General features: G+C 40.5%; 1 protein-coding gene across 7 annotated transcripts; it reads left to right on the top strand.

Moving 5' to 3' along the window:
* The first annotated feature begins 54,350 nt into the window (after positions 1–54,350).
* On the top strand, positions 54,351–209,712 carry LOC134537912 (gastrula zinc finger protein XlCGF26.1-like). Of its 7 annotated transcripts, none has more exons than XM_063378865.1 (6): positions 54,351–54,551; positions 58,317–58,376; positions 58,454–58,510; positions 61,301–61,360; positions 61,438–61,494; positions 209,133–209,712. In XM_063378865.1, the coding sequence occupies exons 1-6, from the start codon at positions 54,489–54,491 to the stop codon at positions 209,154–209,156; spliced, it is 321 nt and encodes a 106-aa protein (XP_063234935.1). In that variant the 5' UTR covers positions 54,351–54,488; the 3' UTR covers positions 209,157–209,712. The 7 variants fall into 7 exon arrangements, 6 of the variants coding, with proteins under 6 accessions (XP_063234935.1, XP_063234932.1, XP_063234934.1 ...); XM_063378862.1 differs by lacking the exon at positions 209,133–209,712 and adding an exon at positions 102,140–108,946; XM_063378864.1 differs by lacking the exon at positions 209,133–209,712 and adding an exon at positions 86,987–89,037.
* The last annotated feature ends 57,633 nt before the right edge of the window (positions 209,713–267,345 follow it).

Below are 267,345 nucleotides of genomic sequence, written 5' to 3'. Positions count from 1 at the left end.
ACTTTGACGAATACGGCGAAGCATTTTACATTTAGTAATAAATGATTCCATCGCATCCTGTAAATATTCAATAGAATTCCTCAAATAGTCATCATCACTATCAACAACTAACCTCGCCTGATACATCGCCATTTTATTTTCTGTTGCTTAGCCTCCGGTTAAGCAGCTAGCGGCCGGTTCATCCACCCGCTAGGTTAGCCGGAACTTTAGCTGGAAGGTAGACGTTAACAGGGCCCTTAGGGCCGGTTTTATGACCTCCGGCTAAAGTTCTGGCTAAAATTTAACCGCAGGCTAGCTCTTATTTCGGTTTTATGACTCCCTGTTAACGTCTACCTTCCAGCTAAAGTTCCGGCTAACCTAGCGGGTGGATGAACCGGCCGCTAGCTGCTTAACCGGAGGCTAAGCAACAGAAAATAAAATGGTGATGTATCAGGCGAGGTTAGTTGTTGACAGTGATGATGACTATTTGAGGAATTCTATTGAATATTTACAGGATGCAATGGAATAATTTATTACTAAATGTAAAATGCTTCGCTTTCGTCAAAGTTTTATTAAAAATTACATGGCATGAAAGTGTAGTCACGCTTTTCTATTCTCGTCGAGTCGTGTATTATTATTTGACTTTAATTGATCACGAAGTACATAAACGTATGCTATGTATATAAACTTAAATGTTCCTGCTTAAGAATATGTGTAAATAAGTGAATTTTAAAATTGCAAAACGAGGGTTATTATTACCGGTAGGTACCTATAAAATGCGTGTTTTCGTGGAAGTTGTATCTGTGAATTTTTATTCGTAATACAGTGGACATATGCCGGGAATGAAATGCACTTCATACGACTTCAGACGTGGTTATAATTCAATAAATACAATTGAATGTGAAAATAAATGTTACCCAATTATCCCTTCCCTATTTTACAAACCATTAGGTACTTATTATCTACCTGCCACGCAAGTGAAAAACGAAAACAGCACTGGAATTATTCTGTTTACCGTATCCAAGTTTATCTCTTGATCCTATCGGCATGACCCTTTATATGTTGGTCTTGTTTTACATTATACTTGCTGTTTTAATTTAGAATGTTGAAAAATCCTGTACACAACACAAAATACCTAACATATCACGATGCAAACAAATTATGTCAGGTCTTGTAAAAATATATTTCTTTCGTATACATTTTACAATCATAATTATTTCCCCAGTGAATATATCTAGGATCTCTCGACCTACTAAATTAAAACAGCAAACATCCTATACCACAAACTAATTCCATCAGGATCGGATTCATTTGGATACGTGATACGAAACTATTAGTACAAAAATGAAACCTACACCAGTGAAATGAAAATTGACAAGTATTTTCCCGAAACGGGGTCTATATTATTTGATTATGAAATAAATTTATGAAAGAAATAAGTGTTCTCTAGCAAAAATGTCATCCCTATTTATTTGTTGGTATAGAATTACTTCGTTAGTTTTGGCTTAATATATAACCTAACAAAATCATGAGTTCCAATACAAGAGTAAAGTTGAAAACACACGGTTTTGAATCGTAAATTGTAATTTTATGGTTTAATACAAAGCAGGTTTGACGTCAAAGTAGTTTTTGGTTAATTTAATTATATCTGTTGCAAGATAAAGTTCGCGGCATATTTCTTTACTGCAGCTGTAAATATTCCGAATCACAATACAAACAAACAGCTGACTAACATTCTACCAGAAAAAATAACTGTCTTGCAACAAAAGTTACCAAATTCTGTTTTATTTCATTACCAACACACCCATTATTACACCACACGCTTCGTCAGGTTACGGTTAGCTAGAGGTGGGTAGAAAAGTATCAACCTGATACTTTGGCACTGATACGCGCCTGTATCAGGAACGGCAAACGAGTACACTTGAAAAGTATCAGAGACTTTAGTATCAGTTCAGAATTCAGCTGGAACAACACCACGGCCAATGAATACAGTACCCGATCGCAGATGACGGTCACTTGGGCGGAGCTTGTGAAAGGGGAGGGAGCAGGAACGACGAATAAGGGATAAAGAAGGGAAAGAATGTAGGGGAGGAAGCGCAGGGGAAGGCGTTGAAGCCTTGAAGGAGAGGCGCAAAGCGATATTGTTACAAGCAGGGCTGCCACTCATGGGTTTTTCCACCCAGATCTGGGTTTTTCCAATGGTGTTTGGGTTTCTGGGTTTTTAAATAATGAATTCCAACAATTCTAGGTTTTTTATAATTTTAATTATTTTTATACCTAAAACAATAATAAAGGTAGTAGCTACTGTATCTGTTGCAATATCTGTTTGATAAATGCAAACAAGTCTATGTGTTTCACACACAAAAATACATATAAACACAAAACTAGTTTTCAAGAAGCTAAGTCGAATATTAAATTAGACACATTCTTCAAAGAGGCTTGCAGAACACAAAACCAATGCAACAATTAACCTTCAAACCAATCTTGTAGAATCAGACTCTGAATAAAGACTAACGTACATGATGCAGTTTTATAAAAACAATTACCGGTTTAAAGGATGCAGTGATGGTGTTTGTTTTGTCATGTATATATTTGTAGGTTTTTTTATGATATGTACTGGTCCAAGAATTACTTATACAGCCATTTTGCTGCAGTGTAATTTTCTTGTATTGGTTGTATTTAACCGTTTTCAGTCTTGTAAGGTAATTAATTGTTTTATATTAAAACCAGTTATGTTTATATTTTTGAATTAGTACGCAAACATTTTCAACGATAGCATTTTAGACGCATCTGGGTTTTTTACCCATGTGTCTGGGTTTTTTTGTAGGTTATCTAGGTTTTTCATGAATATCAGAGTGGCAGCCCTGGTTACAAGTCGTTTTGTTTATTCTCCTACTTCAAAGTACGCTCAGTGCGCAGTGCGTGCACTGTCTCGTTCAATAATAAAACTAATGAAAATTTAATATTAAAAAGTACATTAATACAAGATATAATATTTATATTTGTGCACCTAACAGCTATGAAAATGCAAATAAATTCTCAGTTGACACTAATAACAGATGTAATCAACATAATTATGGACTTTCTTTTTTCGAAAACAATTAGTAACTAGTGTTTTTATACATTAAAAATGCACGATTTTATCAAAAATAAAAAATAAAAAACAGATAGGTACATTAGTGAGCATACTATATCAATGTTTAGGTTTCAAATGTTTCTTCAGATTAGTTGATGATTTATAACTCAGTTTTTGTTTACACAAATTACAATTAGCAAACTCATTATTTTCCGTGAAAAAATTCCACACAAATGAAGTCTTTTTCGTGCACTTATCAATTCCTTATTTCACTATAATGATACTAACTACAAAGCATGACAGCCCGCAACATGGTGATACACGGCCAGGACGAACTGCAGTGAATGTTGAACTGATTGATACTGGTTGTATCAGGCGGTCATGAGAGTATCAGAGGTAGAGAATTACCGGGCGTGATAAATAATGTATTAGATTCTCCCTCCGGTCGCACGGTCTGCGTACGCGGAGCTTTGTTGCCTCCTGGGACCGTCTGATACAGAAGTATCAGAGACTTGTACCTAGGTACATTACTGTATCAGTATCAGGTTGGGACTGATACCGAAAATTGCTGTCCCAACCCACCTCTACGGTTAGCCAACCGCAGGCTAAGTATGGGTCATAATACACCCCTCGTTCGTTAACCGGAGGCTAGCCTTACCTGGAGGCTAGCTAACCTGAGGATTTAGCCGGAGGTCATAATATCGGCCCTTAAAGAATTTATAGGGATAGCATTCCTTGTCTAATTGACTAAATTTTCGGTTAAGGCTGGACAGAAGTCTTGTTGTGCATCTCGCCGATCCTCTGATAACCTAACACAGTCCGTCTGGAATCGCGACACGAAGTGTGCCTGGAGGGGCCGCGTCTCGTAATTAAGAAGAATAACTCAATCAAAAGGTGGGGCGGGGGAGAGTTAGCCTTCCAGACCGAAAGGTTCCGAAGTTCTCCGAGTGGGAATAACAAAAAAACTTTGACTTCGATATCTTGAAGTTGGTAGCACTGGCCGACTTTAGCGCTACCTGTACAGGGGTGTCAAAAACAAAAAGGGATCGACTCGCCCGAGACGTTTGCTACAGCCTGGGGCTAATGGCGCAGTTGGTGCTGCTCTCTGGCGGCCTACAGGGGAAAGAAAGAGGAAGGTTAGCAGTGTCGCCGCCAGGTGTCGCGGGCGTTAGCTCCACTAGCTGGTGACAAGTGAAGAAGTTACTATTTCTCCTGCTAGATGTCATGTGTTGTCCATATTTGCACATATTTTTTCTGTGGCAAATAGTTCTTGAAGTAGGCCACTGCCTGGCGAGTTCACATCAGGGCAATGATCCTGGGCTAAATTCTGAGAACCAAAGGGTTAAGAGGGGGAATGGGGGTGAGGGTGGACAAAAAATGCAACGAGGCTGGGAAAACGCGTTCTACGTGACTTTCTATGAGTGAACCTAAGACGTATGCGTGACGGGAAGAGCTATTGTAAGCTCGTCTCTGAGAAATGGTAACAACTCGTCCAGAACTGTTGTGTGAAAATTTATTCATGCAGGGAAATAACGTTACAGACCCCGGGTGTGACTGCAAGCGGGAGAAATGTCATCCGGGCTACTACGTCGTCTTAGACTTGCAAAAGATCAGATTGGCCCCTGAGAAAAGGTACCTCGGGCCACTGCAGCAAAGTTTAACTAAGTAGAGTACAACAGCCTAACAAAGTGTAAATCAATCTTTTGTAACCAAATTATATAGAAAATAAAATTTCCAAAAATAATTTAAAATTATAATGAAAATTTTAAAAAAATGTGCCCAAATAACCTATTTCCGGCATACAAACATGCCAACCATACAAAGTGAAGAAATCAGCATATAAAAATTCAGCTATAAATGGAATGACCACATCCACAAACTGCTCTACTGTCTAAGGAGGTGCATAAACACCCTCACTGGCCGAGTTGCTGCAGGGACAGAACTTTGCCCTTCAAGGGGAGTGCCGGGTAGCTGCAGTCGCTACCTAGAACATACGTGGAGAAGAAATATGTCATGAACTTGCAGTCGTCCTGGTTCTCGGGTTCTCGGTCCAGCGTGGTTCCTAGCGGGGAGGTTGGTTTTTTACTTGCCGTCGTCCGGGGTCTCGGGCTCGAGTCCCGGTGCGGTTCCTAGTGAGAGTGGCTGTTGCAAATGTAATGAGTCCGGGTGGGCGCCAGACTAGCTCTGGTGCTAGTCGGTAGTTGGGTCGTGGGGTCGATTGCCCTGCGTGGCCCACTAGGACCGTCGGCGGTGTTGCGTGGGTTTAAGGAATTCCCTACTCGGCGTTGGTTGGGAATAGCAGGTTTAAAGAAGCGTACGCTGAAGTGAGGTAACAAATGATGTGCGTCATTTATTCAGTCGACGGTGGCTCTGGTGTAACGTTGTTGGTTACACGCCACGTCGTACAATAGGTGATGTCACAAGATACAAATTACACAATTACACGCAACTGAGTCTGAGAGTTACTGAATTACCGTAGCACAAGTTTACCAAAGGAATGTTACACGAGGTTGCGTTATACAAGTTTACGAATGTTACGTGGAGAGATGCGTCGCACAAGTTTACAAAAGAAATGTTACACGAGGTTGCGTTGCACAAGTTTACAAAAGAAAATGTTACACGAGGGTGCGTTGCACAAGGTTACAAAGAAATGTTACAAAGTCACTAATTATTCCGTATTATCGTGTCTCTAGGCGTTTCTGAGCCTGGCTGCTCAACGAGGGGTGAGGGTGATTGGAGGCGGCCAATCCCGTAAATCTGCGTATCGAGGCGGTGCTCGCGTCCACGGCAGTGGAGCGCGGACCGCAGCTAAATTCGCTCAAAAGTTCCCTTACGGGGAGTGTCAGTGCCGGAGCGACTGAGTTTAACCAAATTTCTGTCCTCGGGAGACGGCCCGTACCGGATACTGAACCTACCTCGCGGACCAAGTGTGGTGCAGGGGGGGGTTTGATATTTATGCGGCCGGATTAGGTCCTGGACCGAAAAACTGGACCGGGTACACACGGAGAGATTATTAAAAAGGGGTTTGAAGAATGGCTATATTTACCAGAAGTGAACTCGGTGTGGACAAAGGATGATGTCTCTCCGTGGGACGTGCGTCCGCCCCGGTCCACGAGTCGCGTTGTACTGGCGTCATGTCATGGCGTCCGGCCGAGGCTCGGTGGCCCTCGCGCCAGGGTTGACCTCATTACGTTAGTTTCTGATCTGATAAGTTAATAAGATAATTTAATGATGTTAAATTCTTATATTAATTATAAAGGCTGAATCAAGGTCATTCGTCCCTTCTACGAATTGAAAGTTATTATATTTAAAAATTATTATGTTTGAATTTTTACGTCACACCAGCGACTGTTCGTCTCTTCTCAGATTGCTCTGGTGGGGTTAATGACGCAACACAAGGTTTGAATAATTATGTCATAAGGTCTGATTGATTGATTCAGGCAGAAGGCCGCCAGGGGAACACTCACACGCGTATTTATGTAGTTACACACGTGAGTGCCCGAGCACTCCTACGTCGCACTTTCGTTGACCAACTTCAATTAAATACGTAACACTGTTTAATAATTTATGTTTGTTTTTTAACGTGGTTGGTTTTAATGACGGTCTGTTTATTTTGGGGGGGGGTCGGGTTCTACCTTGGTTGCTGGTGGCTCGCCTGACTCGGGTGGGCCATGGCTAGGGGCGCGTTCCGTTAGCAGGGTTGCATACTGGCGGTTGCAGGTCGGGCTTTAGGGTGGCCTTCGGTCGGACGACGTCATACTGAAAATGTGTCCGGGAGGGCGCTAGGCTAGCTCTGTGGCTAACCACGAGGTGGGTCGTTGGGTGCGAATGCCCCTGCATGGCACGCTAGGATCGGCGGCGGTGGTCGTAGTGGGAGGGATCCCTGGTTATTGATACACTACTGGCCCTACACAGCATAGCACGCTGATCTTTAACTGGATTGGGGAAGTTCACAAAATAACATACACGAGTCTGGTTTTGGCACTGTCGCATACACGTCGCGCACGGAGTGTGCGGAGTGGACGTTTAATCGCAATCGGTAGTTACACTTGCAGTTACAGTTACACTATGCACACGAATTCTCCCTACACAAATTACACTAAGTTGACACTGGGTGCTCTGATGCACCATCACTAATACTAAGACCTCCCGCCAGTCGAGGATGAGAAAGGGGGAGTTCGATTGGAGTCGGCCAATCCCGTAAATTGCGAACGGCGACGCCCGGGCCCACCTGTGTGCACCGTGGCTCGCTATGAAATTCGTTAAAAGTTCTTAAGTCGCTGTGCCCGGTGCCTGTGCACTTCGGTGATTACCCGAAAGTCTGTGATTGCGGGAGTTGGCCCACGCCGTATGCTACACTGCCCCGCGTAATGCTTTGTGTGGGGAGTTTGCGTTTAAGCGGCTGGGATAGGCCCTACACCGTAAAAGTACCGGGCGCACACGGGGTGTTAATTACAAAAAGGTTTTTGGAGAGTGACTATAATTACCTGGAATGAAATCGTCGAAGACAAAGGTTGAAGGCTCACCGTGGGACGCACGTCCGTCCCAGTCCGCGAGTCGCTCGGTACTGGCGTCTGGCCCTGGCGCGAGGGGAGGGCTTGGCGTCCTCTTGCGCCAAAGTTTCTAAAGTTCCGTTATTCGGAAATTATTAAATTAATGAGAGATTGTATTTGCTCTAAATTCACACATTAAATAATAAAAATTAACCTAATACACAGATAAATTTTGGGAATTGGATTCAACAAGTTTACATTAATTAAATTTGAATAATGTGAGTTACACTGGAGACTGTTCGTCATTTGTTGACTACTCCAGTGGCGATGATATACAAAAATTTTGGAGGTTATAATTAAGTCACACACTATTTAATTTAGGCTGAAGGCCGCAAGGGAAACAGTTACAAATGTATTAATTAAAATCCACACGTGAGTGACCCGGGCACTCCTACGTCACACTACCCTTGTACGGTGTTTTTAATTAAAAGTGATGTTACCATTAATTTACGTTTAATTTATAACGTACAGGAACCCTGGTGTCTGTTTGATTGGGGCATTGTCTTTTAATTCTACCTTTCGTTCCGGTGCTCGCCTGACTCGGGTGGGCCATGGCTAGGGGTGCGTTCTGTTAGTGGGGTCGGATACTGGCGGTTGCAGGTCGGGCTTTAGGGTGGCCTTCGGTCGGACGACGTCAAACTTGAGGCCATGTGGGAGTAGGCTAGGAAGCAACAGGAACAGTTCCTCCAAGCTAAAACACACCAGACCACCCATCAGCCCAACTCCATCACATCAGGCCAATGGGTGTACATGCGGCAGCACCACCTTTGGTGGGTGCTCGCAATTTCTGCACCAGGCTAGCCCCCTAGTGGTCGGAGCCCTGCCAAATCCTGTTGAAAACTGGATGCTCTTTGTATGCCATGTGCACACCTAGCGGCCGCATAGCCAAGGTGCACATGGATGACCTGCACCTGGTGGCCGCAAAGGGGGTGCAGGATCCAACACCAGCTGGTTTGAACCCCAGCGACTCTAATCCACATCCTGCAGAGACCGCACCCATTGAGGTCATGGGTTGTCAGCCATGCCCGAGGAACCAACCCAGTTCTGTATTCGAGCTCCCCACTCACCGCACCTGTGAATGCAGAAACAGATGAGTGTGTTGTTGACATTCCTGAATCAACCCTGGCGAGTCCTTTGGACACCACACTCGCCCCACATGCCAACACAGAGACAGATTAGAGGGACCACGAAACCACCGAATTGACACCACCAATTCCAACCATCATCCCTATCAGCCCTTCATAGAAGGTCCAGGGAGGGCAGCCCATCATTTGGCAACCAGATGACAAGGCCACTCCAGCCAGATGAGCCCTGGTAGTCGTTGGACATTAGTTGAAGAAATGTGACATTCTCTGTGTCAGTGGAGAACCCAGATTCGGGAGGGAAGGAATCAGAGCCTGATGGGTGGTACCTCTACCATAAATGCAGTGTCCCAAATGTTGCCAGAAGTACAAGGAGTTAGGAGCGACTGAAATGGTGAAGTCGCAGGAGTGCGACAGCCTGAAAGAACCAATAGCCAGTCCATATGCCAAGCAGCCCTCAATACCACCAACCGATGACTCGAGCAGGGAACACACTGGTCCTCCTATACTAGTTCGCCCGACCCAGATGCACATGCTTCCAGCCTGCTTGCACGACTACTAGCTGGACCCTCCCATGTCACCACCGCCGACAACATGCCGGTGGTGATAGCAGTCACACCTTCATTAGTAAGCTCAGCCCAAACCCATAGAGCACCCAGTTACTTGCAAGATTACAAGTAGGGTCACACACAATGAAAGGCCACATTGTAGCAGGATGCTGTCCTTCCCATACTTCATGTGGTCACACCACTCAGCCCACAGTTCACAAGAGAACCTATGCTTCGGTTTAATGCTGCAGTACAACCCACTACTACTGCGAAAAAATTTTCTTCATGAATAAATTTAAATCACAATAATACTTTGACGTCCTTTCGGCCCTATGTCCCTTGGTCCCCGTCGAAGATTGCCCTGAGAACTTGTTCAATTGCCCGCGTAGCTCCAGCCAGAGAGTGGCGAGTTCAGGCCTACGTGGCCGGGACCGGAATAAGTGGGACAGGGAAAGGATTTCGGGGAAATTGGAGGTACTGGCGAAGGCGGTAGGAAGAAGTACGTCTTATCTGTTTCCGTGAGCGGGGTTTATTAACGGAAGCCCTATCACAGCATGGCCGAACACGTTGCGAGACGAACGTTTCTCCCTCGCCGCGACCCGGACTTTCGAATTACGAAAAATATGAAGATGCGATCTTGTGGGGCGGCTGAAGGCGTGCCTGTGATGTGCTCAGCTAATCACGAAACTCGACTGTACTTGACGTGTTACTTCTAGCAGAGCAGAGCGAAGCAGGTCTGCTCTGTGTGGCAGCTCGTCGGCGAGTTACACTCCGCCCGCCCGTGCGCTGCTGCGTGCGGGCTTCTGAGGAGGGGAAGGGGAAGCAGGCCGGCGCAGTAGAACACGAGCTCGCGGCTAACCAGGCTGCGGATCTACATACTACCACAGGCACTGAAAAAACATTATATACATAAAATATAAATACAAATGAATTACAAAATAAAATACAAAATATATTACAAATGCGTGGTCGTCCGTGAGCGGTCCAGGGCGCACGCGGGTGCGTCCCTGATCGAAACACTACACTGAGCTGCACCACTAAAGCAAGAGAGGGCGTTGACGAGGCATAACGGCCTGAATGAGCCGGGGAGACACTTGGGTCGACGTCAAATTGTTGCATAATAATTCAATTTTCAGAGATTTTTTTAAAGTTTTAAAAACATACCAATTTTATTTTAATGCTTTAAATGTTTTCGTGTCCGACATTCACAATAACATTATTTTAGTTATTTAATTATTTTAACCTCGTTAATCGGCAATGTGCTTTTCGTCATTTTAAAGAATCGTTCAAGCGGAAACAGATGTCATTTTAGTTTTCGCTGGACACGGTTTTGATTGACCAATTGCATCCAACGTTCAACCAAAGTTAAACTTATTTTCGAAACTGTCCTATATGCGAAATATTTGATGGAAACTCAAGCCACCCAACATGTCAAACATGTATATTTAGGATAAGTTGGCGAAAATGGCCATTTATATTTATATGGGGGCGACTGAATTGTTTCGACCCGGCGTAGTGACTATTCCGGATTCCCTAAGTAGAAGAACGGATTTTCATCGAACGGAATAGTGACTATTCCGTCTACGAAATAAATTCTGAAAGGTGGCCCGGATTTGTACCGACACGGAATAGTATATATTCCGCACAATCGTAGGAATGACGGAATTGTGTCGAAACGGCGTAGTGACTATTCTGTTTGTTATTAGCATCTACAAATAGCACACGGAAAAGTGTCGAAATATTTTAGGTGAAATTCTAGTGACTAACCTGCACGCCAGAACCATGCCGATCCGGAATTCTGTCGAATCTGATATTTTAAAACTAGTTCATATAAAATGACGGTAGATTGCAGGCTTATCCTGTTTGAGCAATGCTGCCACCTGGCAGTGAAGCTAAAAGCTATGAGTTTGACTGAAGTTGAAATACTATCCACGGAGTTTCGCAAGGGTCGCAGAGTTCATCAAAATCAACGTTTTCATAATAGGATTATAAATGAATTTAAATACAAAAAAGTCACATACCTATAGATGAAATAATAATTGGTTCATAAATAATAAATTGACAGTTAATGTTAAAAAAAACCTGCTATACATGATAATATTAAAATATATTTATACATCAGCAAATCTGGATATAAGTTTGAACTTTTATTAAATCCAAAAAGTACGCTTACAGCAAAGAAATTGGGCTTAAATATTGACTGTACTTTATTTAAATCATGGTTCTGTACATGTTGTATACAAAAATCTAAAATAGTCCCTGTACCCGTACTTATATTTTAAAACATATTTTTTTTTTTTTTTAGTTAAATTCATATTTTTTTAATTTTGAAATGCACTTTCATTGGTTGCCATTTGTAACGTTTCCGTGCATTGTGGAAGCAGCAGATGCGACAATGAAATGTCAGGGAGATCCTTCTCCGTTTACGTTTTCGATGTCTGGGATGTCTCCGTTTCCGTGCCATTGTAGAACGGGCCTGAGAGTGCATTTCAAGATTAATAAATAATAAAAACAAATTATTATTTTTTAAAATCTAATTACGGGCAGAATTTGCAAATATATAAAATTAACGACAAATTAATAAAGAACACTAAAAATGTAGTATTTCAAACAAATGTTAACGTATTTAGAACATAAACAAACATGACTACCACCAAATCCAAATACTCTGCGTCTATTGGTCGCACGGAGCAACGTAAACGGAAGAGCTCAGCATTGCCGAGCTAATCCGTGCGGGTCTGTCTCCATCTGCGTGCTATTGTGGAAACTCTGTTCCGTGAGATCCGTCTCCGTTTACGTGATCCGTCTCCGTTTCCGTGCCATTGTAGAACGGGCCTTAAAAAGAACCGTATCATTATGTTTTTTACAACTGACTTTCTGAATTATGAACATGACTTTTGTAGCCTTATTTTGGATGTCAGGTGCCACAGGAATGAAATTTATTAGGAAATGAGAATTGCAATCGTTAGAGTTAATACATTTTTCGCAGTTGGAGCTTTGTTTGCATTAACATTATTTCTTAAATCACGCCTTATTTGAGCCGTGAGCCGGCTGGTGTAAGCAATTTAGCCTTGCGTAGGCTACATCTTGGATACAACTGTTTCTTAGAACATGCTAGGATTCAAAAACTGTATTTGACACTTCATCGTCGCGTTTAATAGCTCCCTTATATTTTCTGAAAAAAAGTATCCCCTCGAGCCATCAATAACAAGATGCCGGTGTCATCTGTGCAGACTGAAGACGCACCACACGCCGGGTTTATAAGAATAACTAGACCACTTTGTTAAGCAAATCAGTTTGAAAAAATTTTGATATTTCTGTAGCTAAAAACTTAGGTGCGCGAATGGAAAAGCATGGTAAATAAATTTTGGCGTGATAGACCCGGTGCAGGGAGATACCCATGACACACAACTTTGTTAGAATTAGAGGTGATGATTAGGTCAAGCCACTAACAACCCAGATAGTAAAATAGACTTGAATCGAGCTTGAATCAAGCTTGCCATGAGTCATGACAATCCTACAAGCTTGAATCAAGTTTGCCATGACAAGTGAGTTAGCTTGAATCAAGCTTGATTCAAGCTAACTAGTTTACATTTGACAAGCTTGCAGCAGCAAGCCTGCCATGATAAGCTTGCAGCAAGCTTGCCATAATGTGATTGAATCAAGCTTGCAGCAGGCTTGCCGCGACAAGCTTGCAGCTGGTTGCCATGACAAGCTTGCAGCAGGCTTGCCTTGACAAAATTGCAGCTGGCTTATCGTGAAAAGCTTGCAGCAAGCTTGCCGCGACAAGCTTGTAGCTGGTTTGCCATTACATTTTTGGTGCTGGTTTGCCATGACAAGCTTGCAGCTGGTTTACCGTGACAAGCTTGCATTAGGTTTGCCATGACAAGCTTGCAGCTGGCTTGCCGCGACAAGCTTGCAGCAGGCTTGCCGCGACAAGCTTGCAGCTGGTTTGCCATGACATGTTTGCTGCTGGTTTGCCTTGAAAAGCTTGCAGCTGGTTTGCCGTGACAAGCTTGCAGCTGGTTTGCCGTGACAAGCTTGCAGCAGGCTTGCCTTGACAAGCTTGCAGCTGGTTTGCCATGACAAGCTTGCAGCAGGCTTATTGCCTTGACAAGCTCGCAGCTGGTTTGCCATGACCAGCTTGCAGCAAACTTACCATGCCAAGCTGTCAGTGGCTTGCCACTAGATGTCATGAGATGCTTGCTATGCAGCAAGCTAGTAGTGAAGTGCTTGCAACAAGCTTATAACAAGTGTGCTTTCATATGCTTGTAGTAAGTCTGATTGAAATTATTATACTATCAAATTGGTTTTGCAGCAAATTTGCAGAAAATTTCAAGACTGCCATTAGTTGTCTGAAGAGTAAAATAAATTTTGTACAATCAGTGCAACACTGCTGCTGATACAGGCGGAAGAACACGTAATGCTTATATTGTTCTGTCAATAATCATTATTGTACATCATTCTACAAAAAGCCAGCTACAGGTAGGTAGAGTTGACTATGCTTAATAAAATAACATACCGAAAGTTTACCGCTGTATACCTTGTGCGTATCACCGAAAATTTGCATTTAAGTCCTTGATGACAGCGACTTACATCAGTCCATTAAAATGCTACCCATTTGTACAGTTTTTAATTTAGACTGTCCATAAAATTACCAAAATAATCTTGAGACTCTAATGCAGCAATTAATGTTGTAAAAAGCATAAATTATTAATATTAAAGATATGATATTAAGCGATTAATTCATGACTTTTTTTTTATCTTTGCCACCCAGATAAAAATACGATATACACCAATTTGAAGAGCCCAATGCGTAAAATGTCCAAATAAATGTTTATGGTTATACCTTTAGCTTTAAGACAGTATATTTATAAAGAGTCTAACGTAATTAGTTGGCTCATTAAAGCGGCCCGAGCGTTGCAGTGTACTGCGGCCGTACTGATCTCTCACGGCCACCGCCGTTCCGGCGCGGCATTGCGATACACTGCGTACTGCGACACTCATTCAACTGGGTCTTGTTTAGGGATTACTTAAAACATAGCTAATTCATATGATAGGGTGTATTTATGTTACATGTATTGAGATTATGCATTTTTTTCTTATATGAATTTTTTTGATACAATAAAATTAACAATAAACGATTTCTGCTTGGAACTTGTAAATGAAAAACTCTAAAGGACCTCTGGTTTTATATATGCATGGATTTATTCTGTTACAACAATTTTATTATTAAAAATTATTTTTTTAATTTTTTATTTCTGATATATAGTTTTATTTTCGATCAGAACAATGCAAAATTTTAATGTAGTCTGTATTCGAAAATATTAAAAATTATATATTTACTTCTTTAAAATCAGTTTTCTACATAAAAATTTAATAAAACGATACATAGTAAATGTACTCTGAGTTTTTTTTTCATTTTTATAACATAATTCCTATAATAATAGGTATTACTTTTTTTTTTCAGAAAATAAATAAAACACGAGTTGTGTTGTAAAATGTACAGGTAGCATTACATATTTAGTTTTTTTTTATAAGTTAATGTATTTGAGTGCTGCGCCTAGCTGACGTCGTTGGATTGCTAGTGGCAAAGAGCGGTGGTGGATGTTTTTGCAAGAGTTTGACCTTATTTTATGACCCTAGCTGTGAGAGGGTGTTCGTCCCAGAAATCCTAACGGTTAAGGAAACTAGTCATTCTCTGTCACGTACGGGTGTGCTACTCGCGCAATATAGTCAAATATCGTCAAATATCACAACTTTCCGGGACGCTCGGTCATTTCTCGGTTAGCTCTGGTTTCACCACAGTAAACGGAACAAAATATTGTTTGTAGTGATTTCATATTCCTATTACCGTAGCAGTATGGCGTTTGAAGAAAAACCAAGTTTGCTGTATACTGAGAGCCTACTTAAAAAAAGTATTTATGGAGTTATTAAATTATTTACGAAACACAATTTTGTGGATCGTTTGGGAAATTATCATTTAGGACTTAAATGCTCGTTATTGGTGTGATCACAGGGGTTACATCGGTAAACTTTTTACATGTTACTAAGAAACGGTCATTCTACAACTGTACAAAGTTTCTTCTTTGGGATAATTTTCCATGTATTTAAAACCTTTGTTTCTTAACAGCGAAATTCGTCCCGACCCGAGCCATCTTCGGCAACCTCGCAGTAGTACACACTACGCGGCTCGGATCGCTTCGGCGGTCAGACAAATTGTACCAGACTCTCAACAAATAAACTAATGTAAAGCTTAAGAACTCTGCAACTACTTTTATTTAATGTTTTCACATCGGGATTTTCATGCGTATTTCCATTTGTGCCATTTTTTTGCATAACACCTCTCTCCTAATATTATTGAATTCATAGCATATTTAGTCAAACGTAGTGATAGGTTTTTAAATTTAATCATAGAGATTAATGTTTTGAGTTAGTTTTGGTTTGCTATTATGAAGGTCTACTATAGTAATTACGTTTAAGGAGTGCTATATTGTTAAATTGCCAATAAAGTATTATTTAGTACTTAATTACATGTTTTCGGTGTTACGCGCAAGGTTTGCGGAGGTAAACATTTCACATGTTGCTAGAAAACGTGTATGTTACTACTGTTTCAAATTTCAGTTTGGAGCAAATTTTACAAAGATTAAAACTCTTCGATTTCGTGGGAGTGGAAGTGGCCCCAGCGCTTGCGGATGTGGCTCTGTCGCAGTGCGTAGACGACATTGATACGCTCGGAAGGCTCTAGTGATCCAATAAATTAAGCTAGACCTTTAAGAGATATGTCGCTGTTAAGCTTAAGAATTATACAACAACTTTTGTTCAAGAAATATTTTCGTTAAACCCTTTATTTTTAAGTGAATAATATTTTTATTTCCTTGACTGATGTAAAAAAACTTATTTCATTAATGAAACAATTTTTTTCTTACCTTTTATATTAACACTTAGAACTTTATTCATTATAAATGTGTGTAGTAGTGTTTTAAGATTATTTTCATAAAGCTATCGAGAGTCTACGGTAAAGAGTGCGTAAATGGAAAGCATTTTAATGAACTGCTGTCAGTCGCTGTCATCTAGGGCTTAACTGCAAATTTTCGGTGATACGCACGAGGTCTACAGCGGCAAACTTTCGGTATGTTATTAAGCATAGTCGACTCTACCACTGTGCTATCATATTATTTATCTTGTTTGGTATCCTTCCGCCCAGCGGTCAAATTAACGTTGTCAAGGGCCTAAAACTCGTGCCCAAGCGTCTATTACGGGAAATGTGAACATATTACAACTTTTAAAAATTATCTACACAACAATTCTTACGCAAACTTCACTGTACGTAGTCACATACAATTTTACCTGTAACTATTTTTAAATGGAGTTTAAATATAATATAATTAATGTCCATATGGTTTATATATAATACTAGCTGCAGTACCCAACGTTTGCCAGGCTGAACCCAGGGTGATATATTGTCCGCGAGTAAGGCCGGGCTTCAACCAAATTCACTCCGGCCGCGGGATAGGCATTTACATGCAAAACAAATTATTGCGCGATTTCCACAATTTTTGTGATAATAGCGTCAAACAAAAACATTGTTGTAGATTTTGAAGACCTTTAACAGTGCTATGGCTTCAAAAGTTTTAATTTTTTATTTCAAGATGGTGATATCATGTGATATAATATTCAAAGTATCATAGTTTTCAGGCTATTAATTAAATCGCTTAAACAGCTGTACTGCACCCTTGACTGAGTTGAATTCTTAAAAAAAAAAAAAGTCAGCGGGACTGATACTCTATCTCTAAAAACAAAGACACAGCATGCAGGGGCGCAACAACTAAATTTCCAAAGGGTGGGCAATATACCTTTTTATAAAGAATCATCTATCCCCCTATTGAAACAAGGGGGGGGGGGGGTGTCCGGGGGTCCTCCCCCGGGAAATTTTTTATTTGAAGGTGGAAAATGGTGCTATTTAAGCAGTTTTATTATCTAAAAATTGATTACACAGCACTTTCTTTGCCCCCATTTGCCCCCACTTCAAGATTTCAGAGGGGGGGGAGGCAAAATACCCTTCCCCCCCTGTTGTTGCGCCCCTGACAGCATGGCAAGGGCGCCCATACCCGGGGGCAGGAGGGGTTGTGCCCCCCCCCCCCCCCCTAGCTTTCAGGGAAGGATAAAAATATATAGTGTAGTCAGGTGTTTTACTTTAAAGAAAATTATTTAAATTCGGTATTATGTAGAAGTGGTTCAACACGAATCTATTATTTTATATCGTTTTTTACATGTCTACTTCACTTTTTATGTTAGTTCAAGCATTAGTTCTGCTGCTGCGATATAAGGTGTTGTGTACAGGGAGAAAATGTGGGCAAGCTCAACGCCCGTGGCGAGTCATTCCCCTTCGTAATCCTGCCCAAGCTCACGTGATAACACAACACAACAGATTTAGACCAGCCAGAGTTAGACGACGCGACAGTTGACATGTGCTTGCAGACGGCGAAATGTTTTGCTACTTTTTCGTCATAATAATGTGTATGTTCACAAATAACATCTCAAAACAGTAGATGTATTTGGTTCATTCTGGGGCAGGGGCTGGGGGCTGGGGATCGGGGATCCGATCATGCCACCTTACGGCTTCGCTTCATCACCCATGTTGGATTACGTCACTTCCTTCGACCATACACGCACGAAAAAGTGTCCCGTTACGTTCATCAGGCATGTACGCACGAAAAAATGTCCCGTTACGTAACGAACGAACGGAGGAGGACGGACAGACCAGCTCGCCAGGACGTCTCGCTATGAAAAGTATTAGGCGGTAATAAACAGCCAGGAGGTAACGAATATAAGCCTACTTCTACACGTGTTATGAACGCCGGATACATACGGCCAGGCAACCGTGTGTTTTGGCGCGCTCTACTTCCACGACGCGCAACGGCACCGGCAAGTTTTTATTACTACCTCCTCTCAAGTTCTGATCTCCTAATACTTCACAGCAGAGAAGCGCTGTTGGTCGGAGCCCGTAGGTACTTCCTTCGCACGCCTAACCTAACCTAACCTAAACTACCCTCACCTAACCTAATCCATATGCTAATCTATGCTAACCTAACCTAACCTAAACTAAACTAAACTAAACTAAAATAAACTAACCACACCTAACCTAATACATATGCTAATCTATGCTAACCTAACCTAACCTAACCTAATCCATATGCTAATCTATGCAAACCTAACCTAACCTAACCTAAACTAAACTAAACTAACCTTAACCTAATCCATATGCTAATCTATGCTAACCTAACCTAAACTAAACTAAACTAAACTAAACCAAACCAAACCTAACCTAACCTAACCTAACCTACCCTAACCTAAACTAAACTAAACTAAACTAACCTAACCTAATCCATATGCTAATCTATGCTAACCTAACCTAACCTAACCTAAACTAAACTAAACTAACCACACCTAACCTAATACATATGCTAATCTATGCTAACCTAACCTAACCTAACCTAATCCATATGCTAATCTATGCAAACCTAACCTAACCTAAACTAAACTAAACTAAACTAACCTTAACCTAATCCATATGCTAATCTATGCTAACCTAACCTAAACTAAACTAAACTAAACTAAACCAAACCAAACCTAACCTAACCTAACCTAACCTAACCTAACCTACCCTAACCTAAACTAAACTAAACTAAACTAACCTAACCTAATCCATATGCTAATCTATGCTAACCTAACCTAACCTAACCTAAACTAAACTAAACTAAACCTAACCTAACCTAACCTAACCTAACCTACCCAAACCTAACCTAACCTAACCTAATCCATATGCTAATCTATGCTAACCTAACCTAACCTAACCTAATCCATATGCTAATCTATGCTAACCTAACCTAATCCATGCCAATCTATGCTAATCCATATGCTAATCTATGCTAACCTAACCTAACCTAACCTAATCCATATGCTAATCTATGCTAACCTAACCTAACCTAAACTAAACTAAACTAAACCTAACCTAACCTAACCTAACCTAACCTACCCAAACCTAACCTAACCTAACCTAACCTAATCCATATGCTAATCTATGCTAACCTAACCTAACCTAACCTAATCCATATGCTAATCTATGCTAACCTAACCTAATCCATGCCAATCTATGCTAATCCATATGCTAATCTATGCTAACCTAACCTAACCTAACCTAATCCATATGCTAATCTATGCTAACCTAACCTAATCCATGCCAATCTATGCTAATCCATGTCAATCTATGCCAATCCGTATGCCAATCTATGCTAATTCGTATACCAATCTATGCTAACCTGTATGCCAATCTATGCTAATCCGTATGCCAATCTATGCTAATCCATATGTTAATCCATGCTAATCCATTTGCCATTTTGTATTTCTAGTAATTTCCACCAACTTCGAATCGTGACGTCACCGTTGCAATTTTCGTTACGGTCGCCATCTTGAAAATCCGCAATTTTTTATGTTAGAAAATCGGGAAAAATTTTAAAAATCATTAAAAAAATTAAATAATCGAATTAAATAAAAATCTTAAAAACCACTGTTGCAGTTATTGTTACGGTCGACATCTTGGATTATATAAATGTTGCATATTTCGTTACACCCGCCATCTTGGTTGAGTACCATATCATTCTTACACTTTTCGTTAAGACCGCCATATTGGGTCCTATTAATGTTACAATTATCGTTATGGTCGCCATCTTTAAATTTAGACGCCATCTTGTAAATATTTATTTATTATCCGATTTTAATGAAAAAAAAGTTCAAAATTCATCAAAAAATTAACTTAATAGAATTCTGTTTATATCGATTCCCGTCCTTGATTCGAAACCGGCGAGGGCAAAAAATATAAAATCAACAGATCCTTCCTCCACAGAAGCCACCTTCAGACTGACCTACCTCCACCAATAACAAGGTATTTACCATCAGCTGGTATGACGTCACCACACTTTTGACCTTGACATTGACCTTTGACATTAACCTTGAAATTTGACCTTGACCTTGAAATTTAACCTTAACCTTGAAATTTGACCTCGACATTGATCTTTGACTTTGACCTTGATGTCCATCACGGATCCGTCATTTTATGTTCAGTACATGCTAGTGGTCATTGCCACCATCATGTTTTCGTCTGCTGGAGGTCACCATATTGTGTGTACTTGTCTTACCATCATGCAAATTCTATTCTAACATGCTACAGTGCAGTAATAATTTATTATTGCTGAGGTGCCCACCATCTTGAAATTTGACCGCCATGTTGAAATCATGTAATTATTTAGTTAGAAATGCGGGAAAAATTCCAATAGTCTCCGAAAAAATCAATTCATAATTTACAAATTGAATCGATGGATCCATGTCCACGGTTCGATTCTTGACCAGTGACAGTTGTAACTAATTATTAAATAAATTTTAAATTCTTTTTTCCGTTACCTTTCGCGGAGTTTATTAATCATAAGTCAATATACCTAACCAAAGAATTAATACAGTGACGATAAGCCTATCATGAAAGTCTAATTTTTGAATAATCTGAATAACCTATAAGCCGTTCATGTACAAAACCGCACATAAAGAACAATTGTCTTCAGTCCATGAGACCGAGTCATGTCATTATCAGACGTATAGGCTAGTCATTTCAGGACCACATGACCTTCGTCGTTAGCTAATTATATTTAATTAATCCATCGTGACATTTTTATACATTCTAAAGGAGCAAGTAACCTTGAAAAATATTTTAGTAACACCAAGAGGTGATAAACTAGTAAATATTCAATCACTACATTTTGTACTACGCGCAATCAACAAAAAGGAAGCACCATCAACGAAAAGACAGCACCACCAACGAAAAGGCAGCTCCGCCAACGAAAAGGCAGCACATTTGGAAGCAACGACAACGAAAAGGCAGCACAGCCAACGAAAATACAGCACATTTGGAAGCACCGACAACGAAAAGACAGAACATTTGGAAGCACCGACAACGAAAAGGCACCACATTTTGGAAGCACCGACCACGAAAAGTCAGCACCGCCAACGAAAAGGCAGCTCATTTGGAAGCACCGCTTTCGAAAAGACAGCACATTTGGAAGCACCGTCAACGAAAAGGCACGGACCGCAAGACCGGGCCATGAACAATGTCAGTCATATAGTCCATGAACACAGTACACACAGAAAAACGAAATGTACACCCAGTACACACAGGAAAACGTAATTTACACACAGGAAAACAGAATATACACACAGTACACACAGGAAAACGGAATGAACACACAGTACACACAGGAAAACGGAATGTACACACAGTAAAACAAGAAAACGGAATGTACACACAGTAAACACAAGAAAACGGAATGTACACACAGTACACACAGAAAACGGAACGTACACACAGTACACACAGGAAACGGTACGTACACACAGTACACACAAGAAACGGAACGTACACACAGTACACACAGGAAACGGAACGTATACACACAGTACACACAGGAAACGGAACGTACACGCAGTACACACAGGAAACGGAACGTACACACAGTACACACAGAAAACGGAACGTATACACACAGTACACAAAGGAAACGGAACGTACACACAGTACACACAGGAAACGGAACGTACACACAGTACACACAGGAAACTAAACGTACACACAGTACACACAGGAAACGGAACGTATACACACAGTACACACAGAAAACGGAACGTACACACAGTACACACAGGAAACGGAACGTACACACAGTACACACAGGAAACTAAACGTACACACAGTACACACAGGAAACGAAACGTATACACAGTACACACAGGAAACGGAACGTACACACAGTACACACAGGAAACGAAACGTATACACAGTACACACAGGAAAAGGAACGTACACACAGTACACACAGGAAACAGAACGTACACACAGTACACACAGGAAACGAAACGTACACACAGTACACACTGGAAACGTATACACACAGTACACACAGGAAACGGAATGATCACACATACAGTAGCGGAAACACACAGGCTTAGTTGGAAATCAGAATACAAGAAATAAAAACATTAAATTTTTACTTTCAATATTTAATTACTTCTCAACATTACACAAATACAAGTAAAAGAAGCCATTATTGTATGTAGCCTGCTTTCCTCAGTTCTTTGAGTATGAAGGATATTTCTTTGATGCACGAATAGTTTCCTTCACAAAGCGAGCCATGTAGAAGTCTTAGCCGGTCAACCATTATGTTTGGATCTTTCCATGATGTGTAATCAATCTCTTCTACCACCATCTTACTTGCTTGTTTATTATAAATACTGTCAATATCACAATCATCCCAGTGATCATAATAAGCATTATCAGATTTATTTATTATAACACTACGTTTCCAACGTTTCGGTCTCAGGACATCGCCACATTCTTCGATCTTGTCAGCTCTAGGTGCTTCATCACAGTCTATACCTTTGTCAACAGCCTCAGAGTCACTGTAACAATCACTGTAGAAGACATCCTCTTCACCCAGATTACCGTATGAATTCGCTATCGATGATGTCGAAGTGTCTTCATCGTCTTCATGCTTCCTTTTTAGGAGTCCATCATTTTTACAAAGAATGGAGGATCTACTGAATATAGGCTTGAATGTATTCTCACTTTTCACGGTGTTGATACTGCCATTAGTTTCAGTCTTCCCGAAGCCATTAGCATCCTTCAATTTATGTTCTTTCTCACGATCGGGTGAGCTAATACCATCACGCTCAGGACAAGGAAAATTATTGTCGTAATGCAGATCACTCTTCTTTAGTCTAGTGGATCCATCAGTGTCCTCTATGCCGTAAGTAGTCTTGACTTTACATGTTCTACCATGTCTTTTTAAGCTGTCAATTCGTGTTAACAACCTGCTACAACGATTACAGCTTAACATGTTGCGTAGTGGGTTTCTAGCACAATCATTCTTCCCATGACGTCTAGCATTCCTTCTCATGGCAAAATCCTTGCCACAGTAACTACAGCGGCTTCCTTCCGATTCAGCTGCAGATAACAAACCACGATCCATGGTAGCTTCTGTGACTAATGCCAGATGCAAACTAAGAGTTTTAAATTAGATCCAATACTTAAATAGAAATTTTTTCATATTTCATCAGCGAGAGTTAATTTATCTCATACAAAAGTACTTGCTGCAACTAGTTCTGCTTTTCAACAACTGATGACGTCACGTATTGCTTGCAGGTAAATAATATTTAGTTATTTAATGCAGGATGCGGGATGCTCACTAACGATCGCAAAAGAAAGATGGCTTCGCTAGACTCCAAGGAAAAGGAAGTTCGTCTTGCATGTTGGTGCTCCACAGATGTCTCATGGAGTAATATTAATTTGACTGAGTAATGATATTTTTTAATTCCACCTGATAAAAATATTGCAAGTTTTGATTTAGTAGCAGAAATTATCGAATTAAATGTAACTCCAAATAAAATGACATGTCTCATTAAGAGTAAAACTCCTTCATGGAGAGATCGGTTTCTCAGAATAGTCAGATACACTTGAAGAAACCACAGGAATGATTGCAAGAACACGGGAAAAACCATCAAAATATTGATAAGAATAATCAGGAGTACACGGAGAAAAACCATCATAATATTGACAAGAATTATCGGGAGCACACGGAGAAAAACCATCATAATATTGACAAGAATTATCGGGAGCACACGGAGAAAACCGACATAATATTGACAAAAATTATCGGGAGCACACGGAGAAAACCACCACACATTTTCTTGGATATCATTAAATTTAAAAAAAAAATTAAAAAAAAAAAAATTAATAAAAAATTTAAAACAAAAAAAAATCAACAAAAAAAATACACAAAATTCTGGCTTGTACTAAAACTCTATCATTGATGAGCAAAGATAGAGTTTTAGTACAAGCCAGAATTTTGTGTATTTTTTTTTGTTGATTTTTTTTTGTTTTAAATTTTTTATTAATTTTTTTTTTTTTTAATTTTTTTTTTAAATTTAATGATATCCAAGAAAATGTGTGGTGGTTTTCTCCATGTGCTCCCGATAATTTTTGTCAATATTATGTCGGTTTTCTCCGTGTGCTCCCGATAATTCTTGTCAATATTATGATGGTTTTTCTCCGTGTGCTCCCGATAATTCTTGTCAATATTATGATGGTTTTTCTCCGTGTGCTCCTGATTATTCTTATCAATATTTTGATGGTTTTTCCCGTGTTCTTGCAATCATTCCTGTGGTTTCTTCAAGTGTATCTGACTATTCTGAGAAACCGATCTCTCCATGAAGGAGTTTTACTCTTAATGAGACATGTCATTTTATTTGGAGTTACATTTAATTCGATAATTTCTGCTACTAAATCAAAACTTGCAATATTTTTATCAGGTGGAATTAAAAAATATCATTACTCAGTCAAATTAATATTACTCCATGAGACATCTGTGGAGCACCAACATGCAAGACGAACTTCCTTTTCCTTGGAGTCTAGCGAAGCCATCTTTCTTTTGCGATCGTTAGTGAGCATCCCGCATCCTGCATTAAATAACTAAATATTATTTACCTGCAAGCAATACGTGACGTCATCAGTTGTTGAAAAGCAGAACTAGTTGCAGCAAGTACTTTTGTATGAGATAAATTAACTCTCGCTGATGAAATATGAAAAAATTTCTATTTAAGTATTGGATCTAATTTAAAACTCTTAGTTTGCATCTGGCATTAGTCACAGAAGCTACCATGGATCGTGGTTTGTTATCTGCAGCTGAATCGGAAGGAAGCCGCTGTAGTTACTGTGGCAAGGATTTTGCCATGAGAAGGAATGCTAGACGTCATGGGAAGAATGATTGTGCTAGAAACCCACTACGCAACATGTTAAGCTGTAATCGTTGTAGCAGGTTGTTAACACGAATTGACAGCTTAAAAAGACATGGTAGAACATGTAAAGTCAAGACTACTTACGGCATAGAGGACACTGATGGATCCACTAGACTAAAGAAGAGTGATCTGCATTACGACAATAATTTTCCTTGTCCTGAGCGTGATGGTATTAGCTCACCCGATCGTGAGAAAGAACATAAATTGAAGGATGCTAATGGCTTCGGGAAGACTGAAACTAATGGCAGTATCAACACCGTGAAAAGTGAGAATACATTCAAGCCTATATTCAGTAGATCCTCCATTCTTTGTAAAAATGATGGACTCCTAAAAAGGAAGCATGAAGACGATGAAGACACTTCGACATCATCGATAGCGAATTCATACGGTAATCTGGGTGAAGAGGATGTCTTCTACAGTGATTGTTACAGTGACTCTGAGGCTGTTGACAAAGGTATAGACTGTGATGAAGCACCTAGAGCTGACAAGATCGAAGAATGTGGCGATGTCCTGAGACCGAAACGTTGGAAACGTCGTGTTATAATAAATAAATCTGATAATGCTTATTATGATCACTGGGATGATTGTGATATTGACAGTATTTATAATAAACAAGCAAGTAAGATGGTGGTAGAAGAGATTGATTACACATCATGGAAAGATCCAAACATAATGGTTGACCGGCTAAGACTTCTACATGGCTCGCTTTGTGAAGGAAACTATTCGTGCATCAAAGAAATATCCTTCATACTCAAAGAACTGAGGAAAGCAGGCTACATACAATAATGGCTTCTTTTACTTGTATTTGTGTAATGTTGAGAAGTAATTAAATATTGAAAGTAAAAATTTAATGTTTTTATTTCTTGTATTCTGATTTCCAACTAAGCCTGTGTGTTTCCGCTACTGTATGTGTGATCATTCCGTTTCCTGTGTGTACTGTGTGTATACGTTTCCAGTGTGTACTGTGTGTACGTTTCGTTTCCTGTGTGTACTGTGTGTACGTTCTGTTTCCTGTGTGTACTGTGTGTACGTTCCTTTTCCTGTGTGTACTGTGTATACGTTTCGTTTCCTGTGTGTACTGTGTGTACGTTCCGTTTCCTGTGTGTACTGTGTATACGTTTCGTTTCCTGTGTGTACTGTGTGTACGTTTAGTTTCCTGTGTGTACTGTGTGTACGTTCCGTTTCCTGTGTGTACTGTGTGTACGTTCCGTTTTCTGTGTGTACTGTGTGTATACGTTCCGTTTCCTGTGTGTACTGTGTGTACGTTTAGTTTCCTGTGTGTACTGTGTGTACGTTCCGTTTCCTGTGTGTACTGTGTGTACGTTCCGTTTCCTTTGTGTACTGTGTGTATACGTTCCGTTTTCTGTGTGTACTGTGTGTACGTTCCGTTTCCTGTGTGTACTGCGTGTACGTTCCGTTTCCTGTGTGTACTGTGTGTATACGTTCCGTTTCCTGTGTGTACTGTGTGTACGTTCCGTTTCTTGTGTGTACTGTGTGTACGTACCGTTTCCTGTGTGTACTGTGTGTACGTTCCGTTTTCTGTGTGTACTGTGTGTACATTCCGTTTTCTTGTGTTTACTGTGTGTACATTCCGTTTTCTTGTTTTACTGTGTGTACATTCCGTTTTCCTGTGTGTACTGTGTGTTCATTCCGTTTTCCTGTGTGTACTGTGTGTATATTCTGTTTTCCTGTGTGTAAATTACGTTTTCCTGTGTGTACTGGGTGTACATTTCGTTTTTCTGTGTGTACTGTGTTCATGGACTATATGACTGACATTGTTCATGGCCCGGTCTTGCGGTCCGTGCCTTTTCGTTGACGGTGCTTCCAAATGTGCTGTCTTTTCGAAAGCGGTGCTTCCAAATGAGCTGCCTTTTCGTTGGCGGTGCTGACTTTTCGTGGTCGGTGCTTCCAAAATGTGGTGCCTTTTCGTTGTCGGTGCTTCCAAATGTTCTGTCTTTTCGTTGTCGGTGCTTCCAAATGTGCTGTATTTTCGTTGGCTGTGCTGCCTTTTCGTTGTCGTTGCTTCCAAATGTGCTGCCTTTTCGTTGGCGGAGCTGCCTTTTCGTTGGTGGTGCTGTCTTTTCGTTGATGGTGCTTCCTTTTTGTTGATTGCGCGTAGTACAAAATGTAGTGATTGAATATTTACTAGTTTATCACCTCTTGGTGTTACTAAAATATTTTTCAAGGTTACTTGCTCCTTTAGAATGTATAAAAATGTCACGATGGATTAATTAAATATAATTAGCTAACGACGAAGGTCATGTGGTCCTGAAATGACTAGCCTATACGTCTGATAATGACATGACTCGGTCTCATGGACTGAAGACAATTGTTCTTTATGTGCGGTTTTGTACATGAACGGCTTATAGGTTATTCAGATTATTCAAAAATTAGACTTTCATGATAGGCTTATCGTCACTGTATTAATTCTTTGGTTAGGTATATTGACTTATGATTAATAAACTCCGCGAAAGGTAACGGAAAAAAGAATTTAAAATTTATTTAATAATTAGTTACAACTGTCACTGGTCAAGAATCGAACCGTGGACATGGATCCATCGATTCAATTTGTAAATTATGAATTGATTTTTTCGGAGACTATTGGAATTTTTCCCGCATTTCTAACTAAATAATTACATGATTTCAACATGGCGGTCAAATTTCAAGATGGTGGGCACCTCAGCAATAATAAATTATTACTGCACTGTAGCATGTTAGAATAGAATTTGCATGATGGTAAGACAAGTACACACAATATGGTGACCTCCAGCAGACGAAAACATGATGGTGGCAATGACCACTAGCATGTACTGAACATAAAATGACGGATCCGTGATGGACATCAAGGTCAAAGTCAAAGATCAATGTCGAGGTCAAATTTCAAGGTTAAGGTTAAATTTCAAGGTCAAGGTCAAATTTCAAGGTTAATGTCAAAGGTCAATGTCAAGGTCAAAAGTGTGGTGACGTCATACCAGCTGATGGTAAATACCTTGTTATTGGTGGAGGTAGGTCAGTCTGAAGGTGGCTTCTGTGGAGGAAGGATCTGTTGATTTTATATTTTTTGCCCTCGCCGGTTTCGAATCAAGGACGGGAATCGATATAAACAGAATTCTATTAAGTTAATTTTTTGATGAATTTTGAACTTTTTTTTCATTAAAATCGGATAATAAATAAATATTTACAAGATGGCGTCTAAATTTAAAGATGGCGACCATAACGATAATTGTAACATTAATAGGACCCAATATGGCGGTCTTAACGAAAAGTGTAAGAATGATATGGTACTCAACCAAGATGGCGGGTGTAACGAAATATGCAACATTTATATAATCCAAGATGTCGACCGTAACAATAACTGCAACAGTGGTTTTTAAGATTTTTATTTAATTCGATTATTTAATTTTTTTAATGATTTTTAAAATTTTTCCCGATTTTCTAACATAAAAAATTGCGGATTTTCAAGATGGCGACCGTAACGAAAATTGCAACGGTGACGTCACGATTCGAAGTTGGTGGAAATTACTAGAAATACAAAATGGCAAATGGATTAGCATGGATTAACATATGGATTAGCATAGATTGGCATACGGATTAGCATAGATTGGCATACAGGTTAGCATAGATTGGTATACGAATTAGCATAGATTGGCATACGGATTGGCATAGATTGACATGGATTAGCATAGATTGGCATGGATTAGGTTAGGTTAGCATAGATTAGCATATGGATTAGGTTAGGTTAGGTTAGGTTAGCATAGATTAGCATATGGATTAGCATAGATTGGCATGGATTAGGTTAGGTTAGCATAGATTAGCATATGGATTAGGTTAGGTTAGGTTAGGTTAGCATAGATTAGCATATGGATTAGGTTAGGTTAGGTTAGGTTAGGTTTGGGTAGGTTAGGTTAGGTTAGGTTAGGTTAGGTTTAGTTTAGTTTAGTTTAGGTTAGGTTAGGTTAGCATAGATTAGCATATGGATTAGGTTAGGTTAGGTTAGGTTAGCATAGATTAGCATATGGATTAGCATAGATTGGCATGGATTAGGTTAGGTTAGCATAGATTAGCATATGGATTAGGTTAGGTTAGGTTAGGTTAGCATAGATTAGCATATGGATTAGGTTAGGTTAGGTTAGGTTTGGGTAGGTTAGGTTAGGTTAGGTTAGGTTAGGTTAGGTTTAGTTTAGTTTAGTTTAGGTTAGGTTAGGTTAGGTTAGCATAGATTAGCATATGGATTAGGTTAGGTTAGTTTAGTTTAGTTTAGTTTAGGTTAGGGTAGGTTAGGTTAGGTTAGGTTAGGTTAGGTTAGGTTTGGTTTGGTTTAGTTTAGTTTAGTTTAGTTTAGGTTAGGTTAGCATAGATTAGCATATGGATTAGGTTAAGGTTAGTTTAGTTTAGTTTAGTTTAGGTTAGGTTAGGTTTGCATAGATTAGCATATGGATTAGGTTAGGTTAGGTTAGCATAGATTAGCATATGTATTAGGTTAGGTGTGGTTAGTTTAGTTTAGTTTAGGTTAGGTTAGGTTAGGTTAGCATAGATTAGCATATGGATTAGGTTAGGTTAGTTTAGTTTAGTTTAGTTTAGGTTAGGGTAGGTTAGGTTAGGTTAGGTTAGGTTTGGTTTGGTTTAGTTTAGTTTAGTTTAGTTTAGGTTAGGTTAGCATAGATTAGCATATGGATTAGGTTAAGGTTAGTTTAGTTTAGTTTAGGTTAGGTTAGGTTAGGTTTGCATAGATTAGCATATGGATTAGGTTAGGTTAGGTTAGGTTAGCATAGATTAGCATATGTATTAGGTTAGGTGTGGTTAGTTTATTTTAGTTTAGTTTAGTTTAGTTTAGGTTAGGTTAGGTTAGCATAGATTAGCATATGGATTAGGTTAGGTGAGGGTAGTTTAGGTTAGGTTAGGTTAGGCGTGCGAAGGAAGTACCTACGGGCTCCGACCAACAGCGCTTCTCTGCTGTGAAGTATTAGGAGATCAGAACTTGAGAGGAGGTAGTAATAAAAACTTGCCGGTGCCATTGCGCGTCGTGGAAGTAGAGCGCGCCAAAACACACGGTTGCCTGGCCGTATGTATCCGGCGTTCATAACACGTGTAGAAGTAGGCTTATATTCGTTACCTCCTGGCTGTTTATTACCGCCTAATACTTTTCATAGCGAGACGTCCTGGCGAGCTGGTCTGTCCGTCCTCCTCCGTTCGTTCGTTACGTAACGGGACATTTTTTCGTGCGTACATGCCTGATGAACGTAACGGGACACTTTTTCGTGCGTGTATGGTCGAAGGAAGTGACGTAATCCAACATGGGTGATGAAGCGAAGCCGTAAGGTGGCATGATCGGATCCCCGATCCCCAGCCCCCAGCCCCTGCCCCAGAATGAACCAAATACATCTACTCAAAACAGAGATTTTTCAATAGTCTTTAGATCTACAGTTTTATGCATCTGGTCTAGATTTAGTTTAGTGTATTCAGTCAGTATAAATAACTTAAGTGTAAATAAATCAGTGAAAAGTGTAAAGATAAAAACCATTGTTATTATGTAGTGCTTCTTAGTTTTCCTCATTCATCACATCCGCTCAGAATATATACAATAATTTTTAAGGTAAGCTTACACCATTAAAGTTACTCAAATAAGAATTATTGTTCAGAAAAGTCTACAACGTAAAATTTATGTTGGAATTTTGAACTTAGAGGAAAACTTTATTTTTTCCTTCAAAAGTGTTTAAAAGGATAAGGATTCCGCTACTTTCAGTAGACTCTGAAGCAATTCACACTGGAATCCCGATTTTACGTACGCTCACGGTCGCTTGGATTGCATTCGTAAAAACGTTATCTTCATAAAATTTTAAATACCCCACCCCCTGAAGATACATGTTATAATTTATTGAACGGAATATATATAATATTAAATAGTAAAAACAATGACTGCCGTCTGCCCTCTGCCCTCCCCTGCGTTCCCCTTATTTATTATTTTTTTAACATTCCATAACTTGCCTCATTGCACGAGTGATATAAAGTGACCTCACAGCGACTAACCACAGCTGCACCACGCACTGCATCATGTTAACTTTTGTGTGGTGACAGATACATCAATACTGACCTGCTAGAAAAATTTCAAAAGCAGAGAGAAAGCAATGACGAATTCAAAACCATTTTCGAGGCAGTAAAAGAAGATTGTAATGAGCTTGACATAGATATAAAAATCCCAATATTGGCTGGAAGGCAGATCCACAGATGTAACGTGAATGTCCAGTGCTCATCACCTGAAGACTATTTCAAAGTTGCAATTTACAATCCGTACATGGATTCTATAATTATGTCACAGTAGTTGGAAATAGGGGGTTCAAGCACAGGCGCAGGAGCCAGGAGCCCGCCATTTTGGATGACGTCATCGGCGGCCATCTTGGATGACGTCATCTGCGGCCATCTTGGATGACGTCATCATGACCTTTGACCTTGACCTTTGACCTTGCTAATCTATGCTAATCTATGCTAATCTATGCCAATCTATGCCAATCTATGCCAATCTATGCTCATCTATGCCAATCTATGCTAATCCGTATGCTAATCTATGCTAATCTGTATGCTAATCCATGCTAATCTGTATGCCAATCCATGCTAATCCATCCGCCATTTTGTATTTCTAGAAATTTCCACCAACTTTGAATCGTGACGTCACCGTTGCACTTTGTGTCACGGACGCCATCTTGGATTTGAATTTTTTTTTTTCGAACTTTGAAATTCGATGTAAACATCAACCACCATCTTGTTTTCGTCTGCTGGTGGCCGCCATATTGTTTTCGTCTGCTGGTGGCCGCCATCTTGTTTCGTCTGCTGCAGGCCGCCATCTTGTTTCCGTCTGCTGGAGGCAGCCATCTTGCAACGTCATATAGTTCTGTTGGTCGCCACCAGATAGCAGCAGGGATTATTTTATTTTTTTCTTTAACTAAAATATTTTCAGTGCCGAGGCTGGGATTCGATCCATGGGATGTGAAAACGTCCAGGATGTCGTGGTTACGAGGCGGACACCTTGACCACTAGACCACGAGACCAATTGGGATATGATGGAATAAATAATCTATATATGCCACGTACTGACGTCAAGTTTTATGATAAAAGGGGGGAGGGTGTCTTTGCCTTCCCAAATGCATGAAATTCAAATTATTATTATACCATCGCCATCTTTAATTCCAGCACAGACTACCAGATGGCGCCAAATTCAAATATTAGTTAGGGAGTCGGCAGGCAGGTGTCGCATGCCGCCATCTTGGTTCTCAAGTTGGCTGGTAGATGTCGCTAGTATCGCGCGCCAAATTCAAAAATTAGTTGCCAGAGGCGCCGCCATCTTGGTTCTCAAGTTGGCTGGTAGATGTCGCTAGTATCGCGCGCCAAATTCAAAAATTAGTTGCCAAAGGCGTCGCCATCTTGGTTCTCAAGTTGGCTGGTAGATGTCGCTAGTATCGCGCGCCAAATTCAAAAATTAGTTGCCAGAGGCACCGCCATCTTGGTTCTCAAGTTGGCTGGTAGATGGCGCCACCGTCGCCATATTTTAGTTCATACAATCGATACCAGATGACGCCACCATCGCCATCTTTAGTTCCTAGTGTTGCTACCAGAGTGTGCCACCGTCGCCATCTTTAATTCTTAAAGTTACCGCCGGAGCGCGCCACCATCGCCATCTTTAATTCATAAAGTCGCTACCGGATGGCACCACTGTCGGCCATCTTTAATTCAAGGTATTGTCGCCGGATGGTGCCAAGTTTGAATTTAAAAACCTACAAGTGTTATGCAATGTGTAACCAGTCGAGATAAGTTTGGAACCTGTAGCCATATTATTATTATTATTTATTAATGTATGTTTATTAAATATGATAGAGTATTTATAAAATATTGGTGTTGTGTAGAGTCTCTCTCTCTTCTTCTCGTAGTGGCAGACAGTTGTAGCAATTGTAGTCAGTTTGGAACCACTATACTACATCTCGACACTACTTAGAAATTATGCCTCCACTATTTTACCCGGACTTGGCACCGGGCAAGCATGGAACCAGAGGAGTAATGCAAGGGAATGGCTTTTCATTTGTTTGTAACATACAAACCATCCATCCGATTACATTATCCCAAGTGCCATGCCTGGCTGTGTTACCCCCCCACGAAGCTGAAAAATGAAAACAATTCCCATAAGAACACAAGGGGAGGGTAAATATGTGCAAACATTGAGGGAAAAATAACCATCGCTGAAACATACTTCCCAGCATTAATTACAACAACAAAAGATGACAGCAAAGAGGACGGGGAAGAGAAGGCCTAAATAAAAAAAGTATAAATACATGTGATAAGCCTCCATTACCCAACGTAGCCATGGGGTAGCGTATGTATACCATCATCCTGGATAACTCTTTTGTTATCTGTCCAAGTAAGTGCTAGTTTGTTGGTGCACTCGGAATAGATATCATGGTGGTAGGAGCGTATAGATCGCACTTTTACACGCAATGTAGACTCCTGGTGTAGTGTACGCAGGTAGTCCTCAAAAGTGATTCGGTTTTTAATCACAGACCTTTGCACACCTTTGGCCTTCTTGGTTACGCATGGAACCAGAGGAGTAATGCAAGGGAATGGCTTTTCATTTGTTTGTAACAAACAAACCATCCATCCGATTACATTATCCCAAGTGCCATGCCTGGCTGTGTTACCCCCCCACGAAGCTGAAAAATGAAAACAATTCCCATAAGAACACAAGGGGAGGGTAAATATGTGCAAACATTGAGGGAAAAATAACCATCGCTGAAACATACTTCCCAGCATTAATTACAACAACAAAAGATGACAGCAAAGAGGACGGGGAAGAGAAGGCCTAAATAAAAAATGTATAAATACATGTGATAAGCCTCCATTACCCAACGTAGCCATGGGGTAGCGTATGTATACCATCATCCTGGATAACTCTTTTGTTATCTGTCCAAGTAAGTGCTAGTTTGTTGGTGCACTCGGAATAGATATCATGGTGGTAGGAGCGTATAGATCGCACTTTTACACGCAATGTAGACTCCTGGTGTAGTGTACGCAGGTAGTCCTCAAAAGTGATTCGGTTTTTAATCACAGACCTTTGCACACCTTTGGCCTTCTTGGTTACAATGTCACTGCACTTTAGGGCGTACAGCTTAGCCCTCAAGCCGATAAATTCTGTCATGGGTCGGCCACAGCACTCATCTTTGAATTTCCCGATTACTTTAGAATTGGTCGCAGAGTGCAGGACATGGTTGGTAGGGTAACCACTCATGTCAAAGTGGTCTAACAGTGCATGGTCAGACTGCAAATCAGAGTAGAAATCATGAGTATCAATCTGATAAATAAAGCTGTCTGTATCCATGTAGGCTAGCTCAAGCCTATCATTATACCTGGGTTTCATCACATCATAATGGAAGTGGTACATCAAAGTCTTGGAGAGGTCAAGAACGGCAAATCCAACATATATTGGCTTGTCGAACATTATTTTCTCGTGCTGAAGGTGCACCAGTGCCAGACTCTGATCATAGACTGTGTAGTCCTTGAAGGTGGGGCGAGCCACAAGCTTGCGGAGGCGCTCTTCACAGCACACCAGCTCCATTGCTTGCCTCTTACGTTTCGCCTCCATCAATTTCCCAAAAGTAGCATTATTAGCTAGTTTGAAAAAGTCTTTCTCAAAGTCGTTCTGTGCGGCTTGTCGTTTTCCAGTGTTCAATGCTATGTATGGCTGCAACCATGCTGACTGACGAAAATGTAGGACTCTATGGATATGAGTTAGGCGGAGACCGTGGGAAATTGCTTGTTTGAGGTTAATGTAATGGATAACGTAGTGGGATTTGTTGGAGAGAGTGGTGAGAAGTTTAGATTGGGTAGAATTGGGAGGACACTCATTCCTAGGAAGGAAGGGTAGATCCCGGTGGGACGGATGTAATTCTACTGGATACTCGACGTCACACTCCACAATGTAGCCAATATCACTATCATCAGGTATGCTGGTAAAATCAATGTTCGTATCATTGCTCCACTGAAAGTCACTGTGTGGTAGAGGGCAAGATATGGCCCAACCGTACAAATTGTTGGCATCTAGGTATGCAAGAGACGATGAAGGTTTGGTGGGGTTGTGTGTCTCAGGTGCATAGGCATTGTTTGCCACGCAGTGCCTTTTCATGCACTGTGCCACCCCACCTCGGATGCCTGACTCAACAAATAAATGCATGTCATAATCTGTGAGCAGGTCCAACCGAACTTGGGTAGTCTTGAGCATGGCATCAAAAGTAAATCCTGGTGCACTGACGTAATGCGCACAATCTAGACCATACGTGTCAAGACAAAGGCTGCGGAAGCTCTCGAAAACATCACATAAGATCAAAACATCTGACTTTAGGTATACATCGCTATACTCCCCCAATGTCGAGCAATGAAAGGCATCCCAGACGGTGTGTGCATGAACATAATCCTCATCGCTAATGGTAGAGTCGGTGAGAATGTTAAAGAAAGCCTCCTTGGGCGGTAGCTGTTGTTCGTCCAGACGTTCCCAGGAATCAATGTGATCATATGGGAATACTCCCTTCCGCATGACGAGCGACACACAGGTGGGATCGAAAAACTTCATGGTGGTGACAAACTGTGCTGGTGGTAGGTTATGTGCTAGTGTAGACAGGGAGCATGCCATGAATCTAAGTGTGTCAATGAACTGGACTGAGAACCTATCACCAAGCTTCTTCGAGAATGTTATCATTTTCTCTTCACTGTGTGGTATGATGAAGATCTCCTTAGTGTCATACCCAAGCTGCTTGACAATAAAGTGCTGGTCGTAGCCGAGATTATGGAAGAAGACTACTAGCTTCTTTGGTCTACGACGCAACATGTTACAGCCATTACAGGAAGGTCCAATGTAATTTCCTGTAAAATGATCATGATCCTTCACCCTATAGTTTGATGCAGTGAAGGGTTTGTGGCAGTAGCAGCATTGTGCTGCATGGTTGAAGGTAATGTACTGGGCCCGTGTCAGAGGTGTCATTGGGATGGAGGTAGCATATATATCCTTCACTTTGTTCCCAATTTCAACTATATCCTCCATGAACCTACTCGCAGCATCCACACCTCGGTATATAATCGGTTCCTGTGGCAGGTTTGCTGTAAGGTGTGTGGGTATACGAGCATTGTCCACCTTGATGTATATACCATAGCTATATGGCTCATGCTTCTGGTACTTCTCTGTGTATGCTATATTGGGGTCATGCTGACATGAGTCCACCTTGGTTAGCATGGCCTCGAAGTCTGCATACACAACTATAGGCAGTTTACCCATGTGGTGGAAGTTGGTGAATTCCAACCTGGGTGGGTTTCCATCCTTGTCTGGAAGCGGCATTTCAACACGCACAGGTGCATGAGGAACACAGTACCTCCTATGTTGTTCCAGGCACTGTTGTCCCATCATTCCAGTCACTCGGAGTTGATCATCAAATGATTTGAAGCATCTCTTACATATATATATTCTTTCATTGTGATTGGTTACCTGAGACCTTATCAGCCGTGAAAAGTCCGTAATGAGGCAGTAGTGCTTGTGATCGACATCAGATATTAGCAGAAGATCGAAATGCTGCTGCTTCTCTTCATCAACAACCCGAATTGGGACCACCTTATTCTCTTCACCGAGAGTATAGACATTAACTGACACGGTTGGGTTGTGTCGCTCAAAGACATTAATCTGTTTGACTGGTGTAGGGAAATCAAGTCCGTCAAAGTTAAATTGTGTCTCCAGGTTCAGGTATCGTTGGTCAACTCGACACACATTAAATCCCCCAACAAACTTGGAGATAATGGCCCACTTGAAACATTCTTGATCTTCGTTCTGGGGATTAAGTACAGCATGTTTGATAGCAATCGATGGTGGCAGAGGCAGATAGGAAGATGCACGCAGTGGGTCGAGCTTGCTGACACGAAGTTGTATGCACTTCACTGACGTCAGCGACCAGCCAGAACCTTTGCTCATGTACTCGTCCTCCTCCTTACAGATGTTCAAAATACTATTTCGAACAGCTATAGCAACATCATCTACATTGTATAGAGGGATGTTGGGGGTCTTGAAGGCACGCAGGTCTGCACTGTCGTCGAATGGTGCTGGTTTTGCATAATTGCACTCGAGCCACATATTAAATTTTACGGCCCCAGTTGCCTCTACAATCTCAGTTAGCTGCGCAACTATTCTATCCTCCATCGTCTCAAGATATGTACATATATCCAATGAACGGTCGAAATTGTTCCCGGCTACGAAGGTGCGCAAACTACCACTGAATGCACGAGCCACTTCAACGAAATCATTATTATTATTAATATCTTCTGGCTCAATGGTTGATGTGGCCTGGGATGTTGAGGTATTAGGCAACACCATGGGTTGAACTGCTCTAGAAGTAGAGGCTTGCTGCTCATCACTCACAAGCATTGTGCACCGAGTCGGGAGAGCTGGAGTCGTCGCCGCAGACCCACGACATACCAAGCGGTGTGCTGCTAAATTGTCGCGCCGGGCAAAAACATTTCCGCACTTATCACAAAGAGCATTAACTGCTCGAGCCTGGTTTCCAGTACAGGAATCCTCATGCCTACGAGCATCGAAGGTCCTCGTAAACTGCCTGTAGCAGTACCAACAATGCTTGCTGCGAGATGTATGTGTGCCGGTACAGATCTTCAAATGGCACTGTAGGTTACCCCAACGAGCAAATGTAGTGCCGCATTTCTCGCAGAGGTGCATTTCTAGGTTAGGTGCGTCTGCACACTGTCGTTCATGACGTAAGGCATTTTTCCAGGCCGTAAATAACTTCTTGCAAAAGCGACAACTAGGACCCATCGCGCCTACCCCTGAACTAACTGAAATATCAGCAGACGTGGATGATGATGATGATGATGATGATGATGCTATATATCTTGCTATCAGCTCCGGATCCTGCAGAGAAGCCTCGATGCGGTTCGACGGAGAAGTAGATACCTACCAACGAAATACTGGTTAAAATACTATTTCGAAGAATAACCAGCAGTCACTTGCATAAAAACAGATGAAAGTGTATAAGCAGGACCACCAACTTGTTAAAAAAAATTTTATGTATTACTGAGAACTTGACAAAAAAAAAAATGTGTCAACAGTTTGAAGCTGTAATATTTCCTGTGTAAACATAAGTGTGCTGCCAACTATGCGTCCTTTTTCTGTATGTGGCCAGACACTTTAGGATATATGATTTCAGCATAAGTACAACAAGAAAAATATTACTTCCTAATGTGGTCCCTACATTGTTCCCAGGGTATCGTAAATGGTTTCATGGCTACAACTGCATGTGACACTACATAAAATAACAATCACAAGTGTAATACTTTTTACAAGTATGTGTAGGCTTCTGACTGTGGCGGACTGAAGGCTCGTGCCTGCAGTAGGACGTTAACACAGACTACGTATTCATCAGTTGAGACGTGATAAAATTACAGGTTACATCAGCTGAGGCGAGGTCAAAGACTTGTCCGTACCCTATAGCATAGGACCGATGCCTGAGAGCAGCGGTATATATGTAAGCCGCTAGGATATTACAGTACATTATGTAGACGTCAACTACCACTCAAGTCAAAAATGTGTTTAATAAATACGAAAATAACTATTCTATGGTCAAAAATGTGTTTAATAAATACGAAAATAACTATTCTATGTGAAAATACACTAGTATGAAAAATCCATATTACTCATGCTAGAGAATAAAACTGTGTAAGGACATGCACAATAAATTATAAAACTAATAATGAGCCTACTAGTGTTACATTGGAAATAATTATTTAAAATAAATACATCTTAATTTGTGGCTTGTCAGAATAAATAAAGTCATCGGTCCCCCCGAGCATGTCTGGCATTTGGTTCAGTCAGGGAAAGAGGACTGAGCATGGTTGCTTACGAGATTATGGCTCGCAGACAATAATGCATGCGATACTAGAATTGCACTTGGACGTAACGTATACAGTAAATGTGACTATGAAAGATTTCAATATATAGACATAGTGAACAACTTTTTTTTGTAATAACATAAAACTGGACGAGATGGGTATCGAACCGCGCACTCCAGACTATGGAGCGCCATGTCTACCAGATAGGAGCACAACACTGTAGCTACGAGTTGCAGAGGGGATCAATGTAAACAGTTTACAACTAACCTACAGACGTGTTAGGAATAAAGCATAAGCGTGCACGATAAGTGCAACGGTGACGTCACGATTCAAAGTTGGTGGAAATTTCTAGAAATACAAAATGGCGGATGGATTAGCATGGATTGGCATACAGATTAGCATGGATTAGCATACAGATTAGCATAGATTAGCATACGGATTAGCATAGATTGGCATAGATTAGCATAGATTGGCATAGATTAGCGTAGATTGGCATAGATTGGCATAGATTAGCATAGATTAGCATAGATTAGCAAGGTCAAAGGTCAAGGTCAAAGGTCATGATGACGTCATCCAAGATGGCCGCCGATGACGTCATCCAAGATGGCCGCCGATGACGTCATCCAAGATGGCGGGCTCCTGGCTCCTGCGCCTGTGCTTGAACCCCCTATTTCCAACTACTTGTCACCTACTACAAGATTTGAAAGAGATAAAGGCATACCTTTCAAAGGTGGAATTCTTCAACCACATTTGATGAAAAAGGAGACAAAAGATTTCATGAGAGACATAAAAAGTTTGCAAAAGTTTTATCAAATCGACAACTTGGAAGCAGAAGCCAGAGTATGGTATGACGTCTGGACGAATACGGAATGTTTGGAAAAAACATAAAAAGTTTGCAAAAGTTTTATCAAATCGACAACTTGGAAGCAGAAGCCAGAGTATGGTATGACGTCTGGACGAATACGGAATGTTTGGAAAAAACAAAGCTCCATGATATACTTTCAGAAACAATGTTTTACCCATCAGTACCTAAGGAGACTGCTTATATTCTACCAAACCATACCCCCACAACTTGCACAATAGAGCGTTCTTTCAGCACACTGCGTAAAGTGAAGACGTGGCTGAGAAGTACTACTGGCGAGGACCGTCTGTCCAGCTTGTGACTTCTAAGTGTCCACAGGAAAAGAGTGAAAAACCCTGGTTTCGAGGACAAAGTGCTTGACTTATTCGGCAAGAAGAAAATAAATTTACAGTTTGCTTTTTCAGATAAATTTTATAGTCAAATCCGTAATCAAACTTATGCATATTAATTTATCTTAAAATTTGCTTTTTATGTCAATACTAGTGAAAAATTGTGTGATGTGTGCATTTTTAATTTGTTTTCTGTATTAAATTATGAAGGTAGAGAAGCATAAGATACTGAAATTTAAATTCTTATACTTTATTCATACTTAACAATTCTGTTAACTTAAATTAGGTTAATCCTCTATGATTGTGTTTAGACACTGATATGAAATTCCTCTTTTTTATCTTTGCTTGTTTCATAAAATGTTCATATTTTATAAATAACCCATTGAAATTCATGTGTTGAACAATAAATTTAATTATTATAAGAAGATGAACTTGTAAGAAAGTTAATGATTGGCTAGCATATCCAGCGAATAGCGATAGCTAGGACATTCAGCTTATGTTTTGTGTTTTGACATCTGAAAGTCGTTTAAATAGCAAAGGAAAAGTACATTCTTTAGAACAAAGGAGTATTCGTTCTACCACGGTTTTGAAGAGACATCGTTATTACCTACTTTTGATTATCCACGAGATATCAATTTTGCACGATTTTATTATAGTTTCGACTGACATTCAAGTTTTTACTAATAAAGCTATGTGGCAGAAGTAGTATTAATGAATTATATTATTGTGACATCAAATTTGAATCATCGTAGGCGATAAACTGCAACCACGATAGGGTTACTTCACGATCTATTGCTTGCTTTGAAACGAACTATCAAATTTTCACGACGGAAACGAATGAAACCAGTCAACTAAGTTTACAGCCTGCAAGACTGATTCCTGACGCTGTTCAACGTGCTGTAATGCCAGCGATCAACATTTTTGGCTGAAGAGAATCGAGCTGAGGAGAATAATTTCTGCAAGTTCATATCAAAACCGCTCCAGCCGGAAGGAAGGAAGGCCAACGATTGACCGGCAGGGGCGATATAGAAGCAGTTGAGGGCGCTGTGTTTCACACAGAACTTCGAAATCGACCATTGGTGCGTACCGAACAAGACCTTTCCCACTGCGAGGAAGGAAGCAGCGGCAGTGAGCAGCCATATTTCCCGGACCACGCACAGCTCTGTTTCAGAGCCAGGGGTCATCTGTGTCGTCATACTTTCGCATGTACTGACGGAGGTTGGTTGCCGTCGTATTGAATAGCATTTGAACAATTTTCGGGAGTCCCTTGAACTATCGATTATCAAGTACCTAAATCAATTTATTTTCATATGATCTTAGATCACACTAATTTTCCAGAAGTTCATCTTCAATTTAATTTTATTGTGAATAATTTTTGGTATGAACTAAATTTTAATTTGTTCTAACTATAATGTTGATTTTGTGTCTGATCAGATGGAATTAGAAGTTGCTGTTTGATTAATAACTTAACTTTGCAATTTACTTTTGAGAATTTACCTTGTCCCTTAAGTGTAATTCATATCCAGTGGTCCAATTTGCTGACACCATTGAGCAAAAATAGCCGTAAGCACTGTTTAAAGGCACTCATTGATAACATGATCTGAGCTGATAATATTAAATTGAGTTTGAAGTTACATGATTTGAAACAATTCCTTTTTTAGTAACTTATATCTTATTTGAATATTGTAAACAGATTTCACATTTGTAATTTGAAGCTTTACTATCACTAAATAAACTTATATTCCTCGACTACTGAATCCATCTGTGCTAATTCTAAATGATAAGCAATTATGATTTATATCGAAACATACTAATATTCATTTAACTGTGAACGAGGGAATATTTTGTGTGATACAATATCGCCGTGGTAAAGGTAAACAACAGTTGAAAAAAAATTGACTATAATTATAAGCATAGTTCAGGCGTTACATTTAAAAACAACTATTTTCTTACTGTGATAACATATTTAAATCGTTTCTCTCCCAAAGTTAAATCTTTTGACCAACACGTTTAATCTTTATAATTATTTTAATTTAATTTGTACGCGACATTTATTTAGGGGTAAAGAGAGCAATGAGTTGAAGGACTGTATTCTTGATATTCGTGTTCCCGAGACGCTGCAAAAATATAAGGACTGTATTCCTGCATTTGTGTTGCTAAAAATTCACTTGTTAGAATAAAATAGTTATTATTTAATTAATAAAGTAGCCAATAAAGTTTTTTTTTTATGGCGAATGAGTACTGTGGTCTAGTATTTTAGTAACAGGACAAAAATTTTTAACAGGGTCAGAACTGGAACTATTTTATGGCTAGTAACAGGCCGCAGTTAGTCTTCCAAAATATTAAAAATACTTCATACCCCTAAGTCTGGCCCCCCCCCCCTACAAATTATCATATGGGCGCCCTTGCAGCATGGTTATTTGTAATGGAAACATTGAGGCCGAGAGGCCCAGCCAACACCCTGTGGACACAAGGCCTGCTTTCAAGCGCGTGACGTCATCAAGAGTGGTCCCTCACTCCGCTCTACGGCGCGCCTGTTTCACAGCGTTTTAGCTGCTTTTCGCTGTTATTTTATTACTTTTATATTCTTATAATTCTGTCTCACTGTATGGACATCACATATAACATTAATTAAAAGTAATTGTGGATTAAAATTTAACTAGTTAAGTCATGCGATTTAAATCCGGAGTACAAAATCAGTAATTTCTCAAAGAGGAAATCTTCGACACACATAATCTTAGCTTGTCTAATATAGTATTAGACACATTTCATTAAAGCGTATTCGTCAATCATTTAAAATTTAAACGTATAATGTTATTAAAACTGATATTTTACATGCTTTATATTAGCTTCACCTGTATGTTTGTCTGTCCGTCTGTAACTCTTTTGACTAAGAGTGAGTGACTCATGACTGTAAAATGTCCCATCCATTTCATTACATTCGTTAGCCGAGCGGTCTAAGGCGCGCAATTTCTGTGACGTCAGCTTTCGGATTCAGAGATCGTGGGTTCTACTCCCGGCCACGCCGAAATAAAAAATGTTTTTTTTCCCCGGTAAATTCTAATATTATATCCATACATCTAACTGCAAATGATTCGTGGAGACTTTACCATTTATTTGTGACGTTGCAACTCCAAATAGTTATCTCAGATGGTAAAAGGTAGTGTCGGTAACTCATTTCCCTATGATAGTTATACATAAATATAGTTTAAAAAACTAAAAAAACATGCTTTTAAAGAATATCAAACTAAAAAGTTAAAAATAAATATAGTTTAAAAACTAAAAAACATGCTTTTAAAGAATATCAAACTAAAAAGTTAAAAATAAATATAGTTTAAAAAACTAAAGAAACATGCTTTTAAAGATTATCAAACTAAAAAGTAAAAAATAATTTTAAAATTAAATTTATGACAATAGTATATAAGCAATACTAGTATAAATGAGAAAAAAGCATGGGGCGCTTAATATTCAAAAAATATGGCACAAAGCGCCTCAAGCTTTTTTCTCATTTATACTATTGTCATAAATTTAATTTTAAAATTATTTTTTACTTTTTAGTTTGATAATCTTTAAAAGCATGTTTCTTTAGTTTTTTAAACTATATTTATTTAAGAATGAAAATGTGTGGCTAAGATAACCATTACAAAAACGTATCAGAGTGTTATAATACGGTTTTAAGAAATTGACTAAAGTTTATAGACATAGTCATTTTTTTATTTATTACATTTTCTAACGTGCGCTTTTAAAATATACTTTGGATGTTTTGTAAAAACGTTTCTACTCACAGCAGTGCTAGTTTCGTTAATAAACACAGTTATAGACTGTTTTATCACGACTGTTGTGTTTGTTTTCGTCTCGTTTTGACTCTTGTGCTGAATTTTTTGGGTTCAATATTTTTTGTGCTGTCATCATTTGTGGGGGTTTATTCGTTTCTCTCTTTTTTTTTTAAACTATTGTGTTTGTTTCGTCTTTTCGTGTTGCTGTGTTTTTTTGTCTCGTTTCAACTTTTGTGTTAAATTTTTTTTTGTTCGGAATTTTTGTGCTGTCATCATTTGTGGTTTTTTTTTTCGTTCTGTTAGTCCATTTTTCTTTGTTTTTTCCTTGTTTGTTGACCATATTCCTGTTGTGGAATATTGTGTGGCGTTAAATCCTGACAACAGCAATTTTTGCTTAATTTGTGTTTTTTGTAGTTTTCTTCTGCAGACATACATGTGCTAAGCAATGGCGTATGTCCAAAAGCCTACATCAAGTCAGTATTTTTAAAGAATTCATAATTTAACATTCATGCATAACACATTTAAATATTACCTTCTCCAATATATATGGTAGTTTAAATATCAATAGCATTATAAATTTGAAAGTGGATGTATATGTATGTATGTAAGTATACATGTTTATATATATAGCGTGAGTATTAGTGACTTGTAAATTTAATGCTTCTTGCAGGAAATTTCAAATATAATTCTAATAGGCCTTTGCTTTACTGTATTTATTTTTTCTCTTTGGTTATAAATGCTTTTGTTTTATAGTTCGTTACATTCGGTAACACAACAGCGATACGGCATGTTAACTGATCTCTCAGTTCCAAATCACATAAGAAACCCACATCCCGACACAACGACTATACGGAATGTTAAGTGATAGCTCGGTTCGAATTGCAGCAAAATCCGACATCGAGTAACAAAGCAGTGAACCAGCATGTGAACTGACCGTTCAGCACGAAATCTGTACAAAAACTGACCTCTGGCAAGCAGGGATGTTAGACAGTGGCTCAACGAACCTGGTACAGATGTCACTAAAAGCTGGTATCTGAAGAAAAAAAACTGGTACACTCCAAGATCTTACACTGACAAAGATCCTGTAGGTTTTGTTTCATAGATTTTATATATATATATATATATATATATATATATATATATATATAATGATATTTATATAAACTGCTTTAATACGATATATACTATGGAAACATAAAAGGTTACACAATTGTCAACAAATAAAGTATGATAAGGTTGGTAACCTATTTTTTATTCAATCCGCACGCCATGACGGCAATACGGCATGGCGCTGTGATCAATTTCTACAGAACTAGCTTCTGAAATTATAAGATGGCCATAAAAACTTTAGCACCTAGTATGCATGGTTTCAATTAAATTAGCACTTAAAAATTTCTCTTAAAATGCAGTTTTATTAAACGTATACATATGGAATTATTAGAACGCAACTATTCGAATTATTCGTCCACGCCTAATGTTAATTGTTAATGCATGGCGCATCGCGTATGGTCGATGTTCAAAGTTGGTATTTCTGCATACCAGCACAATTTATACTTGGTACATGGTACAAGACCCTGAAAAATGGTATGTGTACCAACAAGTTGGTACGTCTAACATCCCTGCTGGCAAGCTACAGAAGGGAAGGAACACGTGCGCGCGCTAGGCTCGACACTTGCCGGCCGGGGCAGGCTAGGACCACTCCTGCTGACGTCACACGCCTCCCTCCGTTTCGAAAGCAGGCCTTTTATGTTGTATCCAGAGGGTGTTGGCCCAGCACATGGTTGCTGACGAGGGGTGGCAGGGGGGAGAGGTTTGCCCGCGAGGTGGCGGAGACAGGCTGCCGTGTTGCCAGCTCCTTCCTGGAAGGTCACCCACCCCTCGCGACTGTGGACCAGGGAGACGGACACGCCTTGCGCGCGGGGTAGTGACAGTTCTGCATTTACAACTTCACTGGTTAGTGTTTAACTCTTTACAGGACAGCATATAAAAACAAAAACTGATAGCATGATGGTCATGCATTAAAAATAATAAAAATTGTGCTTACGCAGTTCGTCTTCACAAATTAAATTTGTACATTACTTTAAATAGTTTTTTTTCTGTGGTCGTTTTTTCATATATAATTTAGGAGGATTTTATGTCACACTGTTATGCACACCGAGGCTTCTTCGAAACAATCCTGTCTAAACCAAGTGCTTATTAATTTTTTTAACTTCACATTTATTATGACAAGAGATCTAAAATTCCTATCTGAATATCTACACACACTTGATAAAATTTTATTTTAATAGCGAGTCTTAAAAATAACACAGAATAGTTTTTGCTATCTTTAGATTTAGGCTGCTCCTGAAAATTCAAATGTTTCTGAAGACGCACAAACGATTACATTTGTTTCAAACTTTGATATTTTTGTTAGAGCCGTGTAGATAAAAAAAATTTAGCGACACTCACATTCTGTCAATTAGACTTTTTTTAAGAAAAAGATTTGATGTCATCGAGGCCCGTGGCTAGCTGCGCCCTCGGCTACCGAGCATGATGGGAAGGGATGGGGAAAGGTGTGTGACGCCAGCGTCTCACCGAGGTCACTCATTCTCTCTTGTGTAGTATTAGTGTTCGGAACGCTCGACTACGTGTGACTTATTCAACGAAGTTTTATCAAGTCTTGGTACGCAGTGTGCGATTATGGGCAGCACAAAATTCCTCAACAAACGGCCACAATAAATTGTCAAAGCGAAAGAAATCCGCAAAAAAGAAAATGCTTCTGGCACGTATGCTAAAAATAAAAAATGTACCTATGTACATTGAGTGTTATATTTATTATTATGCATACACGGATATGAGACATTTATGTGTGACCTACTGTAAAACTTTTAAAATAAGGTTGAAAACTGACTGTCCTGGAAATTCATTTTTAACATTATTAACAGTTGAAAAAAAAAAAAATATTTGTTCTAAACACATTTCAAACAGATTTAAGGTTTTATTTTATGCTTAAAAATAATTTCTATATGCCTATATATTGAAAATTTATTAATGATACATTACACTTGTGTGCTAGTGACAATGTTAACCGTAAAAGTGCGGATGCATACGGGACAATTTTGATTTTTATATGCAGCTATAAATACCATTTTTATTAGGATGCAATTTTATGTCTATAAATTTTTTTGTAATCTTTACTGTCAATTTCACGTGCTGGCACTTATTTTCCAGCGACAATAGATTATAAAACAGAAACTGAGAAAACAATCCAGAAATATTTCTGCAAAATATTCTTTATGTTATTCCATTTTAAAATTTTACCATGTGTATATATTTTTTTAGACGTATACGTAAAACAAACTTTTTATTAAAAATTCACTTAATGTAAGAATCTATTTACATTAAAAGTAGTACTAAATTAGATTTTCTGAGTTTTGGTGACGACTTTGCCCACTCACCGATGGACTGCCATTGTGATTATACAAACGTCTTATATTTGCTACAATGTGACTGAAAAACGTCATATAATTAACGTTTATATAGTTTTATTTAACAGTAATGAATAGTATCAAAATGTATATTATTAATGTCATGTTATAATTGCATGTCTAACATCTAACAGGTGCACAATGTTAGTATATTTAGGAGTATCATTTCTGTGACAAAACAACTTATGTAATTAATGTTGATTGCATCCCATCACTGCAAGTCACTTTGGAAGAAAGAAATAATATCGTAGAACGAACAAAAATGCAAGCTGATTGTGAGCTATGGCACAAAATGAGACGTGTGCGGTTAAAAGCCAGTCATTTTGGCATTGTTTGTCGCCGGAAAGAATCTACGTCCTGTTCAAATCTTGTTAAACAGTTACCTACTTAACAAGCCCCCGTTTTCGACACTGGCAATGGAATACGGTCGTCACAATGAGCATATTGCCATTCAGAGGTTTCAAGCACAAACCGGATTAGTCGTACAGAAATGTGATTTATTTTTGGATCTATAATAGGGATATTTGAGTGCTAGCCCCGACGGACTTGTGGTCGAAGAAAATGCGATTGTTGAAATCAAGTGTGTGCCTTTTGTAGTTGACCAAGGGCTCCAAGAATCTGCAATAAGAAAAAGAAAGTTATTTCTACGTGTGAATGACGATGGAAGTTTAATTCTTAAACGTTCACACCTTTATTTTTATCAGCTGCAAAGGACTTTAACAAAGCGCGAATATTGTTACTTCATAGTAATGTCTGGCGTTCGTCAGAATTTACACGTAGAAAGAGCAGAAAGAGATAAGCTCATGTGGAAAACAGAAATGTTGCCGAAACTGACTAGATTTTATCGTAGGTGTTTACTGCCTGAGGCAGTGGTACCAAATCAAAGCATAGGCAGAGCCATTAGAGAACCAGACTACATTTTGGAAGCTGAAAAAGCTTGGTAGAGAAACAGCAATCAAGACGTTAAAAACTGAGCTGGAAACAGCAAGGGATAAATGAATGTAAATATAATTGAAGTAAGATATTTTTGTTCTTTGAAACTCTGGACGATTAGCCATAAAATGTTCTGTTGTGTTCAAATTTGTTCTAACATCGAAAACATTAAGTTAAACGAGAGAAAAAATTATTTTTGGAAGTAACTGTTCATGAGTTTTATATAAGGTTCTAATTTTATTTGAAGTTTATATTTTATGTTCTGTGGAGACATACCTTTTAAAATATTGTTTACAGTGAATTTCGAAGAACTGTTATATGTAGTTGTTTATTTTGTGTATACTATGATGTAAAAAAAAACGAAAATTGATTTATTTATTGAAATGGATGTTCTAGTAATATAGTTACATGTATTTTGGTCTCTATGTTGATGTAAACTGCGTTTCTACTATCAGTGATATGGTTTTTCTTTTCAATATTAGTATGTTTCTTATTTTTCAGCTTTTTGTCTATAGAGCTTTATAGAGTCTAGATTACATACAGACTACCAATTTTGAGATATATACAGGTAAATAACTATGCACTGGCAAAACGTCTGTCGGGATCTGAAAGTGATATAAATTATTTTGCACACTTGATATTCAAATTAAGAAGACAATTACTATCTACATCTTATTTCGAAAAAGGTCCCATTCACCCTGTGTTCAGCCCGGGAAACGCCGGGTACTGCAGCTTGTCTATATATATATATATATATATATATATATATATATATATACATATATACACACACACACACACACATATATATATATATATATATATATATATATATATATATATATATATATATATATAATTATTTTTCATGCATTAAGCACAATTTTTACTCAATTGAAAATCTCTGTATTTATAAATAAATGCTGATATATCATTATTTCCTTGTTAATAGGAAACAAAAAGGAAATATATATATAGGTTATATATATATACATATATATTACTTCAGTTTATAAGTTTGCAAGTTAAGAACAAATATCCATGAACGATACGGGGCTCTTGGTTTGCCTATTGTACTTGCACTTGGCAATTGTTTTATAAACTTAAGTTTTAATACGTCAATGTATTAGGTCCTCATTTTTTACATTTCGTTAAATTGTCAATGTGTAGCAAGTATATGTATGTACATGGTGTTTTATTTCTTACGAAATATTTGTGTCTTGACTCATCTCGACTACTGTTAAATTATTCAGTATTTTACAAATTGTTTAATATTTCAAAAATAGTCCTGCCCTATAACTCGAATCTATATATATATATATATATATGTATATATATATAACATAATTCAAACATTTGGTCACAAGCGTAATATTCGCATACATTATGTGGAGAAGTTAAAATATTCTAAATAAAAAAAAATAGGTTTGCTCATAAAATTAAATGTGTGTTTCTAGGAAAACCCACCAGAGTGTCGGGGCTTATGTTACGGTGTTACGGGACGTGTAAGTGCACGTAATCCTTGAACATGACATGTGATAGAGTCCAGTTTAACTGACCATTGGTTGTAGAATTATAACTAAAAAAATATATTAAAAATACGTTATTAATTTAGTATCTGAATTCATCTCCAAAAAACCCTGCTCTATACGATGCCCAATGAAGATTCCTGCTGTCCCGGGCTAGTGCTGAAACACTGCTGAGTGAGTGTGCCTCGCCGAAAGTCCGCCCCTAGCTAGACACGCGGCTGTTCTCCTCAGTGGGACACAGAACTGGCAACACCGGATGAACACGTGATCCCGCCAGCGCACCCCTTCCACCCTTCAGCCTACTCGCTGCCACAGTCATATCTCTGTCTGCGATCTCTCGCTCTCATCTCCACCCCAGCACTACCTGGTGACCATGATTCACAACCGCGACCTTGAAGCTTGCTCTTAAAACGAAATGTATAGCACTATATGAGAGTGTGGTGGTCATAGAGAAATAACACACAATTGCTGTTTGTATGTCTATGAGCCTTTGTCCTATAAAAAAACTTTTCATTTGAAAAAAAACAAATATTTAGGTCATTAATTGAGATAAAAACTATCCTACCCCTCAAGTTGGACTAAGTTACGTATATGTGCAAAATTTCATTAAAATCGGTTAAGTAGTTTCGGAGATTAGCGTGGACGAACATCGTGACACGGGATTTTTATGTATAAAGATATATCAATAAAAATATACAGCATTTCAGCTAAGTTACCTATATATTTATATTCAAAATCATAACGACTAAAATTATGTTATTTAAAAAATTCTGCTGTCTGAATATGCTTACTCATATCAGCCTCAAGGGCAATAAAATATTTTATAGTTATTAAAAATCAAAATAACTATATAATTATGTAACTAAAGACCAGAATTTTCAAACAGCTTTCAATCGATCTTAAAAGTTATATTTTAAATGTAGTGCAATAAAATGTCTCACAGAAAACTCATTTATTAAATTAACAAGTTATTGTCATCTTATTTTTCTGAGACATTTGCCCAAAATTTACTTACGTTTGCATGTGGAGCCATAAATATAATTTAATTAAGTACTACAACCATTTTCTTATTGCTTACATGAAATAACCTTTGGCAGACCACGGCCATCGCTGTTTTCAAACCACGTTATTGCGCACTGCTTCACAAGAAAAAGTCGGCTAGAACTCTGCCACATTAACAAAGGCAGCGCGCTGGAAGTGTGACCCCACCCAATCAATAGTTACAAGAACAATATAATATTCAGAAATAAACTCTTAAGTAAGTTTTTTTTTTACGAATGTGAACTGATTTATTTTTATTTATGGAAGGGCCACGGTGTGTTGCGCTTCGTCCCGGAAGCCATAGCCTGGCTTTAGCAGATGTTTAAGGTGAATTTTTGGATTTGTAGGCATCGTCTGCAGTTTGAAGTGCATTTCGGTTTGGAATCGCTGTAGACAGATAATTTTAAATAAAAATTTTTATTCTTGGTAAAATATATATGCACCTATTTGAGATACCAGACGTTTGGGATAAGTTACAATTGAACCTTAAATGTGCAACATTGCAGCTCGTAACCTATAATTCGTACTCAAATCAGAAACGAAGATATTTAACTTAAATATAAAATATAAACTAGTTTTGAAATAATATCATCTAATCCAGGCCATCATAAAATGGCTTTACAGTTAAAATTATATATAATTATATTTATGAAAGCATGAAAGACAAGCGAACTTAATCAGAAACACATAAGAATAATCAATATCCAAAATTTAAAACAAAATATTTTTCCGAAAAATTGGTTGTCTGTAAAGTCGGTTTACGGACGATAGTTTAACGTGACAACGTCATAACAAAACATTGATGAAATGATTGCATACTTTTATGAATAAAATTGAATCATTTTTATTGAATTATCGCTATTTTGTATGGATACAAAGAAGGAGTGAAATGAAATCTACAATTTAATTGATAAATTTACTTTTATTTGCACTCATTAATTCAAATATGTTTATTACTTTAACGAAGAGATTATTTTAACTATAACTTTTATACATGTTTGCTATTTAACTTCTTCCAATCTGTCCGTGCAGCCGGCGTTCATCGATTTATTAGATGTTGTCACGCCAAAAGTGTCCCGTAACGCACGTTGTCCCGTTACACTGTGTCCCGTTACGCTCATTGTACGCTTCCACTCGATTGGAACAACCATCGATTTGACTTTTTCGAGGCACATTAAACTTGAAACACTCCCATTCGTTTCCTACTTTTCCTATCACCGTCGTATCCTTAACAGAATAACACAGTTTGGAAGAAGTTAAATAGCAAACATGTATAAAAGTTATAGTTAAAATAATCTCTTCGCTAAAGTAATAAACATATTTGAATTAATGAGTGCAAATAAAAGTAAATTTATCAATTAAATTGTAGATTTCATTTCACTCCTTCTTTGTATCCATACAAAATAGTGATAATTCAATAAAAATGATTCAATTTTATTTATAAAAGTATGCAATCATTTCATCAATGTTTTGTTATGACGTTGCCACGTTAAACTATCGTAGGTAAACCGACCTTACAGACAACCAATTTTTTTTTCTGAGATGGTGTATTTGTATTTGTTGTAGCTTAAGAATTTACGAAATTATTAGAGATTTTTAAGAATTTTTTTTGCAAATAACTTTAGATAAAGGCAGTTAACACACATTGAGCCTACCCCACACAAAACCATCAGGAGAAACCTGAATGTTAGACACTGCAACTGAAACAAATGTTTTCATCATATTAACATAGTAGGCTATTTGTTTGTACTATTTTCGAGTCCCCCAAAATTGAGAAAATCTTCTCTTCCAACGATGGTCTTTGTAAATAAATAAAAAAAAAAAAACCCTCGCTTTATATATTAGACAGAAAATAAATAACTATAAACACACATATACCTAACTATAATTTTATCGTGTTGCAAAAATAATGTTTTGAATTGATAGTAATTAAGTAAGCATCAAACAAATAACAATAAAAATTTCTCCTAAAAACCGACTTTCTGCCTTATTTTCAACTCATTAAAACATCAAGAAACGAACGAAAAAGATTAACAAAACTTGCTGCCTACTCTTGCAAATTAGTTTTAAAATCTGCGTTTTTCAACCAAAAAGTGTATATTGGCAACTTCAAAATTACACAATTATTTTAAAATCGTACTTTAAAAATTAATTAAATAAATGTGTGGCAACATCAAAATTGCATGCATTTAAATATCTTTCTTAAAATTGTTTAAAAGGAAGTTGAATTATAAAATATTTATGCTATATAAGATGCAAGAGAATCGGCAAATTAATTTAAATTTTAAATATAAATCTATCAACATAAATTTCACATAAGTTAGCTAACTTTTGAATTCGTTAAAATTTCAGTAATGATGTGGTAACACGTTTTATAATTATTTTAGCAGAATTCAAAAAAGCTGAACCTGCAATCGGCTTAATGTTACAATAATAGCATTACTGTATGAATTCTACTCAACTTGTTAGTAAATATAATACAATATATTTAATGAAACAGGGCTCACGCGTCTACCACTAAGTCAGTTTTATAATTATCACATCACCATGTGCGGGACACTACAAATATGTACAACATATTGTTATACAACATAATACATGCCGTACGTGATCTAGAACTCCTGTCGAGCTGTGTCAACCGATTATAATTCAAGTTTTTGGTCTGGTATTGTGAAACAGGAGATTGGCAGTTTTGATGTTTCAGAGACATTTATTTTTTATATTTAACAGTAAAAAAATTATTCTGTATTGCACAGAAAATAAAGAAACATAGTCAGTGTATGAATTGACAACTTATGCACTTAAAAAGTACAGGCATAAAATAAATCATGTGTGCAAATAGAAACCGAGATACACAATAAATTATAAAATTATAAATGGAAAAGGGTATACTGGCGCACCCTGCTCAGTGATAATTCGCAATGAGCTTCAACAATTAGTTATGAGTAACTTGACAGATAGCGTTGCTAAACCACGCGAACACTGCACTCTAACGTCGTTATGTAGGTACTACTTGAAAAATTCATATTCGAATAAAATCCGGATCGGACCATGTTTGACCAAACTACATGAATTCCATCGAAAAAAATTCGAAACTTTTCCGCATACAACTAACCCGACTTCCACCATACCCGGAATCTTCACTACACGGAAATGTGTCGAACCGGAATAGTGACTATTCCGGGTCGGCACTAGTCCGTGCCAACTTGTGAGATTTAAATCTTGTATGGAATAGTGACTATTCCGATTCGACACAAATCCGTTTTTTGCCATTGCTTAGGCGGAATAGTCACTATTCTTTTCGACACAAATCCGCGTCCCCTTTATATGTCGATGGTGCTGAAGCCCAATTCCCCCCTATGATTTGTGTTTCATATCTTTAATAAAAAATAAATAAATAATTGTATGCTCGTTGGTTGTATCTATGGAACTAACTGTTGTTATTGATTGTATTGATTGTGATTGTTTTGAAATGTTCAGGGGATTAATCTTAAGTAGTTGAATGGAATTGAATGATGAATTTAGTTTAATGTCAAAGATGGAATTTGTTAAAATACCAGTTAAGGTAATATATCATTTTATTAGTGTTTATCTGTATTTTCAGTAATTATTAAGGGTCCTACTTTTCTGAGAAGTTTTTTTTAGTTACAAAAATAATTTTTTTAAAGTTTCATTTCTACTTGATTTTGAATAATTGGTAATATTTTAACGTCGCGGTTGCACCGCCTACTTATTCCTTATCACTAAACAACTCATGATACTACAATTACCTGGAAAAGTACTGGTCAGTAGTTAACAAAATGAAAGTAAACCAAAGGTGGAACCTCAAAGAGGAGCATTCAGATTTTTTTTTTGAACACTCAAAGAATTAGTTGGGTGTATGGTTGATAGTTTTAGGGAAACTTATGAATAAAATTCAACACTGGAATCTGGTTACTGATTGGTCATTGCTTTAATTTTTGTTTTGTTTTTCTTTTTGAGATACCAGTAGGTATTTTTCTTTGGGTTATAATTTGTATATATTAACATGAGCTTTGTAGAACAATAATTAGACCAATGATAAATTATGATAAGCTATACGGTGGCTGGCCAAACATCTTGCGTAGGTAGGATATTTATCTTTAATTTAACATTTAATTAAATTTAAGTTAAACTGTGACATTTTGATAATCGCTATAATTATGGTTAATATTTTTAATTAGAATAAAGATTACATTTTATGTTTTCTTTTGTTTATAGTTGCTCAAATACAGTTTTCTTTTTGTGTATTTTTGTAGTAAGTCTTTGCATACGGTACAGAGATCTGGAGCGCGCACAATTTTAGATAAACTTCTTGCATTTTAAGATTGCAAACTTATCAGACAGAGCACCAAGTGGAGGCAGATGTGACGCTCCTGAAGCTACAGTGGCTTGATGGAGATGCTCCCCGAGAGATAGAGCTCGTAATCAGTGCTCAGTGTGGGGGTCCTGGTTGCTACCCGTCACTGTGATCTCACTGTGAAACAAACAGTGATGATAAAAGGTTGGGGTAAAAAGGTAGAAGCTAGAGGCCAAAAACGTTCAAAAAGAACAGAGTTGTAGGTAGGTACTGTTAACCAGCATGTGGGGTGGTTTGGTGGTTTTTAATCCATCGCAGTAACGGGCCGTGGGGGCGTAGACGCGGAAGCACAAGACTGAACAAGAAACTAACACACTACGAAAAGAAGAGAAGAGAGAATAATTCCTTTATTCAGTGATTACATTTCCGTAACAGAAGGGATGTTTCTTAAGACACGTGGTAGAACGTAGAAGAGCAGGTGGCGGTTTTCCCGTTGTCACCTCAAATGCAGACAGACACACCACTCCAGATGTGCTTCCAAAGCACTAAAACATCAGCTACGCACCTTACCAAAATCACATAGCCCAGCTGATACTCAACCACTGTCCTTGACAAGACGCACTGAGGTTGGCTGTAGCCCCGAGACAGGCAGTTAGACAAAGACACTGTGGTTGGGGGAAATTACACGCCGGTTCATGCAAAGAAGCGAGAGAAAGGAGAATCAGACAGCTAACTCTGCGTGGGACCATAGCGCAGCGGGCCGAAGTGCTGAGATGCAGTCTAAACCAGACTGGAAAAAGTTAAAGTCGAGAGGGTACAGTAGGAGGAAAAATATTTTTTTTCTGGCCCTTTAAATACAATCAAAATCAATAAAATAAAAATAATAAAATTGTGTTGAGAAAGCACTGATTGGCGGCACATGACTTTTCCATAAATAAAATAATATCATTCTGTTAATGTTGTTTTTTCTTTTCAGTATGATAAATAACTGGTAAAATACCTACTTGATATTTTACAGTGCCCTCTAAGGAATTGATTGAAAAACATGTTAGGAATTTAAAAAAAAGTATTTTTGGATTTCTAATATTTAGTTTCAGGAAAGTGGCTCTCCTTCAGAATTAGAGTATATTAACATTTGAAAGCCTTTTTTAAAAGTTAATTATTTGATGAATGCTGACTGGCTATACCTACTTGCCAACAGGAATTTCATAAAACAGGGGAGGTTATTCTGTTACTTACATGAACACACTTGAAAAAAGTTATTTTGGCCGTTAAAAAAATGTTTTATTCCAAACGAAAGTACTCTCAAAATTTTATGGCAAAAACTGAAACAGAAATTAATTAGGAACGTAATGTGTTTTATGACCGAGGTGAATAATTTAATGAAGAAAATGAATAAAATTTGAGTAGTAACTAGGAGAAAATATAGGATAAAATGGAGAGTAACCAGAGGAGATGAAGAATAAAAGGATAGTGACCACGGGGACATGTAAAAATGAAATGATTGAAATAAGTTACAGCCAAGAAGAGGGGAAGAACACCTTGAAAAGTGAAAAGGACAAAATGAAGGGGCAAGAAGACATGCGAAATGAGTTAGTGACTGCACTGCTGAGTGAACTAGTGGCTATGTAAGATGAAATGAAACCTGCAGTTATCTCAAAGCTGCTCATCAGCTGGGTCAGCTTGGGCAGGCCTTCGAACAGCATGTTGTATCTGTAACTGAAGAATGCTGATGCAAGCAAGCTCAAAGTGCATTCGGGTGTGTCACGGTGGAGGTCACTTCCTACAGCCGCTCAAAATTCCAGCCAACCACCCACCTTCATGTGGAGTCTGCAGGCAACAGTTTGAGGCAGCTGCGGCAGTAAGAGCCTCAGCACTCGTCTTGACCCCGTGAGGATGTCCCCTGGAGCTGCTGCAGACCATAGGTACTAGTTCCAGACGATTGGGAACATTCATTGTTAGTGGAAGACTTAGAATCAAGGTATTTAGCACAGTATGGATTAGTAGTATGAAATTTTACGATTTGTATTTTTTTCTTGTAACAGAAAATTTTCTAAGTTGTTTGTACATCAATGCCCTTACTCTATTACAAGAAAAAAAAGAAAATAGCATCACAGAAAGATGTCACCAAAATACAATCATTAGTTTTTCACCAATTGAACGCTCCAAAGTTGACTGCTAACGTGTTAAAATATGCTTGGTATGCTGCTTAACTGATAGAACCACGAGTCACATTTCAAAAAATTAACAATATCTCCTTCCTTATATCTTTGTTAAAAGAAATGTTCATGCAACCTGTCACACTTATACAATGCACTTGGTTTCGAACAAAAACATAGGATTTACATGTTTAAGTTTGAACCAAATCTGTAGAAAGTGATCGTGACCGATGTGTAAATATTGTCACACCTGGTATTGATGTCAGGGTAAGTGTATGTGTTTAATGGAGGGCGTCATTAACTTGTGCGCCACCTCATGGATGGCTGCAGACTACCACAGGGCTGTGGGTGCTAGGCTCTATTCCCCCTAGTTGTTGCTCACACACAACACCAGCCCGCTCACTGCCTGGACAGTACACACAACACTTGCTACACAAACAACATTCAAGTCAAGTCAAATATTAAAACATATGATTACATAAATAGTAACCTAACAAAAAAGGTGAAAACCATTAAAAACATAGTTTATTGGCTTTTCTAAATATTGTTACGAACGCGAGAGACCAGACCGCGATGCCACGTGCGGCCCGCTGATGTAAGGCAACCACGCGCTCTTGGACGAATTACAAGGGTCGTCGCTACCCCCTCCCCCTCCATTCCCAACGCATCATCCTGCCTCGGCGCCGGAATCTATCGCTAATGCGTTCTGTGATGATGTGCTCTTAATGTGCTAATACTCTGATGATTGGCTCTGCAGTCTCTGTATTGCCACTGCAGTTTGGTTGGCAGAGGATGTGTTAGAAATGCCTGGTGTAACGAACAGGTTGTTTACTGATCGTTATGTTTGTTGCAGGAGGAGATGGAACAGAAGCCAGTGGTTGAGATGGAGTTTGTCAAGGTGGACAGCATCAAGGTACAGTAGCCTGCAAGTGTGTGTAGCTGCTGTCTCCTTGTACCAGAGCAGTCTTCTCCACTGTGGTTGTGTTGCAGGAGGAGGTCGAGGAAGAGACTCCACTGGCTGGCGTCCAACCAGCTGCTGTGTGGCAGGTGAGTCGTGGTTTCACTCTGTCTCGGTCACAATGCCAGGCTGTCTCTCTTCGTAGCAGCCACAGTGAATACTGGTAGACAATATACCAATCCTTTCAACTCCTGGTTCAAGCCAGACTTTCCATCTTGTTTCACTGTTCTATGCAACATGCTTCAAAGGATCGGACAGCCATACTCAACAATGGGTTTAAATAGGAAATTAAAAAATGGCAAACTCTGTTGATATAAGAGTTCAAAGGGTTAAGAACTTAAGATTATATAAAGTGATTTACATACTCACATATCATGTCAAGCTGTTGTTCTTTTCTCTTCTCTTTTAAGAGTACGTATGTGCTTCAGCAGTCAGAACAAAGCAAAAGCAGTGATGATTATCACATGTTGTTACTTCTGGTACAAGCATGTGGAAGTACAGTATGTACTTTGGAAGGGTTTGGAGTGAATAGGTGATTCTGTGCCTGGCTGTATGAAACAGGTATTTTAATGACATCCTCAATGTTGGCTTCCAGATATAGTGAATATTTTCAAAACTACACCAAATGATCATTTCTGACAACTGCAAAAAAATGGCCATAACCAAACATTGTCACATGTCACAGACTCCATATTAAAAATAATTGGATTATATTCATCCTTAATTTCCTTAAAAAGTCCTTAATTTAATTTTTTATTTTTAATGGCTTGAAAAGTCCTTAAATATCACCAACGTTACTATAAAATGCCTTAGTAAACTTGTTATTCAAGTCATACAAATATAAAAAAAAAGTTATAGTTTGTGTATTTTTATTATTTCATTTCGAACAGTCAGCAAAGCAATGTTCCGCACTTGAATTTTTGTTAGTGTGTAACAATGCTGTTTAGCTCTTATCATACTCGTGTCTGGTTTTTTTTGTCAATGGTGAAGCCGAGAATTGTTATTAATTTGATTTTCTGATTATAAAAATGGTTGAACTTGACGTCCAGGGCTAGTCCTCCCTTAAGCCCGATGTGCCTCGCCACTTCAGATCCCTTCTCCTCCCACCATCACCCTCTGTTCAAACCGCCAATATGTACACAGATGTGTGTGACTCCCGCAAGATGGTGCTATAGCATCAGTGCTCTGTCCCTTTTTAAGTAATCATAAGTTATATTGTAAACCTCTAATAATTGCCCCAAGGGTCTGTGCCACGGCAGATCGGCCAGGAGGGTTTTGTTTATTAATTTTTAGATATAATTCCACTCAAAATAAAGACGGCACCGAACTCTCCTAAGGCGGACCCGAGTCCAGCCGAAGCCAGAATTTATTTTAATCCTAAGTTTTAAATTACTATATGTTATTAAGCGATCTAGCCGCGAGAAGAGGAGTGCAGTATGTTTACTAGTGTTTTATGTGTCTTTACCTTCATTAACCCTCGGCACGTAATCGTGATAACGTAACGGTGATCTCGTTTGGTGTGAAAGACGCCATGTTTCCCGCGGAGAGCATCGTCACGACCGGCCGAGAGCAAACATGCGAGCACCTAAGGGACATCATCTCTTACTTGCACTGCTGAGTAGCTTCGTTTATGTTGACCCTCGAGGCTACTGTAGGGTGGAGGACTGTTTAAATAATTACTATATCAACTCTTGACGAGTCTTTGATCACCGTTTACGTAATGGCTCTGTGTGGCCACTGTGGATCTCACCGCAACTTTAACTGGTTCGTGCCTTGGAGCTTTTTACTTGTATTGGAGTGTGTAAGTTCTAAATAAATCTGGGCATGCAAGTTAAATTGATTCCTTGGTTTTTTTTGTCCACGTGTGTAACACCTGTGGAACGGCGGCGTGTGGGATGCCCTAACAGCCCATTGCGTTCCATTACTATAGCGTGCCCGATGCTGAGAGTGGCCAGGTCTTGGCAAGTGGCACTTTAGCGCCGCCGTGTCGCCGCATGTTTTTCTTTCTATCAGACCCTTTGCCCGATGATCTAAACATGTCACTATCACATTATGAACCACATAGGTAATCAAATTAATATTTTTAAAGAGACTATATAAAGAAGATTAAGATTAAAATCCACACTTGCATAAACAGTAATGCAGCCAACCAAGTGAAAGCCAGTAAAATTATAGTAAAGAGGATGTTTTGAATCAAATAATTAAATATCAAAATGAATTACAAGACAATTACTTGTATTAAAATACAAGTATAAAAAACTATGTCACTATTACCCTGAAGCTATATATTCAGCTGATATATTGCAGTACTGAGGAAACGTAATAATTATTTCTTGAACGAACATTCCTAAAGGCTGGGGAGGGCAGAGTCTTGCAGCGTTACAACCTGCAGCCACGGAAAAAACATTTTTGAGTAGTTCCCTCTATCACTCATGTGTTTTATCGTTGCAAATATTTGCAGTTCTGGAGCAACACATAATGCCGGGGTATGGTCCTTCCTGATTGGCTGTGGAAAATAGCATGCTGCATGTATGCCACTTGACATAATTTTCTAGGTTCGCGGGATTTTCCCTTAAATGACAATGAAAAAAAATTATTTCTCTCGGGCAGGTGCCTGATTGTAATGCTTCTCGTCTTTCTTTCCAAGACTGGAAAACTACCCTACTCCGCTAGAAACAATTATTGATACTAACGTGGAACTTCACTTGTTAATATAAAACTCAAGTGTAGTAATTTATGTGTAGTCATTGATAACCCAAAATCACATTTAAATTGCAAGTATAAATTGTATATACTACAAAATGCAATGTTGTTCTGCCAGATCTCTCTACTGGCATGGGGTATTGTTTACTGCTTGTAACTGGTGTTGTTTGTTGCAGGAGGAGATGGAACAGAAGCCAGTGGTTAAGATGGAGTTTGTGAAGGTGGACAGCATCAAGGTACAGTAGCCTGCAAGTGTGTGTAGCTGCTGTCTCCTTGTACCAGAGCAGTCTTCTCCACTGTGGTTGTGTTGCAGGAGGAGGTCGAGGAAGAGACTCCACTGGCTGGCGTCCAACCAGCTGCTGTGTGGCAGGTGAGTCGTGGTTTCACTCTGTCTCGGTCACAATGCCAGGCTGTCTGTCTTTGTAGCAGCTACAGTACATTTTACTAGTCGACCTCTCAATAGTGTAATTAACTAATGTTGAAAAACTTGACTAAGTAATTATCATCAAGTTTCTTATAATTATTTTAAGTGTGAAGTGACCTGTATTTTTAAGTTTTGTAAGAGGTGACCATTTTGTTTCTCCCAGTCCGGCGAAGATGATAATGGCCCAAGCTGTTTCTTAACCATCAATGGCACAGTTACTGTGTGATTGAGTGAGGCTTAGCATCCTTTCGGTTGCTAGTGTTTATCGAGCACAGTGTATTGCCATATCAAGATAACCCAGTCCTTATTTATTAGTTTATGGCTTAATGTTTTATGCCAGATCTATAGAAGTTTATTTATTTGCCCAATTTTGAACTAATTCTTAATATTGGGCCCTATAATGCTATATTTCTCCTCTCTCAAATGTAAGTCCTGCGTTGTGCAATGGTATCAGTTTACTGACAGTTGTATATATTTCAGAAAAGGGTAAATGTGTTTGCTGATAGTGCAGTCTTCTTTATTTCCCCTCACCATAGAGCCCGAACAGGAGAGATGAGGCATGGCCTCAGGACGGATGTAAACCCCCCTCCCCCCACCTTCTGCCCTGGGTAATAAAGTAGGACTGGAAGCAGACAGAGAAGGACTGCGGTGCACCATGCCATATTGTTTACGTGCCAATAACCTTATACACTGTAGCCTACAAACAAAAACTTCAAAAGTATCTTCCAAGCATCTTCAAATTTTTGTAACCTATACCATCTTTTTTATCCCCTGATAGTCTATCATCGGAAAGAATACTGATAACTGTTATCAGACGTAGGGTCATCACTAAGATAGGTATATAATTTATGTGTTTATAGTCCCCAAGTAGGAACATATAAACAATACATACTGTTTTTTAATAACATTTGGTTAAATACTAGACTTGTGTAGTTCGCGAACGAACTAGTTCGGAAGAGCGCTCCCACATACGAACTACGCGAACTAGTTCCCAGATCCCTCGCTCCTCAGTTCATTAGTTCGTTCTTTTTCAGATCTCCTTCTTTTAGTTCTGTGCACATGATCTGGCTCTTATCAAAAGTCGTCACTCGTTCTCCCTTTCGGGTATTAATTACGGCTTTGTCGCTGATCTTTTTGGCTGGCTATCGTTATCGCTCGGGTCGGATAGCTGAAATTTCATACGTCTAATGGATACTGTCTTTACAAAAATGTTGACTCTTGATCGCTGCAAATGTTTACTGCAATGAAACATTTCTAGATGATAGCTTTATACTCGTGTCCGAGCACGGTAACTTCGCGGTGGGAAACCGTGGTGTATACTGAGAACAAGTCAGACATAATTACATTAGGTAGTTGTATCAGTGTTTACAAAATGATTTCAATAATCATAAAATAATTTTGACAGCTGATGAGAACTTTAACATAAAAATTTTGACTTATATAAAACCATTAATAAATAAACTTATTTTTGATGTGACGTCTTATAAATCGATGAACGCCAGGCCAGATTCACGCACGAAAAAGTGTCCCGTTACGCACATTGTCACATTACGCTGGGTCCCGTTACGCTCATTGTACGCTTGTGCCGCATCTATCTCTCTTCCACTCGATTGGAACAACCATCGATTTTGACTTTTTCGAGGCATATTAAACTTGAAACACTCCCATTAGGTTCCTACTTTTCCTATCATCGTCCTATCCTTAAAAGAATAACACAGATTGAAAGAAGTTAAATAGCAAACATGTATAAAAGTTATAGTTAAACTAATCTCTTCGTTAAGGTAATAAACATATTTTAATTAATGAGTGCAAGTAAAAGTAAATTTATCAATTAAATTGTAGATTTCATTTCACTCCTTCTTTGTATAAATACAAAATAGTGATAATTCAATAACAATGATTAAATTTTATTAATAGAAGTATGCTATCATTTCATCAAAGTTTTGTTATGACGTCACGTTAAACTTTCGTCCGTAAACGACTTTACGGACAAACAATTTTTTGTTGATTATTTCTAAAACTTAAAAAAAATTAAAATTTGTATTTTTATAGGTTAAAATGGTACTTTACTCACTAAAATAAACACATTTCATAAATAATATTTCTTAAACTAGCTAATAAATAAATTCTTTTAGAAACTAAAATTTTTCGATTATAGTGTATGTTAGGTGTTGATGAACTTGCTAAATTTAGTGAATTATATTTAGGTCCAACATACACATTCTTAAGCAATATTAGCATACAATCTTACCTAAGAGTTTTTATTAGTTTTTCTATGACTAATTGTAAGGTAACAAATTAGAAGAGTAATGGGTCTTTTTTCTTAATAATTTACGTAATTTTGTAGCCTGTACATAATAACACATTTTTTGTTGATTATTTCTTTAAAAAAATATAATTTGTATATTCTAAAAACGGTATTTTATTCACTAAAATGAACACATTTCATAAATAATATTTCTTAAACTAGCTATAAAATAAATCCTTTTATAAATTAAAATTTTTTCGATAATAGTGTATGTTAAGTGAAGAATAAAAACAGAACTGTTATATACGCTATTTTACCCAATTATGTAAATTATTGTTTTATTTACTCATTTGATGTAAAATAACCCAAAAAAGGATAATAATCTAGGCGTTCACAACACTGATCATTATAAAAAATAACTATTATAACATACAAAGAAGATCGCCTGCAGTAGCGGTAGCAAAGCGAACAAACTATCTGTGACCTGTCTTCTTTGAATTCGTGATGGGAGCGGACGAACTAAAAGAGCGACCTAGTTCGCCAAGGAGCTGCGAACTAAAAGGAGCGCTCCCGGTCGCGAACTATTATGCGCAATTATATTAAATACTTGACTTAGTTTTAGAAGGAAAATATTATAATAGATACACAATAAACTATTTCAAATAAGATTAGTATTTTTTTTTTAAGTGAAACTTCTTTGCAAGGGGGTAACAGTTTTTGAGTATTATGAAAATTCCGATCACTTGAGGGGAATAGCTAGGTATGTGGTGGGGGAACTGATAGAAGAGACGGCAGGGACAGGTAGAAATGATGCAGCAGACTTGCGCTCTTACTATCTTGCGTACTTTCATGTTTCTTGGGGGTGGACGTCGAGCTATCCCCACTCCGGGGCCGTTGGTGCGGGCGATGATCACTGGAGCAGCCTTGAGCGGGCTCCACGTGGTGGCGTGCCATGCTGCAGGGATAGGCGGGTCATGGCGGTAGGGACCCGCCACCCCGACGTTAGGGAGTATTTGGGCAGAGGGCAACACAGCGGGGTTTGAGCTTATTGTTGTGCACCGCGCCACGGGCCATATTCACAAGAAAATATTGATTTTTCTTGTATATATTATTAATTTAATTACTTGTGTAAGTTAATATTACTAAACAGTGTTATATGAGTATTGTTTTAGCTGTGTGTAATTAAATATTTCTGCTGGTATAATGCTTTTCACGCTTTAGTTTGATATGGGTAATTATAATTATTTGTCACAAATTATTATTTGATTAACTAAATCACACACCCTATTATAGTTATGAGCCTACGAGTGTGTAAATTTGTTAAGTTTAAGTAAGAGGCATGAATTTTTCTCGATCGGAGTGTAGCTGTGGGTGACTGTGGCTCAACAAAGTAGCATTGAGCTAGGTCCTATTCGTATGCCATGTTGTCACTTTCACATGCCAGATATCGACCTCAGATTACACATGTCAATTTGGACAATTAGATAAGCTGCATAAACTACCTAATTATCAGCAATTTTTAAGTTTAAGAATTATTTAAATTTAAAGTTTGTTTTAAATGTAGGTGAGAAAAATATTTTAGTGTTTTTTTTTATTCAAAGAATCTACAAATTCTTAATTGGTTTGGAAAAATTTATTTTACTTGAGAACATACCCACGTTCTTACAATTCTCGATTATGATCTCTTGTTCTATTAAAAAAAGTTAGTAATTTATCTCTAAAACTAATAGGCAAGAAGTTTCACAAGGACTACATGCACACATTTTTTTAAATTTGAATCCAGAGATGGATAACCATGCAACTACTCTAAATATATACTGTTTGTCTACCATCCGTGATAATTGGGGAAAAGCTATGAATTCGTAGATAATTTCAGGACTGTTTTGTTGTGTTGGTAATGCTTTCCTCTTTAAGACAATCAAGACTTGGCAGTTTTTTTTCCCCTGTTCCATGTAACAAGGCAGACAGTTAACGTCTGTGTGAGCAAACGCTTGTTGCTGGTGTCATACTGCGTGACATAGGATCTGATGAAACAGAAAAAATATGTGGCATCACACCTGCACCTTCTACGTTCTACCTTATCACTTTTAACTTACCCTGGCAGATCTTATCAGGACAGCTCAGGCAATTTTGTATCACCTTGTGTTGACATCCCTCGTGAGTTAAAAAAAATGAATGCTTTATAGAACAAAAAAAAATTCCTCCTTTTACTTCAGCACGGCACACACTGCACACTCTTCTCCCTGTGTTCCCTTCACCTCCCTTCACCACCCTTCTTGCCGTTCCACGACAAATACACTGTGTATATGCTCGTTTTAATGACCTTTGGTGGTCCATTATGCTTTTTTGGGTATCTCTCCTTTTTTGAGTATGTCTGCTATTAAAATAAATCTATATTTGTATTTAAAACTTGTCTTATTTTGTGCCAGATACAACTGAGCACAATCTTTGTGTAAAATATGGCACATATATGCTGGGGATGGGTTACTTGGTCACCTTTTTTTGACACAATCATAAATAGCAGATAGAAAATTGTAAATCCTAGGGAAAACTAAAACATAAAATTTCATTTTATGCAAAGTAACTAACATAAGATTGAGGTTAATGTTAGAAGGAAAATATTTTGGAGTGCAAACAAGCGCATCAACATTAGAAATAAAAATTAATAGGTTGCATTCCTTTAGCTAACATAGAGAAAAATTTGTAGGTACTGTTCTTTCAATTTCAGACTTGCAGGCAGTTATAAGCAGTGGAACACACTGTACTATCTTTTATATGTAGGTTGGTTATTCTGAAACCAAATATACTGTTTACAATAAAGGTCATTAAGACATATGGTAACACGATGTACGATTATTATAAAGCTGTTTTATGGTCGATAAAGTACATATATTTACCCTATTGTGCTTTATTTTGTTTTGTATTTATGTCTCCTTGAATTTTTCTTGGGGTCTGATTTCAGGCCGACCCCTGTTTTCATAAGCAGTTTTGTGAATAAATATCTTGGCCGTTTCGGGTTTATATGGTATGTTTCTACCTACTCATGGTAGGAAAAAATAATTTTTTCTGCAGTACCTTTGCTTGTGTGTAAATATGACCTCTTCAAAATATAGTATCTTAAGTTTTGCCCACACCAGCGAAAGCTCCTTTCAGGCAGCCGAGAAAGTGTAAAATTTGTTAAGGTTTTCCAACTGTGATCGTAAACTATCATACAAGTGAGAAGCTGCGACAGAAAACTTGGTAAAAAGATCAAAGCATTTTTATCATCCCAGTTGTTCACTGCCACAGCTCTCTTAAAATTCTTAACATTCACTGACACATCCTCACAACCTTTTCCAAAGGAAAATCCAGGATCTATGGAATATCTGCTGACTCCATTCTGTCATTCAAAAACTGAGATCCACAAGCGTGGAGTTCAACCTTCAACTACTTTCAGCTTTGTTTAACTCATCATTATTAGATTTCTACTTGAAACAGCTATTTGTAAATTAACAGTAAGTAGGTTTCTTAACTCGAAAGTACAGTGCATTTCTGCATTTCAACTGTTGTTTTACTACTCCCAAGACAAGAAAGAAAAAGCATCGCCTAATCCTACAACGTACCACAACACAGAAATCGCATTAAAAATACTTAATCTCTGGTCCGTCACCTCACTACTGCTCTGGCAAGCGTGGCCAGTGAACAACAGTAATAATAATATTAATAATTATAAAATATTATTATCGTCAAGAACCATGCCGAACTCCTCGCAAAGCAGAACCCGAGTGCCTGCACCAAATTTTGTGCGATCTCTTATGGCTTTAACCTGCAAATAACTATTCAGATGCCTTCACCAGGTAGCTTTAACGCAAACCACCAAATGTCTATATGGGTTCATAGCGAAACATGGTAAAGCATCTCACAGCGAGAGAATCTGGTCAGGAGGAGGGAAGTGCTTGTGTTTGTGGACAGAGCCAATGGACGGTCCTGACTACCCATAGCTGAAGCTAACAGGCAGGTCCGACAGTAGTGCGGTTGGTGGTGTTTCGTATGAACCTAAATAACCTAAATAAATGTAATTAAACATTTCTCAACTCCAACAGACTACCTCAGGTCGCAATAACCTTTACTGGTTACTTAAAAGAAAAATAAAGAAAAAAAGACTAAGTTAAGAGAAAAAAAACCTTAACACATTTAATGGCATTATCAAAACCACAAGAAAATCAAACAATAATAAAGCTGTAAGATCTACTTTAACAAAAACATGAAAAAGCACATAGCTGTGACAGGCCTACCAACATTTGAAGTTATATTTGTGCACCCACTGTACAAGAAACACTATAAGAGAAACAACATGACTTCAACACAAATAAAACTGACATTGTGAACGAGCATTGATGTTGAGACATCGGAACTCTGGATGCTAACAGAAAACAAGATCCAACAGCTTTAACTTTCAAAACTGTGGTCTAAGAAATGTATTTAAACACAAACAACTTTGCAAAACATCATTATAATACATATATAAAAGAATTGAAACAAGAAGAATGATCAATTAAATTAGAAAACTAAAATAATCTTCAACACTTCTGTCGGGCGAGCATTGGTCTTTTACTTGCCACCGTCATAGTGACGACGTTATGATGGCCGTGTGAAAATGCGAGCACGGATCTCATCGCCATAACTCTCCCGCTATTACTAAGGTGTCTTACCTATGACGGCTCGGGATTCAGTAGTATGCAGAGGTTGGTAGTGAATTTAGCGAGGTACATGTTGAATTTTGCTGTTGGCGACTCTATTAGCTGTTTTCAACCAGTAGAAAACAGCCGCGAAATATATTTTAAATCCAATGAGTAGATGGTCAAAAGAGTGTAGTATCGGTCTATACGGAAAATTCGGCGTTTAACTCAAGGTAAGTGATTTATGTTTATACGTATCTTGCTTAAAATGTAAAATGTACTTATTGGAATGTTGCTAGGGATTAAAAATAAATGTTATTTTTTCATCACATATTAAGTTTATTGTTTTTATTATTGTTATTATTATTATGTGGCATAAAACAATAAACTACATGATGCGTACTTTCTCCACAAGATGAAACGTTATTTTGGTACACAGATAAATACGTAGTTGTATGACGTGGAGGAATGAAGCTACAATTTGAACTACAAATTTTGATATATACCTATGCATTTAGAGTTGCTAAGGTATTCATTATAGCTACAGCAATGTTTTGATGTCTGAAATATGACAATTTTCAAATTATGACCTAAGTTTGGCTTTGCATTACTGTTTTAAAAAATATTTTTAAAGGTGGCAAAAATTATTTTAATATTTCAAAGAGACTAGATGCAAATTAAAGGGTATAAAATTTAAGAAAAGACTGAGCACAATCTTTGTTCGAAAAATGGCATATTTTGACGTATATATGCCGGGAATGGGTTGCTTGGTCAATGTGTTTATTATGACCCCCTCTCTATTATGATCCTATTCCTGGTAACTGTTAGGGGTTGTAACAATGGGTTTTGTATATATTAGTTTGCTGTGTAACTATCAGAATAATTTTAGTTATTATCCTAAACTTAAGTTCAGTGACAATTTTTTTTTTTTTTAGAATAGGTGTGCTGGTTTGTGAATCTCTTTTCGTATAAGAATATTTTATTGAAACTAAAAAAAAATTGACTTATACTTTCTGAAACTTCACATTTTGATCACTTTTGATAACAAATGATTCAAGAAAAAGGAAATAATTACTCATTTTTGTGTTTTTCTTAGCATTGTTATTTGGTAAAAGTACACGCAAATGTAATGGAAGAATGAGAAATTTACTACTGAGAAAGTTCCAGCATAATAGAAATGAAAGGAATTCTTCACAAGAAAACCTGATGAAGCTTAATTCTGAAAGTAACGCTGAACAACCTGGGCCTGCACATTCACTGCATTGGCTGCAGGTTCTTTAACATCACCTTCATTAATTTACATATGTTCATCAACTATCTCAACTGGTTCCAAAATTTTATAATGCCTCATCGTAGTGTTCAATATAGCACAAGATACTGTTATGTGCCCTGCAGTCAGTGGGCAGTAATGCTTAATGCGGTCCTTCAGGAGACATCGCCATTCTGTCTTCATCACGCCGAACAAACGTTCAACACAGTTGTGGGTGCTGCAGTGGGTCTGTGTGTACCGCTCCTCCGCAGATCCAGCCTCAGCATTCCTTATTGGAGTCGCAATCGCCAAGAAACTAACAATTGCGAAATAAATTCACAATCATCCTAATATTAAACACAATAATTCAGAACTGGTCAAGTACAAACATTTATGATTGGCAACTTTGAATAGCGATACCGAATATTTCAATTAATTAAAAATTATATCATAAAGACACTATCAAAAGACTTGAAAAGTTATGATTTAAAAAAAATTATTTAACGAGAAAAATGAGAATCATGAGATACAGTTAGAAAAATTAGTGTTTTATATTTAGTAGCTATGAGCAGTATTCAGTATTTTTTAATGTAGCTAACCAACCGTTTCCACGATGATCATAGCTAGCCAATTTTATGCTTAACTTTCATCAGCTCAAAATTAGTAACACTAAGCTAAGAAACCAAAGAAAACTAAGTACCATGTTTTCTCGCATAATCGTCGCACTTTTTATTCTAAAATCAAGTTTGAAAAGTAGGGGTGTGAGGATTATGCGGAAATTTTTTTTTTTGTTACATAAAGTAATTCAAAACACAAAACCAATTCATGGTATTACGTTTATTTAAAACGTGAAGTATCAAAGAGCACGCTAAACAATTTAAATTAATAAGTCGTGCAACAAAAACCTTTCGCTTTAAATAGAAAAACAAAATCTGTGATCCAAATGCAAGCCAAATGAACGCGTAACTATCGCCATAGTAAGTACACACTCCACGAAAGAGAGCGGGCCATCAGATGTAGTTAACTTGGCACTCGACAGAGAGCGCGCATTGTATGCACTCGGAGAGATATCTATATTAGCTACATGTGCGCGCTCTATACGGGACGCAACATAAACAAACATTAATGATTGACATGAGCACTGGCTACATTTTTGTAAGCGGTACACCGCGGCGACGCAGACGAAAAGGTATCATTATAAAGTTTAAAAACGTTTTTAAAAGAAAATTTACACATCAGACAACTACGTAATTCCGTTAATTAAATAAGTAAGAGGGAATGTCCAAATAAATATTAGATTTCTATTTTAAAATACATTGTTTTATAAGGAAAAAATACCCATACAAAGCGCTCAAAATCTAATAGCGGAACCAAAAACATCATGCGACGTTTACGCGAGAGGTTTTATTTTATCCAAGTTTTTACGCTCAAAAATATGGGTGCGACTATTACGCGAGTGCGACGATTATGCGATTAAAGAGGGTAAGAATGCAAATTGATTGCCCTCAAAGACTGCTTTCTGACTGAACTAGATATTAATCTAAATCAGATTTGTACAAAATAAACATTAAAGAAACAGAACAAAACCTGGTAATGTTATGAAAATACAAGGAGTGCAACAATCTTTAATATTTTTAGAGCAGACATTTCAATGTTTTCAATATTTAAATAAAATATCTATATTAATGTAATAAAGCTTATATATTATTCAAGTTGAACTCTTGGAATACAATTGTGTTAAAATTCTCAATAGTAATCTGAATATTAACAAAGATATTGGGTTTCAACAAGGTAGTCAAATGAAGGACATTACAGTTATCTCACCCAACAACCAGCAGTTCCTAAGCCCTCTGGCATACTGTTGCTCCGTTGCTTTCCTCAGGTTACCACTCCTGAAGACAAACTGATCCTGCAAATAGCCGGGCATTCTTGGGTCAATGTGCAGTATTCTGAGGTCTTAACTGGAAACCTGCACAAAGAGGAAGCAATTTGGTATTGTGCAGCATGAAAGTTAAATTTTCCCGTGGAAATGTTTTTTTTTTATACCAGATCAAAGAGGCCTATTTTCCTCGCAGGTTTAAAAATAGTACTGTCTCAGGCAGTATTTTACAGTAGTTTTAATGTTGGTAACCTAACTTACCGTCCTCATAATTTTATAGTATTTAATATAATGTAGTTAACCTAACCTAGCCAACTTAAGTGGCTTTTTGTAGGGAACTTAAAAATGTAAATCAGTTTTTTATTTGATTTTATCGGATGCACCCTACTCCTTGAAAATTACAGTCGAATGTATTTACAATGAGCACAAAATGAAAATAAATGTTACGAATATTCTTACTGTGTCCGCACTCTCTCGCGTTCTTCGAAGGTCTGTTGGAATTAATTCCCCTGGCTCTGAGTCTACACTTAGCAGCTGGCTGACCTCTCACACACATTTCCCGCTGCATCTGACATACTGCCAGCACAATATCTAGAGCTACAGCTCACTGGTAACTTATACCTGTAACTAACACCTGTAATAAATGAATTAATTAATTTTTATCATATAGTTTATTGGCAGTCAAAGCAATAAACTTAGTGAAACTAATATAAACACAAATATTACCAAAATACAGTAGTTTATTCCCAGAAATCAAAGAGTAAGCATTGGCTCCCAAAAGGATGAATAATAACTGAAGCAAAGGTTTTAATTAGGGTATTTAAATGTTTTAAAGAATATTTTACATACCTGACCTAAACTGATTAACCATTCGCATAAGTTATTATTTGTTATTTTTCCACTACTTAAAAAATTCACCAAACTATTTAAAAATCCTTAAATCCTAAAGGAAAAAAAAATTGTAATTTCGGGAATTTGTTTAGGCCTATGTAGTTTTACTTACTTGAATGTGCACTGGTAAACTATGGCTTTGCTGATCTTCGAGATGTGGTCTCAGTATTTCACACAGCTCGAATGTCATTCTAATACCCTTTCGAAAATGAGTACTGATTTCCACCTCCTGCAGCTCAAAAGGGTTCAAGCTGTCCCGTTACTGTCGACAATACATCCTAAGCTCCTTCAAATTTTTTGTTAGATGAAATACATTACACCCCAACCTTCAAGATCCATTGTGCCTAAAACAAGTTAACTATAACTGATTTTAAATATGATACATCTTCGTACATTGCACATATTAATTTTACATCTTAAACAATACAAGGCAAAAGTAGGTTTGTCACAATAGTTTGATATGCCTAATTAGTTCATGATCACAATCCCTATACTTGCTAATACATGTGTGTATATAAAATAATATGATTGTTTTAACATGAATAATGTTATTAAATATATCCTGTATCATTATAACAATTATTTTAAAAAGCATGTTTAATCATTTATAGGTTAGTTTATGGTTGTTGACATTTATTGAAGTAAGTAACTTAATTGCATGATTATAAAATAAGCAAACAAACTGAATTCCATAGGCAATAATTAAAAGAATGTATATAACCTAAACAACTTTAAACATAATAAATAAGACAGGCGATAGCATAATCATACCTTGTTTTCTTGTTCTCTTCCAACCTCTTTGGGGAAAAAGTTTGCTGATGATGGCTATGACAGGCGGATGGAGGCAAACCATTCCACCTTAAATATGATGCTCCTGTCTTGGCTAAGGCGTCTTGGTCTTGTTAGAAGGCGAAATAAGATCCATGCTCGCTTTTAGTGCCGAAGCACCATACCGATGATGCATCGCCCCTGTAACAGGCGATAAAGAGAAACAGACTTTCCCTGCTGATAAACTATAACATGGCATTATGACATAAGACATAGAAGTTCCAATCAAAACTACTATTATGCGAGAAATGCAGCACAACTTACGCTGTCATTCATACCCATTTAAAGAAACATTGAAGAAGAAAAAGCACCTCTGGGCTATGTAGAACAGTCTTCTTCACATGTAGGTATTACTACCTTTACTTCCTCAGAGCGGAATATCATTTTTTCCAGAAAATCACCAATAAATGCCTCCTACATCGTCAAGAGTCTGCATCCGAATCATGCATCAACCACGCCACGAAACTGCTACTTCACTCTTCTGCAACCCTCGCTCCCATTAAACTGCTCGGCCTTGCATTATCCGCTCCCAGCTAATACCAACTTCACTGCAACAACTGCTACTCTCACTTCACCTGCTGACTGCCTCGAACGCAGCGACTCAGCTAACACCCGCTGGCAGCCTGCTTACCAACCAACCACATGAGACACCCACGAGACTACGTCCGGCCGAGAACAATAACGGGCCACGCACACGGAAGCTAAACTGATACAGAATCAAAAGAAAAGCAACACATCACACTTATAATAACATAAAAGCAGGGTTGGGCTACAATTTATAATAAGATGTAAAAACTGTCTCTCAATGTAATGTAGTTTTTCAGAGCTTCATACTATTAGTTTAACGACGCTTCATGTCGACGAGATGACTACATAGGCCTCTGGATCTAGTGTGTTTTCTCTTAGGGTATGCTCATGCTGCTGGGTTGAGAATGAAAGTGTAGCAAGAAGAACTGGGAAATGTTGTGACATGTTGAAAAAAAGCTCTGTTAAAGCCACAGCTAAGGAACCAACTTGATGCAATTTTTTAACAGTTTCAAAGGCAATTCAAGGTAAACTTCTGGCTGATGATGTGGAGGAATACTTAAATGAAATCCATTGTAATGCTGCAGTGGCACCATTCCTATAAGATGCTTTTAACAGTACGTATTATTGAACTTTGCTATGACAAAGTTTATCTAGGGACCGTTGTTAGAATACTGTTCCGCGTAACAAAATAATAGCAATTCATTCATCTATCTTAAAGAAATTAAAAATTTTACCTTTGCCATGGTATACGACTTGCTCTGGGAAAATGCAAGAATACCTCTAAAAAGGACATTTTACTTGTTCAAAAATATTGTTAGGAGTGGGAAATAAGGTTCCGAAAGGATATTAAAGTTAATTAAAAACACTTTTATTTATTAACTAATATTTACACTATTAATTCATAACAGTTAAAATGTCTGTCCATAAAATATTTTTTTAATTCCACAATCGTCTCCCAACTGAAGCTCAGCTTGACAGTAACTCTCACGACTGCTCATCTCTTACCACTCACCTCTGTCCCAACACATTGCCTCGCATTACTCACTTATCTGTCGCTAACTCACCAGATTCCCGAATGTTTCTGTCCCCGATACACCAATTTTCGCAGAGAAGCCCATCACTAGTCGTCCACTTTTGCTCACAAGGGGTCACTCACCCTCAGAGGTTGGCGTCGCCATTTTTACACCCCTCCTCCTCTTCTGGAATGGTCTCGCACCTCTTTGAAGTGTCGTGTCATCTGGGTCAACTTGACACTTGCTCCCAGTGCAATGGCGTCCTAGTTACGCCACTCTACACTGCGTGCTCCAGGAGCCTACAGAATCATCCAGAAGGACAGAGAGTTGAATGAAAAAGCACTTAGGAAAGGTTAAATTGGGGGGAGAGATGTACTGAGGTGTCGTTGCTAATCAGGATAGGCTTTGTAACTGTAATATACCAAGTCTCATGTGCAGACAAGCACACAGGCTGGCTGGCAAGCTGGCCTGCCTTGTTGCCTCACATCTGCTATCCTCGCAACTTTGCCCTCTCCTGAAACCTGCTCGTCCTGAACAGTGTCACATCTCTTACCGCTCACCTCTGTCTAGACACACTGCCTCGCACTACTCACTCGTTCGCCGCACACCCAACCACAGTTCCAGATACTTCCGTCTCCGATGCACCAGTTTTCACACATGAAGCCTATAGCACGCCAAGGGGTTACTGGCCCTCTTCACCTCAATGCCTCGGAGGTTGGCATCGCCATTTTTATTTTCCTCAGCACCCTTCTGGAATGGTCTCTCAGCCCTTTGAAGGGTCAACTGGACTCTCGAAGCACCTAGTTACACCACTCCACACAGCGGGCTCTGGGAGCCCACAGAAATCTAGAGGGATGGAGAGTTCAACGAGGAAATGCTGTGGATAGCACAGAGGGGGGTAGCGAGGCACTGTTGCTAATCAGATAAGCCACTGTAACATTAACAGACTGCACCCCACCTACAGGATCATGCAGGAGTGCAATTGTCACAGAATTTATATTTACTTTAATTCTGATATTTACATAGAACTCTAATAAAGTCCTGGGAATAGGGTTGGGAGTGAGGGGAAAATCAAAATCTTTTAATTGATATGTTGCAGCTGTAGCACATGTTGGACCGATTGACGTCCAACCCCTATACGTCAAATTATGCTATTTTTTTGCACCAAGTCCCAGTTCAGTCATGTCTGGCACGAAGTCAATAAGTTTTCAAAATGAAATATTGATTTATTTTGATAGTATATTTGTCCCGAAAAAAGATACTAAAGAAAAGCATAATGTCACCAAAACGAGCATAAACATGGTGCGCGGTGCAACTGTATCTTTTAATGAACTTTTAAGTCTGTTTGACACTGATTTCATTAGGAAAATGAAATGAGTATTCCTTAAAATGTTAGTTTATGAGACTTGGGCCGTAAGTACATGCCACTCCATCGAGGTCAAGAAGGTTAATGCAGTGATATTGCTTTCTTATCGCTCGCATGAGCGAACTAGTCGTGAAGTGTTATGAAGGGTGCACACTGTACAGTGTTTGCAGTGTTGACGAACTTTTTTTTCCGCTGTGAAGCGAACCTTTTTTGTTAGCCCAGGGGAAAAGATAACTGCCTCAGCTATCAAGATAACCATCGCCTACGGCTGTTAAATTTCTAAGGGGGTATGGCCGGGCCATGAGCACGCATCCAGATATTTTTCTGTTGCGTTGCATCCTACGTGTCGCATGTGATCCTAACAATGTGTGTTCACTCACCAAGATGTTCATTGGTGGCATGGAACTGGAAAAAAAAAGTTAAGAGATTAAGGCTGGTATTCATAATCGTGTCTTGAGGCAGTATTGTTTCTCAAGATTGCCATTTCCAGCACCATGTTTCATAGTCCATAAGCAAGACGAGCTTCATAAAGCCTGCATGCTCAAACACGTGCTCTAGATGATTTGAAAGACACAAGCATACACCAAAACAACAGTAAAGATGCGATCTTACACAAACCTTGCCAATTGGATTCGTTCGTTAAATATTGTGCTTCTTTTCACACTGAGCACCGAGGCCAAAGAAACAGCTAGTGTTTTTAATGACATATTATGACTTTTGTGGTTATATTTTGTCCATTGTGGTTAGGAAGTATTTGTCTTGGGTAGTTTTAGTGCCCTTGAATCATACCTAGAAACTCATTCATATTAGCGACCACAAAAAATTCACTTTTTCTAGTAGACCTCAAATAGAGTCTCTTGAGTCGAATGAAAGCAAGAACTGATAGTCTTTCCTGTGCAATTTGAAAGTTATTAGTGCTATCATTCGCTAATAGTAATATGTAGCTTAACATTCGCTAAAAGATTATTTTCAAAATAATATGATAAAATATGCAAAATTGTTTGTTAAATTAGTTCAGCTACATTGTTAAAAATTACTTATGCTAATAGACATTGTTTAAACTATTTTACCATATTATTGATGTTGCAATTCTAAAGTAACAAATCATTATCACAATTCTTTTTTTTTTTAAGTAGCTTATGTAACATAACTTGCCATGAACCTTTTTTTATCATTTTTAAAGTGTAGCTACCTTAATATATAGTTTCTACAGAACGGATAATACTGAACTGCTTGTTGAAATTCAACGTTCCTGTACAAAATGATCAAAAACTTTCAAAAAGTGAAAAACTTATTTTTTTTGTGGTGACTTCACTCTGCTTAAAAATAAGATCTTGTAAATATTAATTTAATAATAATTTCAGATTAAACTATAAGTTAAAAGCATATTAAAAAATTAAAGTAATAACATTTATGGTTAGGTTACAATAAGTTTGAAAAAAATTGATAGTGTGAATAGTAAGGAATTTTTTAATTTTTTTAAAAACTATTTTATGTTATTTTATTCCCTCACAATAATAGTTTGTCTCATAATAAATTGTTTGACACATAATTTTAAGTTAATATTCAAGATTTTTACAATAAATTGTAATAGATTTGATAGTAAAGCCACTGAAAGAGTTTAGGCTTGTTTTGTCCTTCGACCCTTATTTCTACCTGTTGCAAAAATGGTTTGTCATATCAAAATTTATTATGAACCTAATTTTACAAAATATTTTAAAAGATAAATGTAAATAAGAACGTATTCGATAGTGTACATGGTACCGAATTTTTTTTTTCTATTTTTAACCCTGTTTTTCAAAAGTTGGAGTAATCAATATTTACAAAAATTAACATAGTTGATTGTGTACCTAATAAGGGAGGTATGAATTTTTTTTGCCCTTTTTTTTCCACCCATTGCAATATTTGTCCTATTAGGGGTGTTATAGTGAGTTATCTGAATTTTTTCCAAAAAACTTTCCCCTCTGGTTTTTGCACCATGGTAACAGGCATAATAGATACATATTTTTTCTCTGAACTCTACCTTAAACCTTATGTTTGAAATTATTTGTTGTTCCAAACTGAACCCTTGACAAATGTTTTCATAACTAGTGCACTTTACCTGAAATGACCCTGTGATAGGTAATATATCTCAGACAAACAAGTAGTTGGGTCAATGGAGGCACAAGAAGTTCTCGATTGCTGTGTAGGTACTTCTCAAGTCTATGCACAATTTTTTGGTAGAACTACATTGATTAAGCCCACCCTAAATGATGCCAAATTTCTGTCATACCTTGGTGGGCATGACAATATATCATGAAGAGAAGAAAGAATTTGTTTCTCCATACATGCTGTATACCTTAAGTGCTTACAGAAAACCAGTTGGTGCAAATTGCTGACCAAAGCAAGTATTTTTGGGTAGGATAAACATGCTATCCGTTTATTAAAGACTCAAAATGTTCCAAATTATATAATATGGTGAATGATTTTTGATATTTTATCTTCAACACGTCACTTGCTAAAAAATATAAGTAATTTGTCTTAATATTGTAAAAAAAAAATTCATTGGAATTTTAGACTAACAAGATTGAATTTGAAACTCTAGTAATGTAAAATTAAAAGGATACAAGGGAATTTAGGTTTGAATTAATGTAGTGCATTTATGATATATTCATAATATTACATTATTAAGACATCTCATTGAGCCAATTCACAGTAGTAATAATAATTGTGCTCATTTCATCCTAAGAGTTCAAAATACTACCGATTCAATTTTTTAAAAATATGTTAATTTACTACGAAGAAATTGTAAGCAATAATGTTTTTGTTTTCTTTGCAAATGAGACCGAATTGTAACAGATGTCAGATGTGCTCGTAATGAACTTAATTCCTATATGAAAGAAAACCATCTCATATTTTCATTTATGCCAATAGTGTGCAATTCCTATGAAGTGTTAGTTTATTCATCCATAACATGGACATTCATTTGCTTATAGAAAAGAGAATAATATTTTTTTGTTTAAGTAACTTGTTAGAAAATTTATTTGTATTTTAATTTTTAAAAAAACGAATGGTCTAGCTAGAATGAAATAACCAAACCATTGGATAGAGCTATATATTTAATAAAGTTTTTTTAGCAATAGTATAAAAAATAAAAATTATTAATACATTGTTGCCCAAAGTACAGTTCGTATTATTGAGTAATTTATTATTAAAAGAATTTAAAAGGTTTGCCAGTGAATTGATTTGAACCACGTCAAAAAGTTACTTTGCGTGTTAGCACCGCGGTTTTGCCACCCTGCTACCAAGACACTATAAATTATGGTGGAGAGTACAAACTATCAATAGTGTCATGCCAGTTTTATTACATACTGAAATGGATCCTGGGCATTGCGAATGTAAATGTTCATTTTTCTAAGGTTGATGTTTACATCAACCACGTCCACATAAACACATCGTCTTCAATATCCATTGTACTCATTCTGTGATAGCTATGCAAACAAACAGGACTGTTTAGCAGTGTAAAATGTAACTGCTGGTCACAAACAAGGACTAAAATGGATTAAAACTTGTAGGTATCCAATTGCTTATACACGTCATACAGCATCATAAACACAGCAACTATGGATTATATTAAACTGTCTTCATATAGACCGTCTTGTTTGCAAATACTTGAGACAATCTCATGCTATATCTCTGGTACACTAACATTAAATAAAAATGCATATAATGATTCCTGATGAAACTAGTGCTCAAGACATGAATATTAATACCACCCTAAGTCTCACCTGCTGTGAAAAGGGAAGCATTACTAACATTTTTACACACTTTATATTACCTTCACCTGTATGTTTGTAACCGACTCCTTTGCACTCGATTTTGACCCACTTTAAATGGACAGATTGAATCTAAACTTCGTACATTTATCGAGGACCGGTGACGATACACTAATTTAATAAGTTTATCTCATTATTCTGATTAGGATCGACAGGATTAAATAATTTCCTCACCCAGCCTCTGTGTGAGAGCAAGTGAGACAACCGTGCAGTCGGCGCATGCGTACCTTCTACCTACTTTCCAGCTCGAGCACTCGGGGTATTAGTATCATTACAATATATCCTCGACAGTTGGTTTGTTGGCCGAGCGGATTAAGGCGCGGGTCTTCGATGACGTCAACCCACGGATTTACCGGTCGTGGGTTCTAATCCGGTCCACGGCTGAAAAAAAAAATTTGTTTTCTTTTCAACAAATTTTGGGATTGGTGCCGTAAATCCAACTGTAATTCATCTGGGACTTTGCCAATCCTTCTATTCAAACTAAAAAGTGAAAAATAATTTTTAAAATAAGCTTAAAACAATAATAAATGAAAAATACTAGTATTATTGTGAAAAAAGTGTAGGGCACTTTGTTCCATATTTATCGTACATCGAGCGCCTGATGGTAAAGCAGCCGACATGTCATTGGAATGCTCTGGGTTCGAATCCCAGTCCGGGCTATCCAAATTTTTTTCACATATTCTATACAGTCTCATTGAGAAGGTCCTTTCCTCATCCTTCCTCAATCCTTATCCTTCCCAAAATTCCTGTTATGTAAATGTGGAACCCTTCACGTAATAATTAATCTGTAACTCCCATCCTTTCCTGCTTCACAGCATTAATTTTGTACAGTATGTAAGACTGGTCAATATCACTTGTTCGTTAATAACCTCATACCATTAAGTCTCACATTATATATATTGATAACGTTAAAATCTTTGAATGGCTTCTGAAATCGAGATGTGACTATCAATACAGCTGTACACATTAATAATTTGGAAAAATAATTACAGTTACTTATAGTTATCACTGAATTAATAGTAGATTAGAACAAATAACAGTTTAAATAAATTTTAAAAATACGCTTTTATAAATAAACCAAACAAAAGTACAAGATAAATAATAGTTTAAAAAACTAAAAAACATGCTTTTATAGAAAATCCAACTAAAAATTAGAAAATAAATTTTAATAAATTTGAATTAAAAATAGTGTAAAATAAAAAAATGTATTTTATTTAAAAAAAACATGGGGTGCTTTTTAAGATATTATCAAAATGATAATCCTTCTACTCATATCTGTCAATAAAATAATTATAACTATTGACACCATGCACCCCATGCTTTTTTTTTAAATAAAATACTTTTTTATTTTACACAATTTTTAATTAAAATTTATTAAAAAAAATTCTAATTTTTAGTTGGATTTTATATAAAAGCGTGTTTTTTAGTTTTTTATACTATTATTTATTTACATTTCTGGAATAATGTATAAATACATGGTTTTTTCCCAATTAGTTCCTGGCCATGTCAAATCCCTGTCATTTTCCCATTTTTCCTGGTTTTTACAGTTAGTAGACATCCTCTATTTAATATGAAATTATTCTTCAACTTGCTGTATTACCTGCATTACCTAAGCAAGAGGTACTTTAAAAAAAAAAAAAAAAAAACAGTGTGTGGTGTGTCTGACTAGCCAAAATTTAAACAAGTGTGTAGAGGTGTGTTCTGGTGGTGTGCAATTACAGTGCAGTGACTTTTCATTCCAACATTATATATTGGAATATTTCCTCTAAGGGGCATTGGAAAACTATGTTTAAATCAACAACCTAGTGATTGAGAAACATATGAATGCTTTAATATGAAGCTGGTTGTGGCAAAAGCAAAATTTAAGATAGCGGAATCTTTTTTTCTGGATGTTATTAGTTGGGAATTTGACAAAAGTAAAGAGATTAAAAAATTATATTTTTATCATTCTTAAGTTAATAGAATTAGATAGTGTTTGCATAATGTGATGTAATGCTTATAACTTGTAGGTAGAAATATATATAATGTAGATTTATTACAGTATTGTGTTGTGTCGGTACAAGTACAGTAAACTCCCGGTATATCGCGCCCCGATTGATCGCGGAATCGGGTATATCGCGGGTCAAACCATGTCCCCCAGTCAGAAATGAATAATAATAATGGAATAAATGGTTGACAGCCGATTAGGATAATTTTGCGTTGTAACTAACAAACTAAGCATCGGGCAGAAAAAAGCCTAGGCGTAGAAAATGTCCGCAGTAAAATTCTAAACAAGATATCTCCGTACATTATTCCTCTATCTTGTAGGGTTTTCAAATTATGGTCCAATCCAGCCCAGTGATATTTTCTGAAACACTAGTTCTTAACGTCGCTTTATCTCACAAATGAAGCATCGGACAGGGGACCTGATAAAGCCCACCTTCCAGCGACATTGTCCAGCGTGACTCGGCTGGGGATTGATGTTGGATAGGCTTGGTTGTCGGCAAGCGCTGGGTAGGGAGAGGCGAGCCGAGAATATGGAGAGAGGTAGAGATTAGAGCGGGCAGAAACTTGTCGAGGGGGAGTGGGGGAGGGAATGTGTTCACGCAGCACACAGGCAGAGCATGAGTCACTTGACTGAGCAGCGTCCCTGCGTACAAGGCAAAATCAGGTAGTCCGGTGTTTAAAATTCCACTCCAGAATCTTAATTGGTACTTTACTGGACATCTGTATATAAATGTTTTGTTACAACTTAAACCTACAGACGTAATATTATTGGGTAATTCATTGTATTATACAAGTTCATCTTTTTACTTTGGTATAATGTTTTAACATTAAATAGTAAAGTAAATCGGCTAGCGTATTTTTAATCTTTGCCCAGGAATTCCCAGTGGTCCAATATTTACTTGAACCATACTGTACCACTTTTGCCGTGAGGTAGTAAACAAGTCCCGGAAATGTTTATGTGTAGCGGTCTCCCGACCTTTAAACAGAGGCTGGGGAATATAACACTTGCCGATCCGAGCCACACACACTCAGCAACTCGACACAGCTTTTGGTGAAATAAGTAAAGACAAAGTTTAACACGGTTTTTAATACGGTGTCACTGATTGCGCTAAAATTAAATTGGCGCAATTTTTGTTTCCCACATGTGACCATTTATAATTTACTGTAAGCATGGGTAATAAAGTTTAACCACTTGACACGAAAGACGATTCTTTATTTTTTATTGTACGAATGCTAGAATCGTTTTTTTCCTGTATCTGCGGCCTGCTTCTACAAAAGACAAGCTATCTGTAAGTAAATCTAGAATTTTTATTTTGTCAATCAAACTCGGTACTTTGCGATTCATATTCGGTTTGAAGTATCACTACGGCCTTTCTTTTTAGAAGACTTTGACCACAGAATCGTGTGTAACCGCACACACTGCGCTTACTTTGTTACGGACACTGACGAAGCAGATACTGTGGCTAACACCACGAGACTGGCAGCAGCAGCTTGTGTGCCGCACATGTGTATGGCGGCGTGTGGCGCGCTCGTAGGCCGTGCGACAAACTGTGCGCGGCACGCGGAAAAATAAAAACAATTCAACATTTAATATTTATCTTTAAAATTTATTATTTTTATTTTTTCACCCATGTTTAGTGGAAACTGCGGATGCAAAGTCCGCACAAAGGCGGGCCGTCTATACTGTGCGTGCTTGCCGACCTATTAGAACACAGGCGGTGTTTTATGCCTTTTGACCTTGGTCACATCGAAACATCGCGGTTATGCAACAACGCGGGTAAAAGTTATGTCCCCCGACAACCGCGTTAAATAGGGAGTGTACTGTATATGAAAACTAAAATAGTCCATAAAATTGTGTCGCATACTAAAAAAATAGCTTTGAGTCCAAGATCATAATTACCAGGAATATCATTTTTGTTGCATTCAACAATATAACAATATAAAATTTGATTTATGAATGGAATTATATAAATTCTGGCACCTTCTATAAGTTCTGTGTCTCCATAAATTACATGTAATTTTGAATTATCTTTCAAAGATTGAGTTTTGACTCTTAATTAATTTTAGAGAAACTTCATAGTTCAAAACACCATAAAAAATTACACCCAGGAGGGGGAAGAAAATGGGCCTTCATCCGTCAAGAGTGCTAGCATTTTAAATGCTTCTTGGTCAAACTTGTTTTTTTTTCTATTGGCCAGCCAGCAGTATGTCGGAGTAGAATAGACCTGAACCTTATATTTAAACAATTCCTCAGTGTTGAGAAGTAGGAATTCCTCTCTGGATCATGAAAGCATGTGCCACCTGGGTGGTCTGTGTGGAGAACACATCTCTACAGCTGTTCACCGGCCAGAGCTGGGAGCCCGGGAGGGGGAGGAGATATTTATTTATTATTTAATGAGTGAGGTGGTGCGGTGGTGAGCCTGAATCCTAGTCCAGCCTTTCTCATTGGGGTTTCCATGGTTTCCCTGAATCACTTCAGCCAGTGCTGGGAGACCCAACCCCTGTTATTGGTTGTGTGAGCTACCGTTTCTATTGTTCTTGCCCTTATTACCTAAATAAACAATAATCAAATAATCATCATGATCAAAGCAGACTGGCAGTAACATGTGAGGCTTCGTAAAACCAAACTTAAAAATATTCTTTAACAACATCCACCATGTCCATGCTTCTCCAAAGCCATCAGTCATTCCTAACGAGGATACCAGTGCAATATACTGGACACTGGTGCCGAGACAGACATATTTGAGTCTTAAAATGTGAGAGAATAACTAGTATAATAAATTTTTTATGTTAACTACTTGAACGCCAAAAATAGGGTTTAGACCATTTCCCAACCACTATACCATGACGCGCTAGTGTGCTGCGAAGTCTCTGAAAGTGTGCTGCAAAGGCTTGTTAACATAATCAGTTTTCTATATTACCACAGAATGATTTATTTAATATATTTTTATTAAAATAAATATAATAGAAAAATTTTAAAATTTTTATTTTCTAAAATAGCATGAAAATTATAGTTAGCATGAGGCAAATACAATCTATTTGAAATCATAGTTATGTACCTTGAAGTTTCTAATTAATTAACATTAATTGAAACTTAAATACATTTTGTTAATTTTTATTCAGAATGATAACCTTTAAAGTGTTCCCAATAAACACCTATATCCTTACTTAATGCAATATTACATAACATTTTGCTACAATCAAATTAAATCTTAACACATTAATTAATAAACTATTTTTTTGGTTGCAGGCTGTAAATAATCCTGCTGTGGAGACTAGACATCTAGCTGGACTATTCAGGACAAGAGCTGACCATATCAGTGAACATAATTCATGTCTCAAGACTAAATGTGTAACAGAAAATGATACAGTGGCAGAATATGCTACCTGTGGGTGTGTAATGGTGTCTAAAGTTTGCATCAAGGATTCAACCGATTGCAAGTGCCTTCAACACCATCAGCAGTTTTATTTGTCAGACAAACAAGACAGTGGTGCTCTAGTTACAAGACAAGAGTCACTGGTGGTTCCCTCATCTCACACAAGTGATAACTGCGAAGAATCACTTGCACAGAAAACCAACCACGCATTTGATAATGTACAGCAGCAATTCACTAATAGCGTAAAACATAAAGTTGTTAATACCTTCACGTGCAATATATGCAGCAGAACATTCAATAGAAAAAGTAAACTATTCGAACACAACCGATCTCATACAGGGGAGCGTCCCTTCAAGTGTGATCTTTGTAGTAAATCATTTACCAGGAAACAAGTACTTGAAACACACAACAGAATACATACAGGGGAGCGTCCCTTCAAGTGTGAATTATGTAGTGCAACATATCGTCATAAAAACCAGCTGTATGTGCACAAACGGTTACATACAGGGGAGCGTCCCTTCAAGTGTGAATTATGTAGCAAGTCATTTCGTTGTAAAAATTATCTGTTTGTACACATCAGATTACATAAAGGAGAGCGTCCCTTCAAGTGTGAGTTATGTAGTAAGTTATTTCATTGTAAAAGTAATCTGTTTGTACACATCAGGTTACATACAGGGGAGCGTCCCTTCAAGTGTGATCAGTGCAGTAAATCATTTACTAGAAAAGAAGATCTTACTGCACACAACCGATTACATACGGGGGAGCTTCCCTATAACTGTGAAATATGTAGTAAGTCTTTTAATTTGAAATATCAACTGATTGAACATATAAGATTACATACAGGGGAGCGTCCTTACAAGTGTGAAGTGTGTAACAAATCGTTTACTTGGAAAACAACTCTTAATAGACACAACAGGTTACATAAAGGAGAGCGTCCCATCAAGTGTGAGTTGTGTAGTAAGTCATTTCGTTGTAAAAGTGATCTGTTAGTACACAGCAGGTTGCATACAGGAGAGCGTCCCTTCAAATGTGATGAGTGTGACAAATCGTTTACTAGGAAAACTACACTTACAGCACACAACAGATTACATGCAGGGGAGCTTCCATTCAAGTGTGAATTATGTAGTAAGTCATTTCCTCGTAAAAGGGATCTGATTGAACACAGCAAGTTACATTCGGGGGAGCATCCTTTCAAGTGTGATCTGTGTAATAAATCATTTACTAGGAAAACATCACTTACCAAACACTTAATGTTACACACAGGGGAGCGTCCCTTCAAGTGTGAATTATGTAGCAAGTCATTTACTCGCAATGATCTTCTTATCAAGCACACCAGAGTGCATGGTGCAAAGAATTTCTCTTCACTTTAAATAATTTAAACAGATTCCCTGGAAAGACATCAAGGGTACCTAGCTCAGATATAATGTAATGTGGTGCAGGTTGTTAGTATAAGAAAGAAGTGATGAAGAATCCTGGTGTACATCTATCCTCACCTTCCTTGTTTTATTCTTTTTTTTTGTTTAGTTTATTTTACCAATTTTATATCTTCAGTGTAAGTTTTATTTGTCAAAGTAATAAATTTTTAATAATTATGTTGTAGCGGGATGAGGTGGTGTCCTGCTGGAGCGGATCCCCTCCCTGCGTCCAATCTCTACTGTGCTGCCTGAATAAGAAGGGGAGGCCCCACGTTGGGCGCCACTAATTGTCGCATGCCCTTAGCATGTCCGGCATGCTTACAACCATTGTTATGCTGCCTAGGCTTCTAGTGTAGTCCCCTCGGTGGGGTCGGCGGGAAGGGCCTGATGAGCTCCGGTGGCTTGCTCCACCGGGGAACACCCTGCAGGTGGCCGTCGCCCCTTTCCTTGTTGATGGGGGTGGGGGTCCTTATCGCCTGCCTTCTCTCGGCCGCTGCGCGATCTCAGGCCTTTTCGTAGATCCAAGGGGCTGCGTCTCTCGAGTCTCCCTCCACAGGGATGGGTCGAGGTCTGCTGGGCCTGAGAGGGCTTCTTCCCTGTGCCTCTGCAGGAGTAAGGCATCGGCTACAGGTCCCAGGTGGTTGTGGGCGCTGCTGGTCTGGCTGAGGCTGTGGCGACGCACCCTGGTAGCCGTTGGCGCTGCGTGTCTCGCTGGAGCAACGCGCTCTAGGACTCCCTCTCCCGAAAGGAAACACTTGAATCGGTATAACTTCGTTAATTCACTGAATAACCAACTAGTGACATTAGTAGGGAAAATAATACTTCACACCTCTCCTACGGCCTGGAGTAAGGCAGATCCTATGTCTAGTCCTCTCAGACTCTCACTCGGACAGCCGCGATTCCCGTCGTCCGTCACAGCACTCGGGCGGTGGCGTTGGCTCGGCTGTCCAAAAGGGTGCGGTGAGCGAAGGAGACGCGGTGAGCAAGGGCTCGGCTGCCTCTGTGTCTCTAGGACACCGACTGACTCGCTAGATTTTTTTTTCTTAACCTAACTAAAAACTAAGTGTTTGGGAGGGGTCCGGGTTAGAGAGGGATCTAAGTGCGTCTCAGGCCGAAGCCTATCACGCCTTAGTAATGCTGGGATTAGCCATGCAGGAAGAGGGTCACATGCATCATGTGCTAGGAGGGGATTGGCCAGCCATGGCAGCGATTGTTGCCATGACTAACTCCCCTCACTCTTATCTCTAGTCTAATCTACTAGTTAAGTTGGGCCCAGGTAAAACCTGCATAGACACAGGGAAAACCCTGGGCACTTTCATGCGGGATGCAAGTTTGCATGCATTAAATGTAGGAAAGTACAGGAGACAGAGGAGGGGATGGTGCACGCGCACCCAGCTGGCCTGGCATGAGAGGGGTAGGGGAGGGGTGGCCATGATGTAAAGAAGGGGAGGTGAAACCGTGCGCAGGTTTTCCCCCTCCACGTGCTTCCTTGCTACGTCACCTTGGTTGTAGCCAGCGCTCTTCTTCCAGGCGCTTCCCATCCATTTCATCTGCGTCTCGTGCGAACGTAGTTTTATGTAGTTGAAATGCCAAATTGTGCAGTGTTCGGATGTCACAATCATTTTAAAAAGACTCGAGATTCTTGCATAAAATATTTTTATTTTCCAATACTTGAAGATCTTTGCAATAGTGGGTGAACGTATGCAAAAGGAAGGACACATTCTGTGTTAGCAGAGGTAAGTTTAAACAAACGTGATTTTAAGTAAAAATTCACTTGTTTTATAATACGAGTATTTATTTTTAATTTTTTTATATGATTAACTGTAGGTTAATATTAGGTCAAGGAATATATTTCGTGCAAAATACTGAGTTATTATCTATAATAATAAAGTCTTTCGTGGTAAAAAGGTTATTTATTGAATTAATTTATTAAAAATGAAATTTCAACGTATTAATAAAAACTCAAATCAATTGTTTTTAAAATGTTTGTGTGTTAGGGCATCAGCGAGAACTACAAAATTTATTTAAATCAAACTTTTTTTCTTGTTTTTAATAGAACTAACCTAAACACTAGGTTGTGTAGTATTAATAAAGGGGGAAAATATTTTTTATTATTATATTATATATTATATATAACATATAATATATATTAATTACTATCACATTATATAATGTGTTAAGTTGATATTAGTCAGTTTAAAAACATTTGACTAATATATTTGTACCTAAAAATTTTGTAAAGCCTGCAAGCTGTTTTTTGTTGAAGATTGTAGAGCTATTTGGTTTAATAATATGTTTTAAATATATTTTTAAATATACTTTCTATCATTATTTATCCTTTTGTTTATTGTTTGTAACTAAATAAAATTAAAATTTGTAAATAAATCAAAAGCGCTTATGTTTATGTAAATTACAAATATGTATTTATAGAAACTTTTCTTTGTGTCAGATGCTTTTTTTGTAATATGTTTGTATTATTCTTTGACGCCTGCATCCTGAATGTTTATTATATCTATTTTATTAATATTCATAATAAATATTTTTGAAGTATATTCATTCCAATTCTCATTACCATTCTGTGTTTACAAGACCCAATCAACATTTTGAAGTGATGAAACAGCAGAAAAATATTGCTTCGTTGATTTTATTATTAATATAAACCACGTGTTTGGATGCTAATATATTTATTTAAACTGTATGTTCTAAATGCATGCTATGCTGTGCACATAGCAAATTATTTTGACTCTTACTATTCAAACGATTGTAAATGCACTGTCTGTGCGTGGTATTCCCGTAAGCGCGCTGCGTGTAGACCGGGCGGTGCGACCAAGGTGACGCAGTGCGCAGTGGAGGACGAGTTTGGGCGGCCGGACGGTTTCACCTCCTCTTCTTTACATCATGGGGGTGGCGGTCGACAGGAGGAGGGTGCGCACACACTTGCCTGGTTACCATGGCAACCCAGACGCGGGGCGGTCGCCTTGGCAACGGGCGACACGGTTGTGGCCGGACGGTGACAGCTGTCACGGCCGGCGGCGGGCTGCACACGTGGTTAGGAAGGAAGGGGCTGACGGCTTCGTGATTATAGACATGCGCATCAATGTATTCCTAAATCTACTCAAAAATGTAGCAATTACTTTAATGGATTGTCACGAGGTAAAAATTACAAACATATAGGGTGTGCAATGGCTTTTTTTTTTTCAATTAAAATCTGAGTTAAATTTTATGTTTTTCAACCCCCCCCCCCCTTCCCCCCTCCCGCAATCCTATTTCTACCCCTTTGGTCGGATGTTGCCCATTGATGAATTTGGCCAAGTTTTTCCACTACTATATTTTATGTATCAGTTTGGAAGTGATTTGTGAAATATTGTGGCAGTTATCATGTCCATAAAATTGTGATAATATCACATATTATATGTGTGTGTATATATATATATACACAGTAGAACCCCGATTATCCGTGTTAATGAAGGGGACGAGTGAGTCGGATAATCAAAAATCGCGGTTAGCCGAGTCATGCTTGCCTCAAAGGTCATTAGCCCACAGACAGCCATCTGTGGACATTCGGAGATTACATATATACACATGCTTTGTGTACGTGTGCGTTGTTGACATAGAAGCGGACTGCTTAGTGCTGGGCAGGTGTGCGGAGACGTGGGCACGCGAGTCGTTGTTGCACCGAGGTGTGTGGCTAGCCGCCCTCCAGTCCGAGGGCCCAAGACAGCTGATAGCTGCCAAGGTCACGCATTATTTTCATCGCCCGTAAGCGACGCTGCCACACTTAGTTCATTGCTCTGTTGTCAGTAACACCATCGGGCTGGTTATTGTTTTACAGAACGACTGCCTTCAAAATTCTTTTCGAGATAAGATTTTTCATACCAGTGCATTGAGACTTGATTTGATGGTTTTGAAACGGTGTCTCTGTCTCGTATAATTCACGGTGTTTTCATCCCCCTTTATTTATATGAATTTTAAATGTTAGATTTTTTATTTTTAGCTTGCTGAACGTGGAATTAGTGCAAAAACGGCCTATTATGACTTAGTGTTGCAGATGGGTCGGAAATCTTATAACGACCACCTCTCTATAACGACCCTAATCTCGGGAACCGTGAGGAGTTGTTATATCTATTCTCCGTTCACTCTTAGCTGAGTTTTGATAAACAAACACCGTCGTATCACTGCGCCACGTCAGCAAGTGATAGGCTGAATTTATCTTGCGTGCCAAGCACTAGTTGCAACACACACACTTCCGTACAGTCGGTGCTCATAAAATAACGGAGAAGTAATATAAGAGGAAAATGGTTCTTCTGTCAAGCCTAGTTTTTTTAAAAAAATTACGTCTGCTGTGATAAAATTACGCCACTTAATGGTACACCCTCCGACCTTTTCTGTTGAAACCATTCAAACAAACAAGTGTCCAAGCCAAGGGCGCCCATACCCGGGGGCAGGGGGGGGGGGGGCCGTGGCCCCCCCAAGCTTTCAGGGAAGGAAAAAAATATAGTGTAGTCAGGTGTTTTACTTTAAAGAAAATTATTTAAATTCGGTATTATGTAGAAGTGGTTCAACACGAAGATATTATTGTATATCGTTTTTTACATGTCTATTTCATTTGTTATGTTAGTTCAAGCATTAGTTTCTGCTGCTGCGATATAAGGTGTTGTGTACAGGGAGAAAACGCTGTTCAAGCGCAACGCCCGTGGCGAGTCATTCCCCTTCGTATTCCTACCCAAGCTCGCGCGATAACACAACACAACAGATTTAGACCAGTCAGAGTTAGACGACGCGACAGTTGACATGTGCTTGTAGACGGCGAAATGTTTTGCTACTTTTTCGTCATAATAATGTGTATGTTCACAAATAACATCTCAAAACAGAGATTTTTCAATAGTCTTTAGGTCTACCTACAGTTTTATGCATCTGGTCTAGATTTAGTTTAGTGTATTCAGTCAGTATAAATAACTTAAGTGCAAATAAATAAGTGAAAAGTGTAAAGATAAAAACCATTGTTATTATGTAGTGTTTCTTAGTTTTCCTCATTCGTCACATCCGCTCAGAATATTCACAATTTTTAAGGTAAGTTAACACCTTTAAAGTTACTCAAATAAGAATTATTGTTCAGAAAAGTCTACAACGTAAAATTTATGTTGGAATTTTTAATTTAGAGGAAAACCACTTTTTCCCTTCAAAAGTGTTTAAAGGGATAAGGATTCCGCTACCTTCAGTAGACTCGGAAGCAATTTACACTGGAATCTCGATTTTACGTATGTTCACAGTCGCTTGGATTGCATTCGTAAAATCGTTATCTTCATAAAATTTCAAACACCCCACCCCGTGAAGATACATGTTATAATTTATTGAACGGAATATATATAATATTAAATAGTAAAAACAATGACTGCTGTCTGCCCTCTGCCCTCCCCTGCGTTCCCCTTATTTTTTTTTAACATTCCACAACTTGCTTCATTGCACGAGTAATATAAAAGCGACATCACAGCGACTAAACACAGTTGCACCACGCATTGCATCATGTTAACTTTTGTGTGGTGACAGTAGGTTGTCCGACATGCCTTTCTTGGATATCTTTCCTTTTCGTAAGACGCGTGTTACTAAAATAAATTTATATTTGAGTTTGCAAACTTGTCCACTCCTTGCCAGAGACGACTGAACACAGACGAGACTTTCCAGGGTCGGGTTGATGAGCTGGAAGAATTCCCTGCCTTGCATTTTTATGGACTTCACCTTATCATATTTATCAGTTAATCTTTAACAGATCAGCTTAAAAATATTAATGAACGCACTTTTAGTAACATAATCGAGGAGAATAAGCACACAGTTCAGTGTACACCTGTACTGTTTCATAAAAGTGATCATAGGTAGGGACTGGAAAAATTCGCGGTTTAAATGACCACTAGGATAGACTAAACGATTCTCCTATGTACTCTGGCAACTATCACCTGGTCATTGGCTACCGACTCGGGGAAACTGTTTAGGCCCGGTCCACACGAACGGCCAGTGTGCGGGACGGGAGCCGCGCGGCGCCCGCATAGCAGTTGCGTGGTGCAGTCCACACGAGCGGTCAGTGTGCGGCTGATGTCTGCGGGCATTACCATTTTGGAGTTCAGTCATTAGATGCAATGGATGCACGCCATAGTGCAGTACTTGTGTACGTAGGTATTCAGGTGTTAAAAATAAGAAAGTCGAATCTTAAGTACCTATTGGGTACATCCCATAGTGAGCAGTCGTTTGTTACAAGGAACTTTTTATTGCAAGAAGACGAAATGAAATTTTTTAATTACTTCAGAATGTCGTCTGCAAGCTTTCATGAACTGCATGAGACTGTGAAGACTGCAAAAGCAAGATACAAACATGAGGCTGGCTATACCTACAATGGAAATGATGGCTTTAACGCTTAGTTAAGCGTGTTTCCTTTTCCTTGTACTAACTTGTACTAAATAAGTTGACAAGGCCATTTACATATCGCAATAACTTTCTTAGACAATACAGGTTTGTTTTAAATATGAGAAAGTTAAAAATATAATTGTATTGTAGGTGTATTTATACAATTCTATTAATATTGTTATGTACAGTACGCACTGGAAAACAAATATGTCCTTAAGTCTGAAAAAATTCTTTCGCACAGTTATTCACGTACAATAAAAAATTAAAGATAATAAATATGAAACTTGATATTCAAAGTGTTTATTTATGGTATGCACATTAGGAGTCATCCGAGAATGCAGACAGTTCGGTGTCAGATGGTGACACGATGGAACTACATGAAGTGAAAAGCCGATTTTCTGTAAGCTCGCTGTTTTGGCTTCCTTGTATTTGTGACAGATGATGGGTATACATAGGTTTTGCACTTTGTACCTGGAGGTGTCCATACATAGGTGTTGGAGGTGGGTGGTACACACTTGTAAGTGGTGTCTGGAAAGCAGAAATGTGGTTTGGGTGTGCGGAAGTACTTTGCAGTGGCTACATAGGAGCTGTATTTAGGGAATCAATTATTTGACCTGGTTGCAATGTTGCCCGTCTAATTTTTTGGAGTGAACCAGTTTCTGGTCTGTATACACTTCAACATCAACTTTTTCTACATCAGTATCATTCATGGTGGAAACCAATTCTTACTAACTTGACAGCACACAGAAGACAATGATATCGCTACGGTTCCCCCGCAAGACTGGTGCGACCGCTCGTGTGGACGACTCGATATCTCACATCAGCCCGTAACAAAGTTGCGGCTGCCGCGCGGTGCCCGTCGCGCTATGGGCAGTGCGGGTGGCAGCTACAGCCGCACGGCTGCCGCACCGCTGCCGCGCAGTGCCCGCCCTGTGTGGGCTGCTCTACCTATCTTACTGTCCGTAACAAACCGTGCGGGCGCCGCGCGGCTCCCGTCCCGCACACTGCCCGTTCGTGTGGACCGGGCCTTACTGCGATTCTTATGATTCGATACTTCTTTTGTTGAGTGTTTGCCATTGGCTCAGAGTCCTTCAGGTAAATTGCGGTCCAATCACTGACGCAGCATTAAGCTAAACGAGTTTGGATTCCAGCCTGTCTCGAAAGGAATCCGCGAATTTTTACGGTCTCTAATCATAGGCTTATTTGGTGAAGAAAAACGCTGCTCTTTAACGACAGACATTCATTAAAAACACAGTACATTTTAGTGCGAGAAGCCCTTGAATTTGTGATAGCCATAGGGAATTATTTGTTTGTATAGTAAGTTAAAAAAAAAGCGAAGTTGAAAATCCGCTCGTCACGTCTACTTGCTGCGTCACTTATACCATTTTTGAGCGTTTTTTTACTGGGAAACCGATGCAGCGAAGGTAATTAATGCGACAATTGTCAAGATAATGCCTAATGGCTTGGGTTGCTGGATATTAGCGGAAAGGAGAGGAAGTAGCTACTCAATATCGTTTCTTTCTCTCACGCTTCACAAGGTTTCAAGCTCAGTTGCTATGCTCACGAGCTGGAAATGTTGGAATGGGTAAGGAATGTTGAGTATAGTTCATTTGCGGTAAAATAAATATTTTTACAGCCTTGGCATAATTTTTCAATCTAAGAAATTTCGAACTTTGCGACAAATAAAGTGTACCTAGTCCATTTTTTCTTTTCGATTTTGAGTTTGATGCCGCAATAACTTATACAATATTCACTAACGGTAAATGGCTGTTGTATTAGCTTTAAAATATGAATACGCTGTGCATTAAAAATTAATATTTTTATATGTTTTCATAGTGTTTTTTTAATTTTTTTAAAATATATTTTGGTGTCAAATTTTCCGAATTTTAGATGGTTCCTGAAAAAAATATATTCGTAAAATCGCGGCTTCGTTCAGTCCGGGCTCCGTAAAATCGAGGTTCTAATGTACTCTTAATTCTGAAGTTAAGTACTGAACATGTTATTTAAGGGTTTATCAATGCCGTATTTACGCGCAGGCTATCTAGGCTGTAGCCTATGGGCCCGCACCACAAATGGGGGCCCGCACCACACGACACGAAAAAAAAAATTATACTGCGATGTGGATCTTCTTATATTCTTAAAATACGCGTCAACATAGTATGTCCAGTTGTTTTGTGTGGATTAATTGCGCCGAACTAAACTCTTCTGTGGAAAGCTGATATATGAGTTATGTCAGCATTTAGAAATTTTCGATTATTTTCATTGGTTTTGGTATCACTTAATTCCTTAACATCTAAATACTGTTTGGTTAAATAGTCTAGTTTAATAATAAACTTATTTTTTCTGCGCTTTACTACTGAATTCATCTGTGCTAATTTTAAATGATAAGCAATTATGATTCATATCGAAACATAGTAATATTCATTTAATTGTGAAACAATTTTTGACTGTAATTATAAGCGTAGTTCAGGTGTTACATTTAAAAACAACTGTTTTCTAACTGTGATAACATACTCAAATCTTTTCTCTCCCAAAGTTGAATCTTTTGATCAACACGTTTTAAACTTTATAATTATTTTAATTTAATTTGTACGCGACATTTAATTAGGGGTAAAGAGAGCAATTAGTTGAAGGACTGTATTCTTGATATCCGTGTACCCGAGACGCTTCAAAAGTATAAGGACTCTATTCCTGCATTTGTGTTTCTAAAAATTCATTTGTTTCAATAAAATAGTTAATATTTAATTAATAAAGTAGCCAATAAAGATTTTTTTATGGCGAATGAGTACTGTGGTCTATTATTTTAGTAACAGGACAAAAAATTTTAACAGGGTCAGAACTGGAACTATTTTATGGCTAGTAACAAGCCGCAGTCTTCCAAAATATTAAAAATACTTCATACCCCTAAGTCTGGCCCCCCCCTACAAATTATCATATGGGCGCCCTTGGTCCAAGCTGCTAAATGTGGATTCTTTCATCGTCTTGCGTTTATTTAATCCACTTGAAGTGTCAGCCTGTGAAGCAAACTGAAGGATTTTTTCGCGATTTTTTATGATGTCGCGCACTATTGTGTTACCGACATTAAACTCAGTCGCAAGTTAGCAATCGTTTCTCCACTCTGAAATCTTTCTATAATTTTTGTTTTGCTGTCGATGGACAGTACCACTCGCTTTCTTTTCTGTTCATTTGATGACATGATGAAATGTTGCGCTCAACACTTCTGCACAACACAACGGTATAATCCGTCGGAATGCAGATCACTGTTACAATACATAAAATTATCACCACCTTCACGCTTCAACAACGTACACTAATGGAATGGACTGTCTCCATGCGCCGGGTAATCTCTGTGGCACGGCGCCGTGCTGCGCGCGGGAGTGTACAGTCCGGTCATGCGGACGTGGAATCGCGCACCAGTGTATAATCTATTCACGTAACATGGAACACAAAAATATTATGTACATACGTATGTATATACTAGTATTTTTTTAAAAACTTTCTGTGTATATAAACATAACTGAGTCAAAGTACTTTGACCAACATACATTTTGCAAAGTATTTTAACATTTACATACATTTTGAATCATTGGTTATATGTAACTAAAAAATTTGACTTGATGGACATAAATCACGGTTAATCAGCGAATCGGATGATCGAGTCGCGGATAATCGGGGTTCTACTGTGTGTGTGTGTGTGTGTGTATATATATATATATATATATATATATATATATATAAGTTGATGATAGTTTTGGGGTCTGTAGACCATGAAACAGTAAACTATATAAAAATTTTCCGGAAGTCGCACTATGGTTACAGCTACAATATGTAGTATTTCTTTGAAATATGCCTAAAAATGTGTTTGTTAGTATTAGTTGTGAGTAGTTCTCAGGAAAGAACAAATTGTAAACTAAAAGATCATGTTGTAAAACCATGATTCATATTCCCTAACTGACCGAATGTATATTATTATTATTATTTACTTTTCAAAGATTATTATTTGTTTCAATGTTAACGGTAATAATTATCAACCATGCATTTTGCCTAGTGGCCTAAAACTCACAAACTGAATTGAAATTTAGTGTCTGTAGACATATAAAAAATAATTAAGATAAAGTTTTACATTTAATTGAGCAAGATGTTTGTTGTGTAAACTGTTTAGGATTTATTGTTAGACCATATTATGTTCTGTAGCCTCTTCCTTCTGTAAATCATGTGTAGGTTCATAGATTAAATTGTTAGCATATGATGACAAACTTGACTGTAAATTTCCCTTGTTTTGTGCTCAACGTAGATAATCTTTTGTTCCTACAAATGTTCTTGAAATGAAATACAGTGTTTCACTTTTTCACAATACCTGACTGGTTTTTTGCATATAGTTTAACGATTGTTAAAAAAAAAAAAAACTGTGCGTCCAAATGGCTGAATTTTCAGAGAGTATGTTCCAAAGCATGCGCAAACACATTTCACAATTTTTGTTAACGAGTGCTGGCATCTTCATGTTGAAGTCGGAAACTTTACAGACAACCCTCGTATATACCTGGAATGCCATGGGAGAGGGAGGCAGGAAAGTAAAGGTGCAAATCGTTGAGACCCTAACATTGAGATAGATTGGACCCTTGTACTGGTAGGGCACCACAATTTTAAACACTTCTTGGTCGAACTGGTTTGTTCTGATCTGCGAGCCAGCAGTATGACATAATAGATACTGAAAGCGAACAATAAAATACTCATAACAAACTACCTATATAACAAACCATCTGAAGTAAATTGCCACATGATGGAATTCCTCTCTGGAGTATGACTGCATGTGCCACCAGGGCTGGATTACATGTGCTACCCACACATCTCCACAGCTGGGAGCCCGCGAGGGGGGGAGTTATTTATTTATTATTTAATGAGTGAGGTGGTGCGGTGGTGAGCCTGAATCCTAGTCCAGCCTTTCTCATTGGGGTTTCCTTGGTTTCCCTGAATCACTTCAGCCAGTGCTGGGAGACCCAACCCCTGTTATTGGTTATGTGAGCTATCGTTTCTAATGTTCTTGCCCTTATTACCTAAATAAACAATAATCAAATAATCATCATGATCAAAGCAGACTGGCACTAACTTGTGAGGCTTCGTAAAACCAAACTTAAAAATATTCTTAAACAGTAACCACTATGAAGGAAGAATTTTTAAATATCCAGTACTTCACCAAAGACATCAGGCATTCTTAAATAGCATGCCAGTGCAGTCAGTATACTGGACAGTGGTGTCTAGACAGATGTACTTGTAGTCCTCAACCATGAGAGAACAATTAGTATTGTTAATTTTTTTTGTTAACTACTTGAACAGCAAAAATAGTGTTTACACCATTTTCCAACCACTGTACCATGGCACGCTTTGTGCTGAGGAGCCTTTGCCTTTCGAGCTTTTGCTAGTTCCTCACAGATGGCAGGTCACGGAGCAAGCGCAAGCCACGCCCTCCACGTGTGAAGACTATCTCGCCACTGAGCTCCTGACCTCCCTACAGATGCATCTAGACACTTTAGTGATCAACTGATCCAAAATCCATTGTTTTCTGAGCTGTGGCCATTTTTACTGTGCACCAATCTCCTTAAAGATGCACTGTAGAAGAGTGGAGAGCAGCCTTTTATAATAAAATTTGGATTGCCATCCAGACCTGCGGACAAAGTTTATTTTAAGGTTTGAATACCCCAGAGAACAAGACTGTGATATTGGCCATAGGGATGAAATACTAACAAGTAATGTTAGAAGTTGCAGGTTGGGGTTACATAGACACGAGAGTTAGCAATAAGTAACAGATTTGCAACAGAATCAGTGGCCTTAAGGGACAGTTGTGTTTTTAAACATTCCTCATGATTCAGACATAATTCCACAATTTTTTGGGATTCTGCATAATTTTGTTGTTAATATTTTGAAGCCATTATTTTTTATCTCGAAATATGTGTGACTTATTCTCTTAACGAGATTGAGAAAAAAAGGATTAATATATTTGGATTCATATTGCATTTATATAAGGAATGATTAATTTCAGTTTCAATGACTGAATGAGTTGTTTGAATACAAATGGGGATACTTAGAAGATATAGTTTTCACAATATTATTTATATAGGCTATATCAAAATTTAAAAAATCATTCATTGTCTATGTTAAACAATCCACCATAATATTTTAATCTCAAGTTTTATAAATGTCTGGCCTATCTCGATCTTTCAGAATGAAGTAGAAACACGGTCATTTCTGGTTACTCTGTCATTATGTGGTAAGTGTTCTTTGACTATGAAATTGAGAATGTTACTAACTGAATAGAGTACAAGATTAGAAGAAGGTTTTACGTATACAGTTCTGCACAGCTGCTTAACATGATTGGACCTTCAAGATTATAATGGGCTCTGAGAAAACCCTGCCCACAAGTGTGTACGTTAGTGATTCCTCATTATTCAGTTAATTTATACCGGTGCGTATTGCTCTCACTGCCCACTGATTGCAAGATATGTTAAAAATACATTTTCCTTTTCAAAATACTATCTCAAACCATTACTTTTTTAAGCAAGTGAATAACACAAAGTATCATGAAGAATACTGCCACAGTACCTAAAATAGTAACTTCAATTCAAGAGTTTGTATTAATTACCTTACCACTTTTATTTGGTTGCTGACCCAAATAGGTCCAGCAGTTAATTGGAAAGTTGGGGGTAATTAAACTGTGATACACCCATTGCTGATATAAAGTTGATTAAAGCACGTGCTTTAGTTTTTATACTAGACTGTAATATACTTAGTCAACTAGAATGTTAAAAAAACACCAATTACAGATTGTCTTGAGTATTCACAAATTTATCTCTTATATATCTTCAAATAAGATTCACGTGTTGAGGGTGTTGTTTGTGAAGGAATATAAATGTTATCAAGAGTTAAGTATCAATTTTGTTAGATTTTTGATTGTATGTAGGCAGCTTCGATTCCAAGATGATCAAATTCAGGAGTTGGTTTTACATTTTTTAATTTATGTTTTTAACTGTAATCAAAATGCTACCTCCTCTTTCCATCAAAGTTTGTGAAAGGTCTGTGTTCTAAATATGGTAGTTATTTAAATATTGAAGATTTAATTTTATTGTTGGTAAACCATTTTTTTGTAAGACATGTATTATCATGATTAGTTTGAGATATATTTTCAGAAGATTCAATGGCTTTGATATTTTATCTTCTTATGTTTTGATGAAATATTTCTCACTCACAAAACCCAGGCACAGTCATGTGAGGCGTGGGTTAAGATGATCCTCCCAGCACCTTGTTGGCAGACGTTTAATTATGATTCAGAGCAGTACAACTTGTGTGCTGGTGTTGGGAATTAAATTTTGGTTTTCCTTTAAAAGCTATTTCGAGACTCAATCCTGTTTCAAGTTTGTTTAACCTAAAATATTGCAAAAAGGTTCTAGGTGAAACTAGTAAAAAGACTTATGTTTTCTGAAAAAAATACAGAGATGGTTGAAAGAATAATCATCTAACCATTACAATATTTCGATACTATTCGTCATAACAACATTGACTGTAATTACCATAAATTATTGTATTTTACTTCCTTGTCTGCCTAAAATTTATTGTTTAAGCATCACTTGAACTATGATATGAGAAATGCAACACAGAAGTGGAGTAGAATCAAGAAAAGTATTACAATCAGTAACCTTCACCCAGGTTCTTGGTGTGATAACGTACAGATATAGAAAACAGTAGACTGAACCAGTTTGTCTGTTGTCACAAGGCCATGAACATTTTGAACGTCAAATTGATACTCGCATGCGTAATAAAAGTGTTTGTGATAATCTTGAAAATCTCCTCTTTTTATGTTTATCTCATTTCACTCAGCCACAACAATGAGAATGATTCTGAATGCTTCAGCAGTCTTTGTGAAGTGCCATTCGTCTACACTACTCAAGTCTGCAACAATTTCACAGTCTGCATTGATTAGTGTAACTCAAGAAGGAATCTAACTGAGCAAAGCATTAAAATGAGCATGTGCGTGAAACTTTCGATGCTATGTTATTGTACAGCCATCTGGAGTACCCACGTTGTCACCTATTTGTGGTGAAAGTGGGTAGCACATGGTTTTTTTTTTCCTGATTAAGACATAAAATTATAAGCAAAGCAGTTTAATAGACAAGCAGCGTAGTGCAAGAAGGTTGTTACTCGCTCTTGAGAGAGACGGGCAAGACTGTAGCAGTAGACATCTCAACCTAGTCTGAGTCGAAGTGACTCTCATCTCGTAGCATCTCCACAGGCTTGCATGCGGTGTCCGTAGACAGGAACAGAAGCAAGGGACGCTTGCTGCTGAAGTGCCTGTATGTATTGCCAGCAATAATGGAGGGAGACGTCTGGTTCGAACTGACTTTGGGTATTGACCATTCATAATTAACAGCATGACGAAGTGTAGGACGACTTAGCGTCTGCAGGACGTGCTAACGGGAATGGCAGTGTGGTAATGTCACGGCAAGATGCCAAAATGGTAGTGAATTGTTAGCATGCTGGTACAGTTTGCAGATAGAGTAAAATATTGCAAGCACATAGGCTTGTAATCCCCCTAATGAGTAGGCGGAGTGGTGATGCAGTGATTGTGCCAATACAGATGTTTATAAAATAGCATGAAAATAATAGTTAGCACGTTACCAATATAAGCACTTTATGATCATAGATACCTTGATGTTTGAAATTTGGTAACAGAAATCGGAACATAATAACATTGTATTAAACATTTTTTTAGAATGGTAACCTTTAAATTTTTTAAAATATAGACCTCTTACTCTTAATGCTATCATTAATTTTCCTAGTGCAATTTGAAGCACGTGCTTGATACAAACTTTACACAGTGCAATACTACATAAGATTTAGCTACAAATCATTTAAATCCATGTTAATAAATAAATTAACTTTTTTTGTTGCAGGCTGTGAATAATCCTGCTGTGGAGACTAGACATCTAGCTGGAGTTTTCAGGACCATAACTAACTATAGCACTGAAGGTAGTGGGTATCTCAAGCCTGAATGTAAACCAGACAATTATATACGAGCAGAAACTGCTACCTGTAGGTGTGTACTGATGTCTGATGCTTGCATCAAGGTTTCAGCAGATTGCAAGTGCCTTCAACACCATCAACAGTTATATTCTTCAGACAAACAAGACAATGGTGCTCTAGTTATAAGACAAGAGTCACTGGTGGTTCCCTCGTCTCACACAAGTGATAACTGCGAAGAATCACTTGCACAGAAAACCAACCAGGCATTTGATAATGTACAGCAGCAAGTCACTAATAGCATAAAACATAAAGTTGCTTATACCTTCACGTGCAATATATGCAGCAGAACATTCAATAGAAAAAGTAAACTATTTGAACACAACCGATCTCATACAGGGGAGCGTCCCTTCAAGTGTGATCTGTGTAGTAAATCATTTACCAAGAAACAAGTACTTGAAATACACAAAAGAATACATACAGGGGAGCGTCCCTTCAAGTGTGAATTTTGTAGTAAGAAATTTAATTTAAAAAATAGATTTATTGAACATACCAGATTACATACAGGGGTGTATCCCTTCACGTGTGATGTGTGTAACAAATCATTTACTAGCAAAACAATACTTGCTAAACATATTGTGTTTCATCAAGAGGAGCGTCCATTTAAGTGTGAATTATGTAGTAAGTCATTTCATTTTAAAAGTGATCTTTTTGTACACAACGCGTTACATACAGGAGAGCGTCCTTTCAAGTGTGATTTGTGTAACAAATCATTTAAAAGAAAAACATTACTTACTGCACACAACAGATTACATACAGGGGAGCATCCCTTCAAGTGTGATGTGTGTAACAAATCATTTACTAGAAAAAATATACTTGCTAGACATATAATGAAACATCAAGAGGAGCGTCCATTTAAGTGTGAATTATGTAGTAAATCATTTCATTTTAAAAGTGATCTTCTTGTACACAACACGTTACATACAGGAGAGCATCCTTTCAAGTGTGAATTATGTAGTAAATCATTTCGTTGTAAAAACTATCTGGCTGTACACACCAAGTTACACACCGAGGAGCATCCCTTCAAGTGTGATTTGTGTAACAAATCATTTAAAAGAAAAACATTACTTACTGCACACAACAGATTACATTCAGGGGTGGCTTCCCTCCAAGTGTGAGCTGTGCAGTAAATCATTTAATCACAATGATCTTATCAAGCATACCATAATGCATACTGTGAGGAATTTCTCTTTACCTCTAAATAACTTAAACCCATTCCTTCAAACACATACATGTTACCTAGTGCAGATATAATTTACTGCACTTCAGATGCAGAGTCAGTATTTTGCAAGTGGTCAATCTCAAGTAACAACCCTAGAGGAGCTGTATCAGTTTATTTTGTGGTTATAGTTTGAGAAAGAATGGGGAAGAAATGCTGTACTACATATCTACCCGTACCTTTCTTAATACACACTTCTTTTTGTTTTTTAACTTTTTTTTGCCACTTTGATTTAGTTATTTAAAGTCAGTTTTGTCTGACTGCTTGTGACCAACATATATGTTGTTTGCGCGCTGTCTGTTTTTCTATGTGTATTGTTACAATTATTAGATTATAAAAAACAATAATAATAGTCGTGGGAAAACTACTAGGTTCGTAAATGGATAGCACAATTAAAGTTTTTACAACACAGTTATTGATTACCAATATTTACATCACTAAAAATAATATTCTGAAAATGCCTTATAATGAATTACACTTAAAAAATGTTTATTCCCCAGTCACTCGGTTTTTACACACAGCTCACCTTGTGGACCTCCGCCGCCGCCGTCGCACTTCCCTTCGCCGAGGATCCGCTCGACGCTTCTCTCGGAACACTGCTCGGGACTCTCGCCGGACCTGCAGCACTATTGCTGCGGGAAAACTCCCGAATGCCGGCATCCTGGGCTTACATAGGCGCCACTTCTAGAATTCAAGAACGTGGCTGGGGCTAGTCGCGTCATTCCGTGCCGACCCAACACCAGAATTATAGAGACAGGCGTCGGCAGCTCGCGCGACGCCCGTGGAACTCCCCAGCTGCAAGGTGTCAGGTTAACAGCGCCGAGGCAGAGCGCCGCGCGGGGAGTGGAGGGGGGGAAGCGACGACCCTTGCAATCCACCAGGCGCGCGGCACGTCTCACGTCAGCGGCCGTGCGGGGCCCCCTATCAGCTCCGAACCCACGCGCGCCACGGCCATGGTGTAAGGAAGGGGAGGTGAAACCGTGCGCTTTTTCCCCCCTCCACCCACTCTCTTGCTTCGTCACCTTGGTTGTAGCCAGCGCTCTTCTTCCAGGCGCTTCCCATCCATTTCATCTGCGTCTCGTGCGACCCTTCTTTATTGTTAGTGCTTACATGATCCTGAGTGCTCTTATGTAGCTGTGCAGTGTTCGGATGTCACAATCATTTCTAAAAGACTCAGATTCTGGCATAAAATATATTTCTTTTCCAAAAAATGAAGATCTTTGCAATAAAGTGGGTGAACGTATGCAAAAGGAAGGACAAATTCTGTGTTAGCAGAGTTAAGTTTAAACAATCATGATTTTAAGTAAAAATGTCACTTGTTTTATAATACAAGTATTTTTTTTGTATGATTAACTATAGGTTAATATTAGGTCAAGGAATATATTTCGTGCAAAATACTGAGTTATTACGTATCTATAATAATAAATCTTTTCGCTGTAAAAAGGTTATTTATTGAATGAATTTATTAAAAATGAAATGTAAACGTATATATACACATTAATAAAAAGTCAAATCAATTGATTTTATAATGTTTGTGTGTTCGGACATCAGCGAGAACTACAGAATTTATTTCAATTTAACTTTTTTTCTTGTGTGTTATAGAACTAACCTAAACACTAGGTTGTGTAGCATTAATAAAGGGGGCAAAATATTTCATCAATGCATGTAAACAAATCAAATGAAATAGGAATGTGAACCCCCTATACATCAAAAAGAAATGTGCGCATTTCTTCTATTGTTCAAAATGTTCTCTTTAATGGAGTGGGGAGGACATATGATGTCATTACATTTAAATATATTTAAGTATACACGCAAAACCGTGAGATAAGAATTCTAAAATATACAAAAAAGAAACAGGCTACACAGTAGCGTAACCAGGATTTGTAAAAGTTTGGATTTTAAGGTGTAAAATAGTGCTATTTAAGCAGTTTTCAGTACTTAACTTTAAATATTGTAATGGTAAAAGTATTATTAATTTTTTAATAAAAAAATTGTTTTAGTGATGAAGTAAGAAATTAATTAAAGATATTTTAATCAATCCAAGTGCCTTGTCCACGTCCACTCAAAATCATAAATCATGCTCGAAGCATGACTATACAAAATAAAAAAGGAATAAAAATGGTTGGGTTTTGGCAGAACTGGGCTATTCCTGGAAACAATTAGCTTTAGCTTGAAGAGTTACCCAGTCACCACCTGCTTATAATTACCGCGCTGGTTAAATACAATAGGTGTAAGATATTTGAAAACTTGGGACCTGTCACGGCGCCACAACCTTATAGCTTCTGCTCGCGACAGGGGTAGGGGAAGGGAAGGAGAATCGCCAGGGCTCGCTTACTCTTCCCCTCCAGTGCAGTGGCCGGTGATAGCAGTAAGACACCCAGGCTTTTAGCTAACCTGCTTTCAGATAAGAAAAAAAAATGGCTAAGGGGGAGGGGGGGGGGTTAAAACCCCTAAAACCCCCATCCCCTGGCTACGCCCCTGGGCTTACATACAACCGCTTTTGAAATTTGAGGCCTAATATATATTTTTTAATGAATTCGTATAGGCTTTGGAAGAATTTAATTTTTATTTCATTACAATATGTATTTAACATATTAATGTTAATGCAAAATACCGCTCAAAATGTGGTGCGTTAAAGTGAATTACTTTTCTAGTTACATATGATGATACTGATTTTAATAATATGTTAGTTTCCTAAAGGTATTTTAAGATTTCAGCATTACAATCTGCTTGTGTTGTTTGTGTTATGTTGTTGGTTTATACACAATAATGAAAATTAACGTACATGAATTCATTGTTATCTAATTTTGTCTTTGCCAATTTTTCCATTTAAGCATTTAGATAATGGTACAATTTTGTTTCGTCTCTCCGTGTAAGAGTTTGTTTATTTACGTCTTAAATAGCATTTAACGCGTTAAAAAAAACTGACTTTTTAAATACTTAAAAATTACTATCACATTATATTATATGTAAAGTTGATAATAGTCAGTTTAAAAACATTGGACTAATGAATTTGTACTTAAAAAATTTGTAATGCCTGCAAGCTGTTTTTTGCTGAATAAGGTAGAGCTATTTGGTTTAATAATAAATGTTTTAAATATTTTTTTAAATATACCTATTTTCTATCATTATTTATCCTTTTGTTTATTGTTTGTAACTAAATAAAATTAAAATTTGTAAATAAATGGAAAGCGCTTATGTTTATGTAAAGTACAAATAAGTATTTATAGAAACTTTGTTTTGTGTCAGATGCGTTTTTGTTGTTGTAATGTGTGTGTATATTATTCTTTGTCGCCTGCATCCTGAATGTTTATTATCTCTATTTTATTAATATTCATAATAAATATTGTCGAAGTATATTAATTCCAAAATTCATTACCATTCTGTGTCGTTTTATGTAAAATAATTTTTTTTTTTCAACAGTGCTGACATTTATGGCCATTGCGGTATCTAGATAAATACAATACCCAGTCAACATTTTGAAGTGATGAAACAGCCGAAAAATATTGCTTCGTTAATTTTATTATTAATATAAACCCTGTGTTTTGATACTAATATATTTATTTAAACTGTATGTTCTAAATGCATGCTATGCTGTGCACATAGCAAATTATTTTGACTCTTACTATTCAAACGATTGTAAATGCACTGTCTGTGCGTGGTATTCCCGTAAGCGCGCTGCGTGTAGACCGGGCGGTGCGACCAAGGTGACGCAGTGCGCAGTGGAGGACGAGTTTGGGCGGCTGGACGGTTTCACCTCCCCTTCATTCCACCATGGCCGCGGCCCTGCTTACGTTCGTAACATTGTGTACATTTATGATATCTTTTAAAAATTTATACAAAATGTATACTATTTAAATAAATATATTAATTACATAGAATTTAGCATTACATTAAAGATTGAAATTAACAAGTTGACATAGGTTTTTTAACAGAGAAATTATAGTCTTTTAAGCACTTTGACTGCTACGATACACGTAATATAATTTTAGTAAAAGAGATGTCTTATAAATTTATAAGTTTGTATTTAATTTACAAATAAACATAAAATATGTGCTTGATAACCCAAATTCTTAAAATATAATAATAGTCGTATTGCTTTTACGATCAAAATATGATTATATTATCAACACTGTTATATTAGGACTATGTCAAAAACAGAAGAACAAATGCGTAACATTTAGGAAACCATAACTGAAGTAATCTGTTTTATGTTTTTCTTTAGTGATTCTTGAGCTTCTTTTACAAAGTTAGGCTCTCGCGCCTTTAGTCTTCGTGTAATTAATGGATCTGCTATCTCTGGAAGCAAGCACTCTGCAAGAAATGGTTGTAGCTTTGAAAGCATGAATTTTTCCCAAATTTCTTTGTCAAACAAGATTTTTTCATCATGGAAGTAATTTTTCGTATAAACTACAAAGTCGTAATATTTCCTACTGCAGACTCCTAGTTGTCCTTGAATCTGGTAATAAAAAAAATTGGTGGGTTTTCTTTAAACGCAAACCTCCAAGTTTTTCTTACATGTTGCCATCACCCGGCCTCTGTAGAGGGCCCGGAAAGTACCTGACGGGTGCTACGGGCATCGCGGTGCTGCTGTTGTCCGGGGAGGCGCCAGGCTAGTGAAACACTAGGCCGTTGATGGTGGGTCGTGGGTACTCTGTCCCCGCGTGCCCCGCCAGGTATGCGGCTTGAAGTCTACCCTGAAATCCCCTGAGGCCGCTCGGCCGTGTGGAGGACAAGGTGGCGCTAAATAATTGTAAGCGACACTGGTTATGTTGATTTATGTTTAATTAACAGACTTTTCCGGTGGTACGCATGGGTACGCGGTACTCCCTATGCGTACTCTACACAGTGGCAGAACCGCTACAAACACTACGCGAATGTGCTATGCGGCGTCTGAGCCGTTGTACAGTTACATGAACGTAAGTTACTTACAGAACAAAACACGACACTAATATCACACAATGAACTCACCGCGGCAGTCTCGCGGGGCGCGGTTACGAGTGTTCTGGAGGCGGCCAGTACCGAAAGTTAACTGTTTTAGGGTGGCTCAGTGAGCGTGACCTTAAATTACACCTTACACTTACTTATGGTTGCAGCCGGCAGGCGTATGCGCGGTGGTTTATCGAAAGCGTGTTGGCTGGAGACGGCCACTGCCGTACGTGGCGGGGTTCGCGACGCGGTGCAGAACCACTAACGAAGGCGGTCAGGATGTGTCCCTGCCCCCAAAATACACGCCGAGTCGACGTGAGCTGCTATGAAATAAAAGAAAAGGTTTAGGTATTAAAATTATTGCAGAATGAACGATCTGTGAAACAAAAGTGAAAGGCTGCTCACGGACACACGTCTTGAACCGGCGCGGAGTGGTCGGAGACTGCCCAACATGGCTTCCTCGCAAGGGAGGGGAAATTTCACCTCCTTTGTGAGTCGGCGCCAAAAACTTGCATTAACTTAATTTCCTCTAAAATAAGCTAAAAACACGTTCCAGGTGCCCAATTATAAGGTAGCACCTGGTAATTGGGTGCTTAAGGCTTAACAATTGTTTTAGAGTATTTAATAATTTGAATTGTGGCATCAAGTTGGCGACTGTAAATTTATTAACATATTGTCTCCCTGTGAACTGTATTAGTGGGATTTCTCCTAATCCAACTTGATCATTGTCACGGGCACTTTAATTAAGGCCAGTGGCCGCGGTGACTGTTAATGAGGTTCGTTGTCTGCTCCGTGCGTGCAGTGCTCGCACGGAGAGGCTACGACGCACTTGTTTAATGTCTGGGAATAGTAATTTTGTCCTAATGTCTTTTCCCTTAATTGTTTTATGGGTTCGAGCCCCCGGGGTTCTGTGCCCTTAAGTTTATTTACATCTATTGGGGTTACGCCCGAGGCGCTCGCCTGACTCATTCCCGCTGGGCTATGGGTGCGCTCCGAAAATGGGATCGGGTACTAGCGGTGCAGAGCACGGGCATAGAGGCCATGGTCGGTACGACGTCAACGTATTTTTTTTTTGAATCATAGTCCTTTAATTTATCGTCCTCGGCTGAAAATAAGCATTTCACTTCCAGAAATCCATCGTTTGCCGCTAGTACATCTGGAGATATCCCGAGAAATGAAAAGCGTGGTTGTAAAAAAATGCCACGATCTTCGACTTACACATTTTCTTAGTTTGGAATAGGTACCTACATATTCTCAGTCACATTTTTGTTTATTTGTCCAAACTGAACGGCCTTAAAATTCATCTCCCAGTGATACAAAATTGTTTTTTCTAGACAGTGGCAGAATGTTTGTGTTCTTTTTACCACACAACCGAAATTAGATGCCGCAAGTCTGTTCGTAGGAACATCCCTCCATTTAGTGTTCTCGTGTTGACCAACAGTACTTATTTCCAACTCATGAATATGTTGTAATGTTGTTGCATCCCGGTTCAGGTTTTCAAGGATAAACTTCATCTTTGTATCAAGTTCTTCAGGGCTTAACAAGTCTTCAGGACACAAAATATCTTCAGCACTTGAGCCATACACCAAATCAGGACCAGGAGTGTTGTTTGGTCGTCTCGTTTTATTTGGAGGGCCATCTTCATACTGGAGACAGCGTTTATCTCTATTTTTTAAAACTGTTTTGAAGTACTTTCCTGGGCTTGTTTTTCCAAGGGCTGAAGTGCCAGCTAGGACCACTGACATGGGCCAGTCCAGCTCCCATACAACGAGCTTGATAACAGCCTCTTTTATCAAAGTTTACCCATTTTCCACCTGAAAACTTAGCTACCATACTCATATATCGCTCAGCCTGATTTGTAGTTTTCTTAAGTAAGCTTTCACCACGATAGGATCAAGAGCATTTTCAATGGCTTCCATAATCCCCGACTCTTTTATCAATGTCACAAAATTTTTGTCGTTGGTATTTTTTTCTTTTTCAGTATTCTGCACTGCAGTTTTCGTGGCATCCGAATACATGGTGAGGACCATTTTTTATGTCAAGCTTCGATTGCATGACAGATGTACCAACAAGAGATGTTCCAGCACTTTCGATTGCTTTTCTAGCATCGGGTTTTAATATTACTATTCTTGATTCAAGCAAATGCGCAAGAGGTGGAAATGGCATATTTCTAGAAATTTTGTGCAAATGGTTTTTTTACAATGGCTGTATCCGAATACATAGGGATGCGTCCTTAGCACACACATCCCTACATCCCTTAGCAAATGCAGCCACAATGTAGAGGACGCATTTCTAATGGATGGATAGTATCCGAATACTTTTACTACTAGCACCACCTGTTGACTGTCAGTCGTACTAATGTTCACGCAGCCATTTTGTGTAGGGATATCTACGAATATTCAGCAAAACGTAAATAATAAATACCTACCAATTAAAAAAATAATGTAACGTGTATGTTATATATTTTAGCGATCCAAATAAAATACATTTTATAAATTGTAAACTTTAAAAATACTTATGAGTTTTGAATTATCCTTTAAGTTTAAATTCGTATTTTTATTATATTTATTAACGTCTTAATTTGTCTCTGTTTAAGTTATCACTTTCGCTTATAATGTTTTAAACAAATATTTTGCTGAAAATCTGAAGTAATATTATACACAAACAAAATAAAACCCAATTCCGAAGCTAATGGATGTAGGGACGCGTTAGTGGATGCGAGTGTCGCATCCCTAGAAATCTCGAATTAGTGGATGCGTGAAGGGATACATCGGCATCCCTTGTGAGAATTCGGATTCAACACAAAGATGGCCGCGTCCACTACGATGCACTTTTAGTGGATCCCTTAGCTAAGGGATCCATTAGGCCAGTATTCGGATACAGCCAATGTGTTTTGCACACTCATTTTTTATGACTTCCCTTCTGTGAGGAACTCGCTGCTTTATTCTAGAGTAAACACTCGAATCTCCGTCACCAATGTAAGTATTTTAACACGTGCTGCTCAATACTCATGCACAACTAGCCTACAATTATAGTTTCTTCCATTCCAGTGCTTGGACCACTATAATTTTTAAAGCAAATATGTTCCTTCGCCTTTTTGTCTTTGAGTCTTGCAAATTCGCATGCGGAGCAATACTTCCCTTTCACTCCTAGGTACAAGAGTTGGTTTGTTTCGGCTCCGATAATGCAACCGTTCAAAAACAAAAATATTGTTTGTCTGTAAAGTCGGTTTATGGACGATAGGTTAACGTGACATCGTCATAACAAAACATTGATGAAATGATTGCATACTTTTATGAATAAAAATGAATCATTTTTATTTTAATAATAAAAGAATAAATACTTGAAATTATACTAGTAATCAAATTTTTAAAATGCAAGAATAATTAACCTTTATTGCCGAAATAGTTGTTGTTATAAGCAATGCAAACCACATTAACTTTTCACTTCACTTTAAAAACAGTCGACGAAACAGTTCACGTGTACACTGCCCGCAGGATAACTTGATGCTTGGGTGACGTCACGAACGTTCAGAAAGCTTGTAGGGGGAAGGGAAGCAAGCTGGCGTAGTATACACAAACCAAAAACATTCAGTCTATATTATAGGTTAATAAAATCACTTTTAAAAAAACTGAGAAATTCCAAGTTCTTCGATTGAAAAAAAAAAGAGTAGTGTACACAACCAAAAAATATTAACTTACAGTCTATTATTGATTAATAATAATAAAGTCACCAATTTACTCGCTCTTCTCAAGAATTCCAATTCCTTCCATTTCATCTTCAGTAGAGTTCGAATCTTCACTGCTACTGTCTACACCGCCAAGTGTAATTATTATTTTGTCGATTTCAATGTCAAAACGAACATCCCGGCTGTAATACTCCTTCTCTAATTTTTCAACATGATTACAAAATGGAACCCAATCTTCTTTTCCCATGCTCTCAAATTGTTCTTCGCAAAGTCTTTTCACATCATCTATTTTGAAGGACACATTTTTTGATGCAACAATACCCTTAACTTTACCCCATATACCTTCAATGGGATTCAAGTCGGGATGGTAGGGTGGAAGTCGGAGCGGTGTATGACCGAAACTTTCAAGAATCTGGTCGACGGAATACACTATGTGCCGTGGCTTATTTATCTTAATAAGTTCGTACAATGTTGGCTTCAGCATGTCTTCAGTAAATGAAATTTTGTTTTCTCGCAGCCATTTTTTCATATCATCTTTTGTTGACGAAGATGTTGGCGGTTTGTTTACGCGGACATTGTGATAGGGTGCATTATCCAATACCACGACACTGTTTGTTGGCATGTTTGGTACGAGTTTTTCCCTAATCCACTTCTCATAATTGGCCTGGTTCATTTGGTTGTGGTAGTCACCAGTAGCTTGATGTGATTTCCACATAACGAGGGAATTTGGCACGAATCCATCTTTACCGCCAGCATGTATCATAATAAGGCGTTGCCCTTTCGCTACTGGCCGAAGGACACCGTTTAATGTTTCATCTGCCCAGCTTTTTTGTTGCATATGCGAGGATAACACATACGATTCATCTACATAAATTATATTCCTGTTTTCATTTCTGAAACGCATAATGCTCTGTATATAATTAATTATTTTCTGCCTGATATCATGCTTTTCGATAAGAACGAGGCGGTGAGATTTCGTTTTACGCCACTGGAAGCCTAACCTTTTCAGAATTTTACGAAGGGTGCTATCGCAACCTTGAAACCCTATCTCCATCTTCAACTTCTCCCTAAGCTTTGGCACTGTTGGCGCACATTTTTCTGTGATATAAAAGTTATAAATTATCCTACGAACTACTCCTTCGTCAAACCCATCCAGTTCGTATTTTGAAGACTTTTTTCTTTTCTTGTTAGGCGTCTCGAACAATCCTTCACCATCTTCGTTAATGTGTTGACCTTCTTTCTTTATACGTTGTACAGTAGCACGAGAAACTCCCGTTGCTTGCGCCGTGCGCAGTTGCACACGTTCAAGAGGAATAGATAACGACATCACACCATTCCGAGCTTCATTTTCCATAAAATTTACCACATTAAACACTACCTCTCGCGCCTGCGAATGAAGTTTTTTCTGTTTAATTTTAGATAACGTAGGCGGCATTTTTATATTCAGCACGTGGGGTAAAAAACGTTGCGAGAGAACACTTTACAAACAATTACTAATATTTTATACATTACAACAAAGAACCACTACTGCGAACTTGTTGATAGCTTACGTTTAATACGTTTCAGTTTACTATTCTCTCTTTAGCTATAAACATGAAACACGTCACGATAGCACGTAGCGGACTGGTCAATGTTTTCATTCAGGGTGGTATGCGAAGTGAAAGTCTCGGAATACGTTCTCTGCGCATGCGCGCTGGGCCTCCCTCCCCTATACACCCCTACCCGCCCCTCCCAGGCAAGGCTACCGTAACGGTCACTCAGCATCATCTTATTCTGCGGGCAGTGTAGTTGACTTGTAATTAATTTTAAAAACTGGTGTTTAGCTATAAAGTTTAAATATAATTATGAACAAGTTTTCATATAAATAAACTGTAATCAAATATCTACCATCAATTATATGAATTGACGTCGTACCGCCGAAGGCCACAAAGCCCGGCCTCCACCCGCCAGTATTGGCCCCCGCTGGTGGAACGCACCCCTCACCGAACCAACACGAGTCAAAGGAAGCACCCTCCCGCAAGTAGCCCTAACGCCCTGTAACTTAAACATACTCACCTAGCAAGGACGCTAGATAATTAAGCCCCATTAAACTCATCAGGTATAATTACCCAAAGTTAAGTGCCGGGAATGGTGTGTCTTAGTGTGTGTGTGTTGGCCCCCTAAGGGCATCCTAATTCGCTAACGCAAATTCTTTCCCGTGCAGCCTGGGGCCTTAATTATAGCGGAAAACCGCGTGAGTGCATCATAGTCGTAATTAATTATAAAATGCGCAGTGAGGGGAGTGTTAGAATAATAAGCGAACAGTCGCGAACTTGAGCCCCACTTTTGAATGTTTTATCGGCTAATTGTGTGGCCACAAATTCAATAGACACAGAACCAGTTGAGAGTAGCCTTAAAACTAATTAAAACAAGAGTGACATGTAATTAGCACTTAGGTTTTCCAGTTTATATTGTATAATGGTAAATTCGAGATTTTGGCGCGAGGGAACAATGACTCCCTCCCTGGCGCCATGTTCCCCCGGCAGTTCTTCGCGGCTCGCGGTCTAGGGCGGATGTGTTTGTCCCGCGGAGTGTCATCACCTTTGTCTCACTGATCGTCATACTGGTAATTATTTAATTCTTCAAAACCCTTTTCAGTCACCCTCCGCGAGTCCCTAGACCATTTACGGTGCAGGGCTTAACCCGGCCGCTTATCATTTCACTCCCATGACGCGTTCATGTCGCCACGCGAGTAACAGCATAACGGACCTGGCCGACTCCAGACCACAGAACTTTTGCTAAGACAACCGCGCAAACGCCTGCCGGTCACAAACTTTAGTAAATAGCGAACACGTGAAGTGTCAATTTAATTATAATTTACGGGGCTGGCAGACTCCAGCCGAGACACAACATATAACTGCCGCTAGGGAGCGTAGACAATTAGCGTAAGCAGAGTAGGTACTCTGCCTTGTACTTTATTTTAATTAACGTGTCAGTGTAAAGTGTTAGTGCAACGTGTCGAATATAATTGTGTACTTTGTAAACAGTGTTTGCTGCATCGCAAAATTAAGTGACACGCACAGAGCGTAATAAAATCCACCAATCGGATCTTGCCGTCAATTATTTCACTCAATCCAGTAATCACCTCAACCGACCCTCCGCATATGGTGTGTTGCAAACCAACTCACAGCCTACAGACCTAGTTAACACGCTGGGGCTAACGAACCACACCCTGCTCTACCACCCCTTGTCTTAAACAACGGCCAGACACACGGGCTAGCCTGGCGCCCACCTGGTAAATTCGGCATAGAAACAACTCACTACGCACTAGGTCCTCTCCGGGTTGCGACCACAAAAACCCGGGTGATGGCAGAATCACCATAATTTTTTAGTCAATTGTAACATAACCTATTATTACTGCACTCGCCGAAAGATGCTACTTTTTTTAATAATGAAAGAATAAATACTTGAAATTATACTAGTAATCAGATTCATTTTCGTACGTACATTTGACGTAGAAATTATTTCATATTACACATTTATAAACAAAGTCCTAAGTTTTCACTTCTGTCGGTGCGGCGCAAGCGTACAGTGAGCGTAACGGCATTCATTCATTTATTAGACGTCACGTCAAAAAGTTAATTTGCACTTTTGACTGGATGTTATAAGTACTGAAATATTTTTGATGAACAACAGACTACAGAGCAAGCAATGGTGTAAACATGGAGATAACTCACCACTCCACTTGTTGAATTGTAACTATGTCCGTAAGTCCTCTTATTCCAGCCGCCGTCCCCTACGATACAAACAAATGGTGTATCATTTTCTACGTTCCTTATGGCAATAGATAGCGTAGTTTTTATTTTTTTCCATTCTCTATAATTTCCTTCGAAAGTTGTTTTTGTAAAAACTAAATTAAAAAACTATCATTAATAGCATTAAGAAAACTTATGCAAATTAAATGTACACATATTTCACCACACAAAAGCTATCACATTACTGGGTTGTGCGAATATTGGATTTTGGTGGTAAATAATTTTGAATGGAACAGGAATTTTTTTTTTTATGTATTGCGAATAATTTCGAATGTCGAAGACAAAGTGAAAATTGTACCATGTTTATTAACTACTGAAGTAATGTTAACATTCTTAATATTCAGGGGCGCAACAACTACATTTCCAAAGGGGGGGCAATATACCTTTTTATAAAGAATCATCGATCCCCTCTGTTGAAGCGGGTTGCCCGGATTCCTCCCCCGGGAAAATTTGTATTTCAAGGTGGAAAATGGTGCTATTTAAGCAGTTTTACTATCTAAAAATTGATTACACAGCACTTTCTTTGCCCCTGTTTGCCCCCACTTCAAGGTTTCAGAGAGGGGCAAAATACCGTTGCCCCCCCCCAACCCCTGTTGTTGCACCCCTGTTAATATTCACATTTCTCAGATTGAAATAATAAATAGTGTAGTGCTGTACTTTATAAAATTAATATCCAAGTTCCATTACTGCAAGGAATAACGGACCTTGCCAAGTAATGACACGACCGGGTGGGGGGGGGGGGGGGGGGGGGGTGAAGGGCGGAAGAACGAGAGAGAGAGTTGAGAATCTGTAAAATTTGAAGGACGTAGACTGAAATATAACTTGTTGCATAAAATAATTTGTTGTACTCATGGGTGCCGTGTGTTGAGATCCTCTTCGTGAGAACTATACTACCAGCCAGCGTATGTTATCTACCCAAGGTCGACGGTCCACTGAAGAGTAGCTGGAATTTGAGTTCAGCGCTTCGTTTCGTGTTGTCACTGGGCGTTCTCACACGTACATACCCACACCACTTGGAGGCAGACATTCCTCCAGTTGCCCGAAAGTAGCTGCAATCTCTTGATAGTTCTGTTGATCTCTTCCCAGGAGTGTCACGCGAAGGTGCCAGGCAAAGCTGACATTTCATGTGTTGAAGAATGTGGTAGCGAATACCATTAAGGTCTCGGCCGACATTCAAGGCGGAGAATCAATTTTGATACCTTTATGGCTGCCTCCCCAAAGCAAGCAGTGTCCCACAGGCTTCTCTACGCAAGCCTTGTGGTCTAGGCAATGATTGGTACCACAACCAAACCTAGATGGCACCAATCGTTATTGCCATTTGTTACAGTGTGTATATATTGTATAGTGGATGTACAATGTTAAATGCTTGACAGTGCTATGTAGTTAAAATTGTTAAATAGTGACCTTGGTTGCTGGGTGACAGATGATCTGTTTTTGTAATGTGTCCCTCTTGTATCAGTAATCATTGTATGGAGGAATTGTATATCAGCTTGGTATAAACTTACCTAGCGAGAGCTCCTCACCAAGTGAAATAGGTTAATAAACTTGGAAAGCAATACTGCAGTGGAAAAGTTATTGTGCTCTCATCCTTTCACTCTCTCTCTCTCTTCTTCCTTCCTCTGGAGCAGCCTTTAGGGCTCGCTCCAGAATCCTTTCCCCCTTCCTCTGGGGCGGCCTTTGGGAGCTCGCTCTAGAATTCCTACCTTCCCCCCCCCCTTGGTGCTGCCTTCGGGAGCTCGCTCTAGAATCCTTTCCCCCCTTCCTCTGGGGCGGCCTTTGGGAGCTCGCTCTAGGATTCCTACCTTCCCCCCCCCTTGGTGCTGCCTTTGGGAGCTCGCTCTAGAATCCTTTCCCCCCTTCCTCTGGGGCGGCCTTTGGGAGCTCGCTCTAGAATTCCTACCTTCCCCCCCCCCCTTGGTGCTGCCTTCGGGAGCTCGCTCTAGAATCCTTTCCCCCCTTCCTCTGGGGCGGCCTTTGGGAGCTCGCTCTAGGATTCCTACCTTCCCCCCCCCCTTGGTGCTGCCTTCGGGAGCTTGCTCTAGAATCCTTTCCCCCCTTCCTCTGGGGCGGCCTTTGGGAGCTCGCTCTAGGATTCCTACCTTCCCCCCCCCCCTTGGTGCTGCCTTTGGGAGCTCGCTCTAGAATCCTTTCCCCCCTTCCTCTGGGGCGGCCTTTGGGAGCTCGCTCTAGGATTCCTACCTTCCCCCCCCTTGGTGCTGCCTTTGGGAGCTCGCTCTAGAATCCTTTCCCCCCTTCCTCTGGGGCGGCCTTTGGGAGCTCGCTCTAGGATTCCTACCTTCCCCCCCCCTTGGTGCTGCCTTTGGGAGCTCGCTCTAGAATCCTTTCCCCCCTTCCTCTGGGGCGGCCTTTGGGAGCTCGCTCTAGGATTCCTACCTTCCCCCCCCCCTTGGTGCTGCCTTCGGGAGCTTGCTCTAGAATCCTTTCCCTCCTTCCTCTGGGGCGGCCTTTGGGAGCTCGCTCTAGGATTCCTACCTTCCCCCCCCCTTGGTGCTGCCTTTGGGAGCTCGCTCTAGAATCCTTTCCCCCCTTCCTCTGGGGCGGCCTTTGGGAGCTCGCTCTAGGATTCCTACCTTCCCCCCCCCTTGGTGCTGCCTTTGGGAGCTCGCTCTAGAATCCTTTCCCCCCTTCCTCTGGGGCGGCCTTTGGGAGCTCGCTCTAGGATTCCTACCTTCCCCCCCCCTTGGTGCTGCCTTTGGGAGCTCGCTCTAGAATCCTTTCCCCCCTTCCTCTGGGGCGGCCTTTGGGAGCTCGCTCTAGGATTCCTACCTTCCCCCCCCCCTTGGTGTCTGCCTTTGGGAGCTCGCTCTAGAATCCATTCCCCCCTTCCTCTGGGGCGGCCTTTGGGAGCTCGCTCTAGGATTCCTACCTTCCCCCCCCCTTGGTGCTGCCTTTGGGAGCTCGCTCTAGTATTCCTACCTTCCCCCCCTTGGTGCTGCCTGTGGGAGCTCGCTCTAGAATCCTTTCCCCCCCTTCCTCTGGGGCGGCCTTTGGGAGCTCGCTCTAGGATTCCTACCTTCCCCCCCCCCTTGGTGCTGCCTTTGGGAGCTCGCTCTAGGATTCCTACCTTCCCCCCCCTTGGTGCTGCCTTTGGGAGCTCGCTCTAGAATCCTTTCCTCCCTTCCTCTGGGGCGGCCTTTGGGAGCTCGCTCTAGGATTCCTACCTTCCCCCCCCTTGGTGCTGCCTTTGGGAGCTCGCTCTAGAATCCTTTCCTCCCTTCCTCTGGGGCGGCCTTTGGGAGCTCGCTCTAGGATTCCTACCTTCCCCCCCCTTGGTGCTGCCTTTGGGAGCTCGCTCTAGAATCCTTTCCTCCCTTCCTCTGGGGCGGCCTTTGGGAGCTCGCTCTAGGATTCCTACCTTCCCCCCCCCCTTGGTGCTGCCTTTGGGAGCTCGCTCTAGGATTCCTACCTTCCCCCCCCTTGGTGCTGCCTTTGGGAGCTCGCTCTAGAATCCTTTCCTCCCTTCCTCTGGGGCGGCCTTTGGGAGCTCGCTCTAGGATTCCTACCTTCCCCCCCCTTGGTGCTGCCTTTGGGAGCTCGCTCTAGAATTCCTACCTTCCCCCCCCTTGGTGCTGCCTTCGGGAGCTCGCTCTAGAATCCTTTCCCCCCTTCCTCTGGGGCGGCCTTTGGGAGCTCGCTCTAGGATTCCTACCTTCCCCCCCCCCTTGGTGCTGCCTTTGGGAGCTCGCTCTAGGATTCCTACCTTCCCCCCCTTGGTGCTGCCTTTGGGAGCTCGCTCTAGGATTCCTACCTTCCCCCCCCCTTGGTGCTGCCTGTGGGAGCTCGCTCTAGAATCCTTTCCCCCTTCCTCTGGGGCGGCCTTTGGGAGCTCGCTCTAGGATTCCTACCTTCCCCCCCCCCCTTGGTGCTGCCTGTGGGAGCTCGCTCTAGAATCCCTAACTTCCCCCCCCCCCCTTGGTGCTGCCTTTGGGAGCTCGCTCTAGAATCCTTTCCCCCCTTCCTCTGGGGCGGCCTTTGGGAGCTCGCTCTAGGATTCCTACCTTCCCCCCCCCTTGGTGCTGCCTTTGGGAGCTCGCTCTAGGATTCCTACCTTCCCCCCCCCTTGGTGCTGCCTTTGGGAGCTCGCTCTAGGATTCCTACCTTCCCCCCCCCTTGGTGCTGCCTGTGGGAGCTCGCTCTAGAATCCTTTCCCCCCCTTCCTCTGGGGCGGCCTTTGGGAGCTCGCTCTGGGATTCCTACCTTCCCCCCCCCTTGGTGCTGCCTTTGGGAGCTCGCTCTAGGATCCCTAACTTCCCCCCCCCTTGGTGCTGCCTTTGGGAGCTCGCTCTAGAATCCTTTCCCCCCTTCCTCTGGGGCGGCCTTTGGTAGCTCGCTCTAGGATTCCTACCTTCCCCCCCCCCTTGGTGCTGCCTGTGGGAGCTCGCTCTAGGATTCCTACCTTCCCCCCCCCCTTGGTGCTGCCTTTGGGAGCTCGCTCTAGAATCCTTTCCCCCCTTCCTCTGGGGCGGCCTTTGGGAGCTCGCTCTAGGATTCCTACCTTCCCCCCCCCCTTGGTGCTGCCTTTGGGAGCTCGCTCTAGAATCCTTTCCCCCCTTCCTCTGGGGCGGCCTTTGGGAGCTCGCTCTAGGATTCCTACCTTCCCCCCCCCCCTTGGTGCTGCCTTTGGGAGCTCGCTCTAGAATCCTTTCCCCCCTTCCTCTGGGGCGGCCTTTGGGAGCTCGCTCTGGGATTCCTACCTTCCCCCCCCCCCTTGGTGCTGCCTTTGGGAGCTCGCTCTAAGATCCCTAACTTCCCCCCCCCCTTGGTGCTGCCTTTGGGAGCTCGCTCTAGAATCCTTTCCTCCCTTCCTCTGGGGCGGCCTTTGGGAGCTCGCTCTAGAATCCTTTCCCCCTTCCTCTGGGGCGGCCTTTGGGAGCTCGCTCTAGGATTCCTACCTTCCCCCCCCCCCTTGGTGCTGCCTTTGGGAGCTCGCTCTAGAATCCTTTCCCCCCTTCCTCTGGGGCGGCCTTTGGGAGCTCGCTCTAGGATTCCTACCTTCCCCCCCCCCCCTTGGTGCTGCCTTTGGGAGCTCGCTCTAGAATCCTTTCCCCCCTTCCTCTGGGGCGGCCTTTGGGAGCTCGCTCTAGGATTCCTACCTTCCCCCCCCCTTGGTGCTGCCTTTGGGAGCTCGCTCTAGAATCCTTTCCCCCCTTCCTCTGGGGCGGCCTTTGGGAGCTCGCTCTAGGATCCCTAACTTCCCCCCCCCCCTTGGTGCTGCCGTTGGGAGCTCGCCCTAGGGCTCCGGCTGACTCCCCTTCCTCGTACTTTACCTGACCCCTCCCCTCCACAGCCCCTCTCAACCAGGTGCGCTGCCCGCCTGCAAGAGCTGTTCGGCAACGACGTGTGAGCACTCTACGCCCAGGGGGGGTGTTCACCCCACCTCAAGCCACTCCAGCACCGGACGCTGTTGCCGGAACACGTCACTGTATATCGGCAAATAAGCAATGACGACTATAATATCTGATGAAAAACAGAGAAGTTGGGCTCCACCTGAGTAACAACAAACAACTGTAGATGTGCATGTAAATATTCTCAATTTTAATCTTTGATATTCGACCCGAATGTGAATATTTTATAAATAACTGCGCAACTATTCGTACTTTCGAATATCTGCACACCTCAATACATTTTCCATTTTGTTTGTGACTAATATTGATATACTAAAATTAAAAAAAAAAAAAATAAACTCCGTTTTTGTCAACAAATAAGATTTTCAAACCTTTGTCTCATTGCTATGTGGATTCATACGATGTAGCTACCTATGTAAAAACAAAATAATGCCTAATAAAGGGATTTATCTATAAGTTACATTTAGATAGCCATCTAAACATTACAATAAATTCTGCTTTCTCTTTCAAACAACAGAATATCTTAAAATGTTATGTAATAGTACAATGGCATATGTACTTATTGGCTGCTTAATCTACTGAGCTTTTTTTTATGTAATCCTTAGCATGCGAGTATGAAATCCGTTATCCTGAAACTTTTAGCACAGGGGATCTAAGCTGTTCCAAAATATGTAGGGGAGGGTGGGCCAGAGTGAGACACAAAATTTTTTATTTGAAATCACTGTTTACTTTTCTACATTTAAAGACATCTTCTTATGCCAAAAAATAGCCTGATTAATGCTCTTTATTTTTGCAAACTATAAATTCTGTAATATATGAGACCTTTTCTTAGAAAATGCAATTCTTCATTACATATCAAACGTCTCACTGTACCCCACAGATGTTCCACAGTGAGACAGACAGTGGTCCACAGTGAGACAAACTGAATACGCTATACAACAATCAGATTTACCTAACAACAATCACTGCACTTCAACATAAATGCCAGGAAAAATTTATAGAACATTCAGCCGTCCAAAATCTACACAAAATTTGAGGTACGACTTTTTTGTCTTTTGGTTTTTCCATGTTCAGAAGGAACAGGCAATAATGCTCTAATATCTTTTGTAGCAACTGATGCAATATCTGGAACATATGGGTAAAAAAACTTCCTCCACATTTTTTCACTTTTTCTCAGGAACTTGACTTCATAATCCTCAATGTCTATTTCTCGTAGCACCTCCCCAATGTAAAATTTTGTGTTTTTTCCTGAAAACTCTACCAGGACAAAGTCAACTTCTTTAGGCTTCCTCGCAAGTTGGTCGTATGATTGAAGTTGTATTACTTCATTGTCTGAAGAAACATCAGATTCAGAAAACTCTTCATCTTCATTTGAAATCTCAGTGAATTTTATTTTTATAGGGTCACACTTCTTGAACAGACCTCTCTTGCTGTTCATTTTATGTTGGTATTGAAGAGCAAGTTGGTTTTTTTCTGGTGTGTCAGTTGGAATGAAAGATCTTCCCTTTTTCCTTTTATTAGCAGACTCCAATCTCTTTCCTGCTTTGGGATAGTTACGTATGTTTACTGGGCTTATGTAACTAGGTGTCAAGCTATTTTCTTCAGAATGTCCATCTCCAGTCGTCACCATTGAATTGTGGATTGGAATGTCTTTACTACTGCACGGTCTCGTAGCTTCTGGTGTAGGACTAATTTCCCTGTCAGTCACAGCACTTGCCAAAAAATCTTGCTCTGAAAACACATTCCTGTTAAAAGGAAAAATTCCTGTTTTGCGGAATCCAGATGTGATGTTTGCGGGTGTCATTGCTTTTTCGTGTGCTTCACAAATTAAACTTGCCACATCATATATCGAAACTGTTTTTCCAGGGTTTCTCATCATCCACGAGTCAACCGAAGCATTATAGAAAGACTTGAAGGCCGCAAACACTGATACATCAAGTGGTTGAAGGCGATTACTGCAGTGAGGAGGAATTGTTAAAATGGTTACCCCATTTTCCTTGGCTAACTCGATAGCCTCTATCCTTAAGTGGCTCTCGTGATTGTCCAGTATCAAAACAGCGGGATTTTCTAGCGAGGAAAATGAGTGCTTCACAAAATGGTGCAAAACTTCAACAAAGAGTTCACCATTCATCCATCCTGACTGTGTTGCGAGGCCAAGACTTCCAGTGGGGGCACCATGAAGCATATGTTCCTTAAAATGCATTCTTGGGAAGATGATGACTGGAGGAAGAGTATTCCCTGCTGCGTTGACAATATAACATGATGTGACGAGGCTGCCTTTCTCGCCACTTGTTACTTTTGCAACTTGCTTCACTCCTTTTCCTGCAATGATTTTGGTTGGTTTTTGACCAGTGCTGCAACCAGTTTCATCAAAATTGAAAATACGCAATCCATTGGAGAAGTGGTCAGATCGTTTAAGCACAGTCTCAAGTTTATCGAAAAACAGCCCCACGTGTTTATTAAATGATGTAGCATGTGACAAACTGCAAGCTTCTGGCTGCCTTAGGGATAAGTCTGGATGCCTCTTCAAAAAACCCCGGACCCACTCTATTCCAGCTTTCTTTTGGATTTTCCATGTTTCGGGACAATCAATACCATTTCTTGATGCAATTTCAAATGCTAATTCTCTGCAGTTCATCAAACTCAGGCCATAACACATAGCTGAACAAGTTAACAGATAATCTTTCAACTCGCTTTCTTGTTCAGTGTTAAACACTTGGCGACTGTTGTACTTGGGACACATCCTCATGTTAGCCATTTAGGGATTATTCACCTTTTTTCTCACATACCTAAAACACGAAACAATTTTGTTGAGAAAGACATATTTTATAAACCATAAGTAGGCCTGAATCTCATAGCACTAAGCCTCACCTGTGAAGTGTCTGAAAAGCTAAACCTTTAGTTTTTGCAGCTTTTCGCACTGACAAGCCTTCCTCCACAAGTTTTACAGCTGCTCTCATGTCATCTTCTTTAAATGTTCCAATAGTTGTTTTTCTCTTCCTGTTGTGTGTCATGACTGAAAAACAATTTTTTTTTTTTAACCTTTTTAAAAATAAAATGGGTTAAATGGATATGTAAGTTTGATAATTAATGTAACTTGAAATTAAGTATCAAGTAATATTGGATGTTAATTTTGCTTTGTTATTTTATAGAATATATATGCCTATCTAACAAAAAAAAGAACATTTTTGTGTGACAATAAATATTTAACAGTTAAAATTGCATAACGTAACCAAGAACTTTTTTTTCATATAGTCATCTAAAAATTAGCAAAATCTAATGTGGGGCTGGATGTTCCCGAAACGGAAGCTAGCTATTAAATTTACAAGCATGGGGTACAGTGAGACATGTCTCACTGTGCCCCATTCTGTTGTGTCTCATTGTGCCCCACACTACTACACACATATCTATGAATTAAAAATCCTAACCTATAATAACCAGCATGTCTGTGACTCCATTAATTATTCCTCAATATGTGCACATTAAGTTAATGTCTTAATAAGTAACATATAACAACAAATATAAGTATGAAAAATAATAAACTAAGGAAAGAAAATATTTCTTTTCTTACCTGAAAACCAACACTTTAAAATATGTGGTTAATATCAGATGTCATCAACATTAAAACATAATAAAAATGGAGGTCATGAAGGGTATCAACATGGAAAATATTGAAAGAAATTTCCATTAAATAATAGTTGGAGTTAAAAGACATGTCTCACTGTACCCCATGTCTCACTCTGGCCCACTCTCCCCTAAACAATATTTAACCTATCTAAGGTATAAGTTTCAAGTTTCCACTTTTGGTTCACATTGTCTTGAACGCCAACCAAAAAAAGTGGGGGGGGGGGGGGGGGGGAACTTTCTCACAGCTAGTGCACTGAGGTTCTCACGGTAGACAAATTAAGTAAAAAAATATTTCCAGAGTAACGAATGGTGCTAAAATATTAAGTTTGCTGCTGAATATGGGTTCAATTCCCCAACGTAGTCATGTTAATTTTTTTAAATCTTACTCATAGGCACTGAAAATATTTATATTAAATTTTAGGGCACAATATTTATTATAAGCCGCAATTCGTTTAAAAGTTAGCTAATTGTAACTAACAATTTGGCTTTGGCAGCTTAATACTCATGTGAATGAAAACAATACAACCTAATTGAGAACCTCCTTTTTTTAAGTCGGTTAGAAATTAACTGGTTTTCATGCTTACCAAATTTAATTTTCTACATAGAACTGTTTGTTTGCTCGTACTTTTAAGATGAGGATTTTTTTTTTTTACCTAAATTATACTACATTAAAATTAATGCATTTCTTGAATCAGGATAGTTTAGTTTACAAAGCGTCACTTGATCAAAAATCAAATATAAAAATTGGAAGTTTTTGAAAAGCACTTATGTCACAATATTGTTTTTTGCCCAAACACACACTGCAGTAAATGGAAAAATTAAAGATATAAAAAATTTGGTTTCACCTTCTTTCAAACCTATCGCTTTTCGCAGCACAGCCATGCATATCTGCATTGACAGTACTGTTCTTAGCTTTCTTCATCTAGTTCTCACAGTACTCCGCAACATTCGAAATATTTTCTGGCATGGAGGAGATAGGGTCATAATTCCGCCGTAGCCGTTGGATGCAAGTGAACTTACTCGCGGCCAGAAGAAATAGCTGATAATGCAAAATACAAAATATTTCTTTTTCTAATAAATTAAGCAAAATGCCGCTGCTGACTTTTTTTTTATCTTCACTTTAAAAGGAAAAATAGTACAGGCTCTAAATATCTTGATATCTAACAGCCTGTTTTTTTTTAGATAACTTTTTAGGTTTTCCTGAATATTAAAAATGCAAAATAAAATTCTCATCGATATTTTTTCTACAATATTAATCTGTACGATAATTCCTGTTGTAAAACTGCAGCAAACAAGCCAAGTACGAAATTTTTATCTGAAAATTGGTAGAATATGTAGAAAACAGTTTGTAATTTACAATTCCCTATCAAGTCGCCGGACCAGGGACGGCCTTAAAACAATTATTAATTCAATGGATCCTGTCCTCGGGTCAATCCTTGACAGATGAAATAATCATCATTTAATGTAAACACCACTTATTTAATATAACATTGTGAAAAAAATGTTAAAAGAGGCATAAATTCCTCATCTACCAGGCTCCAGTAATCTAATGATGACATTATGGTTGCCATATCGGAAATACATGATTATTCCGAAAAAATTCCAAAAATAATAAAAAATCAGCAATTAATTTACTGATTCATTCGAAATATTCCTGTTTGCGGTTAGATACCAGGCAAGAAAGAGTTCATTAAATTGAGACAATAACTAAAAAAAAAAAAACATATTACATGAATCAACAGGACAGAAGAGTTACCACACACCAAGTACCCGTCACTTGTGTGGTATTACGTTGTGGCCGTGTAGGTAAATAAGATTAAATACATAAATACCATTGACGTAACACACTGCTGTAACAGTGTATCTTTTAGTTTCACAAGGACATGAGGAATGAACAGAAACAAGGTGTGATTCCGTCTGAATATAATGATCTATATTTATTTAAATAATGAAACTTATAACAGTTGACTGAGAGACAAAGGTATAACAGATATTAAATTTGTTAAAATACAATTTCAATTACATAATCAAAAGAGCTATCGGATATGTTAAAAATATATGGGCCGGCCCTAATTAGATTATTAAAGGTTTCATTTAATATAAATAAATAACATCAATTAAAAAAGATACAAAGCGGCACAAACAATCCCAATGTAAGCTCTTAGGGCCATGTTCCAAGACACAAAAATAAGGGTTTAGGTGTTGAATATGCAATACCTGTACCCCAGGGGCGCAACAACGAGGGGGGGGGGCAAGGGTATTTTGCCCCCCCCCCCCCTCTCTGAAACCTTGAAGTGGGGGCAAACGAGGGCAATGAAAGTGCTGTGTAATCAATTTTTAGATAATAAAACTGCTTAAAGAGCACCATTTTCCACCTTGAAATACAAATTTTCCCGGGGGATTGATAATTCTTTATAAAAAAAAAAGTATATTGCCCCCCCCCCCCCTTTGGAAATTTAGTTGTTGCGCCCCTGCTGTACCCTAACCATATTCCAAGTGCACGATAGGATGCGCCCAATCCCTTATTTTTAGGGCACTGATTTTTGGTGTCCTATCTGTTGCCGATTTGATCCATAACTATATATATATATATATATTCCTTTTTAATGAACTTTAACGGAACTTTTACGATTACAATCTCCCCCCCCCCCCAATATCTTAAAAAACAGCAAACATAAATACGGCCAAAAATTCATCATTTATTCTTGTACAACCAAAATTAAATATTTTATTTCAATTATAATTCCATAGTTTTAAAAAGTAAGCTAAAATTACGATGGATTCCACGAAGTACAACTGTTTATAGCCTCGCACAAGTACTCGTTTATTAAAATGGCTGCCGATCCTGATACCTTACAGGGGTTCAGTTAGGACACGTTTTGGAATATGACCCGAGAGTTAGGGTAGGTACGGCAGTTGCCCAACAAGGCAGTGCATATTCGCTACCTTACTCAAAAGTCTAAGAATACCGCCCTTAAAGTCCAGAACGAAAGTTTTATATAGTTCTTATCTCTTCAAACGTAGTAATTTAAATGTTATTCCAAAAGGTTCATAAATATTGTAGGACCGGAGGTCGGATGCTCGCTGGCCGGAATCCAGCAGTCAACATGGCGTCAGGGTGCCTGTTTGTTGGAGAGGGAGTGTGCGAAAATGCGGCTAGTTCCGCATTCGGCTCTTGGACCTGTCTGTAAACAGTCCGAATTAAACATGATCAGAACTGGTACACAGACAGTTAGCAAACTGGGCAGAAAATGCCAGCAAAAGATAAGGGGATATCGGGGAATAAAACTGACAGGAACTCACCAGACAGGGAAGGTAGCTTCTAGAGCCCGAAGCGTAGCACGTCCGGATCTGAAAGTTGCGGGTGTTTCCATAATTTCAAAAAAAAAAAAATATATATATATATTAAAAAATTAACTACTATGCTGTGTACAGACAGACTAAACTACTTAAAAGAATTTATAGGGATAGCATCCCTTGTCTAACTGACTACATCTTCGGTTACGGCCGGACAGAAGTCTTGATGTGCGTCTTGCCGATCCGCCGATAACCTAATGCAGTCCGTCAGAAATCGCGACGCGAAGTGTCCCTGGAAGGGCCGCGTCTCTTAATTAAAAGGAATGACTCAATCAAAAAGGGCGGGGGGGGGGGGGGGGACTTTGGCATCCGGACCGAAAGGTTCCAAAGTTATCCGAGTGGGAATTACAAAAAACTGTGACTTCGATATCTCGAAGTTGGTAGCACTGGCCGATTTTAGCGCTACCTGTTGAGGGGTGTCCGAAAAAAAAGGGATCGACTCGCCCGAGGCGTCTGCTACAGCCTGGGGCTAATGGAGAGACAGGAGAGAACTCTGGTGGCTGGCAAAAAGGCTACAGAGGAAAGTAGCTGGGAGGTTAGCAATGTCGCGGGCGTTAGCTCCACTCGCTGGTGACAAGTGCAGAAGTTACTATTTCTGCCACTAATGTTGTGTGTGGTCCATATTTTCACATATTTTTTTCTGTGGCAAATCGTCCTTGAAGTAGGCCACTGCCTGGCGAGTTCACGTCAGGGCAATGATCCTGGGCTAAATTCTGAGAACCAAATGGTGTGGGGGGGGGGGGGGGGGGGGCTGGGGGGTGAGGGTGGACAAAAAACATGAGGCTAGGAAAGAGTGTCATAACGTGACTTTCTATGAGTGAACCTAAGACGTATGCGTGACGGGAAGAGCTGTTGTAAGTTGGTCTCTGAGAAGTGGTAACAAATCGTCCAGAGCTGTTGTGTGAATTTAGTCATACAGGGAAATAATGTTACAGACCACGGACGTGCCTGCAAGCGGGAGAAATGTCATCCGGGCTTCTAACGACGTCTTTAGACGTGCAAAAGATCAGTTTGGCCCCTGAGAAAATGTGCCTCGGGCCACTGCAGCAAAGTTTAACTAAGTAGAGTACACCAGCCTAACAAAGTGTAAATCACCCTTTTCTAACTAAATTATATAGAAAATAAAACTTCCAAAAATAATTTAAAATTTTGATAATTAAAAAAAAAAGAGCTGAAATACCTAATTTCCGGCACAGTGGTAAGGACAGCATGTTCGATACCCACTCACCAACTTTGAATTTATTTAAGCCTTGCATGAAAAAAATTCAATACATGTGAAATTTAAAATTAATCAAGTATGACTAGTGAAGTACCTCAATTCGAGCATGTTAACCACGAAGTTTTAAAGGTTATCAAGGCTAGAGACAGGCGATGGCCGTACGAGGCCTGTCTGTCACTGCGTCAAAGACTTGGAACTCGAGTGCGTGGAAGGAATTCGCATGATTGCAGAAGCGTTTGGTGACCATCTAGCTACTCGCTCGAACCACACAGGCCTTTCCTTCACGGTCATCATGCCAGTATGTAAAAACATGGTCTAAATTATAACCTAGTACATAAAAAGTATGTACTAGTTGAAATTGCTTCAAAGTACGAACAATTGAACGAGAGTAGAACACTAGACTACCAAGGTGACAAAGGCGACCTGCAAATTTTTGTAGTACATATACCAGATTCGAACCCAGGTCATGTGCCACAAAAAGGCGTCGTCACGAATAATAAGAATCAACAATGTGAACTATTGGGGTTCTTGTGGGGTTTTACGGTGTAGATATTGTGAAAGTCTACACTGCCAATAATTATTATCATAAAATATGAATATTCTCAGGGTTTTGTCGCCTATTCTCTCCGCAGTAGATCTCAGGAACGCTGCTGCTGGAGTGACTATCCAGACTGCTAATCCAGCTAGCACATCACTGAATTGTATTACTGTCAAGAGAGTAATTATTAAAAAGAAATTTGGTAGTGTTGTGTGACGAGTGAAAATTTGCATTACCTAAGACCAGGTCTGTTTTAGATGTAATTGACATTTACCATAAATAAAATAGGAATAGCTGGAAAACATGCGATTTTAATGTGTTCTTAGATATTGATGTGAAGTTACTGTCAACATGCAATTCAGCGAGAGGAACAACCAAAATCATTTACAGTGTATGTTAGCATTTTTGTCAGACCTATGTGTCAGCTTTGAATATATATACTGTATAGAAGTCGCGAGTGGATAGGATTTACTCTACGTTTTTCAAAAGCGTTTGATGAGCAGCTTGGGAACTTCACCGCTGCAGTGCGCTGCCGTAACGCCCTGTATCGTCTTAGTAGTTATTTACACGTTAGAGCGCAGCGCTGTCGCCCGCTGTCATTCCCCGCACCCCTCATCCATCATTCACTGCAGCTCAACGTCGTTCAACAGGAGGGGGAAGGGGTGTTTGAAGAGTTAGACACTTGTCCGCTAGGGACCACCACAAGTCGATGCCCTAGAGATGGTGGCGATTGCGGCGGTGAATTAACCAACTACCTCAAAACCGTATTAGAAATTATAACCTGGGCTGGCGACTTCTATACAGTATATATATTCAAAGGTGTCAGTAAGTAAGTGTAAATGAGGTCACAGGAACACATCGACTACCATGCCGGGTCTAGCTAGAAGCCGTCGGAGGCTTGAGGCTCTCTTCTTAGGACCTCCAGGTGGTCTACCGCGACGCTGGAACACTGGACGCTGGAAGCTGAAATTGGCGAGCTACCGGAGACCTGATATCGCCGGATGTCTGGCAGAAGAATCGGCTTCCCTCTCGTCCTAAAAAGTCTGTTTTAATTTGGATCGGTCTCACCAAACGTCGTGGCCGATCGTAGCTGGCGCTGACATCAGTCGTCCGGAACCACTACGGGGACGAACGGGACCGACGCGGAAGTTGGCACTAGATGTCGCCGATACTCCCTATCTGAGACTTATTCAGTCCAGAACTATTCTCGCAAATCATAGTATGGAGAATTCTGTATAACACCTGACCGCGGATGACGCGATTCTTTAATTACTCGGGCGGCAACCAAGGCTTTGGTTCGCCCTAGCCCGAGAAACGTCTTCCCGCTGCAAGATGGCGATGGCGTCTCCCTCTTCTTCCTTATCACTATTTATTTTCCGTCCCTAGAAACCAAGGAGTCATAGGGCCATCAGCAGACCAAATTAACTGCATAGTGAAATAAAACTTGGATATTAGTGTGTAAGAGTGCTGAACTAAGGCAAATGAATAAAGTTTCCAAAGAATAGTGCTTAGAGAACCCTGAAGTTAAAAAGTGTGTTGTCTCTGGCAATTAGATGTGTTATATATGTTAAACTTTGGTTGTCCTCTTTACAATAAAATTATTAAATACATAAGATCGGCTCATGAAATATACAATTAATGTTACAATAATAATCAAAATAATAATAATATGTCTGTAAACAGTTGGACTGGTTACAGAGCCACGTCAATGTTTGTTGTGATCTTTTCTTCCAGAAAAATCAAAATAAACTTTCGAAATATACATTGAATTAACATGACTACGTTTTTCTTGAATAACAAATCTTAAATTTCTCACTTCTCTTCGTTGAAAGTCTATCAGAGTCTGTGTGTGAGATAAATTTCTCGAAGTTACATTTAACATATTATAAAAGCAATAATTATTAACATAATATTCAAGATAATATAATTAAACATATCCCTTGTCTTAATCTAACATGTAACAGGTTGTTATCTTTTCAATCAACATCATCACTTATTTACAACAAATCAAATTATCATAATATATACACACAATATCACATATCATCAGTATCTAGTCCTGAATAAAGTGACTCAGTGTTTCTTTCTTTTGTCGATAAGGATTAATAAAAATTTTAGCTCAGAATAAACATGTACATAGGCACAAGTACGTTGAAATGTTATTGACAAATTCGTAGATCGTTGACAAAATAACTGACAATGTTTTCAGTTCAGATAATGAACGAAGTTACAAATCACAAACAAAACTTTACGTAAGTATCACATATACACACTCGTTCGTCTGACAAAAATATGTGAAATAAATGGTTGTCCTCTGCTTACACAAAATTGCTTATAATTGTATAGGAATGTCTTTCTTACAAGCTCAATAATAATGGTTGAGTATTATAATCCTCAAAACTAGCTCATAAGGCAAGCTTTTTCTTTTGTAAGAAGCATGTGTCAAATGACCAATTTAGTTAAATGAAATCTCATCAGATACATATAATTTGACGCCGTCCCCGCTGCCTGTCCTGAAATTATGTTAATTAAAATGATACAAAGGGAATTTGGTCTCAAGGGCGGGGTTCCTGGCCTCGTGGCTGCAAGCAGGGACGTGTCGACAAAGGGCCCCCCGGGCTGTTATGGCCTCCCAGGACGCCGTATTAGTGAAATACACACGTAACTTTAAGTGTTTTATTCCGGTAGCACACGTTACAGAACGTCACACAAGGTACTGACACGTGACTGGCCGTATCGTCGTCAACCTTCACTCCGCCTACACGGCCCTCGAATGGCGGCACTGATTACGTCTCATGTGTTCCGAGGACTACTCCAACGAGGGGTACAGGCTAGCCTGAGCTGCGGTGATGACGGCTCGTGGCGCGGCAAGTTTGGTGCGCGGCACGTGATAGTTCGTGATACACTTACTACGTGAATATACTACTTTCTGTGCGGGTTTACAATTAATACTGATTTATACATGGACGTGATGATGACGACACACACTAATTTAGACACGGCAATTGACACTAAATAATTACGAGTACGTCCCGGACTCGAAGTGGGTTCGGTACCCTGACTTCTAAGGATCACGTGATGCGAAACTGATTCTCACGGTGGCGTGAGCCATGTTTATACTGGGAACGAGCACGACGGGACCCAACGTTATCTCTCGTTCATGTCCGTTGCACGTCCCAGGGGTTGAAGCGTTCGTAAGTTCAGTTACGCATTCGGCGCAATGCCGCCCTGCGTGGGCAAAGTTCTGATTCTCCGTGGGGAGGTTTTATAGCGTGAGGTGCAGGCGCCTTGGCGGGCTGCCTTAAAACACAAGATTACGTATTACGTTGAAAGACCCGTAGTCGGGTTGCACACTTTATCTAAGGACCGCACGACATGTCGTACGGCCGGTTAGGGCCGACCGGGGAGCTGTAGAAAGTGGTTTCGGAGATAATTACCTATTGATGCTAAACATGGAAACTGGCGCGAAAACTGGATGTCCCCTGTACGCGGGGCTGCCGGCCCTGGTGAGTGCTGGATGGCGACTGACGACTCTCCCTGGCAACCGGGCCAGGGAGGGGAGGAAATGCGCGGAAAAACGACAGAGCGCTGGAAGGCGATGCCGGCCAGTTTTGTGAGCGGAAATATTTGACACTGCTATTTCTTATTTAGAGACAATTTTTATACATATTAAAAGTTTTAGTTTCTGTCTGTTAAATGAATAGATATCTGATGTGCATTACCACACCCGGTCGGGCGCTTTGAGCGTTTAGATGGCCGTGACTGACGTCACTCCGTTCGAGGCGCTGCACTACGGCACACGCGCGGGCGTGTTCGTTGCACTAGCACTGACTCAGGTGTTGAGGACACATAGCGGCCTGTGCTCTCAGAGGGAGCACCGACGGCGGCGTCAATTTATAACAAGAGTAATGAAATACTGGCTGCTTTGTTTAACTTAGCGTGTAGACTAGGAACAATTCCTAAATAGAAAAGAATATGAATGTCGAAGCTAGGAGAAATTAAACGAAGTAGTGTATGGGTAAGTGCGATAAGGACGGAGCTGTGTTCAGATATGCACGTAGGTTGAAGGACGGACGGTAATGTGAACTATACCTCAAAAGACTCTCAGGTATTAATAATTGTGATAGTGACGTGTTTCGCCTGACTAACAGCTAGCTCTTCTCTCATGGATGAAGCCTCTCGACGAACGCTACTGGATCTTAACGAGCTATCTTCATGATCTTCAAATCTTCCATGACGTAGACATACAGCAGATATCAAATTCTTCAATAATTTCATTGATCAAATAATTATGTGGCATGGTTTAAATCTTACGCACTGGCTAATAAAAATTCACACCACCTATAGGTGTGACAAACATCGACGACGAAAATCGCAAATCAGCGACAAATGTCCGCACTGGCCTACATGCTCAGTGGACAAAAGGAATCGTCAATAAGTGCTCTACGCACAGAAATGTCTTCACTGGTACTCTGACACAGTGGACACTAAATTAGCCTCAAGCATGAGTGCTTGTTTTAGCGATGCAACATAGTGCTCCCTTACTGTTCAGATAAACATTAATTAGAGCCAAACAATAATTCTGCTTCATGTCGAATGTCACTGATGACTTGACCAAACATCAACTATTACATATATGTCATAGATTAGCGTATCTAGGCCTTAGGTTGCTTATAAAACCTTAGCTGCATTAAATTAAATCTTCCGATGACCTTGTCGCTGTCAGTTTCCTTGAGAGTGTAACAGTTCTCATTTATTCGTTCACAAACTTGAAATGGTCCTTCGTATAATAAAAACAGCTTCTTCGTCACCTGTCTCCACATGTCACTAACAGGATTAGTTCGTTTAAGCACTTGGTCTCCTATATTTAACTTAGTTATTCGTTTCGGCTTCTGTAGCTTACTTCGACGTTCTGCAGCTAGATGTAGACGAGCTCTAACAAACTTCTCTATTTGTTCCCTCATACCTTCGCTTATCGATTCTTGTTCTTTCGAGTCTTTATCATGGTCGGGTAATATGGTGATCGGTAACGCCTCTGATCGTTCCGCAGTAATAATCTCATGGGGTGTTAATCCTGTCGTACTGTTAACGATCGGTGCTCGGGACATACCATCACCGATCACTTCTAGTTTAACTTTCTATTTTCCTGGCTACTACCGGCGCTAAAAGTCACGGTATTGGATGTAGACTTCGCCAGTATCGGTTCTATGCCCTGGGGATTTGCATAGTAGGTTGAAATAGGTGGGGGCCTATTAGGAATTGAAGGAAGACCAGAGCCTGGCTAGGACTGCGGATTACGTGTTTGGAGCAGTTGGGTAAGCAAGGTAAAAGGTTTCAGGTACACAGACATTTTTATTCAAACAATTAAATCAAAACAATAAATTACTGATGTTGTTAAGTCGATACAATTTTAGGCAAAGTTTAAATACAATAATCAAAGAACAATTATATAGGACAAAACGGGCTTCAATGGTAAGCCGGCTACACCGTGTAACGATCCCATTAAACAATGCAGATGACGTGAAGTAAGAGCAGTGTCTAGTATTACAATTCAAACATTTTACATTTTTCAAACTACTGCAAAGTGCAGTTAAAAGCGTTACGATGACAAAGCTACTGCAAGGCGCAGTTACATTTAAAGATTTACATAATTAAATAAAAGATAAAAACAGATGCGACGACGACTCAGGGGAAGAAAATCACCAAAAAAAACAAAACTAAGTTTCCAAATTAAATTATGTAAAGTCACGTTAAAACATTAATCCCAACTTATAATTTTCCAGGTGGCGGCCGAAAGGGAATTTAGACAAACAAATTACAAATATATGACTACATTAAAGCAAGGGCCACCGCCTCACACATAACTCAATTCCAACTTACATGTTTCCCCTGAGGTCGCACACACACGTAGGTCTAAGTTGACCTAAACGACTACATGCTCGTAGACTACAACCGCTGACAACCGAGCCTGACAGAAATCAAGGAAGAAAGAGGCCTCCTGACCAACAAACACAGCTTTTATAACATCGCGCCGCAGCGCGCGCATGCGCCAATCAACGAGAGGAGGGGGTGAATGAGTAGACATAGAAACACTAGGGAGGGGGAGAAAGGAGGGAGAAGGAGCAGGGGAGCGGAGTGCCGGAAGCCGATGCGACGCGCACAGTTCAAATCGCTACAACTCCCCTGCCCTTAAGCCACGGTACCCGCCGCCTTCTCCATCTTCTCCATCTTCATAACATTACTGTTTATTCTCAAGACGAACACAAATTTCAACTGTCAGTTTAAAGTTATTAACATACAAGGTTTATACGCCGTATATAATGGCCAAAGATTCTTGAAAGATTACAAAGGTCAAATACAAAGACCAATAGGAGCATCCTCAGCGCTGAGGACTTTTCTTGATCTTGAGGGACGTCCCAGGAAAGTTCATTTTTACAATTTGTAGCAACGAGCTCCAAAGCTCGTATGTCGACACACAGACGCAAGTTCGGACGTAACCGCTGCAGGCGTCCCCACAACCGCTGACGCCGATGGTGCCTGGCAGGGTCGACTCTTCACCTCGCACCCCTGTCGAGCGGGTAGCATGCTCACAGGGGACGAGGGCTTTCAGATGCCAATGCGTGCATCTTGCAGGCTCGCATGAGGCGTGCATCACAGCTCGCAACTGGCGGAACGGAATCTCACGCCAGCACGCCGGCACGCCAGCACGCCAAAGCAGCCGGTCGCTCGCTCACCCAGGGACAGCATCCATCAACCACGGCGACTCAAGTAGGCATCTCAGGGCGAGCCAGGGCGGAGCCGCACAGCAGCATGCTGATGCGGAACTCCGAATGACGGAGTCGCATGGACGCATCCACGGACTCGAACAGCGAAAGAGGCGGGCGGCCTCGTAGACGCAGCGCATAGCGGGCGGGCACCAGTGACCACGACGGAGCGGGCAGGCGGAGGAGCCTCAGGTCCGTGGCTGCGCAGATCCTCTTGAGGGCACCGGCATCCGCGACGTGGAAGGAGGGGGAAGGAACAATAACTAAACCAAACTCAAAAACACATGTCTTTGAACAGTACAGAGCGGAAATAACGTACGTTATCACACGTGATCATGGCTGGAGCACCAAAAAATTTACATACCTGATCTCTTAAGGCTTTAACAATACTGTTAGCTTTCATGTTCTTTAAGGGGATTAGCAACACAAATTTCGAAAAAATGTCCAGAATAACCAAAATACAATTGTTACCTACCTTTTTTAAAACGTGTTAAGGGACCAAAAATGTCAATGTGAAGCACATGCCAGGGGGCAACAGGAGCATCAGCACAATACAAGCCGACTTTGGCACACTGCGGCGGTTTTGAGACTTGACAGTCTCGACAAGTTCGCACGTGTTTTTGTACATCAGCTCGCAATTCAGGCCAAGCTAAATGTGCACTAATTTGACGGAACGTTTTGTCGATGCCCAAATGTGCACCCAATAAAGAATCGTGAAAATACTTTAGAACCATAGGGCATAGGGCTGCAGGAACAACAGCCTTCCTTTGTCTACCGGTTTTCCCGGTATAATAAACAACACCCTGTTCCTCAACATATGGCACGGCTTTACCGGCACTCAAATCCTTCCTGATTTGAACACACAAAGGATCCTCCTGTTGACACTGACGAATGCTAAGGAATGATTCCGGAAATATTTTGCAAACAGCTGCACAAATCGGCGGTGTTTCATCCGCGGACGAAACACGAGTCGCATTTTCATCGGGCGAAAACATTCGCGAAAGCGCATCTGCCACAACGTTGTCACAACCCTTAATATGATGCAGTTTGAATTTGAAGCGGGACAGTCTTAACACCCAGCGCCCTAGTTTACCGAGCTGATTCGGATGGTTAAACAGCCAACTGAGCGCTTGATTGTCCGTAAAAAGATCGAACTCGTGACAATCGAGATATGACGCGAATTTCTCGACGCCAAACAGACATGCTAAGGCCTCCTTTTCATAGGTACCCAGACGTCGTTCCCCGTCAGTAAGTGTTTTACTGGCATATGCAATAGGGCGCAGCCTATCATTTTCAATATGCCCCAATACAGCACCTACCGCGATGCTTGACGCATCTACCTGGAGGGCGAACTTGCGTTGAAAATCAGGTAGAACTAAGACAGGGGGAGAAGAGATCAAGGCCTTAAGACTGTCAAAGGCCTTCTGTTGAGCGTCGCCCCACTCAAAAACAACATTCTTTTTACGTAAATTACTAAGCGGACCACATACTGCGGCGTAATCGGGGATGAAACGAGAATAATATCCCGTCATACCGAGAAATCTCTGAACTCCTCTGACATTCCTAGGAGGAGGAAAGTTCACGATGGGAGAAACTTTATCGGGATCCATTATGAGTTTGCCTTGTGAAGTAATGTAGCCTAAAAATTTTACGTAATCTTTTCCCAGATGATTTTTGTCGGGATTAACTGTCAAGTTAGCGGCTCTGAGACGATCAAACACCTGACACAAATGTTGTTTGTGCTGTTCCAGGTTATCACTGTAGACGATAATATCGTCAATGTAATTGAAGACTGATTTAAATTTTAAGTCGCCTAGAATATGATCTAGCACTCGGCTCATAGCCTGGCTACCAAAAGACACACCCATAGGCACACGATTAAATTGAAATTGCCCCCACGGGGTAGAAAATGCAGTATATTTACGACAATCAGGATGCAACAAACATTGGTGAAAGCTAGCATTTAAATAATGACGGAAAATATTGCGGCGTTCCCTAAATGTTGAAGGGCGCTCTCTACGGTCGGTAACTCGTAGCTGTCCTCCTTAATTTTGTCATTCAATTCCTTGTAATTGTGTACCAGCCGGAATTCCTTTTTTTTTTGTTTAAACACCTCAATTTTTCTGCGTCCGAAAGATTGAATCTCGCTGCCTAGCAGGGTGATTTAAAGATGATGTATCTACTACTATTACAGGTTGTCCGGTCGAAGTGTTAGCAATCACGTGTTGCGAACTGGAAGTAGGCGTAGCCTGGTGAGACGGCAAGGACGTGTCTCGCTGTGTTGACGTCATCGTTTCCACCGTATGCGCGCTTGGTGTTTCAATGTTTATCGGTGTTTGCTCTGCCGCTCCAGACAATGACAAACGCTGTACGCAGTCCTCGAGCTGAATCAATTTCCTGTTCATGGTTCGAATATCGTCTGCACTATTCGCTTCATGTCGTTGTAGCACGGTATTTACATTCGCGAATTGTGTCTCGCTAATCTGAATGTAATTGTTGACCTGCTCCTCTGCAGTACGTTTCGCAACCTCTATGCACGTAGTTTCTGTGTTAATTATGTGTTGTTGTAGCTCGGTTACTTGCGCGTCAATTTCCTCAAATCTATTCATTACTGTTTCACGAATGTTATGAACTTCCTCCTGCGTATCGCGAATTTGTGTAGCTAGTTGTCTAGTTACGTCACCAATTTTAGCTTCAAATTTGTCTACCAAACCAAGGTGTTGTCGCGCTAGCTCTTCTGACAAAAATTTTGATTGTTCCGCCGCTTCGGACCTCTGCCTAATCATTTCGTTAGAAAATGCTTCCGCCTGTTCTGCCGCTTCCGACCTCTGCCTAGCCATTTCGTTTGTCATATGCTCGATTACTTCTATACGCTGAGATTCTAATGCAGTATTTATTTGTTTGGTAACCAAGTTCAAGGCTTGCATCAAATCCTCCATAGAAATATTGTTCGTGTTTTCTTTAGCTGCATGTACAACTGGTTCGGAAGCGTTCCATTCCTCTATGTGTGCGGGTTCGGGAGCAAAGCTAATTTCCTGATCTGCCTCAATGCTTAGTGCGGGTGTGTACTCTTTGTTTTCGTTTCTAACAGAGCCTAGCATTTCTTTCTGACCATCGCCGGACGTTTCCTCCTTGTCAGAACTGGTATTTTTGTGCCTCAGGAAATACATACCTTCGTCGGCCATCTTGTTGTGCTTCCAACGTACTGATATGCTACGCTACAGCAAACTACACAAATGCACTTTAGGTAGCTCGTCCAGTGCGCGTAGACCCTCGTCGTGGCTTCAACGTTGGGTCGCCACTGTGAACTATTGGGGTTCTTGCGGGGTTTTACGGTGTAGATATTGTGAAAGTCTACACTGCCAATAATTATTATCATAAAATATGAATGTTCTCAGGGTTTTGTCGCCTATTCTCTCCACAGTAGATCTCAGGAACGCTGCTGCTGGAGTGACTATCCAGACTGCTAATCCAGCTAGCACGTCACTGAATTGTATTACTGTCAAGAGAGTAATTATTAAAAAGAAATTTGGTAGTGTTGTGTGACGAGTGAAAATTTGCATTACCTAAGACCAGGTCTGTTTTAGACGTAATTGACATTTACCATAAATAAAATAGGAATAGCTGGAAAGCATGCGATTTTAATGTGTTCTTAGATATTGATGTGAAGTTACTGTCAACATGCAATTCAGCGAGTGGAACAACCAAAATCATTTACAGTGTATGTTAGCATTTTTGTCAGACCTATGTGTCAGAAAGTAAATATAAATGAGGTCACAGGAACACATCGACTACCATGCCGGGTCTAGCTAGAAGCTGTCGGAGGCTTGAGACTCTCTTCCTAGGACCTCCAGGAGTTCTACCGCGACGCTGGAACACTGGACGCTGCAAGCTGAAATTGGCGATCTACCGGAGACCTGATATCGCCGGATGTCTAGCAGAAGAATCGGCTTCCCTCTCGTCCTAAAAAGTCTGTTTTAATTTGGATCGGTCTCACCAAACGTCGTGGCCGATCGTAGCTGGCGCTGACATCAATCGTCCGGAAGCACTACAGGGATGAACGGGACCGACGCGGAAGTTGGCACTAGATATCGCCGATACTCCCTATCTGAGACTTATTCAGTCCAGAACTATTCTCGCAAATCATAGTATGGAGAATTCTGTATAGCACACGACCGTGGATGACGCGATTCTTCAATTACTCGGGCGGCAACCAAGGCTTTGGTTCGCCCCAGCCCGAGAAACGTCTTCCCGCTGCAAGATGGCGATGGCGTCTCTCTCTTCTTCCTTCTCACTATTTATTTTCCGTCCCTAGAAACCAAGGAGTCATAGGGCCATCAGCAGACCAAATTAACTGCATAGTGAAATAAAACTTGGATATTAGTGTGTAAGAGTGCTGAACTAAGGCAAATGAATAAAGTTTCCAAAGAATAGTGCTTAGAGAACCCTGAAGTTAAAAAGTGTGTTGTCCCTGGCAATTAGATGTGTTATATTATTGTTACGATTTCCCTGCGGGTTCGTAAAGGATAGCCCAATTAATAGATTTTATTTCACACACACAGTTTTATTTATTACCACTACTTGTCACTTACAATTAATCTTCTAAGATGGCAAATAATTAACTACACTTAAAGAAATGTCTAGTCCCCAGTCACTCGTTCCACACACCTCGCTGGGCCGCACCTCTGGCGCAACTCTCGCCGCAGCACCCCTCGTGGGTCTCCGCCGCGGGACTCCGTCGCCGCACTCCGCCGCCGCCGTCACACCCTTCGCCGAGATCCCACACGACGACTCGCTCGCAACTTCACTCGGGACTCCGCCGCGCCCGCGACTCTATCGCCCGGAAACTCCCGACTCCACTGAACTCACTCACTCCCTGCCCTGGAACCTTCGTCCAAGGACTTCGCCACTCTGCCGCACCCGCGGCACTATCGCCCGGAAACTCCGCTGCAGGAGAACTCCCGACTCCACTCACTCACTCAGACTCTCTGCCCTGGAACCTTCGTCCAAGGACTTCGCCACTCTGCCGCACCCGCGGCACTATCGCTCGGAAACTCCGCTGCGGGAGAACTCCCCACTGAACTCCTCTCTGACTGACTCGAAGGTCGGCCCAACCTCCTTAAATAGCCCTTGGGTTCCCATCCAGAACAATCGGGCATGTCTCCGAGATATCGCGCGAACTTCGCCGTCGAAATGCCCAGAAACGCATCGTGAGTCCTCGAAGGACGCGGTGGCTGCTCTAAGAACGCCGATAAAGGCGTCTGAGTCATTTTATTCCGCAGTGCGGCCTCTTTTAAGTAACCCGATCTGAGGCAGGTGCGCGCTGCGACGGTCAGGATGTTGCGAGACAGTATGACACGAGATACCAGGGAGAGGATGCGGGTGGAAGGGGCGCGCAGACAGGCCGAACGAGCACAGCGATGCCAAGCACTGCAGCCAAGCGCGATCGTAACATTGCCCCCTCCTTAAACCTGTTCGTCCCGAACAGGTAATGCATCTCCTCCTGGAGGTCCCCATGCTACTCGAAGTTTAGGCCTCCTGCCTTTCCTCCATCGCGGGCTGTACAGTCTCACCAGATAACCCTCTCTCTCATTAGATGTAGCTTCTCTTGTCACCCGGCGACACTTCTGCGTCGCAGATGCCCCATGTCGTTCAGCCAGCTGCCCGAGACGGGCTGACCGATGCCTTGGACGGACCCGATACTCTTGAGTGCATTGCTTATTGCCTTCCAACAGTTTCCTTGTTCCTTCCCTTTTTCTCTCCATTTCTTCTCTCGCAGCTACTTGTTCGTACAGCATTTCTTCCCGGCTCTTCTTCGTCTCTTCTTGTTTACTCGTGCCCTCTTGGTTCTTCTGTGTCTCACCTGGACTGCACTTAGTTTCTCCTTGTACCCTCTTCATGACTCCTTGTGTTCTCATTTTCTCTTCTCGGTCTTTCTTCCCCTGTTCTTGGTCTTTCTTCAACTCTTCTTGGTCTTCCAGAGTCTCTTCTTGGTCTTTCTTCGTTTCTTCTTTGCACTTCTCTATCTCTTCTTGACTCTCTTCTCGGCTTTTCTTCAGCTTTTCTTGGCATTTTCCTCTCTCTCTTTCGTTTATCTTCATTTCTTCTTTTTCAATGTTCCTTACTTTGTAACTCATCTCCACTACTTCTGTTCTTTTCTTCAGCTCTTCTTTCATCTTCATGTCCTGGCTAATTTCCTCTTCGCTGGTCTTCTCTTCGCTGGTCTTCTCTTCACTGGTCTTCTCTTCACTGGTCTTCTCTTCGCTGGTCTTCTCTTCGCTGGTCTTCTCTTCGCTGGTCTTCTCGTCGCTGGTCTTCTCGTCGCTGGTCTTCTCTTGGCTGGTCTCCTCTCCGCTGGTCTTCTCTTCGCTGGTCTTCTCTTCGCTGGTCTTCTCTTCGCTGGTCTTCTCTTCGCTGGTCTCCTCTTGGATGGTATCCTCTTGGCTGTTCTTCTCATGGCTGTTCTCTTCCAGGTTTATCTTCATTTCGGTCTTCTTTTCATTCTTCATTTCTTCCTGGCCATTCTTCATTTCATTCTGATCCTTCTTCATTTCCTCTAGGCTATTGTTTGACCCGCTCTTCGTTTCTTCATGATGGTCCTTACCCACATTATTTTCACTCTTCACTTCTTTCGCAGAGTTCTTCATACTGGTTATCCATGCCCTCATGTCATTCACCATTTCTTCCAGGATAACCCTTATCTTCCTGATATCTTCTACATTTAACTCTTCAGCAGCCATCTCTTTCTAAAGCATTTACTAATTAATCAACCTAAATAATTTCTTTTTCTAATACTGTTCTTAATTTTAAATGACCTATCTGTACCTTCTAATTAAACTAACAATAACTCTATTACATTCAAAACTATCACTGGCTACAGTAAACTCAAACTAACTCTAGAAAAATCCAAATTCACTAAATTTCTAAACACTAACTATATTCTGGTAAACTAAATTCTATTCTTAACTTTTATTCTAATAATGTAACTGAATCCTAAATCTATTAATTAGGGCTATCCCACTTCTGACACCAAAATGTTACGATTTCCCTGCGGGTTCGTAAAGGATAGCCCAATTAATAGATTTTATTTCACACACACAGTTTTATTTATTACCACTACTTGTCACTTACAATTAATCTTCTAAGATGGCAAATAATTAACTACACTTAAAGAAATGTCTATTCTCCAGTCACTCGTTCCACACACCTCGCTGGGCCGCACCTCTGGCGCAACTCTCGCCGCAGCACCCCTCGTGGGTCTCCGCCGCGGGACTCCGTCGCCGCACTCCGCCGCCGCCGTCACACCCTTCGCCGAGATCCCACACGACGACTCGCTCGCAACTTCACTCGGGACTCCGCCGCGCCCGCGACTCTATCGCCCGGAAACTCCCGACTCCACTGAACTCACTCACTCCCTGCCCTGGAACCTTCGTCCAAGGACTTCGCCACTCTGCCGCACCCGCGGCACTATCGCCCGGAAACTCCGCTGCAGGAGAACTCCCGACTCCACTCACTCACTCAGACTCTCTGCCCTGGAACCTTCGTCCAAGGACTTCGCCACTCTGCCGCACCCGCGGCACTATCGCCCGGAAACTCCGCTGCAGGAGAACTCCCGACTCCACTCACTCACTCAGACTCTCTGCCCTGGAACCTTCGTCCAAGGACTTCGCCACTCTGCCGCACCCGCGGCACTATCGCCCGGAAACTCCGCCGCGGGAGAACTCCCCACTGAACTCCTCTCTGACTGACTCGAAGGTCGGCCCAACCTCCTTAAATAGCCCTTGGGTTCCCATCCAGAACAATCGGGCATGTCTCCGAGATATCGCGCGAACTTCGCCGTCGAAATGCCCAGAAACGCATCGTGAGTCCTCGAAGGACGCGGTGGCTGCTCTAAGAACGCCGATAAAGGCGCCTGAGTCATTTTATTCCGCAGTGCGGCCTCTTTTAAGTAACCCGATCTGAGGCAGGTGCGCGCTGCGACGGTCAGGATGTTGCGAGACAGTATGACACGAGATACCAGGGAGAGGATGCGGGTGGAAGGGGCGCGCAGACAGGCCGAACGAGCACAGCGATGCCAAGCACTGCAGCCAAGCGCGATCGTAACATTATGTTAAACTTTGGTTGTCCTCTTTACAATAAAATTATTAAATACATAAGATCGGCTCATGAAATATACAATTAATGTTACAATAATAATCAAAATAATAAAGAATATATGACTGTAAACAGTTGGACTGTTTACAACAACTAATCTTCAAACAGGCCAAGCGTCTCCGAACCAAGAGGTATTTTATGTCGATACTCTACGAACCTTTCGAACAGGTCATGTTTAAGATTAGCTTACAGGCCAAGTGTCTTTAAACTAATAAACCAGGTCAAGGCCTTACTAGTTTTTTCGATGTATATTCGTCAAAATGGAAGCACATTCACAAAAATGACGAACATTTGGAAGCACAATCAATGCAAAATTAACACATTTGTAAGCACATTCAAAAAAAGGAAGCATTTTTCATAATGGAAGCACATTTAGAAGCTCAATCAACGAAAAGGAAGCATATTCGGAAGCACATTCTACAATTTGAAGCAAATTTTAAGATTATTCAAAAAAGGGAAGCAAATTTGGAACCACAATCAACGAAAATGTAGCACACATTTGGTGCACATTCAAAATGGAGCTCATTTTGGAGCACATTAAAAAAAGAAGCAGTATTGGAAGCTAAATTAACGAAAAGGAAGCAAATTTGGAAACATTTTAAAAAAGGAACCTGTATTACGAGAACTCAATCTAAGTATGATATCATACTTAGAAAAAAAAGTTATTTTTTTCCTTCAATATAATACACTGACGACAATCGTCGTGCCCTCCTAGATGTAGAGGCCGTAATTGTCCACCGACGTGTGCCTATGGGAGGTACTTGTCCCCTTGGTGCAACACAGTGCACTGGTGTAGTGTTTTCAATCAGGGACGCACCCGCGTGCGTCCTGGACCGCTCACGGACGGCCACGTATTTGTTATATATTTTGTATTCTATTGTGTAATTCATTTGTATTTGTATTTTTATTTTATGTATATAATGTGATTTCAGGGCCTGTGTTAGTGTGTAGATCTGCAGCCTGGCCTGACGTGAGCTTGTGTTCTACCGCGCCGGCCTGCTTCCCTTTCCCCTCCTCCGCGGCCCGAATGTAGCGGCGCGCACGGGCAGGCAGAGTGTCACTCGCTGACTAGCTGCCGCGCGGAGCAGACGTGCTTCGCTCCGCTAGAAGTTACACGTCACTTACGGTCGAGTTTTGCGATTAGCTGAATACATCACGGGGCTGCCTTCAGCCGTCTTACAAGATCGCGTTTTAATTATTTTTGTAATTCGGGAGTCCGGGTCGCGGCGAGGGAGAACCGTTTGTCTCGCAACATGTCGGCCAGGCTGTGCTGGGCTTCCGCAAATAAAACCTGCTCACGGAAACGGACAAGACGTACTTTTTCCTACCGCCTTCGCCAGTACCTCCAAATTCCACGAAATCCTTTCCCTGTCCTACTTATTCAGGTCCCGGCCACATAGGCCTGAACTTACCTCTCTCTGGCTGGAGCTACGCGGGCAATTGAACGAGTTCTCAGGGCAATCTTAGACAGGGACCAAGGGACATAGGGCCGAAAGGACGACAACACATGCAGGTAAAACAGTAATTACTGTATGTGGCGAGCTTCCCTCAGTTCTTATGTATGTTGGATACTTCGTTGAGATGTGAATAGTTACCTCCACTAAGAGAAGCCAACAGCAGTCTTAACCTGTCTATTAATAGTTAGGATCTTACCATGACATTTAATTAATCTCTTCCTGGAATGATTTTTTATTAATATTGACGCCAACCGCTGGTGCTCCCTCTGGTTCGCACAGGCCGTTATGTCACAACAACACTTACTCTTAAGTGCATCGAACACGCCCGAGCGTGATGTCCGCCGAGTGGGTGAAAGTGCACCGTGACGAACACCAAGTCGATTACAGCGCCCGGCCGGGTGAGGCAATGCGCTTAACTAAATCAGTAATTATTCTTATAAATCAAAAACAACCAAATTAATAACAATTAAAAGATAATTAATTCAAGGGAAATTATGTCCAATTGTTCAATAATCATATATGGTGAAATATGTTATTTAAGTCCAAAACTGGTCGGAGCTGTTTTCCAGTGCTTCACGTGTTTCGGCACGAGGTCGCACGGCGCCCTCGCGCCAGTTACCGTCGGGAGCTCAAAGGGGTCGGTCGCTCCGTGCACACAGAGCCTTCAGATTTCGCGCCACATCCAAGTATCAGCAATAGTGTAAGTTCTTCAATTCCTTTCTCCAGCTCTGCGCCGACCCCACTCAGTCGCACGTCATTTCGTGCTACTCGTTACTAAATCATTTAATCCCAACAGGGAGATTTTCTATTGATTACATAATTGTCATGTCCAGAGTTTAAGGACAGCGTAAATGAGTTTTACGCAGTTTTCAGGCTTCGAAGTCAAGTAATCATTATCGTCAAAGGCTCCTAGCCAGCCTCGTGTGTCGAGTTTTAACTCGTTAATCTACGTGTTTAATTTTCACCTTATTTAAATATGTAACATCTAACGTGCAATCTAACCAATTATAACTGTTTAAAGCTGTAATTAGTGACTGTGACTTTTATGTTTTCATCTAACCAGGCCTACGTACTTTTCGGGACTTTAAGGTTTTGTAACAGGTTAGATTGCAAATAATTTTAGAACATTCGTTTGTATGTACTGTTTTCCATGTTAACGTCAATGCCTGCATAAGCTGTTGCAGCACAGTAGCTCCGCAACTATCCGCTGCATCTTTCACTCCGATAATGGCCACAGTATAAGTACGCACATACAGTTTTGCAACCTATCCTGGTCGCGCACATCGTCTACGCATAGAGACTCGCGTGCCGCGACGGTCAGACAACAGATGCGGCCAGTACTTGGACCATTGTGTGTAACGGTTCTTAATAAAGTGCAGTGTCGTGTCAATCAGTTTACCATTTATTTATAAGGTGTCCTGGGTGGCCTGAATATCCCGGGTAGATTTCGAACCGCGATGCGCTCCTGCCTGCAGCCACAAGGCCGAACCCCCGTTATTGCTCCTGAGATCACTTTTCATATTAATAATTACTTAAAAAACTTAGACAGGCAGCGGGAGTGGCGTCAATATATTTAATCTCACTATCGTCCCAGCGATCATAATAAGCCTGATCAGAATAATGTATTTTATCTAATTGTTTCCACCACTTTGGTCTCAGGACTTTATAACACTTTTCAATTTGGCCAGCTTTAGTTGCTTCATCATAGTCGTTGGCCTTGTCACCAGTTTCAGAGTCACAGTCACCATCATCGTAGAAGTGAGTCTTCACCTGGATTACTGAAAGATATTTTAATCTTTGACAAAGTAGGTTCTTAATCGTCTATCCTTTTTTGACGTGACAACGTCTAATAAATATATGAACGCCGGCTGCACGCACGAAAAAGTGTTCCTTAACACACATTGTCCCACTACGATATGTCCCATTATGCTCATTACATGCTTGTGCCGTATCTATCTCTCTTCTACTCGATTGGAACAACCTTCTATTTCACTTTTCAATCATGTTCTCGTCGTTTGATTTATTAATATTATGTAATTTAACGATCGTCCACGGATTTTCAACACAATCGGTACAGTTATTGAAATGTAATGTTGAATTTTCAAATACATTTTTGTACAAACAATGGTGTTGAAGGGTACTTGTTGCAGATCAGCAAATAACCTCCAATCCACGCATGGATAAACTATAAGAAAGTACCCTCACAAAATATGTACCTGAAAACAAATGACAATGTCCTAAGCTGGATTAGGAATGGCTACTAGAGGTGTGTTATTGTAGGTATAAGCAAAGTTAAATCTTATCTTGACGTCATCTTTACTATCCTTTCAACTACAAATAGGTACATTATAAACAGGTACAAAATAGTTTCTTTCACAAAATACATAGTTGAATAATTCTGATATAATACTGATAATACTGTATAATACTGATCCCTGTAACTGTAACAACCATAACTTGCACAAATTTATAAGCATAACATGAAACTTTTATATTTTACATTATCAAGTCCCGCAATCGGACTCTCACAAATCAAAGCTAGCCAGCTGTGAATGTCAAAAAAAGAAAGAGTCAAATAGATACAGCACATTATGCCACAAACGGCCTAACTTGTTAACGTAGACCAGACTAATATAGAACTGGCACAGCATGATACAGTTACTACAAAGAAAAAGGAGAAAAGAATTGAAAAATTATTTAACCACAAAACCGTACGTACCACGAGACTACTCGACATGGTTACCCTACTGCAGAATGCCAAACGTAATTTCCAAGTGGCAAGCCGAAACAAATAATTTAGAAGAAATATCATTAAGCTACATAACGATCACCTTACGTTAAGAACAGGGCCACAACCTGTTGGTGCCCAAGCACACAAACACAAGTACCGCGAAGAAGCTTACCATGTCGAGAGCTCGCCAGCACCGTACCCCTAACTGACTTAAAAAGTTACAAAAGGAACTACATGCTGCTCAAATGCAAAAGTGACCCGACACTGTCGGTGGCTACAGCTGAAAAGGCCACGAGACCTAGCACCTAAAATCCTCGAAAGCAGCGCCCCAGAAGGAGAACCGCGCAAGCGCAGTAAACCAGAAGGGTGGGGGATCAATTACCAATTGGCCGGAGAAGGAATCGTGACGTATTTAAAGGGGAAAGGAGGGGGAATGGCTAGGAGGGGTGACAACTACGCCGCGCCGAAGTCGAAGTACATGATGTTGTCATTACAGTGTTTTACAGTTACACATAATAATTCAAATTACACCCAGAATCTTTTGCACAATGTTTTAAAAAATATTTTAACACATTATAAATAAGTTTGGTGTATTTGGGATGCATGATATTTATAAAATCGTATTATAAAAACGAAATAATATTATTCCCCTATGGTCCTGCCATCTAAGGTGACGGACGCAAACCGAACGAATCTCGCTATCTATCTACCCGCCTCCGCGGCAACCAGTCACTCGTTAATACATATTTTCCTTTGTTTATCGCGAGAGGCGTTATTATTAATAGATTATAAATATAATTTCGTGCCCGGGGCCACTATTGCATATCATTTTGAGCAACGGAAGACATAAAAACGTAAAATATTCTCGACGAATTTTAATCTCTGCCCCAGCGCATCACCAGCGTCTGGGTTGGAGATTAAAGCAGAAATTCTATCTTAAACTTACTAATACTTATTTTATTAAGGTAAGTTTTATTAAATTCTACGTTTAATTTTACGACAAACAAATTTGTCGTTAAATGTGTAATTGCGAAAAAGCGTAAAAAATTCTCGACGATCTTGAAGTTAAATAGCAAACATGTATAAAAGTTATAGTTAAAATAATCTCTTCGTTAAAGTAATAAAAATATTTGAATTAATGAGTGCAAATAAAAGTAAATTTATCAATTAAATTGCAGATTTTATTTTCCTCCTTTGTATCCATACAAAATAGTGATAATTCAATAAAAATGATTCAATATTGTTCATAACAGTATGCAATCATTTCATCTATGTTTTATTATGACGTCACGTTAAACGATCGTCCGTAAACCATCATTACAAACAAGCTTTTTTTTTATTTTAATGTTTATCATTTGTTCAAAGTACAGAAGATCTATTATAAATGAGCTTGAATGTATTCTCACTTCTTATGCTAATGATAGGGGAATGGGGGTTCAAGATGGAAATAGGGGGTAAGATAAAAAAATCATATGTTCTCTTTTCCTACACCAGATGACACTCATTTTATTTTGTTACAACAAATATATTACCATTTTCAGAAGGGAAACTTAGAATTAAATGGTGTAGTGGCATCACTGACAAATAAGCACAATTTTTTTTTTTGGTCATGTCAACATCTAAGCTTTCGTGATAAGTAATAAATTGTGTTTACACGTTTGTTTTACACAATACTTCATTCAAAATGTTCAACATATTGACAGTTATAATATTTCTTTTAATTAATGATTTTTTTTTTGGCGCCCGGTTTCCGAGGAGAGAGGACGTCCCGAGGAGCAGCTCTGCGAAACCGTAAAGCCCAGCCTGGATTGAAGAGTGTCAACGAGCCACAAAGCTGTGCTAGCACTTATTAGTGCTACACAGCCGCCGTAGCTTGCCTGTGCACTTTTAAGCGCGCAGGGGTAAAAAATTGAGCTGTTTCCCGACTGACATAGACCAACAGCGCCCAGCGACTGATTACACCTGGGGTTAAGTCCCCCTTTGCCTAGCCGCTTGCGGTCAGTGGGTGATTCGGTTTAACGGCAGTGACGGACTGAGACAAAAGAGCACCGCGATGGACTATTCGACGATGGCTCCCATGCCCTCCGGCGATGCCACAAGCGACGGCCCATGGCAAACGGCCCAGGGCAGGCGACCAAAAAGGAATCATGACGACATGGTAGGCGAGGCCAGGGGCCCCTCACCCCCCGTGCCCTCCGCAGCGCCCTCAGCGCCCGGCGCGCCCGCAGCGCCCGCACAGCCGCAACAGGCAGCGCCCAGCCGAAAACAAGCGATCAAGCCGCTCTTTGTCTTCATGGACAAAGGGCACAACTACCCGACCATCTACAGCGCCCTGAAGAACTCCCTTCAGGAGAAATGGTCGGTGTATAACCGAGACCGCGACCAACTCCAGGTACAAATGGCATCCATCGCAGAGTACCACACCGCGATCAGGGCCCTCAAGGCGATCGGCGCCCAGCACTCCGTCCTTCTCCAGAAGAACGAGATTCCTAAAAAATTCGTGTTCTGCGGCATACACCGAGAAACCCCGGCCGAATTCCTGACCGATGTGTTCACAGGAATGCAGCTTCCAGTCCAGTCCTTCTGGTTCCTGTAAAACCGACAAACTCGCCAGAAGTGCGATAAACTGGTCGTCGAGGTCCCTCAGACCTGCGACACTGACACGATCCTCGCGATTAACGAATTCGCGGGGATGCGGATACGATTCGAGGACTACCGTCACCCCGCGGGTCCTTCACAATGCAGCACCTGCCAGCGGTTCTCACATGACGGCAGAGGCTGCAGCGCCAAACCAGTGTGCCGCTGGTGCAGCGGGCCACACCGCGCTCCCGACTGCCCCCACGGAGGCAACCGCGACCATGTGAGGTGCGCGAACTGCGGCGGGCCACACGCGGCCAACTACCGAGGCTGCTCGGTGTACAAGGCCGAGACTCGCCGACACCTCCCCCCTCAGCAGAGGAAGGAATGCGAACGCCAGTCCAAACTGGCCATGCGAGAAAATCGGCGAGCTGCGGCTGCCTCACAGGCGCAGCCTCAACACCCAGGCCCCCCTGGCCAGCACCCAGGCCCATCAGGCCAACAGGTACCACCGCGGCCCAACCCATGGGGCCCGCCCAGGCACCCGGAGCCGCAGTACTTCGGCCAATACCTGGCTCCGGCACTGCAAAACCGGTATGCCCCACTTACGCAGGGGCCTACCTACAATGAGCTAGACTACCCGGCCATCGCGAACGACTACAGACCACGCCGGCAGTACCAGGGACAACCAAAGCCGCACTTCAAGAAGCATCACAGTGGCCACAAAAATGGCGGTGGTGCTTCCCACTCGAAACAACCAGAGCGAGACAGGCAGCCGGCCACACCCGCGGCACCTACCCCCTCACCAAAACCGACTCCGCGGGTCAAGACTCAAGCTTCCCCCACCCCAGCACCTGCCGAAACAATGGCAGTAGACACGGCCTCTGGCCCAGCGACCGAGCTCCAGGCAGCGCCACACAGCGAACCTGCACCTGCGCCCGACATGACCCAGTTCCTCCAGGTCCTGGAACAGTCAGAGACTTTTAAGGCCGATCCCATTCTGGCCGCGACCATCGTGCCCATGTGCCAACTCATGGCAATATGGTGCAACCCAGGCACAGAGCTTAGAGAAAAGATCAGAGCCACCATGGGCTTCGTCCAAGTAATTATTGCTAGCCATAATGGCAGCAAATAATCAGGTACACGACACAACACAATTGACCAATAATACCAACTTACACAAAATCCTTTTATGGAATGCAAATGGAATTAAAAATAAAATGAACGAATTTATTCATCACCTCGACAAATATAACATAAATATTGCGGCAATAAATGAAACACACTTGCAACAATCCGATCGGTTCACAATTTTAAATTACGTCACATACAGATGCGATAGGCAAAATAATAGAGGAGGAGGCGTGGCCTTAGCGGTGCATAAGAGTATAAAACACTCCCTTTCCAAATTTAGAAGTAGTAGGAATAAATCTGGTAATAAACAGGCAGCAAATTAAATTAATTTCTATTTACGCGCGACCAGGCAGATCACTAGAAGTAGCAGACCTAGATTTATTATTTGATGTAGGCCCTTCGTTTTTAGCTATCGGCGATATAAATGTAAAACATATAGAGTGGAACTGTAGGTACCAAACAGCGAATGGTAGGCTACTCTACATGCACTAATTAAATAGAAACTATCATGTCTATGCCCCTTCAGAGCCCACGCATGATTCTGGTAGACAAAACACACGACCAGACATTTTAGATATTGCACTTAATAAAAGAGTAAATACCGGATTTGAACTCGAAGTTGTACATGAAATGTCTTCCGATCACTTCCCGGTACACATTGTATTTGATGACGCAAAAACAGAGTCAAACACGCCTCGTAAAATCAAAGATTATAAAAAAGCCGACTGGGGGGGTTTTCAAAATTATCTCCGAAATAATCTACCGGACGCGGCCGAAATAAACATAACAGACAGTGAAAATCTAGAGGCAGCAATCACTGAATTAACAACAAAAATTCAAACCAGAATAACCAGGTGCATTCCAGAAAAGGAGATTAGGTTAATGCATGATGAGATGCCAGCATACATAGGCCAATTAATCACACAAAAAAGTCGACTGCGCCGCGAATACACACGACGTAGAACGGCCCAAACCAAGCGCCGAATAAATGAATTACGAATAGTAATATCAGACGAAATTGTCCTTTGGCGAGCGAGCACATGGGACGCAAAAATATCTAGGCTCGAAATCCAGGACAATAGCGCCTGGACTATGACCAGACGTCTCCTAAATAAAACAGATAAAATACCACCACTACAAACAGACACTGGTATTGCCTTCCAACCCCGTGATAAGGCTGAGGCCTTTGCGAACACACTTGAAACTGCGTTTCAGCCACACAATCAGCCGTGCGACAGGCAATTTACAGCCCACATTTACAGGGAACTGCGCCTAAAACTACAACAACCTGTAGAGGCAGAACCAGCCCCTACACTCGCGCAAGAGGTCAAGCGAGTAATTAAACGCATGCGACCTAGGAAAGCTCCGGGGAATGATAGTATACAGGCTATCGTCCTAAAACAACTTCCCGACGAAACACTCGATTACTTAGCTGCATGCATAAATGCAATGCTAACACTACACTACTATCCGACACAATGGAAAGAGGCAAATGTTATAGTAAATCCTTACCGCAAAACTACAGGCCAATTAGCCTACTAAATACACTCTCTAAAGTAGCAGAATGTATATTACTCAACCGACTTAAAACACACATACGAGAAAACAACATTCTGCCCAATGAGCAATTTGGTTTCCGTAGTGCACACTCAACTGTACAACAGCTAGTCCGCCTAACGGAAGAAATAACTAGCGCATTTAATGTGCGGGATTATGTAGAAGCTACATTCCTAGATGTAGAAAAAGCCTTCGATCGAGTATTCCACGCAGGCCTCATCTATAAAATGTACGAAACAGGTTTCCCTGACTGTAACATCAAGTTAATTACTTCATACTTGGCCAACAGAACATTTAGAGTGACCACAGAAGTTTCTAAATCAGACATAAAACCTGTTAATGCGGGCGTACCACAAGGCAGCATTTTAGGCCCTGTCTTATTCAATATATACGTGAGCGACATGCCAAAACCCGCACACCGCCTCGTAAAACTAGGCTGCTATGCAGACGACACAGTCATATACAGCCGATCACATAACCTGCAATTAGCCACAAAGATACTACAAACCGCACTCAGCTCCATGCAAGACTGGTGCACAAAATGGCGCATAAAAATAAACACTACAAAGTCTGAAACTGTAATTTTCACGCGTAAAAACCTACCACCACACGATCGCAGGCCTGAATTAAACCTGTTCGGCGACCAAATTCCCCCCGCAAACTACTATACAGGATTCACATAGATTCGAAGAAGGGACAGGCACATGGCAGAATGTGTGCATTGTACCCAGTAATGAGTAGGCGCCTCGGAGGCACAGTTAAAAACGGACTGCTGCTCTATAACGCCCTCATCCGCCCAATAATTACATAGGCAGCCCCTGTGTGGGCTATAGCAGCTAAATCATACCTTGCAAAACTACAGCGAATACAGAACAGATGCATTCGCATCGCTACAGACGCTCCCCGATACTGCCCAGTCGAGGCTCTCCATCGGGAAACGAACACAGAAACATTGAATGATTTTTACGTCCGAACCACACAGACATTTTATGAAAAATGTGCAACACATGAAAATCCACTTGTTTCATCACTAGGACAATATGATCCAGATGAAATAATTAAATTTAAACGACCGAAAATGGTACTTGCGCACCGACCGCCGTAGTGCGCTGTGATTGGCCGGACCCTTCGGCCAATCACAGCGCGCGCGCCCAGAGTCCGGACCCCAACCAAATGGTTGCGGACTTTTCAGAAAATTCGGTCCAGCGCCGAGTGTGGCTATACTTTAATGGGTGACCATGCCGCTGGGCACAATGCACAGGCCTGCTGGCAGCTCAAACACTTACAACAAGCTCTCACACAGCCCGTACAACACCGTTAGAAATAAAGCGTAGGAGTTGTTGTTAGGGACCCACGATGAAGGAGTGGGCAATTTCTCTAACTGACCGACAGCCTTTTACTGGCGACAGGCGACCTGAAGCTATGTCCTCTCCAGAGTGTGTCCCGACTCATCAACTTGCGGGTAACACAATTTAAATTAATTATTCGTAGCTTCCTAGCGTAGATGTTGCGGCTAGGGTCTTGCAATGACAGATCAGATAGTTTCTCTAACTGCTGACTGCCCTTTCTGGCGACTGGCGATATGAGCTGTGTCTGTTCCGGAGCACGACCCAGTGCCAATACTCGCGATAATTAATGCAATTAACAACATCGTGCGTACACTACAATTACACTACATTCTTCCTTTAGTTTAGGTACGCGAGCTGACTGGCAGCTTGGTGGGAACAACAACATGTTGCCCCTAAAGACCAGTACCAACCAAACCAAATGCGGACAAAAGGTCCAAGCTCCCAAATTTCTTAGTAGAATTTTTCTATCTGCCCAACTCTTCTTCCAGGACCATCCTTCTTTTCCTGTACTCAACCTGCCTGCTAATAATGCATGATATTTTTTGCATCCCGCATGAAAGTGCCCAGGATTTTCCCTCTGTCTATGGAGGTTTTACCTGGGCCCAACTTATCTAGTAATTAGTCTAGAATTAAGATAGGGGAGTTAGTCATGGCGCCAATTGCGGCCATGGCTGGCCAATCCCCGAGCAAAGAACACGATGCATGCTTCCCTTTCTGCATGGCTTAAACCCAGCATGATTAGGCGTAAGGGCTTCGGCATGGGACGCACCTAGAGTCTTCCCTAACCCAGACCCCTCCCAAACAAAATACACTTAGTTTTAGTTAGGTTAGGAAAAAAAACTTTTAATTAATAATAATACATATGTAATTTTGTCCTGCTAGACAATGCATATATCATATGTTAGGTACAAAGGTGTAATTTTAGGTTTTTAGGGCAAGATGGAAAGCTTTACATCTTGCCCTCTCTTTTGCACAACATTATTTTTCAGAACACCCTGATAGGGAAGCATCTGTCGCCATCTTGAATTGTTATTCACCATTGCTTGAAGGGTATTTTTATCCTTACAAGTCACACGATTTAAAGAAAAATAAGATTTTCTAAAACATAGCTTCATATTCTGGGTTGATTTTAAAAGTAGAAAATGTGACATTAAAATTAAATACTTAAGATGACATATAATGTGACTTCCCTCGGCTTTAGGTCCCTGATTCCCGTTTGCGTAATTGCCCTGTCTTGCCCGTGCAGCTCTCGCCGGTGAGGTGTGGGTCCAGGCCAATGTGGCCGGGACTGGGAAATACGGAACCTGGAGAGAATTTTAGGTGAGGAGGAAGAATGGTAGGCAGTTCCAAGGATAACTCGGTGTTGACTGTTCCACGAGCCCCTTTTACTGTCGCTTAGAGAGCCTGCCGCAGCCTGGCGGACCCGTCGCGGAACGAGCGCCCTCCCCGCTACGATCCGGACTCCCGGAAGAAAGTCTCGTCCGTTAACACGTCCCGACACAAACTGGGAAGTTTCTCCCGTAACAATGGCCCCGATTAAGGTTGCTCCGTAATGATGCGCAACGCGTGCGCAGTCCGTCATGTAAAAGTCTCGTACTGACTGCGAGGTTCGGCGGTCCGTAACTGCGCGTACGCGGCCTAAGACGGTCGTCTGGTGACGTCCCGGAAAACTCGTAAAACTCAATATGGTGAGCGATGCAACGGATGCAGCTCGGCTGCAGCGACAACCTGTGATGTTACACTGTCGTCGGACCACGAGCTGAGAAGACGCACCTCACGAGCAGCGCGGAGCGGCGTGCACGTCTGCTCTCGATCGCGCCCAGAACACCACTGCACTTCCCCGCCCGCCAGCGGACCGAGGCCCGCGGGCCGCGGAGGAGGGGAGGGGAAATCGGCCGGCGTGGGAGAGGCCCACCCCACGACGCGCCAGGCTGCAATTACATTACTAGCACGGCGAAACACTCGAGAAAATCACAGAACTATTTACACAACTTAGCGAGACATTAATCAAAAAGCGAATTTACGCATGAATTAATTAGTTACGATTACAAAATATACACAATTGTCGAGGCTCGTGACCGTTTAAAAATACATATAAACAAAATTATTTATAATACAAAAAGAAGCCCACTGGCATGCTAGGGCGCACGCGGGTGCGTGCCTGACCGTAGCACTTCGCAGATGGTGTACTGGGGGGACAAAACTCCCTCAGGCCCACGTCGGTGGACAGGTACGGCCTCTGTATCTGGGAGGGTACGACGACTGTCGTTATATGTTCCTGATTTCTGCCTATGGCTGAGTAGGCGAGATGTTTTATGTCCAAACCAAATTACTAGGTTAGGTACATACCTATCGGCTTCGTAACTACTGGACAAGTTAGTGTTCTATTTTATTTTGTCTTTTTCTATATGGTGCATCAATACAAAAAGAAAAGCAATGGGGGAAGCTGATCTGAAGATATGCGGCAAGCAATGGCAGAAGCATAGCAGAAGCTTCCAGACGATATGGTGTCCCACTTGGTACTCTACACAGACATTTACAGACGGGTACATCAAATTAAGTACTTGGACGATTCAAGCAGATATTCTCTCCTGATATGGAACTGGAAATAGTGAGACATGCAAAAGAGATGGATATGATGTATTATGGCTTAACCAGAAAATCTCTTCAAAAGTTAGCGTTTCTGCTGGCTCTGAAGAACAACATTCCCAACCCCTTTCAAAATGGGAAAGCTGGTAGAGCTTGGCTCGAAGGATTGATGAAAAGGCATCCTGAGTTGTCCTACAGCATAGCTAGGTGTGCAGGGTTCGACAGAGTTATTGTTGATAGGTTTTATGGCAATTTGTGGGGTGTTTATGAGAAACATGGCTTTGTTAAACGACCACTGGACATATACAACATGGACGAAACTAGTGTAAAGACATATTCAAGCAGACCCCCTAAAGTGATTTCCACTATGGGAAAGAAACAAGTTGGAGTTGTTAGTACTGCTGAAAAAGGAGAAGTGACTACAGTTATAGGATGTTGCAACACAGCAGGAAATTTTCTACCACCATGTTTTATATTCGGAAAGAGAAAAAAGGGTACCAGAAAGAATCTTAGATGGAGGACCAACTGGCAGTACTGCTTGGTGCACAGATTCTGGCTGGATAAATGCAAGCATCTTTCACGAGTGGTTGAAGTTTTTTATGGACTGTGTGAGGCCGACTCTTGAGCATCGTTGCCTTTTAATTCTTGATAATCATGCAGCTCACCATAAATTTACACTCCCTTGAATTGTCATGTGAAAAGGGAGTCATAACAGTATCTGTGCCTCCCCATGCAACGCATAAGCTCGAGCCATTGGATGTTACCGTTTTCAAGTCTTTCAAAGACACATTTGAAAGGGCTGTAAATATGTTCCAGAAGAATCATCCAGGCCGCAGAATTCGCCAATATGACATACCTAATCTAGTAAATAAAGCCTTTGAGAATAGTGTAACTATGAGTTTTGTCACATTAAGATTTAAAAAATGTGGGATAAGGCCTTACAACAAACATATCTTCCTAGAAATAGACTTTGCTCCTTCTGCAGTTCACTTTTAACCTTAAGACCCGTCCTTGGCATTTGAACACTCTGCAGTTTCGGTCAATGTGGCAACTGCTCATTCTGCATTTGACATTGAACCTCAAGACCCTTCATTGGCATCTAGACCCACTGAAGTTTCAGTCAATGTAGCTCCTACTTATCTTGTCAACTTTTCCAATGAGAATCTAACGACTCAAAGATATTATCCCAGTGGGTCACGCGTTGTTTCTCCCATAATTTCCAATGAGGATTATGCTATCTCTACCAAGTTGTCTTACTCAGCTGGATCTACCAAATCTTTTGAGACCACTTCTGTAACTGTGCTCCCTTCCTGTTCTTATAATGCACCTGCTGCTTCTTCAAATAATGTCAATGAACCTTTAGTTGAATGTGACATTTCCTCTAAACCTAATAACGTTCGCATTCCTAGGCCTATCCAAATAATTGTGGGGATGATGTTTCACAAAGTTCATATGATCAAAATACTGAGAGTAGTAGTGTGTCAACTACTTTCAATGTATCTCCAAAGGACATTTTGCCAATCCCTAAAGCAAATATAGCTGCAAGATCACGACGACGTCGTTGGTGTCAGAAATTTGAAATCGTTACAAGCTCCCCATTCAAGAATGAATTGCTACAAAAACAAAGGAGTCCTAAAACTGTGAAGAGGAGTATATTGTCTGAACCAAGTGCTTCTTCGTCAGGAATAGCCCTACGAAAGAAAAGAAAGTCAAATCAAGACCTACATTGGCCAATACCCCAAGTGTCTTAAAGAAATATTAAATAAGTACAGTAGGTAAAAAGATTTGGAAACTTTTAACACTGTGGCCCTCATTTAATAGCTATCAAAAGTCAACAACAGAGGCGACACTAGGAGTAAACAAAGAAAATTTAGTGACTCCCTACAAACACTTGGGAGAAAAAGGATCGTTATTATAAATTAATTAAATAAAAACAATAGTTACGTCTATAGACTCCCTTATTTTATTAATCATTGTTCTTTCTTTTCTTTTTTTACAGCCAGCCCACGAGACGGCGAGTGGTTTAGCCGATGCAGACATTTATGTCGACTATTGCCTCTATGATGATTTCCTTAAATTCTGATTATTTTTACTCCAAAAAAAAAGGTTGAATGTGATATATGGCAGAGTCAGAAAAGTGTAAATGCAGCAACAGAGCAACATAAACCCATCCTGCGCAAAAACAAATTAAAAATCCTCAGCTCTTTAAGAAATAGTTATATAGGTAAATGTCTACAGTGTTTTTCTTCCAATGTCCAGACAGCGATCTTAAAGCAAATCAAAATTTTCTCGTATCCCTTATATCCTTACTAGATTTTGAAATTAACTTAGCAATGAAAATTCAAGCTCGTTAATTACGCAATTCAGTTTTTTTTAATAACAAGACAACGTTGTTATATTTCTTTGTAGGTGAAGTGTAGAAGATAAAAAATTATTTCATGTGTGCTATGAGGCAAGGTTGCGACGTGTGCCATGTACTTGTGCATGCCTTCCAGCGAGTCTGGCTGCGGCCCAACACTGGCGCTAATGTCATGTATGTCACGCGTGCCTGGCCAGATTACAAGGGTCTGATTAATTTCCCTCTCCGCTCCCCGCTCACAATCCCGCCTCGGACTATTGTCACTGACTCTTTAAGCGGCCTGAGAATTCTGTGTATGTCCCGAGGCTGCCGCGCGGATTGTCGCGAATAAACACCGCCTTTACCGATGTTTCGGGCGTCCGGTCGGCCCAGGATGATGCGTCTCGACAGAGCCACTCTCGTCGGTTCAAGGGCGCCTCAGATATATAAGAAGTGACTCTGCCTTTCGCGGGAGTTCCAAGCGAGTTCCAAAAGTAAGGATAGTTCAGCGAGTGAAGGGAAGTGCGACGGGAAGGCGAAAAGGGTGAAAGGCCTCCTCGAGAGTGGCAAGACGCGGAGCGTTGGGATCGAGCGAGTGCGACTGAGTGGCGCAAGACTTTATGTGTAGTCAGGCGTGAGGTAAGAGGACGAATCAATGTCGAGCCTAGTTCCATTCAGGAGTGCGAACTGTGGAACTTGACAGACATTGAGTGACTTACTAATAAACCTTTTTAAGTAAAAGTATTGGTGATCAGACATTTTAAAGTAATTTTATTAGTAATTAAAATATTAGCAATTAATAAAACTGTAATAAAACTTAATTGGGCTATGCCTTACGAATCCAGTTTCCCCACATTATACTCGTAACAATATCTAAAATTCGTTGACTAGGTTATATAACTTTTAAAATAAATCGCTGCAATTTTCATATATTTTTTTGCACTTTGTTCAAATGGACAGCAAATTATTATTTATCCTACCACGATATGCTGTTTTAGGTCGGCCACTGTGTTGGCTGGTTTTCTCTTAACATGTTTTGGGAAGAACGAATTTTTTCTTCTTTTCTGCTAAACAAATTTTATACTACCCACTTTTATACTCTTAGGTATAACAGAATATATAGTAGAAACTGGACATCGTGGGTGGTAGGTGATGAGACCGATGGTGATGGCGTGTTTAAGGTGGGGGTGAAAACCCCCTAAAGGTGGTGAGCTTAGGTGTCGCCGAAGAGCTCCTGTAGTCGAGCGGTGAGTCGGGCCGAGGTGGGCTGCGGCCGAGGGTCTTGGGGTGGACCTCCCTCGATGTAAGGCTCCAGGGACCGGCGGTCGGGGAGGGGAGGAATGTCGATGGTGATGAGGGAATGGGGGTTTGACTTGATAGGGGAGATGAAAACTGGAGGATGGGGGAAGAGCAGTTCCGTAAACGGTAGGTGATCTGGTGAGTAGGGGACAGGGGGAAAGTTGTGGGAGTGGAGGGGGCTGTATCCCGACTAGGCTCCACCAGGCCAGATGAGAAGTACCCCAGTTGATAGTCCAGTAGGGGCTTTTCTTCCTTGACCTGCCGATGCTTGCCCTGCTTGGAGTGTCTCCGACCTGACCTCTTGCTAGAGGTGGGTAGAAAAGTATCAACCTGATACTTTGGCACTGATACGCGCCTGTATCAGGAACGGCAAACGAGTACACTTGAAAAGTATCAGGTACTTTCGTATCAGTTCAGAATTCGCCTGGAACAACACCACGGCCAATGTGCGCAGAACCCGATCGCAGATGACGGTCACTTGGGCGGAGCTTGTAAAAGGGGAGGGAGCAGGAACGACGAATAAGGGATAAAGAAGAGAAATAATGTAGGGGAGGAAGCGCAGGGAAAGGCGTTGAAGGAGAGGCGCAAAGCGAAATTGTTACGAGTTGTTTGGTTATTGTCCCACATCAAAGTACGCTCAGAGCGCAGTGCGTGCACAGACTCGTTAAATAATAAAACTAATGAAATTTTAATATTAAAAAGTACATTAATACAAGATATAATATTTATTTTTGTGCACCTAACAGCTATGAAAATGCAAATAAATTCTCAGTTGACACTAATAACAGATGTAATCAACATTAGGACTTTTTTTTCCGAAAACAATTAGTAACTAGTATTTTCATACATTAAAAGATTACGATTTTATAAAAAATTAAAAACAAACAGTTACGTACATTAGTGAGCATACTATATCAATGTTTACGTTTCAAATGTTTCTTCAGATTAGTCGATGATGATTTATAACTCAGTTTTTGTTTACACAAATTACAATTAGCAAACTCATTATTTTCCGTAAAAAAATTCCACACAAATGAAGTCTTTTTCGTGCACTTATCCATTCCTTATTTCACTATAAAGATACTAACTACAAAGCATGACAGCCTGCAACAATGTACATGGTCATACACGGCCAGGACGAACTGCAGTGAATGTTGAACTGATTGATACTGGCTGTATCAGGCGGGCATGAGAGTAACAGAGGTAGAGAATTACCGGGCGTGATAAATAATGTATCAGATTCTCCTTCCGGTCGCACGGTCTGCGTAAGCGGAGTTTTGTTGCTTCCTGGGACCGTCTGATACAGAAGTATCAGAGACTTGTAACTAGGTACATTACTGTATCAGTATCAGGTTGGAACAGATACCGAAAATTGCTGTAACAACCCACCTCTACCTCTTGCTCGGCATGAATGATGGAAGGGGGGAGATGGCAAAAAGGGGGGGGGGGGGGATGTGAGTTAGAAGGAGCCTAGAGCATACTCACCGAAGGGCCACTACAGGGAGAGGAGGGAGTCTAGAGCATAATCCCCAGAGTGCTGCTCCAAGAAGGAAAGGAAGCTAGAGCGAAATTCTGCTTCAGCGACGAGGGGAGGAGAGAGAGAGGGAGTGAAAAGAAACAGCGAAATAAATAAAAGTAAATGTAAAATGCAGTTACCACTTGAAGTATTCACTACTCACATTGCTCAAGGGTAAGAACTCTCTGTCTGGTCAAACATTGCTGGATGGTTATGTCCTCTAGCTTTACAAATTGGTCAGTGAGAAACCATTATAATACACTGTTATACATCATATCACAGCACACTGCATATTATTAACTAAATATTTACAACCCTTATATAATACATATGATGGATAATTAGTGCCAGAGATCCATTGTGGCAAAGGTACAATAATTATTTAGTCTGTTTGTTCATAAATCGGTTGTCGCTATCTATGGGCGCTTGCTGTACTAACATCCCATAGAGGTGCCAGGTAGGAAATATGTATAATGTCTTTCAGATGGGGGTCTGTTCCTAAATGAGGCAGGTTTACTGGCCGAGGTCAGAATAAGGGATAAGACAATTCGACCCCCTCCCTCTGTGGCCTCGGCCGGTACTTTTGATATCGTTGCACTTGCCTGGAGTCAGCAAGCTGGGCATCAGTCCCAGGCCTGACTCCTTTACACTGGCCACTGCACTACACTTAGGACAGTCGATAACATGCCGGTCTCACCAGGTGGTCCCGGGGTCGTAGTCTTCGCTCTGGACTGGTTTTTCTCCCTGGAGTGAGACTGGTTGTATGCGGGGTGCCCTGAGGCCCTGCTGTTGATGGTGCCGGGTGGGGGATGGTGGTGGTTGGTTCTAGATCCCGCTCTGTATTCCCAGTGAAACCCCCTTGGGTGGCTCTTCGTAGTTCCTTTTGGTGTACTTTGACGGTCTTCTGGCCATTCAGACTCAGGTAGTAAACTTGACCCTGTTTCCCTACTATTGGGTATGGCCTCTGCCAAGTAGATGCGAGGCTAGCACAGAAGTAATCCTCTCGGGATGACAGCGGGTGGGTTTGCTAGAAGACGATGTCCCCGACTTCGATTGCGGAGGTTATAGCCTTCATTGGAGTTGTGGGTTGGGTTCTTTGGTGGTATTTGGCCTGGTTGGTTCTAGCAACTTGGTGTGTGACCTCCGCCTGGAGTTCTGGATTCATAACTGGAATTTCTTTCTGGTGTTGGATTTGGGTCGCAGGTATTTCCCAGTCTCCGGGTCGCGGGATGTTGTGTCCCAGTAGTAACTGACTGGGACTACAGCCCAGTGGTTCATTATACCTGTTCCGCAGCGAGAACAATATGGCTGGGAGGTGAGAGTCCCACTGCCGGTGGTCCTCATGGAGCCTTAGGCGCGTCCTTTCTTTATTTCCTGGTTCCTTCGCTCTGTGGGGTTTCCTTGGGGGTGGAACAGAGCAGTGGTCCATGTTTGGGCTTGCCATCACTTACAGGCTTCGTCCCACTGTTCTCCAGAGAATTGTTTACTATTATCCATAAGGATTTGTCTGGGGGTACCCCCAGCGAGTGAAGACTTCATTTTCCAGGGTTGTAATTAGTTTTGGCACCTTGGAAGTTCTTAATGGAAAAGCTTCCACCCATCGAGAGAACAGGTCAGTAATCACCAGCAGGAACCGGTTCCCTCGAGCACTTTTAGGGTATGGTCCCATGAGGTCGGCCGCGACTGTTTCCCAGATCCGTCTAGGTTGGCGTGGTTGTAGGCGGCTGGGCCCTGCTGGGCGGTGGGCTGTGGCGGTGTTGCACAGGTGGCACTGCCCCACATATTCTTCTACATCCCTTTTAATCCCCTCCCAGGTAACCCATTTGTATAGCACTCCGGGTTTCGGCCATGCCTGGGTGGCCCGCGAGATCTGCATCATGGTATTCCCTTAACACTTTTCGCCTTAAGGCCTGGGGGACGAGTAGCTGTGGATTGGCCTTGTTTTTCCGGCCACCTTACTAAGTCGCTTGGGTGGAGGCGATGGCTTCTGACGAACTGATGATCGGCAGGTGATCTCTAGGCCGGTGGGATGTTGTATAGGTCTTGCAGATGGCGTACCAGGTTACAGATTCCTGGGTCTGCTTGTTGGCCTTGTGTGACAGTCTGATAGAGACTTTCCCCCGCAATTGCAGTTTTTTGAAGTCTCATCTCTTCCTTTCCTTATGTCGAGGGTTGTTCCGTGTCCGCAACCATCCCATCACAATCTTGGAAATGTTCTTCCAGCTGTGGCCCTGAGGGGGCCCGGGACAAGGCATCTGCAAACTCGTTGTCTTTCCCTGGACAATGCTCGATGGTAAAATTGTACTCCTGCAGCATTAGTGCCCAGGGGGCAAGTTTGGCCTTGCAGTCCTTCATCGAGCCCAGCCAGGTTAGTGCCCTGTTGTCTGTGCGCAGGGTGAAGTGTTGGTTTTCTAGGTACGGTCAAAATCGCTTGATGGCCCACATGATGGCCAAGCACCCCAGCTCGTTGCTGTGGTACTTTTGTTCAGCATGTGATAGCTTGGCACTGGTGTATATGACCTTCCGGTTTCCTGGAGATGGTTCCTGGTATAGTACTGCGCCTAACCCCCGTTGGCTGGCATCAGTTTGTAGGGTGAAAGGCTGAGTGGGATCGGGTCGACCAAGCTTCGTGATATGTGAAAATTGCTCCCGGAGAGATGCGAGGGCTTGCTTCTGTTCTGCTCCCCAGTGGAAGCGCACTTGGGGGCTTAGTAGGTCGGTGATTGGTTGGCAGATACCGGAGAAGTGGGGTACAAACTCCCTTACCCAATTGCAGAGGACCAGCAGTTTTCGGACTTGGCGTACAGATCTGGGGTTTTCGGCTTCCATGAATGCCTGTATCTTCTCTGGATTGGCTTCATTACCTTCTGACGACACTAGGTGGCCCAAATACACCAGCTGTCTCTTCCCGAAGTGGCACTTGTTTAAATGGCAAGTAAGATGATGGAGTTGACATCGCTCCAGTACTTGTGCTATGTGGGTGAGGTGTTCTTGCCATGAGTTGGAGAATATGATTATGTCATCGAGGTAGGCGAAGCAACACTTCCCAATGAGGTCATGCAGAACATCCTGCACCATCATTTGTTGAAAAGTGCTAGGGGCATTTTTCAGGCCAAATGGCATGACCTTAAACAGATATATCTCGCCTGTCGGTGTGGTGAATGCAGTCAGATGTTTGGAATCGGGATGCATGGGGATCTGCCAATAGCCAGATTTCAAGTCCAGGGTGGAGAATACATGTGCCGTCCCAATGTCCTTTAGGGTTTCATCGATGTTAACTGCCGGTGGTACTGCACTGACAGTAGCATGATTCAACGGTTGAAAGTTAACACAGAAGCGTGGTGTCTTATCCTTTTTGGTCACAACCACAATTTGAGAGTTATATGGAGACCGGCTGGGTTCTATGATATCTGCTGCTCATATTTCTGCCACCTGCTCTGCAATCAACCTTCGTTTTTGGTGTGATGGCGCCCCTGGTCGGCAGTAGATGGGGCGGTCATCTTTCAGCGTGATCCGATGGCATGCACTGTTGGTGCGTGGCAGGTTCCCATGGGGCATAAAAACGGATGCAAACGGTTGGAGAGTGTCTAGCAGCCGTATTTGAAGGTCTTCAGGAAACCCTTGTATTGTATCTGCCAAGGTCAGTACTGGTGTGGGGGTTTCAGCTACCTGCCGGGTTACCCAGTACAGTGTTTGGCGTGGAGTTTTCCCAAAACAGATCCTCTGCGCTTTGAAATCCATAACAGCATTCTGTTCAATCAGCCAATCTTGTCTCAGTATCAGGTCTTCATGGAGGTCCTCTGCTACCCAGTAGGATATTACTACTTCTCGGTCTCCGATATGGCACTTTATCGAGGCCCTATCTTGGAGTGTAATACGGAGGTCTTGTTGTGCCAGTTTTTCTATTTCTTCGCCCTCATTTTGCTTCTGGCCGAACAATTGGGCAGTGAGCGCAGCTACACGTTGTGGGCTATCAAAGTAGTTAGCAAAGCTAGAGGCGAAGTCTTCCCAGGTATCATATAAGCCCTCGTAGTTCTTCCACCACCTAGCAGCCTCCCCCAGTAGTAGCCCACCAATGTGGTCGACCCATTCAGCCTGGGGAGTACCCTGTGATCGCAGGGCCCGTTCCCAGTGTCGCAGCTGCTGGATGGGGTCTTCATGGTCCTGTCCTTGGAAGGGTCTTGGGGCTATCTTGCTTTCGGTAGTTCGGGGTGGCTCCTGTGGGTGCCTACACAACCCACACTTAAAGGAGAGTTGAGCGAAGTTCAGTGGGGTGTCCTCCCAGCCAAGGCAGGACAGATGATACTCCCGACGGCAGCTCTGGCAGGTAGTGCGGACTATGGCCATCTGCGCGCAGTCTGGGGCGAAGCAGCGCCGAGGTTCCAATATGGTTGGCTTCTTCTCCACCAGCTGCTGTTGGCAGGGTTGGCAGATGTGGATAACTGTCTCTCGTTCAATTATTTGTTCTACCAGCCTCAGGCATTGTAGGTGGAACTGGGCATGGCAACATGCACAGCTAATACTTGGTCCCTCCAGGTTACTGCAGCGTGGTGCCATGCAGGTTCCGGAAGTCATCGGGTAAGTTGGTGTGGGCACCACCAGGTTTTGTCTTCACTCCTGGAAGTGGGTGCTCCGGCAAGATCAGGTTGTGGTCCTCAGCTTCTCCAAACTGAATGGCCCCACATTGGGCGCCAAATTGACATGTCCCGGGCAGAGACCGATGGTGATGGAGTGTTTAAGGTGGGGGTGAAAAACCCCGAGAGGTGGTGAGCTCAGGTGTCGCCGAAGAGCTCCCGTAGTCGAGCGGCGAGTCGGGCCGAGGTGGACTGCAGCCGAGGGTCTTGGGGCGGACCTCTCTTGATGTAAGGCTCCGGGGGCCGGCGGTCGGGGAGGGGGGAATGTCGATGGGGATGATGGAATGGGGGTTTGACTTGAGGATGGGGGAAGAGGTGCTCCGTAGACGGTAGGTGATCTGGGGAGTAGGGTACAGGGGTAAAGTTGTAGGAGTGGAGGGGCTGTAGGCCGGACTAGGCTCCACTGGGCCAGACGAGAAGTACCCCAGTTGATAGTCCAGTAGGGGCTTTTCTTCCTTGACCTGCTGGTGCTTGCCTTGCTTGGAGTGTCTCCGACCTGACCTCTTGCTCGGCATGAATGAAGGAAGGGGGGGGGGAGATGTATAAAAGGGGGGAGGTTAGTCAGAAGGAGCCTAGAGAGTAATCCCCAAGGGGCTGCTCCAGGGAGAGGAGGGAGTCTAGAGCATAATCTCCAGGGGCTGCTCCAGGAAGGAAAAGTCACTCCAGCTATGAGGGGATGAGAGAGAGAGAAAAATCGAAAAGAAACCGTGAAACAAAAATAATAAATGTAGAGCTCAGTTACCATGAGAAGTATTTACAATTTAGATTGCTTAAGGGTAAGAACTCTCTAGTCAATTTTTTTTCCTAACCTAAATTAAAACTAAGTGTGTTTGGGAGGGGTCTGGATTAGGGACAGACTCTAAGTGCGTCTCAGGCCGAAGCCTATACGCTGTTATCATGCAGGGGTTAGCCATGTGAGAGAGGGTGCATGCATCGTGTGCTAGGAGGGGATTGGCCAGCCATGGCAGCGATTGGCGCCATGACTAACTCCCCTCACTGACTATTCTAGACTAAAACTAGATAAGTTGGGCCCAGGTAAAACCTGCATAGACACAGGGAAAACCCTGGGCACTTACATGCGGGATGCAAAATTTCATGCATTAATTACATGCGGATTGGCTACGGGAATAGAAGGATGGCTCAGGAAGAAGAGTTGGAAGAGTAGAAAATATCTACTAAGCAAGGGCGGGCACTTGGACATTTTTGTCCGCATTTGGGGGTTTGGGCATGACTGGTTTTTAGGGGGCGACTTTCGTCGTTTCCCGCCAGGCTGCCAGCCAGCCAGGTGAGCTGAAAGAAAAGAAAAGGTACATCTTAAAACTATAAGTTATATGGCCGCAGCACCCAGGTTGCCCCAGTTACCACGGCCATGTATGCCCGACACATTGTGCTGCCAGCCTGGGCATGTCAATCATTGGCTAGTCCAATGTTGATTATTTACACCGCAGGACGTGGTCAGGCACATGGTCGGACACCTATTCATCGATTAGCCCAGTGCAATTAAAGTTTTACCCCCAAATTTGGAATAACAAGCTGAAATTTTCAGGTACATGTTCATTTGACACCCCTTAATAACATACTAAAAGTCCCAAAGAATCCCCTTTGGGAATAACAAGTTATTGCTGGAAATGTCTGCCATGTTGCATTTCATGCCATGTTCGCAGTAACGCTCTATAAAAAAAGTAATGGAAAGACCTACAGTAGTAATTCTTTTTTCTTTGTGTTCATATTTGTGTTATCAATATGTTATTAAAGTCACTTTTACCTGTGAGGCCACCCAGAATTTTTTCAATGGCTTATAACCTGACTTTAGAATAAAACCACAATAAAAATTTAATTTAATTTTTTAATTTGTGACTAAACCATGGGTTTAATTTAAAAATGTCCTGGAGTAAACGTTGTAGAGCAGAAAAAATCCTATAAGAAAAATGTAATTAATGCTTTCTTAGTTTTATTTACTTTCTGAAACAATCAAAATTGTAGAAAATATTCACCATACTGAATATAGCCTATAGCTCTATTGGTGAAAAACTTTTACGGAAATGTTACGGGATTATGTATGACCATCAAAGGGAAAACAAACCATTCCAGAATATTTAAAAAATTGATTGTTTTAAATTTAGCTGTAACTGTACATGTCTACATATCATTAGAGAAATTTATTTTCTTATAATTGTGCAAGTGGTGGTTCTTCAAAAACCCATAATCTCATGAACAAGGTGAAGACTATAAAATTATGAATACCTTATGTTGAATTGTGTGTATATATATATTTACTGTGAAATACAAATCTGATAATGACATGGATTTGATTTCAAGTATAATGAACCTTTCAAGCAACAAGAATGATTTTGATACTGCCTTGCTGGCAGCCATTCTGTGAAGTGAAACATTTGCTCATGTTGACAAGAAATCAATAAACGTTTAGGTTTTGTGTCTCTTACTTTTTTGTGTGACACACACGTATTTTCAACAATTATAATGGAGTGCTTCGTTTGTTTATTTCACCATGTTACTAACATTGAAGGAGACCTCGTGACAGTAGGCATTAAAGGACTAAATACCATAAAAGAGTATAGTAGATTGAAGAAAGACAGTTTATCCGAACACCTTGATGGTAAAGATTGCATTACCATTCACGTACAGTGTCGCAAAAACTACAGACACAGAGTACAACAGGCAAAAAATGTTGAACCAGTGCAAAAATTAAGAGTGCCTCGTTCACCCGATTTTGATTTCAAAACTCAGTGTTTGTTTTGTGGAAAATATGTGGATGTTGTACACAAATACCGTCACGGAAAGACTTTTAGTCTTGTATCAACATTACCAATAGTCGACAATATAAGAGATACAACAGAGAAGCGTGATGATATGTGGGGTAATGTAGTAAAGATAAGACTTTACACTGTAGCCGACTTGGTAGCAGCTGAAGCCTGTTATCATCGTCAGTGTTATGCCTATTTCAGTCGTCTTGGCTCTTCGTTACCAGGAACAGCTTCACATCACAAGCATTCTGATGACTCAGTTAAAGCTGCAGCCTTTAGTCAACTTTGTAATATACTATAAGATAACAGTGAATGCCAGTATACACTTGGTGAGCTAGTAAATACTCTTGAAGAAATAGACCCATCTACACCAATATATGAGGAGAGCTATTTGAAAATAAAGCTTCAAGATAAATACAAATCAGCAGTGACCTTTACCGAGCTACCTGGAACGAAATGCATTGTATGCTTCTCTGGAGTAACACAAAAAATACTTACAAGTATGTGGTACAATTAAAAGAAAAGTAATTTACTCGATGAAAGGAAGAGAATAATTGAGACAGCTGATCTTTTAATAAGAGAAGATATCAGGTCAAGGGTATATGACATCGGCTGTTACCCATCAGTAAAAGATATTTCATTGGGCGGGGATAATTTAGTCCCCGAAACACTCTCACTTTTTATAGATAACATAATTAAGGGTCCTACGAGTAAAGATTCTACAGCCCAAGACATCAAAAAAGACAAGAAATCTTTGGCAATCCAGCACTTCATATTTCTGCAACACGACCTCGATCATTCATATCTCCTATACATCTAGGACTTAGCGTAACGCTTCACAGACGATATGGATCAAGATCCTTGCTAGACATGCTTGCTAATTTAGGGATGTGCATGCCCTATAAGGAAACTGTATTGTACGCGACATCTGTGTGCAAGAATGTACCAGCTGAGTTTGATAATAATGCATACATTCAATTTGTTTTTGATAATGCAGATTATAATGTACGTACTCTGGATGGTTATGGTTCTTTCCATGCCATGGGAGGAATCGTCTGTGTAACACCAGCAACATCACTTCATTCTGATGCTCCCGTACCGAAGATAGCTTCCACAAGACTGTCTGATGTTGGTTCGCTAGGGCCTCTTAGAGTGTTGACTTACAAACCACCTTCCAAATCTGGTCTGTCTTTAGTAAGATCAGAAAATATTGGTACTCAAGGATTATAAAATTAAAGCGTAGAACCTTCTCGCTTATTGAATATGTTATCATTGATGGGTCTGTGGATAAAAGCCTTTTCATGCCCTGGATGGAGTGGTTTTATGGAGCAAGTACACAACACGAAACATTTTTCCAAAACTGCCATAGCTCCTCTTCCATTCATAAATAGTGACCCCAGTAACCCTTCTACCGTGTACACAGCACTGTTGTATGCTGCTGATCAGTGCATAAAACATAATCAATCAATGTGTATGGTAACATTTGACCAGCCATTGTATGCCAAAGCTGTTGAAATTGTTTTGGTTTCTAGCAGTGACAGTCTGCTAAAGAAGATTTTCGTAAGACTTGGAGGTTTCCATCTACTTATGTCTTTCTTAGGTGCAATTGGTACAATAATGGCCGGAAGTTGTCTTGAAGATGTTTGGGCAACAGTCTATGCACGAAATTCAGTTGTTCATATGCTGAGTGGCCGAGCATATTCTCGGGCTTTAAGGGCACATTTCCTAACTCAACAAGCACTAGCAATACTGCTTTTCAAAGATGTCCTTGCTATATGTGATTTAAAAGATAATGTAAAGTACACATTCACAGCTTTGAATACCCAGTGCCTGAAACAAGCATTACAAGAACTTCACACAAAACTGCAAGTCACAAGCTCATCAAATTGCACATCCAAACTTTGGATATAATATTTCAAGCTTGTGGAAATTGTACGTTTGTTTGTCAGAGCTGAACAGTGTGGCGACTGTAATCTGCACATCATTGCTGTTCAAAGTATGTTGCCATACTTGCTCGCAGCTGGCCACCATAATTATAGCAAAAGTGTTCCACTATATCTTCAACAGATGTCTCAACTGAAAACCAGTCTCAGTCAAGAAGAATTCCACAAATTTACAAAAAAGGGATATTTTACTATACGGCGGACAGATAAATTTTGGTCGGGTACATGGACAGACATGTGCATTGAGCAAGTATTAATGCGAGCTATTAAGGCAGTTGGAGGACTGACACATGGTCGTGGATTGTCAGATTCAACAATTTCTAAATGGATACATTCTGCACCAGTATCAGCGAAGATAATAGATGCAGTAGAAACGTTTACAGGAACTGCAACCATAACCACAGAACAACATGTTGAAATGAGAGCTTCACGACAGAAAAGGGATTCTTTGGACTGTGATAAAATACTTGAATGGATGAGGGGTCACAATCCATTCAAGAGAAATTCACCCTTACTTGTTTGTATTGTCACAGTAATGGTAGCAAAAGCAAAAGTAAACTGTGGGTGTGCTGAAGAAGTAGGTAAGTCGTCAATGGTGCTGATAGAAGGAAAACTTTTCAGTGAAGTTCACTTGAAAAGAAAGAACAATGTGGTATCTTTGGCAAGTGGAACCAAAGGCTTTGTAGTAAGAGACAAGTTAGTTCACTTGACTCCTAACCAGCTGTTCCATCGTATGGTCTGCATCGTCAGGTGGGATGAAGAACTAGTGGAATATCTACAATATGAACTAGCTGCCCTTCCACCATCCCTTTTTGATGATGTTTCTCTACGCAAGGGGACAAAATCTTCCCTTATATCAGTGCTTCAAGCCATGGGGATAAACTGCGAGCTTCCTTCACACCCAACATATGTTATTGATGAAGGATTCCTGCTTCACCAAATTTCCTGGAATCGAACCGACACAAATGGCCAGATTTGTGTAAAATATGTGTTGTATGTAACTGAAATGTTTGGATTGGATGCAACAATAGTGTTTGATGGTTATCAGCAATCAACAACTAAAGATATGGAACACATCCGTCAATCTGCTCTAAGATAATCGGCCGATGTTGTTGTAGAAGAATGTGTTACAGCAACTACTGCACAACAGGACTTTTTGGCCAATTTGCCAAATAAAGCGCGAGTGATTAATCTTCTGTCGCAGTACCTGACCGATGGTGGATTCAGAGTGAATCAAGCCTCTGGCGATGCAGATGTTCTTATAGTAAACACATCGTTAGAACTTGCAAAGACTGGGAAACCCACTGTATTGGTTGGCCAAAATACTGACCTTCTGGTACTTTTAGCAGCTCTTCCCGACATTGATACAGAAGTAACAATTCTTATGCCTGGCTCTAAAACCAAACCTCAAAAAATATTTAGCAATAAAAAATTGCAAAAGGCTCTGGGTAATATGTGTCACCAAATATTATTTTTACATGCTGTCACTGGGTGTGACACAACATCTGCTCCATTTAAACTTGGTAAAATAAAACCATTCAAGAAGTTACAGCATGAAACTACTTTGCAGGATATCGTTGTTATTTTAAACAACCCTACAGCATCCCCAGACTCTATTGCTTCAGCTGGATAATTATTCCTGTCAACATTCTACAAAGGGAAGTTAACAGATGACTTGAACAAAAAGAGATTTCAGATTTACATGCAGTGTCGCTCGGCAACCCATTGATGGCACTTTTCAGCTTGCGAGCCTTCCGCCTACATCAGAAGCCACAAGACAGCACAGTATGAGAGTATACCATCAAGTACAGGCGTGGAAAGGCATTGCACTCGATCCTACTGACTGGGGGTGGAAAAGCAAAAATGGGCTTCTATACCCTATTTCTTCACAGAAAAAAACAGCACCAAATGAACTTTTGAGTTTGATCTCTTGTAACTGCAAGTAAGGTTGTGTATACAACTGCCAGTCTCGTAGGCATAGCATAAGATGTTCCAATTTCTGTGGTTCATGCGTTGGTCAAGGATGCACCAACAGAGAAATGCAACTACACGATGAGGAAGACGACGAGCTTCTGGTGCTGCAAGATGAAGACGAGGAAGTGTTTGATTTACCAGAAAAGCAACGTAGGAAGCTCCTAGAGTGAACTTATGACTTTGAAGATGGCCTTCCAATATTGCAAATGATACATATTATTTTCTTTTGGTAATATGTTAAACATATTTTTCAAATATTTAGCTATATTTTCACTAAGCTCTTTACATGGTAATAACGAATTTTAACAAACAAATATAAATAGTAGAGAAATGCCACAGACAAAACTTAGATTCTTTATGTTAAACTAAATTTGTTTCGACTTTAGAACATTTGCAACTGCATAATTATGCTTACACAAAATAAAATTCACCTGCTCTTATATAGACATGTACAGTTACAGGTAAATTTAAAACAACCAATTTTTTTAAAATAATCTAAAAGCAATGGTTTGTTTTACCTTTTGTGTCCATACATAATCCCGTCACATTTCCGTAGAAGTTTTTCACCAATAGATACGTATAGGCTATATTCAGTATGGTGAATATTTTCTACAATTTTGATTGCTTCAGAAAGTGAATAAAACTAAAAAAGCATTAATTGCACGTTTCTTATAGGATTTTTCCTGCTTTACAACTTTTACTCCGCAACATTTTTTAATTTAGCCCATTGTTTAGTCACAAATTAAAAAAATTTGTAAAATTTTATTGTGGTTTTATTCTAAAGTCAGGTTATAAGCCATTCAAAAATCTTTGGGTGGCATCACAGGTAAAAGTGACTTTAATAACATATTGAGAACACAAATATGAACACAAAGAAAAAAGAATTACTACTGTAGGTCTTTCCATTACTTTTTTATAGAGCTTTACTGCGAACATGGCATGAAATGCAACATGGCGGACATTTTCAGCAATAACTCGTTATTCCCAAAGGGGATTCTTTGGGACTTTTAGTATGTTATTAAGGGGTATCAAATGAATATGTCCTGAAAATTTCAGCTTGTTATTCCAAATTTGGGGGTTTGGCTACAAAACGAGCTAATTGCACTGCTCACTTAATAATTGAGAAATAAACATTCCTATAAGAATGGGGAATTTGTGTGTTGGTGTATTTATTAGAGCCCCGCTGGGCCAAATCGCTGGTGTGTCTGGGTGGTGCGGGAGGATTTAATTCTGTCACAATGTGCTGCCAGCCTGAGCATGTCAATCATTGGCTAGTCCAATGTTGCGTATTTGCACTGCAGGACGTGGTCAGGCACATGTTCACAATTCTATTACTTAATGCTAATATTAGGACTTAAAGTTATGTCTTAAAAAATAAAATACTTAATACTAAGTCTGGAGCTGCCAGAAATACGAGTGTAAAAACTGCGCGATTCTTAAGCAGAATTTTCTCGCCAGTCCGCAACCGCGCTGTTGGGGTCGGGCCTCGGCTGAGCGCAGGTGCGCTGTGATTGGCCGGAGCTTCCAGCCAATCACGGGCCACTACGGTGGTCGGTGCGCCAGGATGGATTTCGGGCATTTGTATTTTTGTGTTTCGTCGGGATCATAATTTCCGAGTGAGGAAATATGCGGATTTAAACTATTTACGCATTTATCGTAAAAAGTTTGTGTTGTACGAGTGTAAAAGTCTTGCAAAGTCTCCGACTCGGTTTCACGATGCAATGCTTCTACAGGGCAGTATCGTGGGGCGTCTGTGGCGATTCGAATGCAGCTATTCTGAATCCGCTGCAGTTTTATTAGGAGTGTGGGGGCAGCTGTTGCCCAGACTGGGGCTGCATACGTAATTATTGGGCGTATTAGAGCATTGTACAGCAGTAGGCCGGTTTTAACCTTGCTGCCGCATCGTCTACTCATTACTGGGTAGAGTGCACTGATCCTAGCCTGCGCTTGCGCTCGCCTAGTGTCAATGTGATTGTGCCAGAGTAGTTTCCTATCCATGTGAACACCTAGATATTTCACTACATCCTTATGCGGTATTTGTTCGTCAAACAAACGTATTTGCGGCCTGTGTTCTACAGGCGGGAGATTTTTACGAGTAAATACAATAACCTCTGATTTCGTTGTATTTACTTTTATACGCCAAGTCGTGCACCATTGTTCGAACTCAGTGAGCGCGACTTGCAGTCTGTTGGTAGCTAGCTGGAGGTTGTGGGACCTGCTATACAGCACTGTGTCATCTGCATAACAGCCCAGCTTTACTAGTCGGTGTGCGGGGCGTGGCATGTCACTGACATATATATTAAAGAGTACAGGGCCTAAGATGCTTCCCTGCGGTACACCTGCTCTTATTTGTTTTATGTCTGATAGAGCTCCTTCAGTAGATACTCTAAAGGTTCTGTCTGCTAAATAGGACGCGACTAGTTTAATATAACAGTCTGAAAATCCTGTTTGGTAGAGTTTGTAGATTAGCCCCGCATGGAATACTCTATCGAAGGCTTTCTATACATCTATAAACGTAGCGACTACGTAATCCTGTACGTTAAATGCTCTTGTGATTTCTTCAGTCAGGTGCACGAGCTGATGTACTGTCGAGTGTGTACTGCGAAAGCCGAATTGTTCATTCGGCAGTATGTTATTCTCGTGAATGTGTACATTAAGTCTGTGTAGTATAATACTCTCCACGACTTTAGACACAGTACTTAGCAGACTGATAGGTCTGTAATTCTGTGGCAGTGTTTTATTTTTACCTGGCTTGTGGAAGACTATAACTCTAGCCTCTTTCCACTGTGAGGGAAAAATATTTAACCGAAACATTGCATTTATGCACTCGGCTAGATATTCGAGTGTTTCGTTCGGGAGTTGTTTGAGAACAACAGCCTGTATGCCGTCATTCCCGGGAGCTTTTCGCGGCTTCATTTTTTTGATCGCGCGCTTTATTTCTTGCGCCTGTGTAAGTAATGGCTCAGAGGTTGTGGGCAGTCGCAATTTAACACGGAGTTCGCGGTAAATTTGCGCCGTAAATATCCTATCGCAGGGCTGAATGTTGGGCTGGAATGCTGCTTCCAGTGTGTCGGCGAAAGCTTGTGCCTTATCACGGGGCTGAAAAACTATGCCATTGTTTTTTTCAAGGGGCGGGATTTTGTCCGATTTATTTAAAATCCGCTTCGTCATTATCCAGGCACTTCCGTCCTGGGTGTCGAGTCGCGCGATTTTAGTTTCCCACTGGCTGCCTCGCCAGAGTGAGATTTCGTCTGAAATGTTTGTTTGTAGTTAGTTTATTCGGCGTTTCGTCTCTTGTGTACAACGCCGTGTGTATTCACGCCGAAGTCGATTTTTTTGTGAAATCAAGCTGCGGATGTATTCTGGCAGCTCGTCGTGTGATAACCTAACCTCCTTTTCTGGGATGCACTGGCTAATACCATCCTGGATTTTTTCTGTTAGTTCTAATATCGCTGAATTTAAATTATCGCTGTTTTCAATGGTTATTTCGGCCGCGTCGGGGAGATTTATTGTTAAGTAGTTTTTAAATTGTTGCCAGTCCGCGTTTTTATAGTCCCTGATTTTTCGTGGCTGGTTGGAGTCTATATTTGCATCATCGAATATTAAATGAACAGGGAAATGATCCGATGACATGTCGTGTACAACCTCGAGTTCGAATACCGTGTTGACACGTTTGTTCAGGGCGATATCTAAAATATCAGGCATGTCGTTCAGTCGACCAGAGTCATGTGTGGGCTCTGAGGGAGCATGTACAGTGTAGTTTTTGTTGAGTTGGTGAGTGTAGAGTAGTCTGCCGTTCGCTGTAGCGCGCCTGCAGTTCCACTCTATGTGTTTGGCATTTATATCGCCTACAGCAAGGAAGCTCGGGGCCGCTCAATATAAAGTATCCAGATCTGCCTCGCTGAGGGACCTGCCTGGTGGGGCGTACATTGCAATTAATTTAATTTGTTGCCGATTTATGTTTAAATTAATTCCTATAGCCTCCACTTGTTGGAAATCAGGGAGCTGGCAGGCAGTGTGTTGTACACTAGTGTGTACAGCAAGGGCTTCTCCGCCGCCTCGTGCGTCTCGGTCGTGCCTATGTATGACATAATTTAATATTGTCAGCCTGTCTGTCGGTTTTAAATGGGTTTCATTGATCGCAGCTATTTTTATTTTATGTTTATCCAGGTGGTTAATAAGTTCCGGTAATTTATTTTTAAGGCCGCGTGCATTCCAGAATAGGAGGGAATGTAACTTATGTCTAGTGGCCGGGGTTGTGTTGCAACTCGGGGCCGAGTTAAGGCTGGTCATTTATGACGCCAGCAAGCTCAAATACGCGGGGCGACTGAATTGCGCCCCATTGGAAAGGGCGCCTTTCAGGTTTTTTCGAGCACACACACAATTATTTAAATCCTGATAGGCTGCCTTTCCAGAGTTGGCTGTTCGCTTTGCTTTAAGCGAAAGAAAACCCTGAATTGTGCCCCATCGGAAAGGCCGCCTTTCAGGTTTTTTCCTTGTACGCATACAGTTTGTATAATCCTGATGGGCTGCCTTTCCAGAGTTGGCTGTTCGCTCTGTTTTAAGCGAAAGAAAACCCTGAATTGTGCCCCATCGGAAAGGCCGCCTTTCAGGTTTTTTCCTTGTACGCATACAGTCCGTAAAATCCTGATGGGCTGCCTTTCCAGAGTTGGCTGTTCGCCTTGTTTTAAGCGAAAGAAAACCCTGAATTGTGCCCCATCGGAAAGGCTCCCTTTCAGAAATTTTTAGTTTTCGTTAGATCGTTGTGGGCACTGAATTTCGCCCCATCGGAAAGGCCGCCTTTCAGGTTTTTTCCTTGTACGCATACAGTTCGTAAAATCCTGATGGGCTGCCTTTCCAGAGTTGGCTGTTCGCTCTGTTTTAAGCGAAAGAAAACCCTGAATATCGCCCCATCGGAAAGGCCGCCTTTCAGATTTTTCCTTGTACGCATACAGTTCGTAAAATCCTGATGGGCTGCCTTTCCAGAGTTGGCTGTTCGCTCTGTTTTAAGCGAAAGAAAACCCTGAATTGTGCCCCATCGGAAAGGCCGCCTTTCAGGTTTTTTCTTTGTACGCATACAGTTCGTAAAATCCTGATGGGCTGCCTTTCCAGAGTTGGCTGTTCGCTCTGTTTTAAGCGAAAGAAAACCCTGAATTTCGCCCCATCGGAAAGGCCGCCTTTCAGGTTTTTCCTTGTACGCATACAGTTCGTAATATCCTGATGGGCTGCCTTTCCAGAGTTGGCTGTTCACTCTGTTTTAAGCGAAAGAAAACCCTGAATTTCGCCCCATCGGAAAGGCCGCCTTTCAGGTTTTTCCTTGTACGCATACAGTTCGTAAAATCCTGATGGGCTGCCTTTCCAGAGTTGGCTGTTCGCTCTGTTTTAAGCGAAAGAAAACCCTGAATTGTGCCCCATCGGAAAGGCCGCCTTTCAGGTTTTTTTCTTGTACGCAATCAGCTCGTAAACTCCTGATGGGCTACTCAGACAGTTTATACTCTTTATTTTATTCCAAGACAATTTAAATTGTCCCCTATTGTTGAATGATCGGCGCAGATAAAACCCTTTTACGCTCAAAATGCAATCAATGTATGTCTTTACAAATTAATATTCAACTTATGGTATACGACAAAACGAACAATTTTAGTTTCCTTGTAATATTTTATTTAAACATTATAGTTATCTGCTGACTGATGTCTACCATCAGAAACAAAATCGATGCTTATACAATCGCCCAAGAGATCATAAAGCTATACGTGAAGGAAATGCAACGTAAATAAAATTATAATACAACTTATTGCTAGGTACTATTACAGAATAAGACCACGGGGCGTGAGGACATCCAGTGGGCATTACAGTGACTTGTACGGCCGTAGATATACACACAGGCACAAGACAGCTTTGTTTTTGACATTCGGTGAGGGATAGTAGAGAGCTTTTATAAAGATTGCCGTGACAACTTGTCTATGTTCTTGCGGGTTTGTGGAAGTAGTGTTGCATTTAGTGGGATTTAAACTGTGTAACGCAGAAGGCCTACTGACCATAGTTCTAATCTACGTTTTTTGCACCCATGAATGTGAAGCCATGTAAAGTTAATGTAATAGAAAAAAGTTTAAAATAATCAAAATGAAAAAGTTTATGTGAAAGCGTCTGAGTGCCTGATTATGGCCAGTAATTATAACATACAAAATGAAGTGTACTCACCGATAAACTAAGCTCTAAGCTCTCTCTTTTTATGTGTATTATATATATATATATATATATATATATATATATATATATATATATATACACAAACACACACACACTCCACGGTACCAGGTTTTCGTAAAAGCTGCTGCGTGGACTACTGTAGCTGCTCCCATAACACCTTATATCATAGAAATCGTCAGACCAAGAGCAGATTTCGCAGCGGGTTTGACGATATAGCATGCTTTATTTTCTCCAGGAGGTGAACAGGGTTGAAAAATGTTTACACCATTTTATTTTTAACTCCCTAACCTGTGCAGATATGGTACTGCTATTTGGTTCAAAAAAATTGCTAAATTAAAGTACCTATATAATGGTATAGGATTTAGGAAATTATAAAAATAAGGGAGTGAAAAGGGGCGCAAACTGTCTTTGCAATTTCCTTAAAATCTCCCTCTAAATCCCCATAACTTGGGCAGAAATCGCTATGCTTTTTGGTTTCAAACATTGTTGATTTAAATACCTAAAAAAAAAGTATTTTCAGGATTTTTCGAAGTTAAAAATTTAAGGGGTAGAAAAGTAGTGAAAACTGTTTTCGCCATATACTTAATAGCTCCCTAATCTGAACAAATATACAAATATATTTATACTATTTGGTTTCAAATCACTGCTTACTTAAATACCTACAAACTAATTATTTATTTTTTAGACATTTGGAAATGTAGGGACTGAAATTGGGGTAAACCTGTTTTCGCAATAAACTGGACATATATCTTTATCCTCTCTGGTATAAATCTCAACTGGACATGTATCGTTTTTCCCTTAGTATATTAAACTCAGAGTAAAACATAGACTAAAAAATTTTAATGCGGGTAAAGTCGCGTCAGGACAGCGTCAGGACCATTATAATAATGGCGAAAGTTTATATTTTTGTTATTCAATCACGCCTGAACAGGTTTGTATAATATTTGGCATAGAGAAACATTATGTCCAGGAATAGAACATACGCTATTTTTATCCCGAAAAATGGGTTTCTAAGGGAACTAATCAGACATGATCTTTGTTAAGGCTCTACTATACTTTTTGCTAGGTGATATGATATTGTGACCATACATAGGCCTACATAAATAATTTATGCAAAGTTCGTTTGCCTTTCGTTACATAAATGTACGTATATGTTCATCGTTTCTTATGGCCGTAGCATGTAGTGTTAACATTTTTACAAGCTTTTATTTAACTTGCAATGTTTGTATGTATGTATGTCTGTGTGTTCGACACTAATCTTGGAAGCAGAATTAGAACCACTTCCCTATGTCCGATTAAGCTCAAATTTGGTGCACATATGTATCTTCGGTGACAATACAACAATATGGTACCATGAAGTTCTGATAATGAAGCCGGAAGATGGCCATAGTAATTTCTGAACTAAATAAGATAAACCCATCGAGTTTGGGCTCGATAGAATCGTTTTGAGGAGTATGTTTTTAAACCTCAAATCTACACTGAAATAAAACTTAGTTTGTAAAAACAAATTTGAAATATAGCAAATGAATTAGGCGCAATGATTAGGTTTATACTATCTCAACAATAAGCCAAATTGTTTTATTAATAACAAAAAAAACTAAACATCTATATTATAGTGTTTACATAGAGAAATAATATACACCAAATTTTAGAGTACCACAGGGCAAAAAACACAAAATCTGCTTTCTGTAAAAAAGTTGAAGGTCAAGATGCGAAAGTGGAAGACGTTCATCTACCTTAAGAACTTCAGAGGCTCAGCGGCATATTGGCGTACTGCATTAAACGAACTGTTGGCCCAAATTCGGTGTCTAGGACCGCAGACTTACTTTTTGACATTCAGTTGCAATGACATCAATTGGCTAGATATGTTAAAAGCTCTCCTCATCGTCGTTGGACAACCTATGGAATATCCGGATGATTTGGATATGGTAACAACACAGCGGTTAATTGAACAGTATCCCGTAATTGTTCGCAGACATTTCATGTATCGCCACAACGCCCTTATGAAATTTATGTTAAGCAAACATACAATTTTTAATGGTCGTATTAAATATTTCTGGCGGAGAATCGAATTTCATAACCGCGGAAGCCCCCATATTCACAAGGTAGTTTGGGTGTTCACATTATTCAACCTAAATCTGTGCAATTCCCGATAAATTTTTGTCACGGCACTGCAGAACGAAATTATGAATTATATTACGCTAGGCTTGCGCAGTACACAAAATGCAAGGTAGCACTGTCGACCACGACGTCGTGTACCTACTAAGGTTCAAAGCTCTTCGCAGCTGGTCAAGCCATATGTGGCCCTAAGTAGAGTAAATTCGTAAGAAGGTCTACTTATTGATGAATTAGACTGCACCAAAATTGACTGACAAACAAACAGTCAATATCGACGCTCTAAATGAAATGAACAGCTTAAGAAACATTTCGATATTTACAATGATAAATAAAAATTATGAAATAAATTAATTCTAAAAAAATAAAAAAAAACTTTTATTTAAATGCTCTAAAAACAAGAAAATAAATTAAATTGATTCAAAATCATCTTTTTATAACATTACACAACACCACTATTTTTATGAAACTAGCGACGGGTCGCCCCCAGAAGACCGTAGTGACACTAGACCGTACGCTACCTACCTGGCCAATGGTAGTGGGGGGGCGGGTCATGCGGGTGGGGGAAGGCTTTCCTCACGCCAGTTAGCCAGTCATTTAGCTGTTCCTTCAACACGCCTGCGTTCACAGTCCTGACAGAACAACCACGCAAGTCAAAGTTTATGTTTTTAATGAAATTATTGATAGTTTATTATAATTTTTAATTAACTGTTGAAACGCATTTGTTTAGCCACTTAAGCTAATAGTTTAATTAAAGGTTACGGTAAGTGATGGTTTTTTAATATATCGAAATGCGATATAATTTTTATAGCTTAATAGCCCATGAATTTTAGTGTTCTACCTGAAAAAAAATAATGCAGTTTAGAAATTTGGCACAGATGTTCCTTTGGGTGTTAAAAATTGATCCTAAAAAGTCCCCATCTCTCAGATGCTGGCTTCATACATTTTTAAGGCAATAAGGGCGTAAGTGCCGAAATATGCATATCACGACTGTTGCGTGAAAAAAACTCATTCTAATATATCAAAATTTGGTCAAAATTTTAAATTTAAGGGCCCTTAGTCCTTAATCATTCGTTTTTATTACTTTATACATGGCAAAAATTATCTTATAACCTAATTTATACTCAACTAATGGAAGTAAAATATATCACTGCTCTATACAATCACCAGTTACATCAAATTCACCACTGATAGGCAAAAATATACCTATATAAAAAAATTTCCGTTATTTTATTAGCTTTAAATCGGTTGGTCAAACATGTATATGCGATAATAATTGACTGACGTATTAAGGATTACAATGAACTACTGTACAACAATGGGTTTTTGAGCAATTTAGGTCAATATTGACTATAGCATATTACCTGAAAAAAAATAATGTAGTCTTGAAATTTGGCACAGATGCTCCTTTGGGTATTAAAAATTGATCCTAAAAAGTCCCCATCTCTCAGATGCCGACTTCATACTTTTTTAAGGCAATAAGGGTGTAAGTGCCGAAATATGCATGTCACGACTGTTGCGCGAAAAATTTTCATTCAGTTGTATCGTAACTTGTATAAGATGTGAAGTAAAAGGCACTTAGTTATTTAACATCCATTATTGTTGCATAATACACAGCAAAAATAAGAAACCTGATCTAAAATCAATTAATGGAACTACAAAATAAAAAAATAACCAGTCCATTAAAGTCCTCTTCATCAGAACGATCATTGATAAACAACATTAGTGCATGTTGCCCCATGACATTTGGTGCACATAATACCACACTGCAATCCACACTTCATCCGCACACACTCGCATTTGTGGCTGCATTCACTTTTACAGTTACATGATATCAAATTCAGGAGCTGTTCTGGAGCTGTAGGAAGGGATGTTGTTATAGGAACAAGTGTGCCACTCACACTTTTCCATCCCCACTCAACAGGATCTAATGAATGGCCCAGCCACTCTTGCACCTGTAGGTAAACCCGAAGAGAATGCTGTTCACATGCGGCACTGGTTGGTGGAAGAGAGGCTAGCTGGAAAGAAGCACTAACAGGCATCTTTGCTATCTTGCAGGTATACATATATACTCTCATTTCATCCAAAGTGGAATACTTATCATGTCCCTGATACATTGCAATTGCAAACTTTTCTCCAGCTGCAATAACTATCTTCTTGTCCGCATGTGGACATGTAAAAACATGTACTGTTCTCCGAATGGAAACATCGTTCTTGATGATGTTCCATGCTTGCTTCTTTCCCTTACCGAAGAAAGCACTGGTTGTATCTGATCCGGTCATAGCAAAGATCTTAAAAAGGTGTGAGGTAACCAATGAGAGCATTAGTGTAGACTGCAAAGTAGTTATCGATGGAGGATACCTCTTGCATGTACTTGTGTGGCCAAGACCTACTACATTTGGTCAAATATGTGAGGTTTATGTTACATTCGTCCAAAAACATTTTCTGTGACAGCAACTGTAGTGTTTGATGGTTATGACAAGTTAACCACTAAAGAGGAAGAGCGAAGGCGGCGTTCTGCAGGGAGGTCTTCCACCGATATTTCAATAGCTGCTAACAATGTTGTTACATCGACGCAAATGGACTTTCTGAGGAATGGCCATAACAAAAATGGGCTCATCAAATTATTAGTAACTTATTTTCTAACTTCAGGTCATCACGCAATTCAGTGCTCAGGAGATGCTGATACCACTATAGCAGCTATTGCTCTTCAGTATTCAACAAGCTGTTGTGTAAAAGTAATAGCTACTGATACAGACATCCTTGCGATGTTGACTGCGAGGTTAGAAGATGCACACATTGAAATTGTCCATCCACCCTCAAGCAAGACAACAGGAAAGATTTACAGTATATCAGCTATTCAGCAGGACATTGGTGAAATGAAAAACTATGTTTTGTTTTGTCATGTTATGTCAAGTTACGATACAACTGAATTAATATTTTTCGCACAGCAGTCGTGATATGCAGATTTCGACACTTACGCCCTCATTTCCTTAAAAAAGTATGAAGCCGGCATCTGAGAGATGGGGACTTTTTAGGATCAATTTTTAACACCCAAAGTAACGTCTGTGCCAAATTTAAAACCTGCATTATTTTTATTTCTGGTAAAATGCTATAGTCAATATTAACCTAAATTGCTCAAAAACCCATTGTTGTGCAGTAGTTCCTTGTAATCCCTAATATGTCAGTCAATTATTATCGCATAGGGTAGAGTGGGAGAATTCCGATCACTTAAGCAAGATTGTCCATATTATGACAATTTGTTACGGAATGGAGGTGTAAAACAGAATATATATTCTCCTATATTATGACTTGACTTGTGGGTATTAGAAATAAAGAAATTGTTATTGGTTTGGGAAAAAAAAATTTTTAATAAGTCATATGTTTAGTCGGAATTACCCCGACGTTTGGGTAATTCCGATCATTTATATTCACCAATATATTTAAATTATTTTGGACATATGGCTGTCACTTAACTAATACTTAAAGCACAAATAAATGCATAGCACACTACAAGCAAATGAATTAAAATATTTTGTGTGAAAAAAAAATTGTTCAGACAAAATAAAAATTATGTAAATTATAGCTGATAAAATCAACTCTTAAGTGATTGGTATTTATGACTTCCAATAGTCACAAATATAATTGTCTGGTGAATCAAAACCAGTGCACTCTGCATGAGCCCACTCTGAACACGAAGTGCACCTATACCAAAGTTCATTGTCATGTCCTTCATCTCCACAAAGAATGCAAAAGTCTTTGGCATTGCTTATTGTTGGTTCTATGTCATCACAAGGATCAGCAACTGCATCATCTTCTGAGGAACTAACTGGAAGTATCTTTTTATGACTGTTTCTTTTTTGGCCGGGAATCTGGGCCTAATTCTCCATGAAGTCCTTTCTTCTTTCTTATTCGAACTTTTTTTTTTTGCAACAGCCCTTTTTGCCCTAGCATCTTCAAGACATTTATTTTGCGGAGTTGAAGTTAGGATCTGAGAATGCAATTTTTTTCTTCTAGGCCTTGTCTTTGACTCTATTGCGACCCGAGAAATTATTTTTGGCACTGGAGCCACATCCTGGAAAGAACACGAAGGACCAGCACAACTGGAATGTGTAAAATCCATATTGGGCGAGACAATTCTGTTCCCAGTAGTTGAACTTGAAATAAAATGAGAAGTGACAGTGGTAACATTTTCAATTCCTCCTTCTATGATAGACCTATCCACTCTTGCAGGTTACTGGGAAAGAATTCCTCTTCAGAAAAAATATCTGGATCTAGAGGGAAAATTTCAGTTTTCCGAAAACCATTGACTGCCTTCTCAATTGTTGCTACCTTCATAAACGCAATGTTAAAGAGTCCTGAAAGTTCATCTGGACTGAGTTTTTCGTGGGGATGATTTACCATCCATCTTCTGCATGCTTCGTGGTAGGCCTTCTTCAGCGGTGCATAGAAAGCAACATCCAAAGGCTGGATTCAATGGGATGTTTGTGGAGGCAGAGACAGCATGATTATTCCATTGTGATGACAAAATTCATATGACTCGTGAGATATGTGGCTGGAATGGTTGTCCAGAACAAGCAATACTGGATTGTTAGGATCTGGTTTACAAAAGGCACTGAAATGTTTTAGCCATGCTAAAAATAGTTCCTCGTTTATCCAGCCTGACTTCGAACACTGATACAAAGAACCTGGGGGACCATCTGTGATTTCGGCACTTACGCCCTTATTGCCTTAAAAAGTATGAAGCCGGCATCTGAGAGATGGGGACTTTTTAGGATCAATTTTTAACACCCAAAGGAACGTCTGTGCCAAATTTCAAACTTTTTTTTTTTTTTTTTTTTTTTTAGGTTTGCTCGATTTTTCCCCTAAAATGCCTGGGCTATATGTTTTGGGTGGTAAATAAACCTGCACATGTGTAGATCTAATTTACTATTCACTGTTATTTAGAATGCGTTTCTATATTAACTTGCGGTAAATTATACTATCTTGTTTTTACTTGTAAAATTAACTCTGTTTATTTTTGCACCTTACATAATATATCTTTGAAACTTGTAACTTAAGTTACTTTGCCCATACGTTTATTTCAATCAGTTTTCGTGTATTTAATAAAATGTAGAAGTAACTTTTAAATACATCTTTCATTGTGTGAAAAACGCTAGGCGTTAGTTATTCGCGCGACAATTTTTCACCCAGTGTAGGCCGACTTGTTTACTTGGAAAGGAGGGCTCCCTCCCCGGCAGACTTCTCTCTCCTGCCCTGGGGGTGCCGCACAGCTAGTACGACTTTCATGCTCCATATTATGTCTGTTGTACTTTTTAACAGATTAAAGCGGCTTAGCCCACCCATTCACGTTAGTTTATACAGTTTACATTTATTTTTGATAAATGTTTCGTTGGGTGCATGGTTACACGATTTGTTGATTAAGTTCTGTAAAGTTACAATTACGCCTAACAAAAGCTGTATGTAAAAATTTGTTAGAGACTTGACAATGACTGTTATTGTTGTTATTATTATTAGGTACGTATAAAGTCTTAATAACAGCTTCAAATTATTATTGTTATGATTATGTATATCGTCATAATAACAGCTTCATATTCTAATGTTAAATGCATAATTATTTTAAAAAAAAATCTTTTTGTAACAAACATTCTACAGGCGTAGGTAGTTTCGAAGTAACTATTCTTCTGGAAATATTTTTGAAACTTCTATAAAATCCTAGAGCATTTTAAGAACTTTATGTAGCTGACATAAATGCCTATCTGTTCGCCAATCTTCAAAAAGGATTGGTGTAACATATTCTCATATTACATGAAGCGAAAATATTTTGAATGTTTTTAACTTAATGTCTTAAAGATATTCATAATATGTCTACTAAGGTAGTCATTAAATTATTTTTGATTTTCAAACACTGTTTTATATATCTTACACTAATGTCATATAATTTTTTTTCGGACAAAGGTTTAAGATAATCTTAAGATTGTTATTAATAAATTCCAACGAAATTGATACTAAAAAATTTACTTTCTTTTTAAATTTCGAACCCTGTTTTTATGTTAATAGTTAGTTTCATCAAATATTATTTAAACCAATTGTTTTAGATAAAACTTAGGAATTTTTACAATAAATTATATTTAATTTGATAGTAAAAGTATTTAAAGAAAGTAATGTATTTTTGTTTTTCTACCCTTGTTATTTCCAGCCCTTGAAGTATTGGTTTGTATTATCAAAAATTGTTTCAAACTAAAGTTTTAAGTAACATTATATGATTAACAAACAATTTGAACGGATTTGAAAGTGCACCACTAAGGGAGTTATGAATTTTTTTTATTCTGCCCCTTATTTTTTTAACCCCTTGTAGCAATAGTACTTCCAATCAATTTTATTGTTTCAGACAAAGGTTTTTGATAAAAATTATAAGGTTTACCAACAACTTGAAGAATGTTATATTGTAACTAATGAGAGTTATGAGTTTTTTTTTAATTCTACCCCTTATTTTTTCAACCCCTTGCAGTAATGGATGTTCCGATCGAAAATTGTTTAGACAAAAGTTTTAGATAAAAATTATATGATTGATACACAATTCGTACGAATTCTATGTTGTACCTACGAAGGAAGTTATGATTTTTGCCACCAACCCTTGTTTTTTCAACCCCTTGAAGTTGTGGTTGGTCGTATAAAAATTTATTTCAGATGAAAGATGTACTGAATACTTTAAGGTTTCACGATAAAGGGATTTATGAGTGTACATGGTGCATTATGATTTTTTTTAATTCAACACCTTTATTTTTTCCACCCCCTGCAACAATGGTTCGACATATAAAAAATAATTTCAGACAAAAGTTTTAGATAAAAATTATAAAATTTACTAACAATTATAACGATTTTGATGGTGTACTTACTGAGGGTGTTATGAAATATATATATTTCTTAATTTTTATCGTTATTTTATTTACTACATTACTGCAATGGTTCGTCTAATCAAAAATTGTTCCAGACAAAAGTTTATATAGAAATTATAAGAAAAATACATAATTAGTACAAATTTGATGCCTTACCTACGAACACAGTTATGATTTTTTTTGTCCGCCAACCCTTGTTTTTTCAACCCCTTGGAGATACCGTCGGTCGTATCAAAAACTTATTCAGAGAAAATATTTTGGCATTACTCCTAAGAATTTTAATAAATTCAAAAGATGTGATATTTTCCATATTGCGTGATTTAGAACGATTTTTCTGTTTTTGAAAAAACCTTCCCCATTTCTACCCCTTTCTTCGGATATTGCTCATTAACGAACTCGATCGAGATTTTCCACATTTAGATTTTCTATATTAGTTTGGAATTGATTTGAGAAAAATTAGGACAGTTATCGCGTCCACAAGAAAGTGATATATATATACACATATGTATAAATATACAAGCTTTTGAGTTGACGATGGTTTTGGGGTCTATGGACCATGAAACGAAAAACTATGTAAAAAGAATTCCGGAAGTCGCACCTTCGTAACGGCTACAATAGGTAGTACCTATTTCTTTGAAATCTACCTAAAATACGTAGGTATTAAAATTCTTCTATGCTAATGCACAAAGCTGTTTCGAATTGCTGGCTCCCTTGAGTCACGCGGGACAATTCATATGCTCCTGGGGTTCTCCTGAAACAGTAAAATCTGCAGCTGTGTACATCAATTTAATTTTACCAAAAGAAATGCATTTACCAGTGGTGATTCTACTTTGTTTCTAATTTCATTTTTGGTCAATGTTACTGCAGAAAATATTCTTTCAGTTGCTGCGTATGAATGAGGCAAGCATAGCATGGCTTTAATAAACACTGTTATAGAAGGGAACATTTGGTCTCCTACAGCATTTTTCATTCCAAAAACTGTATTCCAAAAATCCATTATATTTCTTCTCTACTGTAACTTATAGGTAGCTATATTGTGTGTAGGTGTTGACACTGCATTAATAATTCAATTATTAACTTAATTTGATTGTTAGGTAAAAAGTGTAGGACTAGGCTATATGTATGTACAAATCCTTATTTTACTTAAAAAACACAATAAACATTTATTCAACACAACACAGTACACTATAATGACACAAGGATTTCCAACAATAAAATATTAGAATTTTTCTTCCTAAATTTATATATTAAAATTATTATTTATATGAATATAATATCACGGATGAGTCAGAAGTAGATGATGTACACCCAGGACAATACGTTGAGCACTATTAGATAGAACTCCAGTCAACAATACAATATATGAAAAGAAACAGGAAATCGATTAGGAAATATTCACAACATAAAATTAGTGTTATAAATTAAATTAATCATATATCATTTCCAGAGGTAAATACAATTTTTGGGTTATGTCAAGTGGCTTTAACTTGGTTTGTTCAAATTTCTATTACAGATGTTGTTGACAGCTTTTAAACATGAATGCATGTAGTTAATTGGCATTTAGACTGAGCATAAATAATAACAATCAAACGAAATAGTATGGTAAGAAAATAAATAAATAGTACTTAAAATAAAATCTGTGTGGGTCATTGTTACCGCACACCATAAATTCGTCGTCTTTCTTCAGTGCTTCAACAGTCTTTAATAAACGCCATTCCCTATCCAGGTTATCGAAATATTTTTCTTCAATAACATTAAGAAAACATTTGGCAAGTGGCATTATACTGTGATTGTCATCTGATTTATACTTTTCTGGACTCAGCAAGGCTAAACCTTTTAGAACAGAGTCATTAAAATTTATTTGTTTTAAAACTTGGCTCCAAAATACAACATAGAAGGCCAAACAATTAACTTTCAATAGTGTTAACCTACATCACTTGGTCTAACTATGCTCTTATCTAATCCCATCAAAAAGAGCTTCCACTCTCGCTCCTAGATAAACTTTGCTTATGTCTAAAACTGGCCGTTGTCAGCTGTATTTTCTTTTTCAATTGGATTATTTGAAACATATTGATGTTTCATGTAAGATTTCATTGTCAGTTTCATTTTTTCTCCCACCGATGAAACCAGAACATGAAAACGATATTAGTACATTGATAATCTAAATTTAAATTAATTATTACTGTCGACAGAATAAAAGCCAGGAACAAAAAATATGACTTAATTAATGCCGAACGACCGAATTGAGTTCCTGACCTGACTCGTCGTCGTCAACTGAAAAATTAGATTCCCTTCCACTCCTGTGTGTGTTTGAATAACACTTAATAATAAAACAATTTAGTGTAAACATAATATTATATTCAAGGCAAAAAACTCGAAAAAGTACTAGCTGGGGACACCCTGATTGTGTCTGAGAGTTGGCGTACTTATGTTGTTCTTCTCCTGGTCACGTTCCCTTTCCCCTCTAGCTACCGGCCAATGGCAGCGAGGGGGCGGGGCTAGCAGTGATTCTGACACACTTTTCTCTGATACGGTCTAATGACCATACGGTCAAGCGGTGTCGCCCCACTAGCGACCTTCCCCCACCCTGCTTCGGGTACTGTTGTGTATAGTCTTTTGTAACAAAAAATTAATTAACTGATAATAAATACCACATTAAAATCAGTTGCATTTTTCAGAAGAAGTAAGCGGAAATAAAAACAAACGCGTACAGCGACACTGTTTTATAGATATTATATAGAGATAAAAGCTTCCTTGAGTAGATACACAAGAATAAATGGTAAATACACCTACACTACATAATTAAATCACTACACCCGTGCGAAGCAGGGCAGGATAGCTAGTAATTCCACAAAAAACGTTTCAGTAACAGTAAGTAGTAGGTTACTGACGAACAGTAGGTAGTAGGTTACTGAGAGTAACAGTAGGTAAGAAGCAACTTCTGCTGCTGCCCTGAAGATGGAGGCTGCAACGCACTCCGAAACGTCAGAAAGAACTTCCATTGTGACGCGGCTAGAACCCAGAAGACAAGAACATTTATTAAAATGTTTCTAGTTGATTTGATTACTTAATGTATTTAAGTAAATTCTTGCTTATTGCCATAATGTTCCTGATTTGTTATGAAGTCGCTTGAAGTCTCGATTATCAGTGACTCCGACATCTTATCATGTTTATCATCGGCCAAACATTATTACATTTGCAAGAGGAATTACCTCACAAAATGTGCCAGCCAATTTCAAACTTACCATACATAGTTTATCAAATACAGACACAAATGCAGACTTATTAGTACCTATAAATAAACACATGATCTTTATACAAGCATTCATTTTTCAATTATTGTTTTTATACATTCTAGATAAAATGGCTTCTTACATTAAGTACTGGTTGAAATACACTCAGCCGAGTTAACACTGATATTGCAATTATCTTTTATTTAAATGTAAATACGAATAATGTTAAAGGAATATATCGCACATATCTATCGAATATTGGATTATTTCATATATACAATTTTGAGACTGAATCTCTCCCCACACAGTGCTGAAATAGCAAGTTAGAACACATCAAACGTATACTTAGTGCAAAATGAAACCTTTCTTACAAGCAGAAACACTTTCCCAAAATGTACATGTTAATAATTTATGCAAAACTTGATACAACGATTTTATCTTTAGTGAAATTCTATCACATGCAATGTAGTAAGCACATAACTAATAAGTTACACTATCGCACTGAAAATGTATGTATGTAGTTAAGAACTGAACAATGCATAAAATGACATACCCAAAAACAATACAGCTATATCATGCGTTTGTACTAAAGAATCAAATGCAAACGTCTTGTAAAGTTCAGGTGAGTGTAACATGTGGTATATTTATAATGACTTACATGAGACGATTTCATTATGAATAGTGATAAATCATATTCAAAAACACAAATTTTTTTCTTGTCTTCTTTGATTCGGGTTCATCATTGTTGGCAATAGCTTGTACACTTTTATTTCTTCTGGAATTTGATGGTTTCTTGACACTAAGTTTGTGTTGTCTTGCAGCAAATTCGTTCATAGCCTTCCTTTGTAATATAGTCAAGATCTCGTATGGGCAACGACCGCGGTCGTCGCGGGTCTACAAGTTCTGGCAGCATACAGTTTAAGTAAAACTTTGTCAATTGCTGATCCATTTGATCCTTCCAGAACAGATAATCTCTGTCAATACGTGTGGTTTTAATTCCATTTGGAGTCCAGAGCCCGAAGATGCAGTAATTACGCCTTGTCACATGAAGTTGCCCTTGAACTTGGTAGAAAAAATGGTGATTCTTATTAATGTCTGTAACAGATTTTTTTTGTCTCGAGATATGTTCCAAAATGTGCATTTCCTTTTAAGAATTAACTCATCAGGACTTAGAACTTCTGGCTTTACTCCAGAAGATGGACATTTTACTTCCACGATACGATCTCTTTCAATCAGTCCATCTGGGCTGGCCCCTAGAAATTGTATTTCTTCATCAACAAACAGTCCACATGCCTTTACTTGTACATCACAAGTCTCTTCCAGATTTTTCACTACCTCTTTTTCGTGATCTCTAACCCATATCATAGCATCTGTATCGAAATCCTCATACAACAATGTAGCCACCAATTTTTGGCATGAAGTATGTGGTTTACGCCTACAAATAGTGCCAAAATTAGAAGATGTCAACAATTTTCTCCTAGTTTATTTCCACAGGCCGCACTCCCTTTGTAAAAGGGTACCATTCTGCAGTTCCTAACGCTCTTCAAATGTAGAGGGTAAGGATTTAAAAAATCCTTCCTTAGCTAGGTTGTAACCTTCGTAAGTCATGTCTGGTTTTTGAGATTGGGGACTTTCAAAGGGAAACCTTGAGGATTTAGAGCTGTAGGTGGTAATCTTGCGCACATACTGGGTTATTAACATTTTGAGATTACAAGTGAATATAATGTCATATGTTGAGCGGACATAGGACTGAATTGTATATTTAGTTGTGAAGCCCTTTCATAGCAAACATTATATAAAAGCTATATTCAAGTTAAAATCTCTTAAATATGCTTTTATGGTATTAAAATGACATTAATTTGTGTAGCATAGGGTAGTAACATGTTATTATTATTGGTGACTGTAAGATATGGATGGACGCTGTGATAGTGTGAGTATGCGGAATTCCCCCGACCTCATATAAATATTTACTACACCTTCACGGTTGTACTGAAATAAGCTAAATGAGTATAGTTTCAGGTACATTGCGTATATATTACATTGATTTATAAGTTCTTTATTTATATTTAGCTCTCCGACTATTCCACGTTTTCCTTGTTTTTCTCGATGATGGACACAATGATTCAGCCACCTTGAAATAATTTTTTCTGTGTTTTGTTTTCAGATAGAATTCCTGAATAACTTTTCATTGAAAACCAAATTTTTTAACAGCCATTTGCTCTGATTTTTGTAATGACTCCCAACATAGATATTGGTGGAAAGTGTGTCTCATATTGTACATGTACACATGAGCATGTGTGTGTTCCCTATCTCTCTCTAAAGCTATCAAGTGTACATAATGGGAGTGCGTCGTTTGCCCTACAGGCGTTTGCCCTAAACGCATTTTCAAAGCATATTCTCGCAGTCCTTATTCCAAACAGGCGTTTGCCCTAAAAGCGTTTGCCCTAAAGGCGTTTGTCCTAAAGTCGTTTGCCCTACAGGTGTTTGCCCTACAGGCGTTTGCCCTAAAGGCGTTTGCACAAAATGTTTGATAATCACATTCGGACCAAGCTCCGGCATTTGCCCTAAAGGCGTTTGCCCTAAAATAAGTTTTTCGACAGTCGTTTGCCCTACAGGCGTTTGCCCTACAGGCGTTTGCCCTAAAAGTTTGCGAATTTTCAATAATCCGAAAATAAATGCTTGCCGGCGTTTGCCCTAAAGGCATTTGCCCTAAAGTCGTTTGCCCTACAGGAGTTTGTCCTACGAACCTTTTCGAAGATAGATGTCCTAACGTTTGTCGCCCCTGTTGACAAATATTGGAACCATTCTCCAAATGAGTACAAAGTACAAAATTCAAAAATTAGATGGCAGCACATACGGTTTGCTTTCCCAAAGTTGAAGTCTAAGAATGCAGCTGGTAATTGAACCTTACAACAGATGGTGCGCCAATCTCAGTGACTGGATTGTGTTTTTTAAATCATTTTTTAACACAGAGGTTGATCATGTAATATGTTCCATGGTGGGGGGGGGGGGGGGGGAGTGTTAACTAGCGAACAAATTAACTTAATTTAATATTGCTGCTATATATAAAAACAAGCGTTAACGAAAGTAGCTTACAAAATTTTATTATCCTTGCCTGCTGGAATTTTCACTTAAAGTTGTCCTAAAAAACGATGACCCTAAAATAATTTAAGGCAGAGGATTATGCATATGCATTTATAAAAACATTTTTAGTGTTTAAAAGTTACTGTTAAAATAGCCTCCGAGACCTTCATGCCTATTTTCAATTTTTATATAATATGTGCCTAACTGAATCTGTCGTTTTATTAATATGTTTGTAGAATGCGGTGAAAATACTTCCATCGAGAGAGTGCATATTTTGCTAATTCGCCCAGATCATCTATAGCTTAACCCCTAATAAGTTTTATGGGAACAAGTGAAGTAGGTATAATAAAAGACTGATTTAATGTGTGACAGCCAATGAAATGTACAACTTTTCAAAATGCATTTAATCATATCATCCATATTGCCACAATATTTGAATGAATGTCATAGGTATGAGTGTAAACTAGGAACGATTTTGATATGTCGTGGAATGTACAATAATGAATTACGTAAAAGTATAATACACAAAGAAAGATCATTAAATATAACTCTGTTTCATATGCTAATGAATCAGCATATTCGCAAAAAAAAAGTGCAATTTTAGTTAACATATTTTCAAAACAATTAAACAAACAGAATTTACTGGAAAATATGTTATTCATAACTTAGTAGGAGCAAGTGACGTCTATTCACCATCACCTATGTTTAATAAATAAATACGTTATTTGTTATTTTTGTTTTGTCTCATTGCTATGTACATGCTGTGCTGAAAGACTATTACTTCTAGATTTCAATGACAGTTTTTCTTGAGCGCGCGGTGTATGCCATGTCTACGTGTCGTCTTTGAAATCGTACAAATGACTTGTAATTTTTATTAGTTTAGTTTCATATTTTGACATGGTTAATGAATCAAAACAAAACATCAATTTGTATACAACCTCAGTACACATAACATGGTAATTGTATGGTTTCTCAGCCGTATTTATAGTTATATGCGATTACGTAATGGAAAAGGTGTTTTCGTGTATGCTGCTGAAAGAATTCACTCCTTAAAATTTTATTTATGTGCTATGTGATAAATGCCCCATTGTGATACTTATGTAGGCCCTACCCAGCAGCCTAGTATCGTGAGCTGGGGCGGTTTAGCATTGAGCTTGAAACCATTGTCAACAAATCCCACTCGCAGAAAGCAGTTTTTATTTCGTTCTTATTCATGGACACTATTACTAAAATTATTTATTACCGCGAATTGTAATTTTTTTATAAGTATACATAAAGGTTTTTAATTTTTTAATAAGACATTTTTTTGTGACAGATATCTCAAAGAAAACAAAACCAGTAATTCGGTAGAATTCTATACGAGCCTCGTTGCCAAATTTAATGGACGCAAAATAATAAATTACCTACACATAGACACAGCGTAAATGTTACATGGCAGGACAAGATTCAAGAAAGGTTTAGCTTGGGAGAAGAGTCCTTTAAAAAAAATGTCAGGTAGGAGCCCTGGTTCAATACACAAGAAAGTCATTCGTAAAAAGATTCGACACTGCACAACTCGGCGTAAACTGGCTTACCAAGAAGATAGTCGGATGAAACTAAAACGGCGTGAACTCCAATCGACTAAACCAAATGTTAACTATGGATCCTCATCAGGGCAAGCTACGGATGTACAAGGGTGTGATCTTCCTGAAAATGAACTATTAAGTAAGTGTGAACATCACATCGCGTCACTGCAAGTCACTTTGGAAGAAGGAAGGAATATTGTGTAACAAACAAATATGCATACAATCCCGCAAGGAAAGTCGTTCTGTGTGCGGTGGACTAAAGTCACATTATTATTATTGAGAAATACCATTACATATCTTCATTATTTTATTTTGGGAATATAAGTGGAATCCACTATGGGAATATGGGAAATATTAAGGATAAATTCAGGGTTTTCTTTCGCTTAAAACAGAGCGAACAGCCAACTCTGGAAAGGCAGCCCATCAGGATTATACAAACTGTATGCGTACAAGGAAAAAACCTGAAAGGCGGCCTTTCCGATGGGGCACAATTCAGGGTTTTCTTTCGCTTAAAACAGAGCGAACAGCCAACTCTGGAAAGGCAGCCCATCAGGATTTTACGAACTGTATGCGTACAAAGAAAAAACCTGAAAGGCGGCCTTTCCGATGGGGCACAATTCAGGGTTTTCTTTCGCTTAAAACAGAGCGAACAGCCAACTCTGGAAAGGCAGCCCATCAGGATTTTACGAACTGTATGCGTACAAGGAAAAACCTGAAAGGCGGCCTTTCCGATGGGGCGAAATTCAGGGTTTTCTTTCGCTTAAAACAGAGCGAACAGCCAACTCTGAAAAGGCAGCCCATCAGGATTTTACGAACTGTATGCGTACAAGGAAAAACCTGAAAGGCGGCCTTTCCGATGGGGCGAAATTCAGGGTTTTCTTTCGCTTAAAACAGAGCGAACAGCCAACTCTGGAAAGGCAGCCCATCAGGATTATACAAACTGTATGCGTACAAGGAAAAAACCTGAAAGGCGGCCTTTCCGATGGGGCACAATTCAGGGTTTTCTTTCGCTTAAAACAGAGCGAACAGCCAACTCTGGAAAGGCAGCCCATCAGGATTTTACGAACTGTATGCGTACAAAGAAAAAACCTGAAAGGCGGCCTTTCCGATGGGGAACAATTCAGGGTTTTCTTTCGCTTAAAACAGAGCGAACAGCCAACTCTGGAAAGGCAGCCCATCAGGATTTTACGAACTGTATGCGTACAAGGAAAAACCGGAAAGGCGGCCTTTCCGATGGGGCGAAATTCAGGGTTTTCTTTCGCTTAAAACAGAGCGAACAGCCAACTCTGGAAAGGCAGCCCATCAGGATTTTACGGACTGTATGCGTACAAGGAAAAAACCTGAAAGGCGGCCTTTCCGATGGGGCACAATTCAGGGTTTTCTTTCGCTTAAAACAAGGCGAACAGCCAACTCTGGAAAGGCAGCCCATCAGGATTTTACGGACTGTATGCGTACAAGGAAAAAACCTGAAAGGCGGCCTTTCCGATGGGGCACAATTCAGGGTTTTCTTTCGCTTAAAACAAGGCGAACAGCCAACTCTGGAAAGGCAGCCCATCAGGATTTTACGAACTGTATGCGTACAAGGAAAAACCTGAAAGGCGGCCTTTCCGATGGGGCGAAATTCAGGGTTTTCTTTCGCTTAAAACAGAGCGAACAGCCAACTCTGGAAAGGCAGCCCATCAGGATTATACAAACTGTATGCGTACAAGGAAAAAACCTGAAAGGCGCCCTTTCCAATGGGGCGCAATTCAGCGTCCCCAAATACGCAATCCATGGTGGCTCGTATTTTGTCGGCCATGGATTTGGATGTGTCCAGCCAGATGACCAGAAGCTGGCACAGAGGGCCGATGGCGCTCTGCAGTCGGGCGTCTCCACGAATGGCTTCGTGGGAGTAGATGACCGCCTGGATGTCCCCGAGCTGCGGCGCCGGTGCGCTGGTGGGGGGTTTCGGCTGGGCAGTTGGCAGCTCTGGTGCTGCGTCAACAGCCATGGCAGCCTCAGGTGCGGCCTGCGGCTGTGCGGGAGCTGGCGTCCTCTTCGTCGGTGTTGGAGCTGGCTTGGTGGCTGCCAGCTTGTTCTGGGCAGGCTGTCGGGGCCTGTCCTGGGCGGGGCGTGGGGGCTTTCCTTGGCCATTTTTGTGGCCCGTGGGGTTCTTCTTGAACCTCTTCTTCCTCTGCCACGGGTTGTTGGCAAGCACTGGGTAGTCCAGCTCATTGTGGCTGGGCTCCCAGTGCTGCTGTAGGGGCGCAAACCGGCTCCCACTGGCCTGCGCCAGATAGTCGCCGAAGCACGGCGGCGGTGGGCCCCAGGGGTTGTGTCGTGGGGGGCGTGGTGCCCCTGTGGTGCCCGCTGTTGAGGTGGCTGGGGCTGGTCCGTGGCGCGCATGTTGTCGCGCATGTCGCGGCGGGACTACTGCTCCCGCTTCTTACGCTCTTGGGGGGGAAGGTGCCTCCGCGTCTCCTTCTTGTAGGCACTGCACCCTTTGAAGTTGGCGCAGTGCTGCTCGGTACAGTGGGCACACTTCTTGTGCTCTTGTTTGCCCCCGTTCGGGCAGTCGGTGGCGCTGTGCGGGCCGCTGCACCATCGGCAGACTGGTGCCGCACTGCAGCCCTTGCCGACGTGATTAAAACGCTGGCAGTTGCTGCACTGCGCCGGGCCCTTCGGACATCGGTAATCGTCTACGCGAATCCGCATTCCTGCGAACTCGCGCAGATCCTGTATGCGAGCCGTGTCGCACGATTGCGGGACCTCGATGACGAGGGCGTCGCACTTTTCCCGCCGCTGCCTGTTTTCCAGGAACCAGTGGTTCTGGACAGGCAGGTTTAGTGCGGCGAAATCCTCCTGCAGGAAGTCCGTCGACATGTGTCGGTGGACGCCGCGCAGCACGAATTTCTTCGGCACTTCGTGCTGTTGCAAGAGCACCGAATGCTGTGCCCCAATGGCCTGAAGGGCCTTAATTTCACGTGCGTAGTCCGCGATGGAGGCGGTGTGCACCATGAGTTAGAGGTGGGTCGAAAAGTATCAACCTGATACTTTGGCACTGATACGCGCCTGTATCAGGAACGGCAAACGAGTACACTTGAAAAGTATCAGGTACTTTCGTATCAGTTCAGAATTCGCCTGGAACAACACCACGGCCAATGTGCGCAGAACCCGATCGCAGATGACGGTCACTTGGGCGGAGCTTGTAAAAGGGGAGGGAGCAGGAACGACGAATAAGGGATAAAGAAGAGAAATAATGTAGGGGAGGAAGCGCAGGGAAAGGCGTTGAAGGAGAGGCGCAAAGCGAAATTGTTACGAGTTGTTTGGTTATTGTCCCACATCAAAGTACGCTCAGAGCGCAGTGCGTGCACAGACTCGTTCAATAATAAAACTAATGAAATTTTAATATTAAAAAGTACATTAATACAAGATATAATATTTATATTTGTGCACCTAACAGCTATGAAAATGCAAATAAATTCTCAGTTGACACTAATAACAGATGTAATCAACATTAGGACTTTTTTTCCCGAAAACAATTAGTAACTAGTGTTTTCATACATTAAAAGATTACGATTTTATAAAAAATTAAAAATTAAAAAAACACATATATGTACATTAGTGAGCATACTATATCAATGTTTACGTTTCAAATGTTTCTTCAGATTAGTCGATGATGATTTATAACTCAGTTTTTGTTTACACAAATTACAATTAGCAAACTCATTATTTTCCGTAAAAAAATTCCACACAAATGAAGTCTTTTTCGTGCACTTATCCATTCCTTATTTCACTATAAAGATACTAACTACAAAGCATGACAGCCCGCAACAATGTACATGGTCATACACGGCCAGGACGAACTGCAGTGAATGTTGAACTGATTGATACTGGCTGTATCAGGCGGGCATGAGAGTAACAGAGGTAGAGAATTACCGGGCGTGATAAATAATGTATCAGATTCTCCTTCCGGTCGCACGGTCTGCGTACGCGGAGTTTTGCTGCTTCCTGGGACCGTCTGATACAGAAGTATCAGAGACTTGTTACATTACTGTATCAGTATCAGGTTGGAACAGATACCGAAAATTGCTGTAACAACCCACCTCTACCATGAGTTCGTGTTTACCGCGGTTGATACATGTAAAACACTCGGTGAGAGCGTTTTTCAGCGCATGGTAGGGATGGGGAATATTTACTGTACCGGTGACTTTGTCACTGCGACTGCAATGTCACGTGTCACGGTGGTGACTTTAGCTATAAGTAACAGGGCCAATGTCACGTCTCTTCGCGCTTGTCGCTGCGATGCGTGTCACGGGTCACGTGTCGCTACGAGTGTGTCATCGCGGTGCCAGTCGCTGCGGCGTGGGTCGCAGGTCGCTAAGAGTAACGGCGCGGTTGGCATGTCACGGGTCACGTGTCACTGCAGAGCGTGTCACTGGCGCAAGTCGCTGCGGGCGTGTCACTGCGGTGCGAGTCACAGGTCCCTAAGAGTAACGGCGCCGGGAAATTAATGGTGACTTGCCGCAGCAGCAACACGTGACACACGAGTACTTTCTCGGCGAGGTATGCGACACTGGTGTGTCCAGTTACTCTGTTCAAAATCATTAAATGATTCACAAATTTTGTGAATCTGAACTAAATGTTATTGTCCAAATTTAAAAAAAAAAAGCCAAACAAACACTGTTAATTCGGTGCAGTAGAATATTGCCAAGTTTTCGTGTTTTGCGTATTATTAAAAAATGTGATGATTAATGTTATATTTTAATAAAAATTATTTATCAATAATATAGAAGATATTTATTTCATTTGTAAAAATGCATAGTTAATAATTCCAATAAACTATGAACTAATTTGGTTTATCAATACGTTTTTTTTTCCTAACCTAACTAATTACTAAGTGTATTTGGGAGGGGTCTGGGTAGGGAAGACTCTAAGTGCGTCTCAGGCCGAAGCCTATACGCTCTAAGCATGCAGGTTATGAACCATGCAGGAGAGGAAGCATGCATCATGTGCTAGGAGGGGATTGGCCAGCCATGGCAACGTTTTAGCCATGACTAACTCCCCTCACTGACTATTCTAAGTTAAAACTAGATAAGTTGGGCCCAGGTAAAACCTGCATAGACACAGGGAAAACCCTGGGCACTGACATGCGGGATGCAAAATTTAATGCATTAATTACAAGCAGGTTGGTGACAGGAAACAGAAGGATGGTTCTGGAAGAAGAGTTGGACAGAGTAGAAAGACTACTAAGCAAATGGGCGGGAGCTTGGACATTTTGTCCGCATTTAGTTTGGTGGCACTGGTTGTTTCGGGGGCGACTTTAGTTGTTTCCCACCAGGCTGCCGGCCAGCCTAGACTAAGTTAGAAGGGGAAAAAATTTGTGTGCGCTGTTGAATTTAAACTAATGTAAAGTAACATTAAATTAACCTAAAATAAACATTAAAGATTATGTTCCTGCGGTAGCTTAATTTAATCGTGCTTTTTCGCGAGCTGATGCATTGAGCCAGCACTCAGGAGTGGATATAGCCTCAGATTGACCGAAGTCGGTTAGGGAAATAATCCAGTCCTTCATCGCGAGGCTCCAGCCTCAGCATCTACGCATTCGTAGGCTACGGAGTGTGTATCAATATTCATTGCTGGATGTTTATGTCCTTCAGCTTTACAAATTGGTCAGTGAGAAACCATTATAATACACTGTTATACATCATATCACAGTACACTGCATATTATTAACTAAATATTTACAACTCTTATATAAATTATATGACGGATAATTAGTTTCAGAGATCCATTGTGGCAAAGGTACAATAATTACTTAGTCTGTTTGTTCATAAATCGGTTGTCCCCATTTATGGACGTTTTCTGCACTAACGTCCCATAGAGGTGCCAGGTAGGAGATATGTTTAATGTCTTTCAGAGGGGGGTCTCTTCCTAAAGGGGGCGGGTTTACTGGTCGAGGTCTGAATAAGTGATAAGACAGCTTTTTAATATGAAAGACTATTTAATGCTCTTCAATATTAGTATTAGTGTTTTGATAACATTCCCAGTCGAAATTATTATCCACAGTCGGGGTTTAGTATTTTTTTTTTTTTTCATTTTTCTATAGAGTAGTCACTCTGCTAGCAAATTCTTTATCGCGAAAATGTATAAACATGTATAAGGCAACTCTGTAGCAGTATAAAAAATTGAAATTCAATTATGTTGCAAAGCTACTTTCCCTAAAAAAAATGAAAAAAATCTAAATTTAATTGTTTTTAAAATTACTTTCATGTTTACCAACCTTGGTCTAATAGTGAATTTTGTTTTAATGAGCATTGAAGTTATATACATTAGTAATACTGTACAATTGGTAATTGGTTGGTTCTTAGCTACTTTCAAAATATTTCAGAATAGTATATACGGTACATTTGGTTTGGTTAATTACATGAAAACTACTATGAAATAATTTAAGTGGTAGATTAGGAATCGCTTAATTTAAATGTACCTCACCTAACCTAACATAACTACTGATTCAAATACTAATGCCAGTATTCCAAGACACACAAATAAGGGTTTAGGTTTTGAATATGCTACACCTGTACCCTAACAGTATTCCAAGTGCACGATGTACTGCAACATGTTATTTGTTTTGAAAAATTAAGTATTATTATTTATAATTTATTTATTGTTTGCTCTATGTCTAATATGTGATTTATTTTCAGAAATGGTAAATTATTTTTATGTATATGTATGAGAATGTGACTCTATGGACTTATTAGGACACTTTGAAATTGTATATTGTTGAGACATCTCTAAGGAGTAATTGAACTTGTAAGACGATAAACGGTAAAGTCAACGCCGTTATTTTGTAATATAAATTATTATTTCAATAATTTTTTTATTTAAATTTTACGTGAAATTTTGTAATCCGCCGGTTGTTGCGTGCGGATTTCACGTTTTATTAAGTATTTTATTTAACTGATTTTGGTTTTCGGCCAATCACAGCCCGCCATTTGAAGTTAAGTTAACTGGCTTAATTTAAGAAGCTAGAGAGAGAGTTCTATAATGGCCAGCTAAGAAAGCTGAAGTTCGTGATGTCGGCGATAATAAATCATACAATTTAGCTAATTAGCGGTATGCATCCCGAACCGAGGATGGATAATTATGTATCTTAGGGAGTCTAGATACGAATTTAGGCTTTATCTAGAAAGATAAAGGGCCTAGGAGTGTAAAACGTGAGTAATTAAAAAGTGCAAAAATTTGTTTCCTCCACTACATGCACATCGTCACGTAACTCCCGTTTATCGTCACATCGCCGTCTAAAACTATTATAAACAGTATATTTTGAAGTTGACGTCCCCAGGGCCCTCAGCCCCTTCCCGGTCCCCGAATAATGTCAGGAATGTGAATCAATTTAAATTGCCCGGCTAATCCAGCAAGTAGGGAGGGGTTCAGGCCTGTAATGGCCGGGACCAGAAATTGAGGAGAAAAGGTTCGGAATGATTGAGGAACGTGGAAACCAGGTTGAAATTAGGTATAGTTCGCTAATTGTTCGTAAGCTGGTTTATTGCAGCTGATCCGCCTTTGCCCTATCCGCACCTGTCCCGTGGTAACGGTAACACCCGCTTTCCGTTGTACCGTAAAAACATTAAACAACCGAAAACTCCCGACTGTAAACGTAGTTCGACGAATTACGTAAGACTCACGAACGATACTGGTCGAAAACGCAAGTCTGCACGTGGTCGCGGACGCGGAAAATCGCGGAGCGCGGAGACGCAGGTCCGCACTCCGTGGCAGCCAAGTGGTGGAGGAGGGGAAGTCGGTACGAACGAGACCGCGCGCTCGCCACGGCCCAGGTGCGGCCTCTACATCGCTACACAAGAACCCTAATGAACATAACACTATTAACAACGCAATATTTACACATATACAATAGTTGTCCGTCTTTGAGCGGTCTTTAACATAAACACTATAAGGCGCACTCGGGTGCATTCTGACAGTGATCACTGCACTGCACTGTCTGATTGGGGGGGTTACAGGTACACGGCGATGGGCAGGAACGGCCTCTAGCATAGGAGGGCACGACGACTGTCGTCAAAGTAATTTGACATTATCTACGATATAACTGATATTTTGATACGAATTTAATTATTTTTACACACTATTACATCAACTCAGAGGTCCTACAGAAAGAGAGACTCTGAGCTCTACCGACTATATTTTGAACCTTACTAGCCGAGGAAATTAATTAAGATCCCTAAAACAACGAATAAAAAAACTTTAATTTCGCTGAACTCCAATTAAAGACTTTTGTTTATGAATTAAATGTGCGCATCGTAACTCCTGATGATTGGAATCCATGTGTGATCTGTGATGTCAAGGACCAGTTAGGAATTTGAACATAATAAGTAACTAAATAAATATTATTAATAAGAGAAAATTTTAAACCATTTTTCATTTCAATAAATAATGATATATTTTAATTGTGAGTCTTGTGTTATGTTATTTCTAATTTCATTTATCCTAGTGTACGTCTATGTATATTTGTGCTTTTATTAAATTAGCACCTAACTGTGGCCTAGATAATATCAACACATACCATCGGAGAGCCACACAAATAATATTGATTTTCACACAGTTTAACACAGCCCAACATGTTATATTTTGGGAAGCCTACATTTCACAAAGGGTTGAGGACCACCCCGAACATGCCCGAAGACTTCACCTTCGGCCAACTTCGTGACTTTGTTTTTATTTTCATAACAGCACGACCATGTTGGTGGATATCAAAAACACTTATTAATAATAATTGTGAGGTTAAGTGTTTAATTCATAGAAAGAAAGTGCATATTTAGTAATAATCTTAAGATTATTATTCACTGTTATATTACAAGTATTCGTAATGTTCAGGATCTTTCAGCAAGCATCATGTACCTCGGGATCAAGTGAAAAACTTGGATAACTGAACTTTAACTAACTTTCAGATTTGCGTGTAAATTAAGAGATATGTATCATCATTTAGTTCATATTTTCTCTCTACAGGTTTTAAAGTTTAGCCTAGGTTGACGTAATTTTTTTCGTATCACGTGTCCAAATTGATCCCTTGGTTTTGTGGTACAAGATGCTTGCTGTTTTAATTTGTTACGTCGAAAGAGTATGGACATAACAAATACTAGAACATCACAAGACAAACAAATTATCTCAGGTGTTGTGAAATAATTTCTTTTGTAACTGTTTTACATTCATATATAAATTGTAATAACACAAGTTAGTATGCCCATGTTCTTTCAATGTACCAAATCAAAACATCAAGCAAAATGTACCACAGGAACAATGTATACAAGATCATGCCTTCTGGATCAAGGGATGAATTTGAATATGTTATACGGAACTTTTACCAATTTCACTTTCGGGACAAGTATGTATCACAATATCATTATCACATTAATGATGACATTAACATGGCACATTTATGTCATTACCATTTCTGCATTATTATGTGACTAGCATGATTATATGGGGGTTTTAGTTTGGGAGTATTCTAATGCTTGTTTTGCACAAAATATGTTTGTGTATTAAACTAGCTTTCTGGTAACGTATTTTATGCTATGGCCATGCTTATTCTAGATTTAGAACATACCTAGTACAGTATATATTTTACCTGTGGTATCATATTCTAAACTTAAGAACAAGCCCTACCTGTACTAGTATAATAGAACACCATACTGAAGATATATTACATTTCATTATTATTTCTCAAGATATATATCTGATGTAACAGAAGCATATGGATGTCCTCCGTCCAAAAGTTTTTTTCCTAGTGTTTGTACTTTAAGAACGTACAGGTATGTGTGAATGCACAGGTATTATAATGTAAGCTTTAAACTTTGATTACTTGCTAACCTGTAGAAATTTAAAGTCTGTTTTCAGGATAAATTCAGGGCTATGACTAGTGTCAAAAAAAGTTTTTGTCTAATTTTTTTTTAGTTTGTGGAAAAGCCACAACGTAAGATTATTACCCACCTCTCTCCTAACAGCAAATAAAATGCACAGAGTAATTGTATTGTTTTGCGGCTTTTAAATGAATAAAGAAAAAATTCTGAAAAACTTTTTCTCACATCCTGACATGTATCGAAATATTTCCCAAGAGAATGTTGAGGTACTTTAAGTTGTTTATCGTTTTTAAAACTGCACAAGATTTTATTAAGTTTGTTTTAATCAACAAAAGTAAGAAGAGTAAAAATTATAACTTTTTTTTTTTACTTCCTGATATGTTTTTCAGTCATTACCCAAGAGAGCAATACTTGCAGCAAGAAACACATAACTCCATATGTGACAAAATCTGATTATGAGGCCCTTGTTTTTATTGAAGCAAGCTTTTTGCAAGCACAGCAGGGACTCGCACATGGCGGCACTTGCGATATCGCAATCATGAATGTTAAAACTATAAAACTATTGGTAGACTGCTTGATGTAACACAGTGCTGTCTTACAAAATGATTCCAAAGCATTTCAGGAAGCAAAAGGTATTTTGTAATTTTTATTTTCTTGTTTGCAAAAAATCTGATAAACTGTAAAATTACAATGAACACAAAACACTACTACTTAATTACTTTAAAATTTTATAAAATCATAATAAACCACCTACTTTTCTGGCTGCTTGTCTTAAGTTTACACAAAAAATATTTACTGTTCTGCCATTAATCTCACTTAGTGTTGCAGCATACAGTATCGCAAAATGCAGTCACTACTACAATCACCACACGTTTATATTCTATACATCTACCTGAGAAACATTAAGAGCTAAGTGCTGTTAACTTTTGTTACCATTTGTATTTATAAGCAGTAGTAGTTTTTTTTTTAATTAATGTGTGTAGGTGCTAATTTTGCCATTGCATTAAATCACCCAAACACTCTTTGTGATGTAGGTATACGATATTTCCAATTTTTTATGTAACTGAATGTTTGACAAATATTAAAAACAAAAAAAAAATATTGAAAGCTGTGAATACATGAAGAACAGTATACATTTAAATAAGATAGGCCTACCAAAACTATTGAGCTTATCAAATTATACATATACTTACCAAATGAAATGTGTTGACCATCTGGTGTGTATCATGTTGCCATGAATATTATTTTTCTGCTATATAGTTTCTGTTAAATACTATGTATTACTTTATTGCTCTACAGTTTCTGTTATGGACTTTGTCTCCAGATTGCCATTTATATGACTTATTCTCTACATTCTCAGTACTTGTAATTGTTTCTGTTTGTTGCAGGTATGTAAGGAAATTAGAAAATGAGCTGAAACATTAAACTCTTTGGACACTCCGTAGAAAGGAAGAATTATTTTCTGTTTAATGCTGGCATGTGAAGACATTAGAACATTTTTTCTTGTAGATTAAATTCTTTGGACATTCAATGAAAATGAATTATTTTGTGAATTTTTGTTATAATAGTGCTTTTTTTATTTCACTTAGAATTTTATTTCATTGCCGGTTAATTGTTAGTAACTAAGAAAGTGAAATAAATTTTTTTTTTGGAGAAATAAAGAGTATTTTTTACAACCTTATATTTCATGATTGTCTATCTTCAAAACTTACCAAACTTGGGTGATTCATATGGAAAAAATAATGCTGTCATTTAAAGGAAAGAAAAGTGTAAACATTTTTGCTGAACGTTCATAATAAATAATTTTACCTTTTGACATGTCAGTTATCTTTAAAACACATTGTAGTTATTAGTATGTACAAGAAAGAAAGTGCAAGATTTTATGCCTTTAAAATATTAGTGTTTAAATATTCAATGTGTCTTCGTTTTTTTCATTCCACAGCACATAAATGAATTTTTTTTATAAAGTGAACATATAAATTTTAATGTAACATGTAACCTTTTATGTGGTATCGCTTTCAAGATACATTCACCCACTGTGTTGGTACATATCAAGTAAACCAACGAACAATTAGGAAAGCTACAATGATAGGGTTTTTTATACAGGAATGTTACGGATAAAATAATACAATGGAAAGAGATTACTGTGGACACAAAAAAAATTTAATATTTATGTTTTTTTTTTCATAAAAAAAATATTCTTTAGTGACAATCTAGGCTGCAAATGTCTCATACATTACTGAATTTCTATACTGAGCATTACCAACACAGAGCTTACACAGTAATATTTCCTCTTTACATTATACCATCAGGTGACACTACAAAGTCTCATAACATGCTATTGTTTTAAACAACCTCAGTATGTACCTTTATGGACAATTACTTTTATGGTGAGAAACATAATGTAGTAATTTGTGCATAAAATAATTGTTTATATAATTTACTTAAAAGTCATGCAGTATAGCTGCACAGTATGAACCTCACAAATATAATGAAACCAGTTTTTAGTGAATGACCACAATATTAACTCTCAGCATTTTCACACACATGTCTTGAAATATTGTGGTAAATGTTTTATAGACTTTCTCACCTCTAAATCTTTTTTCTCTCGTTACCCACACATCCCTGGGTCATCTTTGCGGAGCCGGGCTTATCCCAACCGCCTTAGATTTAACCCTGCCACGTGACCACGCCGCAGGGTCGACAATTATGGAACTCGCTGACTCCAGAGGTAAGCGTTTTAATTTAATGTAGCCGTGCATATGTCTGCTGGCCCAAACAAAGACATTAAAGCACTTGTAGATTCACGGCTCGTAGAGCCTGTTCAAGTCGTAATTCAAAAACTTACGGGTATGGCCGACTCCATGCAAATCCCCAATAAGACTGCTGTTAGATGTAACGTAAGCACATAATGAAGCAATCAGAAACTTTTGTCAGGGTAAAGTATAAGGTATAACGCATAGTGTAACACCGCAATGCATAGCATGCCAATAAATGCGAGAACAAATTGACAGTGATTTCCAGTGCCCCCTTACCTAAGTTAGGCATCAGCCAACCATGCTGCCTGAGGAGTGTGATACTACTTCTCTAGTTAGTAATTCAACCACTGCCACGATCCTAATGAACAAAGCTGGGGCCGACGACCCACCAAACAGCTGCATAAGTTAGCCTGGCACCCTCCCGGAAAGAAAATAAAATTTTTAAGCTGTAAATATATAAAGGTGATTTTGAATTTTCCATGAAAAACAATTGAAACATGCTATAGATACAACACTAAATATAATTATCCTGAAACATGTTGAATTCAGTTAAGTTCTGTTACATAGTTGAACAGTGACGAGATTCTGCAAGATAGGAATAGCCTCTGTCCTTAAGTATGGGCGGTGGGCCTTCACTAATCAAAATTCCCGCGCGTCTTGTTAATTTTTTATTTTTCCTAGCCTAAGTTAATTCTAAGTGTGTAGGGGAGGGTCCAGATTAGGGGAGGACCTAAGTGTGTCTCAGGCCGAAGCCTATACACTCTACCATGCGGGTTTTTAACCATGCAGGACAAGGGCGCGTGCATCATGTGCTTATTGGGGTTTACTGGCCAGCCATGGCTGCAATTGGCGCCATGACTGACGCCCCATTGGTCGCCTAGCTTAAAAGCTAGCTAAGTGTGACCCAGGTAAAACCTGCATAGACACAGGGAAAACCCTGGGCCGGTTCATGCGGGGATCAATTAACATGCATTAAGCAAGCAGGTAACTACTGGACAAGAGGAAGAAGGGTCCAGGTAAGAAGAGTTGGAGGGGCTGAAAATCAACCTTGGTGGAGTTGGGTGCTTGGGCCTTGCGGCCCGCATTTAAAGTTGGGAGCTCCTGGGTTATTATTAGCCAGGGGCGCATGCGCCCCCAGGGGCGGGCGACTTCACGTCAGCCCAGCCACAGCTGCCCAGGCAGCCACAGTTAAGAAAGAAGTGGGCAGACGAGCCAGTAAACCGGCTCGAACTGCTGGCTCTCGGAGCGAAAGGCAGCCTGACATTGCACCATCTTCATCTTCCTTCTTCCAGTCAACAGCCAACGACCTTTCAAGCCAGGGTGGGGGTAAGTCGTTCAGGCGAATGAAGTATCTTGCGAGTCGGACCCTCTTGCCCCCCAAATTCCCGGGTCGGTTGAAGGTCGCGCCGCCCAGGCTACCACTGGCTCCAACAGGGCCCCAACTTGAAGGCGCCGCCATCTCTTCCTTCAGAATTCCGATGCTGTTCAGTTCCGTTGCGCGCGCGGCAGTCCACAGCTCCGCAAGTTCCAGCCCGCAGTTCGTCTACACTTCGCTACTAAGGCACATCGAGCTCCCCTGCGGTGCCTTCGCCGACGAAGCTGCTTTCTGCCGCGCGCCGAGCTACATTCAGGCTACCTTTCTCCCCGACAGCCGTGATAACGACTCCACAGGCTGGCCATTGGTCCGCGGACTGCTATTGGTTATTCACAGCCACCCCAGCGAGATTGCAACTCTCGGGCTGGGCTCCCGTATCCGCCACCCGCGGGACGCTGTCGGTAGCAGTTGGCGCTGCTAGGCCGCCCCCAGCACGCACACAAAACCAACACGCACTGCCAGCCTTCGGTTACCCAATAGGGCGCAGGGAACTCCCAGCCAACAGCCCGCGAGAGAGATGCGCACGCCCCGAGAGACGACCACCGACTCGCGTCTTGTTAAAAGAAAAACAAAGTCCCGAAGTTGGCCGAAGGTGAAGTCTTCGGGCATGTTCGGGTTGGTCCTCAACCCTTTGTGAAATGTAGGCTTACCTTATATTTTAGTCTCCATAGAGGTGGGGCCTTTTGCTTCGAAACACATAAGAAGTAGCCGCACATATCTAATTTGGAAACCCAAGTGGGGCCATTCACACAAGTGTATACAAGTTATCCCCACAACGATAGGACACTGCCAGTCCCTTATTTTTAGGGGCACGGAAATTGGTGTCCTATCAATTACGATCTGTTGCCCAAATTCCGTGCATTTCTCTCTCTCTCTCTCTCTCTCTCTCTCTCTCTATATATATATATATATATATATATATATATATATATATATCCATGGTGTCAATTGGTTTCTGTTCCAAAGCATTCTATTGGTTCTAATTTACTAAGCACTTCACTAGGACTGCCCCATTTCTAGAACTTGAGATCGCAGGTAATGTTAAACAACTTGTCCCACTCTGAACAGAGATTAGAGAAAGTTACAGATGGAGCATAAACCCAGTTTGTTGGTATCTCTGCTGAAGCTAGGGGACGTAAGGGGGAAGCAGGAAGAAAATCGCATTTTCTCATAAGTGATGTATGTATGGTGGTGGAAAAGTACATAAATATTAAAAAATAAAGACTGTTGACTCGAGAAAAATAATTGTGTACAAGACTACATTTCTATATTCTATGTGAAAACTTTTAGCACAAAATTGGAAAGGTTTTACTTAAATTAGGACAGTTGTGTTAACATTGGATCATGTTGGATGGGAATTCGAGCTCTTGGAGTGTGTATTTACGTGAAATGTCGTCTTGTTCAGCATATGGGTGCACGAACAGGAGTGCAAGGTAGGGGGCCGAACAGCTGGAAGTAGAAAAACAGAAGAAAATAACTTTTCACAAGTACGTTTAATCATTGTCCTCGAGTGTTCATGTTAGGTTAAAACATGCCTCTTGTTTGGGCCTAGTAGAGTATAAATATATTTTAATACTGGATACAGAATATATACATACACATTTTTGGCAAAATAGAAGTAGGCCTACTTATAAAATCATTGTCATGTAGTTTTGCATTTCTATTTTTGTCATTTTGCAACACAATTTTGATGATAAACGAGATACAGAAGTATGTAGGCCTAGTCAATGTTTCATTAGAAGTGTACTATATGTGACAGTCTTATTGTCATTACATTTATATGAGCCAACCAAGTTAATTTAACATCTTTTACAGAACTAACTAGCATTTTTTTAATTCTGTATTCAGTTGTAACATTTGTTAAAAAAAAAGCTACAGTTTGGGTTTTATTGATATCTAACATAAAACCATTTGCAACAAACTATTCTTGATCTTCCTGCAATGAAGTATTAACAATGTCATTTAACCTATCAAGATCGAGTAGTATGAACTGACGTCGTACCGACCATGGCCTCTAAGCCCGTGCTCTGAACCGCTAGTACTAGATCCCATTTTCGGAACGCACCCCCAACCCAGCGGGAATGTCAGGCGAGCGCCTCGGGCATGACCTCAATAGATGTAAAGAAACTTAAGGGCACAGAACCCCGGGGGCTCGAACCCATAAAACAATTAAGGGAAAAGACATTATGACTAAATTACTATTCCCAGACATTAAACAAGTGCGTCGTAGCCTCTCCGTGCGAGCACTGCACACACGGAGCAGACAACGAACCTCATTAACATTTACCGTGGCCACTGGCCTTAATTAGAGTGCCCGTGACAATGATCAAGTCGGATTAGGAAAAATCCCACTAATACAGTTCACAGGGAGACAATATGTTAATAAATTTACAGTCGCCAACTTGATGCCACAATTCAAATAATTAAATACCTACTCTAGAACAATTGTTAAGCCTTAAGCACCCAATTACCAGGTGCTACCTTTTAATTGGGCACCTGGAATGTGTTTTTAGCTTATAATAGAGCCAATTAAGTTAATGTAAGTTTTTGGTGCCGACTCACAAAGGAGGTGAAACTTTCCCTCCCTTGCGAAGCGGCCCGGTTCGGCAGTGTCCAACCACTCCACGCCGGGTCAAGACGTGTGTCCATGAGCATCCTTTCACTTTTGTTTTACCGATCGCTCCTTCTATAGTCATTTTAATATCTGAACCTTTTCTTTTAATTCATAGCTGCTTACGTCCACTCGGCGTGTATTTTGCCGATCGAGCTTATCCCGACCGCCTTCGTTAGTGGTTCCGCATCGCATCGTGGACCACATCACGTACGGCACTGGCCAATTCCAGCTGGCTGCAACCACAAGTAAGTGTAAGGTGTAATTTAAGGTCACATTCACTGAGCCACCCTAATACAGTAACTTTCGGTACTGGCCGTCTCCAGAACACTCGTAACCGCGCCCCGCGAGACTGTTGCAGCGAATTCATTGTGTTATATTAGTGTCGTGTTTTGTTCTGTAATCAGCGTATATACATGTAACTGAACAACAGCTCATACACCGCATAGCGCATTTGCATAGTGTTTGTAGCGGTTCTGACACCGCGTAGTGTAAGCATAGGGAGTACCGAGTACCAATGTGCACCACAGGAGAAGTCCGTTAATTAAACATAAATTAACATAACCAGTATCGCTTACGATTATTTCGCTCCACCACGTTCTCCACAGGGCCGAGCGGCCTCAGGGGATTTCAGGTTAGACTTCAAGCCGCATACCTCGCGGGGCACGCGGGGGCAGAGTACCCACGACCCACCATCAACGGCCTAGTGTTTCACTAGCCTGGCGCCTCCTGGACAACAGCAGCACCGCGTTGCCCGTAGCGCCCGTCAGGTACTTCCTGGGCCTTCTACAGAGGCCAGGTGACAGCAGAAAATTTATAAGATTGGTAATAGAATAAATAATATGACTTTATATCAAATGCCTTGAAAGATCATTAATTGTGTTGTTTAGCAGCAAGGGCATTAAACATCCTTGTACTTTATCATACGTTAAATGTTCTGTCTTTGATGAAGTAAAAAGCTGAGAAAAACTATTTGGACTCTACACGTGGTGACGGCAATCATTTCCGGTTCAAATTTGTGCGAAAATCCAATTAATATGTTCGGCAAGTCAGTAAATAAGTTAACCTGGATGCAATTTTTGTCGGAAAGTCCAATTATGTTACAAAAAAGGGGAAGGGCATTATATTTGAAATCTATATATGGCTATATGTTTGTCAAACATAGCTGCGGTCAGGATTAGTCTATAATGTAGTCAAGGTCACATGAACTTTCAATCTGGTTGATGAATATATAAGTACATTATCCTTTATTATAACATTTTGGGGGTTACCAATTACAATAATTTAAAAAATTTTCCCGGAAAAATACGCTGACATACAAACGATGTCTTGACTTTGTATTTATTTTGCTTTCCATCAGATGAGAGTTATTATGACATATTACGCAAATACCAGTTGTTCGCGGATATAAACAAATGGCCGCCGTCTTCTTTTGTGAACAAACTGGCCACAGTGCTCAGTGCTTATGCTCCATCTGTAACTTTGCCAAATCTCTGACTCTAACGGACTTCAAAATAAAAATATTCTGTTGGAATAATTAAATAGTGCAGTAGTTCTGGCACAGCTATTTCACTATTCTGGAAATATCAACATTTGTAAGGATAAAACAGTTGAAACCAATATGGCATATTTTAATTTTGCTTTAAATTGTAACATAATATGACTTATCTCTATGAATTATAGAGTAGTTCTTTATTGAATTCTTCATCCATAGACATGGGGAATTCTCCGTTATATGTATCTGATTTAATTACTCTGTGTTGTTGTTTTTGGAACTATTCTGAATTTATATAATATATGTTGTCTCAAAAAATGTGTGTCAAGGATTATGAACTGACAATTGTTTTTTAAGTTTTTGAAGTTTTGAATGGACAAAAATTTTGTGTCGTTGAATAGAGCTAATTTATTTATTTTTTAATTAGAAGATGGAATCTATTGAAATAGCAGTAAAGGTACCTAATCGTTCATTTTGCTAGCGTGTCTTTGTATTTTCAGTAATTATGACAGGAATGTAATTTTCCGAGAAAAGTTGGTTTAAAAATTACAAAATGCATTCTATTTAAGTTCCCTACATTATTTTAGAAAAGTTGTAAAATTCCAACGTCGCGGCTTTTCCGTAAAGCTTGAGCAGGCCACCGAACACACAGACTGTCCGAGTGTGCCCGGTGGAGGACACTTCCTACGGCCGCTCAAAATTTCAGCCACCCGCCCATCTGTAATGGTTAATCTTTGTGGGCAGTGTATAGACGAGAGTTTGAGATAGGAAGTAAGAGTCACGGATAAGAGGGAATATTCATTGTTAGTGGAAGGCTTGGAATGTCTTCTTGCGTGTTATTTAAAACAGAAAGTTTATAAAGTTCTCAGTGACTTACTCTATTAAAAGATGAATGGAAAATAACATTGTGTGAAGATGCCATCAAAATACATTCATTAATACTTTATTAAGTGGTGTTCCTAAGTTCACTACGTACTAACATGTTTAAATAATGTTTGGTATGCTGCAAAACTGAGAGAACCACAGGTCACATTTCACAATGTTAATGAAACCTGCTTTTCTATGTCTTTGTTCTAAGAAATGTTCATAAAGCCTGTCACATTTATGCATTGTACATGGTGGAAAGGAAACATAGGTTTTACATGTTGTTATGATAAGTAGGCGTATCACCTGGAAGTGTGCACCAAATGTGTTAAAACTGATAGTGACAGCGATATGTAAATATTGTCACACTTGGTGTTGATTATAAGGGTAAAGCTGAGCCCACACAGAAAGCTGTGCTATGTTCGCTGTGCCAGATGGCCAGACAAGATAGTCTATGTAGGAGAGCTGCATGCCATGGGATTCATGTGATGATTCCGACGATGATAATCTTCTGCTGGATCTCACATTATGTAAATGTAAAAAAAATTTGTTCATAAATTGAGGCGGTCTATGGAAGATGGGCACATAGACCTATATGTCCTTTTTCGGTAGATTGGTTTATCGGATCCGCCATGTAGAGGTGGGTCGAAAAGTATCAACCTGATATTTTGTGACTGATACACACCTATATCAGGTACTGCAAACGAGTGCACTTGAAAAGTATCAAGTACTTTAGTATCAGTTTTTAAATTTGCCTGGATTCGTCAATGTGCGCGTGCGCAGAACCCGATCACAGATGACGGTCACTTGGGCAGAGCTTGTGAAAGGGGAGGGAGCGGCATGACGAATAAGGGATAAAGGGAAAGAATGTAGGGGAGGAAGCGCAGGGGAAGGCGTTGAAGGAGAGGCGCAGAGCGAAATTGTTACGAGTCGTTTTATTTATTGTCCCACATCAAAGTACTATGCCCGGCAGATATCTTGGCGTCTGAGCTCCCTAGTCCTGTCTGGAGGGGAGGGGAGGGCGAAGAGGAAGCGATACCCTATTGTCAAGGTCAGCGGCCAGGTTTTTACTAGCAGAACAGAAAACATTTGGCGCGTGACTTCCTACACTACGTAAGTCTGGCGGGAGTGGACTTGACCTATCTGGGAGTGGCGCTGAAGGACAGGTACCCGGGCCTAAAAACGGGCTGTAAACTGCACGGCGAGGTTTCCCCTTTAGCCTTGTAGTCGGTGAGGGGATTCAGGCGACACCGAGGTCTCCTCTGCCTGTCCTGAGGTTTCCACATACGGTTAGGAAGGTGATTGTCGCTTGAGGTGTTGGAACTGTTGCCAGTTCTAGTATCCGAGACATGAACCACCAAGCCCGCGGAAAGGGTGTGCGATGCGATTACATAGCCTCTCCACATCAAGTGGCAACCCTCTGCCTCCACGTTGGCACCACTGTTGGGGGAGGATCGTGGTGACTATGTTGGGAGGGTTCCCCAACCTCTGGTCATAGCACCTCTCTAACTAAAGAGGGCGCTGCCGGGTCTAACTCTGCCTCAGTGCATCCTCAATTGCATGTATGAGACCGGAAATGGTGAAAGGGCTGAATCTACGGGCAACAGCAGATGCGATAGAAACCTTTCCGGGGGGTTCGACGGCCGAGCCTCGGTGCATCGGTCCCAAAGGGCCCCATAGTGAATGGATCAGGCCCCATGGTAAAGGAGTTCGACTGGGTATGGTGGTTGCGGTGTTGGGCGACCGGGCCTAAAAACGGGCTGTAAACTGCACGGCGAGGTTTCCCCTTTAGCCTTGTAGTCGGTGGAGGTACTGAGGAAACCCCCAGGTGCCTCCTGCCTGGGCACTGTAGTTGTCATTTTCCAGCTGGGGTTGACGGCGGTCGTCGCCCGACGAGTGCAGTTGCATCCGGGCCTTAATCGGCTGTAAACCCGTCGGGCCGAGGTACGGCGGGTCGGAGGGTTTTCCGAGGCGACGAGGACACCTCGTGGCTGCACTCTGAAGTGCGGTGGTCTGGTCAAACTACCGGCGAACAGTCTGCCGACGAGACCAAAAGTTGGTCGTAGTACGGGAAGAATCCACCATGTTTGAATGGTGCCCTGCTGAGGTTTCCTCTAAGGCCCAGGATTCTTGTTGGGAAGGACTCGTACTTGGGAGTGGTGCCCCGAGTGCTTTAGGGGCAGGTATTAGGGTTCCCTAACCCTCTGATGTGCCAGCGTGTTGAGCGACGAGAACTTCTCCGGTTACCAGCCTGGTCAGCTGGGAGAGGTTGAGTAGGCCTCCACCGGACCGCGGGTTCACTGGGTGATTGAGGGATCCCAGTGTGAGAGCGGGAGACTGGGGTAGGCGCCAGAAGTGATGACAACTCCGGAGGGCTAAGGGAGCATCCAACTTTCTGGTTAGCTGAGTGGAGTGGAGGGCCGAAGGTGGTGCATAAACTGAGATGGGTAGCCTCAGTCCCTTTGCATAGCCAAAAGCTCTAAAGCTCTTCCTGGTTGCGTATGCGGCGTATCCGCATCCACGCCCGTGGGGGCCCCAGGGCGGTAGGGCCTTATGGCTAAGAGCACTGGGTTATCAAAGAAAAGGGGGGGGGGGGAAACCCCTGATGACTTGACTACGTAAGTCTGTATCCACGTCCGTGGGGGCCCCAGGGCGGTAAGGCCTTTTGGCTAAGAGCGCTGGGTTACCAAACCAAAAGTGAGAAATCCTATGAATTGTACTTGTATTACATAAGTGTAACATTGTGTAAATTGCAGTGGTTGTGCTCGAATATTTGTACTTATCTGTCAGGAAAAGTAACAAACTATTATCTAAACCTGCAACGTTTTACTTTGTCCCATTAAATATACTTACGGTGTCTGCTAATTATTATGCTAACCAAAATTAATTGAAATGTTAACTCAGTAACTAGCGAAAACCAGACATGATTTATTTTGGAAAACAAGGTCACTTCTTAGTAAGTAAAATAAAGTTAACAACATTTGCTGAGGCCACAGATGTTCAGAAGGTTTAAAAAGGGAATATATATTCATTTAAAAATTCTAATATACCAACCTAATCATTCAAGATATATCTATGGAATTTACCGGACATATTCTTTAAAACATGGCAGTAGAGGTGGGTTGTTACAGCATTTTTCGGTATCTGTTCCAACCTGTTACTGATACAGTAATGTACTACTGTAGTTACAAGTATCTGATACTTCTGTATCAGTTTTAGCAGTAGCGGTCCCAGGACCGTGCGACTGGAATGAGAATCTGATACATTATTTATCACGCCCGGTAATTCTCTACCTCTGTTACTCTCATTCCCGCCTAATACAGCCAGTATCAATCAGTTTAACATTCACTGCAGTTCGTCCTGGCCGTGTATTACCACGTACATTGTTGGGGGCTGTCATGCTTTGTAGTTAGTATCTTTATAGTGAAATAAGGAATGGATAAGTACAAGAAAAAGACTTCATTTGTGTGGATTTTTTTCACGGAAAATAATGAGTTTGTTAAGTGTAATTTGTGTAAACAAAAACTGAGTTATAATGCAATACTATTTGTTAAATAGTGACTGAACTTGCAAAGTGTTTGTTTTTTTTTATCGATATTGGCACTGCTATCTGCCTGATGTACCTAACTCAAATGTCTATTGATATAGTATGCTCACTAATGTGACGTCGTCCAACCGAAGGCCACCCTAAAGCCCGACCTGCAACCGCCAGTATTCACCCCCGCTAACGGAACACGCCCCTAGCCATGGCCCACCCGAGTCAGGCGAGCCACCAGCAACCAAGGTAGAACCCGGCCCCCCCAAAATAAACAGACCTTCATCACAACCAACCACGTTAAAAAACAAACATAGATTATTAAACAGTGTTACGTATTAATTTGAAGTTGGTTAACGGAAGTTCGACGTAGGAGTGCCCGGGCACTCACGTGTGTAACTACGGCAATACGTGTGTGAGTGTTCCCCTGGCGGCCTTCTGCCTGAATTAGTCAATCAGACCTTATGACATAATTATTCAAACCTTGTGTTGCGTCATTACCCCCACCAGAGCAATCCGGCAAGAGACGAACAGTCGCTGGTGTGACATAAAATTTAAATATAATAATTCTTAAATATAATAACTTCAATTTGTAGAAGGGACGAGTGGTCTTGATTCAGCTTTAATAATTAATGTAAGAATTTAACGCCCTTAAATTCTCTTACTAACATGTCACAGTAAAAACTAACGTAATGAGGTCAACCCTGGCGCGAGGGCCACCGAGCCTCGGCCGGACGCCATGACATGATGCCAGTACAGCGCGACTCATGGACCGGGGCGGACGCACGTCCCATGGAGAGACGACATCCTTTGTCCACACCGAGTTCACTTCTGGTAAATATAGTCATTCTTAAAACCCCTTTTTAATAATCTCTCCGTGTGTACCCGGTCCAGTTTTTTCGGTCCAGGACCTAATCCGGCCGCATAAATCTAAAACCCCCCCCCCCCCTGCACCACACTTGGTCCGCGGGGTAGGTTCATTATCCGGTACGGGCCGTCTCCCGAGGACAGAACTTTGGTTAAACTCAGTCGCTCCGGCACTGACACTCCCTGTAAGGGAACTTTTGAGCGAATTTAGCTGCGGTCCGCGCTCCACTGCCGTGGATGCGAGCACCGCCTTGATACGCAGATTTACGGGATTGGCCGCCTCCAATAACCTTTACCCCTCGTTGAGCAGCCAGGCTCAGAAACGCCTAGGGACACGATAATACGGAATAATTAGTGACTTTGTAACATTTCTTTGTAAACTTGTGCAACGCACCCTCGTGTAACATTTCTTTGTAAACTTGTGCAACGCGTCTCTCCACGTAACATTCATAAACTTGTGTAACGCATCCTCGTGTAACATTTCTTTGTAAACTTGTGCAACGCGTCTCTCCACGTAACATTCATAAACTTGCGTAACGCACCTCCGTGCGACATTTCTTTTGTAAACCTGTGCCACGTTTATTAAGTGACTTTCAGACTTAGTTGCGTGTAATTGTGTAGTTTTTGTATCTTGTGACGTCACCTGTTGTACGACGTGGCGTGTAGCCAACAAAGTTACACCAAAGCCACCGTCGACTGAATAAATGACGCACGTCATTTATTACCTCACTTCAGCGTACGCTTCTTTAAACCTGCTATCCCCAACCACCGCCGAGTAGGGAAATCCTTAAACCCATGCAACACCGCCGACGGTCCTAGTGGGCCACGCAGGGCAATCGACCCCACGACCCAACTACCGACTAGCACCAGAGCTAGTCTGGCGCCCACCCGGACTCATTACATTTGCAACAGCCACTCCCGCTAGGAACCGCACCGGGACTCGAGCCCGAGACCCCGGACGACGGCAAATGTACCTATCTGTTTTTTTTATTTTTAATTTTTGATAAAATCGTAATCTTTGAATGTATGAAAACACTAGTTACTAATTGTTTTCGAAAAAAGAAAGTCCATATGTTGATTACATCTGTTATTAGTGTCAACTGAGAATTTATTTGCATTTTCATAGCTGTTAGGTGCACAAATATAAATATTATATCTTGTATTAATGAACTTTTTAATATTAAAATTTCATTAGTTTTATTATTGAACGAGACGGTGCATGCACTGTGGGTGCACTGAGCATACTGTGGCCGGCAGTTATCTTGGCGTCTCTCAGCGCGGGGGTGCGGGGACAGCGGGACCGGAGAAAGAAGAGGGGGTAAGCAGGCGACACGTAGCCGAGAGCCGTGTAGTGGCTGTTAGGAAAATATCGCCCTTCAGTGTATACCCGAAAATGGAAGGCGAAGGTGGCAGCTCGCAGAGGCGCGGTAAAGTGATACATAGCGGAGAGCGGGAAATAATAAAAACTGTGATGCAGTTTTGTGATGAAGAAGCGAAAAATAAATTCTGCTCGAGCCTTTACAGAGACAGACGGCAAGAGCAGCGAAGTACACGGGTGTGAGTGAACGGTCCATAGTCAGGATTCGTAAAGTCAGCAAAGAACAACCACATGACCCACAGACTACGCCAGGAAAAAACAGATATTTTAAGTATTTAATAAACAATGGAAATATATCTTTACTACATTACTGTTACATAGTGTAAAGTGGAGTAAAATATTTGGGCAGTTAGGGTGTGTGTGAGTTGGGCGGCTATTAACAAGTAAGGTCTTGATAGCCTATTGTGGAGAAATGATGAGTATGAAGCGTTGACGAAATGACAGAACGGGGAAAACGGGAGTACCTAGATAAAGTATTAAGAATAGTAATAATAGTATTTAATTTTAACTTAATTTGGTTTTTCATCACCTAATACAATCAATTATAATGGAAAGAGAACTTCATACTTACATTAAACAAATCATATAATATATATGAGGTTTTGAAGGTTATAATATGCATTCTAACGTGGAAGTACAATGCAAATTGTATTTACATTTATAATAAATAATTGATTATAGGTGCATTAAAATATAAAGCCACACATACACGAGCATTTTTTAAATGCCATTAACGTTGGTAGTCAGGTGTTTCCTAAACGACTGACACGAAGTTAAAGCAGCAAATATAACATAACAAGCTCCATGTTTACTTAAATGTACATCTAGCGATAAATTGAACGTTTTAGGTACGGAAGCCGGAGAACGATACGGGCTAGACTGGCTCCTGCGTCATCAACTGTGAGATAGCTTTCGCGCGGAGAGCTACAATTGCGTAATGTTTTGGTTGTTTGCTTTTTCTTGTAAGACTTTTGTTTTAATTAAGTTTGAGAACACGATGAATTGAGAAGCATAGTTTTAAATTTATTTTACTTACTAAGAAGTGACCTTGTTTTCCAAAATAAATCATGTCTGGTTTTCGCTAGTTACTGAGTTAACATTTCAATTAATTTTGGTTAGCATAATAATTAGCAGACACCGTAAGTATATTTAATGGGACAAAGTAAAACGTTGCAGGTTTAGATAATAGTTTGTTACTTTTCCTGACAGATGAGTACAAATATTCGAGCACAACCACTGCAATTTACACAATGTTACACTTATGTAATACAAGTACAATTCATAGGATTTCTCACTTTTGGTTTGGTAACCCAGCGCTCTTAGCCAAAAGGCCTTACCGCCCTGGGGCCCCCACGGACGTGGATACAGACTTACGTAGTCAAGTCATCAGGGGTTTCCCCCCCCCTTTTCTTTGATAACCCAGTGCTCTTAGCCATAAGGCCCTACCGCCCTGGGGCCCCCACGGGCGTGGATGCGGATACGCCGCATACGCAACCAGGAAGAGCTTTAGAGCTTTTGGCTATGCAAAGGGACTGAGGCTACCCATCTCAGTTTATGCACCACCTTCGGCCCTCCACTCCACTCAGCTAACCAGAAAGTTGGATGCTCCCTTAGCCCTCCGGAGTTGTCATCACTTCTGGCGCCTACCCCAGTCTCCCGCTCTCACACTGGGATCCCTCAATCACCCAGTGAACCCGCGGTCCGGTGGAGGCCTACCCAACCTCTCCCAGCTGACCAGGCTGGTAACCGGAGCAGTTCTCGTCGCTCAACACGCTGGCACATCAGAGGGTTAGGGAACCCTAATACCTGCCCCTAAAGCACTCGGGGCACCACTCCCAAGTACGAGTCCTTCCCAACAAGAATCCTGGGCCTTGGAGGAAACCTCAGCAGGGCACCATTCAAACATGGTGGATTCTTCCCGTACTACGACCAACTTTTGGTCTCATCGGCAGACTGTTCGCCGGTAGTTTGACCAGACCACCGCACTTCAGAGTGCAGCAACGAGGTGTCCTCGTCGCCTCGGAAAACCCTCCGACCCGCCGTACCTCGGCCCGACGGGTTTACAGCCGATTAAGGCCCGGATGCAACTGCACTCGTCGGGCGACGACCGCCGTCAACCCCAGCTGGAAAATGGCAACTACAGTGCCCAGGCAGGAGGCACCTGGGGGTTTCCTCAGTACCTCCACCGACTACAAGGCTAAAGGGGAAACCTCGCCGTGCAGTTTACAGCCCGTTTTTAGGCCCGGTCGCCCAACACCGCAACCACCATACCCAGTCGAACTCCTTTACCATGGGGCCTGATCCATTCACTATGGGGCCCTTTGGGACCGATGCACCGAGGCTCGGCCGTCGAACCCCCCGGAAAGGTTTCTATCGCATCTGCTGTTGCCCGTAGATTCAGCCCTTTCACCATTTCCGGTCTCATACATGCAATTGAGGATGCACTGAGGCAGAGTTAGACCCGGCAGCGCCCTCTTTAGTTAGAGAGGTGCTATGACCAGAGGTTGGGGAACCCTCCCAACATAGTCACCACGATCCTCCCCCAACAGTGGTGCCAATGTGGAGGCAGAGGGTTGCCACTTGATGTGGAGAGGCTATGTAATCGCATCGCACACCCTTTCCGCAGGCTTGATGGTTCATGTCTCGGATACTAGAACTGGCAACAGTTCCGACACCTCAAGCGACAATCACCTTCCTAACCGTATGTGGAAACCTCAGGACAGGCAGAGGAGACCTCGGGGTTGCCTGAATCTCCTCACCGACTGCAAGGCTAAAGGGGAAACCTCGCCGTGCAGTTTACAGCCCGTTTTTAGGCCCGGGTACCTGTCCTTCAGCGCCACTCCCAGATAGGTCAAGTCCACTCCCACCAGACTTACATAGTGTAGGAAGTCACGCGCCAAATGTTTTCTGTTCTGCTAGTAAAAACCTGGCCGCTGACCTTGACAATAGGGTATCGCTTCCTCTTCGCCCTCCCCTCCCCTCCAGACAGGACTAGGGAGCTTAGACGCCAAGATATCTGCCGGGCATAGTACTTTGATGTGGGACAATAAATAAAACGACTCGTAACAATTTCGCTCTGCGCCTCTCCTTCAACGCCTTCCCCTGCGCTTCCTCCCCTACATTCTTTCCCTTTATCCCTTATTCGTCATGCCGCTCCCTCCCCTTTCACAAACTCTGCCCAAGTGACCGTCATCTGTGATCGGGTTCTGCGCACGCGCACATTGACGAATCCAGGCAAATTTAAAAACTGATACTAAAGTACTTGATACTTTTCAAGTGTACTCGTTTGCAGTACCTGATATAGGTGTGTATCAGTCACAAAATATCAGGTTGATACTTTTCGACCCACCTCTACATGGCGGATCCGATAAACCAATATACCGAAAAAGGACATATAGGTCTATGTGCCCATCTTCCATAGACCGCCTCAATTTATGAACAAATTTTTTTTACATTTACATAATGTGAGATCCAGCAGAAGATTATCATCGTCGGAATCATCACATGAATCCCATGGCATGCAGCTCTCCTACATAGACTATCTTGTCTGGCCATCTGGCACAGCGAACATAGCACAGCTTTCTGTGTGGGCTCAGCTTTACCCTTATAATCAACACCAAGTGTGACAATATTTACATATCGCTGTCACTATCAGTTTTAACACATTTGGTGCACACTTCCAGGTGATACGCCTACTTATCATAACAACATGTAAAACCTATGTTTCCTTTCCACCATGCACAATGCATAAATGTGACAGGCTTTATGAACATTTCTTAGAACAAAGACATAGAAAAGCAGGTTTCATTAACATTGTGAAATGTGACCTGTGGTTCTCTCAGTTTTGCAGCATACCAAACATTATTTAAACATGTTAGTACGTAGTGAACTTAGGAACACCACTTAATAAAGTATTAATGAATGTATTTTGATGGCATCTTCACACAATGTTATTTTCCATTCATCTTTTAATAGAGTAAGGCACTGAGAACTTTATAAACTTTCTGTTTTAAATAACACGCAAGAAGACATTCCAAGCCTTCCACTAACAATGAATATTCCCTCTTATCCGTGACTCTTACTTCCTATCTCAAACTCTCGTCTATACACTGCCCACAAAGATTAACCATTACAGATGGGCGGGTGGCTGAAATTTTGAGCGGCCGTAGGAAGTGTCCTCCACCGGGCACACTCGGACAGTCTGTGTGTTCGGTGGCCTGCTCAAGCTTTACGGAAAAGCCGCGACGTTGGAATTTTACAACTTTTCTAAAATAATGTAGGGAACTTAAATAGAACGCATTTTGTAATTTTTAAACCAACTTTTCTCGGAAAATTACATTCCCGTCATAATTACTGAAAATACAAAGACACGCTAGCAAAATGAACGATTAGGTACCTTTACTGTATTTCAATAGATTCCATCTTCTAATTAAAAAATAAATAAATTAGCTCTATTCAACGACACAAAATTTTTGTCCATTCAAAACTTCAAAAACTTAAAAAACAATTGTCAGTTCATAATCCTTGACACACATTTTTTGAGACAACATATATTATACAAATTCAGAATAATTCCAAAAACAACAACACAGAGTAATTAAATCAGATACATATTACGGAGAATTCCCCATGTCTATGGATGAAGAATTCAATAAAGAACTACTCTATAATTCATAGAGATAAGTCATATTACGTTACAATTTAAAGCAAAATTAAAACATGCCATATTGGATTCAACTGTTTTATCCTTACAAATGTTGATATTTCCAGAATAGTGAAATAGCTCTGCCAGAACTCCTGCACTATTTAATTATTCCAACAGAAAATTTTTATTTTAAAGTCCGTCAGAGTCAGAGATTTGGCAAAGTTACAGATGGAGCATAAGCACTGAGCACTGTGGCCAGTTTGTTCACAAAAGAAGACGGCGGCCATTTGTTTATATCCGCGAACAACTGGTATTTGCGTAATATGTCATAATAACTCTCATCTGACGGAAAGCAAAATAAATACAAAGTCAAGACATCGTTTGTATGTTAGCGTATTTTTCCGGGAAAATTTTTTAAATTATTGTAACTGGTAACCCCCAAAATGTTATAATAAAGGAGAATGTACCCATATATTCATCAACCAGATTGAAATTTCATGTGACCTTGACTACATTATAGACTAATCCTGACCGCAGCTATGTTTGACAAACATATAGCCATATATAGATTTGAAATATAATGCCCTTCCCCTTTTTTGTAACATAATTGGACTTTCCGACAAAAAGTGCATCCAGGTTAACTTATTTACTGACTTGCCGAACATATTAATTGGATTTTCGCACAAATTTGAACCGGAAATGATTGCCGTCACCACGTGTAGAGTCCAAATAGTTTTTCTCAGCTTTTTACTTCATCAAAGACAGAACATTTAACATATGATAAAGTACAAGGATGTTTAATGCCCTTGCTGCTACACAACACAATTAATGATCTTTCAAGGCATTTGATATAAAGTCATATTATTTATTCTATTACCAATCTTATAAATTTTCTGCTGTCACCTGGCCTCTGTAGAAGGCCCAGGAAGTACCTGACGGGCGCTACGGGCAACGCGGTGCTGCTGTTGTCCAGGAGGCGCCAGGCTAGTGAAACACTAGGCCGTTGATGGTGGGTCGTGGGTACTCTGCCCCCGCGTGCCCCGCGAGGTATGCGGCTTGAAGTCTAACCTGAAATCCCCTGAGGCCGCTCGGCCGTGTGGAGAACGTGGTGGAGCGAAATAATCGTAAGCGATACTGGTTATGTTAATTCATGTACAATTAACGGACTTCTCCTGTGGTGCGCATTGGTACTCGGTACTCCCTATGCTTACACTACGCGGTGTCAGAACCGCTACAAACACTATGCAAATGCGCTATGCGGTGTATGAGCTGTTGTTCAGTTACATGTATATACGCTGATTACAGAACAAAACACGACACTAATATAACACAATGAATTCGCTGCAACAGTCTCGCGGGGCGCGGTTACGAGTGTTCTGGAGACGGCCAGTACCGAAAGTTACTGTATTAGGGTGGCTCAGTGAATGTGACCTTAAATTACACCTTACACTTACTTGTGGTTGCAGCCAGCTGGAATTGGCCAGTGCCGTACGTGATGTGGTCCACGATGCGATGCGGAACCACTAACGAAGGCGGTCGGGATAAGCTCGATCCGCAAAATACACGCCAAGTGGACGTAAGCAGCTATGAATTAAAAGAAAAGTTTGAGATATTAAAATGACTATAGAAGGAGCGATCGGTGAAACAAAAGTGAAAGGATGCTCATGGACACACGTCTTGACCCGGCGTGGAGTGGTTGGACACTGCCGAACCGAGCCGCTTCGCAAGGGAGGGAAAGTTTCACCTCCTTTGTGAGTCGGCACCAAAAACTTACATTAACTTAATTTGCTCTATTATAAGCTAAAAACACATTCCAGGTGCCCAATTAAAAGGTAGCACCTGGTAATTGGGTGCTTAAGGCTTAACAATTGTTCTAGAGTAGGTATTTAATTATTTGAATTGTGGCATCAAGTTGGCGACTGTAAATTTATTAACATATTGTCTCCCTGTGAACTGTATTAGTGGGATTTTTCCTAATCCGACTTGATCATTGTCACGGGCACTCTAATTAAGGCCAGTGGCCACGGTAAATGTTAATGAGGTTCGTTGTCTGCTCCGTGTGTGCAGTGCTCGCACGGAGAGGCTACGACGCACTTGTTTAATGTCTGGGAATAGTAATTTAGTCATAATGTCTTTTCCCTTAATTGTTTTATGGGTTCGAGCCCCCGGGGTTCTGTGCCCTTAAGTTTCTTTACATCTATTGAGGTCATGCCCGAGGCGCTCGCCTGACATTCCCGCTGGGTTGGGGGTGCGTTCCGAAAATGGGATCTAGTACTAGCGGTTCAGAGCACGGGCTTAGAGGCCATGGTCGGTACGACGTCAGTTCATACTACTCGATCTTGATAGGTTAAATGACATTGTTAATACTTCATTGCAGGAAGATCAAGAATAGTTTGTTGCAAATGGTTTTATGTTAGATATCAATAAAACCCAAACTGTAGCTTTTTTTTTAACAAATGTTACAACTGAATACAGAATTAAAAAAATGCTAGTTAGTTCTGTAAAAGATGTTAAATTAACTTGGTTGGCTCATATAAATGTAATGACAATAAGACTGTCACATATAGTACACTTCTAATGAAACATTGACTAGGCCTACATACTTCTGTATCTCGTTTATCATCAAAATTGTGTTGCAAAATGACAAAATAGAAATGCAAAACTACATGACAATGATTTTATAAGTAGGCCTACTTCTATTTTGCCAAAAATGTGTATGTATATATTCTGTATCCAGTATTAAAATATATTTATACTCTACTAGGCCCAAACAAGAGGCATGTTTTAACCTAACATGAACACTCGAGGACAATGATTAAACGTACTTGTGAAAAGTTATTTTCTTCTGTTTTTCTACTTCCCGCTGTTCGGCCCCCTTCCTTGCACTCCTGTTCGTGCACCCATATGCTGAACAAGACGACATTTCACGTAAATACACACTCCAAGAGCTCGAATTCACATCCAACATGATCCAATGTTAACACAACTGTCCTAATTTAAGTAAAACCTTTCCAATTTTGTGCTAAAAGTTTTCACATAGAATATAGAAATGTAGTCTTGTACACAATTATTTTTCTCGAGTCAACAGTCTTTATTTTTTAATATTTATGTACTTTTCCACCACCATACATACATCACTTATGAGAAAATGCGATTTTCTTCCTGCTTCCCCCTTACGTCCCCTGGCTTCAGCAGAGATACCAACAAACTGGGTTTATGCTCCATCTGTAACTTTCTCTAATCTCTGTTCAGAGTGGGACAAGTTGTTTAACATTACCTGCGATCTCAAGTTCTAGAAATGGGGCAGTCCTAGTGAAGTGCTTAGTAAATTAGAACCAATAGAATGTTTTGGAACAGAAACCAATTGACACCATGGATATATATATATATATATATATATATATATATATATATATATATATAGAGAGAGAGAGAGAGAGAGAGAGAGAAATGCACGGAATTTGGGCAACAGATCGTAATTGATAGGACACCAATTTCCGTGCCCCTAAAAATAAGGGACTGGCAGTGTCCTATCGTTGTGGGGATAACTTGTATACACTTGTGTGAATGGCCCCACTTGGGTTTCCAAATTAGATATGTGCGGCTACTTCTTATGTGTTTCGAAGCAAAAGGCCCCACCTCTATGGAGACTAAAATATAACATGTTGGGCTGTGTTAAACTGTGTGAAAATCAATATTATTTGTGTGGCTCTCCGATGGTATGTGTTGATATTATCTAGGCCACAGTTAGGTGCTAATTTAATAAAAGCACAAATATACATAGACATACACTAGGATAAATGAAATTAGAAATAACATAACACAAGACTCACAATTAAAATATATCATTATTTATTGAAATGAAAAATGGTTTAAAATTTACTCTTATTAATAATATTTATTTAGTTACTTATTATGTTCAAATTCCTAACTGGTCCTTGACATCACAGATCACACATGGATTCCAATCATCAGGAGTTACGATGCGCACATTTAATTCATAAACAAAAGTCTTTAATTGGGGTTCAGCGAAATTACAGTTTTATTATTCGTTGTTTTAGGGATCTTAATTAATTTCCTCGGTTAGTAAGGTTCAAAATATAGTCGGTAGAGCTCAGAGTCTCTCTTTCTGTAGGACCTCTGAGTTGATGTAATAGTGTGTAAAAATAATTAAATTCGTATCAAAATATCAGTTATATCGTAGATAATGTCATATTACTTTGACAACAGTCGTCGTGCCCTCCTATGCTAGAGGCCGTTCCTGCCCATCGCCGTGTACCTGTAAACCCCCCCCCCCCAATCAGACAGTGCAGTGCAGTGATCACCGTCAGAATGCACCCGAGTGCGCCTTATAGTGTTTATGTTAAAGACCGCTCAAAGACGGACAACTATTGTATATGTGTAAATATTGCGTTGTTAATAGTGTTATGTTCATTAGGGTTCTTGTGTAGCGATGTAGAGGCCGCACCTGGGCCGTGGCGAGCGCGCGGTCTCGTTCGTACCGACTTCCCCTCCTCCACCACTTGTCTTTCACGGAGTGCGGACCTGCGTCTCCGCGCTCCGCGATTTTCCGCGTCCGCGACCACGTGCAGACTTGCGTTTTTGACCAGTATCGTTCGTGAGTCTTACGTAATTCGTCGAACTACGTTTACATTCGGGAGTTTTCGGTTGTTTAACGTTTTTACGGTACAACGGAAAGCGGGCGTTACCGTTACCACGGGACAGGTGCGGATAGGGCAAAGGCGGATCAGCCGCAATAAACCAGCTTACGAACAATTAGTGAACTATACCTAATTTCAACCTGGTTTCCACGTTCCTCAATCATTCCGAACCTTTTCTCCTCAATTTCTGGTCCCGGCCATTACAGGCCTGAACCCCTCCCTACTTGCTGGATTAGCCGGGCAATTTAAATTGATTCACATTCCTGACATTATTCGGGGACCGGGAAGGGGCTGAGGGCCCTGGGGACGTCAACTTCAAAATATACTGTTTATAATAGTTTTAGACGGCGATGTGACGATAAACGGGAGTTACGTGACGATGTGCATGTAGTGGAGGAAACAAATTTTTACACTTTTTAATTACTCACGTTTTACACTCCTAGGCCCTTTATCTTTCTAGATAAAGCCTAAATTCGTATCTAGACTCCCTAAGATACATAATTATCCATCCTCGGTTCGGGATGCATACCGCTAATTAGCTAAATTGTATGATTTATTATCGCCGACATCACGAACTTCAGCTTTCTTAGCTGGCCATTATAGAACTCTCTCTCTAGCTTCTTAAATTAAGCCAGTTAACTTAACTTCAAATGGCGGGCTGTGATTGGCCGAAAACCAAAATCAGTTAAATAAAATACTTAATAAAACGTGAAATCCGCACGCAACAACCGGCGGATTACAAAATTTCACGTAAAATTTAAATAAAAAAATTATTGAAATAATAATTTATATTACAAAATAACGGCGTTGACTTTACCGTTTATCGTCTTACAAGTTCAATTACTCCTTAGAGATGTCTCAACAATATACAATTTCAAAGTGTCCTAATAAGTCCATAGAGTCACATTCTCATACATATACATAAAAATAATTTACCATTTCTGAAAATAAATCACATATTAGACATAGAGCAAACAATAAATAAATTATAAATAATAATACTTAATTTTTCAAAACAAATAACATGTTGCAGTACATCGTGCACTTGGAATACTGTTAGGGTACAGGTGTAGCATATTCAAAACCTAAACCCTTATTTGTGTGTCTTGGAATACTGGCATTAGTATTTGAATCAGTAGTTATGTTAGGTTAGGTGAGGTACATTTAAATTAAGCGATTCCTAATCTACCACTTAAATTATTTCATAGTAGTTTTCATGTAATTAACCAAACCAAATGTACCGTATATACTATTCTGAAATATTTTGAAAGTAGCTAAGAACCAACCAATTACCAATTGTACAGTATTACTAATGTATATAACTTCAATGCTCATTAAAACAAAATTCACTATTAGACCAAGGTTGGTAAACATGAAAGTAATTTTAAAAACAATTAAATTTAGATTTTTTTCATTTTTTTTAGGGAAAGTAGCTTTGCAACATAATTGAATTTCAATTTTTTATACTGCTACAGAGTTGCCTTATACATGTTTATACATTTTCGCGATAAAGAATTTGCTAGCAGAGTGACTACTCTATAGAAAAATGAAAAAAAAAAATACTAAACCCCGACTGTGGATAATAATTTCGACTGGGAATGTTATCAAAACACTAATACTAATATTGAAGAGCATTAAATAGTCTTTCATATTAAAAAGCTGTCTTATCACTTATTCAGACCTCGACCAGTAAACCCGCCCCCTTTAGGAAGAGACCCCCCTCTGAAAGACATTAAACATATCTCCTACCTGGCACCTCTATGGGACGTTAGTGCAGAAAACGTCCATAAATGGGGACAACCGATTTATGAACAGACTAAGTAATTATTGTACCTTTGCCACAATGGATCTCTGAAACTAATTATCCGTCATATAATTTATATAAGAGTTGTAAATATTTAGTTAATAATATGCAGTGTACTGTGATATGATGTATAACAGTGTATTATAATGGTTTCTCACTGACCAATTTGTAAAGCTGAAGGACATAAACATCCAGCAATGAATATTGATACACACTCCGTAGCCTACGAATGCGTAGATGCTGAGGCTGGAGCCTCGCGATGAAGGTCTGGATAATTTCCCTAACCGACTTCGGTCAATCTGAGGCTATATCCACTCCTGAGTGCTGGCTCAATGCATCAGCTCGCGAAAAAGCACGATTAAATTAAGCTACCGCAGGAACATAATCTTTAATGTTTATTTTAGGTTAATTTAATGTTACTTTACATTAGTTTAAATTCAACAGCGCACACAAATTTATTCCCCTTCTTAACTTAGTCTAGGCTGGCTGGCAGCCTGGTGGGAAACAACTAAAGTCGCCCCCGAAACAACCAGTGCCACCAAACTAAATGCGGACAAAATGTCCAAGCTCCCGCCCATTTGCTTAGTAGTCTTTCTACTCTGTCCAACTCTCCTGGTTCAAGCCAGACTTTCCATCTTGTTTCACTGTTCTATGCAACATGCTTCAAAGGATCGGACAGCCATACTTAACAATGGGTTTAAATAGGAAATTAAAAAATAGCAAACTCTGTTGATATAAGAGTTCAAAGGGTTAAGAACTTAAGATTACCGTATTTACTCGCGTAAAGGCCCCGCCCGCATATAAGCCCCCCTCCTTGTTTTGTAAACATTTTTGAGAAAAAAATTAAAAACCGTGTTTTTCTGGGTTTATCTGAGGGCAGGGCAGCTTGGCATGCATCAAACAACAAGCCATGTATTGTGAGCGGCGGGAGGTGATTTTGTAAGCGGCAGTGATACAGAGACTGGTATTATAGTTGGTCCGTTCTCAGTAAGACCGATGTGAGGCATGCCAGACGTAAGCAGTTAGTTATATCTCAAACGACATAAAGATAAAGAAAGCTGGACTCGCGCGCTGCCGCTGTGTTGATGTGGAGTGTTGTCAGAGAAGAAGAGGGGTAGTGAAGGAGGAAGGGAAGTGGGTCAAGGATTCTAACACTCCTTTGTCTGGTTGGCTGGCTAACTGGCAGGAGGGAGGTTAAGCCACGCCTCTGCCTCTCTCCCCTCCAGCCACAGCGCTGCCTCTGCCTCTCTCCCCCCTTTCTTAGCACTGCCTCTCCCTCCTGCGGAGTCGTTGCCTCTCTCTTCCTCAGCGTCCTAAAGGCAGCTCTGGCAGAGAAATTTACCTGCCAGAACCGCGGCCGCGACCAAATCCAGGTCAACCCGGCATCGATAACGGACTACGTCCGCGCGACCAAGGCCCTTCAGGCAATAGGGGCCCAACACTCCGTCCTCCTTCAGAAGGACGAAGTGCCGAACAAATTTGTACTCCGGGGAGTTCACCACGATATTCCCAACGACTTCATCGTTGCGGAATTTGCCGCGCAAAACCTGCCAGTGCAGAACCACTGGTTTCTCACCAGCCGACCGCGCAACTCAAAGTGCGACGCCCTCGTCATCGAGGTGCCACAGGCCTTCGACAAGGCACGCGTATACGGACTGACGGAGTTCGCCGGCCTACGTATAAGGGTAGACGACTTCAAGCGTCCTTCAGGCCCGAGCCAGTGCAGCAAATGCCAGCGCTTCGGGCATTCTAGCAGAGGCTGCCACGCCAACGTAGTGTGCAGGTGGTGCAGCGGCGACCACAGCGCAATTAACTGCCCCCACGCCGGTAAAGACACCGCCGAGAAGAAGTGCGCACACTGTGGCGAGCCCCACTGCGCGAATTACCGCGGCTGCCGCGAATACAAGCGCGAGACCCGCCGTCACTTACCGCCCCAGGCTCGCAAGGAACGCGAGCAACAATCTCGCCGCGACATGCGCGCCAATCAGCGCGCAGCTGAGCAGCCCGCGCCCCAGCAGTCCGGCCCTTCCGGCCACCAGGGCCCGCCTAGGCCCAACCACTGGGACCAGCGGGCACACCAGAAAAACCTGGGCCAGTACATGCCTCAGGCGTTCCAAAACCGCTACGCGCCCCTCCAACAACACTGCGAACCCAGCTACCGGGACGATTTGAATTTCCCGGCGCTGGCTAACAACTCGCGCCCCCGCAACCAGAGGCAGCCGAAAAAGAATTGGACTGGCCACAAAAATGGCCAGGGCAAACCCCAGCAGCCAGCCCAGGACAAGCTGCTGGCAAGCAAGGCTGCCACAACACCAGCGCCTATTGTAGCGCCGCGCCAGGAAACTGCGGCTCCAGTCGTGGAGACGATGGTAGTTGATGCGACGCCGATGCCGCCAACTGCCCCGCCCGCACCCACAGCACAAAGCCCCGCAGAGCCGGCTGTTTTCCAGAAAATCCTGGAAAGCAACCACACACTCATGACCGACCCGAAATTGGCAGCATCCATCGGCCCTCTATGCGAACTCCTCGCGATATGGTGCGACCCTAGCTTTGACCTACCCAAAAAAGTCCAAGCTACGCTGGGCTTTGTTCAGGGATTGAATACCATACTCAATGGTAGCAACTAATCCGGTCCCGAGTTGCTTAACAACCTCGACCAATAGTATTAAGGTCCACTCCCTTCTTTTCTGGAATGCACGCGGAATTAAAAATAAATTACCGGAGTTTATAAACCACCTGGAAAAATACAAAATTAAAATCGCGGCTATAAACGAGACACACTTACAACCGATAGATTGCCTAACGATACTAAATTACGTAATATATAGGCGCGATAGAAACAACAGAGGCGGCGGGGTAGCCCTAGCAGTTCATAACAGTATTAAGCACTCAGTATGCCAACTCCCCGACTTTCATAACCTTGAAGCTGTTGGAATTAATATCTCAATAAACCAACAACAACTTAAAATCATTTCTATGTACGCCCCACCCGGTAGGTCCCTCTGCCAGGACGATCTCAACGCCCTGTACGGAGCAGCCCCGAGCTTCTTGGCAGTAGGCGATATAAATGCCAAACATACACAGTGGAACTGCAGACGCACCACAGCAAATGGTAGGCTACTGTTTGCCGATCAACAGAACAAAAACTACCACGTGCATGCTCCCACAGAGCCCACTCACGACCCAAATAGCATTAATTGCTTGCCAGATATTCTAGATATCACCATAAACAAGCGTGTCAACACGGGATTCGAACTCGAGGTTGTCCGCGCCCTTTCCTCAGATCATTTCCCTGTTCACCTAATTTTCGATGACGCGAACACAGACTCAAACCCGCCACGGAAGTATAGAGATTATAAAAACGCGGATTGGCGCGGGTTTAAAAATTACTTGACCACAAACCTTCAGGATGTGACCGAACTCACTATAGAAAATAGCATTAATCTTGAAACTGCGATAACTGAGTTCACAGTGAAAATCCAGGCCGGTATAGACGCGTGCATCCCAGAAAAGGAAGTTAAGTTAGCACATGACGAGCTGCCAGCTTACATCAGCGATCTTATATCGCAAAAAAACAGATTACGCCGTGAATACACTCGGCGGCTCACACAAGCCACAAAACGCCGGATAAATGAAATCCAAACAGTCATTTCCGACGAAATTTCCCTCTGGCGCAGCAGCCAATGGGAAACAAAGATCTCGCAACTCAAGATCCAGGACGGGAGTGCCTGGGCCATGACGAAGCGACTCTTAAATAAAACGGATAAAATCCCTCCCCTTCAAACAAACAACGGCATAGTTTTTCAGCCCCAAGACAAGGCACAAGCTTTCGCTAATGTCTTAGAAAACGCCTTCCAGCCCAACATGGAGCCCTGCGATAGGCCGTTCACAGCGCAGATTTACCGCGAACTACGCGCTAAACTGCACCAGCCCACAGTCTCCGAGCCCCTATTAACACAGGCCCAGGAAATTAAGCGAGCTATCAAGCAAATGAAGCCGCGTAAAGCACCAGGCAACGACCGCATCCAGGCAGTTGTCCTAAAACAGCTCCCCGACGAAGCACTAGAATATTTAGCTGAATGCATAAACGCAATGCTCAGACTACATATTTTCCCTACCCAGTGGCAACAAGCACAAGTAATTGTTTTCCACAAGCCAGGGAAAGACAAAACCCTGTCTCAGAATTACAGGCCAATAAGCCTACTAAGCACTGTGTCGAAAGTCGCGGAAAAAATCCTACTATCCAGGCTTAACAAACACATACACGATCACAACTTACTGCCGGACGAGCAATTCGGTTTCCGAAGTACCCATTCGACAGTACATCAATTAGTTCGTCTCACAGAAGAGATCACTAGCGCATTTAACGCTCAAAACTATGTAGTTGCGACGTTTTTAGACGTAGAAAAAGCCTTCGACAGGGTATTTCATGCGGGGCTGATCTACAAATTATTTCAAACTAATTTCCCCGACTGCTATATTAAGCTAGTCGCGTCCTACCTCGCAGACAGAACCTTCAGAGTGTCAACTGAAGGAGCTCTGTCTGATATTAAACAAATAAGAGCTGGCGTACCACAAGGCAGTATTCTTGGCCCTGTCCTATTCAACATATTGTCACGCAGTAAAATTTTACGTGTAGGTTTTTTTTAACTTGGCTTTGCGCATGTAGTGCTTTGTGAGACCGCGTGAGTTCCTGACACTTGTTTGCGACACTCGGGCTTTGATTTGTTTTCCTGGCGCGGTAGATTGCTAACGCTCTCTGTTTTTCTGGGGCGGTGACGTGATTCGCCGCCCGAGAGCCTGGCCAGCTGCGCGGGCGGTTGCGTCATCCTGTCCTGGAATCTCCGGGAGTGTTGGCCGCCCTGGTTGGTTACGCTGCGTTGTTGTTCGTGCGCGTGACGTACTGGTGTTTGTGTCGCCACCAGGTGGCAGAAGTGCGAGTCTAGCATGACCGGTGGAGGGGGGGGATAGCGTCGGTTTGTGGAATCGCGGCCGGGATTTTTGTTTTCGCGTGGAGTGTTCTCGTCGTGATGACGATGTGAAGTGAATTTAATAAAGGGGGCCACCCTGGGTGCGCCGGGGGTGGTTCTTCTCGGTGAGGTGCTGGAGGTCTGTCGGAGCCCCGGCCTGGCGGGTAGCTGCGTGCTGCCGTTCGACGGTGTTGTAAGTAATGGCGAACTCGTAATTTTCTTTCACCTCTTGTAACATCTGGGGGCGTATTTCAAACTTGGGTTAGGATGACTTAACGTTTTGATTCTTTCCAGGAGTGCAGGCAGTGTGTGGTATCCAGTAATGTAAACTTTCTTTCGTTAATTTAGCTTAAGGATGGGTCGAGGTGTGCGTTAAGAATAATCATGTTATTTTAAAAGGAAGTAATACTCGTTCTAAGAAGAGGATAAATTATTGTGTATTTATTTATTTTTATTGTTTGTTACCAGAGATATTTTGACATGATTGACTTTATTTATTTATTTAATTAGTTATTTATTTACTTTTGTGTTGGTCACAGTTTACCAGAAATAAAACCTGAAACGATGTGGGATAAATAATACTTTTTTTCTTTCAGTCAACACCCTACACCCCCTGTCCTAAGGAGGTTAGACAATCCCTGTACCAGCTCTACTGCTACCACCCCCCAGCCCCCCCCCCCCCTAATGTTTATTTTGAAAACTTAAGATGTTATTCTATTATTTTTTTTATTTTGAGTGACTTTCGTGTAGTTCCTGTCGGAGACCGAGGGCCTTTGCGACAAAATGGTGTGAGGCTAGGGTATGTCTAATTGTAGGGTGTGTGTTATTTTTTTAAATTTGTTTGGTGTAATGGTGATGTTTGGTTTTAACCATATCTGTTTCAGGGGTCACGAGGTACAGCCAGGTTATTTATAAATGTTTTAAGCATGAGAAAGTATTATTAATTTTTTTTTTTAAATTTGGCCTATTCTGTAATGGTAATCATTTTCTTTTTTTTCAGCCAGTGTTTGAGATAAGTGTTTATGTTTATCAGCAAGGAACAACATATTCAGGAGTTTTAATTTGCATACCTTCCATTTTCAGGTTTTAATTAGAGGAGTGGAGACAGAAAGCCTACTTCCATGTTCTCTGAATAAGTGTAAAAATGAAATGGTCTTGTTATAGAGTTAAGTATTTTAAATTTTCATTAAGTTAAGTAATTTTTTTTTAAAAATTGCACTTTAGTATTTCAATTGGTTTTTTTTTTTGGTATTGTGTGTGTGTAATTATAAGCAGTTGATTTAAGATTTTTTTTTAAGCCAGGTTAGGTAGGAGGCTGAATGTTTATCAGGAGCATGATTATTTTTTTTAGTTTAAGTATGTCCACACACTGAGTATTCTGTTTATTTTTTTTTATGTTTGGGCATGTCTTATCAATACACTCTTAGCCTATGTACTGACGACAAGACAGGGATACCTGATATTTGTGGAAATAGTAGTTCAGATGAGGAACCCCTGGTAAAGATACAAAAAAAATTGCATTTGTTAAACTCAGCACCTAGAGAAGACCACCACGACACAATGGAGGCAGGAAAATTTTTTGTGGAACCTAGCTGTTTTTGGGGGAGACAAATAGAAGATGTCGATGAGTTTATAAAACAGTTTAGGAGAGCAGCCAAGGTCAATGGCTGGAATGACCAAAAATGTATTGCGTATTTACCCACATTTCTCAGGGGACCAGCTAGCCGCTGGTATGACAGTTATGAGTCAACATTGGAAAATGTGAAAACATTTGATGAATTAGCCACTGCTTTAAAGGCTGCTTTTGTTCGTGTAGGTAAGGTAGAAGACCTGGAAATAAGACTTCAATCAAGAGTACAGGGTGGGGAGGAACCATTTGAATCTTTTATTTACGACGTTCTTCACCTTTGTAATCGGCTTGACCCCAAAATGCCAGAAGCCAATAAAGTGAGATATTTATTAAGAGGCTTACGACCGGATATTGTGGAGAAAGTTATGTTGTTTCCTAACAACACAGTAGACCAGTTGCTAGGAAATTTAAGAAATATTGAGGCAGGTCTATACTATGCGAAGAGTCATGATAGGTTAAAGGGAAGTGGGGCTGTAAAACCAGAACAAGTTCCTGTTCGAAATATCAGGGAGGCAGACACAATGGATTCAAAAATAGAAAATAGACTAATGGAGTTGGGGAAACAGTTAAAGCAACTGCGTGAAGAAATGGAAGTTTTAAGAGTTCAGCCCATACACTTACAAAATTTCAGACCTAGTGGAGAAAATAGAAATAATCTTAACAAACAGAAACACAACAGTACACCTAGAGACACAACCCAAGATCCCGGTTCTAGAACCTTTGCTAGACCCCAGAGGACCTTTGATGGGAGACCCATCTGTTTTAAATGCAACAAGCCGGGACACATTCAGTGGAACTGTCGCTCACAGCCAAATATGCAGAAAACAGGGAAACTAGGCAGGAAACGTTATGTACAGACTAGGAATGCATTCTGTAAAAACACAATGTCCCTTTTTAAGTGCGATGGGGTGTTCAGTCTAAAAACTAAGATTTTTGGGACAGAGATCCCCGTTTTTATAGATAGAGGTGCTGCTGTATCTTTAGTGGATAGTAAGTTAATTCCTAAACGTTTTTGGAAACCAGCAGAACACAGAGTTGTAGCAGGGGTGTCTGCACAAACCCACCACTTGAATCACATGGTTATGCTGGGTTTTAAATTAGGCCAATTTTTTTATCATCACCCAGTAGGACTGGTAGAGACACCAATCCGTGGTCTTATTTTAGGATGTGATTTTCTTACTAAGTTTGAGGCAGTAATTTCATGTAAGGGAAACAGAAATACTTTATTTACAATAAACCATCCCACTGCAGGCATTCCAGTACAAGGAGCAGAGGTGAGGGAGGCTAAGGACAGACACAGAAAACATGATAAAATTAACGCACCCCCTTGTGATAACCAAGTTCAGAAGTCAGGAACCCAAGATGATCCTCCTAAAGTAAACAAAATTGAATCAGAACCTACTTTGAGGTTAGGTTGTGTCAGGATAAAAGAGCATTCACACAACGAGGCTAGGATGCATCAACGAATTCCAGTGTGTTTTGCAGGTAATGATTTAGCAGAGGAAGTTAGTAGTAGAACCCTAAGGGGCAAAGAGAAAACGTTACAATTACCTGTTTTTGTTGTGCAAGATATTGATTTGACTAAGAAGCAACAGTCTGACCCCAGGTTAATGCCTTCAGGACCTAAGACAAAATTACGTAGATGGACCAAAAATGTTTCTTTGCATGATGATGTGTTTTGCTATAATAATCCCAAGCCAGATAGAATAGACCAACGCAGGTACGACAAACGAAGACGAGCGGTGAGTTATAAGGTGGGGCAGGAAGTGTTAGTGTTTACTCCGATCCGGAAAAAGGGGCTTTCGGAGAAGTTGTTGCATCGCTGGTTTGGTCCTTTTGTTGTTGAGAAAAAAATATCTGATAATCTTTATCGGTTAAAAAAGTGTCAACGTGGTAAAGTTAGCTATGAGGTAACTAATGTGGAAAGAATGAAACCATTCTTTGCTGTCTGAGTTTTATTTATTTATTTATTTATTTTATGGTGATGTCAATTGTGAGCCCTGTTTGTATTGTGTCTAGATTCTTTGTAAGGCCATCAAGTATTTGTTTATTGGTGTTCGTTTGTTGTGTATTGTAACCTGTGATACATTTCATTTCGGTCCTGGGTAATTTTGTTTAATAGTGACTTGTCAATTTAAGATTTGTTTTTTTTAAGTCGCTCGTAAGAGTGTTTCAGGTACCCTCAAAGCCACTCGGGCCCTCATAATGAAGACAACTTGCTGGTGGCTACTGATGGGTATGCTGGTGCTGTCTCGAGGGGATGACGCGCCTCTTTCGCCGTTCCAACCTGAGACAGTGGGGGTCATTGCTGGTGCCCATTTCGAACCTCTACCAAAGGTGATGTTGTATACCTCATCGGTACCTTTAAATTTTAAGGTCCCCTGGCCATTACAATTATCAGAAATACAAGACGGTATAACACTTTTGAGTTCTTGCCCCTCTAATGCATCCTCTGACTGGTGTTCAGTTTTCCGGGAATTAAAAAAGGTTATGTTTTATTCTGATATGCTGTTGAATAAACTAAATGATGCAGCTGGTGAGAATTTGGAGTATGACAGTGTGGTTAATAGAGAAAAGCGAGGCTTATCTTTTATTGGCGATTTTGTAAGATGGTGTTGTGATGTGGCGGTGACCAGTCAAGTAGATAGTTTATTTCTAAATCAGCAACAGATTGCTCTGCATATTGATCAGATGGAAGCACAAATCATAGATGACCATGTGGCGCTTGCCAATTTGAGTAATTCTATTAGTGTTGTTAATGAAGCCATGACGAGTGTTTTGAAAAGAGTTCAAACGAAATTCACTAACCTTACTGATTACCTGAGAACTTTTAGAGAAGCAATGACAGTTCGTTTTTCCGGGATGGTAAAAGAAATAGGTCACTCTTTTCAGTTACAATTATTATTAGCGGCTCAGTTAGCTAAGCAAGCTCACACTCTAACTCGTATTCAAGTTTTGGATCAATGCCGCTAACATAAGATTCCTTCTGTTTTGATTACGCCGGCACTTTTGCAGGAAAAATTGCAGGATTTGGAAACTATCCTTGTTAAAGATGGTTATAAATTAGCAATTAGTAGTACCCAAGTTCAGGCTTATTTCCATTTGCCTATTTGTAGATGTAATGCGTTTAAAGAAAGTCTGTATGTGTCAGTTAAAATCCCTATTGTACGCTATAGCTCTAACTGGAAGTTGTTTCAGTTTGTTGGTATACCTTTTCATTGGAAGAATAATACATGTCACCTAGAACATGAACCAAACTTTTTAGCGGTGGATGGTAACCACCTAGTGACGATCCAAGGACGTAATTTGTTGGACTGCCGGCCTTTGGAGGAGAATTTGTGTTTTGTGCCTAGATTTTCAGGAGACACCATGGGAAGTGCATTGTGCCCCAAAGCTTTGTTTCAGGGGGTTACAATCGAAAGACTTGCAGAACTTTGTACTTTTCAATGCCGTTCCGGAACTCACCTCATGATCACGCAGGCTGGGCCGGAACGCTATTTTTTGACTCACCTTAGGGGCAAGGTGGAGTTACAGTGTGCCAAGAATCCTAACCAAACTTTGATTATAGATGATGAAGAACGACCAGGTGCTGTGGACATAGAAGTTCCATGTGACTGTCGATTGTATTTGAATAGTGAATTGAAAATTACTGAATTGTACCCTTGTGACTATAGAGCTAAGTCTAAGTTTCAACTACTTCATGTGATCCCAGCAGCCTGGACCAGGTTAAAGAAATTAAAGATTTTTCCACGGACTGCTTCCAGCCACACAGTTTTCCCCTCATTGGAGGATTGTTTAGATGAGGACTGGCCCTCTGCCATTCCTCATTTGAATTTCACGGTTTCTCGGTTCACTAGATTGGACCCCATTTCTTTGAATAAACCGGTTGAAGTATTGAGTTTCATGGTCAGACATGTTCAAAGTATTGCATTATTTGTGATAGGGGGTACCCTATTTTTGATTATTATTAGAAATCCATACCTTGTGGGTATTGGAACATTCCCACGTGTAGCTGCACTGGATGAGACCGCTATGTTAAATGCTGAACTTACTGTTATGGTTTTTATATTGGGAATTATAATTGGTATGTTGGCTTTTCTTATCTGGAAGTTTATTCAACTTAAACGAAGTGCACAGAAAAATTTGAAGATATCGTCCCCAGTCACGCCTGTTGAGGCCTCCACGAGTGGAGAGGCTATGGACTTACGAGAACGATTACGTAATGAAAATGTAATAAAGGCCAAATTGTCTAGTAACAATGGTGATGAATTTCTTGTAAACATCACACTTATCGAACCATGAGGTAAATTTTCTTTGATTGATGGACTCATCCTAATTGTTTATTATTATCACGGTTTGTAATTATTTCAAAATGGTATTTGTTGTTTAATGAAGAATTAGCTATGTTTTTAAAAAAAAAAAAACAAAGTAAGTTACGACTAATTATTTGGGCACATTGGTGTATTGATTATAAAGATTTAGATTTTGTTTGTTAACCAGAGATGACCCTAGGTGTCTGTTATTTTGATAGGTTATGCTGGATTGGGAGTTAAGCCGAGAAAGAGTTCCTTATCTCCTTTACCTCCCTTCCATACTCCTTCCAGTGTCATGTACTGTGCGTTTGAACCAGATTTCCATGGACTCGGAGAGCCAGGACCAACTTTAAACTCGACATGTGGTGCTAGTGTAGAAGATGAACTGTTATAGCATCAATCATCGTGTCCATCCTCATTACCGAGGATCTGGGACTATACAGCCTGTACCTGGTGGTGGGAAAAAGTAACTGTTATCCCATCCAGGAATTGTTGTGGGCTGTGTGTGACTCCTGTGGAAGTGCATTCGTCGGATGACCCCAGTTGATTGCGACATGTATGTGTGGACTCTCAGTTTCTAGAAGAGAAGAGACGAGACTGCTTGGTCGCAGTGGGGTTCGCCGCTATCATGGCATTGCTACGTTGAGAAGCCAGTGCTACATTTCTGTACTAATGATTTTGGTGATCGTTCTATCCCGCAGCTGGTTGCTGCCATTACGACTCTGTGAAGATTTTGGACTTCAACTAACTTTTGAAACTTTTGAACTACCTACCTTCTGGTTCCTACCTAGAAGCGTATCCTCTTGTGCCCTCGGTCCTCTTAAAAGGGGAAGGATATTTTGTTACAAATTTCTTGTTTTGCTCGGGTTAACCTTTATTTGTAGGATGTAAGTTTTGTATCCTAATTATTGAATCTGCGGGGTAAACAGGCACCTGGGTTCATCAATGGTTAGGCGTTTTTGGATTCCCATACCTACCTTGTTTGAGATTTGCCTATGTTAGACACTGTTGTTAAATGACATTAATGAAAGGTTAAATTTATGAGTATGTCCTTTTCTATTGTTGAAGTATGTTGCTACCCCTATGTAAGTTTATGTTTTTGAATCACCTAAGATTATTTTTTTGTTGTTATTGTTTATTTTGTTGATGAATCTGATGCTGGGTATGAAAGTTTCACAGTATTGACGGATGGCACTGCTGGCAACATGCAGCAGAGATGGCTGGAGCTGAGGGGTGCTACTCCAAATGGTGGAGCCCTGGACTTGGGGGCGAGCTGCAGATCGTCCTCCGGGATCATGGTTCCCGCCGCCCCTTCGAGCTGTTCTGTCACCATACTCCGCCTATCTCGGCTGTAGGCCAGTCAAGTTAGGCTTAAATGTGCTTGTACCTCAAGATTACTTTATTTAGCTCAATACAACTATGTACACTCATAATTGGAGATATGAAATTGTAATTTTATGATGTAAGCAATCGGATCAATTTTCGGATACCTCGAACCCGTCTTTAAGTTTAGCTCTGTTTGTTATGTTATTGATTCTCCTCTGGCCGGTCTTGCTATGACTTTTAGGAATTGGCTCGTGCCTCTCAGGCTTCTTTTGTAATCTTAATAGTTAACATTGTGAAATTTTCTTTTAATCCTTTGTAAATTTAAAGTTGTGGTTCTTGGCTTGTGAGGCACAAGCCCTCGTCGTCCGGAGTGATGTCACGCAGTAAAATTTTACGTGTAGGTTTTTTTTAACTTGGCTTTGCGCATGTAGTGCTTTGTGAGACCGCGTGAGTTCCTGACACTTGTTTGCGACACTCGGGCTTTGATTTGTTTTCCTGGCGCGGTAGATTGCTAACGCTCTCTGTTTTTCTGGGGCGGTGACGTGATTCGCCGCCCGAGAGCCTGGCCAGCTGCGCGGGCGGTTGCGTCATCCTGTCCTGGAATCTCCGGGAGTGTTGGCCGCCCTGGTTGGTTACGCTGCGTTGTTGTTCGTGCGCGTTACGTGCTGGTGTTTGTGTCGCCACCAGGTGGCAGAAGTGCGAGTCTAGCATGACCGGTGGAGGGGGGGGATAGCGTCGGTTTGTGGAATCGCGGCCGGGATTTTTGTTTTCGCGTGGAGTGTTCTCGTCGTGATGACGATGTGAAGTGAATTTAATAAAGGGGGCCACCCTGGGTGCGCCGGGGGTGGTTCTTCTCGGTGAGGTGCTGGAGGTCTGTCGGAGCCCCGGCCTGGCGGGTAGCTGCGTGCTGCCGTTCGACGGTGTTGTAAGTAATGGCGAACTCGTAATTTTCTTTCACCTCTTGTAACATCTGGGGGCGTATTTCAAACTTGGGTTAGGATGACTTAACGTTTTGATTCTTTCCAGGAGTGCAGGCAGTGTGTGGTATCCAGTAATGTAAACTTTCTTTCGTTAATTTAGCTTAAGGATGGGTCGAGGTGTGCGTTAAGAATAATCATGTTATTTTAAAAGGAAGTAATACTCGTTCTAAGAAGAGGATAAATTATTGTGTATTTATTTATTTTTATTGTTTGTTACCAGAGATATTTTGACATGATTGACTTTATTTATTTATTTAATTAGTTATTTATTTACTTTTGTGTTGGTCACAGTTTACCAGAAATAAAACCTGAAACGATGTGGGATAAATAATACTTTTTTTCTTTCAGTCAACACCCTACACCCCCTGTCCTAAGGAGGTTAGACAATCCCTGTACCAGCTCTACTGCTACCACCCCCCAGCCCCCCCCCCCCCTAATGTTTATTTTGAAAACTTAAGATGTTATTCTATTATTTTTTTATTTTGAGTGACTTTCGTGTAGTTCCTGTCGGAGACCGAGGGTCTTTGCGACAATATATACATATGACTTACCACGCCCTGAACACCGCCTAGTAAAGATAGGTTGCTATGCAGATGATACTATACTTTACAGTAGATCATATAACCTCCAGCTGGCCACGGCCAGACTCCAGGATGCATTAGCTGTGTACCAGCAATGGTGCACATCCTGGCGAATAAAAGTAAACATAGCTAAGTCAGAGGCTATTGTGTTTACCCGCAAAAACCTTCCGCCTGTAGAACGCAGGCCACCCATACATTTGTTCAACGAACAAATCCCTCACAAGGACGTAGTAAAATACCTAGGCGTACACATGGACAGGAAACTGCTCTGGCGCCATCATATTGACGCCAAGCGGGCTCAAGCCCATGCTAGAATGAGCTCACTATATCCAGTCATGAGTAGGCGATGTGGAGGCACAGTAAAAAATGGTCTGCTGCTCTACAAAGCACTCATTCGCCCCATACTTACGTACGCAGCCCCAGTATGGGCAACTGCTGCGAAATCGCACTTAATAAAGCTACAACGAGTACAAAACAAATGTATTCGGGCAGTTACAGACGCCCCAGTGTATTGTGCTGTAGCAGCCTTGCATCGTGAAACGAAGTCGGAAACCTTACAAGACTTCTACATCAGAACTACACAAACTTTTTACGATAAATGCGCAAATAGTTTAAATCCACATATTTCTACATTATGAAATTATGATCCAGACATTAATGAGAAATATAAACGCCCAAAATCTATCCTGTCACACCGCCCGCCGTAGACGCGGACGTGGCGGAACTGCTCTCTGATTGGCCGGCAGCCACGGACCAATCAGCGCGCCCCCTCCCCCTGCTCCGAGCGCGAGAACACGCGCGCGGAGCGTACGCACACAAGCTGGCAGCTCACGTACATTAAGTTAATATTAAGTTAAGTTAATATTAGGCCCCAATTATATATAAGCACACATCATCCCACTACACACTGCACAACACAAACTATCAGGCGAATCAAATAGTCGTGCTTTGGCCCAGCGGGGCCCTAATGGAATAAGTAAATTATCCTTCGAAGATTAACAGCGTAGATGCTAGGCTAGAGTCTTTCAATGACAGAAGGTGGCAATTTCTCTAACTGACCGACTGCCTTTTGCTGGCAACAGGTCGACCTGAAGCTATGTCACCATTCTGGAGTCTGGCTCGATGCCCTGCTCGCGACCGCAGCTCACACAGCGTAGTACTGCAGCTAGGATTTTTCAATGACAGATGGTGGCAATTTCTCTAACTGACCGACCGCCTTTTACTGGCGACAGGTCGACCTGAAGCTATGTCACCACTCTGGAGTCTAGTCCGACGCCACAGTTCGCGACCGCCCCACTTACACGATCATATTACACAGCCACAATGAGTGCTAACTGGCAGCACGACGGGAAACGGCATAAGCCGCCCCCAAAATGACCAGACCTGACCAAACCAATGCGGACTAAAAGTCCAAGTGCCCCACCCTTGCATAGTAGAACTTCTACCACGCCCCACTCTTCTTCCAGGACCATCCTTCTATTCCTGTAATCCACCTGCTTGTAATAATGCATGACCTTTGCATCCCGCATGTATGTGCCCAGGGTTTTCCCTCTGTCTATGGAGGTTTTACCTGGGCCCAACTTATCTAGTTTTAGTCTAGAATTAAGAGTGAGGGGAGTTAGTCATGGCGAAAACGTCTGCCATGGCTGGCCAATCCCCTCCTAGCACATGATGCACGTGACCTTTTCTGCATGGTTAAAAACCCGCATGTTTAGAGCGTATAGGGCTTGCCCTGAGACGCACTTAGAGTCTTCCCTACCTAGACCCCTCCCTTACACACTTAGTTTTAACTTAGGTTAGGAAAAAAAAAAAAACGTCTCTCTTCCTCTTGCCGCGTCGCTGCCTCCCCCGCCCTTCCTCATTAGAACAAAGACGCACGACTTGAAAAGAAAAATCTATTTTTTCCTCCAAATTCGCGTATAGCAGGCCTCCTCCCCTTTTTTGGAGTCAAAATTTGGGAAAAAAAGGGGGGCCTTTACGCGAGTAAATACGGTATATAAAGTGATTTACATACTCACATATCATGTCTAAGCTGTTGTTCTTTTCTCTTCTCTTTTAAGAGTACGTATGTGCTTCAGCAGTCAGAAAAAAGCAAAAGCAGTGATGATTATCACATGTTGTCACTTCTGGTACAAGCATGTGGAAGTACAGTATGTACTTTGGAAGGGTTAGGAGTGAATAGGTGATTCTGTGCCTGGCTTTATGAAACAGGTATTTTAATGACATCCTCAATGTTGGCTTCCAGATAATGCGAATATTTTCAAAACTACACCAAATGATCATTCCTGACAACTGCAAAAAAATTGGCCATAACCAAACATTGACACATGCCACAGACTCCATATTCATTCTTAATTTCCTTAAAAAGTCCTTAATTTAATTTTAATTTTTTAATGGCTTGAAATGTCCTTAAATTTCACCAAGGTTACTATAAAATGCCTTAGTAAACTTGTTATTCAAGTCATACAATTAAATCCTAATTATAGTTTGTGTATTTTTATTATTTCATTTTGAACGGTCAGCAAAGCAATGTTCCGCACTTGAATTTTTGTAAGTGTGTAACAATGCTGTTTAGCTCTTATGATACTCGTGTTTGGTTTTCTATTGTCAATGGTGAAGCTATTGTCAATGGTGAAGCAGAGAATTATTGTTACATAATTTGATTTTATGATTATAAAAATAGTTGAACTTGACGTCCAGGGCTAGTCCTCCCTTAAGCCCGGTGTGCCTCGCCACTTCAGACCCCTTCTCCTCCCACCATCACCCTCTGTTCAAACCGCCAATATGTACACAGATGTGTGTGACTCCCGCAAGATGGTGCTATAGCATCAGTGCTCTGTCCCTTTTTAAGTAATCATAAGTTATATTGTAAACCTCTAATAATTGCCCCAAGGGTCTGTGCCACGGCAGATCGGCCAGGAGGGTTTTGTTTATTAATTTTTAGATATAATTCCACTCAAAATAAAGACGGCACCGAACTCTCCCAAGGCGGACCCGAGTCCAGCCGAAGCCAGAATTTATTTTAATCCTAAGTTTTAAATTACTATATGTTATTAAGCGATCTAGCCGCGAGAAGAGGAGTGCAGTATGTTTACTAGTGTTTTATGTGTCTTTACCTTCATTAACCCTCGGCACGTAATCGTGATAACGTAACGGTGATCTCGTTTGGTGTGAAAGACGCCATGTTTCCCGCGGAGAGCATCGTCACGACCGGCCGAGAGCAAACATGCGAGCACCTAAGGGACATCATCTCTTACTTGCACTGCTGAGTAGCTTCGTTTATGTTGACCCTCGAGGCTACTGTGGGGTGGAGGACTGTTTAAATAATTACTATATCAACTCTTGACGAGTCTTTGATCACCGTTTACGTAATGGCTCTGTGTGGCCACTGTGGATCTCACCGCAACTTTAACTGGTTCGTGTCTTGGAGCTTTTTACTTGATTCACAACATTTACAAATAACCAACATTGTGTGTAACTCCTATGAAAAGCATAAGTTTGTGATGAATTAGGTTTAAAAATACTTATTTTTGCGAGATCATTTCAGGACAAGCTCCACTAGAAACACGTTTACATTTTATAGTTACTTTTGTTATTGTTTCGCTGTAATCTAGACAGACCCTGAATACCTCTAAGCTAATAACACAATTTGCACGGAATAACCGAGATAAACTATATGATTGTGTGAAAATGGAAAACGCTGAAGCAGTAAATGGAAACTGGCAGAAACTTCAGTATACATACATATTAGTGTGGAGCATAGACAACCGGTCATTGAACCAGCGAATACTACCACTTAAAAATGTCTTAAGCATACAACACTGTATATATTTTTTGTAAATAGCTTCGTGATTAATATTTTCCGGGATTCATATATGAGGCGCTCAGAATAAAAGTGATGTAAGTCCATAAAAACTATATTGATGTAAATTGGTCAAAAAGTATTATGATCATAATCAATTCTGCTGACATTTTGTGTCAAGTATTGTCATATAGAGGCACAGTAATTTAAATATAGACTTGTTTCATTAATCCTCTGAAAAAATAGCTTCCTAGCACCCATATTCAACAAAAATACAGATTTTTTTTTGATTTTTTTTGGACTTACACCACTTGTATTCTGAGTGCCTCATATGTCGAAGTGATGATTTTTTATTCATGTTTGCACGAAACATTACATGTCATTTGAGTGTGCTGTAAATCGATGCCAATGCAGCGGATTTCAATTAAAATATATAGGTTATCTAATTTTTGTTACAGTTTGCCCAAAAATAGACTTAGTTTTAAAGGGAAAACGGTCCTGCTAAAATTCCCGGTTTCAGTCACTTGAACATTAGACTTTATATTCGTTTCCTGAATTTAATATTAGTTCATAATCCTGTACGTGGTTTTAAATTATCAACTGACCAAATACGAAATTTATCAAATTTCTTAGAAGCGTAGCTGCCTTAAATGAGGGGGAGCGAGAGGGAGAGGGTGACATCGCACAGTTTTTCACAGAAAGGCTAAAAGCGATGGGACCTCTTAATTGCTGTAGGTTCTGATCTGCATGCGTCTCTACTCGGTGTTCATATTATACTTGAGCCATGCCATGGGCTGGGATCAAACTCACATACCACGGCACCCCGCAACGTGGACATGACACTGTAGCGATCACAGCCACAAAACACCTATGTCAGTAAAGGAATCTACAATGTTGACAGGTCTCTAGTTGTTTAGTTAGTAAACTTCCTTAAAAGAGTATTATTTTCGTTTCATCAAATCTTCAAGTTTATGTTCGAACAACTGATAAGCGTATACATATTAGGCATACTGATATATTTGTCAAGTCTTCATGGTACGGATTTTAAGTCCTTTGTTTGTTCTTATTCCTACTGTTCTGTGGTTGATTTATGAGAACAATTAATGGCATGTTGCAACTGAGAGAATATATTATAGGATTCACGGAAACACTTTATATATACACACACATAAACAAAATATTCACATATCATCACCATACATTATTATAAAATATAATTTTATTTTACCTTTTCAATTCTCTTCTCTCCTTTTATAAACATTTTTGACGTCATTATGGGTACATTCAGAACTACCATAAGCTCATCTACTTGCGATTGACCTATCCCAGTGGCCACAGCTACCCATACTAACGCATTGTTAATTTCACAATTGAGTACAAATTTTCATCTGTTGGGACATTTTCTTCAGCGCTACATTTTTCACATTCATACGCCCACATACAGAGAAGCCCTGTACGAATCTCATTCTGTATTTTCATTCGACCTGTTGTACATACTATAAGGGGTTTCGATATGGACTCCACCTGCGGGAGCAAAAATGATGGATTCTTAATGCGTCGTCCAGGGACCACTTCGCCGAGTTGCAACGTATATGGATGATATTCAACGGTGAGAGGTGGATTATCCAGTTCGTTTATCTCAAATCCACCCTATTCCCATTATTAATTGACATCGTCGTCTTCATCTGTAGTCTGAATAGCACTGATAGTGGGAGAAACTGGTATAAGAACAAATTCATCTGCATCACTGATTATTAAATTGAAATAATATATTTTACGTTATTATTACTTTTCACAGTCCATACATAAGAGAAAATATGTACCTAACATGTACTGTATAGGGGTGGAAGACGTATGTGATATATACGATACCGACCAGATGATTTAATCCCAGACTAACTCATGTCTCTTTACTCATGGAACAAAATGCGGAAAATACAGGTGTCTGGTGACCTATCGAAAAAATAATTTTTTTATTAATAAACTAGGTAAGGAACTTAATACTATAAAACAGTAGAAATCAGTCACGTGCTTTATTTCTTAAATTTCTGTTACCTACAACGGGTAATACTTGGAGGAGGATGATCTAACGATTGACATAAAGAAAGTTCAATTTTCCTCTTTTTTCACATTTTTTTCACTTTTTTAAACAATTTTATTTTACAAAATAAGTTTGATCTAACGAAAATTTTGGTAGATCAAAACTGATCTATCGATTATCCAGCAAATGGAATAAAGAGTGTTCTAATTTTTAAAAGTGAGGGTGCTAACTATGCATTTTTTAAACATGATTATTTGGTAAAATATGTTTGATCAAACGCAACTTTTGGTTGATCAAAACTGATCTAACGATTTATATAAATAAAGGTTTTATCTTCCTTTTCCTTCCCCGATTTTCAAAGTGGGAGTGCTGACTTTTCACATTTTTAAACATGATTATTATCAAAATACCACAATTGATCAAATAAAACTTTTGGTTGATCAAAACTGATCTAACTATGATCGAACGATCGACATAAAGAAAGTTTAAATTTTCTTGTTCCTTCCCCGATTTCCAAAAGTGGGGGTGCTAACGTCGCACTTCTTCAAACATGGTTATTTGGCAAAATAACTGATTTGATCTAACGAAACTTTTTGTTGATCAAAACTGATATGACGATGATCTAACGATTGACAGATAGAAAAGTGTGGTTTTCAAAAGTGGGGGTGTTAACTTCGCACCGGTGCTAGCGGAGTGGCTAGGAAAACCACTCGGCCCCCACTATCGTCCTATAACAGTAGAATTAAAATTGGAAAGAGTTATGATTTTTCACACGAGAACCACGCCCTTAAGAGGAAAAATTATTACCAAGAAATAAACCTTAGGTCCATCCGAATGCAAGTGGAGCGCATTACCATGGCACCGCGCCAGCTTTTTTCGGCAACTATAATCAAGTTGGAGAAATGTTAATAGCCTAAAATAAATTATAGCCTGACTGTATAGCCGCAAACAATGTTGTATTGTTGTAATAACATGGGGCGTAATTACGATTGAACGATGGGCTACAAGTTTATTTTATTAACTTTTTTTTTTAACTTCAAACAATGTTCTCAACTGGTCACGTATTTACAGTGAGTAGTTACATTTTGTCCTATTTTACAAATCATTGATAATGGATAAACCAGCAACATTATCAGATTTCCGTGAAAATAACTTACGTCAAATATGTTCATGTTCGATTCTGGTTCAGATTAACGTTACGTCTATAACTATGTGAGAGGCAAAGGATTTATTAATGTGTTTTATTTTTGCACTTTTACGAATAGAAAATATTTAAGTTAATTATCTGGCATTATACCAGCAGTGTTGATGATTATAATCCTGACATTTTGGTAGAGCCTCAGTGCCGTGTAGCGAGACTGTGGTCTGCGACGTGGCAATTTCAGCTCTGAATTTCTTCATTGCTTTGGAACGTTTAATCATTTTACTTTTGAGATAACGTCTGCCGTATTTAATATTTACGGTGCCATCGCAACAGCAAAAATAACTATTGTATAGAAGTTAAATTCATTTCATTACTCTAATACATACAACATATTAAACCACTTGACAACTTGTTTAAACTGCCGTGGGGAAAGGAAGAAGCCCGCTGGTCTAGAAGCAGGTAGAGAGGATTGTCACAGACGGGTCAGGTACTCGGCAACGCCGGGCCAAGTCCGCGTGCTCTTTCCGGGAGGAGGGAAAGACGAGCCAAACAGTGCGGCACTAGAGTGCCGGGTTGCATTCAATATATTTTGGAATTCCAGGGGCTACATTTCTCTCGTAGAGGCTCACAACTTTGATACAGTGAAAGTCACATTTTTTGTTATTTTATATGAAAGAGTATTATGTAACTGATTTTGGTTTTCGGCCAATCACGGCCCGCCATTTGAAATTAAGTTGAGTATTGTTAACTGGCTTAATTTAAGAAGCTTAAGAGAGTTTGTAATGGCCAGCTAAGAGAGCTGAACTCCGTGACGTCGGCGATATTAAATCCTACAAATTAGCTATTTAGCGGTAGGCATCCCGGATAGAGGATGGATAATTATTTATCTTAGGGAGTCTAGATACTAATTTAGGCTTTATCTAGAAAGATAAAGGGCCTAGGAGTGTTAATACGTGAGTAATTAAAAGTGCAAAAATCTGTTTCCTCCATTACATGCACATCGTCACGTAACTCCCGTAATTCGTCACATCGCTACCTAAAACTAATATAAACATTATAATTTGAAGTAATTTGACATTGTACGACGATAAAACTGATATTTTAATACGAATTTATTTATGTTTACACACTACTACAGCAACTCAGAGGTCCTACAGAGCGAGAGACTCTGAGCTCTACCGACTTTATTTTGAACCTTACTAGCCGAGGAAAATAATTAAGATCCCTAAAAACAACGAATATAAACTGTGTAGTATCGTAGAACCCCAATAAAAGACTATTGCTTGTAAATTAAATGTGCGCATCGTAACTCCTGATGGTTGGAATTTACATGTGGGATGTGATGTCAAGGACTAGTTAGAATTGGGAATATAATAAGTAATTAAATAATATTAATAATAAGAGTAAATTTTGAACTATTTTCGTTTAAATGATTAATTATATATTTTTAATTGTGAGTGTTGTGTTATGTTATTTCTTATATCATTTGTCCCAGTTTATGTTTATGCATATATGTTTCTGCTAAGTTAACACCTAACTGTGACATAGTTACCATCAACACATGCCAACGGAGAGCCACACAAGTAACATTGATTTTACACAGATTAACACAGCCCAACGTGAAATATTTTAGTCTCCATAGAAGTGGGGCCATTTATGCAAAGTGTATACGAAAGTTGCCGCACAACCTCTTATTCTTCCCACCACGGTTGGGCTGATATGATGTTAAAAAGCCGAAGGGGGAGCGACATCATCCTGTGACGTAGCAGGGATGTGTAAGGAGTGGGTATGCGCATCCGTTACTTTTTGATCGTCACATGCGCCCCAAAAAATTTGTCAAACTCAACTCGCCATAACTCAAAAACCATTCAGTCAAACGACGTTAAAATTTGTCAATTTAATTGTAAACTGTTCTGCCAACAATACTATCCATTAATCTTCTTAATGTAAGTAATTTAATGGGGAAAATAATTTTTTGTATCTAGGAGGCCTTAAAAAACTTAACCGTGACTTGATGTATCTGGTTTTTCATTGCAAAGTATTTTAAAGACTAGCTGCCCGACCCGGCTTCGCACGGCTATACTAATGGGGAAAAAATTAAGCCACATCTCCCATTTACAGTAATGGAAATTAAAAACAATCCAGTGAAAATTTATTACAATGCTGTATAATGTACCGGAGAGAAAATGAATAGCACCGATGGTTTTCCGACTCGTGCACGCAACGTACAACTGATGTACCCGTACTTTGCTACGGCAGTCTACAGGCAGATCACTCTTGCGTCGCTCATTATACATGCCCCTCCTTGTGGGTACGCCACTGCCGCGGCGATGCCCGTTGCCATGGAGACGCAGAAGGCATGAACAATGCAAAATCCTGTTCTCATGCAGACAAAGTACCCACTGTTGCCTGGTTTTAACCACCCATGGGATCTAATTTTCGGAAAATGTCGAAAAAAAAAAAGGGGAAATTTTTGATATTTAAAGTACCTACCCGCAATATTTCAACGGTGATGAGGACTGCACTAACAATGAAATAGTCGTTGTCATAGAGACGAATGAAGCATCAACAAAGCAACAGCCGTTGCCATGGTGATTTCCTACCAAAAACTGGAAATTTTGATATATTACGCCCCCGAAACTCCCCTTGGGAACGGATTTCCGCAGAATCCATTCTTAGTGAGCGTCTACATCACAAAATGAGTAACTATGCTAAATTTCAAGTCAATCGGGTGTATAGTTTTAGAGATCTCGTGGTGAGTGAGTCAGTGAGTGGTATTTCGCTTGTATATATATATATATATATATATATATATATATATATATATATATATATAAAAGTCCTTGTCAGAATTGTAACGGGAGAGGAAAATTATTGATGGTCCGAAAAATGAAAATTAATTAAAAATAATAAAAATAATTCTAGTAAAAGAAAAAAAAAACAAATTAAACACACAGAGAGGGAAAAAATAGTTTAGGTTTGCGATTTAAAGTGATAAAAAGTATTTAAATACTAATTGAACTCTTATGAGGGTACTGATTGCTTCGTTGTTAATATCACACGGGTGTTTTTTACTTGTATGGGAAAATTAAGAATGATAAGGCATCTAGTGCGTGGCAAAAATGTTAATAGGCAATAGGAAATAAACTTCTAGCGTCTGCGGCATTGTCAACACACACTTCGTACGTGTACTGCATGTTGTATCTAACCCCCTCCAACGCATTTGATTCTAAATTGGAATTTTAGTAAGGATCCCTAATGTTATTGATAATATAATATAGCCTATAGCCTTCCTCGATAAATGTACTATCCAACAATGAAATAATTTTTCAAATCGGACCAGTGATTCCTGAGATTAGCACGTTCAAACAAACAAACAAACAAACTCTTCAGCTTTATAATATTAGTATAGATAGAACCCAGAATTTTTTCTGCATGCATAATGATGCTATATTTATAGAAAGAAAAATTGTAAAGGTTTCAGTGTCTTTTCCAGAATGATGTAATTTAAAACGAAAAATTGTGAACACAATTATACAGTTAGGTCTTTTGCTGTAGCCGATTTTGATAGAATTTCAAAGAAAATATGCATGTTATATGGCACGCAATCTGCGAAACGAATAAACATGCAAATTTCATATCTGGTTTCAATTTGTATAATATTGATACCATATGTCTTCCAGGCAATATGAAAACACGTAAAAAAATTTGAATCGGTAAGTGCAGAATGTAAGTAAACCACTTTTTCAAAGTGAATTTCACGCATTTCCCAGTTAAATGTGTTTTTAGTGTGTTTATCATTATACATGAGGAAACGTCTATTTAAAACAGTCAATAGATATATTTCGAAAATAATATATTAAAAGTTTGTATTGTTATTACCTTTTGAAACATATTAACAATTGGTAACTTGTCGACACTGGGCAATTCAATTATGTAATTAGCTCGTGTGCATATGTAAATAGATATAAATAACAATCAGTGTAAATTGTGTCAGTAGTAATTAATATGCTGTGAAATAAATTTTCTGGAACATTGCCTATAGAATATAAATACTCATTCTAAAGGTAAAATCGTTTATTCGTCTAGCTCTGCACATTATGTGTAAAACGTTTTGGGGAGCATTGTTTACGTCCTAATTTAAATGATAATATTGCTCAAAAGTAAATTATTAAAATTTTACACTTGTTTAGTAGTCCATGAAATCTTAAAACATCGACAAATGTGCATTTGGAAAAAGGAAGGGAGGAAAGTATTTTCAGTACCTACTCAGTTCGAAATTGTTATTGTAAAAGTAAATACTTAAAGAAAACATTCAAACTTAATCTGTTTGTAAATACCAAACTGAGTTTTCCTTAACTTTGGTTGTAATTGGTGAAGAAAAATGATGTAGCTCGTTGGATCACATATCGTAGAAGCAAATTGATTGTTATCATTAGTTTTGCATGAATTTAACACAAAATTACATAAATTAAATATTATGTATGTGTTAAGTAACATAACAAGTATGCTGACAATATTTTACTGCTCCCTTTATATAGCTTTAAATGGAACATTTCCATTTTATGTTCAGCCATTGTTTTCATATAAAAACGTAATTTTTCAGAGTAGGGCCTATACCATCGTGTGAGTTATCATTAAATTGTAATACGTTGACATAGTGTGGCTTTGTCTGGAGTCTTGTTGTAATCGAAATACGTTAAACAAATTTTCTGGCCACAACATTTCATAAACAGTATTTCAATTTCGATGCTACAACTAAGCACATGGTAAAGAAAAATTAAAAAAATCGTAGGTCTCGTGGCGTCCTCAGCTTATCATCCTTTATTTAAATAGTAAAGTAATGTTTCGCCCGCGCGATACACTTGGCTCGTGGCAGGGCACGCCCAAGGTTAGTAGAGGGAGGTTGCCTCGGTCCCGTAAGCGCTGTGTAGCCAGCCGGCCGAGGGTGAGTGACGTCACTAGCAGTCCCGCAGCTAGAGGTGGGTTGTTACCAAGGTTAGTAGAGGGAGGTTGCCTCGGTCACGTAAGCGCTGTGTAGCCAGCAGGCCGAGGGTGGGTGACGTCACTAGCAGTCCCGCAGCTAGAGGTGGGTTGTTACCAAGGTTAGTAGAGGGAGGTTGCCTCGGTCCCGTAAGCGCTGTGTAGCCAGCCGGCCGAGGGTGGGTGACGTCACTAGCAGTCCCGCAGCTAGAGGTGGGTTGTTACCAAGGTTAGTAGAGGGAGGTTGCCTCGGTCCCGTAAGCGCTGTGTAGCCAGCAGGCCGAGGGTGGGTGACGTCACTAGCAGTCCCGCAGCTAGAGGTGGGTTGTTACCAAGGTTAGTAGAGGGAGGTTGCCTCGGTCCCGTAAGCGCTGTGTAGCCAGCCGGCCGAGGGTGGGTGACGTCACTAGCAGTCCCGCAGCTAGAGGTGGGTTGTTACCAAGGTTAGTAGAGGGAGGTTGCCTCGGTCCCGTAAGCGCTGTGTAGCCAGCAGGCCGAGGGTGGGTGACGTCACTAGCAGTCCCGCAGCTAGAGGTGGGTTGTTACCAAGGTTAGTAGAGGGAGGTTGCCTCGGTCCCGTAAGCGCTGTGTAGCCAGCAGGCCGAGGGTGGGTGACGTCACTAGTAGTCCCGCAGCTAGAGGTGGGTTGTTACCAAGGTTAGTAGAGGGTGGTTGCCTCGGTCCCGTAAGTGCTGTGTAGCCAGCAGGCCGAGGGTGGGTGACGTCACTAGCAGTCCCGCAGCTAGAGGTGGGTTGTTACCAAGGTTAGTAGAGGGAGGTTGCCTCGGTCCCGTAAGCGCTGTGTAGCCAGCCGGCCGAGGGTGGGTGACGTCACTAGCAGTCCCGCAGCTAGAGGTGGGTTGTTACCAAGGTTAGTAGAGGGAGGTTGCCTCGGTCCCGTAAGCGCTGTGTAGCCAGCCGGCCGAGGGTGGGTGACGTCACTAGCAGTCCCGCAGCTAGAGGTGGGTTGTTACCAAGGTTAGTAGAGGGAGGTTGCCTCGGTCCCGTAAGCGCTGTGTAGCCAGCCGGCCGAGGGTGAGTGACGTCACTAGCAGTCCTGCAGCTAGAGGTGGGTTGTTACCAAGGTTAGTAGAGGGAGGTTGCCTCGGTCCCGTAAGCGCTGTGTAGCCAGCCGGCCGAGGGTGGGTGACGTCACTAGTAGTCCCGCAGCTAGAGGTGGGTTGTTACCAAGGTTAGTAGAGGGAGGTTGCCTCGGTCCCGTAAGCGCTGTGTAGCCAGCCGGCCGAGGGTGGGTGACGTCACTAGTAGTCCCGCAGCTAGAGGTGGGTTGTTACCAAGGTTAGTAGAGGGAGGTTGCCTCGGTCCCGTAAGCGCTGTGTAGCCAGCCGGCCGAGGGTGGGTGACGTCACTAGCAGTCCCGCAGCTAGAGGTGGGTTGTTACCAAGATTAGTAGAGGGAGGTTGCCTCGGTCCCGTAAGCGCTGTGTAGCCAGCCGGCCGAGGGTGGGTGACGTCACTAGTAGTCCCGCAGCTAGAGGTGGGTTGTTACCAAGGTTAGTAGAGGGAGGTTGCCTCGGTCCCGTAAGCGCTGTGTAGCCAGCCGGCCGAGGGTGGGTGACGTCACTAGCAGTCCCGCAGCTAGAGGTGGGTTGTTACCAAGATTAGTAGAGGGAGGTTGCCTCGGTCCCGTAAGCGCTGTGTAGCCAGCCGGCCGAGGGTGGGTGACGTCACTAGTAGTCCCGCAGCTAGAGGTGGGTTGTTACCAAGGTTAGTAGAGGGAGGTTGCCTCGGTCCCGTAAGCGCTGTGTAGCCAGCCGGCCGAGGGTGAGTGACGTCACTAGCAGTCCCGCAGCTAGAGGTGGGTTGTTACCAAGGTTAGTAGAGGGAGGTTGCCTCGGTCCCGTAAGCGCTGTGTAGCCAGCCGGCCGAGGGTGGGTGACGTCACTAGTAGTCCCGCAGCTAGAGGTGGGTTGTTACCAAGGTTAGTAGAGGGAGGTTGCCTCGGTCCCGTAAGCGCTGTGTAGCCAGCCGGCCGAGGGTGGGTGACGTCACTAGCAGTCCCGCAGCTAGAGGTGGGTTGTTACCAAGGTTAGTAGAGGGAGGTTGCCTCGGTCCCGTAAGCGCTGTGTAGCCAGCCGGCCGAGGGTGGGTGACGTCACTAGTAGTCCCGCAGCTAGAGGTGGGTTGTTACCAAGGTTAGTAGAGGGAGGTTGCCTCGGTCCCGTAAGCGCTGTGTAGCCAGCCGGCCGAGGGTGGGTGACGTCACTAGCAGTCCCGCAGCTAGAGGTGGGTTGTTACAGCAATTTTCGGTATCTGTTACAACCTGATACTGATACAGTAATGTACCTAGTTACAAGTATCTGATACTTTTGTATCAGAGCAGTAGCGGTTCCAGGAAACGACAAGGTATCAGCATTCTCGTTACAGGGTACACATCCTCCGTGCCGTCATCACCAGCGTAAAAAGGTATCGGTGTCTAAGATACATTATTCATCAAGCCCGATAATTCTCTATCTCTGTTACTCTCATGCCCGCCTGATACAGCCAGTATTAATCAGTTCAACATTCACTGCAGTTCGTCCTGGCCGTGTATTAATTACCACCATGTACATTGTTGCGGGCTGTCATGCTTTGTAGTTGGTATCTTTATAGTGAAATAAGGAATGGATAAGTGCTGGAGTAGGTATATAAAGTATGTATGAGGACACCGGAGGACAGAGGGGGATTAAGGGATTATGTCACTTCCTTCGACCATGCACACACGAAAAAGTGTCCCGTTACGTTCATCAACCATGTACGCACGAAAAAATGTCCCGTTACAGTAGTAGGAAATAGCCGGTTCTGGGACAGGCGCAGGATCCAGGATCCAACCTTGACCTTGACCTTGACCTTGAAAAGAGTCCTTGACCTTTGACCTTGACCTTTGACCTTGAACCTTGACATTGACCTTTAACTTTGACCTTGACCTTGTAATTTGACCTTGACCTTGCAATCTGACCCTGACATTGAAATTCGACCCTGACCTTTAGCCTTGCGACCCTCGATGTTGCCAACCTGATGACGTCATCTAATCCGTATGCTAATCCATATGCTAACCTAACCTAACCTAACCTAACCTAATCCATATGCTAAACTATGCTAACATAACCTAACCTAACCTAATCCATATGCTAATCTATGGTAACCTAACCTAACCTAACCTAACCTAATCCATATGCTAATCTATGCTAACCTAACCTAACCTAACCTAATCCATATGCTAATCTATGCTAACCTAACCTAACCTAACCTAATCCATATGCTAATCTATGCTCACCTAACCTAACCTAACCTAACCTAACCTAACCTAATCCATATGCTAATCTATGCTAACCTAACCTAACCTAACCTAACCTAATCCATATGCTAACCTATGCTAACCTAACCTAACCTAACCCATGCCAATCTATGCTAATCCATGCCAATCTATGCTAATCAGTATGCCAATCTATGCTAATCTGTATGCCAATCTATGCTAATTCGTATGCCAATCTATACTAATCTGTATGCCAATCTTTGCTAATCCATATGCTAATCTATGCTAATCCATATGTTAATCCATGCTAATCCATCCGCCATTTTGTATTTCTAGAAATTTCCACCAACTTCGAATCGTGATGTCACCGTTGCACTTTTCGTCACGGCCGCCATCTTGGATTCGAATTTTTTTTTCGAACTTCAACTTTTCGAAATTTGATGTAAACATCAGCCGCCATCTTTTTTCGTCTGCTGGTGGCCGCCATATTGTTTTCGTCTGCTGGTGGCCGCCATCTTGTTTTCGTCTGCTGGAGGCAGCCATCTTGGTTCTCAAGTTGGCTGGTAGATGTCGCTAGTATCGCGCACCAAATTCAAAAAATTTTTGTCAGAGGCGCCGCCATCTTGGTTCTCAAGTTGGCTGGTAGATGGCACCACCGTCGCCATATTTTAGTTCATATAATCGATACCAGATGATGCCACCGTCGCCATCTTTAGTTCCTAGTGTTGCTACCAGAGTGTGCCACCGCCGCCATATTTAATTCTTAAAGTTACCGCCGAAGTGCACCACCGACACCATCTTTAATTCTTAAAGTTACTGCCGGATGGCGCCAAGTGTTATGTAGTCAGTCGAGACAAGTCGGGAACGAGTCGGGACAAGTCTAGACAGTCGAGACAAGTCGAGATAAGTTTGGAACATGAAGCCATATTCTAAACTACGTTTATAATATATATGTATGCCTTTATATGTTTAGGTTTAATGATAGAGTAATGCAAGGGAATGGCATATCATTTATATTTGCGACAAACAAACCATCCATCCGATTACATTATTCCAAGTGACCATATTGGATGATGACATCACCGTTGCAATTTCCGTTACGGCCGCCATCTTTAAATATATTATCCGAGTTTAATGAAAAAAATTTTAAAATTTATAAAAAAAAAACTTTTACGACACGGAGCTCGGAGTCCTCGGTTCGAACCTGGTGAGGGCAAAAAAAATGGCGACCGATCCTTCCCTCGTGGTGGCTGCAGGCAGACTGACTCCCACCACTTTTTTTTTTTCAAAGTATATATAACGTCATCTAGTATGACGCCATGTCCGCCATCTTGTCTTCGATGCTGGAAGCCATCATCATTGTATTGTCAGCGAGAGTACGCTGACGCCATGTTAGTTTAGTTATTATCTGCTAGAGTGCAGTAATCATTTATTACTGTGACACCTGCCATCTTGAAATTTGGCCGCCATCTTGAAAATCCGTAATTATTTACCTAGGAATTCAGGAAAAAGTTCAAAATTCATTAAATAAATCACTCATGAATTTACATATTGATTCGATCCGCTCCTGTCCTCGGTTCGATACCCGATCGATTTAATAATGTTTAATTTTATGTAAAAAATAATAATTTCAATAAACCATGTTCAACATTCGTAAAGAGACTCTAAATCCTCTACGACCATCATCCTATCAGACATTAAGACCACCATATTGGAAATGCGTAATTTTAATGCTAGAGATCCGGGAAAAAGTTCAAAATTCATTAAATAATTTAATAGATCGACTTAGGTCCTTGGTTCCATCCCTGGCCGATACAAAACAACTTTAATATTTTAATAAAGTACCACTAAAGTGTCAGGTTTGAGAAAATAAAAAACACCACAAGTTCTTTTAAAAAAACTTTTATTACATAAATTATACACTACCACAAGTACAAAACACACAGACAAATTACCAAAGTTTCGTGGATCTCTCGATTCAAACAGTCTTCTTACTATACGGACTATGTCCTTTACATGACTTTAAATGTCTATTCAGTTTATCAGCTCGACATATTTGTCCACCACAATTTGCACACAAAGTCGAATTATCGACTTCATTAAAAGGACAGTGATATATTTCGTGTCGTTGTGCACTTCGAATATTTTCCAATGTTTTGTTACAAAATATACAGCTTGATTCCGATGAATGTACAGCCAGTCTATCACAATTCCTGAGGTGCCGTTTTAATCTTCCATATTATACAAACTTGCTTAAACACCTGTTGCACTGATATTTAATGCGATAAGAGTTATTACTACAATTGTGTATTACATAATCCCATAATTTCAAGTTTTTGATCTTCTCACAGTACGTGCAGTCGGGTGATGGAACACCGCTGGTTGCTCCTTCCTTCATCAATGCCACTGGAACTGTTGACAACCATTGTAACACTGCTGACATGTTAACTTCTGAAGCCGTTGAGGTCTGCTCTGCGGAAGATGTTGCACGCGTCGAAATCTCCTGCTGTGCTGAGAGAGCAGGTGTAGCTGTAGACGTCGTTGTCATCGTGCTCTGCACTGATGATGGTAGACCTTCGATCCAGGTTGGTGTAGATAGTGGTAATGATGCCATCGAGTTCTCAAGAATAGCTAGATACAGGTCTATTATGTTATACAAGTCTAACTATCCGATCTGTTCATCACAGCAGCCAGAGACGGACTGAAGTCCTTATCACCAGGGTCTCACTTATATAGTCTCATCAGCTGGTACAACACACGAGTCAAAACAATAACCAGGTTCATTATACTCGCACTTTACTTTCTCGGAGCATTTTTTATAATGAAGATGTAAGCTATCAAGACGTGAAATTAGTTTTTTGCACTTATTACACTGAAATTGTATTCTTTTAACATTATTAGAACAACTGCTTCTTTCATGTCTGCGAGCATTTGAGGTGATAGTAAATGATGCGTCACAGTATTTGCACTGACGCAATGTACGCTCTTCATTAGTTGAAGAATCCATTGCTGATGATGAAACTTCAGCTGATGGTGGAACAGCACATATCGAAGTCTCCTCCAATGTTGTCAGAGGCGTTGCCAACGGGATCTGCTCCAACATCGTCCGCGCTGAGGTCATGGTTCCCGTAGTCGATGGTACATCCTCCATCGAGTTCGACGTTAAAGTCGGTAAAGATGCCATCGAAATCTCAAGAACAGCTAATTGACACGACTCATGCACCAGAAGAAACAAACTAGGCGATCCTTACACCGCCGACGTCAGTAACAAACTGAGCATCCTGCTGTCTAGGACTCGCTTATATACATGCACCGTATGGAATAATACGCTAGTCAAATCAAGAACCATCAACAATAATACTAGAGTCAAAACAACATTAAAAATAGAAGGACCATCAACGAAAAGGCAGCACAATAAAAAAAAGCGGCACATTTGTAAACACCATCAACAAAAAGGAAGCACATTTTGGAAGCACAATCAAAAAAGGCAGCACATTATGGAAGCACAATCAAAAAAGAGAGCACATTGGAAGCACCATCAACAAAAAGGAAGCACTTTTGGAAACACCATCAACAAAAAGGAAGCACATTTTGGAAGCACCATCAACGTAAAGACAGCACATTTTGGAAGCACAATCAATAAAGAGAGCACATTTGGAAGCACCATCAACAAAAAGGAAGCACATTTTGGAAGCACCATCAACATAAAGGCAGTACATTTTGGAAGCACAATCAATAAAGGAAGCACATTTTGGAAGCACCATCAACATAAAGGCAGCACATTTTGGAAGCACAATCAATAAAGGCAGAACATTTGGAAGCACCATCAACAAAAAGGAAGCACATTTTGGAAACACAATCAAAAAAGGCAGCACATTTTGGAAGCACAATCAATAAAGGCAACACATTTGGAAGCACAATCAATAAAGGAAGCACACTTTAGAAGCACCATCAACATAAAGGCAGCACATTTTGGAAGCACAACCAATAAAGGCAGAACATTTGGAAGCACCATCAACAAAAAGGAAGCACATTTTGGAAACACAATCAAAAAAGGCAGCACATTTTGGAAGCACAATCAATAAAGGCAACACATTTGGAAGCACCATCAACAAAAAGGAAGCACATTTTGGAAGCACCTTCAAAAAGGCAGCACATTTTGGAAGCACCATCAAAAAAGGCAGCACATTTGGAAGCACCATCAACAAAAGAAGGAAGCACATTTTGGAAGCACCATCAAAAAGGCAACACATTTGGTAACACAAGTTACGAGAACTAAGTCTTAGTTAGAAATCAGAATGCAAGAAATAAAAACATTAAATTCTTACTTTTAATATTTAATTTATTTCTTAATAATTTACAAATAGAAGTAAAATAAGCCATTATTGTATGTAGCCAGCTTTCCTCAGTTATTCGAGTATGAAGGATATTTCTTTTATGCACGAATAGTTTCCTGCACAAAGCGAGTCATGTAGAAGTCTTAGCCGGTCAACCAATAAGTTTGGATCTTTCCACGATGTGTAATCAATCTCTTCTACCAACATCTCACTTGCTTGTTTATTATAAATACTTTTAATATCAC

Source organism: Bacillus rossius, chromosome 12 (genome assembly GCF_032445375.1).
Source record: "Bacillus rossius redtenbacheri isolate Brsri chromosome 12, Brsri_v3, whole genome shotgun sequence".
Taxonomy (NCBI): Eukaryota; Metazoa; Arthropoda; class Insecta; order Phasmatodea; family Bacillidae; genus Bacillus; species Bacillus rossius.
This window is presented reverse-complemented; position numbering and strand designations above follow the sequence as displayed.

Bases quoted from the DNA above. Each gene is read 5' to 3' on its own strand.
- LOC134537912 (XM_063378860.1), top strand. From the start codon at position 54,489: ATGGAATTGAATGATGAATTTAGTTTAATGTCAAAGATGGAATTTGTT. The intron at 58,377-58,453 runs GTACAGTAGCCT...GTTGTGTTGCAG, and splicing joins TCAAGGTGGACAGCATCAAG to GAGGAGGTCGAGGAAGAGAC. The intron at 61,495-85,259 runs GTGAGTCGTGGT...TTTTGGTTGCAG, and splicing joins AACCAGCTGCTGTGTGGCAG to GCTGTAAATAATCCTGCTGT.